Genomic DNA, 239,951 nt, shown 5'->3' on the forward strand with positions numbered 1-239,951 from the left:
ACTTCAAGAATAAAAGCATAGTAGTTTTCTATTTCTATTTCTAACTTCCGTACCTGGCCACGCCATTCTGGGGATCCCATCTGGGTCTCCCGAGGCTTGTAAATATCCACTGCAATATCGATTTTGATACTGAGCTTCCCACAGTCATTACAAACCTGCCTGCATATAAGCAGTGCACATACAAGGAGCTCATGATGTTTCATTACCTACTCCACAGATTTCACAGTGCTTATACCACTGATTAGAGGAGCCCTGGTAATCCTTAAACCCCATCAAGCTGTAAAATGAGATCAGAAGAGACATAGAACATATATTACTATATATGTTGTATATATGTGTATATATATATATATACATATATATACACATATATATACACATATATATATGTGTATATATATATATATATGTATATATATTATGCTATAACAGAGCACCCTTAAGCAATTCTGCATGGGTGGAATTAATATAGCAGTGCAAATTAGTATCTAAATAGGCTGGGATGAGGTTGGAGCAGACAAACCATGTTTGGAGCCCCAGGTCGGAGACTATGAGGTGAGAATCATAAAAGAGGGAACAGAGGCTCAACCAGAAGGTAATGAGTCTAAGAAGATTTGCAGACAGGATCTGGAGACTTCAGAACCTGTTTATAGAAAAGGGCATTAGGGCATGAGACCTTCCTCCAGTGCTTCTATTCTTTGATGTAATAAATACACACTCTGTTACACTGTTTGACAGAGAAGCCTGGGAAGACATTAAAAAAATTGAAGTAGCTTTAGAGATGGAGTGCCTTAAATAGTGATCCTCACCTCTCCTAGGCCCATTTAAGAGCTGACTGCCAGTGGGGAAGGATCTCTTCTGGAGATCAACTAATAAAATACACATTTTTTTTAATTTAATAGATTGCATCTTAGAAAATTCAGTGGAAGTGGAACAAGGATGATTACAAATCACTTCTCAATCTAGTTACTAAAACATGTCTAAGACAAAGCATTCACACTTTTTATTAACATTTATTCAGCACAGAATTCTCTGCATTCCTCCTATATACAGTCAGCTTGAGCTCTTATGTATATTATTTTACAAACCACTGCGATACTTAGGCTTAACATGGTGAGTTCTCTCCTTTCTGTAATACCAGTTATTGATGTTAGTGTCATGTGGGAGACTGCTTCCATGGTGACACCCTCTGCACTGTATGGTATCTGTATTTGATTTAATACATTTTTCATAGTGCATTTTTTTCTTTAGTTTTACAATGGATTTATCACAGCTCTGAATATTCCTGTGGCATGTGTATTCTCCCATTCTTATCACAAATGCTGGTTTTGTTACACATTTGCATGCCAATCAATTGACGATTCCATCAGTTGTTGATATGACTTTGCTGTATTATCAATTACAGATACAGAGTTATGTACTAGATCTTCTTATCCTTTACGTAAGTTGCAACTCATGCTGATCTGTTTAAAATACCTTCATAGTCACCATTGCTTGGTTCTACACATTATTTGCATTTGTACTACAGTTAAATGTAGCACTTCAAAAAGGGAAAGGAAGCTTGTGGGTTATAGAGTTTAGGATACGAAGGGGGGGACAAAAAATGAATGGAGCCCAGGGTACCATTTGCCTTCCAAGCCGCAATGGCACACTGCTGGCTCATGTTAAGCTTTTCATCATCTATCAAGACCCCCAGGTCCTTCTCTGCAGGGCTGCTCTCAAGTACCGCTCCTTTCAGTCTGTATAAATGCCTGGGATTCCTCCAGCCCAACTGCAAAACTCCGCACTTTGCTGTGTTGAACCTCATCAGGTTCACCCAGGCCCACCTTTCTAGCGTGTTGAGGAATGGCATCCCTTCCTTCCACTGTGTCAACCACACCACTCAGCTTGGTGTCATCAGCAGACTTGCTGAGGATGCACTCGATTCCATCATCAGTGTCACTGATGAAGATGTTAAAGAGCACCGGTCCCAAGACAGAGCCCTGGGGGATGCCGTTCATTACCAGCTTCCACCTGGACACAGAGCCATTGATGACCACCCTCTGTCTGTGGCCTTTCAACCATTTTCTTATCCATCGTGTGGTCCACCCATCAAATCCACATCCCACCAATTTGGAGATAAGGATGTGGCAGGGGACCACATCAAAGGCCTTGCTCAAGTCCCGGTAAATGGCCGGTCACCTTCCCCTTGTCCACCAATGCCGTACTTGCTCAGGTACTGTAATGCAAAGTCTTCTAGGGCCATGGAGAGCTGTCTTTGAGACTTTTAAGAAACATAAAGGTTTGGCAGGCTCAGTAGAATCTGTGGCATCTTCATTGTTATGTGCAACCTTAAATAATCACTGGGATGGGTCAGATAACCCACTAGATCCCAGACCCATGGACCCAGAGAAAGAACCCAATCCATCTCCTGCAGATGAAACAGCTGCTACTCTGAGTAGTCTTTCTTGTATTTCTGCAATCTCTGCTAGGATCCTTCCCCACCTGAGACACAGCAGAGGAGGTAGTGCAGCTATCTCCCAGGCTGTCTTAACGTGGTGCTTTTGTAAGCTACCCCTGTCTGGACTTCCCTACAAGGATTCTTGTTATTGCTATTGGTGGTAAGTGCCAGGGCACTTAGCGAACCCGGCAACAGTGTGAGGGTAGGGGGCAGCAGGGCAGGGCTGATCACTTGCACCCCTTTAGGACTTTCTTGTTGAGTTAGTGAGCCTGCTGGTTGCCATGGGTGCACCCCGGCAGAAGGCTTCAAACACAAAAACTGTGAGGAGCCATGCAGAGGTCCCGAGCACACGCAGCAGAAAGACAGTAGCCAAGAAGACGGTCCAGAGCCAGACTGAGGTCTGGTGCATGCATAGAGGGGAGAACAACGGTATGAAGTGTGTGGCGACTCAGACAGAGATAACATCACGAGATGCTAGTGTGCAGGTCATTGGCTGTGAGGAGTGCCACAGCCTGGCCTTTGCAATGCCACATGAAGGAGGCAGCACTTGTATAAGGTGTGAGCAATTGAATGACTTGCTCAGCCTTGTGATTAGCCTGAAGGAGGAAGTGGAGAGGCTGAGGACTATAAAAGAGTGTGAGAGGGAGATTGACTGGTGGTGTCAGTCCCTCTCAACCTCAGGTTCTCGGCACACAGACAAGGCTCCTCACGGAGCACGTCAGCCCCTGCCACCTTACAAACACCTGGTAAAGGGGAACCAGCCAGCTGACAGCGTTTCAGCGAGCCCCCTGTCCTCTCTTCCCCCTAACAGCAATTTGAGAAGGGAGGAGGAGTGGAAACGGGTACCTGCTCGGCGGAGGGGGCATCCCCCATCCCGACCATCCCCGGCTCCCCAGCTGCCTCTGTGTAACAGGTTTGAGGCCCTGGAAGTTGAGGGGGGGACGAGTGAGAGTGCGGAGACAGGTTCACCCGTGAGGTTGCCTCAGGCGAAGTGGTCGCCCCCAACCCTCAAGACTGCTTCTACCTGTAAGTACAGGAGGGTGATTGTCATAGGCGACTCCCTTCTGCAAGGAACAGAAGGCCCTATATGCCGGCCCGACCCTACCCGCAGAGAGGTGTGCTGCCTTCCTGGGGCACGGGTCAGGGACATTTCAAAGAAAATTCCTGGGTTGATTCGGCCTTCAGATTATTACCTGCTTTTAATAATTCAGGCTGGCGGTGAGGAAGTTGATAAGGAAAGCCTGAGGTCTATCAAGAAAGACTTCAGGGGAATGGGGCGAATACTTGAAGGTGCTGGGGTGCAGGTGGTCTTTTCTTCTATGCCCGTGGTGTCAGGGAAAGGTACAGGGAGGATCCAAAATACCCAACTCTTAAATAGATGGCTTAAGAGCTGGTGCAGACGCAAGAATTTCGGCTTTTTTGACCATGGGGCAATTTACACTGCACCTGGTATGATGGCTGCTGATGCATGCAACCTGTCCCTGAGGGGTAAGAGGATCTTAGCTGAAGAATTAGCGGGTCTCATTGACAGATCTTTAAACTAGGAATGAAGGGGGAAGGGGAGAAAATAAGGGCTACTGGGGTTGAACGGGTCATTCGAGGGCTTGTACCAAACTCCATGGGCAATGACGGCAGAGTGCATAGGGAAGGAGTAGGGCAGGAGGATGCTGGTGATGCTGCTGTTCTAGGGGATCCTAGATCCCTTATAAAGATGGCGAGACGGATAGCCCGGCTGAAGTGCCTTTATACCAATGCATGCAGCCTGAGTAACAAGCAGGAGGAACTGGAAACTGTGATGCACTTGGAAAGTTATGACCTTGTTGCTATCACAGAAACATGGTGGGATGACTCCCACAATTGGGATACTGCCATCGACGGCTATAGACTCTTTAGGAGAGATAGGCGAGGTAGGAGGGGTGGGGGAGTTGCTCTCTATGTCAGAGATTGGATAAACTGTGAGAAGCTCCCTACGAGAAACAGTCAGGAACAGGTTGAGAGCCTGTGGGTTAGGATTAGAGATGGGACAAATATAGGTCAGCTGGTGTTAGGGGTATACTACAGACCACCAGATCAAGGGGAGGCTGTTGACGAGGCTTTCTTGCTCCAAATGCGTGAGATGTCTGGCTCACGAGCTCTTGTCCTGGTGGGGGACTTCAACCATCCGGACATCTGCTGGGAAAACCACACGGCGAGCTGCAAGAGCTCCAGAAGGCTCTTGGAATCCATTGACGATAGCTTTCTGGTTCAGGTATTGGACAGACCGACCAGAGGTGAAGCGTTGCTGGACCTGCTGCTCACCAACGCTGAGGAGATCATCAAAGGCGTCAAGGTTGGAGGCTGCCTGGGCTCCAGCGACCACGCCCTGGTTGAGTTTGTGATCTCAAGAATGTGGGCCTGGCAAAGAGCAGGACCAGGACACTGAACTTCAGAAGAGCAGACTTCAAGCTACTCAATGGATTGCTGGCCAAGATCCCCTGGCGCGCTGCCCTCAAAGACAAGGATGTTGAGGAGAGCTGGCTGCTCTTCAAGGATGCCCTCCTGGAAGCACAAGAGGTCTCCATTCCTCTGAATAAGAAAGTAGGCAGGCGAGGTAGGAAACCGGCATGGCTCAGCAAGGACCTGCTGAGAGAACTGAGGGCGAAGAAAGGGGTGTACAAGCTCTGGAAACAAGGCTGTGTCACCTGGGAAGAGTACAGGAATGCCGTCCGGACTTGCAGACGTGGGATCAGGGAAGCCAAGGCGCAGGCAGAACTGAACTTGGCAAGGGACGTGAAAAACAATAAGAAAACCTTCTACAGGTACATTGGCCAGAAGAGACAGGCCAAAACAGGCATACCTACTTTGGTAAATTTAAAAGGAGAACTGGCTTCAACAGATGAAGAGAAAGCTGAAGTGCTGAATGAGTTCTTCACCTCGGTCTTCACTGGTGGCCAGGATTCTAGTCTTTTTCACGTCCCTGAGCCCTGCATCCCCAAACCTCTACGTGGGGACCAAGGAGGTAAATCCCTCCCCACTGTAAGGGCAGAGCAAGTCTGAGAGTGCCTCCTTAGACTGAATGAATACAAGTCTATGGGGCCGGATGGCGTGCATCCCAGGGTCTTGAAGGAGCTGGCTGAGGTGGTTGCCGAGCCGCTCTCCATCATATTTGAGAAGTCGTGGCTGTCAGGTGAGGTCCCGGATGACTGGAGGAAGGGTCACGTCACTCCCATATACAAGAAGGGGAGGAGGGAGGACCCGGGGAACTACAGGCCGGTGAGTCTCACCTCCGTGCCTGGGAAGATCATGGAACAGATCCTCCTGGACAACATGCTCGGTCACATAAAGAATGAGCATGTGATCCGAGACAGCCAGCACGGCTTCACCAAAGGAAGGTCATGCCTAACTAATCTTGTGGCCTTCTATGATGGAGTGACGGCATTGGTGGACGAAGGGAAGGCGACCGATGTCATTTACTGGGATCTGAGCAAGGCCTTTGACATGGTCCCCCACCAAATCCTCATCTCCAAATAGGAGGGAAGTGGATTTGATGGGTGGACGACCCGATGGATAAGCAATTGGTTGAAAGGCCGCAGACAGAGGGTGGTGGTCAATGGCTCTATGTCCAGGTGGAGGCCGGTAACAAGTGGTGTCCCCCAAGGGTCTGTCTTGGGACTGGTGCTCTTTAACATCTTTATTAATGACATCGATGAGGGAATTGAGTGCACCCTCGGCAAGTTTGCTGACAACACCAAGCTGAGTGGTGCGGTTGATACGGTGGAAGGAAGGGATGCCATTCAGAGGGACCTCGACAGGCTGGAAAGCTGGGCTCAGGTGAACCTGATGAGGTTCAACACGGTAAAGTGCAGGGTTTTGCATTTGGGCCGGAAGAACCCCAGGCACCCGTACAGGCTGGGAGGAGCGGTCCTTGAGAGCAGCTCGGCAGAGAAGGACCTGGGGGTCCTGATGGACGAGAGACTTAACATGAGCCAGCAGTGCGCTCTGGCAGCTCGAAAGGCAAATGGGATCCTGGGATCCATCAGGAGAGGGGTGGTCAGTAGGGACAGGGAGGTGATTGTCCCTCTCTACTCGGCTCTTGTGAGGCCCCACCTAGAGTACTGTGTCCAGGTGTGGAGCCCTCAGTACAAGAAAGACATAGAGATTTTGGAAAGGGTCCAGAGGAGGGCAACTAAGATGATCAGGGGGCTGGAGCACCTCCCCTATGAGGACAGGCTGAGGGAGTTGGGCTTGTTCAGCCTGGAGAAGAGAAGGCTGTGGGGTGACCTCATTGCAGCCTATCAATACCTGAAGGGAACCTACACCCAGGAGGGGAGTAAACTCTTCAAAAGGGCTGACAACAGCAGGACTAGGGGAAATGGATCCAAGTTGAAGGAGGGAAGATTTAGGTTGGATGTTAGGGGGAAGCTCTTTACAAGGAGAGTGGTTAGGCCCTGGAACGGGCTGCCCAGGGAGGTTGTGGATGCCCCGTCCTTGGACGTGTTCAAGGCCAGGTTGGATGGGGTCCTGGGCAACCTGATCTAAATGTGTATGTTTGGTGGCCCTGCCAGCCAGGGGGGTTGGAACTACATGATCCTTGAGGTCCCTTCCAACCCGGGTGATTCTGTGATTCTGTGATTTGAAAGACATGGTCTCAAAATATAATACACGAAGCAGGTCTGATACCTTATTTCATGTATGATGTCTTTTTTTTTCTTCCCTAAAGATAAATTCATCCTCTTTCTTCACTTCTCAGATATCACACAGAGACATTTTTAGCATCTATCACTATTAGTAAGCTATAAATGGGCAGATACGGGGAACAAAGTAGGTACCTCAGCAGGTAAGCATTTTTCCCCTACTCCTTGAAAAGTATGTTTGAAGGCAGAGACTTAATGGACTTAATGGTAAGTAAGCACACTTTCTTTTAGATGAAGATATCAATTAATCAGATAGAAATATGTTGTTGCTGTAGATTTAAAAAAAAAAAAAAAAAAAGTGATTCCTACAAATCCTAATGGTCTCAACAGAGCTATAGATCCTGCTAAGCTTTCTGCACGGGTATTTATTGGAGAAAAAAAAAAGAATGTGCAAACAGAAATGTTAAATGATCTATTGCTTACCTTAGATCTCAATGTCTTTTAAGAGCTATCAGTTCTACATGGAAAACATACTAGGCTTTTGCTGGTACGTAAGCAAGGACAGCATCCACACAGATAGTTGTCTCCTACTACACTCCAAAAAGTGTTCCACGATGATGAGCAAGTGCTTTTTGACAAAGCCTACTCCATGGGAAAGTGTCTCATCAGCATGACTGATAATCCATGTGTGTAACAGGATTGGGGTGCTATGGGAAACACAGTGGAAGAAAATCAAATCATCTGGATTGGAGGAATTAGTAGAGGGAGTCAGGATTATTTCAGATTTCTGTAATTCCTTTCACCTTATCACATGAACTATCATTTCTTGTCTGCTTTTTTTGACTCCTGGATATTACCTTGTGCTTCTTTGCTGATGGCTGCAAAAAAATGCGGATTTTTGGTGTTCTGTATCTTCACAAGAGAAATGACACTGGCTTTGAATTGTACTACTGAAGATATATTCCTAGAACAATGAGCATCACCATTTGCTCTATAGCCAGCTACAGCAATGAAAATACACTGACTAGCCATTTGCTATTGACTTTTTTTCCTTGGTGCAACACTTTACGTTAAATTCATAGGAAAATGTGTAGGCTGGAGGTGTTCTAGAATCACAGAATCGTAGGGGTTGTAAGGGAGCTCCAGAGATCGAGTCCAATCCCCCTGCCAAAGCAGGTTCCTTACACCAGGTCACACAGGTAGGTGTCCAGGCTCCACCAGTGCTCATGCTCTGGATAACAGCAGACCTATACATTTGCTTTCTGCTTCTTTTGTCTGAATTAAGTGGATTTTAAGATCACCTTTCTGTGTTAGTTACTCCCATCACTCTGAGCAGTTGGTGTAGTTGAAAAACTAGATTCTGCATTCCAGTGGACATAAAGAACTGAATTGCAAATATACGAGATATCTAAGGCCTCCATGAGAACTTCATTTGGATTCTGTGTAGAGTCATTTGAAGGACTATTGTCACAGAGTTATCCCTAGATACAAATGCATGATGGGGGGGGGGGGGGGGGGGGGCACCAACCCTGGGAAAAAGACAGAAAATAAATGATGAAATAAAGGAAGGGGTACTAGCGGTTTGCCACGCAACCCGGCTGGCTCTGGGCCACCTGCTATGGGAGAGGGGGAAGAGCAGAGAGCTAGCAGATAGTTTTAACCAAGTGAAAACACAATGGCAATGATCTGAGGAGGAATGGTAATTTACTGAATTTAACCAAATCAAATAAAACGAGAGACCCAAGTGCAAAGAGAGTACCCAAAGTGCAAGTCAAACCATGATAGTGCAAGGGAAGCACGTGCTTTTCTCTGTGGCGAGCTGAGATGGCTGAGCACGGGGACAGAAGAAGAGGCTGGAGTTCTCCCAAGCTTCACCTTACTTGCCCTTCACTCCAGGTCCTCTGGAGATGCTGCTCCTCCCCTCCCATCAGAATACTCAAAGAGCCCAAAAAAGGTACTAAACAGGACCAGAACATTAACTCTTTAACTCCCACTGGTCCACATGATGTTCTGATGTGGAAGACTGATGTAGAATACTGACAACAAAAAAATCACAAAACCACAACAACTATTAAACAAAAGGCCAAATAAATGTACAACTGAAAGACTAAATACATCTAGATCAAGATCTGAGACTTCTGAAAAGTTCAGTGAAAAATTTCATCCAGTAGAGAAAGAAAGAAAACACATCAAGGATTGACCAACAGAATAGTAAAATAAGTCATGGAACATGTGGTCAGAGTTGCCTCAAGCTATCTTTTGTAAAAGAAAAAAATTATTTTACTATCTGTCACGGGGTTATCTTTAGATCTATCTATGTCTGTGACAGAGAGACAGCAGGCCCACAGGGGCAGAGGGCTTAAGGGGGTTGGGAGTGAAGAGAACAAAGAGGAAAAACAGTAATATTAAATTAGAAGGAAAAAAAAAAAAAGACCTTACTTTACAGCTGAAGGTGTAACAGCTAGGGAACATGCATTGCTGAGACAAGCGGTAAAAGAGAGCAGTCCCGCGACTTGTGAGCAGCTTTTTCTTCCCATCTGAACAGAAGACATAAACAGAAAGACTTCTGGGATATGTAGCTCCTCTTCTGAGAACCAGGTACCCAGAAAATCGGCAGTCCATGGAACTGGAACATTACCTTTTTTACTCCCAGTGCTCTACATGATGTTAAGATGGTACAGCATGAGCACTAAGTCTGTTTACTTTGCCATGTGTATACCTCACTTCCCCCTTCAACAAGGGGGGAACATTTCTTCAGACTACATGTCTATAAGCAAACATAGAAAAAACCCTGATCTTATCATTTCCTTTAAATTAACCAGTGAAGACTGAAGAGTAGTAATGAAGAGAAGTATCTCACAGGGATAAAGTAACTCATAGGTCACCAGGTTATAGGAGGGTGATAGTCATAGGTGACTTCCTTCTGAAACGAACAGAGGGCTCAATATGTCAGCCTGACCCCACACAGAGGGAAGTGTGCTGTCTCGTTAGAGCATGGGTCAAGCTTCCTGGGCTTGTTCGCCCATCTGACTACTATCCCTTATTGGTAGTTCAGGTCAGCAGTGATGATGCTGCTGAGAGAAGCCTGAGGGCTATCAAAAATGACTTCAAGGGACTGGGGATCCACTCAGAGAGACATGGGGGGGGGGGGGGGGGGGAGTGTCTGGAAGAGCCCAGAGAGGGCTCCACCCCATTGGAATGAAAGTAATGTGTAAATTACTGAGAAAGAGGGAACAATTTCTGGTTGCATACATGAAGGATGGGAATTTGGGAAGTCTACCCTAGCACTTCCACTGGTTAAATTACAGCAAGGGGAGCAGGATAAAGAAGTTTATCTTTCGTGGATACGGGTGCCTCTTACTGCCCGTAGATGATTTTGTAACAACAGAAGAAGCTAATGCCCAATAAATAAATAAATAAATAAATAAATAAATAAATGTCTTACTTTTTGGGATTAATTGAAAATAGACTGAGAAAACAAGTAGGAATACATAAATTCTTGTACATGCCAGGTTACTCTTGCAAGAAATTAAATAAAACTGAAACTAAGGATCAAACAATATTAACTGATTGAGAATTGTAAATCAGTCTTTAACACAAACAGGGAAAAACAAGGTTATAGCCCCAGAAGTTTCAGAAATCTTGAATAAGATATGCTTAGGAGTGTGGGTATTAGGGATACCTAGCAGACCCAAAAATGCAGCCCTGAACAGAAGTTCAGTTAAAAGCAAGAATAAGCCCAGGCACGGTAAAGCAGTGCCCTTTGAGGATATGTGACTGTAGAAGGATAAAAGATAATTTTTGAAGTTTGGATTACTAACTGAATAGGAATGCAAACACAGTACTCCCTAAAGAATGTTGCTGAGCCTTTTCAGCATCACCAATCATTTGACTTGCCTGGGTGGCATTAGCTGAAGAGTCATGAGTAACAAAGCTTCTCTGTAATATATGACTAAAACATACAATAACAAAACATAACACAAGTGGGAATTCTGACCTTGCTTTTGCGAAACGAATGCATCAGTGTCTGATTCAAGGGAAGCGGTTGCAATTTTTCAGGAGTTATCCAGGTGTCTGTGATTCAACCTGTTCACAAATGAACCTACAGACAAAAAGGTAATGAGGCTAACTGAAGAGAATCCCAAAAAGAATTGTTAGTACCAATAAATGACAATAGATGGAAGCAGAGACCATGAAATACTCATCTTGCTGCTTCTAACAGCAGAAACGGCATTCCTTCAAACATTGTCTGATACTTTTACAGAACTACTTTAAGAGATGGTAGGCCTGTTGGATTCAGAATATGACTATAACCCCCAGAGCCTGGCCCTTTCTGTACTCCCATTGATATGGGCACTCTTCATGCATATTTATGATGAGCCAGAACTCACCTTCTCTTCTCACCTGCACTGCTGAGCTAATTGTAATCTTAATTGAGTGCTGATTTTGTGTTTTCTTATTTCAGGTCTGAAAAGAGAAGAAAAAGCTGTAATTGATTCTTCAGCCTGGAGAACAAGAGGAGGTTTCCTCTGAGGAGACCTTACAGCGACCTTCCAGTAATTGAAGCAACTAACAGATGCTGGTATTGTTTTGCTTGCTTTGCTACAGGAAAAAAACTGAGTTTACTAAATATGGCAGCTGAATGTGAGATAATAAATATAATACGATTGGAATTGAAGCTAATAGATCAAATAAAATGAGAGTTTCTGAAACCAAGCAACTTGCTCTAATTGTGTAGGCTGCCGCCTCCTCACACTGGACATATGCAGAAGGAAGGAACACACGGTTTACTGGCTCCACGAGCCCCAGCACAGGGGGACACAGTGGGGAGCAGGGGCAGCCTGGTGTTAAGTGTGAGAAGCAGAATCTCTTGGATCTTGGCACTACATGGCAAATAAATGACTCGCATCAAATTAGATTCCTGACAGATCTTTTCATTATGCAAGCTTTAATAGCAAATGGCACTGTTTCCTAAAAGAGTTTTATGGAAACATGATATTACGTTTACCTGGAAAAATGAAAAGAACAAACCAGAGTATTCATCCTTACACACAAAAAGCACCATCAATAAAGCAGCTATGCCTTTGTCTGAAACATTTCTGTGAGAGTGGGTAGTTAGTATTTCAAAACCTGCTCTGATCAGCCACTGGCAGCTTACAAGGCGCGTGCTCAGCTGCTTGGCATCCCTGACAGCGGTGCACAGGTGACCAACCAATAAACTCTATTATACTTCTAATAGAAAAGTGATTCCACTTATCTTTGCCTTCCTGGTAACACTGCTTCGTTTCAGTGCACTGAGTAGTATCTGTAAGGAGTGGGATCTGGAACGACATAATTTGCATCCCTACAAGTGCTGTGGATTACTTAGAATCTTAGACCAGTTTGCTTTCTTCAGGAAAAAAACAACTGGACATGGATAATCCCAGGCCCAGGATGGAGCTAGAGAATTATTTCTGTTACAAAATGTCCCCCCCCTACAAACTGTGTGCATATGAACAACTAAGCATTTTGATTTTTAATTTTATTCCTTTGTCTTTTTAAACAAATAATTCATATGTTTACTAATACCCTGTGTACCTCTGATGTCTATAAAGCCATTACTAATATTCATTAATTCTATCCCATTTATCTTCAAGCTTATATGGTAACATGCAACATGTGTTGATGTCCATGGAGCTGTAGCTACTCTGAGCACATTCACAGGCAACCCAGCACAGGGCATGTGCCTGAGACAGAACATGAAATCCAACAGGAGACAGCAAATTATGTTCTCAGTTCAGTCACTGGGTTGGATCTGACTGCTTCCCTCAGTCCTGCCCTCAGAAAAATTTAGGAATTCAATGAAATTTTGTCGTAGCCCACTGTGTCTTTGTGCAATGTATGGGAACTGCTGTGTCACGGCCTGAACCTCTGATTGATAACCTGAGGCGAGCAATGAGTCAGCCAGAGGAGCACAGGTGAAAGCAATTCAGCTGTGCTGCCTGGCTGCACCCCTCCTAGACCTATTTAAGAGCTGGCTGCCAGTGGGGAAGGAGCTCTTCTGGAGCCTCTCTACCTTTTCTCTTTCTCTCCTTGCACTTCACTGGGCGTAGATCTGTGGGTCTCTTTGTTTCCTTGTCACAGACACAAGGCCAAAGCAGGCGCTGTACCTTGCGCTGTATGTAATGCATGTCTCTGGGGCCAGGACCACGTCCATCGGTCCAGGAAACAGAGCTCCTCTCCTCACCAGTAATAGCAGCCAGAGGAATAACAGAATCACAGAATGGCCAGGGTTGGAAGGGACCTCAAGGATCGTGAATCTCCAAACCCCCTGCCACATGCAGGGCCACCAACCTCCACATTTAATACCAGACCAGGCTGCCCAGGGCCCCATCCAACCTGGCCTTGAACACATCCAGGTACGGGCATTCACAGCCTCTCTGGAAGAAAGTGGCTTATTATTCCACATTTATGCACACTTAGTAGATACGATGGAATACTTAATAAGTACCAAAATGGTAACTTTTGTATTATAGACTATTTTGTTTTGCCAAGGGGCCCTCAGCAAAAGAACAACTTAAGGGGCCTCTGACAGGAGGTCAAACTGTCCCTCTTTTGGATTAGGAGGAATGCAACTGATGCTCCCCTATGTTTTTCTTCCGATTTACCTCTATCCCAGGACAGCAGGGTATTCAGGAATAATGGCCTAGTGCAGAATGAGCAAATGTGAGAAGTTAATTAGCAATATGCGCTTAGCTAGCAACAGTTCATCTTTAGCCAGTATCTGTATGTTTAGTGGAATGTCGGGAAAATTGTGAGCCTGCAGTACTCAGCCAATGGGGAAGCAGGGTAGGGAGAGATAAGCACTGGCCGATAGGGAATCAAAGACCTGATGGCTGTTGTATACTGGAATGTCCCCTAACACCTTTCCCACAATGTAATGTGCCAGTTAGTGGTGGTTTTTAGAGGTAGTAGTTAAGATATGATCAGTAAGGAACTTCATTTTCAGTTGGCAGGGTTTTTAGGAGCTCCTACCTCCTTCGTTCACTTTACAACTGGTGTCTTTAAAGAACTGGAAACGGCACTTATGTACTATCCTGTTGCAGGGACTTCAGAAGCTTGCTTCCTGTGACAAACCTAACTGCAGCTTTTCCATATTTGATTATGCATTGGGCATCTTTGCCATGCCTTGTAGGGGTATGAAAGAACAACAAAGGAATTCCATGATCTGTTATGGGCTGTGGATATATCCAATTTTGCTTGCTAATTAAAAAAAAAAAAAAAAAAAGAGAACTTAAAAGAATAAAAAAATTCTATGCTTTGTGGAAAGCAGCATCTTCTCTTAAAATCTTATCTGTCTTAGGAAAAAACACCTTTGTTTCTCAGCTTTGTTGCTGTTTGGTTCTTGATCTGCTTTGTGGATTAACATTACAGTTTTCTAATGACAGCTCTCTCCCACCATCACTGCAGCGAACACCTCCTGTATGCAACACATGAATCTTCCTGCATTTCATTTCTGTTTTTGCAGATTTCCAGAAGAGTGCAATGGAAACAGCCACAGGTTTTGCAAGAATGACACTTATTCATTTCTTTGATCCATATCCCATTACTATTATTGTGTAAATAAATATGAAGCTTGAATTTTGACAAGTTTTGACATTGAATGATTCATCTTTGAAAAGAGGTTGTTCACAAATGCACCTACTGCCAAAAAGTAATGACAATAATAAAGCAATAATGACAATAATGATTGTGAAGCAAGGGATATTTTTCTCTGGTGAGACAGGTCTTATAAAAAGTCTAGTATAGAAACATAATCAAATATTTATTTTTGTTGAATGTCTAATTGTAACTCTATATATTCAAGGGAAAATTTGCATCTGAAGTATTCATACTGACATTAAATAAAAGCAAAACTACGCAAAAAAAAAAAAAAAGATATTTTTAAGTCTTGAAGCCTATTCTCAAATTTCTTTATCAGAAATGAAAGCAAGGGTGTGTATTTTTCACTGCTCACTGGACTCTGTTTAGCCAGCATATTAAAATACATGAATTTTGATTCATGTATCAAATACATGATTTTCCATAAGTTCAGCTTGCCATAATTTAAGTTTCATTACATTTTTTTTTTCATTTTGTTATGGTTTGAAACATGGCACAGATCAGGTGATTTTTGATCTTGAAGATGCATGTTCAACTCATTTACATGAGCTGCCAAATCCACCAAAAAGGCTAACTATATAAGCCATTTCTCATCTTCACCTTTAGGAGCAATTTTTCTTTTAATTCCATAAATGACTTGATTTCATTTCGCAAATCATAACATCTTCTTAGCATTTTATCCCAGCGTAGCCACCTTCCTTCAGAAAAGTAAATGATGTCCCCATAATCAGCATCCATACTTCTAATGAACTCCTGTTTCAGTTCCAATTGTATTGTATTATATTGTGTTATCTTGCATTCTGATATCATATTTAGTAAAATTAAGTTTCCCTCTTAGATCATTGCCATTGCTCTTTTTTTTGGGGGGGAGAGGCAGTGGGCCTGCAGGCGTGCTGCTCCCTATCATGGGCACAGAGTGATCAAGATAACTCTGTGACACTATCACATAACTGGCTTTTATAACAGAGTCTGTTTGAGTTTTAGCTTTTTAAAAAATATTTTGCTGAGGTGACAGATTTTTTTCAGTTCCGCTATTCTGTCTTTACAAAGCATTTCCTGATACACATCGAATTTGGCAGCACTTTTCTGCATATAATGTCTTTCAAATTACAATCTTTGAAAACTGTTTCCTTAAAAATAAGCATAGTATTATATTATCTGTCTTGACAAAAAGTACTCATCTTTCCTTTTTTCTTTCTTCATCCATGTTTGTTGCTTTTTTGGGGGGGGGGAGGTGGTGGGGGTAATTTTGTTTTCTTCTAATAGGCCATCAGGTAGGTTAAAAATTAGTATTGGCAATCACTGTTTTTCACTCTAGTTGGCACAAACACATGCCATATGTAATGCATGTGGGTTTCGATGCAATTGAGTGTGTGATGGACACAAGAGGAAGAGTCAGAACTGTACTGTGCCCTTGCCTTCCTTTGGTTTTGACCCAGACTGTCTGTCACAGATTGATGGTTAGATTGTTACCAAACAATGGGTGTACCTCTGGGTCCAGGCTGGACTATTTGGTGGGGAACTGTGCCACAATGTGTGTGGTTTGCAGACTGCAGATTGCCTGCTTTACAGGATATAGGTTGCTTTACAGAATCACAGAATCACAGAATGGCCAGGGTTGGAAGGGACCTCAAGGATCATGAATCTCCAACCCCCCTGCCACATGCAGGGCCACATACCTCCACATTCAATACTAGACCAGCCTGCTCAGGGCCCCCTCCAACCTGGTCTTGAACACCTCCAGGGATGGACGAGGCATCCACAACCTCACTGGGCAGCTGTTCCAGCACCTCACCACTCTCTCTGTAAAGAATTTCCCCCTGACATCCAACATAAATCTCCCCTCCCTCAACTTCAAACCATTTCCCTTTGTCCTGCAGTAATCAACCCTTTCAAAGAGTTGATTCCCCTCCTGCTTGTGCCCTTTAGGCACTGAAAGCTACAGTGAGGTCACCCCGCAGCCTTCTTTTCTCCAGGCTGAACAAGCCCAGCTCCCTCAGCCTGTCTTTGTAGCGGAGGTGCTCCAGTACCCTGATCATCTTTGTGGCTCTCCTCTGGACCCTTTCCAATGGCTCTCTGTCTTTCTTGTACTGGGGGCTCCACACCTGGACACAGTACTGCAGATGGGGCTTCGCAAGAGCACAGTAGAGGGGGACAATCACCTCCCTGTTCCTGCTGGCCACCTCTCTTCTGATGGAGCCCAGGATACTATTTGTTTTTCGAGCTGCAAGAGGACACTGCTGGCTTATTTTCAATTTTTCATCTATGAATACCTCAAGGTCCTTCTCTGCAGGGCTGCTCTCAAGGACTGCTCCTTCCAGTCTGTATGGATGCCTGGGATTCCTCCAGCCCAAGTGCCAAACCTTGAACAAAAATTGCTGTGTTGAACCTCATCGGGTTCACCCAGGCCCACCTTTCCAGCCTCTCGAGGTCCCTCTGAATGGCATCCCTTCCTTCCACTGTGTTAACCGCAACCATTCAGCTTGATGTCATCAGCAAACTTGCTGAGTGTGCACTCAATTCTGTCATTGCTGTCATTGATGAAGATGTTAAAGAGCACCGGTCCCAAGACAGAGCCCTGGGGGACGCCACTCATTACCAGCCTCCACCTGGACACAGAGCCATTGATGACCACCCTCTGTGGCCTTTTAACCAATTCCTTATCCATCCAGTGGTCCACCCATCAAATCCACATCCCTCCAATTTGGAGATAAGGATGTGGTGGGGGACCACGTCAGAGGGTCTTTGTCAAAGGGGACCATGTCAAAGGGTCCCTGCTTTAGTATCTGTGCATTCCATATTTTAGTGTAACATGAAAAATACTGGCAAATATTCAAATAACTTTGTCTGTAAATAGATAATTAGTTTTGGATTCACATCTCAGCATGCTGCAAAATATTAGATCCTTAGTTGTTAAGTTTCTTTTCAAGTATCTGCTTCAAAACTGAATGTAAAATATTTTGATTTCCAGTTCTTTAGTGTATGCTTATCCATGTAGACAGGTAAAATACTGTTATGTGACCACTAAACATAGCTAACTTATGCCTCTAAATGCTGTCCTCTAAGTTAAGTTAAATATTTTAAAACAGGATATATGTTGTAATGTTAGTAATATTCTTCCTAACTAGGCAATGTTGGGAAGATAAATCAGACTTCATATAGGATCATTGATGATGCTTGGTTAATGGAAACTGATTACTCCGTCCTCTCAATGGAGGCAGCTGAATGCTCATCATGATGAATGAGACATTGTGACATTCACTGAAAAAAAAAATCACAACTTTGCAATTTGTTTTTTTGTTGGATAGTCTGCAGAGTCAGGTTGGGTTTTCAGATTTTTCTGATATGTTATTTCTCCTTCAAAGGGTACACAATCATATCTATCTACATTACAACACTTTCGTTTTAAATAGTAGAGTTTCTTCTTACTTTTCCTACTGTGATAGAATAATTCAAGTATGAAGGAACCTTGAGACACCCCCAGTCTAACCTCATGCTCAAAGCTAGGTCAGTACTACATTCTGACGAGAATGCTCAGAGGTTTGTTCTGTTCAGACCTTAAAAACTCTAATGGTGGAGAATTTACAGTCTCTTTTCAGAATTTGTTCCAATGCAAAGGTAGGCAGTGAGAAGACATCATTATTGTGAGTGATGAGTTAGAAGTCTATTGATTGGAATTATTGTAATTAATTTCTGGAATCATCACTACCTCTAATTCATTTCTGCAATTGCAACTGATATTATACTATGTACTTAACAGGAAAAAAATGAGAATAGAAAAAAAAAGGACTTGCATTGCTGATCTTTACTCTGATAGCAAAATTAAGGAAAGAAAACTTGGTTACTAAGATGTACAGTTTGAGGTTAAGTTAGTTTTCAGAGATAGTAAACAGTTTTTCAGAGAATCAACAAAAAACTTATTCAGATTGCTGGAAAGGAAGCATAACCTTCTGACTGGATACTGGTTCTGTAAGGCATCTGCATACAGAATTATAAAGGCCTCTGCATGTATTGATGCATTTCAAGTACTGAATGACTGAATACTTTGATTTATAAACTGCAGAAACTGGTAGATGGAATGCTCTTGGTCTGCGGATTGAGAGCAAGAAATTTGTATTTCACTCCAAAGACTTAGCAGAAAGATTCAGTAACTGTAAAAGTTACAGTGCTATTTTGCGTTGCAGACTTTAAAATCAGTTGTTATCAGTTGTTATCAGTTTGTCACAATGTTATGAAGTCTGATGTTGGAGTTACAGCAAAAGCTTCTTCAATAGACAAACTTGCCTTATAAGTAGAAAGTTTCAACTATTATTCTTTTTGAGAAAATGTCACCAACAACTATATATTTTAGAAATAGGGACAGAAAAAAGTTATGCTTTTCATAATGAAGATTTACTCTGTGCAACTGAGGACTGTATGCTTTTGGCAAAATGGGGAAAAACAGTTTAGTATTGGAATAATAGTTAAAACTAACCAGGTTAGCAATTTATTTACATATGCTTCTGTTTGTGATTATATAGGGTGACAGTGCATCTGCTGATCTGTTGTTCCTAGGCTCAATTTGGTCTTAAATGACTTTTATTTCTGTTTTCCATTTATTGCCTATGTAGTGCATATTTATTCCCTTATGATCAGTTTTACACCTGAATTCAGTGAAATTTTGCAGTAAATACAGTGGGATCAGAAAAGGTAGCTGCAATTCATCTTAAAGTTTGATTGCCATTGTCCACAGCAAAGGCTTGTCCGTCTTGATGGTCACAATCCCAGAGTTGTCATAGGTATTGGAAGTACTGACAAGCATTCCAAACTTCAACGCCTGGTTAGCTACAAAAAGAAAGAAAGAGGCTTAATGGTATTGTTGAAACAAAAGCATTTATAAATAGGAATTTGCTAGTCCCACAAAGAAGTCACACATAAAAAAGCTGAGTAAATCTAATCTAGATTACAAAAAAAAAAAAAAAAAAAAAGCTGTAGTAAATACAAATTAGTTAGAAAAGTAAGAACTCCAAGACCTTCCTTTCTTTCAGTTTGTGAAACAAACCAAACGACAGATGCCAGGTGGTGATCAAGAAGTGTGCAAAGGTGGGCTATAATAAACTCATATACCATAATGCAGTCATGCAATGAACATTATACTGTCCACCAGTTGCTGTGAACTACACAGAGAGAGTTGATACATGCCTTAAAAATGAGGAGCAGTCAGAAAAAAAGGCAGGACATAGAATGTATTTGGTATGCCATGCTAAATCTGCAGTTGTCTCTGCTCATTCCTTCTCCCACAAATTCTGAGCTTGAAACACAGTGAAGAAATGGTTTTGTCTGCTAGCTATATATGGTTGGAAGGAGAGAGTATCCTGGTAGTTTGCAGCATAAATGCAATGCAGTACACTAAATTAAGAAGGAAAAAAACCCAAGTAGTACTATTCTCAATAAACATGCAACTAAAATAAACCTGCTATATCCTGTCAGGATGATTTTGGACACATGACAATGCCAAGACAGGGTCCTTGACAAATGGCAGGACAATGGAATTGTGGTGTTTGCCTCTTGAAGAGAGAATAGAGGCTGACAAGGCAGTACCTTGCTACAAGTTGCACAGGGGGTGAGGTTGCCAGGAAAGCCAGATTTTGCACCTCCAAGGTAAGCAGATAATTTAAGGAACCTGAAGTAACACATGGGGAGAGTTCCCTGTGTAAAAATACACCCCCAGACACTCCTGTACTAAATCCTGCCTGGAAACACCCACTCATCTTGATGTTTGGTTTCAAATATTTGTTGACAGACAATTACTTTTGGTTACTGTATATTTTGAACAGAGGGGAATCCTAAAACATTATGAGTCAACTTTTACCTTTTTTTTTGTATAAACCCACTCATTTTGTATCATTTATTGCTTCTTACTCAAGACTATAAATAATTCTTACCATTTTGGCTTTGTATCTTAAATAATGGCTTTGTAGAAAGCAAGAACTCAGAAAAACATGGCAGCTTAATGAAACCAAATTAAAGCAGTATTTCTTCATGCATAAAATGAAGTGAAAATCTTGTTTGCCTTTTTAAAAAGTTTTCTTGTCCACTAGGTGGAGATTTTTAGCTTTCTCTCAGATTCTTTTCTGCACATGGATCAGTTTGAAATGCTGAAGTAAAAAATGCAAAGACTATTGAAAAAGTAATTCGCATTGCTCAAATGAACAAATTCCAATTACTTAATTTCACAACCAGACAACTTTTCCACTAACACAATTAAAAATGCATGCTTTCTATGCAATACGTTTAAACCAGTAAAGAAGATAACAGGATGTACATACACACTGCTTCCAGGAAAACTTCTAACTTTGTCAGGCACTATAATGTGAAGTTCACAAGGTCAAAAAAGTGAAAAGTTCTACCAGTTCATACTTGATCCCTTCCTTTTCTTTTTTAATAGCTTTCAGTATGCTTTGTTAAGTTCTAGCAAGAGCCTTTGTCTTGGAGAAAGCCCACAATAACAAAGCTTTTTTCACTGATTTTATTTTTCTGAAATGTTTTCCAAAGAAAACAATGTTTTTGCTGTCTTGTAATTACTACTTATAGTTTTGACAGGTAACAGAACTGATGTTAAAAAAGGATTTCAGTTTGCAATTTTTATAAAATTTCAGTCTCGAAAAGACCTGGAATGTTTACAATTTTGTAGTGAAAGTAATTTTTCTTTGAGTTATTGAAAACTTTCTTTAAGATAGTGATTTTTCTTTTTTTTTTTCTTTTTCCTCATATGAGAATTCAAGGGCTGATTTAGATGAAAAGAGGTGATTCAGCAAAAAAATCCCCCCAGATCCCTGCAGCATAAGACCCTTTTTCACATAAAGTCTGGCTTAGTGCTTTGGTTCCAAAAGAACTGTGTTTACTGATAACAAACTGTGATAAAAATATTCTACCCAGCTCTTCCAGGATAGCTCTGCTATTTTGCATTGCGTTCCGTTCATAAAATCAGTGTATCTCAGTGGCAATGGGTCTAGGTGGTTGTGACTCAAGGGAGAGCAGTGGGTGTTACACAAGAACATAATCAAGTCATAGCTCTATGGTCACCTTATGAAGTGTTACTGGTCAGGAGTTTAGAAATAATAATAATAATAAAAATACACAAAAAAAAGTGCCATTAAGAAAAAACTGAAGCCTAAAATTACATTTATAAAATCCTTATCAAGATTATATCTCAAGACAGTTGCGAGGTTTATTTTTCCACTGGCAGTGCTAAAAATAAATGAGACCCAAGGTTGCCGCCAACTGATGTGCCCACTATTGCAGCGCACACTTTCAGCCTGTAAAATGAGCAAACAGACTCCAATTGCAGCTATATTTGGCCGCCTCATACCATCAGCTGCTGCAAAAACACTAACTCAGGTTACTCCTCAGTAACTGTGTTAGACTGCGTTAGTAGACCTGTAGTCATTCAAATGACTGCATTGTGTTATTTAAGGTACTTACAGCATAAGAGAACTTACATGAAGGCTGAATACATATCTTACAAGCTGCACTTCAGCAGAGCTTGAGTGAGGCATATGCAGAGAAGAAATTTCTTCATACACATCATATGTGGCAAAAGCAAACCATGTCATTATTTTGAAAGACTTAATTGAATGAGCAGGCCCTCTGGTTATTCCTACATCTGTAAGAGATCCATGGAGGACTTGGGGATACTGAGGGTCAACTAATGGTCATGTTGGAAAGAGTTCACAAGAGGCAAGTCCTTCCTTACCGAGGAGCAGATCTGGTGATGGCAGTGAATTTGTTGTGAGAAGGGCAGTACAGCCATACCTTTATCCAAAGACAGTGAGTCAAATGGAAGCTTCCTGGAAAACTCTGGCCATCAGTAACACAAGAGTCCCCACTCCATGGGATTTCAGCAACAGCTCACAGCCTTACTGACGTGACCACAAGTGCTTGACAGCAAAACACCCCAAGAATGCGCACATCATACAACAATACTGCCTTTTCTCAGACGCGTCTCATTTACTTCTTGAAATATGTAAAGTCACACCTTGCTGATTTCCATCACTCAAAATAGAAATAGATACACTCTTTGCATGGATGTTTGGAATATAAAAAAATTAAATATAATAAAGAAATATAATTAAATATTATCATTCTTATTACAAGCAATGTAATTCTTTCCCATAAGCAAATGTTGCAACAAAATGATAGGAAATTAAGACCCATGAACTAAAATACAAGTTAAATATTGAATTACCATTTGGTATCCCATTACAGTTTATCTGGAGAGGACTTCCCTAAAGGTCTGTGTTAGGAACAAAAATTTGCATTTAAATTGGAAGTATTAGTAATGCATGAGCTTTAAAAAAAAATAGTTGATAGCCTGATTTTCCTTTCATTTCTCCTCGTTTTACACCTGTCATTATTCCAACTTCACTGAAGTCAGTCTTGGTCTACATGAATGCATACAAAAGAAATATTGGGTCTTTGATCTCTGTGCAGTGGGAACTGCAAAATGGGAAGTTGCAAACAGCTGGAATGTACAATAAAACATGAGCTGTTTTCAGTAGTGATACTACACAGAAGTGCTTCAAAGGCTGTCCTTGGAAGGGACAGGACCACACAGAATTTGGTGTAAACAGGGACTGTATTTGGCAGTTTTTAAAAGTGCTGTAACTTCTGGTAGCTGTTCGTGCAGTACACAGCAGTATTTTTGTAACCTCACCAGATCCATATGAGAGAGCTCACAAAAGCAAGATGTGGCCCCATCTTGCCCAGGAACTCCTCACCATGCAGGCTCAGGGGAACTGGGTATCCAGTCCAGTGCTGGCGAACAGTGTCAGCTAGAGGCCCTCCAGCAGAGTGCCCAGCTGTACACTTGTGGGAGTGCAGGAGATGGCAGTGAAAGCACTTATTATCAAGCCTTAACTATGTCATTTAAAAAGAGAAAGCATGTTAAAACCAGGCCTGCTAGAGATGAGCATGGGGGAGTGGTAATGGGATTAGGGGTGAGACAAGGGGATCAGCTGAAGTGCACCTACACCAATGCATGCAGCATGGGCAACAAACAAGTAGAGTTGGAAGCCACTGTGTAGCAGGCAAACTATGATCTAGTTGCCACTGCAGAAACATGACTGGAGTGCTGCAATGGATGGCTACAAACTCTTCAGGAAGGATGGGCAAGGAAGGAGGGGTGGTGGCATGGCTCTCTATGTTAGAGAGTGCTTCGATGTAATCGAGCTCATAGATGGGGATGATAAGTTTGAATTCCTATGGGTAAAGATCAGGGGAAGGGCTGACAAAGCAGACATCTTGGTGGGTGTATGCTCCTCTTGGGTGACCACCAAACCAGGATGAAGAGACAGATGAGGAGTTCTATGAGCAGCTGGTGGAAGCTGCACAATCACCAGCCCTTGTCCTCATGGGGGACTTCAACTTCCCTGACATATGCTGGGAATATAACATAGTGCAGAAGAAGAAGTCTAGGAGGTTTCTGGAGTGTATGGAAGATAGCTTTCTGATGCAGCTGGTGAGAGAGTTTACGAGAGGAGCTGCCCCGCTTGACCTGCTGTTCACAAACAGAGAAGGTCTGGTCGGAGATGTGGTCGGGGGCAGTCGTGGACAGAGTGACCATGAAATGGTAGAGTTGTTGATTCTCAGTGGAGGCAGGAGGGGGAGCAGCAAAACTGCTACTTGGACTTCCAGAGGGTGGACTTTGAATTATTCAGGAGACTAGTAAAGGGAGTTCCCTGGGATTCAGTCTTAGAGAGTAAAGGGGTCCAAGATGGCTGGTTGCTCTTCAAGAAGGAAGTCTTAAAGGCACAGGAGCAGGCTCTCCCCAAGCTCCAAAATGAGTTGGCAGGGAAGAAGACTGGCATGGATGAATAAGGGAGCTATTCTCGACGCTCCGGGAGAAAAAGAGAATCCACCTCCTGCGGAAGAAGGGATGGGCAACTCAGAAAGAGTACAGAGAAGTTGTTAAGATGTGCAGAGAGAAAATCAGAAAAGCAAAAGCCCAGCTTGAACTCAACCAGGCCACTGGGGTAAAAAGGAACACGAAACTCTTTTACAAATACATCAACAGTAAGAGGAAGACCAAGGAGAACCTCCATTCTTTACTGGATGAGACTGGGAATGTGACCACTGAGGGTAAGGAAAAGGCAGAGGTTCTGAATGTCTTCTTTACGTCGGTCTTTAAAGGTCAGACAGTTCTCATGGTACTCCACTCTCTGACCTGGTAGTCTCTCCTGGGGAGCAGACTAAGCCCCCCATGATTCAAGAGGTCACAGTCAGAGACCTACTACTCTAGTTGGCCTGTCACAAGTCCATGGGGATGGACGAGATTCATCTGAGAGTGCTGAGGGAACTGGGTGAGGTGACAGCCAAGCCACTTTCTGTCATCTATCAGTGCTCCTTGTTCACTGGTGAGGTCCCTGAAGGCTTGGAGGCTTGCCAGTGTGACTCCCATCTACAAGAAGTGTCATAAGGAGGATATGGGGAACTACAGGCCTGTTAGCCTGACCTCGGTGCCAGGGAAGGTTATGGAGCTGATTGTCTTGAGGGAGATCAGATGGCATGTGCGGGACAACCAGGGGATCAGGCCTAGCAGTTTGGGTTCACAAGGGGCAGGTCCTGCTTGACCAACCTGATCTCCTTCTATGATCAGTGATCCACTGATGGATGAGGGAAAGGCTGTTGATGTGGTCTACCTAGACTTCAGCAAAGTCTTTGACACTGGTCTCCCACTGCATTCTCCTGCAGAAGCTGGCAGCCCAAGGCTTGGATGGGTGCATTTTTGGCTGGGTAAGGAACTGGCTGGAGGGTCAGGCCAAGAGTGGTGGTGAATGGAGCTAAATCCAGCTGGTGACTGGTCACGAGTGGTGTTCCCCAGGAATCGGTGCTGGGGCCTGTCCTCTTCAATATCTTTATTGATGACCTGAGTGAGGGCATCGAGTGCACCCTCAGTAAATTTGCAGATGACACCAAGTTGGCTGGAAGTGTGGATCTGCCTGGGGGTAGCGAGGTCATACAGAGGGATCTGGACAGGCTGGAGAGCTGGGTTGAAGCCCATGGGATGAGGTTCAACAAGACCAAATGCCGGGTCCTGCCCTTGGCCAGGCAACACTACAGGTTTGTGGCAGAGTGGATGGAAGAATGCATAGAGGAAATGGACCTGGGGGTGTTGGTTGATGCTCAGCTGAACATGAGCCAGCAGTATGCTCAGGTGGTAAAGAAGGCCAATGGCATCCTGGCTTGCATCAACAATAGTGTTGCCAGCAGGAACAGCGAAGTGATTCTACCTCTGTACTCAGCTCTGGTGAGGACACACCTTGAGTACTGTGTCCAGTTTTGGGCCCCTCACTGCAAGAAAGACATTGAAGCCCTGGAGCGAGTTAAAAGAAGGGCGACAAAGAAGTGAGGGGGCTGGAGCACAGGCCTGATGAGGAGCAGCTGAAGGAGCTGGGATTGTTCAGCCTGGAGAAGAGGAGTCTCAAGGGAGACCTTATTGCTCTCTTTAACTACCTGAAGGGAGATTGCAGTGAGCTGGGGGTCGTCCTCTCATGTAACTGGTGATAGAACTAGAGGGAATGGCTTCAAGCTGTGCCAGGAGAGATTTAGGCTGGATGTTAGGAAATACTACTTCTCTGAAAGAGTGGTCAGGCACTGGAACGCGCTGCCCAGGGAGGAAGTAGAGTCACTGACCCTGGAAGTGTTCAAGGAACATTTGGACATTGTGTTGAGGGATATGGTTTAGTGAGAACTATTGGTGATTGGTTGGACTGGATGATCCTGTGGGTCTTTTCCAACCCTGGTGTTTCTGTGATTCTGTGTGATTCTGTGATTCTGTTAACGGAATGGCATGTACTGCCCTGGATAAAAACCACTCATGTTGGGTGAGCCTTCAGAAATGCAAGTGGATGTTGGAAGTTTCCACATTTATTTCCAGCAATTTAGAATGAAGAGATGATAAAAATTAAGGTAAGAAATAGAGAGCTTCTATACCAGAGTCACTGCTACAACTGCTGCTTCCCCCAAAACAACAGTAATCATTATCTGCAGAAAGTCTCCATAGCCTATTATCAGTACTTTAGCACCACTAACAGGATGTGCTCCAGTGTTCATTCAAAAGCAGACTTCAAACACTTTACATAATTGAAGTGGCTCAGAATGTCTGACACTGAAACTGTAGGAATTATTTGCAGTAGCATCTTTCCAATCTTGACATGAAAAGCTGCACCGATCCTACACAAATAAAAGTGATTACTGTCATATGTTCAGCCTGGTTCAACCTTGTGTCTGTGACAAGGGAGCAAAAAAAAAAAAAAAAAAAAAGACCCACAGATCCATGCCCTGGGAAGTGCAGGGAGAGAAAGGGAAAAGGTAGAGAGGCGGGCCCATGAAAAGAGCAGCAACGAGCTACAGGAAAAAAACTGAGTTTACTAAATATGGCAGCTGAATGTGAGATAATAAATATAATACGATTGGAATTGAAGCTAATAGATCAAATAAAATGAGAGTTTCTGAAACCAAGCAACTTGCTCTAATTGTGTAGGCTGCCGCCTCCTCACACTGGACATATGCAGAAGGAAGGAACACACGGTTTACTGGCTCCACGAGCCCCAGCACAGGGGGACACAGTGGGGAGCAGGGGCAGCCTGGTGTTAAGTGTGAGAAGCAGAATCTCTTGGATCTTGGCACTACATGGCAAATAAATGACTCGCATCAAATTAGATTCCTGACAGATCTTTTCATTATGCAAGCTTTAATAGCAAATGGCACTGTTTCCTAAAAGAGTTTTATGGAAACATGATATTACGTTTACCTGGAAAAATGAAAAGAACAAACCAGAGTATTCATCCTTACACACAAAAAGCACCATCAATAAAGCAGCTATGCCTTTGTCTGAAACATTTCTGTGAGAGTGGGTAGTTAGTATTTCAAAACCTGCTCTGATCAGCCACTGGCAGCTTACAAGGCGCGTGCTCAGCTGCTTGGCATCCCTGACAGCGGTGCACAGGTGACCAACCAATAAACTCTATTATACTTCTAATAGAAAAGTGATTCCACTTATCTTTGCCTTCCTGGTAACACTGCTTCGTTTCAGTGCACTGAGTAGTATCTGTAAGGAGTGGGATCTGGAACGACATAATTTGCATCCCTACAAGTGCTGTGGATTACTTAGAATCTTAGACCAGTTTGCTTTCTTCAGGAAAAAAACAACTGGACATGGATAATCCCAGGCCCAGGATGGAGCTAGAGAATTATTTCTGTTACAAAATGTCCCCCCCCTACAAACTGTGTGCATATGAACAACTAAGCATTTTGATTTTTAATTTTATTCCTTTGTCTTTTTAAACAAATAATTCATATGTTTACTAATACCCTGTGTACCTCTGATGTCTATAAAGCCATTACTAATATTCATTAATTCTATCCCATTTATCTTCAAGCTTATATGGTAACATGCAACATGTGTTGATGTCCATGGAGCTGTAGCTACTCTGAGCACATTCACAGGCAACCCAGCACAGGGCATGTGCCTGAGACAGAACATGAAATCCAACAGGAGACAGCAAATTATGTTCTCAGTTCAGTCACTGGGTTGGATCTGACTGCTTCCCTCAGTCCTGCCCTCAGAAAAATTTAGGAATTCAATGAAATTTTGTCTTAGCCCACTGTGTCTTTGCAATCTTCTGTCTAAGCCACAGCATCAACTTTTCCTCCTCCCTCCCCCTCCTTTCCTACAAGAATGTAAGACACAACAAATGTCTTTTTAGCCAAAATTAACTGCTGCTTCTCCTTTACCCTGCACTGGAGCACTTGGCTCCAGGAAGGCTGCAGGAGGGGTGCACGAATCACGTCAGTTGTGCACGAGTCAGTTGTGTTTGCAAAAAGCTCATTTAAAATTCTTCTCTGTTTGCTTTTGCAGTCTGTTTTTGGATACAAGACTCAGGTTTGTGGTCGATACTACAACTGCAAACAGCTTCTATTGAGTGGTTTGTCCCCATAATTAAAAAAAGTGAGATGCATTATTGAAAACAAGTTTTAAGTCTCATTGACTGCCAAAGACTTCAATTGAGTGGAAAACTGACTGCTGAGGATCCTTGAGCTAGCTGTGCTCTCTGAAACAGTCTGATGAACTTCCAGTAATGATTTTCAATAAGAACAGTGCCCTCAGTCTTGCTCTGCTTCCTCCTCCTGACCTCTGCAAATCCTTTTTCTCCTCCCTCCCCACTTTTACCAACTGGCTAGCAGTTCATTCTTTATGTTCAGAAATGACACATGCACTTCCAAGCCCTGGGACTACTGAGGTTTCAGTGCTTTGCAGTGTTTTTTCCCCTGCTGTCTCTCCCTTAGGAATGCTGCCTTGGGGCTGGACAATGCTCTCTGCACTGTTAGCATGAGGCAAAGTCTTCTGTATGGATCATGCAGCCCTGTGTCAGGCATGGTTCAGAGCAGATGATATTAGATCTTGACTCTCAAAGACAGAGGCCAAGTGTATACTAAATTAATGCAGGGCACTGTGCAAAGCCATTGAAGGTTTAACAATGGTTTATTAAATGTGATTCAACTTTCAAGCACACTGATGCAGATGCTTTGCAACACTCTCACCATGGCGCTATGATGCAGTCAGTAGGCTCTCACATTTTACTGTATGGAGGGCATGACTCTGGCATTTAACTTAATGCACTGCAAGAAATGTGAAGGTAATTACAAATCCAGGAGTCACAAATAAAAAAAGGGGCTAAGCCAAGTGCATTATCATTCTCCTGCTTCTGCCAATAGCAAACAATTTCTAGCACTTGGGTCTGAAAGACCTTGAGAGCTGCAATTGCCAGGGAAGGGAATATACCCTCAGAAGACCTTCTTTACGCTACAGTGAGCATCTGTAAGATAAATCAGATTTGTAGTCCTGAACATTACTGTTCTCACTTGATAGTACTGTCATCATTGAACATTCGTCATTCCACACTAATTGTAGGTGTCTAAGGGGTAGACACCAACAGTAGTGTTGTTGTAGCAGAAGCATTTCTATCAATAGCTAAGACAATCATCCTAATGAATTTTATTTTGAATTCAGAATTATGCTTATTAAATATGATTGGATCTTAGCTGACATTGGCCATTTGACAAACCTTACAAGAAACGCATATTTTGCTAAAAGTCGCTTCAGAAACATTTCTGTGAGTTCTCAAAACAATGACAGCTCCTTTTTCTCTTAAGTTCACATCTTTCTTAAGAATATCAGAAGGATGAAAGAATAGCACTCTACGAAGTTTCTGGTTAACTCTTCCATCTACAGCATAGTAATATTGCTTTTCAGAGGTGCAGCTTATGCGCTTATGATGAAAGTAGAAATACCCAAGAATATACGGAAACATTTGAAGATCATCCTTGGGATATTCTAATCAAAATAGACGATTTTCATAATTATCTAAGTGCAGAAGTCTAAAAGCAACTCGATTTTACCTCTCGGAAGATGTGGAGATAGGCTCAGACTCCTCTTGGTACCACAATTTAAGGATTTTACCACTACATATCACTACAAAACTTCCAGTGACATCAGAACGCCCAGCATATCTCCAAGGAAACCTTCAAAAACCAAAGTTTGTCTCAGGCAACCTTTGGGCACATCAGGCTTGGTGATCACTGGAAGTGGTTTCGCTATTTTGTAACTAAAGGCATGTTCATCTACCAAAAGGCTCCGCTGCTATAGAAGAAGCAGCAAAAACAGCTCTTCTAGTAAGAAGCAGTCTTCTTCTAAGAATAATCAAAATTTCACATACAAGCCCACTGCAATGCAGACCTTATGAGACCAATGGCAACAATTTGCAGTGGTGCTCTACGTCAAGCAGGAAGAAAGACTAACAAGAGCTTGATTGGAGGGTAGGTTTGGAAAACACCAAGATTTCTAGGGGGAAATGGAGAATTTGTGCAAGCTCTGTATAGACACGACACAGAGAAGTTTTGCAGTGTAGAAGCCTGCATGTGGCAAGATGTGCTGTGTCACAAGCAAAAATGAGATCCTGATGATACAGATTTTGAAGTACAGGGCTCATCTACAGGCATGTAAGTAGAAAAGGGATCAATAAAGTGTCAAGCCTAAAAGCTGTGAACCAAAATGCAGTTATATGACTTCTAATACCATCACTGTGGCCAGGCTGATAAATCTCTGTTCATTGCTTTGAAAAGGTACCCATAAATAGTAGGTTCTAGGTCGAAGCACAGAACACTTGAGGAGGCAAAAAGCTCTTATGTAACCTTGATGTCAGTCAGACATAAAAGGGTGCCCTACAGAGGCCACATATGCACAGACATGCACGCCCTATACTGGAAGCACGATGAAGCCATACAAACAATGCTGTAGAACAGAAAAAGCCTCGCTCTTCAACAGCTGAGTGAACCTGTCATTTTGAGAGAGAGAAGGGACACTTCTAGAGACCTAATGATAAAAGAAAAATCCCTTGGAGATGCCTATCTTGCTACAACACTCTAAATTCACTGCATGCAGTTCGCTGACTAATCACAGGCAAACTGTTTAGAATTTTGTTCCCTCTCTCGAATCATCGACTTCAAAAGGCATGGGATGCTGAGCACTGTGCAGAGAAAGTTCCTGTAACTTGGAGAAGACAGACAGGGCAATGTCACTGATGTAGGCAATAAGCCACTTTCTTTCAGAGAGGCTGTGAATGCCCGTACCTGGATGTGTTCAAGGCCAGGTTGCATGGGGCCCTGTGCAGCCTGGTCTGGTATTAAATGTGGAGGTTGGTGGCCCTGCATGTGGCAGGGGGTTTGGAGATTCATGAACATTGAGGTCCCCTTCCAACCCTGGCCATTCTGTGATTCTGTGATTCCTCTGGCTGCTATTACTGGTGAGGAGAGGAGCTCTGTTTCCTGGACTGATGGACGTGGTCCTGGCCCCAGAGGCATGCATTATATACAGTGCAAGGTTAACACATGCATGAGATGGCAGCTGGAAGCAGTTCTGGGAACCTCATTATTGTCTAATTTGCTTGTTCCTGAGCTCCTCCAGCTTGCACGATCTGTAGAGCCTCTGGGAAGGCAGATTTAGAATTGCCTCACTTGATGGAAAAAGCTGTTCTCCTTGTTCTATGTGATGAAAAGCAGTGTGGCAGTGATTGACAGCTAGACAGGGGGAGAGTGAAGAAGAGAAATGAGTTAAGTCAGGGTATTGTGTGAAGGAGCAGAAGAGAGAAGAAACGATTCCTCATAACCACAGCATGTGTGCAGTGGAAGAGATAAGAGCTGGTTTTTTTTACAAAAATAATCCTTACAAAAATCAGTTGACACAAATTTATGATTATATAAATAGTACGCTGGCAATTCCTGGATGTTTTTCTTCAAAACCTAATCTTCCCCAAACAGAATACAGTAAGTTTAGGAGTCTGCCTTGATTCCATCAGCCCTTCCTGTATTAAAACAAAAGATAACATCCAGAGAAACCTCCTTCCACTAGAAATAGGAGGAACTCAAAAGTTTTGAGTCTCTTTTTCCTTCTGAAGGGAGTACATGCTCAACAGAGATGATCCACTTCAACCTGTCTTCTGCACACTGTTAGGTTCTGGACCACTAGCATGGAAAACTGAAGTCCTAGGGGGAAAACAAAACAAAAAAAACAAACAAAAAAATAAACCACAGCAGAAAGGGGAACGATACCATCTTGAAGACACTTGTAACAAAACTGGAGTTGTTAAAATACATCAAGGAAGGAAGAGTTTATTTCAGCAGACCACAGCTGGGTCCTACTGTTACTGTTGAGTAAAATGTCGGTTCTCAGGGCTTCAGTAGAAGTGCTGGAAACCGCTACTCACTGCTGCTATTTGGAAATAAATTTTTACAAGCATCTCATAAGAATGCGCCATGCTTGCATTCAGCCTAAAGGAACTACTCTAATCAGTAAACAGGTTATGTTGTTTTCCTTCTTTTGCCTGTAGGCATGACGCTCCGTATCACAAAGTCATGGAAGGCAAGGTTTGGAAATCAGATGCACAGCAGTTGTCTGTCTCTCAATACAAAAACCTTCTCTTCCAGAATAGGACCCAAATGCTGGACTTTTTGGGTTAAATTCTGATTTTACACAGATGTGAGTATCAGCATGGAATCATCATCAACTAAAACACAAAACTTCCCCAACAAATCCTTAATTGCTAATGGGAATTTCGGTAACTGCACTCTTGAAAATCCTGGCACTCCAAACTTTAAATTTTTATTCAAGGTTGTAATTAGGAGTGTACATTTGAATGATATTGAATGATACATTGAATATCATCCTCAGGGGCAGCTGTAGTTCTAAGACCCCCACACACTCATCTTTAGAGTATGTACGTACATAATTTGGACCCTATGTAGTCAGGCTAGTTAGCTGCCCCTTTCTGCAGGCTACAATCCAGAGAGATACTGAATACTGAGTTAACGCAGACATGTCACTGAAACCGTAAAAATCTCAGCACCCAACCTGTGTCGTACTGAGTCAAAGTCCAAAGTGTTCCTTCTGAAGTGTCTGACCACAAAGTGCAAAGGTAAAATGACAAAGAAATTTGTAAACTCTTATAACAATGTCTAGACTCACTGGTTCATTTAATGCTTGATTTGAAAGCAAAGAAAACAAGGCAAAACAAAGTCCAGCAAAGCCCTTCTACTTTTAAATTACTCTCTTTATATACTTAATATTTATATATATTTATTTACTAATGACAGTAAAACACATCACTAACAATATGGTATGAAAACTCCTCTGTTTTAACCCAGCAGCAGTTTTTCCTAGAACAATTATGCTAATTTGCCTTTTTTTGATTAAAGGAAGGCAATTTGCTTCGCTTAGATATGTCTTGTCTGCAGCAAACTGTCTGTACCTTTGGCATGCACACAGAACATCAAAACAAACAAAGAAAAGACTAAGAAAGATCTAGCATCCAAAAACTGCTCAATCTTGACACTGTGTAGTTCCTCAAACTTTAATTACATATTGGTTGTGGAAGAGAAAAAATGTATTTGGCACATTAAACCAAAATTGGGTTAATGTGACCCTAGTGACAAGCAGCCAACTTCAGGCACACAAGGAAGTCCAACACTACTTTTTAAGAAATGTTACATGCAGAAATTATCATTAAATGTACCCTCTTGCCCACCATGACACAAACCATAGTTGCATGTTCATAAATTCATCCTATGAAGTGATCTGGACATTCTGATACCTCCAATTTATCAACATAAATCACCAAACCTCACAGCAAACCTTCTGTCATAAGAAAACATTGTGGGCCCTACATTGTAGGGTGCCCAATAATCAACACAGTGGAAAAATATTTTCATACACATCACTGGAAACATCCACATGCTGCTCTACAAATCTTCACATTGGGGGGATTTTTCTCTTGAGATGTGGTAATAGATTACTTGGAGAGAAATGGAAGACCCAGGTAGAGGCTGCATAATACTAAGCAAACTTGCTTCCTTCCCTTTGGTTGCCTCCTAAAAGTGTATTTAATTGCCAAAACTGCTGTTAACTCTGTATTGCCAACACAGATGCAAAAGGCATGCGTGATACATTAGAACCACCAGCCTGCCTGTACATCTGCTTCATCCTACTCTGAGGGCCATGCGGGCATTGCTCTTTTTTATTTCCTGACCACAGCCCATTTCACTGGTTCCACTGCCATCACCTACCTTCTGGAAAGCATTTGGTATCCCCTTCTCAGCCACCACTTCCCTATTTTCTATGTCAGTCAAAATCTACTGACTTCTGTGTGGGCACAGGAGATGTTGGGCATGCTCACACCTTTTCTCTTCTTCCCCATGGAGATTCAGTCTCTATGTTACCATAACAAGATTTTCATCTTATTGCTTAGTCCCTTTGAATGTTGGCCGATGGGATATTCAATGTGAGCCAGCAGTGTGTGCTTGCAGCCCAGGAGGCCAACCATATCTTGGACTGCATCTATAGAAGTGTGACCAGCAGGCCAAAGGATGTGATTCTGCCCTTCTACTCTCCTCTTGTGAGACACTACCTGGAGTACTGTGTCCAGTTCTAGAGCCCCCAACACAAGAAGGATATGGAGTTGTTGGAGCAGGTCCAGAGGAGGGCCATGAAGTTAATCAGAGGGCTGGAGCACCTCCCCTATGAGGACAGGCTGAGAGAGTTGGGGTTCTTCAGCCTGGAGAACAAGAGGAGGTCTCCTCTGAGGAGACCTTACAGCGACCTTCCAGTAATTGAAGGGAGACTGGGAATGAACTTTTTATAAGGACATATAGCGACAGGACAAGGGAAAGTGGTTTTAAACTGAAAAACAGTAGATTTATACTAGATACTAGGAATAAATTCTTTACTGTGAGCGTGGTGAAGCATTTCAACAGGTTGCCCAGAGAGGTTGTGAATGCCCCCTCTTGGGAAGCATTCAAAGCCAGGCTGGATGGGACTTTAAGCAACCTTGTTTGGAGGGAGGTGTCCCTGCCTTTAGCAGAGGGGTTGAAACTAAATGATCTTAAGGGTCCCTTCAAACCCAAACCATTCAATGATTCTATGACTAAGCCTCAGCAAGTTCCCAGATTGTCAGTCCAACACTTTAATATACTTTTTGTTCAATATTTTTAAAGTTGCATAAGAAAAATAGAACTGTAAAGTCTCATTTACAGGGAGGAATGTGGCCTCCCTTTTCCCATACTTTTGACAGAAAAGTACAGCATACGGTATATAGTATTTATCCCCATGTGGGCTCTGAAATCTGTGACGCTTAGCAGAAAAGCAAATGCCCTCCACAATTCTCCACCCACAGAAAAGACATCAGGATTGGCACATTAAATCAGTAGAAATTTCCTTGATGCAAACAAACAAGGAGGAAGCAGTGTCCTTTTCTCATGAGTTGTATAGCCGCTTGCCTTTGGAGGACATTGGCCTACTTCTCTTTAAGCCATTAGTTACTCATTCTACAGCAGAGGAGAAGATGTGTTAAAACCAAAGAATATCTTGAGTTGGAGAAGACCTACAAAGATCAAGTTAAACTCTGGTTCCACACAGGGCGACCCCAAATTCAAACTCTGTGTCTGAAAGTTGTCCAAATGCTTCTGGAAATCTGACAGGCTTGGGGTCATGACCACAGGCTTGGGGAGACTATTCCAGTGCCCAATCACACTCTCAGTGAAGAATCTTTCCCTAATACCCAATCTTGCCCACCTTCGCAATGCAGCTACATGCCGTTCCTTCAGGTCCTGACACTGTCATCACAGAGAAGAGATCAGCACCTGCCCCTCTGCTTTCCTGGGCTGTGGCTGCTGTAATGCCTCCCTTCGTTCTCCTCTTCATTGGGCTGAACAAACCAAGGGATCTCATCTGCTCCTCATACGTCTTGCCCTACAGATACTTTCACCATTTTTGGATTCTGTCCAATAGCTTTTTGTCTTTCTTATATTGTGGCCCCCACAGTGCTTGAAGTGAGGCTGCACGAAGGCAGAGCAGAAGGGAACAATCCCTCACCAGGACAGCAGTGTTTGGAGAGAAGAAATGCACTTAATGCTTCACAGTGCCTTACTCAACTGAAATGCCTGCAGAAGCCATATCTACAGGCATAACTAAAATAGTCCCAAGTTGCTGCATCTCATGCCAGCATCCAAAGTGGCTCCTGGATGGTTCAGGAAGGACAAGGAAGGACAATTCAGCTTTGTATTTCCCCTCTGGTGTCATTACAGCTTCAGAGAACCACAGAATTCAGTTCCTGGAATGTATTTCTCTCTGTTCAGGCTAACGTCACACACTTCCTCTTGTAAAACATAGATGCAGTATGCACTGGCAGCTCTGAGGGTAAAAGGCTCTGTTAGGATTGCCACCACATCTTCCCATAGATATCAACCTTTTCTTCAAGCTCTTCTATAGTGCATAGTTCATCAGTGTAAATTTGTCAGGATGCATCTAACTTTTAAATGATAATAACTTCATATCTTAAAAGTTTTAGGTTCTTCATTATCAGTTAGGAAAATTTACAGCGAGACTGGCCACATTTTGAATTTCTGAGACAACATGGACTGAACTTGAGACAGAAAAAGGAAAAAAAAATAATTGAGAGGAGTATTACCAGGTAGTTCCATATATAGTGGAGTAATAGAACATAAGTCAATTCTAATACATTGTCTAGCTGTCTTGTTCAATCCCTCATTTATTTCAGTCTTGAATCTCTAAATATCATCTGTCCTATGGGAGAACTATTACAGGCACTCGTTTATAGTAATGACATCTGTTTCACAGAGCTATCAAGCCCGCAACAGCACCAGACACTTTCAGCTTTGGAACTGAAGCTTGTCCCATTGCACTTTATCACAGACCACGTGAGATTCTGTGTATCCATTCTTTTTGGGAGCATCTCTCCAGTAGCAGAGCAGGAGCTCACTCTGCTCTTCCTTGCAGCTTAGATGCTGGACACCTTATCTTGCAGAACCCTTCCTCCCACCTTTTCTGGGCTCATACCAGTCTCACAACATCATGAAGAGGAAAGAACACACTCTGCTTGTTGGAAGAAGCTGCATAAACGTGTGACAAAACTCCACATTGGGAGCATTCTGAAGAAAAAAAAAATAAAAAGACATTTAAAAAGAAAAGACACAGATAGGTTCGACCTTGATATTGGTTCTACCTGCTCCTATCAGAACAGTTCTGGGCATCGAGAAATGCTGCTGAATATCTGTACATGACGCTTTGAGCACCACTTCCAATTTTTTTTGCAGCAAATTGGTCAAAATTTTTCTTCCCAAGTCATTGTGAAGAGACAAAGCAAAATCAGCTGTGACACCAGTGACACAGGGGGAGGCAACATGATAGAACGAACTTCTCCATTAAAGCAAAGCAGCTGCTGCTTTGATAATATTCTAGTGTGCTGTGCTCTCACGGAGTTGCAAGGGAGCAATGGCTGAAGCCAGCTGCAACAAGAGAAGTCCATGTTACACTGACCTCAGAAGTCTAATACAAAATCTGCACTGCTACCCCCACAGAAGAGCAGTTAGTTCACACTATAACCCTAGGAACCATCTCCATAGACATACATATGGTAGACACAGTTTTGGGAGAGGTGCCCTGGGCTTAACACCAGTATGACAGAGAACAGAAGATGGCCTACCGTCAACCCCTCCTACATGAACAAAATACAAGCCATGCTTATGACCTGAGAGGGAATTGTTACTGAGCCTAGCCTATAGAGAAATCCCTGCACCACCCAGTTGGGTGTAGTAGCTCAAAGAAGCCACTGCAGCCTCTTGGAGCAGTTTTCTTGTAAACAGACAGTTGTAAGTATTAGAAGAAAAGTAACTAAATTCTATAACTTAAAAAAAGTTTGTGAACTGAATCTAAGTGGCAGTATTGCTATCAACCTGATATCTAATTTCGTTAGAGGTGATTTAGATATAATGCATTGTTTTAACAAAAATGATCTGCGGTCTGCAAGTGCCAGTATAATGTTTGTAAGTGGCAGTACGTTTCTGTATTTGCCAGTACAGGCAAAGTCTTGAATACGGGTGACCTCACTGTGCAGTGGTACAATCTGTGTGCAACCGCTTTCAAGACAAGTGACTCCAGTCAGTTTGCACAACAAAACAGTTCAAAAAGTAAGCCAAATGAAATTAAATCCACTTCTAATTGGTTATGCTTCCAGATAAGTGCTATTTATATATACTTGACAAGAGACATGGAACAAGTTCCAGGTAATCAAATCACTTTGCTGAAAGAAACACTGCCAAGCATGTATTAGTTCACTGTACGCTCATCACAGTTTAATATCCTGAAACTGTGATCCTAGATAGGCTCCCAGGGAAAGCTACAAGACAACTAATTGCAGTACTTCCTTCATGAATGTTCTTTCATGCTTTGGAATATTTTGAAAACTTCTTTTCACTTGAAAATGAAATAATAAACATTTTACAATTTCACTCTCTTTAGATACATGGACTGTTCAAAGTCAACCACTCCAGATCTTTCAGCAGAACTCCAGTTCTTAAACAGAATAACAACAGCCTTTCAGTTTTGTCCTTCTAGTGCCTTTTTTCAATTATATATCAAAATTTAACTACTTAAAGGCTTGCTGTTTCACTTCAAGAGTGGAAAAGGACAAAAGCATCGTTCCCTGGCCTTTCTTCCCAAGGAGCCAGAGAGATGAAATTTTAAAAAAGTCTTTTAACTTCTCTAAAGAACTGTTTCATAAAAAAGCAGATATACAAAGTAGAACGCACATCTACAAGGTTGTTCAGACTGAATGAGCAGTGACTGACTGCTTTTGTTCCCCCCTTTCTTGAAAAGCAGCGATAAATGCTATTTGTGGGCTGATGGAATTCTCCAGCCCCAGTAACACACTGAAGAGGACTGTGAGGCCTCCAGAGTTTATTAGGCATAGCTGTACAAATGCTCAGCTCAAAAAGAGGGTGGCTCAACACCACCCCCTCACTGTCATTCCTTCCCATTAGTTTATTTCCTCAGTAAGCTGGATGTGTTTTCTAGCAAGGGGGAAAGTGCCGGGTGACAGATCATCATGATACATTTCTGTATCTAATGATATACTGATGTGATTTTCACCATGATTTGCTAAAGGAAATTGAGTATTTTCATCTAATTCTGAAGAATGCAAAAAATGCAAGGAGGTAAGTGGGTTTTTTCAACCTGAATATTTAGCAGTGACCTCCTTGACAGCATGCTGCAATTATATTTCTGCTATCTCATTAATCTCCTAATTGTCCTCTTCAATAGCCACTACACTTACCGTAGCCATCCAGTTTGAAAAAAGATCACTCAGTGTCGACGCAGATTCCACTGTACCAATTTTTACCAGCAATAAATGTAATATCAAGGGAAAATAAACCAGAGATGCGAGCATCTCATACCAGTCACAAAATAAACATCTTTCTGTGTGTTCAGTGGTGAGTCAGTGGATCCTAGGCGGACGGAAACCATATTAGAAAAGATTTGTGATCTATGTTGGGTGAAAACTCGTCCCATCTTCATAACCCTACTCCTTCTCAAGTGACAAGGGAAATACAGCAGACTTATCAGTTCTTTGTCAGCTCCAGTGCACCCACTGAAGAGTCGTATTCACTAACAAAATAAAGTAATAGAAAGCAAAAGACCATCTTGAAAGATTTTCCAACACTCCACCACAAAGAGATGTTCACTGCTACAGCAACAGCAGCAGCAATACTTTTGAGCAGGGGCTTCTGGTGGCTGCTTTGCCTTGGTGATACCATAAGAGGAAAATAAGAATTTTACTTCTTTATTGGTGAGCAAGAGGGATGGGAATGTAACAAATGACCCTTGACATAAGGTACTTGATTAAGAATTGATTTTTTTAATGACAGATTCAATTTTGTTTTAAAAACCGAAACAAAACATTCGGCAATCAAAGAAAAGCTATGTAAATACTGGTTAATAAGCTTTAATATCATACCACAATACTTTTTCATGTTAGTTAATATAGTTAATAAGCTATTTGTGAATTTTGTTTATATACATACAATATATGGCTTTATTTCACAATAACAACAACAACAACAACAACAAGAAACACCAAAGCATTGCTAACAGCAACAATTAGTCACTTTAAACAGATGCTGACAGTGAACATGAGATTATTCGCCTCCTTTATACTCATCCATTAAGACATCATTTTAATCATTTGTTTAGAAGCCATTTTTTCTCCTGCTTACTTGATACTTAGGGATTTTGAATCAGATTCTGTGAATTCTTTTGCCTGTGAAATATCCTGAAGCTAATTCTGCACCATTTTTATCCCAGCAGCACTGAAAGGTTTCTGTCCAATGCACAGTTCAAGTTGCAGTGATGCTGAATTCACAAGGTGAGAAACAGGAGGAGTTTGCTTGATTTTGGTATTTAGCCTTTTGTTCACTCCTGACTGAACAGGCACTATGGATGAGAATTTTGACTGAGAAAGAGAAATTTCAGAACAAAAATCTACAGAGAGCTGCAATCTCCGGAAAGGTTACCAAGTATTTCTGAACTGCAAGATAGATTGCTGCTCACAGGGAGCAGTGTGATCCACTTTGCTGAAAGATGCAAAAAAAAAATCTTGCACCTTCTGCTTTTTGATGCCTTTCATCATTCTTTACATCAGAAAATGTCTTACTTTCAGCTGGGATATAACTGTTCTCTTCAGAGTTTCTGGTATGATGCCGTCCTTTTGATTCAAGAAGAAAAACGATGTTGATAACACAAGGATGTTTATAATTGCTGATAAGCAGTGTTATATAGAGCCAAGGCCATTCTCAGAGAAGGGCCCAAGGTGCTGGGAGGGAACAGAATTGGGAGAGCTGACTTAAACTGGCCAAAGCAATATTCCATAACATATGACATCATGCAGAAGGAGTTTTGAAGGGGACAGAAACTCGTCTAACTCTCTTCTGGTGCTTGGTAGGCTAGATGGGCATCAGTTTGGGGGATGTGGAGAGTATACTTCTAAGAGAGCTTGTGCATCACTTGTTACACATATTTGTATATATATATATAGTCATAACTATTATTCTTTTTCTTTTCTCGATCCTAATAGTGTTGTCTCAACACACAAGTCCTATTCCGGTGGCTTTTTTCTTTATTCTCTCCTCCATCCCATGGGGAAGAGAGGAAAGTGAGTGAACAACTGTTTGGTGATCAGCAATCTGCTGAGTTAAACCACAACACTAAAGCAAATACTTGATGCTGGCCTAACACTTGGTGAGACATTGCCCTGTTCAAAAATCAAAATAGAACAAACACAATTTTCCCCACAGTGAAATCAGGACACAAATTCCCAGCAGATGGTGTTTTCAGATATCAGGTTTCCTATTTATCCTGTCTTTTGGAAATCAATCTCATATAATGTTGTCAAAAATTTATGGGCTGGTTTGGCCTGGTTCCAGGACTAGCGGGATTTTGCGAATCCACATCTCTAGAAAAGGCGAACAGGGGACTCCAAAAATAATTAAAAACAGAGGCAATGATCTGAGAAGAAATAAACTAATTAAGTAAATATGGTATGAGAACACAAGATAACACACTATAATACAATATAATTAGAATCAAAGCTAATAAATCAAATACAATGAGAGTATCTGAAAGTTGAACGCCTTATGCTAGTGCTGAGGCGATGTGTGTGGTTGGGATGAACAGCAGGGAGGCTGAGGATCGAAAAGCGGAAGGTCTGATGACCTACCAAGGCCTTACATCTGTTCCCGCTGAGCAAAAATGGTAACAACACAGTGTACAGTCTTCTGGGGTATGTAGTTCTCTTCTGGGACAGGTACCTGCAACTGGAGCATTAACACTTTAACTCCCAGTGCACTACGTAATGTTATGATGCGGAATACCGATAACCAAAAATCATAAAATCATGACAAATGTGAATGTGGAGAGGTAGAAAAGAGAAGATAAAAATTTGCATAGTACCACTCTTCCAATTTACTTATCTTATGACTCCATAAGGCATCTCTCACGCTCAAGTAAGGAGCTTTTTACTAATAAAAACAAAAGTAAGACACAGTCCCTGCAAAGTAAAATCAGCAACAAATATAACCCTTTCACCCTACTAAATGCTAGAAAAATGCATGGAAAGAAGGTTTTCCCTCTTAAATTACTTAATGAAATATATTTATGTCAGCATAACACAAGGACTATGTTTCCAGTATAAAACGGGGGAAAAGCTCTTTAGGACTCAAGCTATATTTGAAAAGAAGCAACAAAAGAGATATTTATTGCAGAATAAAAGTTTTGTCACATTGAATCAAATAAAGATTATTTGGAGATGTCTATAAATAAAGGCGTTATACTGGGCTAGAGTTAATTCACCTGCTATTTCTGCTCTAAATCATACATCATTGATAGAGCAATTTATTTTCAGAGGTGGCCTGCATTGGCAATGACAGACTATTTACTTCTAGCCTTGAGGCTCATAGTTCAAATTCCTTTTATTGCCCTAAGAAAGGCTTGGAGATATTGGCCTCAGGTCTCCACCCCATGCCAACAAAGATGAATGTGTTTAAAAAAAACCTTTGAAACAGACTTTTACACTGCTTTAGGTTTTTCTTACGTGCATTACTTGCTATAACTCCATGAACAAGCACAATATAACACATTCAAGTCATGAAACTCCCTCCAGTATTCCCAAGAGTAAGTATTCAAAAATTTTTCTTTACAAATCTCATATGGATACACAGAGGAACATCATGCTACATTCCATTGCAGAGGAACTGAATTGCCTGACTGTGAGTCTCTAAATCATAGCTAAATTAGAAGGATAGCATGATTTAAAAGAAGTGGTGGAGGTACTTTTCGAAGAGGCATCTGGAGAACACCTCTAAGTAACTTCTGATTCACCACTCAAAATCTTCATGGAGACTGTATCATGAGCCTATGGAACAGAAGGTCCTGCAGCAATGATGCAGAAAAGTGAAGATTTCTGTAGTCTGCCTTGGAAACGAAGTAATTGTCTCCATATTCTCAAAGCAGTGAGTGCAGCAGGTCTTTTCAAAAACCCCAAAATCTGTATTCTCCAAAAGGAAAGGCCAGGAGAGAAAAGGTAGGCATTGATTTCTGTGTCACAGCTCACTTTTCTCAGGTTCAAGACAATTCAGTTTCCCACCTGAGCAAATTCAGCTTTGAATTCCTAGGGGAAGCAGACAACCAGGTAGCTTTTGGCAAGAAATGGCAGTGGATATCTGTTTTTGCTACTCCACATACATATGTTGCTGAGCATAGAAATCAAAAGACAACCAAAAACATAAGTTAAATTTGAATGAGACTGGTGGATCATGACTGCAACAACTTGCTCACCTGGGGCACATCTCCTGCATGAAGCTCAATCAAAGCAGCTTGGTACAAATGGTGTGATTTAATAGGGAATGACTCAAGCTGACTCAAGCTAACTCAAGCTGGTATGTGAACATTTTGTGTTGATCACAACCTGAAAAAGAATAGGAAATGCAAATTCAACTGTTCCAGATTTTGAGTAGTGGCTGACCCTGACATTTGATCTGAACTTCACAGACAGACATCTGTCTCTGTTCAGGTGTGTCTCCAAATCAAACTGTCCATTTCACCTGCTTGGCACAGCAGGTCTTTGCATTGTCTATCCCTTAATTCCTTCCAATAAAAACATTAGTCAGGTCAGCTCAGCCAACAATTGGGACTGAAAAAGCTAATCTTATCTAGAGCACATCAGGAAGCATAAAGGTATACTGCTCTGACTGCATCAGTACTGAGTCTGCTTGGGGAGGGTAAGGCAGTGAAGTACTTCTCCCATTGCTACATCAGAAGCACATAGAGGACACAGTCACAACAATCCCTTTTGATGAGGTAATCCCAAAATGACTCCTTCCCTGTTTACATTTAAACGTATGTCTCTGTAAAACAGATCAGGCTTAATCCCCATACAAGCATTCTGGTTAATATAAATGTTTAAAGCAAGTACATCATCTCTAGTGAAAACATTCTTTTTTTCAGCAGAGCACAGCTAAGCAAGAAGCTCCGATTCAGATCAGCTGGTTGCTCTGTATACTTACAATTGGTATTTGTTTTAACGGAGATAGGCCCTGAGTTACATATGTGAATTAATTAATTAATTCTAGTGCCTGTGGTACTAATTCAGCACATGATTTCAGGCAGTCAAGCTCAAAAGCCCTCTCTGACAAAACGAGTGTCATAGTTCCTACTATAAATTGACCTTGTAAAACTCTCTGAGTTCACATCAGACTATCCTAGCACCTCTTTTCTCTCTTCCTTCACCTGTAGTTTACTGACTAGGTCTTGGTGCTACAAGACAATCTGGTGAGGCTTGGCAGGTCATTAATTCTATCAGATGTAGACTGACCTGGGAGAGTTTTATAGCAGGAGTGTTATAATAACTGACAAGTTATTAACTGTTGGGTTAATAAGCTCCATTTTTAAACATCTCATTTTCTATGCAGAACTGAACAAAATCTTGAGGAGAGACATGAATTAAGTGAACAAAAATTGAACAGCTTTCTTTTTCTTTCCTGTAAGAGCTTACATTACAGGACTAGGAAAGTAATCCTGCTCCTGTACTTGGCACTGGTGAGGCCCCACTTTGCCTTCAGTTTTGGGCACCTCAGTACAGAAGGGACATTGAGCTGCTGCAGCAGGTCCAAAAAAGGGCTAGAGAAGGGCTTGGAGAATATGCCCTATGAGGAATGACTAAAGGAACTGGGGCTGTTTAGTCTGGGGAAAAGGAGGCTTATTGCTCTCTTCAAATATCTGAAAGGTGATTACAGCAAGAGCTGGATTGGACTTTTCTCACTGGTGACAGGACAAGGGGAAATGGCCTCAAGTTGTGCCAGGATAAGTTTAGGTTTGTAGTTCAAGAAAAACTTGTTTACAGAAAGGGTTCTTAAGCACTGGAATAGGCTCCCCAGGGAGGTGGCTGAGTCACCACCCTGAGCACATTTAAAAACTGTTTGGATGCGGTGCTCAGGGACATGATTTAGCAGTGGGTTGTTAGAGTTAGGGTACTATGGTTGGGTTGTGGTTGGACTTGATGATCTTTAAGGTCTTTTCCAACCTGAATAATTCTATGATTCTGCGTACGATATTTCAACAGTTATTACATTAAAATCTAAAATAACGTAAGCTGTATCTAGCATACTAAATTACTCTCTCTTCATGTAACTCAAGGATCCAAGAGAAGGAAAAAAAAAAAAAGTGACAGAACAAAATGGGCACTATGCCTTGGTTAAAAACTAAGTAACTTGCATTAAGAACCTAAAGCAATATTCATATGCTTTCTCCTCAGTAATCAACAGGTAATAACTATTTGTTGATCAGCTCTTCAGATCACAGTTAAGTTAGAGATGGGTTTAAAAATGTTTTCTTCCAAGAAAACAATTCAGCTGCTCCAGGAAAACAGGATTAATGTTTTCTTGTGATGTTTCCTGCACCAGCTGTATCTTTAACCATACCGAGTGCACTTCTGCTATAAAACTCTCCCAAGTCAGTCTACCTCAGAATTAATGACCTGCCAAACCTCACCAGCTTGCCTAGTGGTACAAAAATCATCCAAATAATAAATGCTTACTAATGCTGCTATTTCTCACTAGTCCTGCCTTGCAATAGCATGCAGCCATGAACAGATGTGGAGAGATTGTGAGAGGTAGATTGTGTTTTTGCAGTAGAAGGTTCCAGTATTTTCTGTATGTAGTATAGGCCTTTACTGAACTTATAACCCTCTTGTGAAATTGCTGTTTTTCTTTGTCACTGGGTTATCCCTAGATGTAAGTCCGTGACAGGGGCACAGGCCCCGAAAAGAAAAAAAAATAGGAGAGACAGAAGAGCAAAGAAAAAAAAAAAAAGGTAGGGGTACAAACAGTTTGCCATGCTATCTGGCCGGCAAGGCACAAGGAGAGGCATGCTCCAGGAGAGGGGGAAAGGCAGAGAGCTGGCAGATAGTTTTAACAAAGAGAAAACACAACGGCAACGATCTGAGGAGGAATGGTAATTTACTAAATTTAGCCAAATCAAACAAAATGAGAGAGACAAGAGTACCCAAAGTGCGAGCAAAGCACGTGCCCAGCTCTGCAGCAAACTGAGCCGGCTGAGCGGCGGCAGAGGGAGAAGCGTCCGGGCGTCAGGTCCAGAGCGCCATCTATCTTTCTCTGTCCGCCAGGTCCTCCGGGAATGCCGCCCAGAATACTCAAAATGCCCATAAAAGGCAGTACACGGAACCAGAATATTAACTCTTTAACTCCCACTGGTTCCCATGATGTTCTTATGTGGAATACTGACAACAAAAAATCACCAAACCGCAGAATTCTTCCACTAAGAAAGTTGCACTTCCACTAAGAAAGAGTAAAAATTTAAGATTTGGGGCGTTCTGACTGGGGTAGAATTGAGCCAGGCACAACATAAGGCAAATATGCAGGGTGGAGATAGAGCCCAGCACGGGGCAGAACAAACGTGCTCATTCTTGGAATTATTGCCCTCCTATCTCCATGGGAGAGTACAAAATATACCAAAGAAACAGGTTGGTAACAGACCTTATATGGAAATGTATCATAGCAACATCATTGGGCAGATTGTGAGCATGAGCCACTCAACCAATGAGCAAGCTCCAGGCGAGCTTTACTTGTGTCGAATTTATGGTACGTAACAGGATGAATTTCGCTGACTGGTGCACAACTTCTCCCTTGCCAATAAGGGGTGTGCGCCTGTTACTGCAATAACAAATAAACTTTGCTGCTATTACTAAGATCCTTGCCTAACCTGAAATTTTTGACTTTGAGTGTTTATCACAAGATGGATATGGATTTTCTTTCTCCTGCATACATGCATAGATGTGGAGAAAGCTGGAGAATAAGGTAATGAACCAGGATTAGGTGAGTGATGAACACACTCTTATAGAATCATAGAATCACCAAGGTTGGAAAAGACCTAAAAGATCATCCAGTCCAACCATTCACCTATTCCCAATAGCTCCCACTAAACCATGTCCCTCAACACAATATCCAGCCTTTCCTTGAACACCCCCAGGGTCGGTGGCTCCACCACCTCCCTGGGCAGTCCATTCCAGTGCCTGACCACCCTTTCTGAAAAGTAATACTTCCTAATGTCCAGCCTGAATCTCCCCTGCCGTAGCTTGAAGCCATTCCCTCTGGTCCTATCACTAATGACACGAGAGAAGAGGCCGACCCCCAGCTCACTACAACCTCCCTTCAGGAAGTTATAGAGAGCAATAAGGTCTCCCCTGAGCCTCCTCTTCTCCAGACTGAACATTCCCAGCTCCTTCAGCCTCTCCTCATATGGCCTGTGTTCCAGACCCCTCACCAGCTTTGTTGCCCTCCTTTGAACACGTTCCAGGGCCTCAATGTCTTTCTTGCAGTGAGGGGCCCAAAACTGGACACAGTACTCGAGGTGTGGCCTCACTAGTGCTGAATACAGGGGAACAATCAGGTGATTGCAACACTGTTTCTGATGCAAGCCAGGATGCCACTGGCCTTCTTGGCCACCTGGGCACACTGTCTTTGATAATTTTGCACTGAGGACATGACAGAATAATTGTATCTTTGCCTCAAGGATTTTGCCTCAAAAAAAGCACAGGAGCAATAACGGAGTACTTTTATCATTTGTACCCAGGAAGTGCAAGGACATCTTCCTCAGAATTCCACATACATTGTTTCAAAAGTTTCTCACTATGGCCTAATATGCAATGGAAATTTTCCAAATTGTGGAAAGAGAAGTGGATAAAAGATATTCAGAGATCTCAGTACTGAAGCTGATGGTGGAAAATGAAGAAAAGAAGTAGGTGGGCACTTGACCACCCTAAATATCACGGAGCATGCCCAAAGGGACATCAGCTTATATCTATGAGTTCTTGAAAAAGAATGAATATGTATAACAATATACTGCATATGCATGTCTTGACTGTTCAAACATGGAACCTGAACTCTGACAGGGTGTGCTTGCTGGTCAAATCACATGGTACATATAATGAGGAATACAGAAATGCCGCTTTCTAACAGCACACTGGAGCAGGGAGTTTTCTCCCTGGATTTCGGATGACACTATGAAAACACAAACAGTAGATGAGAAGTGTTGAGATATAAACCTGTACTTGTACATATGTGAATGATCCTAGAATATAACCACAAAAAACAGTTGCACAATCTCAAAGTAAACAAAAAGCAATTAAAAAAAAGAAAAGAAAAAAAAAAAGAAAAACATAAACAGTGACCTTCCTGTAGCTTTTAACTTCTTCCCCCAAGAGAAAAGACTTTGAATTTTGAATAGGCACCTGGAAAAGTTTCCTACTGATACAGAATGAAACAATTTATTCTCAAGATGTCAACTGAGCAATAAAGCATAACTAACCACAAAGTACTTGGCAACTTTTCTGCAATTTGCTGTATGCTACTTTAGACTTTTGTGTGTGTGTACAGATAAGCACATATATCATCTGACCTGTCATTAGCTTATCAAAAATTTGGAGTATAAGTTGTCCGTGATGATATAATATTTACATGCCAAGATTTGAAGAACAGCCCTTACATAGGCCTAGGATTTGACAGAGGCTATATCCCTTATTAGAGTGTAAGAGAACTGCATTCTTTCGTTCAAAGGTATGCAGAGGTATACACTAGGAAAGAAATAGGGAGGGTGTGAAGGAAACAACCTAACTTCTTTCTTGTAATGCATTCAGATGCCAAAAATATTGTTTTCCACTTTATATCAAGAAATATAACCAGAAGAGAAAGGGTGTCTATAGTGGAATTCCAAGGTCTCAGCCTGAACCAATGGGTGAGCTACATGAGTACATGAGTGCCTGGAGCCAGCAGGGGGTTTAGAGCCACCCCTTCTGTCTCCATGATACTTCCCATGCCATGTGAGTCTTCACAGGTCCCCCTCTCCCCTGGCCTTTCTCTGCTGCAGCCCCGATGGTTCGAACAAGGTAGGGTCACATTCCTCAGATCGTCCTTTTCTCCAAACTTACCTGGAGGGGTGAGTATCCTCTTGGATACCTTTTCCTATAGCACCTGTTTCTCAAAAAAAAAGGCTCTGTCATTGCCTTTGTTTGTTCTACAGTGCCAAAAATTTTCCTATGTACAGTGTACATGGGTCAGAATGGCTACTCTTGAGATACTGCAGTTTAAACACAGTCTTTAAAGAGCTACAACAGAAATGAGAAGGCATCCTACTGAAGACAACTGACTTATTTATGATTTATAACAGTTCAAAAGAAAGCAAAGCAAAATACAGTTACCTCTACAGACTGCAGCATAAATATACTTGTAAATGTTTGCTGCTGGGAAAGTTTATCTAACCTCCTCGTCTACATAAATATTTGCTTTGTAAATGATTTGTTTTGAAGTTACATTTCAGACTCAACAGGTTTATATCCACATACAAAGCATTAGCAGCTATTGGCACATCAGTCTCATTCTACACGCAGTGTTGATTCTTCAGCTAGCAAAGCTGCCTCCCCCTTTCCTCACAATTTCAGGTGTTGTGTCCATTTTACATGTCAGCACTCTCTGGCTGGTGTTTAACAATGGGCTATTACTATTACCGAAAAAAAAAAAAAAAATTCATTGAGGATTTGTTGATATTTTTAAAAAAAAATTTTTTTTTACTTGTACATTATTGGGCACTGGCATAGGCTGCCCAGAGAAGCTGTGGATAACCCATCCCTGCAGGTATACAACGTGAGATTGGATAGAACCCTGGGAAACGTGGTTTGGTGGGAGATGCTCCTACTCATGGCAGGAGTGATGAAACTGGATGGGCTTTAAGAACTCTTTCAATCCAAGCCATTCTACAGTTCTGTCCATTCCTAGTCTGCCCTGGTCAGAGAAATGAGAGAGAATACAAAGAACTGGTGAGAACAGGTAAATGAAGTGGCATTTGGCCATAACAAAAAACGATGTTAAGTAAAAATAGCAAAAAAAAAAAAACAAACAAAAAAAGCATTCAAATGCCAAAGTTTAATATTCTGCAGGTTAGATTCAATCAAAAGCAAAATGCTGTATTAGGGAAAAATCACCACGACAGCAGCAGTTTTAAAAAAACCAACAAAAGTGCTGTTTCAACCATTTTAGCAAAGACTTTGGGTGGATCAGCTTCATAGCATAAGTTCACACCAGGAGAGCCTTCACAGAATGATAAAACCATAGCAAAAATGCCATGAGGAAGGGAGGGCACAGATTCTGAGGTGCAGAAGCACTGACATTGTGTGGGAAGAGCCAGGAGGTGACAGCAGCTGAACCCCCCGCAGGTATTAAACCTGCCACTAGGGAGCGATTGGAACAGGACGTGGAGAGACAGAAGACAGTGGCACAGCAGCTTGAGTGGGCAGTTCACACAGAACAGGTGAGCAGAGAGTCCTCACAGAATCATAGGGGTTGGAAGGGAGCTCCAGAGATCATTGAGTCCAACCCCCCTGCCAAAGCAGGTTCCCTACACCAGGTCACACAAGTAGGTGTCCAGGTGGGTCTTGAATATCTCCAGAGAAGGAGACTCCACAACCCCCCTGTGCAGCCTGTTCCAGTGCTCCGTCACCTCACCTAAAGAAGTTCTTGTGCACATTTGTGCGGAACTTCCTCTGCTGCAGTTTCTGGCTGTTTCCCCTTGTCCTGTCTCCACACACTGCTCAAAACAGTCCAGCCTCGCCACTCTGCCCCCCATACCTTAGATATTTATAGACCTGGATCAGGTCCCCTCTCAGTCTTCTTTTCTCAAGGCTGAACAGACCCAGTTCACTCAGCCTTTCCTCATAGGAGAGATGCTCCAGGCCCCTCACCATCTTTGTGGTCCTCCGCTGGACTCTTTCCAAGAGATCCGTCTGTTTTGTACTGGGGAGCCCAGAACTGGACGCAGTACTCCAGATGAGGCCTTACCAGGGCAGAGCAGAAGGGGAAGATCACCTCCTTCGACCTGCTGGCCACATTCTTTATAAAGCACCCCAGGATGCCATTGGCCTTTTTGGCCATGAGGGCACACTGCTGTCTCATGGCCAATCTGTTGTCCACCAGGACACCCAGGTCCCTCTCCGCAGAGCTCCTCTCCAGCAGGTCATCCCCCAACCTGTACTGGTGCATGCAATTATTCCTCTCCAGATGCAAGACTCTACACTCGTTTTTGTTAAACTTCATCATGAGATGTTCACTAGATGATCATCACCCTCAGAGTACAGAGTTGTCACATTCTAAGTGCAGGATTACCACCCTCCAAGGTCAGAGAGTTAGTCCTGGTATCCACCCAAAGAAATGTCACAGTATCTGTCTCTGCCAGGAAGGGTACTGCAACTCTGACTGAATTAGGAGCCACCTATGTAGTTGTCCAGACCTCCAGCTGTCTACAGTGGTAGAGTGCATGAGCCTTTCACTAGCATGGCAGAACAGTAGACAAAATAGCTGTGTAAAATGTGAGGAGACAGACTATCTGCTTTGCCTTGTGGCTAGGCTACAGGATGAAATACATAGTTAAAAAGTATAATGGGAGACAAAAAGAAGGAGTAGGGAAACTATGCATGCACAAACAGGTTATTTCAAAGGAAAAAAAAAACCAAAACACTACAAGACCAAAGACAGCCTTTATCCCACCTGAGGAAAAAAAAATTGTCAGACTGGAGGCAAGAACACAAAGGAAAGGAGAGGATGGAAGCAAGTCTGTACTCAAAGATAAAAACGAAAATCCCTGCCTGCTCTACCAACCCCCAGGTGCCTCTCTACAACATATATGAGGCACTGGACGTGGAAGGCCCATCTGAGGGTGAGAATAGCTCAGACTAGACAAACCAAACAAGGAAAAGCCTTTCCCAAACATCAAGACCTTGTCATTGAAGAAACAGGTATTAGTCTGTTGAGTTACCTGTAGGGAGGAATTGCCTTCAACTGATGTGTTGAGCAGATCCTCAATCAGATCTCATGCAGAGCATCAGAGGAGAGCTATGGGGCCGGCTCCCTCCCTCAGGCTGGCTGAGGGCAGCTTGGGGCTGCAGGAACTGGTGGATGGTCTGATCACAGGGTTTTATATCTGCAGTTCTCATAAGCTTCTCTTCTCCCCTGCAGATGCACTGCAGCAACTCCAAGCCCTACAGTGGTGAGGGCATGCTTCAGTCATGCTTCTGCTAAATCTGATGAGAACTGAGGAATTCTGAACTCATTACATGTTTCTGTATTTGCTTAAAAAGAGCGACCAGAAACACTCTTCCCTGTAGATTCAGGGTCTTTACTCAAGATCATTATTATAAAGATTGTTTTCTTTTTTTTAAGGTGTGTACACATAACAAGAAAAAGGTGTCAGTTAAGAAGAAAAAAATGAGAAGTGCTAGTTTAACCTATGAAACAATAACCGTCAGTATAAGATAAACCAAATATTGGCAGTGTAACTAGGAGGAGGAAAAAAGAAAACTTTGAAAAATATCTGCATACCTCTGACTATCTTTCCCAGAACAGCACACTCAATGCAAATCAAAATATACTTGCCTTCTTCTAGACCAGTTTGATGCTTTTTGGCCCTGTTCCTACATTTGGAGAGTAAGGGTTCCAGTTAGCTAGAAATGTGGTCTAATTTCAGAAATGATTAATTCCTGTCTTTAAAACCCCTAATGACCCAGGTGTAATGCCATCCTTTCAGTGACTACTCCAAATCTCCATTCCTACAAGGACTATGGCTCTGTAGCTGTTGTTTTTTTTTTACTGCAAAACTTACAACCCCTCCCCCATTGGGGTTGAAATTAGATAATCATTACAGTCCTTTTCAACCCAGGCTGTTCTATGATTCTATGATTCTATGACATGCTGGCCTGAATCTTGTTATGTTCTGTGTGCCTGAGAAGTACTAGCTGAAGGAAAAAACAATATGCTGATGGGCTCATTTTCTGCAATGAGGAAATATAATCTACTACTACAATCTACTAAAACAGACACATTACTTTTAGCAGTCTTCCCAGTAGTTAATGAGCTACCCTGAATACTACTGTATTGCAAAGGCAGAGTTTATGTTGGTGCTGTCATAGAGATTGGCTGTATGGCCATTGAAGCACTTCTGATTTACTAATGATGATTCCAAGGAAAATTAAAACAGAAAGAGGTAAAGACCTTCAAGATTACCAAGTCCAGCCGTCAATCTGAACTGATCAGTCTCATCACTAAGCCACGACCCTCAGTGCCCACATCCACACATTCCTTAGACACCTCCAGGGAGGGGATTCTTCCACTGCCCTGGGCAACCCATCCCAATACTTGACTCCTTGAAGGAAATCTCACAATCAGTGCTGAACAAAATGCAATACCATCTCAGTTTGATGTACTCCAGAGTGAAATCATGCACTGCAGAAAGCAGCACTATCTAATTATTTTTCAGTTTAGCACTGATCAGTTTTTCTGAGTATTCCTTGCTGGCCACCAAGTTTGCATTTCATTCAAGTTGCAGAATAACAAGATGTATTTAGTAATTATCTAACTATAATAACCAACTGCTAAATCTTTCAAGAGCAGACAAAGTAATGAATATGTATGTATTCCAAAACTAAAATGTACAAAGCAATACAATTTTACTAATAATGAGCTTTGCTTTACTGCAAAATGTCATGCGATTGTATCAGGTGACCTGCATCAGTTAAACACTGAAGTGTTTGATTTACTGCTTTGGGCTGTTCATGAAACAAATTCTCTACAAAGAAAAATCTGCTCTGCTTTGCTTCTGAGACGCTGGAGCTCCCACATAGTTATCACTCTAATTGTCATCCCCAGCCAGATTAGCGGCAGTGAAGACTTTAGTGTCATCTCCAGACTATTGCAGAAGCTATATATTTGAATCAACCGCTGCTAGCTCTAGCAAAGCTTCATCTGACAAGGCAGAAGACCTAAAATATTAAGTACCGTAATTCAATAAATTTTGCTTTCAAAGAGAAAACACTACCCTTTCAAGCAGTAGGATGATTTTTATTCTGAAGAATTTCCTACTACTGCCATACATTAGCTGAACCATCGATTAGCATATGCAGGAGTTTTGGCACCATCTATTCCTATCAGATTTTCCATTTATAACATGGGAAGATCACATGATTCATTCTCAGCAGGGAGCACAGAATTGCCACTGCTTGCTTCAAGGGACCCGTCACTACTCTGCCTTTTGATCCAGGACACAAGACTGACAATCATTAATATCTCTAACTTTCAGCTCATGAGCTGTTTATCTTTCCATTGCTTATATCTACAGGAGAGGGAAACAGCAATTTTGTGTACTGGAGCATGGAGGCCAGGCAAGTCCATGTGTAGATGGCACAACACTTGCAGCACAAAATAAAGAATCAGAAGAACTACTTTTGTACTAGGGATCATACATCCTCAAGATCAGCCATTGCTGCATGGGTTATTTGGGACAATCTGGTATTTCCGTTCAGGGACTTAAGTTTTCTGCCAGAGGTAGAGAGTGGAAGCAAAAAAAAAGGTATGAAGCACTAAAACAAAATTTAACGTTACCCTCCTGAAGTTAGATGGTGCTGATTACTGACTAAAGAAGTACCTCTGACAAACCAATCCCCTTATCCCACATATATTCAAGTCCTGTCTACACTTACACTTGCAAATGTGTCTCCCATCCACATAATGAATTTCCATCATTTTTTTTTCTTTTCTCTTTTTCTTTTTTCTTTTTCTATTTTTTATCTGCACTGGTCCCATATGAAAGAAGAGGAAGGAGAGAGAGAGAGAGAAGAGAGATTCATGTCCATACTACTTATCTTCTGCACAGCAGAAATCTTCACAAAGCTATACAGTTGTAAGGGATGTTTAAAGGTCATCTAGTCCAACTCCCCTGCAATGAACAGGGGCATCCACAGCAAGATCAGATTGCCCAGGGCCTGATCCAGCCTCACCTTGAAAGTCTTCAAGGGTGGGGCATCCACCATGTCCCTGGGCAACCTGTTCCAGTGCCTCACCAACTTCACTGTAAACAACTTTTCCTTATATCTAATAAAAAACTACCCTCTTTAAGCTTGAAATCATTTCCTCTTGTTCTGTCACCACAGACCCTGCTAAAGAGTCTGTCCCTTCCTTCCTGGAGCTCCCCTTTAGATATTGAAAGGCTGCTATCAGGCCACCTTGGAGCCTTCTCTTCTTCAGGCTGAACACTCTTTCAGCTTGTCCTTGTAGGAGAGGTGTTCCATCCCTTGAATCATTTTTGTGGCCTTATTCTGGGTGTGTTTCAACAGGTCTGTGTCTCCTGTACCGAGGACTCCACATCTGGATGCAGTACTCCAGGTGAGGCCTCACCAGCACAGTGCAAGACCTTGCACGTGGATTTGTTGAACCTCATGAGGTTCACCTGGGCTGACTTATCAAGCCTATCTATGTCTCTCTGGATAGCATGCCATACCTCTGGTGTGCTGACCACAGTCCACAGAATGATATCCCAAGTTGAAAATTACAACATCACATGAAACCCCAAAGGCAGCATTTATTTCAGAATGTATTTATCCCATCAGTATTGGATTTTGTTACTCGAATGTACAGATTTTTTCACTCATCAGCTTTTTCCACTGGTATCACTCTGTACATAAATGTTATGTAGTAGCATAAAAGTCACAGATGTAGAATAGCTGCAGTAAGAATTCTCCAATGTTATGCTCCTGGCAGCTGCTAGCATAGTGTATCTGCAGCAAAACAAGGAGACGTTACAACCTTTAGAAAGCTTAGTAGTTTTACCTTCCAGGATGGTGACGCAACATGCCAAGCAGGTAACCATAGAACACCTAATCTGTACTTCAAGTCCTAAAACTGATTTTCCTAAAAACTGTAACTCTAAAAAAGTAACATGGGCTAGAGATAAGCTTTGTAACATGGGCTAGAGATAAGCTTTGTTTATGACTACATTCTGCTCTCAAGCATTCCCTCTGAGCCAGCTGAGGGAATGTTTGTTCTTCAGCAAAGTTACAAACGGGTTGAATTTGAAGAGAACTACTATTTCTTTAAGAGGGTTTGAGGAAAGTGGTCAATTTTTTGCTTGCCAGGTGAGTTGCCAAGAATCTACTTCTTGTCGGTAATCACAGCTTGACAAGAGTAATTAACAAAATGTCAATTTCCTAAGGCATAACAAATAGAACTTTCATGTACCTCTACTTCCACAGAGTAAAACTTAGGTTACCTTGTAGCTGCAAAACCTTCCACACAAAGTGAATTTAATCCTTAGGGGAAGTTGTTAAAAGTCCTGCACAAAGAAAGCATGTTTTCAAGCAAAGGAGCAGAAGTTCTCTGAAATCCTTTCAGTCAAAGCCCATTAAAATACTGAGGCAGACTCTTGACTGCCAACTGAGTTAGACAACTCTGCAAGCAATCCAAAGCTTTATTTTACAGCAGCCCTAGACTGCACTCGCAGAAAGAGGCTAGAGATGCTAAACAGAGATACGGCAGGCTAGATTGTTCCAAAAGAGAAACACCATACATATTGTCATGGTGTAGGCAGCCAACTGGGCCAAGGAATGCTTTCTGAGGAAGAGTGAATAGCTGTAGTTCTCTGCCCAAAAAAGAATGACTTAAACTGAAATGATGAATCCCTAATCTGGACAGAGGGAAAAAAAGTCTGGGAGAGGAGTCCAAAGTAGGAAAGAACCTGATATCTTGCTAGGACAAAGAGTCTTAGAATGATAGAATGGCTTAGGTTGCAGGGGACCTTAAAGATAATCTAGTTAGCTTTGAGAAGAGAAAGCTCCAGGGAGACCTCATTGCAGTTTTTTTATACAGTCTGATAGTGACAAGACAGGGGGGAGTGGCTTTAAATGAAAGGAGGAGAGATTTAGGTTAGTTGTTAGGAAGAAATGTTTTACTCAGAGGATGATGAGGCACTGGAACACGTTGCGCACAGAGGTGGTGAATGCCCAATCTGTGGAGGCATTGAAAGCCAGGTTGGATGGAATCCTGGTCAGCCCAATCTAGAGGTTGGCAACCCTGAGGGGTCAAAAGAGCAAAAAGCAGCCAATGCTGTCAGTCTAGAGGGACATGGAGATAGGAGTCCTAGACAATGGTCAATAATGAGAAATTATGAAAGGACTTAAAAGACAGACAATATAGTGCACTATTTTCCTCTCCCTTCCTCAAAAGGCAGCTAGCTCTACCTTAGAGGTACTTGAGATGCAGACTGTATTTCTCTGTTTACTGTATTGTACCTCAACAATTTTGTTGGATTTTTTTTTCCCGACTCCATTTATATTTCTGGTCCCTTCAGCATCCTGTGGCACTCAGTTCCAGAGTTGAGCCCTGTGCAACATGGAGCAGTCTGGTCAGGGACTGCATAGTGTGCTTGTTTGAGGGAGCAGTCTTCAACAAAACAGGCCATAGTTCTAAAAGTCATAGAATCATAGAATCACAAAGTTGGAAATGAACTATAAGACCATCTAGTCCAATCGTCTCCTCGTCACCACTGCCACCGCTAGCACTAAACCACGTCACGTAGCACGTTGTCCAGACACCTCTCGAACACTGCCAGGGACGGCGACTCCACCACCTCCCTGGGCAGCCATTGCAGTGCCTGACCAATCTCTGAAAGAAAAAGTTCTTCCTTATGTCTAATCTAAACCTCCTCTGATACAACTTGCGGCCATTACCCCGTGTCCTGCTCGTTGCTTGGGAGAAGAGGCCAAATCCCTCTTCACTACAACCTCCCTTCAGGAAGTTGCAGAGTGCAGTGAGGTCTCCCCTGAGTCTCCTTTTCTCCAAACTGAACAATGCCAGCTCCCTCATCTGCTCCTCATAAGACCTGTGCTCCAGACCCCTCACCAGTTTTGTTGCCCTTCTCTGCACACGCTCCAGGACCTCAACATCTTTCCTGCAGTGAGGAGCCTAAAACTGAACACAGTACTCAAGGTGCGGCCTCACCAGTGCTGAGTACAGGGGATGATCACCTCCCTGCTCCTGCTGGCCACACCATTTCTAATGCAGGCCAGGATGCCATTGGCCCTCTTGGCCACCTGGGCACACTGTCGGCTCATGTTCAGCCGAGCATCAACCAACAGCCCCAGGTCCTTCTCTTCTTCACACTCATCCAGCCACTCATCCCCAAGCCTGTAACGCTGCCTGGGGTTGTTGTGCCCAAAGTGCAGGACCCGACACTTGGCCTTGTTGAACCTCATCCCATTCACCTCAGCCCAGCGGTCCAACCTATCTAAATCCCTCTGAAGGGCCTCCCTACCCTCAGGCAGATCAACACCACCTCCCAGCTTGTTGTCATCTGCAAACTTACTGAGGGTGCACTCATCTAGGTCATCAATAAAGATATTAAACAAGATGGGCTGCAGTACTGACCCCTGGGGGACACCACTTGAAATGGGTCGCCAGCCGGACTTCTCTCCATTCACCACGACCCGCTGGGCACAGCCCTCAGCCAGTTCCTTACCCAAAGAAGGGTAGGCCTGACCAGGCCACGGGCAGCCAGTTTCCCCAGAGGAAGCCTGTGAGAGACCATGTCAAAGGCTCTGCTGAAGTCTAGGTAGACTGCATCAACAGCCCTTCCCTCATCTACCAGACTGGTCACCCAGTCATAGAAGGAGATGAGGTTGGTCAAACACGACCTGCCTTTCACAAACCCGTGCTGGCTGGGCCTGATCCCCTGGACATCGCACACATGCCGTGCAATCTCATCCAAGATGATTTACTCCATAACTTTCCCTGGTACCGAGGTCAGGCTAACAGGCCTATAGTTCCCTGGATCCTCCTTATGGCCCTTCTTGAAGATGGGAGTCACATCAACAAGCCTCCAATCCTCTGGAACCTCACCAGTTAACCAGGAGCGCTAATAGATGGCCAAGAGGGGCTAAGCAATCACCCCCGCCAGCTCCCTCAGCACCTGAGGGTGCAGCCCATCCGGTCCCATGGACTTGTGACAGTCCAGATGGAGGAGGAGCTCTCTGACTGTCTCCACCGGAATTGCTGGGGGCATATTCTGAGCAGCGTTCCAGACTTCCAGATCAGGGCATAAAAAGCCCAGAGGATAACTGGCCTGGCTATTAAAGGCAGATGTAAAGAAGTCATTGAGGACCTCAGCCTTCTCCTTGTCCTCAGTGACCACATTCCCTGCTGCATCAAGTATAAGATGAGAATTATCTTTGGTTCTTCTTTTGCTGTTGATATAGTTATAAAAGGATTTTTTATTGTCTTTTATTGCAGAGGCCAACCTGAGTTCAAGTTGGGCTTTTGCCTTCCTAACTAACTTCCTCCCTGCATACCTTAGCTACTTCTTTGTAATCTCCCCAAGTAGGTGAAAGGAAAGCAAAACCCCAGGTCCTAGGGCCTCTCTCAGGGAACCTGAACGGCTATCCAAGCCATTAGAAAACTGATGTCTTCGCCCCCCCCAAGTGAGCGGGGTGGGGGGCGGTGAAGGGTGGATGTATTAGAAAGCTCACAACAAAGGAGAAACACTTATTGCCTGGGCCAGCCTGTGTTTGGCTCAGCTAACCTGAGGCTGGTTTCCCTAACCTTAATGGGATACATTAACAAATATCCTTGGAAGGCCAAGGACACACCCAAAAAGGAATATAAAATTAACACTTGCTGGATTGTTCCCTCATTTGTTAACCATATTAACTAAGTCCCCCCAAAAAAGGGCAAGTCGGTGTCTTGTTTTATTTTTTCAGAATACTCCTATGGACCTTGACTGAACACAGAAAGGACTCTAATGTTTTGTAACAGAAATATTGAAAATTTGATCATGTTAGAATACTGAATATACCTCTTGATTACATTTTGTATTTTGGTTGCAAAAGTACTATGTTTTGTGTTGTTGTGGGTAGTAATGTTGTATCTCTGTTTGTTATATTTATTTGTTATTGGTTATTGCCAAATGTATGGTTGCCTCTTTTCACTTTCTACTTTTTATTCATTATGTAACATTCGTGTCACTACTCCCGAAGTATCACCGAGTGGTGTCCTGTGCGACCTACTGTAGGGAACCTGCTTTGGCAGGGGGGTTGGACTCGATGATCTCTGGAGGTCCCTTCCAACCCCTACAATTCTGTGATTCTGTGATTCTGTGTCTGTGGCAAATTGATATTGTGTGCTGTTGCAACTCTTATGTCTGCTAATTGTATGGTTCCGTGTTTTATAAAATGTATTGTATCCTCTATGTACTTTGTAACTTCCTCTGTGGATGGGGAAGTCAAGCAGATCAGGGCAACATTTGTAAGCAACCCCAATGAATCTCTTGTAATGACTGTATGAAACTTCTGATTCCCTACCCCCTGCTCCCCCCCCCCTTCTTTACCCCTATGCTTGCTATCTTTTTCTCTCACCAGCATGGATCATCTGTGTCCCATTTTAAAACAACCTTTGAGTCACGGGGTGGTGTAAGATATTACTCTGTAAGATATTATTCTGTCAACGTCTGTGTCTCAAAGTTTGCTGGGAACACCGATGGACTTGTTCAAGTCCAGACAAGTCCCGAGCAAGGACCGTGAAAACCTTTGTCTTAAGGAGACAGATGGACAAGTCCAGGCAAGCCCTAGGCAAAGGTTGTGAAATCCTTTGTCTGGGGGAACGCAGATGGACAAGGCCAGGGGCGACCAGAGCGACATGAACTGCAGCTAAATAGCTGTGAAGTGCTCCTTTGTGTGGACCTATCTCAGGATGATGGGCCATCTTAGAGGGTACTCAATGACTCTTGCTGGAGGCCCATCCTTGTCAGGTAGGCAGGAGAACAAGGAGGATAAAAGAGGAACTGAAAACCATGAGGATAGGTTTTTCTGACAACAGACTCCTCATGAAGAATGGTGGTTTTCTGACAACAGACTCCTCATGAAGAAGAACAGGTTTCTGATAATACAGATTCCTCATGAAGAATGGAGGTTTCTGACAACAGATTCCTCACAAAGAACAGGGTTTTCTGACAACAGACTCCTCAGGAAGAACAGGTTTTCTGACAACAGATTCCTCAAGAAGAACAGAGGTTTTCTGACAAGAGACTCCTCCTGAAGAAGGAGAGGGATTCCGGAAGATCGAGGTGACTCCTGCATGCTGTCAAACTCTCCTGAGCCTGCTGCCTGACCGCTGTTGCTGCTTCAAGAATTGGCTCCTCGACTTCCTTGTCTACCTGCCTGCTGCCCAAGGCTGGCCACGCTGCTGCTCCCCGTCTTCTGCTGCGTCTGCCCGGGATCTTCAAACACCGTGCAACGGGACCGCTGCTGGATCCTGCTGGTGACCATCCCCGCTTTATGTAACTCCTGCTTCTTTTCCACCTTTTCTATCGCCCTCCTTCCCTTCCCCGTCTCCCTGATTAGGTTTTAGTAATAAACTGGATGCAACAACATATGAACCGTTGTTTCTTAATCTCACACCGGGTATACAGATATTAAAGAACCTCATCTCCCTCCTCTAAATTGGAGTGAGACATGTCCCTGACCCAAACCCCAGGAAGGCAGCACACTTCCCGACGGTCTGGGTCAGGTCTGCATATGGGGCCTTCCATTTCTCTGAGAAGGGAGTCACCCACCACGACCACCCTTCTTTCTTTCCTGTCAGAGGCAGGCTCATGGTGTGGGGGTGACTGCCTCGCCCTAGGCAGATCCTCCATCACCTCTCCAGTCACCTCCCCTTCAACTTCCAGCATCTGGAACCTGTTACTTAGAGGGAGTTGTGGAAGCAGGATAGGCAGGCAGGGGTGTCTTTTGTGACACTGAGTCAGGACTCTTTTCCAACCTACCTCATCAGTGAGGTCTGTCTGACTGTGACAGGGTAGGGGGTCCACCACCTGTCTGGGCTTTTTTTCCTGGAGACCCTCCCTCTGTAAGCCAGTGAGTCACTCCACCAGTCGATCTCCTGCTCACACTCCCTGATGGTCCTAATTTTCTTGACCTCATCCTTGAGCTCCACCAGGCTGAGCAGCTCGTCCACCTGCTCATACCTCACACAGGTGAAGTCCCTGCCACTCTCCGTGGGCAGAAGTAGGCTCAGGCACTCCCTACAGCCAGAGGCCTGAACAGCAACATTTCTCAGTAAGCTTTCTGTCTGGGTTGCCAAGGTCTTCTTAGAATAAGCCCACTGTCTAGTGGAGACCATGTTTCAGCCTGTGGTCTCAGAGACTGCCAAGGAAAGCAAGGAGGGACCAGAGCTTACAATTCTCACCACTGGACCCACCTCCCACATGCACATATGTGCATCCTATGGGAAGCATGGGCTGTGCTTGCTCACTGAACCTCCCCTTTCTCAATGAACAGAAACAATGATTTCTCACCTGATGTGTCTCGTGTTGGGAAGCTCCCTCTCAGGAGCTATTTAAGGCTTATTATCAGGTGCGAAGGTGAGGGTGGGTGTTTAAACCGTGCAGATCCACTCCTGGTGACTCAGGAGCCCACCCACAAGCTGCCAGCTCCCAGAACAACCGCAGTGCTGATGCTAGCCTCAAAAAAGCCTTAAAAAAGCCTTAAAAAAGCCTTTAAAAAGCTTTAAAAAGAGCTTTTTGATTGGCCTTTTTTTACTCCAGATCCCTTGCCAGTACAGACTTATCTGCTCAAAAGCTAGTCTCCGCAGCAAAAAAGTCCCTCTAGCAATCCCTAGCAAAGTAAGTCATTGTCCTATAAATGAAGTTATCTTACAGGTTACCTGGCTATAAACACTGTGCTCTCACACTGATAACTAAAGGTTAAAGGACTGTGAAAGCAGAGAACATATACAATGCTTGAGTTTATTTTAAAAACAACCAACAAGTGACCAAATGTTCTGAGCAAAAGATTGGATCTTTATGTAATCTTACTAGATACACTTCGGAAATAGTTAACTATGTACAACTATACTAAGCACACACATACACACACACAAAAAACAATAAAAAGAAACAAATGCAAAAAACAAGCAAAAAATTCTTTTAACCTAATTTAGTACTGTAAAGATAAAAACAACCCAAATACCAGAATACTACGATTCCTACCCTTTCATTAGGTTTGCTTGTGGTCTCAGATAAGACAAATGCTCTGTGACTCAGTTTCCTCAATGAAAAAAATGGGAATGCAGCATTTTCTCACTACAAGTGTGTATTCCAGATTAGGCAGTGCACTTATTTTTCATAAAGTACCCATTTAAGCTCCTGATGGCAGGTGCTATACAAGCACAGTGAATGATTTCCTTATGTTTCTCCACTTCCCTCTGAGGGAGCAAACACCTTCCTGTTATGAGCAAATGCAGCCAGGAGCTATATACCTCAGTGACTGTGGCTGACTGATGTGGAATTGGTTATGCAAGTAGGCAGCAAGGAACACTAAACTGGTGTTACAAATAAACGAATAAACAAATCTTAGGCAAAATGTACAGGTGAAAACCTAGTACACAATAAAAACTGTATGGTCCTGAAATTGGTGTTCTGTTTCTAAAGATCCCAATTTCTTTTCCCAGTTTAATTTTCAAACAATTTCAGTACTAATGTATAACTGCGGAATGCACATGGAGAAAACACTGAACTGGTTATCTTCCCCAGATTTAGAAACCACTTGTTCTGAAGTTCTGTTTGGCAAAGCAAACTGTGGCACTCACAGACCAACTAAGCACTGGAACATAAAAAACATTTTCTCCAGTGCAGGAGAAGAATGCCCTTAGTTGAGCTGTTGGCATATCACCTCCTGTGGATCCCCTGTCAATCACACTAGTGTCTGCATTGCTGGTGCCAAGATAGCATCTCACTGGGGTACTCCACAAAGGTTAATGCAGACAGCAGACAGGCAGCACTTGGTGTGTAAGGAAACGGAGCAACCATTTCACTTGCATATGAAAGGTCAACAAAACAGAACATCATTTTCTTCTTTCACACAGGCCCAATGAAAGGCATATGGCAAAAAGCCATGAGTTCATTGTTAGCTCTACAATGTAATTGGAAAAGGAACAACTGGATTCTGGCACTGGCAGGTGAAGTGATGGAAAAGAAACAGAGCAGGGAGCAAGGTTGCTAGTGATCAGGGAGTTGTCTTTGGTAATATCCTACTCATTTTTTCCTCAGTGAATAGAACAGAACAATCTATGGAGAATGAGGAGTTACCCTGTAATTTAATTACCCAGGTTACTTTTTGCATTGTACACAATGTGCTGATATTAAGCTCAAGCTACTGCAATAAAAATCCCTTTAATTTAAGCTCACTACCAAATGCTGCCGCTGTGATTAATAGTTAGCAAATGGGAGGTGATAAATCAAATAGAATTACGGTGTTATTTAGATTTCACACACCTCTTATCCCACTCAGTTTTTCTAGCGAAATACTTGTTTGTCATCTTGTTCCCAACCACACAAATATACTCGCTCTGCCCTGAATGTTTCTTATAATGTGGCTCCATCACAGTTAGCCCAGTGACTGTCAAACACTGCACCATTAATGTCTCACAGACTTCGGTGATCTAGGGGCAGAAGCTGCACAGCTGACACTGAAAGTTGAGAAGAGGCAGGAACCACTGAAGGGTGATGTAAGGATGAAGAGAAACAATATGGATGGATGGTTCTTCCCCCAGAGCTGTCACCCAGCAGTACTCAGCCCCTTCATGTGCACTTTCCAGCCCTTGTCAATGTATGTGGGTTCCAGAATGCAGCCAGAAGAAGCTTGCTGACAGCCTGCTGATATACAGTAAAATCCACTGCTGTGACAGCTTTGTGCTTATTCCAGACCACAGTGTTGGGCCCTTCCTTGTTGAGGAAGTGGTATGCAATGGCAAACACATAAAGCCTTCATCAGTCACTGGTCAGTTACAATTACCAATTGCAACCATTTGTCTAATCACAGCCTGCAGTAACTGCTGTACTTAAACATCTCAAAACCACTTTAAAGATGGAAATGTTTAGGGTAACTACTACATAACTACCTTTACATTTTGTAGCACTGTACTAACTCATATTTCTGTCCCTTTTTAGGTTCAGTGTACATTAAATAATTACTTCCATACACCCCACTCATCTATGTGCTGATGGTGACAATGCAGTTGGGAAACAGCAGAGCAATCTCAGAAACCTTGCTTAATGTGCAGCCGTCTGGACACTCAGCCTCGTAGTTCATCTCTGTTGAGACTTTAAATACGTTGCACCTCATATCTGACTATAAAAGAAAAACAGAAACTCTCCTCTTCCTCCTCCTTCTCCTCCGCTTGCAAGATTATCTGCCATAAAATTATGCTGCATCTGTCCTGGACTCAGAATTTGTTCTGAGTTCCCACTTCCCTTTTTCAGCCCAAAGATGTCAAACACAGTATCCTGAGCTTAAAAGTCAGAGGACTTCCAATGTTCAGAAGCTAGACCAAAGAGGACAGAAAACAGTTTGACCTTCAGTACCTACTTAATTTGCTGAATTAATGGAAGTATGGATCCCTGAGGGTGGAAGGAGGCGTATTTGTGTGTTTCACTGTCATGATTTCATGGTTTTTCATCGGTATCCCACATCATAATATCATGAAGTGCATTAGAAGTTAGAGAGTTAATGCTGCAGTTCTGTGGACTGTTGATATATGCCATGAGTTCTGGCATATCTGAAGAATGAACTACAACTCCCAGAAGACTTTGTTTTTCTGTTTGTTTTCCATTTTGAGGGAAAGCTAAAATGGACTAGGAGTCACAAGATTTGCTCTTTTTTGCTTTCTGGCCACTTTGACTACAGAACTAGAGTGACCTGCAGAACCTCCTTCAGACTCACAGAGAGTCTGAATGAAGGTAGTTTATTAGTTTTTAAGGTGCCACATCAGTGCAGGGGGCTAGCACTGCCCCAGCTGCACAACCAGTGGCTCATAAGCAGACATATTTATACCACACAATAGGCACACTCATGATTCTGCAAAGTAAGAAATGCTAACTCACTCTAGACAGTGGGTTGTCCTATGCTAACTAATTCTGCGAATGTCTTCTTGCTTTTCACTCCTTCCTGGACCTTTGCAGTGTGTAGTTAGGCCCTTTTGAATATGGCTTCCTTTGTGGTGGTTGGTTTGGTTTCTTATCTGAAATCATTAGACTGGAATTCCAGGAATTTCCTACTTTGCAGTGTGCCATCATAAGCGAAAGCCCAGTCCCTTTTCTAGCAGGCTTCTCCCAGTTCCCACCTATTCCTAGTAAGCCACTCCTCAATCTCCGCCTCTGAAGTGAGTGCTCCTTTCCTCATCTATTTCTGTGAAATTCAAGTGGAAGTGCGGGGGGGTCCCCCTTGTACATGTACAACACCCCTGTACAAGGACCATCCTAGGGTCTCTGCCTCCAATCAGAGTAAGGGCTTTGGTTTCAGAAACTCTCACTTTCTTTTCTTTATTTATTAGCTTTAATTCAAATCCTATTGTATTATATTGCATTATCTCACATTCCACTACTATATTTAGTAAACTAAGCTTTCTTCCTTTGCTTGTTGCCACCATTTTCCTTCATCCAGGACCAGTTATCTACCTTTTCCCTTTTCCCCTCTGCTCTTCTCTCCCCAGGCCATGGATTAATGGGTCCATTTGACCCCTTGTCACACAAACCAGATCAAACTGTGACATTCATTTTTTCTTACAAAACATTAATATCCACTTTGCTGCACCAAAATGGGTGTTCATCTAAAGATCTAGGGGACAAAATCCAACTCTCTCCACAGTTCTAACACCAGTTATTTTCCTGTTGCAGTTAATCATCTTTTTTCCAGTAGCACAGGACTACAGGCAGGATGAGGAGCACTGTTTAGGCACAGAGTAACAGCTAGTCTCTATATCACTGATATGAGACAAACAGCAAGAGAAGAGGCACATCTGACTAGTAGGAGCTAACGATGTGTTCCATCCCTAGTTCCAGCCTGCTGTGCTGCCCACTCAGACAGCGAGTAGTCCTCTGAGCCATAGTAACTAGTAACAGTTTTGTTTTATTTTTAAAGGCTATCTTCATCATAAGTAACTGCTGAAGGGTTTCTTGTAAAGCGAATCACAGGATGTACACCACAAAACTGGCAGAGAAAGCCAGGGAGTGCTGGTGCAAAACTAAGACTGACGAGCACCATGGGAATTGTTACCCTGGCAAGTTGGAAAATGGCATAAAATGGAGAACAAATCACAATAGTTAGTAAAGTTCTTCTGAGGACAGACACTCAGCTGGGACACAAGTAATTCTGGTAGCAGTAAAAGGAATACAAGCCAATCTCAAGAGCCACTGACAGCTATGTTTTCCCAAGGAATGCAAAATGAATTGCCAGCAGGAACGCTCCCAAAATTCCAAGCAAGGCTTTAACACTTCGGTTCTGTTGTAGAACAATGCTAATGCTCAAGCAGGCATAAGTGTAACAAAAGACAGCCAGAAGAAGCACGTGGTACGGTGCTTACCTTCAGCCTGCCCTCCTAGTGCACAGTGCAGGCAAACAGCACAACCTCTACATGCACACACAGCACACACAGTTGTCTCTCAGAGCCCGCCAGTGTTGATTTACATTTGACAAAAATTCATTTGCAGGCTGCTGGAATGTTACAATGTAAACACACTAACACTTTGCAATTAACAAAAAACGAGTGATATTTAATTTTTCTACTACAAACAGCTAAGACTTGTGTTGATATTAATGTTTCACTCCAGACCTTGAATTGATGAAAATTTTCCTACTCTCCACCAAATTCCTTGCATTGGCCAGTCTGGACTGCATTTTAATCTGGATTGAAAATCTGTGCATAGCAGACAAAGCCAAAGAACAGTGGTAACTGTTAGCACAGGGAAAAAACAAACAAACAAACAAACAAAAACAACAACAACAAAAAAAAAAAACCAACAAACACCCAAATTCATATCCACTGAATTTGGATTGTGTGGCTGATTCACTCAGTTCTGGGTGTCTTGCTCTCATGCAACTCTGCAGACATCGTACCATATTCTAATGCTTTTAGAAATTCCATGGAAAACCTTATGACTGCTTAAAAGAGCCTGGTGTGTATCCAGAACCCTTTTCTTCCAGAACTGTCATATCAGTGATTTGTCGCAGGGTTCCGACAGTGATTTAGGCTGATTTGCTTAGCAATACAGACTAGAACATTAGTTTAAAACCAATGCATTGGTTTAGCAAAAGGAATCCATAAGTGATAGTTCTAAAACTTTCCATTTCAGCTTTAGTGGGTGAACAGTCTTGTTTTTCCTCAATGATTTTGCATTGGTGACATGATAGAATACTTTCTATCTTCTGCCTCAATGATTTTGCTTCATGAGAATTACTGGAGTCACAACAGAATACTTTTATCTTTTGCCTCAAAATGTGCAAGGACATTTTCGTCAGGTTCCACATACATTGTTTTTAAAAAGTGATTCACTATGGCCTAACAAGCAATGGAAATGTTCCAAACTGGGGAAAAGTGAATGATAGTAAGTCAAAGGCTTTAGTGATGAAGCTGATGGTGAAAAAAGGGGAAGAAGTAGGTGGGCACTCAACCACCCTGAATAACACTGAGCCTGCCAGAACGGACATTAATACACATCTATGAGACCTTGAAAAAGAGCGAATATGTATGCCAAAGAAATGCACATATACGTCTTAACTGTATAAATGTAGAACCAGAACTCTGTCAAGTTGCCTGCTGTGCATCATGAGGAATAAAGGAATGCTACTAACACCACACTGGATTTAGGGTTTTCTTCCTGGATTTCAGATGACAGTAGGAAACCACATCTCCTGAACTGCAGTAAAGAAGTCACATGCAAGAAATATTTGCAAGTCATTTGTTTTTTCATGTCTTCATATTCTGCCCAGACACTCAACAGCAAAATCAGGATGAATTTTGTAAATCACTGTAGTGATAAGTAGTACATAAAAATGTGCAGAGCTAGAGAAGGGAGTTTTGCAGTGTTAGATTCAAATGGGAACCAGCACCAATACCTAGACATGGATACTGGGATTTAAGTTTCTGGCACATTATTTTACGTACAGAAAAGCCATTTCAAGTATATATGAAGGTTATATCTCCTGCCACAGAGCTTGACTTTAGTATACATATGTACTTCTGCAAGTGTTTAGCTTTACACACTGGATAATCCCCTTGTATTTAACAAAATGAGCCACAAGTATGAAAATACCAGGGAGGCTCAATCATTGGATAAATTTGAGGCTTAAACTCTCCTAGTTCAGTGAAGTAAGAAACAGAGGCACTTCCAGATTACCATACATAGTTAGAGTCAGTTTGTAATTTTTCCATTAATTCCACAAGCTTGGTATCAAGCTCTAATGCTTTTATAAAATATTAATTCTTCAACGTACACTGGAGTACATTACGAAAAAGTGAGTTTGTGAGGGTTTTACAGTTATTTCAGACATTTGAAATACTTCTGTCTATCAGAGCTGTTCATAAGAGAAAGTTCACCTGATACTCATCTTGTTCATAGGCCTCTGCAATGGCTTAGGTTGGATGGGATCTTAAAGACCATCTCACCCCCTGATGTGGGCAGGGACACCCCCCACTAGAGTAGATTGGCCAGGGCCCCATCTAATCTGGCCTTGAAGAACTCCAGGGATGGGGCATCCACAGCTTCTCTGGGCAGCTTGCTTCAGTGCCTCATCATCCTATATGTAAAAAATTTCCTTCTAATATCCAAATTAAATCTCCCCTCTTTTAGTTTAAAACTGCTTCCTTTTGACTTGTTACTACATGTGGTGACAAAGAGACACCTGAAGTCCCCTTCAGGTACTGGAAGGCTGCAAAGAGGTCTTCCTGGAGACTTTTCCAGGATGAACAAGCCCAACTCCCTCAGCCTTTCTTTGTAGAAGAGGTGCTCCAGCCATTGGATCATCCCCATAGCCTCCTCCAGACCCATTCCACCAGCTCCAAGTTTATTTAATGCTGTGAACCTCACAGCAAAACATAGTACTCAAGGTGTTGAAGGCTAAAACATCTTAAACTGTATAATGAATGGGTTCCATGGCAGACACGCTTAACTAGCTTATTTGAGTTTTAGTGAACAGTGTTAAAAATTAAAGCTACTCTGTTTAATGCATTAAAAATAATTTAATATAAAGAAAATATGCTTTTTGGTGGGGGGGGAGGAGGGAAGGAAGGCAAGGGAAGGAAGGGGTTGGCTAAATTTACAGAAATGAAAACTAGGATTTGATATGTAAAACAAATGCAAAACTGACCACGCTTCAGCTTCAACTGACTAGACTCAACTATCCACAATAGCAAATTATTGTAAATATTATTAAATAATGTTAGGAAATATAAAACATATTAAAAACCAGAATGCTAAATTTCAAGTCACCATCACCCAATTTCAAAATACAGTAAGAAAATACCTTGAAGAATACTGAGTCATTCATGTCACAATTTTAAAGTCTACATTAAGTTCTTAGATTCTTAATCCAGATTCATCATATCAAAGCTTTCTATAATTGTGCTTTTTAAGCTATATCAGTGCTCTATAGAATGGAAAAACTTCTGACATCTCTATAATCGTTTCTCCTCTCTCTCTCTTTTTTTTTTCTTTTTTTAACAAGCAAAACAAACCATATGATTCTCTCCAACTCCTTTGCTTTAAATCAAGAAGCAAGAAGTACAATTGCTCAAGCAGCTGACTAGAAAATAGTCTTAAAAATGGCATAATTAAGTGGCATGGCAATCAGCAGTGATGCAGTGGTACTGCTGTTGTGTGTGTAAATTATAGAGCAATGCTTTGCGTTTGGGAAACCTAAATGTACAATTCTGAGGTTTCTTATTTGAAATTAGATAATAAATACTCTGTCTCACGCTTACCAGCAGAAGAATCTATTCATCACAGAATATATTTGTATAACACAGAAAGGAAAAAAATCCTAATTGGATCAGACTTTATGGAGAAGCTGTTAAGAAGGAATCTCCAACACTGAAACCTTAGAAAAGAGGAATTCTAATTAGGTTTTCAAGAATGGCTTAGGTATATGGATACTGCTACAGAAAAATCTATATGGACTATAGGATCTCTTGATTTCAATTCCATGCCCAATTACGTGGATTTACTATTTTTTTATGACATGCACCACCACCTACTTAAAATATATTAAAAATATTCAGACTTATTAAAAATGTTTCATTGGTTTTATCAGTATTTTATTAAATAGAGGAGAAAGCTTCAAAATGTAAAAATCACAGCAAGCACAACTACTGCATATAGATTAATACTTCTGCTGATCCATGGAGACATGCTACACGCATTCACCTGTTAGTATCCCATAGACACACTTGCACCTGGATATAATAGACAAAGAGGATGACTGAAGAAATGCCAAGGTTGTGAAGACATGGACCAGAGAGTTATGGGACGTTAGAATTTAAATTTCTCTGTGAAATTTTAATTCAGGTTCTTTAGCATTCACCCTTTAATTATATGATCAAATTAACCAAGCAGACCAGACTTCTTAAGCAAAAAGTATCTTCTGAACTGGCAGACTTTGGGCCCTGTCTATTTACAAGGCCTTATTTACTGTATGGATTTAAGCCGCAGAGAATGTGTGTACATTGCTTCCTCATGGGGCTCACTAAAACAGAACCCGTAATCCCACTGCATGTGCTCAGCTGCTCCAGAGCAATGGCACAATTGATCACAGTTGTCAACATCAATTGAGTCTTAGAGATAAAACCACAGGGTTCACTTCTGAGCATCCTTCTCTGCTCTGCTGGACCAGGGTAGAGCCCTCAGGAACCTAAGCAGACTGAGAAAAAAACACCTGAGGTGTATGTCCACAAACCACCTGTTGGGAGGCAAACTCCAAACAACTCTTGAATGGGAGGACCTGATATCACAAAGTAATAGGAAGCTTTCCTTCTTGTTTTTAAATCCAATGGCTAACGCCATCTCTTGCGACTGGATCAAAGCCTGCAGTAGATCCTGAGGACACTTGAGCTGAGCAGGCTACTGACAGTAGCTGTAGGTTGTTAGCCCCAAGTAGCAATAGGAAATGAGGGGCCACTAACAGCAGAGAAATAACATCACCAACAAAATTGAGGCATCAGTTCAGAGCTTCAAAAGGGAATATGCCATCCATCTATTTAATCACCTCTGGCTTTATTTTCTCAGTCTCTTTATTCTCCCCACTATTTGACCTTGTATTTCCTTTCTTCTCTCCAATACTCATCTTTGATCCCAAATGTGATCTCCTTGCATTCCATTTTTCCTTCTGTTTCACTTTCTCTTCCCCTTCCTGCTGTTCCCTGATTCCCCCACATGCATACTCTGCCCCAAAGAAGTCACAGTTACTTCTAAAGCAAGATATGCATTTATCTATTAGACATTTTTACTTTCCAACCCACCTGGAAAGAATAGATTTGCTTAGTGTTCTGTAATTGATATGTGCATTTAAGAGTAGTAGTTTCAGAACACAGTCATCACATTAGCTGTCACTTGTTGATTAACTACACATCAGGATGCCATAAATAACTTACAGCCAAAACATAACTTTTCGTAAGTATACAACAACAGTCAGTAATGACATCTACCAGAAACCCGTCCTCTCCAGAGCTTTATACAAGAGGAGGGAAAAATCCACTTCTTCCTCTTCTCCACTAATGCCCTGTCAATAACAGGGAGAGAAAAAGGGGTGCATGGGCCCTTCAGAAGCAACATAGAAAGCATTTAGAAAAGGAGCAGTGAATGAAGAATTGAGACATACCAGAGGGAATCACTGCTTGTGATTAAGGTATAAGAATAGACCAGTGCTGAAGATGTCCCTCACTGCAGTGTTTCTAGAAAGAAGAGATCAATCACATATTGGAGTATCTACTAAGATTCAAACAGAACAAAAAGAATGAAAAGGAGAGATTACTGCTGACACTTACAACCCCCTCAGAATCTAAACAGTGAGTTGTCTGAGCCCTTTTTTGTTTTTGGCTCAATGCTTGATTTCTGAGGCATTTCTTGCAATAAGACTCTGACTTGTCTAGGAGATGAGAGATGGGTGTTGCTGTGTGGCAAACAACATCACTTTGTGGACAATTTTACATTTGAAAGCATTTCTTTGGAGCTGTTTGCCTCTGGAAGAGAGTGCTCAGGAATGTTTACTGGCAGAAGATCTGGCCTGTGACCAAATAACTCCAGCTTGGTATGGGAGAATTGGAGAATGACATCATTGTGTCCTGTGAAAAACAGGATGCAGGTGGGCACCTCCCTGCTCCCTCTAATCTCCTGGCAAGGCCTGGAAAATGGGAACAAAGGAGTTTTTGCTGAGGTCCCAAAACCAGAAGCTGCCACTCCAAAGGAACTGACTCAACCACTCTGGACCTATAAATAAGTTGGTACTACCACTGGAAAGTCGTCATCGTCAACCAAACAGCAAACTCCCAACGACCCATCACTACTGCAGATCAACATCTGATCTATGAGCAGTGCTGAAATTGGTGGCAGAGACTCTCTCTTGCTTTCTCCAAAGACTACTTGCTTTTATTTCCTATATTTTCCACTGCCTGTCTTCCCTTCCCCATCTTCCTAAACTACTAGCATTTGTAATAAACTGGTCGGGCTAACATATGACCCGCTGTATCTTAATCTTGCTGTTGGGTATACATATATTAAAAGAACATTCTTTCCCTCCTATGAATTAGAGTGAGACGTGTTTGTTAACTGTGACATCACATACAATTTTTAAAGTTATTTTAAAACTTTAGGAGACTCCAGCCAGACATGACTGATTTCTCCTCATCCTGATTCTAGCTCTTTTGTGATCCTGTTGAGAACACTGGAAATTGGCAAAAAATAGCCACACACCTCAGAGAGCTACCTTTTGTTTGGAAATCTCCTAGCAGCGTGACATTCACATTGATTATGGATCTGGGCATTTAAATATGAAAACAATTAAAGCATATTTGCAAGGGATATGACAAATGAATATCTGCATTCTGGCTAGTGTTTCATTGACTTTCACTCAAATGCAAAACGATGTTTCAGCATTGCCTTTACAATTGTTCAAAAGATATGATTTTCCAATATCCACACGTTGACTGATGAGAATTCCTCTCGGACTAAACACCTTCAGTATGAATTCAAAGGTCTCTTTCTTGGACAAATTCTGCTTCGAAACCCACTGAGAAAATTTCAGAGCCAGCACTGAAATCCATAGACTTTATATTTACATCAGTCTAAATGGTAGCTCCCTGAAGACCTCTCTCTTCTCCAGAATGGTGCTTAGTGTTTACAACTCCTACCCTTCAGTAGCAGCAGGTTGTTTCTGATTTTCAAGTGATTTTAGAATTCTCACCAATCTTTTGCAATCAAAGAGTTGAGAATGATCTATATCAAAACTGGGCTTAAGCAAAATACCGATTTCTTAATATCTCCAGATCATATTTTCATTAACAGAAGGAACCGAAGTTATTATTGAGGGGATGTAAGGGAAAAAAAATAGTATTTTGCTCTGTTGATCATCTCTCAGCTCAGCTGTTACACTACTATTAATAAAGAAATCAGTTTGCATAGCTGGAACGTGTCATAGCAACACAGCTAAACAAGTGCCACCAGTTCACTTCAGGATGTTCTTACCTACCTGTAAGGAACCTACCCCTCTGGACCTACCTGACAGGAAAAATCTCAAACCCTCACCTCAAGCTCCTTCATGTAGTCTGGCTGAGTTTTCCAGCTGCTGTCCAGAAAATCATGCACCTCCAGCTTTAGGAGCCAAGCACCACTGAACTCCATGTTCATCTCTCCTTTAATGTACACAAAGTGGTATCATCACAGGCAGTGCTAAGTAGTGCCTATGCTGACTCACACTGATCCATTGGGAAGCCAGGCTGCCCCCTCCAGAACATCTGCTTTGCTGTAGAAGCATTTAAACGGGCTTCACCATGTAATAAATAATAAATGACCTGGGAGGCAGGCAGCCTACTGCAGGCAAACAGCTTGAAAAAGATCAAAAATGCCCAAAGCTCTGGGAGCAGTAGCAGCATTTCTGTCACTGGATTATCCAGGGTCCTAGCACTGCAGTGATTAGGGAAAAATGACTCACTGAAGCTCTGCAGATAGATCCCATCTAGTGACTTGCAGAATCAAACTCTATTACCATGAAGCTGTTATAAAGAAGGCATGCTTATTCAGTGCTGTGCATACATGCTGAGTGCGGGGGACGGGGAGGAGATAGCCTCTCCTAACCAGCACGTTGCAAGGTTCTGTATTTATAAAATGAATACACACATATTTGTAATATTTCTAAGAAAAGTAGTGGTTATTACAACTACTTCAAGAGATTCATGACAGTATTCCACGCCCTTTCTACACTCCAAACTCCACCCCTAACTATTGCTTCTATGCACATGCGGTGCCTGCTGGTGGTCGTCCTGGTGGTTGTGGGGATGAAGGCTATATGTCTTACTCACAATGTGCTTCTGACCCCAGTGTAGTTTGGAGAAGTATTCCAGATTCAATTATGGTTCAGTTACTAGGATGCGGCTCCTTGGACCAATCAGCAGGCTCCTTGGGTTACGGTTGAGGTACCCCACATCTTTCCCATTATTTCTGTTCAACTACTTTTACAATATAAAAAATTACCCCTTTATTCACTAGTAGACTGGGAAGTTTGGTACCAGTGAAGAATAAAAGAAGAGAGAGAGGAAGAGGAAAGCAGAGAGGAAGAGTGGGAAATTCAGCTGTGAAACTTTTTCACTCTGTCACCGAAAATGTACGTACTTCCACAAGTGTAGTAAAGTGTGCCATATAAACTGTTATCAAACAGGTTGGAGTGATTACAGAAATAGTTTCACTGGTACGTAGATACTTGTCCTCTGTCTTAATTTATGGCATTTTCCAGAATGCTCCCTTACTCTGGCTTTCCTTCTTTGTTTTTTTCTTTCCAAGGAGTTACTAACTTTTTTCATGTTCTCCTACCACACTGTGAATGGTTTAACGGGCTGGTTCAGCCCGGTTCCATGACTAGCAGGGCAGATGGATTTCGCAGATCCATTCCACCAGAAAAGGGAAGCTGGGAACTCCAGAATAATTAAAAACAGCAGAAACAATCTGAAGCTGAGACACTAAATATAGTATCGGAATGCATGATAACACACTATAATACAATATAATTGGATTTAAAGCTAATAAATCAAATACAATGAGAGAAAGATTGTCTGAAAGCCTTACAGTAAACGCTGAAGCGATGCGTGCAGTCGGGACAAGCAGCAGGGAGGAGAGGCTGATGAAGAAGGAAGGTCTGATGACCTACCGAGGCCTTGTAACTGTTCCCCCTGAGCTGAAATGTTAACAACACAGCAAACAGACTTCTGGGGTATGTAGCTCTTCTTCTCTTCTGGGACAGGTGCCCAGAACTGGAGCATTAACACCTTAACTCCCAGTGCACTACATGATATTATGATGTGGAATACTGATAACCAAAAATCATAAAGCCATGACACAGACAAAATCCCATGGCTTTTGTAATCTGTTAGTCCCATTTGCAACTCCCAACGTCAACAAAAACCCACTGAAGTGAAAAAAACAGCAAAGAATTTACTTTAACAATGTAAACAGTGTCAGAAAGATTTGGGATCTTGTTTTTCCACCTGTGAAGTCTGCAGTCAGCAGATGTACAGGCAGAGGAAGGTCTTGCTCCTGTTGCTATTGTTATTGCTTTTTGAAGCGAAAAGACAGTAGCAGTCTTGTGATGGCAATATTTTTACATCAATTTCACTTTCTGCCTAACAAAATCAATTTGCATGAAAATTATCTGGAAAGCACACACATACTGCATACAAACACACACATATATATACACATCTATATCTTTCCAGTATAGGTATGATGCACAGCATAACAAATGCCTTAGTCATGAAGCATAAATTATCAGGCAAAATCATATTCTGCAGTAATTTCCTAGAAAAGGAACCATTTCTTAGAAAAGTTTACCATTGCCCTCATATGTCTTCTGTGATGAATACTGCAGCTGATTTCTACCCTCATTCAAATTCTGTGAAAGCACCTCTGTGGACCTAATGACAAATGGTGGGTAATTCTGGCATGACTGGATTTTTCTTTATTTATTAGATATGGGAGCTTTCGTCAGCAAGCAGCCAGGTGAGTCAAATCAGACAAAGCATTATCTGATTCCTGTGCTGTAAGTCAGATTTTAATAGAGAAAAGATGTATGTCCTTATGGGAGTGGAAAGAATATGTTTATAATTTGTTCTGAAAATGTACTGCACAATAGCAAGTGTGGATAAAAAAAAACTTTCTCATCTCTATAAGATGAGAGCTAAAATAAATGAATGTTTTGCTTGTATTAACTAAGACAAACATGCAAAATGCATGCTGCATCCTCACAGACACACAAAAAAATACTTAATTCCACTGTATTAAAAGTACAATAAAGAAATCAAGTGCATTTGTTTCTCAGCTGACAGAACAAATAATTTTCATGTTTATCTAATGCAGCCAATGAGAGTTTTGGTATCCTACTTGCAACTTGCAATACAGCTTCTGTCTTAGGTATTTATCCTTGTCTTTCTCTATTCAGAGACTATGAAATCTCATGAATGCACCTGTAGTTTAGATATTGTTTGACTACACTACAGGATTTGCATATTTTAATCAGCACAGCAATCTAGATACACTCAGATCTGTGTTAAACATTAAAAAGCTTGATTGAAAGTCTGATTACCTTTGTTTTTATGTGATGATAATGTAGAGAAATAAATAATAGAATCATTAAGGCTGGGAAAAGCCAGTAAGATCATCTATTCCAACCATCACCTCATCAACACCATGACTACTGAAGCATGTCACTCAGTGCCACATCTACCCTTTTCCTGAAAACCTCCAGGGATGGTGGTGACTCAACCACCTCCCTTGACAGCCTGATCTAATAACTAATCACACTTTCAGAGAAGAAATTTTTCCTAATATGTAACCTGAACCACCCCTGGTGCAACTTGAAGCTATTACCTCTAGCTCTATTGCTAGTTACCTGGGAAAAGAGGCCAGCCCCAACCACACTAACAACCTCTTTTCAAGTAATTGTAGAGAGCAACAAAGTCTCTCCTGAGCTCTCTCTTCTCTGGACTTAACACCCCAGTTCTCTCAGCTGCTCCTCATAAGATCTGTGCTCCAGACTCTTCACCTGCTTCACTGCCCTTCTCTGGACACACTTCAGGGCCTCAGTGTCCTTCTCGCAGTGAGGGGCCCAAAACTGAACACAGTCCTTGACGCGAAGCCTCACCAGTGGCTAATACAGAGGTACAATCACCTCCCTAATCCTGCTGACTACACTGTATCTGATACAAGCCAGGATTCCATTGGTCTTTTTGGCCACCTGAGCACACTGCACGTTCAGCAAGCTGTCAACTAACAACCCCAGAACTTTTTCCTCTGTCCAGTTTGCCAGCCACTCTGTCCAAAGCCTCCAGTGATGCATGGAGTTATTTGACCAAAGTGCAGCACCCACCACTTGATCCTGTTAAAGCTCACAGAGTTGGCCTCAGCCCATCAATCCAGCCTATCCAGATCCTTCCCAAGGATCCTTCCAATCTGGCTACTCTCAAGGCAGATCAACACTTCTCTCGGCTTGGTGTTCTCTCCAGACTTACTGAGGGTTCGTTCAATCCCCTAATCAAGATCATCATTAAAGATATTTACCTTTCCCGATTCCTGAGGAACATCGCTAGCGACTGGTCACCGTCTGGATTTAACTCCATTCACCACCGCTCTCTGTCCCTGTCCATCCAGACAGTTGTTTACCAAGTGAAAAGTACACCTGTCCAAGCCATGGACTGCCATCTTCCACAGAGAATACTTTGGGACACAGTCAAAGGCTTTACTACAGTCTAGGTAGATTACATTCACAGCCTTCCTGCCATCCACAACACGTGTCACCTGGTAATAAAAAGGAGATCAGGTTGGTCAAGCAGGACCTGCCTTTCATGAACTCATGCTGGTGAGGCCTGATCCTCTGGTTGTTCTGTATATGTCACATGATCGTACTCAAGGCTATCTACTGCATAACCTTTCCCAGTACTGAGGTCAGGCTGACAGGCTTATAATTCCCCAGATCCTCCTTCCAACCCTTCTTGTAGATGAGCATCACATTAGCAAGTCACTAGTTATCTGGGACCTCCCTGGCTTGCCAAGACTGTTGATAAATTATGGAAAGTGGCTTAGCAATCACTTCCATCAATTCCCTCAGGACTCTCAAGTGGATCTCATCTGGCTCCATGGCCCCGTGAAAGTCCAAGTGGAACATCAGGTCGCTAAATGTTTCCTCTTGAATTGAGGGGGGGGGGGGGGGGGGGGGGGGGGTTATTCTGCTCCCTATTCCTGTCTGAATACGCTGAATACAGCTAGTCTGACTATTATGGAAGGCATTGAGAACCTCCGCCTTTTTTTCATTCTCACTGGTAATGTTCCTCACTGCATCCAATCAAGGATGGAGATTCTTCTTGGCCCTTCTCTTGCTGGTAGTAATATATTTTAAGAACATTTTTTTATTATCCTTAAAAAATGGTGACCAGATTAAGCTCTTCCTGGACTTCTGCCTTTCTCATTTTCCCTCTGCATACCCTAGTAACATCTCTGCACTCTTCCCAAGATGTCTGACCCTCCTTCCAAAGAAAGGAAACTCTCTCAGTTCCCTGTTCATCCTGGCTCGTCTTCTTTGCTGGCTTATCTTACGGAACAGGGGGATAGCCTGTTCCCACGCCTTTAAGATTTCCTTCTTGAGGAATGTCCAGGCTTTCTGGACCCCTCTGTACTTCAGGACTGACTCCCAAGGGTACCAGTACTAATGTAGTAAGGGTACTAAAGGTACCCTTGTACCAAGGGTACCAACGTACTAAACAACTTAAAGTCTGACCTCCATCCTAATTTCACCAAGAATGGAGAACTCAAACAATGTCCCACCATTCTTTCTGTTTGTCAGACATTAGGTACTTTCTCTTACCAGCTGTGTCACCAAGTTCCTGCTCTTGTGTCAAGGAACATCCTAGACTGTTTCCTCTCTGCTGTATTCTATTTCCAGTGAATGTCAAGTAAGTTGATGTCCCCCATGAGAATAAGGACCAGCAATTGTTTGAATTCTGCCAACTGCTTACAGAACACTTCATCTGTCTCTTCATACTGGTTGCGTGCCACATCTTCCCCTGATCCTTACCCATAATGACTCAGCATTATCATTCCCAGTTCTGAGCTTTAAGACATCCAGATGCTCCCTAATACAGAGAGCAAATTCACTGCTCCTCCTTCCCTGCCTATCCATTCTAAAGAGCTTATAGCTCTCCATTGCAACATCCCCAGTCATGAGAATGATCCCACCACGTTTCAGTGGAGGTGACTAAGTCATAGTTTTACAGTCTCACAAACTCTTCTAGCTTGTCTTGTTTGTTACCCATGCTGCGTGTGTTAGGGTAGACACACTTCAGCTGGGCTCACCCCTGGTCCTGGAACACTACCCCCAGTCTCAAGTTAGACTGGTTTTATCCCATACCCTTCAAATCGAGCTTAAAGCACTCTCCACGAGCCCTCGCAATTCCTGCGCTAGAATGGTTTTCTCACTTTAACACAGACAGACCCCATCAGTTGCCAGCAGGCCTGGTGCTGAATAAACTACCCCATTCTTCTTATGGCATGAGACTTTTACACTTGTGTTGATCAGGGGGGTTTCCTGTTCCTCTCGGTATCCTTCTCTATTTCCTAACGGACTGAGGAAAATAGCACCTGAGTTCCCACTCCATGAGCTAGCCGAGTCTCTCTCTACCCATCAGAAACAGGACTACCGAGACTCAAAGTGTAGCCTATAACACATCACTAAAGAAGACTGTAAAGCCTGAGGTTCCCTCTTGGAAATGGAGAGCAGCAAGTACTGGGAGATGGGATGATGGTGCCATGTTAACATGAAATAACAGGCACTTCAATACTTTGGTGTCTCCCAGAGAGAAAGACTGAATCGTGTAATAAAAATCTCAGTAAGTCCATACCTAGCTATGTCTCCTAACAACCTGAAGAAGTTTGTTACAGCATAATCATAAACAGATGAAGAAACCAATTTCTCAACCCCATCCTAGCTATGAGCTATTAATATAACTCCCACTGCGTTCTCCTCAAACTGGGACAGGCAGACTGGTAAACTGTTTCCTTTAAGAGGAACATGTGGAAAACTTTGTTTAAAAGTACAAAAATATTTTTGTTTTGTACAGGGTGACATTTAGTTTCAGCATTCACAAATCATAACAAAGCCATGCCATTGGTGACAGCAGACAAATCTTTAAAATTACTCTCTTTTTAATGAGCACCTTGTAAAACTGATGAAATCTATGACATTAAACTAGAAAGAATTCTGATTATAAATAATTTGCTCTCTAAACGAATCACTCAAAACCACAAAAAAGGACAGCAACCTCACAGAGCCCACCACATTTTGATCCATGTAGCAGCATTTTACAGAATGATGTAAGTTTCAAAGACTTTCCCCATTACTGTAAGGCTGTTCTGACCTTCAGATCACTCTGAAGGGCAGAATATCTGCTGAGAAATGGCTGGTCCCTCAGTATAACTTGCCACAACATTTACTACACAGCAGGAGTGAGCAGAGGAATATTCTGTAACTTACTTGTCAAATGCACATATCAGTACAAATGAAAATATTTCATTTTTTTAAATTTAAGAGACAGTCCCTTAAACATTCAGCTCTTACAACCCAGTTTAAGAGAATGAAATCATCACTAGTCAGACAGCTCTCCATCCTTTTATCTGACCAGTCTCTCATACCCTGAAATTCATGCCGTACTTATATCCCATTATTTCCTTTAGTGAATACAGCTGAATCACTCAGTGGAATCAGTGGGAGACTGGGCAGGAAAATGAAGATGATTTCAGTTTTTGTTTGGTTTTGGTCAAGAAATCTTTCTCTACAAATAGATGTCCCACTTCTCTTCCCATTTTAAAATCAGAAAAAGACAAAGATATAGTCATTCAGAGTTGACAAACAGACAATATATGTAAAGCAGTTCAGGGGAAGTGAGGTAGCTTTAATAATCTGTATCGCATTTTTGTGATACAACAGTTTGTCTGTTGTAACTTTATGACATGTAACTAGGACTTTAGGCACCCCCAGCATCTCCTCCACAGAGGGCAATGCATCAAGATGGCAATTTATCACAACTCCAAGAAAAGTTCAATTTAAAATATTACTCCCAATTTGAAAATGTGTCTCTGCCTGCAATATTTCAGTTTTAATTATTGTGATTTTTTTAAAACTTCATTCCCAGAAACAAGCAGGGGATCCAGCAGGGATGCAGGAATGGAGTGCCACACTCCAATGCCCACCGTAGGAAGCCCCTGGGTGGCAGTGAGGCTGACGTGGATGCTCAGCAATGACAGCTGCATGGAGATGTGTGGCCAGAAGGAAAAGGGTGGCCCCGACTTACCAAGGTTCCACCTGAGACCAGTCGTGGTAACATTGTCACAGGAGCTCCCAATTGGGATGAGGCCGCACCAGGAACCTTCCAGTCCTGTGTCCACCTGCAGCTTGTGTTTGCCCTGCAACACAGAAGAGTCTGAGATCGGCTGCAGAGTGAGGGGAGACATGGGCTGGGGTTGCAGAAATCTCATTTCCAATTTTCATTCTTTTTTTGTTCCCCTGATCTGAAGATTAACATTGGTCAGAGCATTGCTGAAATTCCTGCATTTTTTTGATAACATCTTCAAAATTCCACATACTTCCCCAAAAAAATACTTTTCAGGAAGGAATACTTGTAGAAACTAACCGAGGTGAAGGAGAAATTAAGGTAAATATTTACACGAATATTCTTATACTAAGTAATAACAGTAAAGTGAAATTAAAACACATTTTTTTATACATAAAAGGTAAATTCAGCTTGTAACCACTAAGTTTAAGGCACGTATGAGAAACAGCTATTAACAACAGTGGGTATGTGACCAAGCTTTCAAGCAGCACTCACAGATCCCAGATGAGCAGCTTTCCAGATAATAGCATATGAACAATCCCAATGAGGAGTGGATAGAGAAAATCTCTCACACAGCAAAAGGAAAACTTCAGAATTCTGGCTCAGTTTTAATTATAAGAAACTTACTTGTTTATTGCAATTTGTTTATTATAATTAGCTACAAGAATACCACAAATGAGAAAGTGACTTCTGAGGTGTTTGACAGATTTTCCTGTTAATACCAAATGCATTATGAAGAATCAAATTCAACATGTGTCATGTTCTCAGATAACAAATGAACCTCGGAAATGCTGCCCATTAGAGAGTATTGATTGCATGGCTTACACGTATTTGGTTGGCTCATGTACAGCTTCTCATCCACCAGGACCCCCAAGTCCTTCTCTGCAGCGCTGCTCTCAAGGAGGTCTTCCCCCAGTCTTTAAACTGGGATTGCCCCGACGTAAGTGCAGCACCCTGTTAGTGTTTAAAGTTTTTGTACCAGATCCATTAATTCAGCTGCCCCACACAAGCAAGCCATGGTATATATTGTTTCAGCAGAGGGTACACTTGCTGGTCTTCCCTGGAAAGTTTTAGTTTTTTGAGTCACTGTCGGTCACATTTTCTAGAGATTCCAGTTGTACCAGAGCCTCTAGTTGTGTCTTCTTTGTAGTTTTTCTTAGGGTTACACTAATAGTTTCCACTTTATCAGAAGAATTTTCTATTTTATTCTTATTTTTTGGTCCATTTATGTACCAAGGATCCCATTAATCTAGGTTATAATCTTTCAAGATTATGGATCTAAATTTCTCCATTGGTAGATTCCTACCTGTTTTTTGAGCTTATCACCCCACAAAACAAGGTAGGCTTGTGCTCAACTTGGGCAAATATCACCTCATTTTCCTCCCCTAACTTTTCTTCAGATTTGAAGGAATTCAACGGTACTAGCTGTGGCCGTGCCACAGTTGATGCATTAAGCTGCCGTTCCCTAGCAGTTGAAATATGATTTCTCAAATTTTCCAAGAAATTCAGCCATACAAGATGGCAACTTGGGAATGTCCCTGTAACTCCTAAATGGTTTCCATTTTTCTACTACCTCCACGGCAGAATGCTACAGAGATACTAGAAAGCCGGGTAACTCCTTTTCAAGAGAGATCTTCTGCATCCAAACCATTGTGGAATAGAATCATAGAATGCCTTGGGTTGGAAAGGACCTCAAGGATCATCAAGTTCCAATCCCCCTGCCACAGGCTGGGCCACCAACCTCCAGATTTGGTAGTAGACCAGGTAGCCAGGGCCCCATCCAGCCTCCAGGGACGGAGCATGCACAACCTCTCTGGGCAGCCTGTTCCAGCACCTGACCACGCTCTCTGTATAGAACTTCCCCCGACATCTAATCTAAACCTTCTCTCCTTGAGCTTAAAACCGTTCCCCTTGTCCTGTCACTGTCTACCCTTGTAACAAGTTGACTCCCCTCCTGTTTATAATCCCCGTTTAAATGCTGGAAGGCTGCAATGAAGTCTCCTCCCATCCTTCTCTTCCCTTGACTGAACAAGCCCAGCTGCCTCAGCCTGCCTTTGTGGATCTCCTCTGGACCCTCTCCAGCAGCTCCACATCTTTCCTGCATTGGAGGCCCCAAGCCTGGAGACAGATGGGGCGTCGCAAAGGCAAAGTAGAGAGGGACAATCACTTCCCTGTCCCTGCTGGCCACCCCTCTTCTGATGGAGCCCAGGAATAGTCTTTACAAATGCTATTTCTGTCTTTAAGATGCTTTCCTTGGTACCCTGCCAACTACACCAAATGTTCTGCTCAGAAAGAAGCTAAATTGTTTCTGACAGGTAAAACATTCACGGGTAGGCCAATAATCACATGCAGAAGGAAGAGTTTAACTCACTCCGCTGGTGAAGGGGCTTTCTAGCTCCTTCTCAAAAAGCATCCTAGGTCCAAGAGATATGTTCCCTTCAGTGACTAGCCTTCATATGAGCCCAGAATGTCTCCACCCTGGGTCTACTTCTTCTGGTCACATCCGTTCACCAGGTGCTCAGTCAGCAATTGAAGCTGTGACCTAACAGTTCTACAGTGATGATGGGAAGGCAGGTGGCAATACAGAGTAAATTATTGAGACAGAATATGAAGATTCTGTTTACACATGGAGCAGAATGTACTTTCAAATGTGGGGCTTTTTATCTTCACTAAAGACTGTGGTGAACTCCATCTTTGGCTGCTGTCCAGCGCCATCACCCAATATTATTTTATTCTTGAAAAGATATGTTCAGATTACGCTTCAGTGTGTAGTGAACCACTTGAAGATACAGCACAAATTTCCTTATAAAGCTTAGCAGCTTATCTTTAACTCAGGCCACGTTATAATTTATCTTTATGCCAGGTTCTTATCCTTTTTCATGGCAGAAGTCCAGAGTGATGACATCTATTGCCCTTTCACTGTCCACCAGTGCTGTCACTCGATTATAGAAGGCCTCCAGGTTGGTCAGGCAAGATCTGCCCTTGGTGAAGCCATGCTGGCTGTCCTGGATCACCTCTATCTCATATGTGCCTTAATAAGGCACCCAGAAGGTTCTGCTCCATGATCCATAATCTTCCCAGGTATAGTGATGAGGCTCACTGGCCTATAGTTCCCTGGATCATCCTTTTTCCCTTTCTTGAAAATATAAGTAATGTTTCCCTTTTTCCAGTCACTGGGGATTTCACCTGACAGCCATGATTTGTCAAATATGATGAAGAGCAGCTCGGCAGCCTTATCAGCCATCTCTTAAAACCCTAGGATGGATATCACATGGCCCATGGACTTATATACATTCAGTTTCATGAGGAAGTCTAAGATTTGTTCCACTGTTACTATGAGTCAGAATCCACTCCTCTCACCCTCACCTAGAGGTTCAGGGTCCTGGCAGACATGCAGAGGAGCCTGACCACCAGTGAAGACCGAGGCAAAGCTATTATTGAATACCTCAGCTTTTTCCATGTCTGAGTAAGCCAGTTCTCCATCCTCATTTATCAGAGGGGGAGCCTATGATCTTTGTCTGTCTCCTCCTGCCTACGTACCCCTAGAACCTCTTTTTATTTTTCTCATCCCTTGCCAAGTTCTCCTCCATCTTTGCCTTGGCTTTCCTGATGCTATCTCTGCACATGTATACAATGTCCCTATATTTTTCACAGGCTACACAACCCTGCTTCCACTTCCTGTACATTTCCCTCTTTCTGCTTTTCCCTAATAAAGTTTAAGCTGCAGGTCCTTGCTCAGCCATACCACTCGCCCTCCTCCTCTGCTCCGTTTCTTCTTCTGCTGGGGGATGGAGAGCTCCTGCAATCTCAGAAGGGTGTCCTTGAAGAGCTGCTAGCTCTGTTCTGTTCCTCAGCCCTCAAGGACACTTTCCCACAAGATCCACCCAGCAATTCCTTGATCAGCCGGAAGTTTGCTTTCCTGAAATTCAGGGTCCTGACTCTACTTTTTGCCAGGCATGCATTCCTCAAGATGACAAACTCTACCAGGGCATTATGACTGCAACTCAGGCTGCCTCCAATCTTAACCCTCTAATGTTCTCTGCATTGGTGAGCACCAGGTCCAGTAGAGCTTCTCCTCGGGGCAGTCCATCTAATACTTGAACTAGATAGTTATCCTGTATCATCTATCCTCTCATTACGCCCACCTTCATGTGGTGATGGGCCGTATATTCCTATAATGGTTGTGAACATCTGCCTGCTGAAGGCAGAGGTGTAATAATTTCAGGCTTGATATCCTTTTAGGTATGCAATGTGCCATGCCACTTCTTTCTTGTAGTACAGAGAGAGGAAGAAAAGGAATACAAGTACAGGGTCTCTCATGATGGAATCACAGACGTTTTTTGAAACTAGATGATCATTGTGGGCCTTTTCAACCCAGGCCGTTCTATGTTGCCTATAACAAAGATGATGATGAAGAAGAGGGTGAAGGAGTGGGATTGTCTGTTCTCAGTGAATGTCCATATTACCACTGCTCAAAGCTACTCCATGGGAAAACTTAGTACATTCATGTGTTAAACAGATAGGTAAAAGTACTTTATAGAGAATTTAATTGAGATCTGTATTACTCAAAATTGAACCTACCTGTTATTAACTTCACATTTTTCATTTTCTGACATTCTGGCCCAGCTTACTGAATTTAAGCCCTATCTATACAAAACTTATGCAGAAATCTGGCTTTCTGTTCGCATGAAGTAAATTCATAAAACAGAAGAGGCCATTATCAGAAGCTCACCAGTATCCAGGATTTTATCAAGAGTCTTCCAATATTGCATACTTCTCTAAAATGTCATTTCATACTTCCCAGCAAGTATGTAACAACTTTGACTTTCTTCTTCAAAAGGACAGTTTCCAGCTCTCAAATGTCACAAGCCCAAAGGGCTATCATACCAGGAGCCAAGAGCTAAACCAAAGGCAGTAGGTAAGCAGGAATTAAAATATTAAAATGCAAATTATTTTTTTAAAAAACCTCTTATCTGTTAAGCCAAACCCATGGCTTGCGTATTGGCTTACTGTTATTATACAGGCTAGATTGTAAGACTTTTCTTTAAAAAATCAGTAAGAGACCTTATTTTATTGAGAAAAGCACAGACAGAAAACAGAAATGATCACTGGGGAAAAAAACAGCCAAACAAAACAAATGATGTTCTCACTTTTTTTTTCCCCAAAGAAGATTAATAGCCAATGCAGGAAGTCTCTAAAGACTAAGTACTGCAAGTCTGTCACACAGGAAATTAGGCATCCAAGCTTATTGTCAAGTTTCAAGTGCACATCTTTCAACCACATAAGATGGAAATGCTATTTGGTGGGGGAAAGGAGGTTCACAGCTTGTAATTTGCAAATGCAAGTATTAATTTATTCTATTTAAATTACTGCAATTAATGGAACAATTATATTCTGGCATAAAAAATACAAAACTGTTCAGTTGGTGCAGAACTCAGTTTTCCAAAATTAAGAAAAAAGAAAAAGAAAACCCAAATCTGTCTACGTAAATCTGTCCTCCCCAAGAGTTTTTTTGTTTGGTTTTTTTTTTTGCCTCTGAAAAAGGTAACTGAAATATTTTCATATTGTAACACAAGGATCAAATATTACTATGTTTGAATGTTAGTGGTGATAAAATAATGGCAAATAATATAGCTGCATTGATTTTTATTCCATTAAATTAGTTTTTAAAATTGACCTATTGGCAGCATTATTTTCTTCATTTTTTGTCTGTCATGTTAGGAAATAAAATCAATTTCTAAGTTCAGCAGTAAAAAAAAAAATCAGAAGTTATTTTTGAGAATTCTTCATCCATGTAAGTTAAAATTTCCCTTTTCAGTTTCATGTCTTATAGTAAAGCGTTCAAATAGTAATGATTGAACACCCCTTTACTCCAGCACTTGGTGACAAAAGACCTAAAGCTACTGCTATAGCTCACAAATCAAATTAATAGAAGCGAAGAATTCAATAGAAGAACTGATTACCACAAACTCACGTATTTTATCATACACTAACAGAGGCAGTAAGACACTCAAATAATTGGTCAAAAATTTGTAAGCTCATGAACAAAATCCAGATAAAAGCTGTCAGATGGTGGCTATTCGTGCTCATGAAAGTCCAGAGAACTGACTTCTCCAAGTGCTTTCAAGATCAACTTGACTAAATGTATTACAGTGTATGTATATTCTAAAATAGAAACCACGCAACAAAACACAGTGAAGGAGAGAGAGAAAGGGAATTGACCTTCAGTAGTGCATTCTGAAAGGATCTGAAGGGGAAAAACCTGGGAGCTTGCAGGCTAGAAGTGGACAGAGAAGAACTCTCATGGCTTAAGAGGATGCTGGAGAGGAATAAGAAGTCAAACTGAAGCTTTAAAAAATACAAATGAAGATATCTATGAGCAATCTTGGAAATGATGAAGGACTAAGGGAGGTGAAGGGGATAATGGGGAAGGAAAAGAAACCAGTTACAAGATTAGAGGACAAAACAATCTTACTCTAATTTTCAGGCTGCCATGATAGTTTGTCCAGTAAGAATAAATTCAGTGAATAACTTAAATCAAATGTGAGTTACAAGTGGTATTCTTTCACCCATTCTTGTTGTAACATTTGGGACAATACAGAAATAGGATTTCTTAAGATCTACCCAACTGCTGCAAGACACCTCATTCACTATCTAGAAAGATCTAGATAGTTTTCCTTTATCTTTTGACAAAAAATTTGTTTCCATCATCTTTTTTTCAATACCACATAAGTGGCAGCATACACTTGAAAACAACAGCAGCAAAAAGAAAAATACAGATGTCATTGTGTTACCTATGGAAATGGCAAAAACTACAACTGTTGTGGTACATTATCAGCTGGGTGCAGAAAAAGGTAAAAAGGTATGGAGATAAAATAATCAAAGGGTGGAAATTAATACTGCCACAAACAGAGAGGAGGAGGAAAGGAACAAGGATGAAATCAAGCTGAGAACATTTATGTTCAAAATCAAATATAATGACTGGCAATAATGTAAAAACAAAGTTCTAGAAATATTTCCATTAATCATTAGTTGTGTGAGAGTTTGATTTAACAATAACAAAAGCTTTTAAGCTGAGATTATGAGCACGATAAATACAGCCAAGCTTCCCAAAGGGTTGTATTAAAAAAGTGCCAAGTTGCTATTATATGCATTCTATTCACAGCACATTATCTGAGACAATAAAACTTTTTGTTGCTTTTGAAAACAGAAATACGCTCAGTTCCACTGAAAACAGCATAGTCTAAACGCTGTTGCGTATCATAGCAATGACTGTAAAGGCACTTTGAAAACCTAGGAAATTTACTGTTATTTGAGAGAATACTTTAAAAGGTTGTGACGATCCTGTTGACCTTTACTGTCTAATGTGGGTAGTGCTCCAGTACCAAAATGGACGGACTTAAGTAAATCAGTTCTTTGCTGTGTAGAGAACCACTTATCCTATCCTTGAAGACCTGCACTTTGTAAAATGATACTACAGAGAATAAAATCCCAGGCAGCAAACAAATAATCATTAATAGAACCAATTAATGAACACATCTGCTTCCTATTTGTGACATGGGTATTAAAAGAAATCCCTGTATAAGTGCTGCTGAAATGAACAGATTTACTATATCCTAAGGTTATACATTTAAGAGTTTGTTACTGTATGCCTAATGTACAAACTATCCACAAAGATCTTATGATAAAAGAGATTTACACATTCATAGGCCTAGTAAGACCCTCCTGAGCAAACTTCACATGTAAGATCAATGTTGATTTGCATTAATTGAGCACATTAAATGCATCCCATTTGCCCAACACCTGTTTTATCATGAGTGAGACAACTACCTACGTCCAATCTTCTATCAGGCCCATATTACTGACAAGAAAAAAGCAATCAGAGGTGAAAAAATGCAGTATCCAGACCTCCAGTCAGGACACTGCAAGCAGGTAAGACTGTCAGCAGCATAGATACTGCTAACGGGCATGAAAAAGAAGGGATGAAAACATTTTATCAAGCAAATAAGATATCTGGAAAGACAGAAGCTACTTTAAAAGGGAATTTCGGAGGTTTATTTTCTTTTCAAAGACATATCTTGAAGACTGACAAATGCCTTAAATTTATTCTTGACCTACTCTGGGTCCAACCCTAAGGAGATGCTTATTCTACTGAAACCTGAGTAGTAACACAAGCAGAATTCCACAACATTTTTTTCAGCCCACTATAAACTAGTGAAAATTATAGAGTAAATGTAGAGGGAAATCCAATAACCAAGAATCAGAATAGTATAACAGAATCAATAACAGAATCACAGAATCATAGGGGTTGGAAGGGAGAGACCAATCTGGCAGGTGTCTATGACGGAGTGATGTCACTGGTGGAGAGAGCAAGGGCAACTGATGTCTGGACTAGAGCCAGCCTTTGACAGTGTTCTTCACCAGATCCTTATCTCTAAATTACAGGGATATGGATTTAAAGGGTAGACTATCAGGTAAAGAATATCAGATAAATAATTAGTTGAATGGTTGCAACCAGAGGGTCCATGCATCTATGTCCAGATGGGGGCTGGTAATGAGTAGTATCCCTAAGGGTCTATCCTGGAACTGGTGCAGTTCAATAACTTTATCAGTGACTTAGACAGTGTGATCAAGTGCACCCTCAGCAAGTTTGCGATGACACTAAGCTGAGTGGTGCAGTTGATACAGTATAAGGAAGGGATGCCATCCAGAGGGAACTTGAAAAGTGAGCCTACAGGAGTCTAATGAGATTCGACAAGGCCAAGTGCAAGGTGCTGCTTGCGTTGAGGCAATCCCAGACTGGGATAAGAACTCATTGCAAGAAGCCCTGCAGAGAAGGACTTGAGGCTACTGGCAGACAAAAAAGCTGGACTTGTGCCAACAGTGTGCACTTGCAGCCCAAAAGGCTAATGGAATCCTGAGCTGCATCAAAAGACGGGTGGCCTGTAAGGAAAAGCAGACGATTGTCTCCCACTACATCCCTTATTAGGCCCCATTTGGAATACTCCATCCAGGCCTGGGGTCCCCACACAAGAAAGAGAGCTGCTGGAGCAGATTCAGAGAGGGCTATGAGGATGATTAGAAGGCTCTCTTATAAAGAAAGGTTGAGGGAACTGGGATTGTTTAGCTCCAAGAAGAAAAACTTCTGAGGAGACCTCATTGTGACCTTCCAATATTTGAGGGAAGCTTGTAAGCAGGTGAGAGACTGACTTTTGACACAGTCTGACAGTGACAGGACAAGGGGGAATGGCTTTCAATTAAAAGAGGGAAAGTTTATGTTAGACATTAGGTAGAAATTCTTTACTCAGAGGGTGTTGAGAATTGGAATAGGTTGCTCAGAAAAGTTGTGGATGTCCCATTCCTGGAGCCATTCAAGGCTAGGCTGAATCTCTGGCACAGCCTGATTTAGTGTCTGGCAACCCTGCCCACAGCAGGGGAGCTGGAACTAAATGATATTCAAAGCCCCTTCTACCTAAGCCATCCTATGATTCTCTGATATAACCTCTGAATACCATCTATAGTAGGTTGTATAGGAAAACGTTCAGGTGAGTTTGGGATATCTCTGGAGAAGGAGACTCCACAGCCTCCCTGAGTGGCCTGTTCTGTGCTCTGACATGCCCAAAGTAAAGAATTTTTTTTTCTCATGTTCATATGAAACTTCATATGTTCCAGTTTGTGTCCATTGTCCCTTGTCCTGTTATTGGCAATGACCAAAATGCACCTGTTCCCATTGTCCTGACACGCACCCTTGAGATACTTGTAAGTAATGTTAAGATTCCCTCTCAGTCTTCTCTTCTTCAGGCTGAACAGTCCCTAGTCTTTCAATCTTCCTTCATGAAAGAGATGCTCCAGGCCCCTAATCAACTTGTAAAATCTCTTGAAGTTCCCTGTCTTTCTTGAACTGGGGGCCCAGAACTGTCCACAGTACTTCAGATGGGGACTCACCAGGGCAGAATAGGGGGAGGAGAATCTCCCTTGACAGGCTGCCCACTCTCTTTTTAGTGCACCACAGGATAACATTAGCCTTCTTGGCCACAAAGGCACACTGATAACTCATGTTCGACCTTTTGTCTACCAGGACACCTAGGTCTTTCTCTGTAGAGCTCCTCTCTAGCAGGTAAGCCCATAACTTGTATTGATGCATGTGGTTATTACTCTCCAGGTGGATATACTCTTGTTGGACCTCATAAGGTTGTTCCTCTGCACCCAGCTTTCCAGATTGTCCAGGTCTCATTGAATGGCAGCACAACCTTCTGGTGTATCAAGATACTCCCTCTCAGTGTTATATTATTATTAGCAGACTTGCTGAGGTGCATTCAATCCCTTCATCCAGTTCACTGATGAAGATGTTGAACAAGACTGGACCCAGTACCGATGCCAGGGGAACACCAAGAAAGCTCCACTTTCTTAGAGACAGCATCAAGAATATGCTGTTTCATCATCTTCCCAAGGATGGAGGGGAGGCTGACGGTCCTGTAGTTTCTGGGTTTCTTCTTCTCGTCCTCTTTTGAGTGACACTGGCTTTCCTCCTGACCTCAAAATGGTTCCTCAGAAGACAGAGGAATATTCACAAGCACACTGAAATCATTAAAAGCAGGAAGCCCAAGCGCTAAATCTTTGGCAGTGAAATCTTACCATATACAAATACAATCATCCTGGAATCTTTTGTCACAAGAATTCTGCAAGCGGAACATGTCTTTCATAGAATCATAGAATCATCAAGGTTGGAAAAGACCTAAAAGATCATCCAGTCCAACCGTTCACCTATTCCCAATAGCTCCCACTAAACCATGTCCCTCAACACAACATCCAGCCTTTCCTTGAACACCCCCAGGCTCAGTGACTCCACCACCTCCCTGGGCAGTCCATTCCAGTGCCTGACCACCCTTTCTGAAAAGTAATACTTCCTAATGTCCAGCCTGAATTTCCCCTGCCGTAGCTTGAAGCCATTCCCTCTGGTCCTATCACTAATGACACGAGAGAAGAGGCCGACCCCCAGCTCACTACAACCTCCCTTCAGGAAGTTATAGAGAGCAGTAAGGTCTCCCCTGAGCCTCCTCTTCTCCAGACTGAACATTCCCAGCTCCTTCAGCCTCTCCTCATATGGCCTGTGTTCCAGACCCCTCACCTGCTTTGTTGCCCTCCTTTGAACACGTTCCAGGGCCTCAATGTCTTTCTTGCAGTGAGGGGCCCAAAACTGGACACAGTACTCGAGGTGCGGCCTCACTAGTGCTGAATACAGAGGAACAATCACCTCTCTGCTCCCGTTTGCAACACTGTTTCTGATGCAAGCCAGGATGCCACTGGCCTTCTTGGCCACCTGGGCACACTGTCGGCTCATGTTCAGCCAAGCATCAATCAATACCCCCAGGTCCATTTCCTCTACGCAGTCCTCCAGCCACACCGCCCCAAGCCTGTAGCGTCGCCTGGGGTTGTTGTAGCAGAAGTGCAGGACCCGGCATTTGGCCTTGTTGAAACTCATCCATTTCCAGCACTCCATCTGTTACCAGAGTTGTAATTCTGAGAGAATATGCCCAAAGAGTACATGAAGCAGCATAACATAGCAATGTTTAAAATACTACCAAAAGGAGGAAGAAATTGTATTGGTTAGCAGATTAGAAAGGAGCAAAATATCCATGAGGCATTTACTTTTTGCCATCCTTGGATCTATGTGGATTCCCCATACAAATGCTTAAAATTAACAACATGCAGATAGCACACTCAGCCTTAGCATGACATTCCTTCTTATTCACTGTTTGGGAATAAAATAGAATTTACACATATGAAACAAGAGACCACTATAAAACATGTAAGATTATATTAATTACAAAGTAATATAATGCAGAGGAAGGAAAACACTGATACAACAAAATAACTGTCAAAAGAATGACACTTTGCTGTAAAACCAGTGACAAATATATAAACAAAAGAAACAAAAGAGAATGAGAGCTAGAACATCTGGACAAATCCTTGAGAAAAAAAAGAAGAAGAAAAAAAAAAAACTACTGGATTAATTTCTAGCTACTTAAAGTACTAATAAACTTCCGGAGAACTACAAATTGATGTCTCCAATTGCATAATACACAAGCAAAGAATTAGGTGCTTTACTCCTCAGTACAAATTTTCCCTTATTTAGAATCTTCTCTAGTTATGCTTTCCTCTTGAAATGTATTCACGTGATTTCCTTATTGTTTCCTTTCTACCAAGTGGAATGCCTTTGATACAGCACTACAAGAGAATTACATTCAGGTCATCTATGATTTCAGAAGGGAAACTCCCATTGCTTACCCAAAATTTGAGGAATTTGAGACCCTGGAGGTTAGTGAGAGGATCTGGGGAATGGAAGACCCCCCTTCTGTCAGGGAAGAGGTGGTCCGGGAGCGCCTAGGCAACACCAATGTTCAGAAATCCATGGGACCCGATGGGATTCATCCACGGGTGCTGAAGGAGCTGGCAGAGGTGATTGCTGAACCGCTTTCGGTCATCTTTGAGAAGTCTTGGAAGACGGGGAAGGTGCCTGAAGACTGGAAGATAGCCAACGTCACCCCAGTCTTCAAAAAAGGCAAGAAGGAAGACCCAGGCAATTATAGGCCAGTCAGCCTCACCTCTGTCCCTGGAAAGGTGATGGAACAGCTTGTACTGGATGTCATCTCCAGACAACTGGAAGAAGAGGAGGTTATCAGGAGTAGTCAGCACGGGTTCACCAGGGGGAGGTCGTGCTTGACCAACCTGGTAGCCTTCTATGATGTTGTCACTGGCTGGGTGGATAGGGGGAGAGCAGTGGATGTAGTCTACCTTGATTTCAGCAAGGCATTTGATACTGTTCCCCATGACGTCCTTATAACAAAGCTGAGGAAGTGTGGGATAGATGAGTGGACAGTGAGGTGGGTTGAGAACTGGCTGACTGGCAGAGCACAGAGGGTCGTTGTTGGTGGTGCAGAGTCCAGTTGGAGGCCTGTAAGCAGCGGTGTTCCTCAGGGGTCTGTGCTGGGTCCGGTCTTGTTCAACATCTTCATCAATGACCTTGATGAGGGGATAATGGCCACCCTCAGCAAGTTTGCCGATGATGTGAAGTTAGGAGGATTGGCTGACACGCCTGAAGGCTGTGTTGCCATTCAGCAAGACCTGGATAGGCTGGAGAGCTGGGCAGAAAAAAACCGGATGAGGTTTAACAAAAGCAAGTGTAGAGTCTTGCATCTGGGGAGGAATAATTCCATGCACCAGTACAGGTTGGGGGATGACCTGCTGGAGGGGAGCTCTGCGGAAAGGGACCTGGGTGTCCTGGTGGACGACAGGTTGGCCATGAGCCAGCAGTGTGCCCTTGTGGCCAAAAAGGCCAATGGCTTACTGGGGCGCATTAAAAAGAGCGTGGCCAGCAGGTCGAGGGAGGTGATCCTCCCCCTCTACTCTGCCCTGGTAAGACCTCATCTGGAGCACTGCGTCCAGTTCTGGGCTCCCCAGTACAAAGAAGACAAGGATCTCTTGGAAAGAGTCCAGCGGAGGGCCACGAAGATGGTGAAGGGCCTGGAGCATCTCTCCTATGAGGAAAGGCTGGGTGAACTGGGTCTGTTCGGCCTTGAGAAGAGGAGACTGAGAGAGGACCTGATCCAGGTCTATAAATATCTAAGGTGTGGGGGGCAGAATGGCGAGGCCAGACTGTTTTCAGTGGTGAGTGGAGACAGGACAAGGGGAAACGGCTGGAAACTGCAGCATAGGAAGTTCTGCACAAATGTGCACATGAACTTCTTTAGGTGAGGTGATGGAGCACTGGAACAGGCTGCCCAGGGAGGTGGTGGAGTCTCCTTCTCTGGAGATGTTCAAGACTTGCCTGGATGCCTACCTGTGCTACCTGGTGTAGGGAACCTGCTTTGGCAGGGGGGTTGGACTCAATGATCTCTGGAGGTCCCTTCCAACCCCTACAGTTCTGTGATTCTGTGATTCTGTGAAAATATTACCAGTAACAGTACAATGGAAACTTGCAAAAAGAAAAAGGCTTTTCTGCTAATAGAAAAAGGCATGGTCTTCCAAACAACCTCTGAGCATACTTGAGGTACAAAAAGGAATCTGAAGTTGTATTTTTGACTAGTTTCAAAAGAACTAGCTAGTGTCTGGAAACTTGGGGCTGGGAAGGAGCAATCAAATTTCCAGCAGCACATAGTATTCTCTGGAGGCTGGGTCACTGTACTACCATATGCTGATTTTGGATCCTCTAACACGATATATTCATCTCCTCAATTTAAATTATCAAATGTGTAAATGGATGAAACACAATACATCCATCTGTATACATTTTCTCAGCTTTGCTGAATGCTTATGAGCATTTTTGTAAAATTTCAAATGAGTATATATGGATTGAGAATTACTGTATTTAGCTGAATAAACAGTTGTCTTCATTATATAAAAAGAACAGTGTGTGGGGGTGTAAAAATGTATTCATCTGTTCATTTCTCCATGTCCCTGCCAACATCAGGAAAACAAAAGTCTGACTGAAGAGCATGACAGTAAGAATTTTTACTCTTTTTAAAATAAAAGCATGTACATCAACCCACACTTCTCTGAAAACAAGTCACAGAGTTCATTTCCTTTCATCACTTCTCAGCAAGCTGAGGCGATCCAACTTTCTAATACTACAGCCTTGTGTCTGTAGCTGCAGATTCAGCACTGAAAGAGGATACTAAATGTTATTAAAGGAAACTTTTGCCCCTATATGAAGCAGATATTCAAACATGCCTGCAGTGCTATTTAGCTCTAAGTGATCTGAAAGTGTTGATAAAAAAGCAAGTTTTGAATTACTTTTCTCCTTGAATATTGTATTTCAGTGTTTTTATTTTGTTTTAATGAATAGATACCTAAACCAGAATTAATCTTTGTGAGAACTGCACAAAATGACACAACTGAGAAAGAGCAGAAAAAGATTCATTTGTTTAAAGCTTCTTCTGGATAATAATTTCAGACAAGTACAAGATTAAAACTTGCCAGAACTTATTGCAATCTTAAACTGAGACACTAAGTTCCAACGTAGCAATTTCTGGGGAAAAAAAAAAATATATATATTTTATATATATACATATAATTTAAGTGAGTAACTTGAGACACTTAAATGTGCAACAATTAATAATTCTGTCTTAAACTAAGCAGCCAGTGTGCAGACACTCACACATGTACAAAGAATTTGCAGAGGAATCTTTCTGGAGTCAGAGCAAGCTGGCTGCTCATCTACAACACCTCTTGCAAAGGAAGAGATCAGGGTAGAATGCTCTTCAGAAAAGTTTATCTGATCTGGATCTCAGTTCCTTCCCTCACCTCCAACACCTGTGCTCTGCTCAACTTACAGAAGACTAAGGAATTTGCTTCTTGAGAAGCAGGACTTGAGACAAAATGCAGAGAAGAACTGACTGTGGTTCACCAGAAAGATCACTTCAACTTCTAAATAAAAAGCAACCATGGTTGTGTGGCAGCTGACAGTCACTATAGCAGTTTACAGCCTTTCAAAGGACAGCTCTCTTGCTAACACCAAACTCTCATTAATAGCCAACAATTCCCACATGACCTATTAGGAAGGCTGTACATATAATTAACCCCATTCATTCTGACTACAAAGCTGAACGGTAGAAGGATGAAATCCAACAAAAAGCTTTGTGTGTTAACAGCATCTCTGGAGCCAAACCATGTTTTGTAGAGTTGTATTGTTTGTTTTGTTTATGTTCGGTTTCAGACAGTAACTAAATGGAAGGTGAATGTGGATTATTCAAATACAGCCAAGAAATATTAAGCAAAAGAGTTTATAAAAAATTCCCTTGGTTTTGAAATGAGGTACATGGTATATTTTTGTTGACAGACTACAAAATAGGCATTCCAGATTTCTTCTGGAATGTAATGATACAAAATCTCTTCATAATTTTATACAACCCTAGCAAAACACAAATCCACAGTAAAATTAAGAAAAAAGCCCTGTCATTTGAAATATATTAAATAGTTTCAGAACTCTTCTTAGCTCCTTGAGAGGCATTTGTGCAGATAATCAGTGCACACTTGGAGTAGCTGAAAAGCACCATGTTTTACATGGTCACTTAGTGGAAGAATATTTAGATCATTAAGTTAATCTGGTTATGATATAGAATGTGTAGTGACAAATCAGTTGGCTACCATGTTCTTTCATTCAGGTAGTGCTGAAATGTTCTGTTTTACAGTCTGGTATTTCCCCACCAGGGAACTGCAGTACTGCACCTTTTGCTCACCACAAGTGAACTGATGAGTCACAGTGGGATTGGAGGCTGCCTGGGCTGCAGCAAACATGTTACAGTGCAGTTCACACTCTTGAGGAATACAGGACATACAAAGAATAAAATAAGGATGCTAAATTTTAGGAAATACTAGCTCTTCAGGGAGTTAATCAACAAATCCCCTGATAATCTGTCCTCAAGGAAAAGGGAGTAGAGCAGAGCTGGCAGACCATTAAGGAAGCTGTTCTCAGAGCACAAAAGCTTTCCATCCCTGGGTGAAGCAAGTCATGAAAAGAAGGTGGGAGGCTGGCATGGCTGAACAGGGACAGGCTGGTCAAACAGAAGAGCAAGAAGAAAATGCACACGCAAAGGAAGCAGGGACAGGTACCCAGGAAGAGTATAGGGATGCTGACAGACTGTATGGTTGCAAACAGGAAGGCCAAGGCTGGAACTGGGCTTGGACAGGGGCGCAAAGAACAAGAAAGACTTCTACAGGTATGTAAACCAGAAAAGGAAAACCCAAGAGGGCATACCCTCTTAGTAAGCAATAGAAGCAGGCTGGTAACAGTGAACAAGGAGAAGGCTGAGGTACTCAGCAACATTTTTTTACCTGTCTTCACTGGGGACTGCTATTCACACAGCCCTTGAGCAGACAGTAGGGAAGGTGGGAACTGGTGAAGCAATGTCCCTCCTACTGTAAGTAAAGATCAGGATTGCAACCACCTGAGGAACCTGAACATCCATAAATCTATGGGTCTCAATGAGATGCATCCAGGAGTCCTGAGAGAATTAGCTGATGTAGTCACCGAGCCACTTTCAACGACATCTGAAAAGTCATGGTAGTCAGGTGAAGTCCCTGGTGACTGGATAAAAGGCAATGTTGCACCCACTCTTAAGAAAGGGAAAAAGGATGACCCAGGGAACTACTCGCCTGTCAGTCTCATGTCTGTGCTGGGGAAGATCATGGAGCATTTCCTCTTGGATCATGGAAGTTTCCTCCTGGAAACTGTGCAGAGGTACATGGAAGAGAGAAGAAGATGATATGAAGACTACCTGCATGGCTTCACCAAGGTCAAGTCCTGCCTGACCAACCTAATGGCCTTTTGTGATGGGGTAACTGCCAATGGACAAGGGAAGAGCCACTGATGTCATCTATCTGGACCTCAGTAAGACTTTTGCCATAGTTCTCCATAACATCCTTCTCTCTAAATTAGAAAGAATATAGATTTGGTGGGTGGAGTGTTTGATGGATGAGAAACTGGTTGCGAGATCGTACCCAGTGAGTAGTGGTCAATGGCTCAATGTCTGGATAAAGATAGTGATGAGTGGTATCCCTCAGGGGTCAGCACTGGGATTGATGTTCTTTAAGACCCTCATCAATGACATCAACAGTGAGACTAAGTGCACCGTCAGCAAGTTTATAGGTGACATCAAGCTGTGTGGTATGGCTGACACAACTGAGGGACAGGATGCTATTCAGAGAAACGTAAACAGGCTCAAGCAGTGGGGCCAGGAGAACATCATGAAGTTCAACACATCCAAACTCAAGGTTTTGCCCCTGCGTCATGGCAACTCTCACTATCAACAAAAGCTGGGGGGATGAAAGGATTGAACACAGCCCTGCCAAAAGAGAATAGGGGGATACTGGTGGATGCAAGCTGGACATGACCAGCAATGCGCCCTCGCAGACCAAAAAGCCAACCACATCATGGGCTGCATCAGAAGAAACATGGCAAGGAAAGTCAAAGGAGGTGATCCTGTTCCTCTACTCTGTGTTGGTGAAACGTCACCTGGAGTACCAAATTCAGATATGGAGTCCTCAGTAAAGAGAGACATAGACCAGTTGAAACACATCCAGAGGAAGGCCATGAAGATGATCCATGGGATGGAACACCTCTTCCCCAAAGACCAGCTGAAAGAGCTGGGGCTGCTCAGCCTGAAGAAGAGAAAGATCCAGGAGAATTAATAGTGACCTTTCAATTATCTAAAGGGGGGCTATTAGAAAGAAGGGAACAGAATCTTCAGCAGGACAGTAGTGACAGGGCAAGGAGAAATGAGTTCAAACAAAAAGAGGGGAGATTTAGTCTGGATATGAGGGTATTGAAGCACTGGAACTGGAACTGGTTGCCCAGAAGTATGGCGGATACCCAAATCCTGGAGACATTTAGCATCAGGCTGGACAGGACTCTGAGCTACCTGATCTATCTGTAGATGTCCCTACTGAAATTGATGACCTTTAAAGTTCCCTTTCAACTGAAGTGATTCTATGCTTCTATGATTTTATGGTTAGTAATTCAAATTATGTCTGATATTTCAGTTTAATTTAGGAAAGCATATCTTGTTGACACTCCCCAAATTGTGTCATTTCAATGAGAGAGATTAATGTCTCAGTGTTTCTTTTCACATGAAGTTTGTCAGAAATTTCATCCTGTCATTTAAGATTTAACATTACTATTATTTTTGATTATTTTTGCTTATCTCTGTACAATCAAATAGTTTGAGTTGTTTTAGCTCATTCAGAATGAGGTTTGAAAAATAATTATTTGTAACTATATACAATTGAGAACAAGTTGTAAATAATGCAAGATTTTATGACTTGTCTTTTTGGGGTTCAAGGCAGAAAGAATCCAATTCTGACTTCTTTTTTTTTTTTTAATTAATCAGATCTCCCAATTGTCTCCACTTACTATGTTTTATGTTTATTCACAGGGAGCTGGAGCAACACCAAACAGGAAGATTGTTTTCAGAAGAGCACCTAACAACTCCAGACTCTAGTAGGCATGTGCAAAATCACAAAGCCAAACAAGGATAAGTCTGAAATAAAACAGCATTAAAGGTGTGCAGTGTGGACATCAGCCACCACGGAGTATTCCAGCCCTACGAATGAACCTCTTGTCAATGGCCTGCAATGTTTGTTAAAAGAGACGGGGATTCAGATTCTGGAGATGAAGGAGATCTGAAAGAGATGTGATTGTAGTTCAGGGGCAGTGTTACCTGCCTGCACATATAATGGCAAGCGGTTATATTCAGCAAGACTTAGGAATGCAAATTCTTAACATATTGAAATTGTTTATGTGATGTCCTTTGCAACAGTTTGTAAATATCATACATTCAGTATATGAATACTGAGATTTATCTTAAAACATTTAGAAAAACCAAATAGGCAACAATCACCACCTCCAGCTGAATTCATCTTGAAGAGATAGCTGGGGACTGTTACATCATGATGGCAAGACTAATAACAATTAAGATTTGAATTTTTAAAGCCAGAAAAAAAAAAGAAAAGAAAAGAAAAAAAAAAACTGGCTCAGTTTGGTTCTGGTCATACGGAAGGACAACGGACATCCTGACAAGGAGATGGGAACTTGGAGAAGCTATTTAATGAACATGTTGAGGATGTCTGAAAAGGCAATTCTGTCACCACACCCCCAGGGAAGACTAAAGCTGACTATCTTTAGTCTTTGTTTTGGGCTCAATGCTTGCTTTCTGAGGCATTTCTTGCAATAAGACTCTGACTTGTCTAGGAGATGAGAGATGGGTGTTGCTGTGTGGCAAACAACATCACTTTGTGGACAATTTTACATTTGAAAGCATTTCTTTGGAGCTGTTTGCCTCTGGAAGAGAGTGCTCAGGAATGTTTATTGGCAGAAGATCTGGCCTGTGACCAAATAACTCCAGCTTGGTATGGGAGAATTGGAGAATGACATCATTGTGTCCTGTGAAAAACAGGATGCAGGTGGGCACCTCCCTGCTCCCTCTAATCTCCTGGCAAGGCCCGGAAAATGGGAACAAAGGAGTTTTTGCTGAGGTCCCAAAGCCAGAAGCTGCCACTCCAAAGAGAAATGCCTCAATCACTTTGGATTTGAGCTGTCACTCCAAAGAGAGCTGACTCAAACACTTTGGACTTATAAATAAGTCTGTACTGTTGTCATATTTTGTCGTCACTGAAAAACAACCTGTCACTACTGAAGATCAATGTCTGAACTACAAGCAGTGCTGGAATTGGTGGTGGTGACTATTTGACTATTTCTCTCTTGCTTCCTACAGTGACTCTTTGCTTTTATTTCCTATCTTTCCTATTGCCCTATTGTCTTTCCTTTCCCATTTCCCTAAATGACTAGGAATTGTAATAAACAGGTCGGGCTAACATTTGACTCTGTGTGTCTTAATCTTGCTGTTGGGTAATACATATATTAAAAGAATCTTCTCTCCCTCCTATAAATTGGAGTGAGACACTACCTGACAAAATCAATAGCAACAAACAGTCTGCATGACAACTTCCTCACAAATCTTCAGTTTTCCTATTAAAATGCACAATAGGTTGATGTATGAAGTGTTCAAGGTCACTGACTCCTGAAAGGAGGAATCACAGGTTTACAGCAGCATGGGATTTGCAATGGATCTGCCAGTGCTGGAACTAGCCCAGCTGTTATTTGGTTTTGTTGGCCCATGAAGTAAGAAGCTTTCCTGGTGTCTGCTTGGGAAGCCCACAGCTGAGGACCAAATGAGCTGGCAAAAACAAAACATGGAAATAATAACAAAACAAACAAACAAACAAAAAAAAAACAGCCAACCAATCAAATAAACAAAAACGAACAACAACACATGCAAACACTGAAATTTAGGTTTCTTAATAGCAAGTTAATTAAAAAAAACAAATATTCTGGGGCCTGCTTACAAAAGAATTCAGAAAAATTCTGATATTTTCTCCTCATTTCTGTAAATTTTGTGCTTGCTATTAAAAATAAAAAGATACTGATTGGAAAAAAACAGCACTGGCATATGGTTAGATGCGCACGAGATGGTTCCTTTCAAAACTGGGATTAAACCTGGATGTGATTTAGGACATAGTGTAAAAACAACTACTATCTTCATACTTATAAGTGCATAGATGTATTTAAAGAATAAAATGATTACAAACTACAACTGTAACACAAAAATAATCAAAGAATAAATAAATAACTTTTTGCTTACTAAACCTTTTCCTCTTTTATTTTCTCCCTAATTATAATGGTATGACTCCTATTTTGACAGGGGAATGAGTGGTACTGATTTGCACTGCAGTATAAAAAAAAAATTATTTTTTCCTTTGAATAGTTTAAACTAATGTGCAAGGAATGACAAATTCAGATACAGAAAATTCAGTCCCTACCTTAACCCAAATTTTCCCTAAGCCTTCAGTGATAAGAGGTGAGGTTTTCGCATACTACCAGGTCTTCACACTACTGAAAAATGCACCTCATCACATAAACCTGCTTTTGGACCAGCATGGGAGAAATATCTATGAAAGATTTCTAAATGTGGTTTAGTTTTAGAGCGAATTAATGTAAACAGACATACATAAAGGGGCAAAACTTGATTGTTCCAGATTGCACACATAAACCAAAATCTGTATACATTTCTTTTATTTGCTTCTGTACAGAGTCTATGCCTGCCTGCTGTATGAATGAATATCCCTATCATTTTTTAAACACCTGCACTGAGACAAGATCTGTATTACAGACTGCTCTGCAATTTCCACAGATGCTGAATTGACTTCAGTATAGATGTCACTTGTAAGAAAAATCCTGTCTCTAAGGGCCCATCAGCATTTGTGAGTTTCAACTACAAACTTATTAACTGGAGTTCTGTTTTGGAAAGGTGTTAATCTTTTTTATGTCTTTTTTTTTTTTTTTAATGTCAAAATTGCTAGCTGCTTCACTGCTCATGTATTTTCTACTTATTGTCTTTGCAGTTATCAACCATGAAACCATCAGATATTTAGTGCAGAATGTATAATCAGCAGGCAGCTCCATCAAAACAGCCACTGATTTTGTCAAAGGATTATTAAACATCCAAAGATTTTTCACTCCTCTAACCAACCAATCAAACAAAAACAAAAAACCCTCAACACCCACAACAAAAAACAAAGAAAGGACAAGACCTCACAAAACTTAAATGTGATTTACTACCCCAAACCTAAAGTTACTACAGGTACGTTCCAGAATTAGTGTACTAGTACTAAAAGGTTCACACTCAAAATCAAAAGCATCTCGGATTAATAATGAATAAAGTGAAAAACTCTACTTTGTTTCCCAGCTTTCTGTGTTTAAGATTGCCTTAAGTTCACTCAAAGTTTAGAAATGTTGTTTTAAGCGCTAGGTACCACAGGTTCTGAAGTCTGCTCTTTTCCTGTTTATATTTACATGCGTGTATAAACACGGATACAATTCAATTGTATCAACTGTATTCAATTTTAGACTTCAGGAATCTTACTTGAAGGTTTGATAACATGATTATGTGGACAAAAATACATTTGTTTTTCAAATCTGAATAAGAGCGAGCTCTGCTTAAATATTTCTATGTTACACATTCCTATGAGCTGTTCCTACTATAACTGTAAGAAATGTAGGGCTAGACATCTGTTTATACATAAAACCTCCCGACAACTAGTAATGTGTTTCCTACTGGAAAGTTTGTGAATACATGCAATCACACACTACATTTTCTTCTTTTACTCTGCCCAAAAGGCAGAAAGACTTTGTAAATAATTACCCTCTTTCTCCATATTCCACAAGTAAAAAAGATCTAGAGAACTGAATTATCTGAGATTGTTTTGAGTTTTTGCTGAATCATGTCTGCAGAAGTGATGCAGACATGGCATACAGGTCTGTTATCACACCATCTTGATGAACCTAAGTCCGTATAATCCATTAAATCAAGGGAGGTTTGTTTAATTTATTTTTATTTTTAAATACGATTCTAAGATTTTGAAGATTCAACAGCACATGCTATAGATCGGATGTAATTAAACCTGGGAAGGATGATCTGTCTTAAACCAAAGGTGAACTGCTCTAGTACAACTTTCAGTTTGTCTCTTTTTTAAAATTGCAAATACTGTCAACCTTCAATTTTAACCATTTAGATACTTAGGGAACCTAAAGCCCATAAGACTCTCCATGACACAGATCTCTATAGAGCTATATATAATTCTATTCATACCAAGTGCATTTTTACATACTATTCCCATGATGAGAAGGATAAGAACCTGGCATAAAGATAAATTATAACGTGGCCTGAGTTAAAGATAAGCTGCTAAGCTTTATAAGGAAATTTGTGCTGTATCTTCAAGTGGTTCACTACACACTGAAGCGTAATCTGAACATATCTTTTCAAGAATAAAATAATATTGGGTGATGGCGCTGGACAGCAGCCAAAGATGGAGTTCACCACAGTCTTTAGTGAAGATAAAAAGCCCCACATTTGAAAGTACATTCTGCTCCATGTGTAAACAGAATCTTCATATTCTGTCTCAATAATTTACTCTGTATTGCCACCTGCCTTCCCATCATCACTGTAGAACTGTTAGGTCACAGCTTCAATTGCTGACTGAGCACCTGGTGAACGGATGTGACCAGAAGAAGTAGACCCAGGGTGGAGACATTCTGGGCTCATATGAAGGCTAGTCACTGAAGGGAACATATCTCTTGGACCTAGGATGCTTTTTGAGAAGGAGCTAGAAAGCCCCTTCACCAGCGGAGTGAGTTAAACTCTTCCTTCTGCATGTGATTACTGGCCTACCCGTGAATGTTTTACCTGTCAGAAACAATTTAGCTTCTTTCTGAGCAGAACATTTGGTGTAGTTGGCAGGGTACCAAGGAAAGCATCTTAAAGACAGAAATAGCATTTGTAAAGACTATTCCTGGGCTCCATCAGAAGAGGGGTGGCCAGCAGGGACAGGGAAGTGATTGTCCCTCTCTACTTTGCCTTTGCGACGCCCCATCTGTCTCCAGGCTTGGGGCCTCCAATCACAGAATCACAGAATCACAGAATTGTAGGGGTTGGAAGGGACCTCCAGAGATCATAGAGTCCAACCCCCCTGCCAAAGCAGGTTCCCTACACCAGGTAGCACAGGTACGCATCCAGGCAGGTCTTGAACATCTCCAGAGAAGGAGACTCCACCACCTCCCTGGACAGCCTGTTCCAGTGCTCCGTCACCCTCACTGTAAAGAAGTTCTTGCGCATGTTTGTGCGGAACTTCCTATGCTCCAGTTTCTGGCCATTTCCCCTTGTCCTGTCTCCACTCACCACTGAAAAGAGTCCAGCCTCGCCATTCTGCCCCCCACACCTTAGATATTTATAGACCTGGATCAGGTCCTCTCTCAGTCTCCTCTTCTCAAGGCTGAACAGACCCAGTTCACCCAGCCTTTCTTCATAGGAGAGATGCTCCAGGCCCTTCACCATCTTCGTGGCCCTCTGCTGGACTCTTTCCAAGAGATCCTTGTCTTCTTTGTACTGGGGAGCCCAGAACTGGACACAGTGCTCCAGATGAGGTCTTACCAGGGCAGAGTAGAGGGGGAGGATCACCTCCCTCGACCTGCTGGCCACGCTCTTTTTAATGCGCCCCAGTAAGCCATTGGCCTTTTTGGCCACAAGGGCACACTGCTGGCTCATGGCCAACCTGTCGTCCACCAGGACACCCAGGTCCCTTTCCGCAGAGCTCCCCTCCAGCAGGTCATCCCCCAACCTGTACTGGTGCATGGAATTATTCCTCCCCAGATGCAAGACTCTACACTTGCTTTTGTTAAACCTCATCCGGTTTTTTTCTGCCCAGCTCTCCAGCCTATCCAGGTCTTGCTGAATGGCAACACAGCCTTCAGGCGTGTCAGCCAATCCTCCCAACTTCACATCATCGGCAAACTTGCTGAGGGTGGCCATTATCCCCTCATCAAGGTCATTGATGAAGATGTTGAACAAGACCGGACCCAGCACAGACCCCTGAGGAACACCGCTGCTTACAGGCCTCCAACTGGACTCTGCACCACCAACAACGACCCTCTGTGCTCTGCCAGTCAGCCAGTTCTCAACCCACCTCACTGTCCACTCATCTATCCCACACTTCCTCAGCTTTGTTATAAGGACGTCATGGGGAACAGTATCAAATGCCTTGCTGAAATCAAGGTAGACTACATCCACTGCTCTCCCCCTATCCACCCAGCCAGTGACAACATCATAGAAGGCTACCAGGTTGGTCAAGCACGACCTCCCCCTGGTGAACCCGTGCTGACTACTCCTGATAACCTCCTCTTCTTCCAGTTGTCTGGAGATGACATCCAGTACAAGCTGTTCCATCACCTTTCCAGGGACAGAGGTGAGGCTGACTGGCCTATAATTGCCTGGGTCTTCCTTCTTGCCTTTTTTGAAGACCGGGGTGACGTTGGCTATCTTCCAGTCTTCAGGCACCTTCCCCGTCTTCCAAGACTTCTCAAAGATGACCGAAAGTGGTTCAGCAATCACCTCTGCCAGCTCCCTCAGCACCCGTGGATGAATCCCATCGGGTCCCATGGATTTCTGAACATTGATGTTGCCTAGGCGCTCCCGGACCACCTCTTCCCTGACAGAAGGGGGGTCTTCCATTCCCCAGATCCTCTCACTAATCTCCAGGGTCTCAGATTCCCGAGGGGGAGCTTTTTCACTGAAGACAGAAGCAAAGAAGGCATTCAGTATCTCCGCCTTCTCAGCATCCCCCATTACCAGAACACCCCCGTCACTTAGCAGGGGAGCCACATTCTCCCTAGTCTTCCTTTTACTGTTAATGTACTTGAAAAAACCTTTTTTATTATCCTTTATCACCTTTGCCAGATTCAATTCCAGGCGGGCTTTAGCCTTCCTTGTCGCATCCCTGCAGACCCTGACAACATTCCTGTATTCTTCCCAAGTAGTCAGACCCTTTTTCCACATTTCATGGGCCTTCTTCTTTCCTTTGAGTTTGTGCACGAGCTCCTTGCTCATCCACACAGGTCTCCTGCCACCCTTTCCCGATTTCTTCCTCACAGGGACGCACCGATCCTGAGCTTGGAAGAAGAGCTGCTTAAATGCCGACCAGCTCTCACAGGCCCCCTTGCCTTCCAACACCCTAGCCCATGAGACAGCTCCAAGTAGGCCCCGAAAGAGATCGAAGTTGGCTCTCCTAAAGTCCAGGATAGCAATCCTACTTTTTGCTTTACTTCTTCCACTCAGGATCTTGAACTGCACCATCTCGTGGTCACTACAACCCAAGCTGCCCCCGACCTTTACTTCCCTGACAAGCCCTTCTCTATTAGTGAGAATAAGGTCCAGCAGTACCCCTCTCCTCGTCGATTCCTCAACCACCTGCATCAGGAAGTTGTCTTCAACACATTGCAGGAACCGTCTGGACCGAGCATGCCTGGCCACATTGCTTTTCCAGCAAATATCTGGATGATTGAAGTCCCCCATAAGCACCAGCGCCTGGGATCGTGACGCTGCTTCCAACTGTTTGTGGAAGGCCTCATCAACCTCCTCCTCCTGATCAGGGGGCCTGTAGCACACACCCACAACGGTGTCAGCCATACCAGCCCGCCCCTTGATTCTTACCCACAAGCTCTCCACTGCTACACCACTCTCCCCCAGGTGGAGTTCAACACATTCAAGCTGCTCTCTTACATAAAGAGCAACTCCACCACCCCGCCTTGCCGGCCGATCTTTCCTAAAAAGCACATAGCCCTCCATGACAACATTCCAGTCATGCGAGCTGTCCCACCACGTCTCTGTGATCGCAATGAGATCATAGCCATGTGACCGCACGCAGATCTCTAACTCTTCCTGTTTATTTCCCATACTGCGCGCATTAGTGTATAGACACTTCAGGGAGGCAGCATTCCCCTGCCACACTCCATCCCTTCAAACTCCACCCTCGTCACCCATCAAATTCACTTTTGAGCCTTGAACTACCTGAACCTCAGCAGTACTCATTTTGTCCCCTTCCCCCTTCTTACCTAATTTAAAGATCTTTCAATGAGGCCTGCCAGCTCCTGGGCTAGGATCCTTTTACCCCTTGTAGACAGTTGAGCTCCATCTGCAGCCGTCATGCCAGGAGCTGAGTAAATTGCCCCATGATCAAAAAAACCAAAGTTCTTCTGCCTGCACCATCCTCTAAGCCATTTATTGATGAGGAGGGCCTTTTTCATCCTTTCAGAGTCCTTCCCCGCCACTGAAGGGATAGAAGAGAAGATCACTTGCATTCCCGCACCATCCAGTACCCTCCCCAGACCCTTGAAGTCATTTTTGATTGCCCTTAGGCTTCTCTTGGCAGTATCATCACTGCCAACCTGAACTACCAATAAGGGGTAGTAGTCAGACGGGCGAATAAGCCCAGGCAGCTTTCTAGAGATGTCCCTGACCCGTGCCCCAGGAAGGCAGCACACTTCCCTCCGGGTGGGGTCAGGACGACATATCGGGCCCTCAGTTCCTTTTAGAAGGGAGTCTCCTACAACTATCACCCTCCTTTCTTTACCAGAAGAGGCGGTCTTCAAGCGTGGAGCCGACCGCCTCTCCTTAGCAAAGCTCAGAGGCTGTTCCACCACCTTGTTCTCAGCCTCCTCACCCTCCAGTTCCAGGGTTTCAAACCTATTACTTAGGGGCACCTGAGGAACCGAGGTAGGTCGGGGAGGGCGCCGCCTGCGTCGCTGAGGTGGGACATGCTGCCATTCCTCTTCTCCTCCCAAGTCAGCTCTCTCGTTTTTACTACGGGAAGGCAGAGAGTCCACTACAGGCTGGGGGTTGCAATCTCTGCTTGTTTCTTGCAGAGAGTTACACCACCAGTCTATCTCCCTCTCGCAGTCCCTAATGGATCTTAACCGCTCCACCTCCTCCCTAAGCTCTACCACAAGGCTGAGCAGCTCATCCAACTGTTCGCACCTCACGCAGGTGGCATCCCTCCCATCGTCCCCCGGCAGCAGCAGACTCAGGCACTCCCTGCAGCCAGAGACTTGGACTGCTGCAGATCTGGGCAGTCCCTCTGTCTGGGTCGCCACAGACTTTTTGGAGCATGCCCGACGTCTGGTAGAGACCATGTTTGAACTTACAGTCACTGGGTCAGCGAGTGGGAGAGCGGTCACCTGTCTTGAAGCTGGTCTCCTTGCAGGGGAGTGCAGACAGGGGTACCTTACAAAAGCACCACGTTAAGACAGCCTGGGAGAGAGCTGTACTACCTCCTCCGCAGTGCCTCTCGAGGGCTTTTTGTAGCAGCAATCAAGGGCCGCTTCCGGTTTGCGCCTGTTTAAATCTCCCGCCGCAGCCTAGGCAACGCCCGCGCTGCGTCAGCTGCTCTCGCGAGACTAGCCCGACTGAGAGCGGTGTCCGCACGGTTGCCGCGGGAATCCTCGATGAGGAAAGCGATTAAATCCCCCCATACCTCGCTAAAAGTCGCGGCGGTTCTGCCAGAGACAGCTCCAAGCCGCGGACCTCGGCGATCCAATGCAGGAAAGATGTGGAGCTGCTGGAGAGGGTCCAGAGGAGATCCACAAAGGCAGGCTGAGGCAGCTGGGCTTGTTCAGTCAAGGGAAGAGAAGGATGGGAGGAGACTTCATTGCAGCCTTCCAGCATTTAAACGGGGATTATAAACAGGAGGGGAGTCAACTTGTTACAAGGGTAGACAGTGACAGGACAAGGGGAACGGTTTTAAGCTCAAGGAGAGAAGGTTTAGATTAGATGTCGGGGGAAGTTCTATACAGAGAGCGTGGTCAGGTGCTGGAACAGGCTGCCCAGAGAGGTTGTGCATGCTCCGTCCCTGGAGGCTGGATGGGGCCCTGGCTACCTGGTCTACTACCAAATCTGGAGGTTGGTGGCCCAGCCTGTGGCAGGGGGGTTGGAACTTGATGATCCTTGAGGTCCTTTCCAACCCAAGGCATTCTATGATTCTATTCCACAATGGTTTGGATGCAGAAGATCTCTCTTGAAAAGGAGTTACCCGGGTTTCTAGTATCTCTGTAGCATTCTGCCGTGGAGGTAGTAGAAAAATGGAAACCATTTAGGAGTTACAGGGACATTCCCAAGTTGCCATCTTGTATGGCTGAATTTCTTGGAAAATTTGAGAAATCATATTTCAACTGCTAGGGAACGGCAGCTTAATGCATCAACTGTGGCACGGCCACAGCTAGTACCGTTGAATTCCTTCAAATCTGAAGAAAAGTTAGGGGAGGAAAATGAGGTGATATTTGCCCAAGTTGAGCACAAGCCTACCTTGTTTTGTGGGGTGATAAGCTCAAAAAACAGGTAGGAATCTACCAATGGAGAAATTTAGATCCATAATCTTGAAAGATTATAACCTAGATTAATGGGATCCTTGGTACATAAATGGACCAAAAAATAAGAATAAAATAGAAAATTCTTCTGATAAAGTGGAAACTATTAGTGTAACCCTAAGAAAAACTACAAAGAAGACACAACTAGAGGCTCTGGTACAACTGGAATCTCTAGAAAATGTGACCGACAGTGACTCAAAAAACTAAAACTTTCCAGGGAAGACCAGCAAGTGTACCCTCTGCTGAAACAATACATACCATGGCTTGCTTGTGTGGGGCAGCTGAATTAATGGATCTGGTACAAAAACTTTAAACACTAACAGGGTGCTGCACTTACGTCGGGGCAATCCCAGTTTAAAGACTGGGGGAAGACCTCCTTGAGAGCAGCGCTGCAGAGAAGGACTTGGGGGTCCTGGTAGATGAGAAGCTGTACATGAGCCAGCAGTGTGTGCTTGCAGCCCGGAAGGCCAACTGTGTTCTGGGCTGCATTAAAAAAGGGGTGAGCAGCAGGGAGAGGAGGTGATCGCCTCCCTCTGCTCGGCTCTTGTGAGGCCCTATCTGCAGTACTGTGTCCAGGCCTGCGGCCCCCAGCACAAGAAAGATGCAGAGCTCTTGGAGGGGGTCCAGAGGAGAGCCGCAAAGGTGATCAGAGGGCTGGAGAACCTCTCCTATGGAGAAGGGTTGAGGGAACTGGGCTTTTTTTGCTTGGAGAAGAGAAGGCTCTGAGGAGACCTCATGATGGCCTTCCAGTACTTGAAGGGAATGTATAAACTGGAGGGGGAACGGCTGTTTGTGAGGGTGGATGGTGACAGGACAAGGGGAATGGTTTTAAAGTGAGACAGGGGAGGTTTAGGTTGGATATTAGGAGGAAGTTTTTCACCCTGAGGGTGGTGAGGCACTGGAACAGGTTGCCCAAGGAGACTGTGGATGCCCCATCCCTGCAGGTATTCAAGGCCAGGCTGGATGTGGCTCTGGGCAGCCTGGTCTGGTGGTTGGCAACCCTGCACAAAGCAGGGAGGCTGAAACTAGATGATCACTGCATTGGAAACAGTGATGCCAGCAGGAGCAGGGCAGTGACTGTACCTCTGTATTCAGCTCTGGTGAGGCCGCACCTCAAGTACTGTGTCCAGTTTTGGGTCCCTCACTGCAAGAAAGACATTGAGGCCCTGGAACGTGTTCAAAGGAGGGCAACAAAGCAGGTGAGGGGTCTGGAACACAGGCCATATGAGGAGAGGCTGAAGGAGCTGGGAATGTTCAGTCTGGAGAAGAGGAGGCTCAGGGGAGACCTCATTGCTCTCTATAGCTACCTGAAGGGAGGTTGTAGTGAGCTGGGGGTTGGTCTCTTCTCTCATGTAACTGGTGATAAAACCAGAGGGAATGGCTTCAAGCTGTGCAGGGGAGATTTAGGCTGGATGTTAGGAAATACTACTTCTCTGAAAGAGTGGTCAGGCACTGGAATGGGCTGCTCAGAAAAGTGGTGGAGTCACCAACCCTGGAGGCGTTCAAGGATTCTGGATTTTGTGTTGAGGGACATGGTTTAGTGGGTTTACTGTTTGTGACACGTGGATAGTTGGACTGGATGATCTTGTAGGTCTTTTCGAACCTTGGTGATTCTATGATTCTATGATCACTGTGGTCCTTTTCAACCCAGACCATTCTATGATTTTATAATTCTTTGAAAAATTAGGAGTCCCTGAATGGTTATTAAGACTATGGGACATGGGGTAGAAGGTATTAGTCAGTGGGTCTGAGATGTCAAAGTTAGCTTCCATCATGCCCCACCTCGCCAAGTGACAAAGATTACGTTCAGCTGTTAGACATGATGATGGGAATAATTTGCTATTGCAATGGCTAGTTGCCTTGTATAAGCATACATAGCCAAATGAAAGCCCATTCAGAATAGAATGTGGGATAATATGGAAAACCTACAAACATATATAAAGGAATTAGGAATGAAAGGGGTCATTTATGAGGAGGACTTCGAAAGTTCTGAACTAGTTAAATTCTCAGCTGGGCTAAGAGATCTAATCATGCAGCAAGACCCTTCTCTTCAGTATGGAACCCTAGTAGTTATTTTGAACCCTCTGGTAGCTAGAATTGCAACTGTCCAACAAGCAGAGCCAACAGTAGCTGACCTAGGAGAAACAGAACATCTAAGATCCAGGCAAAATCTGTGTCCTATAGAGACTTGACTATAGTCCTAGCAAGGTCCTTTACAAGGGACTAGAGTCCCTTGTAAATCAGCTTGAAGGGCTCCACCATCAGGACCGGTGAGAGTATCTTGCCAGCAAATGTAGAACGATTTAATAAAAGCAAGAATCAAACCCCAAAAGATAAACAACTGAATCATGTATTACTAAATTTATGGTGGTAACTGTAATCAATCAATTTTTTAAGCCTGTTCTGAAGGGAAAGCATAAGTAGAATAGAGAGAGTCCCCAACCAGCCATGGAATTTAGGAGATGTCTCTGAATCTGAAACAAGAAGGCAGCAGCCCCAGGAGGCCCAGTTGGCTACTGCTGGGGCTTCTCTGGAACAAGGTCTGTGTCTAGATATATTAATGGCATAAAATGAGGGCCAAGGTCCTCCTAGAGTTTGGGTCTCCTTGGGCCATATGTTGAACTGACAACATATTGGTTCTGAAAGAATATACATCAGATCATCACCCTAGTAGATACTAGAGCCAAAACAGCTACAATTTATGGCAATTCATCATGATTTCTGGGCACGTGTATTGTTATAGGAAGGTTTGGAGGGAAATGACTTCAGTAACCCAAACTTCGTTGAAATTAGATGTTGGGTGTCTATCCTCCCTGGGAGTAGAAAGTTCCTATAGCCCCTTCTCAGGAATGCATACTGGGTATAGGGACTGATTCTCCAAACTAATACTGGAGAGTTCAGGCTATGGATTAGAAGTATTGGTGTTTGGGTGGCGCAGTTGACTTTTGCAGGGTTATATAAAATCCAAATTAAAGGAAATGAAGTATGCTATTCCCAAACTGGGATGCTGAATAATCTCCTGCTCAAGCCAGGGACCTATAAGGTAAAGTGGCCTTAGGAGGTACAGGTAGGACTGAAGTGGTGCAGCCTACTTGCTCTTTGGAGAAGAAGTTACTAGAAGAGGGGGAGTTGATAACTCTGCAAGTAATTGGTATGTGGATCTCGGAAATTATAATACAGACCTGGTTGTACATTTGCTTTACTCCCTTGAGATCTGTGGCCCACAAGACCACCAGCAGGAGCAATATCACTGAACTCCGATTTGTTCCATTGTCACTAAAGACAATTCTGCTCTTCAACAGCACCCGGTGGTGGTCTTTCTTAAAGAAAAAAACTAGATATTCTGGAAGCATCTACCGAATACATCATGCAACATTTATGATCCTGCAATGACTACAAACCTTGCACATGATCTTGCAACAACTACAAAGCCTGTACACACAAGTGAATGGATTTATGGACTTCTGTGTACTCAGTATGGGAACTACTGATTGTATATTTTGTACTTGAAGTGTATGGGCTCATTTCCAAATATGCCCAATCACTGTTCATGCTGTGTTGGGGAGGAGTGTAGGGGAACTGCTAGGTCATGGCTTGAACTGGTGACTAAGCACCTGGTAAAGGGGGTATGGATGGCAAATTCTCCACACCTGTGCTCCCCAAGTGACCAGAAGGGGTGGACACAAGATGGAGCCACGCTGGCCTCATGTTAGGCTTGACCACTGAAAGGAGAGTATCTCTTGGATCTAGGCTGCTTCCTGAGGAGTGCATAGTCTCTGCGTAGTCAGAGATCCCCTTTACCAGCTGGGTGAGTACAGCTCTTCTTTATCTTTTTGTATAAGAGTATTGGCCCACTTTGCCTGATATCACCAAGAACCCATGAGAAGCAAATTTTCTTCTTTGTAAACAGAACAATCAAAAAACATTAAGACATTTAAAAATAATAATAATAACAACCACTTAACACTGCCATCTGCTGAGCCAGAACAAAAATAATTTGACTTTGTGATTGAAAGACTTGTTTCAGTGACTACTACTGTACACCGCAAATACACATTAACCAATCAGCTGACGAAGTCTCACCATCTCCCCAACAGTTTTGTTAATGACTTGTGAAAATTATTTCATACAGTCAGACTCAGTTCACACGAGCAGCACTGCAGTCAGTTATGGGGCACAAATAAAATGCAGCAGGCTCCAAGCCAAATCTTAGTTCCACTGCAAGGCAAGCTTATACCATAAACTGCAATGACTTGAAGATAGAATTTTTATTTTTTTTTACCTCCACATACTGATTAAGGTAGTATTTGAATCACTACCAAAATATGCTGCAGAGGTTTCAGCTAACTTAAGGAAGAATGAGGAAATCAGTGTATCCCACATCCTTGAAAGTCATTTACATTTCTACTTCTGGCAGCCCCTTATGAGAGTTGCTTACTATTTTTAATTTAAAAAACACAAATTTCCCCTTCCAGAAGTCCTCACAGGGATTCTTATATAAATAAGGAAGCCAGCTTGCTTTGTCATATACTGTTAAAATTGTAAACTAGTTGAGCATGAACAACAGAGAAGATGTGGGGTACCTGAACCGTAAGGACCATATTAACCCAAGGAGCCACATCCTAGAAACCATCATAGAAACTGAACTAGTTAAAGCTGGAATACCTATGGCCTTCGGCACGAAATGTGCAGAAGAAGTAAGGATGGAGGTTGGGGCATAGAATGGGCATGGAATATTGTAATGAGCTTCTAGAAGTAATTGCAACAACCACCCCTTGTCTATGAATATGTATGTATTTTTTTTGTAAATGAAGGCTTTTCCCACCAAAGAATTCATTTGTCAGTGACTAACAGATAATTAAAGAGCATTTTGTTATTTTATGGAAACAGGACATCTGTTGAACCATTTTTTATTCATTCCTTTGCAGAAGTTGTTCCATTTTGTTTGGTTTTGCAATGTTGAAATGAAGCCCAAAATAGATGGTGTCTTGTCAGTTACAAAGTCATTCAATCGAGTCCACTGTATAAATTATGGATTCTATACTGCCATGTAAATTACGGTTAAAATTCAAATGAATGAGAACAGCCAAATTAGTGCTTGAAATACGAATCTGAAAATAAGATTTCAACATGCTTTTGTAAGACAATCAATCCCCAAAATCCAGCTGTTTTTTCTTGTAGTGACAAGTAACTAGTAGGCAGTACACTGGTGTTTAATTGATGGATATAGTAAAACAACATATAAAAATATTTTCTGTAGAGTCATTTACAGATTTTTCTCTGCATTTCTTTGGGTTCCTCAGTTAATGCCTCTTCCTTGAACTTTCAGAAACTAGCCTTGGTCTTCAAAGATCTGTTTTGATTAAGACATCCTTTACTCTGCAGAAGTTAGGAAATGAATTCACCATGCCAAAAAAAAAAAATGTTGATCCCTAACACTAGAACCAATCAACTTAAAAAGACAAGCCTCCCCCAAGCTCACGCCCTTGGGGGTACATTTGTAGGTACCCCAGCTTTACTAACCATTGCAGATTCACTGAAATGTAAAGATTACCTTTCTATCCAATATGCATGTACCTCTCCCTCATGCCCCATGCATTTCAAACATCTGACAACTGTTTTATTTCAGGACAGTTAATCAACCATGAGTATTTACTTATAGAAAACTATCTTCAAGAGAAGGTAACTAGACCAGAAAAATTTGCTTTAGGCAGAGACAATCACGAAGCAAAAATTAATGCTTTTGGTTTCTTTCCAGAATAATAAAAACGTAAGCCATTTGAGTACTCCAGAGTCACTGACACCAGTGGGTCCAATAAAAACAGCTTTTTATTTTTGAATGAAGTTTTACTCTACAGACTGTAAAGACACCCAACTGGTTGCATATTTATTTTAGGTCTAAGGTGCTTCAGAGAACAGGCTTATTCTGAGGAGGAAGGATTCTTATTGCAAAAAGCTTAAATTTCTGCAGCTTCCAGACCAAAGTTGCTGCTGGAAAGAAAGCCTGTGGTAGGCTATGCTCCTGTAGCATTTCTGCTGCATATTAGAGAAATTTTGGAGGAGTGTTTTCAAGGGCATTGTACTCATCTGCCTCTCTTTTCACTAACATGCACATCAAATGTTAGTTTGTTTTGTAGAAATAGGTACTTACTTCCAAAGAAACATATGTATAAAACAGTAAATGATCTCTAACCACTGCTGTCAAATCCTACCAAGCACATAATCTCTACATATGTACACAGAATACAGCTTTCAAACTCCACTATTTTCTTTTCTGCCTTCTTTACTTTTTTAATGCTGTTTACTCTCCATTCTCTTTTTACTTTATTTATCCTTTGAATATTTTTTTATTTGTTCTCTACCTTAATTAGAACTTCCTGAGATCTAAACAATATTCAGATTTAGTTATTCATACTGCAGTAATTGTATGAATTTAAAACTACACAAAGTGCTCTTATTCATAAATAACAGTAAGAATGGCCCTAGACTAAACTTTCAGTTTGACCTCCCCTAACATGGAGAAAGTTCCGATGTAGGTTTATAGGTGACCTTCCATACACATACAAGGAAAATCCATCACATTTTGAGACGAAGGAGACATGGGAAAGATATAAAGTCCCAAGAATGAAGAAAAACAAGAAAATGCAGACTGCTGACAAGCAGACAAGCAACTTGACAAATGCAGTGTTTTTTCTTGACTACTCACTCAGTGCTAGCAACGTCAGTAAGACTTGCTCAGGTATGACACATCAAGGCAGAAGGGGAAGATGATCTTCACACTCCATATGGTTTAATTTACCTGCATATGCAAATACATACATATTTCCTGACCATCACACACAACAATTGAGAAAGAAATAACAAGTCAAACTTGGCCTTCATTTGTTCTCAAAAAATTGTACTAATCTCATTTTAATCCTTGTGTAATCAATGAATATTAAGATGTTATAATTACAAAATAAACAAGAGAGTTTGGCAAAGCAGATAATGATAACAAAAAGAGAATAGACAGAAAGCTTACCCCTATCCTGAGCTCACTTACAAATCTTCAGCAGAGAAGATCTCCAGAAAAGATCCTTCCCTACTGGTACCCAACTCTTAAATAGGTCTTCTGGCAGCACGGCTGAATTGCCTTCACTTGTGCTCCTCTGGCTGACTCATCGCTTGCCTCAGGTGATCAATCAGAGGTTCAGGCCATGACTCAGCAGTTCCCGTACAATCCTTCAATATTCTCACATACAGAAATGAAGGGTCTTATTTTTAGCATTTCTGATACAGAAAGTTAAACCAAGGAGGGCTTAGGAGCCATGTTTGATAGCAGGGCATAGGTAGCTTTTTTAAAGTCAACTTCTGACAATGAGTTCTTGTTCCTACAAAGAACCGCATTCTTCTGAGCATCACAATTATACAAGTTTTTTAGGAAAGTATAAAACATGGGCACAACATTTTATGGTGTCAAAAATTCTCTTTCCTCTTTCCAATAAGTTTTTTTCTTAAACACATTCACTTTCTGCCTGCCTGTTAAACCAAGAACTGTCTTAGATCCAAAAAGTGTTAAACACTGCACAAATATAACTTTCAAATTTATGCTGAGGTCAGTGGCAGCACACACTATAGTTGAGCTGTGCATGAATGTTAGGACAGGTATCACTGGGATACTCCTCCCATAAAGGAGATGTTATATTAATTTTCTCTTTTAAAAATACATGCAGTGATATGTCAATTTTTGGAGAAAACTGGGAATTCTCTTCATTTGTTCAACAGTTTACAGAAACATACATATCCTTGCACTTCTGTCCTGATGAAAGCTATATTTTAAAACACTTATTCAGGTTCTAATTTGTCTTAATACCATAACATGGATTAAAAAAAAAAATAGCCAACATCAATCAGTTCAAACGGAGAAGCCTTCAAGAAATTCTATTATGTATCATCATACTGCTTTCCCCTGCCCTATAATAACAAGTGGCACAAAATGCTCTCCCCAAATTAGCATATTCATCCATCCACTTTAATCCCGAGAGCACAACAGTTATAACACTGTAGTTACTAACTTCCTCTTCAAAAGTTATGTTTCATTTCTGAGAACACATTATGGATCTATAATGAACCTCAGTAAAATGTTCTTTATTGGATAACATTCAATTTTTAGAACTAAATAATTTCCTGCAGGTATGTAAGAAGAGACGTTTTGGAGACAAACTACCTTCATTATGTGGTAGATCACTCTTAAGTGATTCTTATTCACAGAAACTTCCTCAGCTATTCACAGATTATATTACTTCTCTGTAATGTAAGAAATGGTATCTTTTACTGTGGCACTGCTTGGCCTTTACATATTTTGTTCAGTCGTTCAATTCTAATGAGCAAATTGGGAGCAATGCTACTCATTTCCTTTGAAAATTTCTTAGAATCAAGACAAGAATTCAGACTTTTAGAGTGCCATTCAGATTCAAGATTTTCTTTTGCTCATTTAACTGTGACAGACTGTCACAGTTATAGTCATTTTATCTTACACATTTCTAATCTACATATTTCTAACAAATTAAAAAAGTCAGGAGGAACAAGCAACTGTCCTCCAATGTCTCCTGTGAACTGTTTTTTGTTACAATAAGCGAAACAGAACTTGTAATATGCCGTGTAGACAAAATATTTTATTGGATAGCAGATAAGCACTGCTTATGCATGTCCCAAAAATTAAATGATGTAGATTTCTAGTAGTTGTCTGCACACGATTCTGACTAGCTTGTCTTTTCTTTTTCTCCATGGATTTTATTTTTTTTAATTGGCATGTATTTATTTGGCCATTCTCAGATTCAGCGGAGAGTTTTTTTTCATGCTTTTTAAGACCTGGTATCAATTAATTTATCCATGCTCAGCTTCTCTACAGTATCTTCTAAGTAATTTATGATGAACTTTTGAGTAGTGTAGAAAAGTGAGGTTTTCTGAGAATAAACACTTCCAGTGAAAACCTGTATCATCTCGAAAGGTCACTCGTAATCAAGTCAAAGCACCAAGAAGTGGGACAAAAGGTACAAGCTGACCTATCAACAAAGATAGAAATGTAAAACACTGAATTAAATTCTCAAGATACAATTAGGAGATCAATGCAGCACATTTGGATTGTATTACTGATGTCAATCAGCTCACCATAGTGCTCACAATTATTTCAGACCATTTAATGCCTTTTAGCAGATTATGCTAAACAGATAAAACTAAATCACCTTCCAAGATGACTTAAAATAAAAAATTGAATGTTTTAGTACTTTATCTCCTTACAGTTTTTAGGGATATGTTAGACAGCTCAGTACTTCCATGCTTGAAGTGCTTTAAAGATTCCTATCAGCTGAGACGGAGTTGAATTTCTTCACGTTATCTGGTATAATGCTTTCTTTTGGCTTTAGGAAGACAACAATGTTGGTATCAGACTAAGGTTTTAGTAGTTGCTGAGTAGTGCTGTACAGAACAAAGGTTGTTCCAGTTTTTCAGCTTCTCATACTGTTCTGCCAGGGAGGGGGGGTCTGGGTAGAGGGAACAACGAGGTAGGAGGGAACAGAACCAGGACACCTGACCTAGACTAGCAAAAGATATATTTCATACTATATGGCATCATGCTGAACTATAAAAACAGGGAGTTGGCTGGAGATGCAGTTGCTACTTCAGCATTTGTTGACGGGTGGTGAGCAATTGTGCTGTGCATCACCTGTTTTTCAAGTATGTATTATATACATATATTATCATAATTGCTATTATTTCTTTCTTTCTTTTCTGTCTTAGTAAACAGTTTCACATCTGAGTCTGTGCTTCAGATGCTGCAAATGGCACCCACTGCATGGAGTAAATCAAACTGAACCTGAGCGAGCCCGGTCTGGCAGCACCACCTGACTGAACTACAGAGAGATTGATTGGCACCCGCAGCGTTTTGCAGGACAGAAGGTGAGCAGCCAGGAACTATGGGGAGCAACAAGTAAATCTTGAAATATTACAGAGAAAGTTTCTGAATCAACCTGTATTTACCTCAGCATTAGCTATTTTTCTTAAATGGATAAGCCGGAATGCACTGCGTTTCTGATAACTGGCTTTTATTTTGATGGGGAGCTTTGAGTCAGAATTGGCATAAAACTTTGGGATGTTGCAACTACTGCATATAAAACAGCTGCCAAACTTCTATCTGTTTGGCTCAGGCAAATTAGCCAAGGAAGAAGGGCAAACTCTTCTGACTGTTACCCATTGCCCTTCTCTCCTCCCTCACCACTGCCCCTTGGCGCAGGAAGCAGCTCCTGCCCGGACCCGATCCGCGACTCCAACCCCATCCCTGGCCAGAGAGAGGAAAATCGCAGTCCCCGGACAGGGCCGCCGTGGCTGCGAGGCACCTGCAGCCCTGCGGCTGCAATCCACTTCCTTCCTATGGCTGCCGCTGTCTGCTCCCCAGGGTTGCCCTGCTTCTGCCACCCACGTGTAGTTTGGTTAAAGACGGACCAGAACCTATCCATTAGCCTTTTTTTAACTTGCAGAGAGAAATCCTGGAAAGGAAACCTAGGCAAATGGATGATGCTGTACTATAGAACGATTAACTCTCTTTCATGCCACTGATCAGGATTTTAAAAATATGACCATGCATCACTCAAGACAAAGGTGCATGCTATCTTACTTTGAGTCAACATATGATTCTAGTATAGAATTCTGGAATACCGCCCAACGGATTTTTTAGTTCACTAATCCCTTCTATTGGCACCTGTATCAGAAACTTAAAGGTCACAGAATCACAGAATCATAGGGGTTGGAAGGGAGCTCCAGAGATCATTGAGTCCAACCCCCCTGCCAAAGCAGGTTCCCTACACCAGGTCACACAAGTAGGCGTCCAGGCAGGTCTTGAACATCTCCAGAGAAGGAGACTCCACCACCTCCCTGGGCAGCCTGTTCCAGTGCTCCATCACCTCACCTAAAGAAGTTCTTGTGCACATTTGTGCAGAACTTCCTCTGCTGCAGTTTCTGGCTGTTTCCCCTTGTCCTGTCTCCACACACTGCTCAAAACAGTCCGGCCTCGCCATTCTGCCCCCCACACCTTAGATATTTATAGACCTGGATCAGGTCCCCTCTCAGTCTTCTTTTCTCAAGGCTGAACAGACCCAGTTCACCCAGCCTTTCCTCATAGGAGAGATGCTCCAGGCCCTTCACCATCTTCGTGGCCCTCTGCTGGACTCTTTCCAAGAGATCCTTGTCTTCTTTGTACTGGGGAGCCCAGAACTGGACGCAGTGCTCCAGATGAGGTCTTACCAGGGCAGAGTAGAGTGGGAGGATCACCTCCCTCCACCAAGTCCTTGATGGAAGAATGATCTTGGGATGAAACAAAGTATTCTGATACTTTTAAGGGAACTGATATTCATGTCTATAGCTGACAACATTCTGTTTCATAGAAAGAGCAAACTTTGGTAAGAGCAAAGAGCAAAAGTTTGTTTTGCAAACGGGTACACAGGTACACAATACACTTGGGCTGTGTATCATGCACTAGCCATGTGGATGTGGTGTACAAATGCAAAAACCTTGCAGACCCTGAGAAAAATAAAAGCAGGAGAGTCTGTGATGGGTGAGAGAATGTTTTTCCCGATAGGCTTCAAAATCTTGCACTGTCTATCCATTTCCCAAGAGATGGTTCAGCACATAAAAAGCCATCTACCCTTACATTCAGTATTTAGGTAATTTTATTGGCTAATGAAATAAGACTTTGTTGATCTGGTCCACCTCAGTTGGTAGTATGTATATTCCTAGTCAGTAATTGTCCTTGCTGTATTTCTCTATTACTCTTAATGCTTCTGGTTTCCTACAACTTTGCACTTTTACAGGTGTGTTCAATATTGATATATTTCTTTTGCTACGCCTCTCTTTATCAGCTGTCCAAAAATCTGAAATTATTAGCAATTATTTAATATTTTTTTTGGTGTACTGAAATACACATTTACTGAATCTTTCCCTTAGTCTCTGTATGAGCAGCTAGAAATTCCGGAGCCTGACTTGCTATTTCCCTTTGTCTCCTTTCTAGAGCTGCTATGGGATTACCATTTTCATGGATATATCCAAGAATTTTAGCTTCTGTCCAGGTACACATGATATAGAACTAATAATCTCCTACCACAATTAGCAGAGGGCTAACATTATTTTCAAGAAAAAATACAGTTAATTTTTGCTCATATGTTTTATCCAAAGAATCCAATAAAGATCAGATACTTTTTCCCCAAGAGAAAAGGGTTTCAGACCTGCTTTTTATAACAAAGGCAAGATGCCCTTAACTTTATCATTTGCTTTTGGATCTCAAAACCTTGACTTGTTTGTTATTTTTCTTTTAAGTTTCCAGACTTGCATTTCAAAAAGCTAGCTTATCTCCCACTGTGTTCATTTCCCTCCTAGCTTAATTTCAAATTACAAAGGAGAGAGGGGGAAGGCAGAGAATGCCAGGATTATAGTTGTTTACAAGAGAAAAATATGATGCTGAATTCCTGGGGAAGAAAGTATTTCCAAGCTAAGGAATCTTAGGATTCTTGTTTGTCCCTGTGTATAAACTACTAATGTGATTTTTGTCTAAACAATACAGGATTAATGTCATTATCAGTTATTACCATGACAGTTGACAGAAGATGCTGACAGCAACAAGTTTAAACCAACAGTGAAAACCATCCCTTAGTTAAAGTCTGCATTAAGTTGTCTAAAAGGCCTGCATTCTGTATTTACCCTTTATTTTTGAATTCTCAAATCAGCCTCAAGTTATCAGTGGCAATGCAGACTGACAGTCAGGAATCATAAAACCAGAATGTAAAAAGTTTCCAGCAAACCCAAACAGCTGGCAATCTCTGATTTCTATTTAAACATGCAGGCTGTTAATTTTTTCAAGCTGCAAAAAATACTCATGCTCATTGAGGACACTTCTGAAAGCAAGCATAATGCACAACATTTCAAAGCCACTTAAGGAAAAGATTAATTAAAAGAATTAAAAGTCTTTCCAGTCCAAATAAGTATTCTGTAAGCTAAATTTGGTATTCTCCAAAACTCTGCTGAAAATAATTTACTGGGGCCAGCAAAGTGCTGCACCCACAGGCCCACCACAAGTGAGTTGCTCCTCACAACCAGATTTTAACCAGCTGCACTTTAGCTCCACTGCCCCCTCATTCTGCTGCCTCATCTATCCATTTAGTCATGCAATTAAGGATCACAGTCACAAATTAACTCCTGTGCCTACAGTCATTCCTGCAGATACAGTGCTTAGAAGTTATTAGTACAATGTCTGTCCCATGGATTTAAATCTATAAGCCCAGATCATATTAATATTTTGCAATAAGCATGTACGGTGCAGGGCACTGTCACATTTATTTGTGAATGTTATTTATTGCAATGAAAAAAGCTTTCTGTGATAAAAATGAGAAGTTAGTTAAGCTTATAGAAACGCTGATATCAGGAAAAGCTTTTTTCAAGCAAATGAATCACTGTTAAAGAAGGCTCTTTGGTGCTTAGATTTGCCATTAATTTAAATCTTAGAAGCAGAAGCTCCTGCAAGATTTTTCATATGCATTGTTTTATGACTCAATAAACGGAGTAAGACCTGAAAAATCTGAAAAAATAATACATCTTAAATAAATTATCTTGATGATCCTATCTGGATCCCCATCGAAATGATCTATGCCACTCAGACCACCACAGAACTCCATCAGACACTTCTGTCAGAAACTGCTTCATACCACCTCTATGTTTTGGGTTTTTTTCTCCTCATAGTGCAGGCATCCTTCTACTCAACATGCAAAGGACTGTGTGTTAAATGCTTACATTACTGGAATCTAATTAAATTTGAGGATTTTTTTTTCATTTATAATCAAATTTCCAGAAGTACTGAAATTTTGCTTTCATACCTCTTTGATTTCTGAATTCCTCCCCTCTTAAAAAACACAAACCAATTTTTTTCAAGGCAGGAATGCAGAATATGTTATCTTCTGTCCACTTCCCTGCAATGTATTTTCAATTTAGGTTCTGTTCCTACAAATTACAACTAAAATGAGCTCCTAATGTTGGCAGACCTACAGGGTGAGGATGGATGAAAGGTCAGGTATTCACAGCACTTACTGGTTGAAGCAAATAAATCAGCGAGCTCTCCTGGATAACTATCACTGGAAAAGGGGTGATATTTGTTGCATGAAAAAGTGTTTCCACTGATGCCATTGTTTGGTCAAAGCGTCCTCCAAGTCCACCCAAAGTCACAATCAAATCAATCTAAAAGACAAAACAAAAGTCACCAAGAGAACTATCATCAAGATACCTCCACAGATGATCTTTAGATCCTGAAAATCAAAAACTGAATCACTTTGATAAGAAAAAAAGTAACAAAAAAAAATATATTGACTATACAAAAGCAGATCTCAAATACAGCCATTTTCTTTCATTATTAATGAATACCATTACGCAATTCTTGATGTTGAGTATTTAAGCTCAGTAAATTCACAGTCAACATGTGGTACTTTAATGAAAGACCTAATTGCTTTGCCTAACACAGAGACCAGTCCTAGGAGACACCTATCTGTTTAGCTCAACTGCATAGATAAGAGATATCCCTTCACACCTTAGGATCTTATATCTGCAGATCTTAAAAATTGCTTCAGATCATTCTCATAATCTACAGAGAAGATAAATCATTGGTACGCTGTATGCCATTCTTGCTCCCTCTGCAGAACATTTTAGCATACAAACTCACACACAGGCTGGCTCTCCTCAAGACTAATTGCACTACTGCTCTGAAGAGATTGCATGCACCCTGCAACTGCTGTATCTCCCAGGTGTTGCTGCTAGGGATAGAAGCAATCCTTGATTGAGCCCCAGGCCATGGAGTCAGCCAGCAATTTTGAGTCCCAAACACCTCATAAAGCCTCTGTACACTCTTTACTTCTTACAAGCAGAGAGCTTATTTAAGAGCTTTTAGTTCCTCAGATAGAAAGTCACTGAGTGCAAAATATTTTTATTACTTCCACCATGCAGGTCAAGTACGTTCAGTAACTGTAATTTCAAAAGCTACCATTTAGTAAGTAGCATGCAGAGCCCAAACACATTGCAGCTCTAAAGCTTTTAGAAGCTCCAATGACAATAGCCATCTGGTGAAGTTTTCTGCTTTACAAGGCCTAAGCCTATGGCCACTCTGAGGGGCAGGGAATGATGCATATGTATACTTCCACATTTTGAAGTGTAATATAAGTTGCAGTGGGATTGCCAGGTCACAGCCTGAACCAACGACTAAGCACCAGATGAGAAGATGTGGCTAACCTAGTGAGCTCAGGTGCAAGCAAGGCACCTGACTGACAGGAAGGGATGGAGCCTGGATCCATCCCTTCACCCCTCATTTAAGGGCTAGCAGCGTTTCTCTGAATAGAGATTGTACTCAAGAGCTGTTATTGGTTGTTGGATGGGATGAACAATTTTTTTTTTCTTCTTTATTACTTTATTAAATGCTACTGCTCCATAGCATTTGTATCCTTGGAAAGCACTCTCATCACCTCCTTTTGCATAAGTGATACAGAAATCCTACTCCTTATTCAGTAGCAATTGCACAGTGATCTTGGGAGCTGGTAATAAATGTAAGAAAATAAAACCAATGTATCATGGAATAGATCTGTTGAAAATAATGGCTTGAGAGGGATGGGACCTTAAAGATCATCTAGTTCCAACCTCTCTGCCATGGGCAGAGTTGCTAACAGCTAGATCAGGCTGCCCAGTGCCCTATGCATCCTGGTCTTGAACACCACCATGGAGGGGTATACACAACTTCTCTGTTCAATCTGTTCCATTGCCTCACCACCTCCTAAGTAGAAGAAGGGGTAAATGAAATCTCTTATCCTGCTTGCCACCCCTCTTTTGATGCAGCCCAAGATGCAGTTGGCCCTCTGGACTGCAATCACATGCTGCTGGCTCACGTTCAGCTTTCCATCTGCCAGGACCTCCAAGTCCTTCTCAAGTCCAGGTAGATGACATCAGTTCCTCTTCCTTTGTCTACTGATGCCATCATTTCATCATATAACGACACCAGATTAGTCAGACACAATTTGCCCTTGGTAAAGCAATGATGGCTGTCACAGATCACCTTCTTATCTTGCACGTGCCTTACCATAGCTTCCAGGAGAATCTGTTCCATGATTTTCCCAGGAACAGATGTGAGGATCCCCAGCCTCTAGTTCCCTTTCTCCCTTTCTTAAAAACAGGAGTGATGGAGGAAAGGAGGACCTTTTCTGGTCACAAGGGACTTCACATGAAGGCCATGATTTTTCAAATATGATGCAGAGTGGCTTGCCAAGTACATCAACTAATTCCTTCAGGACCCTGGGATGCATATCATAAGGCCCCATAGACTTGTACAAACACAATGGTAAAAACTGAGGTTTGTGGTTGTGGTATGTTTGGAGAAGACTAAAAAAGATACTGTAAAAGGAAATGTAGCTATTATTCTGGTTTCTTTGTTCCTGTAAAGTAGAAAAATATGTCTGTGACAGGTATGGAAACAAAACCAGCTAGAGTACCCCAGGAATGGGCAGAGAGAAAAGCTGAATTCTACGCTTGGGTGACAGCAGACAGTTTGCGTTTCACTGCAGAGTCCTGGAGGCAGTGATGGACATCCAGATATTTTGGGACATAAAATCTCTGCTGGAAGGTTTAGGATACACAATTTGTTTATTTATTTAACAAACAGACAAAGAGGCTTACTCCAGCAAAACCTCAACAGATTTTTCATCTTAAAGCTATCACCTCCATTCAAAAAAAGCAAATCTGCAAGCTAACAAAACAATCTGCTTCTTCCCTGCAATCTCTGATTCTCATTCCACCAAGCACTAAGGAAACTGGACAGAATGTGAATGCACATGCATGAATCTTTGTAATCCCACAGAATAAGAAAAAGTGAAAACCCAAGCACAGAGCATTTATAGATTTGCCCACTACTGAGGAAAGGCCATTCATTTTTCCCGTATGAGGCTAGAGAATTATACCCAGCTCCTGCCCAGCAGGTAGCACTTGACTAACACACTGCACTTCAATTGAAATATCCATAATTCACTTAAATGTCCTGTCAAAAGTCCTTTTATCCCTTTTTGTTTTCACACAGTGCTATTCATTTCCAGAGAAAAGGTGATAATAACTGCTAAGAATATCAAGATCCTAGCAAGAACAAGTGTAAAGTGGGCTGCATTCTATTAGACTTTATAAAGCCTGACTTAAATTCCTTCTACAGCATTTTTAGTGCAATCAAGCTTCATTTCATAAAGAGTTGAAGTTCTAATCATGGGATTTGTCATCTTTAAATTAAATTTATACATCAGCATCTTTTGAAATGGCTTTAGGCGTTGCAGTGGGGCTGTTCAAGGAAAAGAGAAGCACAAAGAAACACTCTGCACCTGGCACTTTGGATTCTTCTTCCTTCCTTTCTTTCTTCTGCCTTAGGGTACAATTTAGAGCAGGCTGTAACCTTGAGGTTACTGAGGGTGCCATCACATCAGTGTGAGGCTGCTCAGCTCCCTGCTTCCATTTCCACAGAGACTACAAAAATACACAATTTGCTATAAATTGTCTGCTGGCTTGCTAAACACTCTTTTTCCATGGAAAACGGGCTCAGCAAACATCTCTCTTTCTGGTATGGGTGGATTAAATGAGAAGACTTTACTTAGAAAAGTGATGGACAAGTTATTTAAGGAGAAGGGTGAAAGGACAGAAGAAGCTGGGAACTGCCTCAGGTAGGTGAAAAGAACTTCATATCCTGCTTTGTAACACAAGCATCACCACGCCATCCAAGAGCAAAGCCTCAAAGCTCAAACTGACAGCAGAGGATGCCCACTCTTTTTAAAACTGTGCTCCTTATATCAGATAAGAAACTTATATCAGATAAGAAATCGGTAGCACTGGAACAAATTACAAGAAAGACCATCCTAAAGGAAAGAGGGAAGGCAAGAACAACATGTCATGAAAGCTCTGGAGCCATAAACCTTCCTCCCTGTGAGACCAAGAAGACCATCCACTGCTATTATCCCATATATTTCTATGCCAATTACAGATCAGATACTGCATTTGAACACCACTTCTTATCACCTCCACACTTCATTGGTATCTTGTCACCTTCATTACTTCATTTCCTAACATTCAAAAGTCTACTGCTTTAATACAAAATACTGGAGGGAGATGAAAGAGAACAAATTTATTGTAGCAGCATGCATATATTGAAGCATATTTTATGCTGAAAAGTAAACACTTAAATAGTGGTGTGAATGTTGTATTTACTATTCAGTTTGACACTATAAAGGATGCACATACCAACATGAGCTATCACCTTGGAACCCAAGCCTGACAGGACAGTATTAAATGACTGTTTGAATGATTAAAAGAGAGAAAAAGGAAGCAAGAAAGAGAGCCTTCCTCATCAACCTACAGATATCCTTGGATCAATAGAATGCTGCTGGAATCTATGGTGGTGATTACTTCCTGCTTTTTATAAAGAACTCTCATTTTTACTTCCTGTCTTTTTGCTATCACTCACCTTCCCTTTCCTATCTCCCTAACTATGAATTTGTAGTAAACTGGGAGAACATTTGCCATCTTTTTGTATCTCCATCTCACTCCAGGTATACAATACAAATCACCTTTACTCCAGTAATTGGAGCGAGGCAATTGGCTTTCTAGTGTCTTACACGAAAGGCATGGCAATTATTTCCTACAGGGATGATATACACAGTTACATAGCAGTGTCCGCACTTTGCTTAGATGGGATCCTCTTCTCTAGCAGCAATTTGCTTGTTGCTTTGGTCATCTGACTCCTCAGGAAATAAGAGCCTGTCAGCTAGAGGCTGTCATCCTGTCTGTGGGCCTGAGATGGTATCCTACCATCTACTACTTCTGTCACAGCGGGAGCACTGTGTGGACTTCCAAGGATTGCCAGGCTGCCTCAAACTATTTGTAAAGAGATAAACTGCTGTATGACCCATCTCCTTCCTTTTGGCCAAGACTCAGAACTTATGGCTGAGGTTCGGGATAAGCTGAAGGCTACCAGAGGCCTTGGGGCTGCAGAGTAGATGAGGGCTTGGGCTGCAGGCTCAATCACTTCTGTTGAGCACCATCCACTTCTCATAACATTCTACTTTGCAACAACGTCACTACTTGCCTACTTCCACCCCTACATTCCCATTCTAGACAAGAAAAAAATGAAAAAGAAAAACCCACAATGGCTTCAAAAGATTTAACTAATATTACAATTTCACTGTTTCTTTTGATTATTCAAATGCCCAAAGGTACAAAAATTGGAAAAATATAATGGGAGAAAAAAAAAAAGAGTGCTCTATGCAGTGCTTAGGTTAAATAAGTTTCCTTGAACAGGAAATTCCCACAAATCCATCATTTATTCTTGACAAGATTCTCAGACAAATAGTAAGATATCATACTGAGTTGAAAAAATTGCACTGCCTATTGCAATCTTCAAACCTTTTTTTTAATACGCTTAATTATAAAAATAAACCTACATCCCATTATCTAAACGTAATTTCCTAAAAACACTCATGTTACAAAGAAGACATTTCCTAACATTACAGTGCTTATGTATTAAACAAAACAAGAACCAAAAAAATGTTATTTATGAACATCTCCAGCAACAAAATGGGCTCTTGGTCCTCAAGCTGCAGACAAATTCTCTGTGTCAAAACCCATGGCTCCTCAAAATTTCCTTCTAGAGCTTCATTAGCAAGGCTTGGTCAGCACAAGTGCAGCAGACTTTGAGAATACCAGTGTACTAATGCAGCCCAGCCACCTTCCCAGCATGGAGATCTTTCCATCAGGAGCAGCTGCTATCAGAAAAGCAGAACAAGCTGTGCTGTTGAAGGCAGAGGAGCTGGACTGATTTAAAATTTGGTAGCAAAAAAGAAAAATCACAATTCCTGTTATAATTGGAGATTACAAGAGGAACAGTAAACCACTCCTAGTAAACTCATGTTTTATGTTTCAAACCTATTTATTCTTTCACTAAACTGAGATACTGGCGAATTGTCAAAAGCCTTGGATAATGAGTGTATCTCTGACCTCTCTATCCCCTAAATTGCCCTAATAAACTGTAGTTTTCTCTTTTGCTCTTTCTGTCACCAAAATTTGACATGGGGTTTAGCTTTGTTTCAACAAGCAGAAACCAATGTATTCTATATATATATATATCACTACGCTCATGCCTTTTTCTGTTAACTCATCTTCACAGATCAAATACAAGCCCGGAAGAGAATGCAAAAGTAGTGTAAAAAAGGTTCACAGTACATATGATGTCATGTGCTCCTGCTGACATCCATTTCACATAAAATTCTTTAACACAAATTCAGTGTGTCTTGATGTCCACAGCTACAGTTGAACATGAAAAAAGCCTGGTCTACCTGTTCCCTAGAATTAGGGCGTTTCTGATATCCTTAATTGCAGGATATGTACCTTGCTACCTTCGCACTATGGAGCCTTAAAATATTTCAGCAGTAGGTAGGAAGGGTTAGATGCTGCCATTCTAGAAAGTGGATCTGGTCCTTAGAGTTGAAATGGTCAGTGTTCAAGGATATGTCTTTCTATCCTCCAGACAGATTTACCCCTGTTGAAAGTTATTATAAAATTCTACATCTTGGAAGTATGAATTAGTAGTATCTTCAAACTTGGTTGTTTCTGCCAAAGAGGTTAATGAAGAGAATTTTACTATTAATAACTATTAATAATTTAATAGTATTAAAATATTTTGATACAGTACTTGACAACATGTAAACCTTATATAAATGTTTTTAACTTCCCTTAAAATATGTATCATTTGCATTTTCTGTCCTCGTGGGAGGTGAGGCATTAAGAAGAAAAACCTGACAGTGCCACCAGACATGAACAGGTTTACTCTTAGCCCTGCACTGTAATTGCATTTGAAGATAGATTTTTTTCATTTTTCATATTGACACTGATGCTTTTATCAATTGAAATATAGTCACATTAAACCACTAAAATGCAATTAGTTTTCAATAAAATCAACTTTTTATATCTTCAGCTCAAACAAGCAAATGAGTTGCTTTAACTTTCAAGCAGAAAAGATAATAGAAGTTAAACATGAAGTAGTCCTGGAGCTTAGCTTTAAGACTGAATGGTAGTTTAGATGAAACAGAATGCAGAGTTTGTAACTCTGAGATGAAGATAATGGCTTAAACCTACCATTACGTTATGCAGATTCTCCTGGGGATTGCATAATTGATAAACAAATTCCCACTTCTTAATGAAGAATGCTGCTGCAACTGCCTGCGAGTGAGACTGGGGAGTGTTAGGGCAAGATCACCATATGAAGATTGGGAACTGGAAGATTATCCCCGACTGTGCTGCTGGCACACTGGGAGACTGCAGAAGTTGTTTCTACACCTCTGCTTCCCGATCCACAGAACAGGTTTCACTTTTTAACTCACTTTCAATGTAAGATCTGTTCATCATTCAACAAGGCCAAATGCCGGGTCCTGCACTTCGGCCACAACAACCCCAGGCGACGCTACAGGCTTGGGGCGGTGTGGCTGGAGGACTGCGTAGAGGAAATGGACCTGGGGGTATTGATTGATGCTCGGCTGAACATGAGCCGACAGTGTGCCCAGGTGGCCAAGAAGGCCAGTGGCATCCTGGCTTGCATCAGAAACAGTGTTGCAAGCAGGAGCAGAGAGGTGATTGTTCCTCTGTATTCAGCACTAGTGAGGCCGCACCTCGAGTACTGTGTCCAGTTTTGGGCCCCTCACTGCAAGAAAGATATTGAGGCCCTGGAACGTGTTCAAAGAAGGGCAACGAAGCTGGTGAGGGGTCTGGAACACAGGCCATATGAGGAGAGGCTGAAGGAGCTGGGAATGTTCAGCCTGGAGAAGAGGAGGCTCAGGGGAGACCTTATTGCTCTCTATAACTTCCTGAAGGGAGGTTGTAGTGAGCTGGGGGTTGGCCTCTTCTCTCGTGTCATTAGTGATAGGACCAGGGGGAATGGTTTCAAGCTACGGCAGGGGAAATTCAGGCTGGACATGAGGAAGTATTACTTTTCAGAAAGGGTGGTCAGGCACTGGAATGGACTGCCCAGGGAGGTGGTGGAGTCACCGACCCTGGGGGTGTTCAAGGAAAGGCTGGATGTTGTGTTGAGGGACATGGTTTAGTAGGAGCTATTGGGAATAGGTGAACGGTTGGACTGGATGATCTTTTAGGTCTTTTCCAACCTTAGTGATTCTATGATTCTATGATTCTATGATCTCTAAAAAGAATACTGTAAGCAAATCTATCTTTTTTGCCAGTTCAGATAGTGTTTTGTAATAGTTTGTGTTACATAAGAGAAAGCTAAGAACATAACACAGTTACTGAAATTACTGAAAATAAGTTTATTTGAAGGTCTTGTAACAAAGAAACAAAAACTATGTCACATAAACATAGAATGAATTGGATACTGATTAAAGCAATAAAACAAAATATGCATACGTAAGATTGAATAGACAATTAACGGTAGAAGAAACAAATGTCAGAAAACAGAGCTACTGAGGCATTAAAAACAAAACAAAACACACACACAAAAAAAAACAGAACACAGAAGGAAGGTATGCTGTCAGAAAAATTGTGGGTACATATACAGCCTACATGCATGCATGTGTTCACCCGTACTCACAGTCATACAGAAAGCAATACATGTAGGTTGTTCCGTAAGTAATGCCTCCCATTTATTTCCATGCAAACTACAACAGATGCAAAGAGCACACAAGAATAAAATTTGATAGAACAAATTCTCAGCTACAAAACACTATTTTTCAACATAGTCATCGCCATAAGTTATGCATTTTTTGCTAGCAATGAACAGGCATTGCATGCCTGCTGCACTAATAAAAATGTTCACTGGCCATCTGGAATGAGAAGTGTAATTCACACTGCTGTTGCCATTGCTGAAATGCACCTCCCACCATCTCACTATGCAAACATCCTCTGTTTGGTCTCCACAAATGTTCAGCAAATGTCAGTGCATGTAAATGGGCACAATTTTTTCTGCATGGAGGAATCCAGTTCCACACCTTTGCTTCATACACACTTCCATGTCAGACACCATTTTGTCAGACTGCCCCCCTGCTGCCATCTGTTGCACAGCAACGAAATGGAGTATTGGCTCAACACCTACTGCCACACCACAAACATCCACCTTTGACATCATAAACCAACATAATAAAGTGAGAGGCAGTATTTTCAGAACAGCCCTTGTATAACAGCCTTTATGTTAGTTCATGGTACTTCACTGCCTCACCACCCATCCAGCACAATTCATATCACGAATGAATTAGCACTGTGAAAGGGAAAACTAGGACTGATTCTAACTTTCATAAATGCAGGGTACTGCTTGTTCAAACATTCATTGCAGTGAGTATAAATGTACACAGGTGACTCAGGTATTGTAAAGTGATCCTAAAACTGCTTCCTTGCACATCTTGGCTAACCAAGCAAAATATGATACTGCATTTCGTAATGGAAATCAGAAATGAATGACTTTCAGGACTCAGACACTTTCTAAGAGTTTTCCTTTAAGAAAGGGAAGAAGTAATGATGAACTTGGCAAATTAGAACTTCGCTGTCTTTTAGAAGACAGCATTACCACTGTTCATTATCAATCAAGCAGTTCAAGAACTAACAAGGTGTTTTTTCCTACCAGATCTGAGTAAACTGTCAACTCCAGTTGTACTCTTCCTTGTGGTAAAAGCATTTTTAAGGCTTCTTCCCAAACTGAATTCTCCAGTAACTAGTGAAATCTGAACTCACTTTGCAGCCTTCTCTTAGGGGGTACAGAGCATCTCTCTCACCTCATCTCCCTCTCAAGTGACCACATGCAAGAATGCTGTACAATGTAATTACCTTTCAACATGCTGTTCCTCTGTTCACATTTGTTCGCAAGTGATCTGGGTGAGTGGGAATGAAGAGGAAAAGGAGAACAGATGTGCAGAAATGGAAAACAAACCATCAGAACTTAATTTGTTTGGAACAAAACATTCCCCCATAAACTCCCAAACACTCAAAAACCTCCTCAACAGAGGTGACTAATAGACCAGAGCAAAAATTCTATCTATCCAGTGTAGCAAATAAATGATACCTTACTTTCTAACGAACTGAAGAACATCAGTTTCAAATATTTCAGCGTCTTGCAATGGAATTTCATCCAGAGAAACTATGTCACTGAATATAGGTCCACAGTATGTGCTGATTTAACTTAATTTCCTAGCTTAACATATTGCTACCCAGAAAGAGCAGCAAACACAGCACAACTAAAATCTTTTTCTTTCCTTTTTTTTTTTTTATTTTAAAATACATTTATTTGTTTAATTTTAATACTGAAGAGATAGTTTTCTTGTCTAGTAATTTCAAGTATAAATTATTGGGAAACAGGCTTGTAGTGTAGTGTATCTGAATAAGACAATAGGTAAAAATCAGAGCTGCAGAAATACAATTTCATTCACCTGGAACTAGAAAAACATATTCCACCTAGGTAATATTCTAAGCTAAAAGCTTTTATGATATTTTTTCCCAAAGGAGAAAAAAATCCACATTCTAACATGCAAGTTTGTATCTCAAGCCGTAAATGCAGATGCAGGTGAATAACTTTTCTCTACTTCTAGACCCTGAACCAACTATGGTTGATACAACACTTGCAGCAGACTTTGTGGATGTTCTAACCCCTGTTACAGACCCAGTGCCTGCTCCAGGCCCTGAAATGGATCCTGTGGTTGCACCAATTCTTGTGAATGGGCCTTGCGGTTGCCTAATCCTTCTGACAGGCCCTGCGGTTGCCCCAACCCTTGTGACCCACTCTGTGGTCACTTCAATCCCTGTGACAAGACCCACAGTTCAACCAGAGAACAAGCCAGTGCCAGTATCATTTGCCCTTATAAGCAAAAGGAAGTGATGTCTAGAAAAGTCAGATAATTTAATAAGGAGAGAAATTCCTACAAAGACAGAAGAAGATGAAGATGAAAAAGGGGCATCACAAGAATGGGAGAAGGAAGGAGACGCAGAACTCATAAAAGAGACAGAAACCATCTGTCCCTAAAACTGAGTGAGATATGAAATATGTGAAAAGATTACAGTATTGTCCAGATGAACATGTTGTCACCTGGCTGCTCCAGTGCTAGGATAATGGGACTAACGACCTGGATTTAATTGGCAGTGAAGCCAAGCAGCTAGGCTATCTTTCTAGGGAAGGTGGCACTGACAAAGTGACTGGAAAAGGGATACAATCCTTCACTCTATGGTGGTGGCCTTGTAAGCTGTGAAGAAAAGATAGCCCTTCAAAGAAAATCTGGAATGTTACCCAGGCAAATGGACCACCATGGAGAAAGGTATCCAGTATTTGCGGGAATTACCTGTGATAGAGATGTGTATGATACTAACCTGGATGATAATATGCCATCTCAATATACAGATAAAGTCAAATGCACGCAATTTATGTGGCAGAGAGTTTTATGGAGTGCATCCATCATTGCATGCCAGCATCTTGGCATGAGTGATCTGGAAAGATAACAAACAACCAACGGTAGATGGTTGTAGACGGCTAGTCTACTTTGACAATATGAGGAAAATCTCTCTTCTTCCTACAGGTCTGTGTCTCAGCTGAGGAGAAACTGGTTCAATGACTTCAGAGAGGTGCCTGAGAAACTCTCCTATCTTCGTCTATACTAATGGCAGAAAAAATAACTAATGATTAACAGTGTGTACTGGACACTGTGCAACAGCACTCTGAATCATAGAATCATAGAATCATAGAATCACAAGGTTGGAAATGACCTATAAGATCATCCAGTCCAACCATCTCCTCATCACCATTGCCACCACAAGCACTAAACCATGTCACGCAGCACGTCATCCAGTTGCCTCTTGAACACTCCAGGGACGGCAACTCCACCACCTCCCTGGGCAGCCATTCCAGTGCCTGACCAATCTCTGAGAGAAGAAGTTCTTCCTTATGTCCAACCTAAACCTCCTCTGATACAACTTGCGGCCATTACCCCATGTCCTGCTTGTTGCCTGGGAGAAGAGGCCAAATCCCTCTTCACCACAACCTCCCTTCAGGAGGTTGTAGAGTGCAAAGGGTTCCATGGATACATCTCATTCACAAGATTCAGACATTTCAAAACAACTTCAGCAAAACATGGGTAATTATGCATCAGCTTGGAGTGAGGAGGAAAAAAAAGAGTGAGAGATACTGACATTTCTATTTCTTGCTGCCTTGATGGAGAAGAGATGTCAAACTGCCGGTGAACTTTCCTGTCTTGCTACAATGAAAATGGGAAAGGATGACATATACATGCCCTTCCATCTTGTGCTCTTGCATTCATTTTCTTATAAGCCTCTTGTCCTCAATGTTGGTAAGAGCATGTAACAGTTGCTTCCTCTCAACTCTTCATCCAGTGGTAGAGAGAGGAGGAGAGAGCTCAGCCCTTACGAAGGAATGCTCATGGGCAGCAATTCCAAGAGCATTCCTGTCATCAGATCATCCTGTTGGAAATTCTTGAAAAACTGTAACTTTGCATCTCAGAGAAACAGGAGGGCTTCTGAAACCAAGCTACGGAAGGGGAGAGGAAATGGTGCCTTATATGCTTTTCAAATGAAAGGAGCAGCTCACAACTCCAAACAGATCTTTTTAGGCTTAGCGCACTGCTTTTTCTATAAAGGTTCTCTTGAATTTCAGGGGAACCTTTTGCAGAAGGAGATATTACTCACCATATGTAATGCTGACACAATAAAGTTCTCCTTCCCATCTCATCTTTGGGAGGAAATCAAGGAGATATGAACATTAAGGCTCAGCATGCCAAGACTTGAGAACATATTTCTAAGGTAGGGCTCTTACTTTGAACATCAGAGAGTCACAACTCTCTTCTGCATTTTGACTTGTTTGTTAACAAAAACCAATAGAAGCAGCCTTTTAGGAAAACCAACAGTCGTGCATTGACACACTCCGTAATTCTATTCAGCAGAATCATCAATGTTTACAATGTGTGCAGAGAATATGGCAAAACCTCAGAATGGCTATTGAAAATATTGCTTCCTTTCAGTGCAAACATAAAAAATAATTCTAAGTATGTTGAGATGAACAGTAGATACAAATAAGAAGGGACAAAGTTGTGTCTTTACCTGGAGGCCCTTCTCTTCTATCTTTTTCTGGAGTATCTGAAGGCACTTGGTGAAGTCTGTTAAATCTTGATCCATGGTCTCAATTAACTCACATCCCTAGTGAGTAAACAGCAAAACAGAGAGAGAAAAATAAATTAAACTTACCACATTTTTCAGTTTTGAGAACTAATGCTATCTCTGCTGAAGTTAACTGCAGTTAGCAGCTCTTCAAGTCTCTGCGTGGAGATGGAGAATTAAGTAAGAGACTGCTACCCTTATAAAGACCGAAGACCCTAGATCCCAGCTGACCAAATTATGATGATCTAGATTTTTTACAGGCATAGGAACAGATATTCCAAACCCATAGAGAACATTCCTAGATGTGGATAAACATGTTCTACATTATGGGTGTCCAACATCTTGACTTGCCTGGGCCACACTGAATGAAAAGGAATTGTCTTGGGCTGCATACAAAATACATACTATACATACCATAGTTCATGTATAAAAGTAACAAAACTTTGTGGTTTTTTTAAAGCATTTTCTCTTGAAACATATAAAAAAGAGGGCATCAAAAACAAAAATTAGTAGAATATCTGACCCTGTTTTCGTGAAACTAATGCATCAGAGTCTTATTTGATGGAAGTGGTCACAATTCTTAACAAATTATCAAGATGCTCATCAGAGATTTTTGAACTAATTTTACTCTTCCTGTGCTTCATTCTTGAAAACAGTTGTTCACAAACATACATCCTGATAAAAAGTGTTGACATAGCATGATTTTGAAATGAGGGATATCTTTCTCCAGCAAGACAGGCTTTATAGAAGTCTAGCGAAGAGACATGACCAAATTTTTCTCTGAGCTGAATGTTTAATTGCAACTCTATACATTCCACTTGAAAATTCACAGGTAATGTATTTATGTCAACAAAAAATGGAGTCATGAATTTTCCAAAAAAAAACGATGATTTTTTCAGAAACCTTGAAATGAATTTTCAAATTCCTTTATTAAAATGGAAAGCAAGGCTGCATATTTTTCACAGTTACAGGAGTGTGTTCAGCCAATGTATCAAAATGAATAAAATTATTTTCTGTAACTTGAGCTTGCCATCATTTAAGATTAATTTTGAATGCTATAATGGCCTGATATATAGCTCAGATAAGTTGATTTTCTCCTTGAAGTTCGATGTCTAACTCGTTTAAATAGAGTGATCAAATCCACCAAAAATGCTAATGAATGTGAGCTATTTTTCATCCTCAAGTTCTGGCACAGATTTTCCTTTTGATTCCACAATTACCTTAATTTCAGTTTGCAAATCATAAATTTCTTTTAACGTTTTACCCACAGTTAGCAACCTTACTTTGGAAAAGTAAATAATGTCCCCATAAACAGCATCTCTACTTTTAAGGAACTCCTGGAACTGGTGATGATTCAATCACTTGGACTTTATGAAACTCACAGCTTTGACAATCATTTGCATGATATTATTCATTTTTAAAGCTCTCGAACGTAAATTTTCTTGATGTAAGATGCAGAGATATTTCATCAAATGCTGGTGGCAACTACCTCATTTTCTGTTAGTTATTTAAGTTCCTCTTTTTTTACCAACCATTGCCAGGGCACCACAGGCACGCACACATGTAGGTAGGCCGAAATGTTATCATCAGCAATCAGTGTTTTTTACTCAGCAAGTGGCACAAGTGTACGTAACAGGCAAGACACATAGGTTTTAATTCAACAGAGTGTGTATGGCAGGCACGAAAGGTGGAGTTAGCACTGCACTAATGCACTTTCTGTTGTCACCTATGCAGTCTGTACTCAAGCTACATGAAACTGATTCATGAAAAACATAAAAAAAAATCACATATCAAGGTTAAAAATTTCCAATCTTGTGGGATTGCATTATTAGTTGTCCAGACACAAATGCAGTTTGTGGGATGTGGGTTGGACAAGACTGTTCTGCAGTGTTCTGTTGGACAGACAAAATCAGATATGGAAAGCTCAGGGTTATACAGTACTTCCAGGATCAAGTTCCAGAAAAAAAAATCCTCACTCTGGTCCTACAGTTACTATGCGTCTGGTACTTATATTGATTTGTGCATAAATGTATGTATAAAAAAGTGCTCAAGTTTCCCAGAATCAGCGAAGTTGTGAATTTACAGTGATTATAAAACAGTCACCTTGCAGTGGGTCATAAAATTGTGGAATCATGGAATGACCTGCATTGAAAAGGACTTCAAAGGACATCTAGTTTCAACCCCCTGCCACGGACAGAGTTGCCAACCAGCAGACCAGGCTGCCCAGAGCCACATCCAGCCTGGCCTTGAATGCCTGCAGGGATGGGGCATCCACAGCCTCCTTGAGCAACCTGTTCCACTGCATCACCACCCTCGGGGTGAAAAACTTCCTCCTAATATCCAACCTAAACCTCCCCTGTCTCACTTTAAAACCATTCCCCTTGTCCTGTCACCATCCACCCTCACAAACAGCCGTTCCCCCTCCAGTTTATATGCTCCCTTCAAGTACTGGAAGGCCACAATGAAGTCTCCCCCGAGCCTTCCCTTTTCCAAGCTTAACAAACCCAGTTCCATCAACCCTTCTCCATAGGAGAGGTGCTCCAGCCCTCCACCTAGCCCATGGAGCTATATACATTCAGTTTCATGAGGAGGTCTCAGATTTGTTCCACTATTACTTTGAGTCAGAATCCACTCCTCTCACCCTCACCTAGAGGTTCAGGGCAGACATGCAGAGGAGCCTGACCACCAGTGAAGACCAAGGCAAAGCTATTATTGAATACCTCAGCTTTTTCCATGTCTGAGGAAGCCAGTTTTCCATCCTCATTTATCAGAGGGGGAATCTATGATCTTTGTCTGTCTCCTCCTGCCTACGTACCCCTAGAACCCCTTCTTATTTTTCTCATCTCTTGCCAAGTTCAGCTCCATCTTTGCCTTGGCTTTCCTGATGCTATTTCTACACATGTTCAATGTCCCTATATTTTTCACAGGCTATACAACCCTGCTTCCACTTCCTGTACATTTCCCTCTTTTCTCTCAGTTGCAAGTCCTTGCTCAGCCATGCTGATCACCTGCCTCCTCTGCTCGATTTCTTCTGCTGGATGATGGAGAGCTCTTGTGCTCACAAAAGGGTGTTCTTAAAGAGCTGCCAGCTCTGTTCTGTTCCTATGCCCTTAAGGACAGTTTCCCAGGAAATCCCATCCAGCAGTTCCTTGAGCCAATGGAATTTTGCTCTCCTGAAGCACAGCGCCCTGACTGCTTTTTGCCAGGCCTGCATTCCTTGAGATCACAAAATGCACCAGGGCATGGTCACTACAGCCCAGGCTGCCCACAGTCTTAACATCTCTAATGCTCTCCTCTGTACTGGTGAGCACTAGGTCTTGTAAGGCTTAACCTTAGGTGAGTCCATCTAATACCTAGACCAGGAAGTTATACTCAACAGGCTCCAGAAATACAGATGAGAACATGTAATAGTAGAAAAGAGTGGGAGGTCAAAGTTCTTAATTGAGTGTTAAAGCAATTCCTAAGCCTCTGATAAAGATCCGAGTAAGAAAAAGTGAAACTTATCTACTGCATAAAGTCACTATTCAAAGAGATTTCAAATACTCAAAATACGCCTATACCGTTGTAAATTAAAACAAGAACAATATTTAGAGGTTTCCTCTGCTACCACTTCTTGGTCCCTTTAAAAGCCTCCTAGTTTTTCTCTTCACCTGACAGATTTTATGCTTCTGCTGTATACCATAACAACTGACAAGAAATAAACATTCAGAATACAGAATCTTTGTATGTGTGCTTCTGTATATAAAATACATTGTTTTGTTACACCAGAATAAAAATAGAACTTTCAGGTTGCCTTTGCCTCAGTGGTGAAAATAAAGGTGTAGAAGATAAAATTTCCTAGATCGGTGCATGGACAGAGTTTAGAGGTTTGCATGCAACAAAATAATGAGTCTCCAGTAGAAAGACATAATGCTATTTCTGAAATGCTTCCCCACCCTATCAGGATGCATATAAAAATAAGCAAAGCTGCCGTGCAGTAGGGGATCTGGATGAAGAGAAAAGAACAAAGAGCAGATAATGACATGCTTTTTATTACACCCCTTCCTCTTGCTGCCTCCTCAAAACACTCCAAAAGGAAAAATTGTCAATGGTGAAGCTGTAACTTTTCTGGTACATGTTATTGCTCCAAATGCCTTTTCAAGCAGTAGTAACAGACCTGATGAGTGGTAGCATGCCACAGATGTACATGTAATCAGAGGCTTCCCTTGCAAAGGCAGTACTGCTACAGCCATGGAGAGACTAAGAATGAAGCTGCAACCTGTATTCCGCACAAGTGTCAAAAAAGGTGAAGAGCTGCTGTGTCTTCACTCCTCACCAGGAATAGCCAAAATGTAACACTGATGCGGGGTCTGCAATAAACACTACTGTGCCCTCAAGTGCATTTATTATTTATTGGCACCAACAAGGGCAAAAAGTAACAAGACGTGAGAAACTGTAACAGACAGAGCCTCCCCAGTCTTGCAGAACAAGCCTTTTGGTTAGATGAAGAAAAAATCAGTGGCAGGGACAGCTACTGCTGGGCATGGGCAAAGAGGTGGAACGTGAGTTAACAGCTCTTAAATGAGCAGAAGAGAAGAAAACCATTTATATTTTTCCAGGACCACTCCTTGCTGGCAGAAGTGGTTCACAGGTGTTGGTTTATAAATAACTGAATAACCCCCTCCCTCCACCAGCACTTCTGAAATACTCTTTCCTGTAAGTGCTAATGAGCCCAATATTCTGCTTGGGCAGTCAGGTTTTGGCAGCTGCAGGCAGAATACAATTGTACTTTCCAGCCAGGAAAGACCAAACTTACTTAACTGTCCACATGTTTCAGAAGTGATGATTTACAACTTAAATTATTATTTATTATTTTTTGCCTTTACTATTAAGTACATTTCACTTGAAATTGGCTCTGGCCTGGCTTCTCAGGATTCTTTTCAACAGGTATTTGGAGGACCTCAGAGGCCAGGTAATTTCTGTGCAGTAGCTGAGAGGCACGTCAGGCTACTGACTGCAGCTCCAGTAGAAAGCTGAGATGCAGATGTCCTCTGCTCAGCTCTGCCACTGCCCTCTTTGCACATTCACAGTGGAAGGTCTCCAATACAAATGACAGAAATGTGGCCTTCTAAATCTGTAAATGGGATATCAAACACATACTTTGTTATGAAGGAGGGCTCCTGGACCCATGACATTGGTACCAAGATGTTGCTGTGACAGCAATTGCTAAAAACAAAACCTAACTTAACAGCGGTATCCTAAAACAGTTCACTCGGCCGTTTGCACCTTTGACACATTATACAACTATTGCTGTAGAGCTGAACAAAAGTTGGCAGAGTGCCATCAGTAAAGCCACCATTCTGTCAGATCAAACTGCGACTCTTCATTCTCTTTTCACATCAAACGGAGAGCCAGCTTTGGAAAAGACAGGGGGTTTAGATCCACTCCTTTTGCCACAATGGTGAAGAGGCACACATGGTCAGAACTAAAACGGAAGAGGAGAGCAGCAGCACTTAGATCCTCCAGTGTCCTATCCCTGACCTTGCTGGAGTGGATGTCTGTGCAGCTCATGCTCACAAGATGGTAAAAGTTTTAGATAAATCTGTTGCTACAGACTATCAAATCTAGTGATTCTCAACATAGAACCGGATGACAGTTCAGGTGCAGTTCTTGGCAACCTTCACCATATTCCTCACAAATGACAAAAATCTTCACAGCAATACTCTCTGCTGTAGCCAGGATTTAATGAAAGGACATCACAGTAACTGCAAGACAGGCAATAATGCTTGTAGTTCTATAGATATCTACTCAACTTAATACCATTAACCTTTGGTAAGAAAGTTAAAAAGCCAAGCACAAATAACATTAAGAAAGGTTAGAAAAATCAATACCACACAGCAGGAAAGAAAACAATAGACTACATCTGATGACAGTATAGCTGCTGAGTGTGGATGTGGCACCCATTATTAAACTTTGGCTGTTCTGCCGCATTGTAGCAGTTACAGGCGGCCCACTGCTAAAGGAGGTGGAGAATGCCAGGTGCACCTAATTGGATTATTGCACCCCCTATTTCAGACAGATGCTGAAACCAGACAGCCTGTGAAATGTGAGTCTGAATATCTCAGTCCTTCTCCCACATGTTGCATCACAGCATGTTATGCATTTGAAGACAGCAGTGTGTAGATGTCCATTTCCACACACCCTTATTAATCTTTTGATCAGCTTAGTTATATAAGCTGTCTTTTAATTTGCTTAGTAAAGAATATAACAAATAAATGTAATTGGTGAACATGATTTCAGATATTTAAATAGACAAAACTACATAATTAACTGAAATTCATTTTCTTTCAGTTCTTGGACTCAAATTTGGCTGAATGCTTGGCATCAGTGCAAAGCTAATACAGTACAGTTGTATTGGCCCTCAGTTCTGAGGTGGCTGATGACTTAACTCACTCAGCTGCACATTAAGTACTGCTGCCATTCTGATTAACTCGGGAATTTGTTAATTATGATGAAGTGTATGCACTGGAAGCCAAATAATGGAGATCTGCACTCAAGTGAAAAATCTCATTATTGAAAAACAAATCTCCAGTTTTGACCATTGCTAATTTCTAACTCTACACAACACTACTTGTTTTATTCAGCAACTATTGCCCAGTGAAACAAAACCAGTAAACATATGTAAACATCTGCACACCCTCTGCAAATCAGAAGCTGCAAGAACTTGTCAAATTTGACAAGGGTTAAAAATAGAGCTTTGTAATTGGAAGTTAGACTATAGCAGCTGCAGCCTTTTCTCCCTTGTGCTTTATCTATTTTGATATGGCCCTTTTCGAAGTAAATAAAATGTTTCCTGTTTTAGTTTTTAATGAGCAGCATGTGGCTTCTGGTGGAGGGCAGCTTTTTCATAGCATATATTTGTTGTAGAGATAGCAGAAAGTGTTCTTCTGTATTAATTAGCTTGCCTCCTTTCAAAGGAAAACAGATTACAAAATCATGGCAGTTGACTGACATTAACAAAATTTGAATAAATTTATCTGGTATTTTAATAATACTGAGGAAAGACAACATCCCTTCTTTGCAACCTCTAACAAAATGAAGTGCAAGAAAACTGAGGATGATAATGACAGAAATGAAACCCCTCAAAAAACCCTTCTTAAAGGAGAAAAAACAAACAAAAAGAAGATCAAAGAGCACAGCTTATGTTCCAAATGATTACCTGTACTGCAGCAAATTCAGATTTATTAAGCTTAATGAATAAAAGCAAACATCTTAAGAATTTACCCAAAGACCAAGAATTGCAATAAAATGTTTACAACCACAATGCCTTTATCAGAAGACCAACAACACCTTTTAACACTTTTGAATAATCAAGCAAAAGCTAAGGGTGTTATGTAAAAAACTGAAGCAGAAGGGCCTATCAGAAGATGCAGACTCACACATACAGCCCTGGCCCCTTTCCATATCCATTTCTGACATATAAACAGTAAACCTCCTTTTGTACATCTCTGTGCAACCCAGACGTGATTTCTCCAATCTGATGATTAAACCTGAGCACAGCACAGCAGTGACAGCCATCTGCTATCTTTGGATCATCTTCAAAGTTTCCCTTATGTGCTCTTCCTTGTCCGAAAAAGAAAGATTCAGAGGGAGAAGTTTTAATTGATGGTCAATCTGACTCTATGATCAGCGCTGTGAAAATCTTCCTTCAACTGCACTGATTACACCCTTAGGACCCTAACCTATTCGTAGGATTGGTTTCATTCCTTCAAAAGTTAAGTGTAAACAGAAACTCTAAACAGAAGCTCTAACTGCATGCATTTATGTATGAAGACAGGAGGCAGCTCATGTAAGAGGAATCAGAGAGTTGGAACAGCACTAGTCTCAGACAGAATGGAAGAACACGCCATCAAATGCAGACAGCATAAACTACATCCAGTTCTATCAATGAGAATCTTTTTGCTGATTTGAATGCACTTTGAACCAAAACTTAGAACTCAATTTCTAAAGTGCTGTAGCTATGCCTAAGCACACACAAAAACTAACATTATCTTTGGTACTCTACGCAAATAGCAATGCAATTAAATGAAGCATATGCATGCAATAAAGCAGAAAAGCTGCCTCAACCACAAAGCTGAAGAGTATGGGATGCAGCATTCCTTGAAATTCAACTATTTGAGCTATCTTTATGAGACAGGATGGAGAAAGAGAGGCTGCCTGAATTCTAAATGCCGCAACACCAGATGCACAGTAAGTTTTTGTTTTATTCAATTAAAATTGCTCCAGGTTAATCCCTTGTGGGCTGACAGATATTCTAAAGAACTTGTGTTAATAAGTAAGCATTATGTTTCAATTGACATCGGATTCTGATTTCCAATCCTCACTATTCACCTCAAGGTAAGACAGAGACAACAGTAAGGCTTCTTGCTGAGGTGTGTCCAAGGATTTGGGCTGCCAAATTTTAGCCATACGTAACACAGTCTAGATATGATCCTTTGTCAGACAAGGGACCTGCCACCCTATATAAAGCCAGAGAGGCTCATCTCTATCTTGTGCACTCAGACAGATTTTATGTACAAATTTTGCTCCTTAGCTACTATCTGTCAGTATTTCCCTAGTTTTCAGAGGTATATAGTTGATTTGAAAAGAATTCGGACTGAGAAGCGAGCTGTATCTCAAGTATCAATTACTGCATGGAACGGATCAAGATCAGGCTCCAAATGTGCATAAAGCTCACAAAAATGATGCTTACTTACACAGCTCTGCCCACATGTACAAAAAGAATACAAAGGGATTCAAAGATTTTAAATCCCTAGAGACAGCAAGATAAAAAGATAAATTTTGTCCTACATGCGTACAGAGCTCCAAAATTTGTGCAATCAGTACAACTCATCAGCACATTCTTCCTTTAGTATTGGTGTGTTAATGAAAACAGCAAGATTAGTCCTAAGACTGAAACCTTTGAGAAAGTCCCTGATTACTTCAATTGCTTGTTAGTTTTCCTTTATGAACAACAGCCTTTATCTGTGTAACTTCTAGTTGAGCTGTGTATATGGTTAGATAGCACCAATTTTTAAAATTTTTTTATTGTTTTGTCTTACAGTTTCTAAAAACTCTCTCAGCCTCAATGTAAAAGCCATGTGTTACAAGCAGCAGAAAATATATTTGCCTGTGCAAGATTATTCCTTGTTTAGAGTTTGTCACTGTTTCCGGATCATTACATACAGTTCAGAAGGAGAATGCTAGCTGCTATATATCCTTAGCTCAATTTTGCAGATCAACTTCTGTACTCAGCATTTCAAATGACATGCACAGTCCCTCCTTCTCTTCCTTCAGTTTTGCAAACTTCTTTCCTGCTATATTTCTCCTTCTCTATGAATGGCAAATTCCTACTTATTTAGCTACAACACTGAACTGATCATTGATGAGTCCAAGAATTATAAAGATGGAATAGATTATGCGAATGCCTAGTCTTCACATGGATGGGTAAAAACACATTTCCCTAAATAAAAAAAAAAATAATAATTGAAGTCATCATATATTTCAACAAGGTATACTGCAATGCAGAGAATGACAATTACAATAATAAGCAACTAAAAATCAAACATAGCTTTACAACTTTTTTCCAAAGACCACCAAAGCATCTGGGAAGAATGAGCTCAAGGAAATGACATGCTGACATTCTGATAGACAGAAGGACAAACTCAGAAGAAGAAAACCACTGCCCACTACAGCAGCCAGCAACTTCATTGCCAGCAACTGATGAGTACAAACACGTACAGCTCTACAGAAGTGCCACTAAGATCAGCTAAGATCAGCATCTCTGAAGAATTTATGGTATTTCTGGAACATTATGATATTACTTTGGTTTGACATGAATAAAAAAACATATAACCCAAATCACCCACACAACTTATTTGGAAATGCAATCTTAACAAGACCTCTGAAATACTATTTGAGAATAGAAACAATTTATGACAACTTTGTTTAATGATTTCATTACAAAGGCATATAGGAAGTTCCAAATCCTGAACTGCATACACAGTTTGAACTATTAACCTATAAAAATTTTTAACTTGATGAACCTATATCTACATCAAGACACTGAGGGTCTTTCAATGAGCAAGCAAGGGGTGTTTGGCTGTCAATTGTATTTGGCACTGATGAGCTGACAGACAGGCAGCTAATTCCTTCTGAAGGCTCAGAAGTTATACCTTGCACGTACATAGCTGACAAGCCTGTGCTTATGGTAAGAGCTATCATGCAGGTGACAGCCAGTCACAGAACTGTGATGGAAAAGACCTAGATATTAGTCGTGCACCGAGAATTTTCTGCTGTCTTTCCCTGCCATATGATAACACAGAACAGGTTTTGAGGGAAACTGCATACAATGGAAACTCTCTGAATGCTGGTTTCTCTTTGAACGCTGCAGATAAGTAGCGGGATGTGATATGAGGTTCCTTAGCAAGTGAGAGGACAGCACAATGAAGAATAACTGCTGTTATGAGAGCTGCAGCCCATGCACAGCTCAACTGGAGATATAGGGTGCAGCAGGAACATTTCCCCACTGCAGGCCTCAGTACACTTAGAGGTGGAAAATCATTCAAAAGATGGTGCGTGCATCCAGGTCCTACCACACCAGATCAGCCTGCTAGTCTTACTCACTAGAGCGAAGTTAAGGGGACCAGGATATCTGGATGGTGTGCTAGGCGATACGGTTTAGTAGCTCAGTGGTAGTAATGGTGATAGCAGGACAGTTGGACTAGATGATCTTGTGGGTCCTTTCCAACCTTGTGTTTCAATGATTCTATGAAAGGAAATTTTCAGCATCTCAGAACAAAGGTGAACAACTGGAGATGTGGTCCAAATGGCAATGATCACTCTCATCGTGTCAGAAGCTCAACAGAGGTAGGCACAGCACTTCTTACGTTGATGTCAGACATGTCTTCAGCAGAACATGTAACACCAAAATCACTTAAAAACTTAACTGCTGCTCTACAGCAAGACAGGACTGCTTTATATCCACCTGCACAATTTTACAGCTCCTCCCAAAGCCTTGAAACCTCTCACAAAAGAGTCAAGTTCTAAAATGAAACATGCTTTCTTACAAGCCCGTTCAGTGTAAGAAAAACGCTAGGAGTGAAACTTCTTAATAGTCTAATTCCCATCTTATATATAAAATTCAGTTTTAGAAAAAATACTAAAGTTTAGAGATAAAGGATAAATTAAAGTAGTCAAAGAAAAACAATACTTTTATGTGTTTAAGTGATATAACTGAGGGAAATCAACTTTGAAAATTATTACAAGTTTTGGCCTCAGAAAGTCACAGAGAATGACATCATAACATGCATTTAAACAAGGCAGCATATTAGCTAGAGATGTATCAGCACTGCCATACAAATACAATTCATAAATCTAATTATAAGTTGATAATTATAGAACAGAAAGAGTGTGTTCATACCATGTCTATTAAGCATTTTCATAACCATTGAACCTCGAAATGTAATAGAAAAAATAAAGAGAAAATGCTACAGCTACAGAACTGCCTGTAAATATCAGTGGTTCTGTGGGATTTAAAGAAGAAAGACAAAAGGAAAGAGTGCTGTTGTAAATATATCCACAGCTTTTAATTACAGATATGAAGTAGAGCCTACTAAATCTATAGAAGCCTTCTAAAGCACATGCAGTTTGCTCAGTAGAATAGCTGAACTGGATTCTCACTAAAATGCCCAATCTGGATTTTAGAAGGCAATGCATTCAACCTTCTGTTTCCAGTCATCAGGACAGATTAACCACAATTTTAGTTAATGTCTTTGACCTAAAAACCTTTCAAAACTGAGTCTTCTTTGAGACATAACAATACAAATGGATGCTTGATCACTAAGTGATGCTTTAAAAGGTTTCAATAATAGAAACATCCAGCTAAAGCAAGAAGCAACAGAGTGTGTAGCAACAGAACCATCACCACAAGTTCTCTATAGTGCAGTGTCATTTCCATCTCTTCACTTACTATGGCATGCCATGCCTAACAGAGATGAAAAAATGAATCCATTCTATAGACTTTATTTAGATAAAGTTCCCTGACACAATGGTGATAATCCTTCTTAAAGGAAAATGGAAACACTTGTCATCTAATCCTTGATGAGCCAAGCACATCAGAGGAATTGGCTTAAAGATTTCCCTTCCTTTGTCTCTGGGAATATGTAAGCCATGTTTTTTGTGATGGCATAGATCTGCTATCACTTTCATCACTTAAATGAGGCAGAATACTTTCTGAGTCTTTAGCAATATCTTGGTATGAAGCTGGTGTGAAGGGGGAGTCAGAACTGTGATTATTTCACAATGATGATACGACTGCTTAAAGGACCTACATCTGCTTTACAGAATCCTAGTTAGTTTCATGCACATAGAGTTTAACATTCCCCCTTCTCACTCAGCACTACACAAGTCTATTTGACACAATTGCTCATAAGTGAATATAACTTAATAAACAACATCCACAAACCTTACTACAAAAAAGTAACATCTCTTAACCATTGGTTTGCTGCCCTCAGATAGATAAAATAAGTTATGATGCTTTAATTTCTGTCAATAAGTCACTGGCACTCCATCACATGTATAAAACCTAACAGAACAATACAGCACATTTATTAAAAATACAAAAGGAAATATACCTTCAGCTTCACAAACACAAAGAAAAAAATTTACCTTATCTCCTCATTAAACCACTGCAACTGAAATACCAAATGAATTCTCTTCAGCACCACTTGCCCTTTACCTGGCAGCTGGACAAATCAGCAAGCAAGTCAGAAAGACTAGACAGAACAGCGGGCACAATTTTTTACTGAGTATCACACTGAAAGGCACAGGGGATTGCAAAGGATCTTGGCAATTTCTGCTTCCTTTACTTTCACTCCATTCACACTCTACTCAAACTGCTATGTGTTAGAGCTTCCCTCTCTCTATAGGCTCATTTTTGCTGACCATCGTGAATTAGCTATACACATGGAAAGGAGCATTCCACCCTTCACCGGGCACCCCATTCCCTTTTATTTTGTGTAACAGTTAGGTTACATTAGTATATATGGAAAATCTATGCAACAGCACAAAACATTCTGCGTATGAATTCATTCAGTATGAATGCTGATGAAGCTCAAGTTGTAGTGACAGTGCACATCACTGATAACCATGGCCTGGCAGCAGCTCAAGACAGTTGCATGTGACAGGAAGCTCAGGAGCAGGCAGGTCAGCCTTCTGCCTGCTGGAACAGGAGAGGTAGCTCAGCAGTGAGTGGGAGCAGGAGCACTAGCAAATGCCAACAGAATATTCATATTATTTCAGGAAAACCTAACTACCTGAAGACATTTATCTAGGTGCACACTTCAAGGGAAAAATAAATCTGTTGTGTGAAAGTAATATTCTATCTTTATTGCTCTGTATCTCCACATGGCAAAGGAATTAACATATTTTTCAAGAACTTTTACCATTGTTTCTTGTTGCTATAATCTGCAGTAATACACCCTCTACTTCTCGAGCTGGTGCTATGAAACTACACCTAACACAGGAGTCAGGCAGTAATGCAGCTCCTGTTTTCACTTTAAGCACCACCACAGTGAGAGGCAGAGCCCATCTAAGTCTGTAAGTTACTTCACATCCAAAGACCCAAAGACACCAAAGGGAGCTAAAAACACCTAATAACCAATGGGAGCATTACGGAGTTGGATCCTACAACACTCTAACACACACAAACACATCCAAGGGATAGTGCTTTACCTTAACCTTGTAGTAAGCCTTGACTTCAGGCAGGATGGAGTCGAAGTCACCACTGATGTAATCAGGCAAGAAGCTGAAAGAAAAGAAATGAGCAATGAAATGAAAAACTTAATTTTATTTTTTCAAGAGTTTCAAGGAGTAGAAGCATTAATCTCTCAAGGGCATAGGAGACAGTTACAAGAAAGTTAAAAGAGCAGCTGACACAAAATAATGTCACAGACAAACAAACTGTGTCCCTTTTCTGCTAAAGGAGCTGCACACTGGCAAGGTGTTTACACATCTCCAGAAGTCTGTAAGGCAATACTTGTACCTGCAAGTTCTCTCAAATATCTTTGTAGTGTATCATACCAGAAAACTACCTGAACAATCACAGAATTGTAGAATCATTACAGCTGAAAAAGACTTCTAAGATAATCATGTTCAACTGTACACCTATCAGTAATATTGCCCACTAAATCATAGTAATAACATTGCCCATTAAATCCCTAAGTGCCACATAAAATCATGATGGTGACTCTACCACTTTCCTGGGCAGCCTGTTCCAGCACCTGAAACAAGTTTATCTTTGTGCTGCACATCAAGTCTTTGCAGATAAAACATGTCAGGAGATGGTGATGATAGATCTTGAACAGCTGATATCTCACAAATGAGGTACTTTTTCCCTTTTCCCTCTCCTTCCTCCTATTTACATATTTATTACAAATCCTTGAGCAAGGTAAATTCAGTGCAGCATCTTGGAATTTGGACAGCAATTACAGATACTGGAGTCTGAAGTCAGGGGCAAAGAATAATAATGGTTCAAATGAGACTAAGGAGCCATGACAGAAGTCATCTGAGACAGGAGTTTTCTGTAACAAAATAAAGGTCTTCAGCAAAGGTCCCAAATTGGTTTCTTTCACTTTCAAAACACAGAATCATACAATCATAGAAACATGAAGGTTTGAAAAGATCACTAAGATCAACCCACCACTACTATGCTCACTAAACCATGCCTTTCAATGCAAACATCTACCTTTTTCTTGAAAACCTCCAGCGGTGGTGATACTATCCACCTCCCTGGGAATCCTGTTCCAATACTCCACCACTTTTCTGGAGAATAAATTTTTCCTAAAGTCCAACCTGAACATCCCTTCACACCATTAAGCCATTACCTCTTGTCCTATCACTAGCTACCTGTAAGAAGAGGCTGACCTCCAGCTCACTACAACCTCTTTCCAGGTAGTTGCAGAGAGGGACATGAGCTCTCTCCCGATTCTTCTCCAGACCAAACAATCCCAATTTCCTCAGCCACTTCTCATAAGACATGCTCCACACCCTTCACCAGCTTTGTTGCTCTTCTTTGGACACAGTTCATGGCCTCATGGACTTTCTTGTAGTGAGCAGACCAAAACTGAACACAGTTTTCAAGGTGCAGCCTCCACAGTTCTGAGTGCAGAGGGACAATCACCTTCCTAATCCTGCTGACTACACTATTTCTGACAAAGGCCAGGACTCTCTCTCCAAGAGCTTGTGTTCATGGTTTTTAAGCATATCACTCTGTGATAAAAGTCCCTTGGCATGAACCTCCAGATCTGCTCAAGGCTTATGCTGAAACGGCGGTTTTGCTGGCTTCTAAACCTGCTGCTGATCCCATGATAGTTTTTATTGACATGATAAGGTTTAAGAGCTTTTGTGGACTGTCAAAGTACTGTAAATAATCTTCTCAGTTTAGCATGCAAGGATCATAGAATCATAGAAGCATACAATTGCAAGGCCTCAAAGGACCTCAAAGGACCTCAGAAAAAAGGACCTCAAAGATCATCCAGTTTCAATCCCTCTGCTGTGTGCAGGTCACCAACCAGCAGACCAGGCTGCCCAGAGCCACATCCAGCCTGGCCTTGAATGCCTGCAGGGATGGGGCATCCACAGCCTCCTTGGGCAACCTGTTCCACTGCATCACCACCCTCGGGGTGAAAAACTTCCTCCTAATATCCAACCTAAACCTCCCCTGTCTCACTTTAAAACCATTCCCCTTGTCCTGTCACCATCCACCCTCACAAACAGCCGTTCCCCCTCCAGTTTATACGCTCCCTTCAAGTACTGGAAGGCCACAATGAGGTCTCCCCCAAGCCTTCTCTTCTCCAAACTAAACAAGCCCAGTTCCCTCAATCTTTGTTCATAGGAGAGGTGCTCCAGTCTCTAATCATCAAATGATGTGCAACCTTCTTCTAGCTAAACCGAGTTTTTGAAGTTTGCTAATCTTGTGTCATGTAGAAATGTATTCAATACAGTTCTTATTCTCCTAGTGATTTGCTTCACAAAAAATCTGATGAATAGTAGGATCAGTCTGTTTTGCCACTGTGATATGCTCCAATTCACTAACCATGATGCCCATTTTCTCTCATTCTCCTGTGCTGAAGAGAATACAGGATTGCTAACACTTTTTCTCTGAGAAAAAGTTCTTCCTTATGTCCAACCTAACCTTCTCTGGTACAACTTGTATCCATTTCTTCAGGTCCTGCTCGTTGCCTGGGAGAAGAGGCCAAACCCCTCCTCATCACAGCCTCCCTTCAGGAGGTTGCAGAGTGCAGTGAGGTCTCCCCTGAGCCTCCTCTTCTCCACACTGAACAATCCCAGCTCCCTCAGTCGCTCCTCATAAGATTTGTGCTCCAGACCCCTCACCAGTTTCATTGTTTTTCTCTGGACGTGTTCCAGGGCCTCAAAGTCTTTCTTGTAGTGAGGGGCAAACATCAGCACCCCCAGATAACAAATAAAGAGGGGAAATACCTCAGGTACATATTGAAAAAGAAAGCAACAGCAAATCATACTAAAGTATCTTTGAGGATACTTCGCAATAAATAGTTTTCACTTCTTTGCTTTTGGCAGAGTTTTGTATTTACTCCAGAATACAGAATAGTCCAGGAGAACAGGCCCTGGAGAATCACACTGTCAAACTTGCTACAGGTGAGTGGAAGAAATGACATCAGAGAAAAGAAATCAGAAGGGCCTCTCCATAAAGTCTGTAACATCACCCCTCATTGAAAGTATGAATTAAAAGCAGGTATTTTATTAGTCTTTTCCTCTGAACTCTCTTTCATAAAGAACTCTGCATCATAACTGTATATGAGATGATCACTTCTGTCAGTGACGTATATAGCACACATCCTTTAGTAGAGGAAGTTATCTTTTTGCCCAAGATGGAAAAAGATATCTATAATTCCTTTCCAAAATTCCTCTTAAATTTTCATATCTGAATAGTCTAGTTGATGCATTCTAAGGCATTTTAGAACCATGTGTTAACAGTCTCATTTACCTACTAAGTAGCACTCTGCATATTAGGCTATGATCAGCTTACCTGGCTTGATTCTCTACTGCTTTATGCTGACATTTATCAGGAACAAGCCAACTCCATAATCCTGCTGGGGCTGAACATTCACTCTAGATCAGCACAATCTAGGCCCTTCCTAAAGCTGTTAAGAAGCAGAACACCAGGTACTAAGAACAGAAAAACTTCAGAGGTTTGATTCCCTTTGCTTATTGGTTTTTTCCTTTTATTTTTAATTATTGTTATTTTTTTGCTGTTGTTCCAGGTCATTACAGACATACATCAGCCATCTGATAAGTCTGGAGTTTTGAGTGCCAGAATTGCTGAAGGCACTTCTATAGCAGATTTATAAGAAAAGCGAAGAAAAATAAGTAAGCAAATTTCCTATATCAATCTTTCAAAGGTTCAACTAGGTTACCAAAAACCCTAGCACTATCTATTTCTCATAAGTCTTGAGACCAACCCAAATGGGGCATTTATGCAAACTATATAACAGCTCAGTGTTGACTGAACAGAACACGTTGGTGTACTGATGGACAGTCAGCTGGATATGAGCCGGCAGTGTGCCCAGGTGGCCAAGAAGTCTGATGGCATCCTGGCTTGGATCAGAAACTGTGAGATGAGCAGGACTAGGGAAGTAATCCCGCCTCTGTACTCAGCACTCGTGAGGCCTCATCTCGAATACTGTGTTCAGTTTTGGGCACCTCTGTACAGAAAGGACATGGAGGTGCTGGAGCAGGTCCAGAGAAGAGCAACAAGGTTTGTGAAGGGCTTGGGGAACAAGTCCTATGAGGAGAGACTGAAGGAACTGGGGCTGTCTAGTCTGGGGAAAAGGAGGCTGAAGGGAGACCGTACTGCTCTCTTTCAATACAGTTAGAGCGGGGTTGGACTCTTCTCACTGCTGACAGGTGAAAGGACGAAGGGAAATGGCCTTAAGTTGCGCCAGGGTAAGTTCAGGATGGATATTAGGAAACACTTCTTTACTTTAACAACCCAAGAAAGGGCTGTTAAGCACTGGAATAGACTCCCCAGGGAGTGGTTGAGTCAGTATCCCTGGAAAAAAAAAAAAAAAAGATGAAAATATCAGTAGAGTCTGTGCACCCAGTTCTGTAGTACTGGACAGGGAATTTAAAGGAAAATACTTCAGAGAAGTAAATGAATATTCTTTCCAGCAGAATGATTTCTTTGAGGACGGAAATTAAAATTATGCAAGTCTTTATTTTTCTCCTCTATTTCATAGCAGGTTTTTTATTTCATAGGAGGTACTATATGTATGCAGTATCTATGCAGTATATATATGCACTATCCCAGGCAATTAACATGAAAAGAAAAAAGACTGATAAAAAGAATAGTCCAAGGGCCAAGTATGTAAGACTGAAAGAACTATTCAACCAAGGTATAACAATCAAGTTTTCCCTGAATTATATGCAATAAGAATATAAAGGTTTGCAGAAGAGATGAATGGGTTACAAGAGAAGTTAAAGTTCTAACATTGCCTCATCACTCCCTTTGTGTCTCTTCAAAAAGAATCACCAGTATCAGAGAACTACTTGCTGCAAGTCAGATTTCTGTCTGTACTCTAGATTTAAGGTGTGCATACATGGCTCTGCAAGCAATCAGTAGAAGAGACATAGGCAATACACACAACAGTTAGTAATGCTTGACAGACTTCAGTCCGAGTATCAGCAATCCGCACATCAAACTTTTCACAGAAGACAAAGGAAGAAATTCTAAGTTAATTCCCGCTTCAATGCTACTTCTTTCCTTCTAACTCAACTTTGCTGTGAAGGGCAAGAAGAAATCAAGCTTCTCCTGTCCTCCCCCGTACATTTGGTTGTTCATCTGCTGGCAAATATGTGCCAGGTTCTGCTGTACGAATAAAAAGGTTCATAAATTTATAAGTTTTGTCTCACTTGTTTACTCTGAGAGTCAACCTTACTGTATTTATTAAACTTCTTATCCATGAATCCTTGGTCACAACAACTGAAAATCCTAAGTACAAGTAACAATGGGTGTTTAGCAACCTGGAATTACACTGTGTTTGATGGTCCCACTAGAAAATGATAAACCATTGGAATGCATTTATTTTGCACCATAAAACCAGCTGCATAAACACTTCTGGGGCAGAAACCCAGGATTTTATGGACTTAAATGCCATTAGAGGAAACAAGCACTATTCCTCCTTCAGACCTATTTCCTCACCTAACATGTACAATTCTTTACAACTTCCGTACTTGCCTTTGGTCGTGTATGATGTCCTACCATTAATACAGAAATAATTTAAAAGAAAAAGTAGACAGCCTATTTTATTCCTCATTCCACTTCACGAATGCAAGCAGATTTTCTGTAAGAAATAAAGAGGACAGTTTGTTTCAGCCCTTGGTGAGAAGCATCAGATGGTCCCTGTCAACCTCTCTCAGGAGCACAGTAAGTTTTTCAAGAGGTTGCTGCAAAGCCTTAGCTCTGATGGAGACCTAAATGAGACAGATTGAAAGCTGAGCTATGAATCAGAGGAATAAAGACCAGTGGGCTTAAGAAAATAGGGTGTTTTAGGCTGCTTGTGTATTTTTAAAACTTGTGACTGGGAAAAGCAATTAGACACACAAAGCAGAAAAAGCATTCAACTGCCTGCCACTACGTGACTCTCAGAGCTGCTTTCTCACTAGCTGTCATCCAAGATGAAATGACAGTTATGGTTGAGAGTGCACCATTGTTTTCTGCCCTTACACACAACAGGGGTTTTCAAGGAAGAAGCAATAGTTTGAGTTCAGCTTTAGCTGATCGTTTTGTTCCCACCAGTTCAACCCTTTACACCAAATAACCTTCATCTTCAGAGGACCTGAGCAAAAGTTAAAAGTTACTAACGGAAATATCAGCCATCTTTTGGATATGAAAAAACATTCATAACTGAAAACTAGTAAAATACACTAATTTGGCCTTTTATCAGTAGTTGAGCATATACATACCTCTACAGGGAGTTCAGGTTATGTTCACTGCTACCACATGGCCAGTACCATGTACAAAGCAGACAGCTTTTCACTGACTGAATAGATCCCATCCCCAACATCTTACTTTTATTTAGAAAATATGACTTTCATAAGTTCATGTTTATTATTAACATACCTGTCCTGATTTCCTTCTGTGACGTGGTATAGACGATTAGCACCTCCATCAGCACAAGCTCTCAGTGCAGCTGCAAGTGAAGAAAGAGAGCATCAATATATGTTTATTTTAAATTAAAAATCTTAACCACTTCTGTGGTTTGACTTTACACTTCTTTCTCTAAGAAAAAAAACATTTTAATGGCTTTTATCAGCCAAATGCCTATCTTCACCCAACTATGTCACTGCACTTTCCAAATAGCTGCCTTCTGTCTAACCTAGTGCCCATACACCTTTAACTGAATAGGAGAGCAAGTATTCAAAATCTGAACAGGGAGCATCCGCCACATACGGGCATATACTTGTCTAAAGAAACTGAAACTTGCATCTTTTATCTAACAGTCCTCCTTCAGCCGAAAAGTTACTAAAGACTTGCATAAAAACTAGCAAAAAAGAGGTAAGGCATTATAAATGCTATTTATTATCACCCGAATGGCATCAAAAGTGATACTTTCACTACAGTTCCCAGACTGCTCTACAGACTGTTTGAATTATTTGAAATAAAGTCAGGGGCTAACACTGAACACTAAATCTTGAATGATCCTGGTACAAAAGGAATAAAACCACAATCATTTTCACTGCTTATACAACTTGTGTCTGCAAAGAGCACGCACCACTAATTCCAGCTGATTTAAACAAACACAGATGTGCCTTTGTATTTTGGTTCCTTTATTTAGATTTTAGAAAAAAGATTTTAGAAAAAAAGTATTCTAATGCTATCACTATATAATCAGATATAAATTAGTGTACTTTATTCATGAGCATGTCCATTAAGGATAATTCAGCTAACCTGCAGTTCTTAGGCAAGAACTTTTATATATGATAAGGTAATTAAGACTGAAAATGACCATGAAAATAATAGTCTTTATCAGCTCTGTTCAGAGATGCACAGGTCAGATAACTGTAGTGCTCACTAGTTTAGAGCGTCCCTTACAGTCCTGAGAGCAGGGAGATGGGCTGGTAGATCAGAGAGGGCTGAAAGATGGAGTATTTGGGGGCTGGTAGTGAAAAGGTGAGGAGAAAATAAAGGAGAGACAAAGAAAAGGAACAGCCTGCCAAAGTTTGGGGAAAAAAAGACATAAATAATCAAATCAGATACTTTCTGCCACTGAGAATTCATATTTCAGCTAAAGCTACTTTCCTTTGATGTCAGTTTCTCAATTGGAATGGCCTCTCAACAGTGACACAGACCTAGCTTTTTCCTCTTGGTACTCGTGGCTTCAAGCTATGGCAGGGGAGATTCAGGCTGGACATTAGGAAGTATTAGTTTTCAGAAAGGGTGGTCAGGCACTGGAATGGACTGCCCAGGGAGGTGGTGGTGTCACCAAGCCTGGGGGTGTTTAAGGAAAGGTTGGATGTTGTGTTGAGGGACATGGTTTAGTGGGAGCTACTGGGAATAGGTGAACGGTTGGACTGGATGATCTTGAAGGTCTTTTCCAACCTTGGTGATTCTATGATTCTATGATTCAGTAGGAAATCTGGCCTACCTCTCTAGCTTAGTAATCATCTTTGCCAGGCTATACAAATTGGGACAACAGAGTTCATCGGACTGCACTTCTGTATCTAATATCTTCTTTAAGCCACTCCTTTTTATTTGGCTGCTGAATTCCCAGCACAGGGAATGTTCCTTGTGTTAAACCCACTACCCAGTACAATGCAACCTTGGCTCAGGCTTCTTGGAAAAAAAAGAAACAAAGGCAGAGTGGCACAAAAGCTGCTAGCCATCACATGGGTAGGTTGGGGTACAGCAGCTTCTTTCCTGCAGACAACAAAACACTACATGGCTGGAGAACTAGCATGAAACTTCTCAGCATCTTTTCTATCAATGCCCCTGCTCCAACAAGACCTATTCTCTCTTATCCACTTCTGTACTCACATCCACATAATTACAGTGCTCACTACTGTAAGCACTAATGTTTTCAGTTTCTTTGTACAGATTATGCTCTTTTTTTGCTTCCTCATTCTACTTTTCTCATTCCTTCCAGCCACCAAGCACAACCATATCAACAATCCAAAGTCAAGCAGATTTGATCCTGACATATCAGAATGTCAACGGTTTATGGGCTGGTTCAGCCTGGTTCTGTGACTAGTGGGGTGAGGGGATTTCGCAAAATCCATGTCTCCAGAAAAGGGAAACAGGGGACCCCAAAATAATTAAAAACAGCAGCAACAATCTGAGGAGAAACAAACTGGCTTCCTAAATATAGTATCGGAATGCAAGATAACACACTATAATACAATATAATTAGAATTGAAGCTAAAAAATCAAATATAACGAGAGAGAGTGTCCGAAAGGTGGATAGGCCTCACCACAACGCTGAGGTGAGATGCGCATTCTGGTTGAGCAGCAGGGAGGAGAGCCTGATTAAGAAAGAGAGCATCAGATGACCTTGCCAGGGGTTGTATCTCCTCTCCGACTGCAGAGCCCCCTGGGGTGTGTAATTCTTCTCTTCTGGACACATGCCTGGAACTGGAGCATTAACACCTTAACTCCCAGTGCACTACGTGATGTTATGATGTGGAATATGATAACCAAAAATCATAAAGCCATGACACAGATGAAATAATTTCTAAATTATAGTTGCTGTCCAGCTGCTTACAATGGTTCTTGATGATGAATATTAACATCATCAGACAAGAAGAACATAATTTTCCTCTCCTGTGTTTGACTGGAGCCTTTAAAATTCTCTCTAATCTTGAGCTTATAGTGGAAACAGCAGGTATGATGCATCTAAACAAGGCTTAGGACCTAACCATTACGAAGTTTCTTCTCTCTCCTCAAGCTACAAAAGCAAGATATTCATTGTAATCAAAACCATAAGAAGTCTGAAGGAAAATTATTTTCTAACTCCAGGAACTAAATCACACTTCATTAGCCACACAGAGACACTCCTTCTAAGGACAGTGATTTTTTAAGTATTCGCTCATATTTAAAACAAATGAGTTGCTTACGACTTGCAGAAAGATGCAGACAGCGAGAGAAAAAATGTCTCAGTTACTGAAAGATAGCCAGAACTACCTTTATCCGAATGGACTCACCAGAAGGTATGCCTGACCTAATACTGCATCCAAGCTTACGAGCTTAACAGCATATGATCAAAACCCAAACCAAACTGGGTATTATGAAAAAAGAAAAAAAAAAATCAGCATTCATTCAGACTGGTACATGTAAAATACCAGACTCTTTCTATGACCTAAAGGTGCCTGACAACAGGTCTATGATAGATGTACATTGTTCACATGGAGATAAGACTACTATTGATTTCTCAAAACAGTTGCCATACATAGTGCTGTGGTTTGGTGATTTTTTGTTGTCAGTATTCCGCATCAGAACATCATGTGAACCAGTGGGAGTTAAAGAGTTCATGTTCCGGTTCCATTTACTGCCCCTTCTGGGCATTTTGAGTATTCTGATGAGAGGGGAGGGTGGCATTCCAGGAGGACCTGGCAGACAGAGGAAGATAGATGGACTCTGGACCCAGCAGCTCTCCCAAAGAGATTCCCCCTCAGTTCGCTGCAAAGAAGGGCACGTGCCTCCCTTGCACTAACATGGGGGCTCACACTTTGGGCACTCTGATCTCTCTCTCATTTTGTTTGATTTTGCTGGATTTAGTAAATCACCATTCCTCCTCAGATAGTTGCCGCTGTGTTTCTTGACTGACTGCTGAACTCCAAGAGGGAAGAATAACTTACGTGGTCAGCCAAAACAAAGAGCGTCCTGCCCACACCGTCTCTTTTGGATCCAGAGGGTATTACATCATTACTGGAGAACCCTCAGATCTGCCAGGTACCTTCCGTGCCATCTAGCTTATTCCAGTCAGAAAGCACGGAGTTGGTAAAAATGTTATTTAAATGTTATTGTTATTTAACATATTAAACTGAACACCATCCAGTTAAGTTCATGTTAAGGAGGAATCATGTCAAGTATGTACCGGGAGCTCGCTGTACCTCTGAAAGAGTTTCAGACAGGCAGAGTGAAGGAAGGACCAAGGTCCTTCTGAGTAAAGTTGGTCATTTTAAATGGTGTCTCTTCTGATGGGAATCTATGAACTATTTTCCTTCAACAACAGAGACAAATATTAGGCCTGCTAGTGAATACAAAACTATTCTAACATAACAAAAATACTGAAAGCAAAAAGAACCTCTTTTAGTAAATACAAAAAACTTCCTGTAACTGTGAGACAGGCTATGAACAGCATAGCAAACACAGAAAGAGAAGTCCCAGCTCTGAGTTTTCACAGAAGAAAGGCAAGTATCACAAACTGAATAGTCCTGAAGATCCAGGACGGGAATAGTCCGTACAGAACAGGTACAACTCTTGCATGTTGAGTAAGACCAGGGTACAAAAAGGGTACAATAAAAGACATTTATACAAAACACCAACACCAGAAGAAAAAAAAGAAAAAGAAGAAAAAAAAAGCATAAAATATGTTACATTCCCCAATTAGTTACTGCAAGGGAAATAAAGCAATTTTTCATTTCTTTAAATTTTTTTAATTAACCCAAGCTTTTGCCCCAGTTCAAATTTATAAAACTGCTCTAAGTATATCCCCATGTTTCTTTACTAATCTTACTTAACTCCTCTAGCTATGCAATGTTTCCCTTACTGATTCAGTAATCTGGTTACCATAATTAACCTGCCAGCATGATCACCACATAAAACAATGCTGCATAATTAATGACTAGGAATCTTATGTATAAAAAACAATGCATTTGGCTTGCTTGACACATTTGGCTACTACTTTTTTTTGTCACAATATTAATAAAAACATCAATTACCAATAGCAAAATGCATAATCCGTATTTATGTGTTTTCTCTTTTTCTCATTCATCTTGAAGAAACCGTGATAATATATTTCACAAATCCACAGATTTGTACAGTTGCAGAACGCTAGCCAGAAGATACATTTGCTCAAACTACTGCCTCCCACCCGTGTATTTCTACCTGTTATCAGGATTGTATGCAATAGCTGTTAGATAGTAAATACTATTCAGTGCAGACATTCTTATTTTGGTATCTCCGCAGCTCTTTTAGCCAATCATCTCTCTGTTAGTCCATACACGTTTTCTACTTTGCAGCTGGACACTGCTCTTGCTAAGAAGCTGTTTAAATATTTTAATTAGGTCTATGGTTAAGTTCACTTGAACTGAAAAGGCTTGGCTTCTGTCACTGCTATTTTAAATGTGCAAGAGCCCATGGGGCTCTGAATGAAGGCAGCAAAAAGTCACCTGCTGCCAATATATTATATGGTTCCAAATTAAATAAATATACAGATGCTTGTCAAGATGCTATTACAGGTGAACTTTCATGCTGCTGCAAGATAGTAGTAATGGAGTCAACCTTCTGCAGGTGTACAAAGCGCTTTGTAGGAGTAGGAATATCACCAAATAGGAATTCCAATAGGAATTTCACCAAAAATTCCATCTTCTGCCAATGGTGCTGTATGGTTTTACATACACATTTCCAGCACAGGAACGAATTTCAGTTTTCACAAATGCTGTGCAAAGCAATGGCTGTTACCCTTGAACTGACTGCAAACACTAGAAAGGTCCATCCACTGCTGATGTTTTGTAACTGACCTCCCTGCAGTCTGTATCAGTTGGGACATGAAGGCCCAGCATGCGTAGCCAATGCCAGAGCAGACAGACTGCTTCTTCTGTACAGAACAGATTCTGAAAGATCTGCTGCACACCTAGGAATGTACCTCTAGGTTTCCTACAAAACTGGTGCACATCTTTAATCGCTCACTTGGAGCTGTAAGCATCACATAAATATCAGGTAAGCAGAGGCAGGATTCATTAAGCAATTAAATACAGGAACACAAAGAAGGAAACAATGCCCTGATGAATTTGAAAACAGTATTCTCAGCCCATTTGTTCAATCCTATGATAACACAAACATAGAAATGAAACAAAGGGAAAATTCATCAGTTTTAACCACAGACAATAGCCTCCTCTGCATTTTAGCAAAAAACTAAGCTACACAGTCCTCAAATCAAAACCTTGCTTGAATAACAACAACAACAAAAATTGTAAAAAATAAAATAAAATAAAAATTGAAATCTCAATGTTCACTATAGAAAAAAAGAATAGAAGATTAGGTCAATACTTTTTCCAAACAAAACAGTACCAAAAGCAGTACCCCTCAGCTGCAAGCAAAAAGAAACCCAAATATCAGTAAGCATATCAGGAGTAATGTGCTGACAAAGAGAGACAAGAAAGCAACTTTGTTTTCACAAGATTGAGTTTCTGGACTGTCTTCAGGTACAGTTCCGCACAGAGTTCATTACAATTACTCATATTCAAGTTTGAAGTAATCTCTTTTCAGTGTTAGATTTAATATTCCATAACTCTCATGGAGTGCATGACATCCCCTTTTTCTCCCCGCCGTCCTTCTCGGAGTCTGTCAGATGAGGAGCTCTGGTGTCCACCCAGCTGCTGTGGATCCCTGGCTGAAACATGCTCTGCAGGCCCAGCCCTGGGAGTGCCCCTGTGCTGTGCTGTGCTAAACCAAGGGGACGGAGCTCAGGCATAAAGCAAAGTACATGTTACCGTCATTTACACTAACAGCTATGTGACCTCATGATGAGGCTGTGTGTTCATGCCTCCACAGGCACAAATCAGGAGGAAGTTTATTCTTTTCATTTTTCCCTTTTTATACTCCCTGCTTGAAAAATGTCAGTAAACCAATAATTTAATCAGCTTCTTGCTTTACCCTGCTGAAATGTAAGGAAATGTCACAGTCTTTTTCAGACTGGAATTAAAGGTCTCCACTGTCCCAGTTCTGCATCCTGTTGCTAGCAGGCTCCTGATGCCAGGAACTGCCTGGAGAGCCACAAAGCTTCCCTCTTAGCCACACATGGGAGCTGGGCTGGGTCCCAGTTCCCCCACTGACTGGGAAGTGTCCCTGCAGAGCAGGGCTGGGCCTGGACTACGTGGTTCTGCTCTGGGACACGAATAGCAAAGACCTGACGCCCTCAGCCAGCAGCCCAGCAGGGTGTTGGGCCACAGCCCCAGCCTCCAGCTACTCTACATGCATTTATTCTCACACTCTGTAAGAGAAAGATCTGCTACAAACTTTAAAAATATTGTTTGGAACATCAGCCATTTTGCTCTTGCTGAAACTCATTTTTGATAAATGTAGTAGTAACATCTCAGGAATTACATTAAGTTTCTATTTAATACTAAAGTAGAATTGTGTTAGCATGCTAGACTATGCATATCCCTGCTGATACTGCCTTCGTGATGGAAAAAAAACTGTTATTTTTCTATTACTGAAATAAATTATTTATTTTGACAGGACAAAATATATTTCAGTGAACCACAAACTGAAAAAAACTGTCATCTAAGAGAATAGCAGTAAAGTCTCTCCTGTTGTGCACTTCCAATTCTTAGCCAGCTCCCGTTTTGTTCATTTTTTTTGCATAAAGTCATTTGATTTGTGGCATACATATATACCATATATTAAAGTTAGCATCTTTCCTTGGTCCTTGACCAAACTATTGAGAAATCTGACAGAAAAAAAGAAGATTGAAATTGACAGATCTAAGTCTTACTGAGAAAAACTCAAGTGTCCCCACTTCAGGATCTCTTCCAATCCCTTTTCTGACCCTGCCTACCCTTACCCTAAGAATAAGAAAGGCCTGGGGAGAGAGAGAAATGGGGAATCAGTTAGCTTACATCCAAACACATTTGTACCTTACTGGCATCATTTTCCAATGTGCTCAGCATCATGCCATTCTCCAGAGCTGCAGGATTACTGGTTTCCATTCATCTTTCATAATGCGGAGTAAGACTGAACCTTCTCCAGCTGGCCCTAATTCGGCTATTTATTCATAGAATCATAGAATCACTGAAGTTGAATAAGACCTCCAAGATCATCCTGTCAAAATGTTCACTTACCACCAATATTTCCCAAATAAACTATGTCCCTTAGTACAACATCTGAACGTTTCTTGAACACCTCCAGGGTTAGTGATTTCACCACGTCCCTGGACAAGACATTTCAGTTCCTGACCACTTTTTTGGAGAAGAAATTTTTCCTGACATCCAAGCTGAATCTCCCTTGGCACAACTTGAGGCTGTTCCCTCTAGTCCTATCATTAGTTACATGGGCGCTCACTACAACCTCCTTTCAGGTAGTTGTAGAGATCAGTAAGATTTATTCTGAGCCTTCTCTTCTCCAGACTAATGTTCCCTCAGCCTCTCCTCATAAGATCTGTGTTCCAGACTCTTTACAAGCTTCACTGCCCTTCTCCGAACATGCTCCAGGACTTTGATGTCCTTCTTGCAGTGAGGGACCCAAAACCAAACACAGTACTCAAGGCGTGGTCTTACCAGTGCTGAGTACAGAGGGACGATCGCTTCCCTGCTCCTGCTGGCAGCACTGTTTCTGATGCAAGCCAGGATGCTGTTGGCTCTCTTGGCCACCTGCACACAATGCTGGCTCATGTTCAGCTGAGCATCAACCAGCATCCCCAGGTCTGTTTCCTCTACACAGGCTTCCAGCCTCTCTGCCCCAAGTCTGTAGTGTTTCATGGGGTTGTAGTGGCCAAAATGCAGGACCCGGCACTTGGCCTTATTGAACCTCATCCCACTGGCTTCAGCCCAATGATCCAGCCAGTCCAGATCCCTCTGTAGGGCCTTGCTACCCCCCGACACATTGACATTTCCAGCCAACTTGGTGTCATCTGCAAACTTACTGAGGGTGCACTCAATCCCCTTATCTAAGTAATCAATAAAGATACAGAACAGGACAGGCCCCAGCACCGACCCCTGGGGAACACCATTTGTGACGAGTCACCAGCTGGATTTAACACCATTCATTACCACTTTCTGGGTCTAGCTATGCATCTAGTTCTCTACCCAGCAAAGAGTGGCTGTCCAAGCCACAGGATGCCAGCTGCCCTATGAGAATACTGTGGAGGACAGGCTTCGCTAAAATCTAGGTAGACTCTGTCAACATTCTTTCCCTCATCCACCAGCTGGGTCACTCAATCATAGAAGGAGATCAGGTTGGCCAAAGAGGACCTTCTTTTCATGAACCATGCTGTCTGGGCCTGATCCCCTGGTTGTACTGCCTGCACTGTGTGATCTCACTCAAGATGTTTTGCTCCATAACCTTCCCTGGCACTGTTTTCAGAAACAGGTCTGTCATTAAGCCCCACTAGCCACTGAATGGAGCTCCCAAATAATGAATCAAAAGCATAATTAGTAATGCTGGTACAGTCATGTTCACACATAATTACTTCATATCAACATGTGCATTTCCAAAGGTGTACCCTAATTTGCTATCATTGATAAGCAGTATGCAGTGCATTTCATGTCATTTTCAGAGCCTTATCAATACGCTTGCTTATGTTGAAGCTGTACATCAAACTACACTTGAAGAGGAAAGGAGCTTTGATGAAAAGAGATTAAACTGTCATATACACTGTGTAAAAAGCAGTGTGGGGATGAGATTTGGGACTAGCTCATTTATTTCACGTGGGTTCCAGCTGCTGGTCTGAAGGTCTGTGTTTTGCTTTAGTGAGAAAACTATGCTCAAGAAGAAGGAAGGGTATATTTTAGAAAAGCAATCAGCAGTCAGTCTGAAGGCAGAATATTTCCCTTTTCAGGTAAGAACTAGCTTTATGACCCATCTGCCCATGGCAGCAGGTGTCACTGTAAGGCAGAGGTATCACAATTAGTAATTTACTGAGGCACAGACAGGACAATAGTAGACAAAGATGCTGTGGTACATAGTAAAAACGTGGAGAAGCTTGACAGCTGGTAGTTATGTACATTTTTTGTGCTAAGTAATTTGGCTGCAAACATGATCAAGCAGCAGAATGGTAGTATACACCTGCTTTAAAAAATAAATAAATAAATAAATAAAAACCCCAACCACGGAAACACTTACTTCTGTGTTAACAGTTTGCATAATGGCATTACGTGTGGTTTTCCATTCACTTCAATTTACTTACAGAGTCCTTTCCACACACTTCACTGCTATTCAGTGCAATCAGAACCCCATGCTTTTTTTCCTTGTAGTTAATTTTTATTTATTTTATTTAATATGAACGGGACTTAGCTTACAAGGTTTTCTGCTTACAACTGACATACTACAGGCCTTCTCTGGGTACTACCTTAAAAAAAGTCAGATGAAGCACAGAGTAAATGGATAACATATCTACAAAACAGACAATAGCCACAGGAAGCAACCTATAAGTTGCTATTTCAAGTGCAGCACCTCTCTCTAACTTGTGTCTGTAGAATATTTGCAGATAAAATAAATCTGAGAAACAATCTCATCATCTCCTTCCATTCCTCTATTTGTGCAAGACCTCTTCTTGTTTCCCAGCTTTACAAAGATCCCAAGCGACGTACCAGATCTCTGCACAATTCCAGGCCAAAATCCCAAATGCAGAATTCAGACACAGATCTTGAACTGGGCTCAGTTTTTAAAACAGATTACTATTTAACAACAAACAAAGCTAAGGAACTCCAATGAGACATATAACCATGGACCTGTCAGGAGCTGAAATTGAGGACTTTTGTTTGGAGAACTGAGTTGTCAAAGGCCGGGAAAAAAAAGAAGTGCCAAGATGATGTATTTCGCTGCAGAGCATGGCCAGCCAACTGCAACTGAGAGCTATGGAGGTGGCAGGCCAGGCAGCCCATGGCCAAGAGAGAGGCCTGAGGCCAAGTCAGATGGTCTGTGGCCAGGATAGAGACACAGGGCCAGGCTGTGTGTGTTTTGGCTGGGTGTGAGTCCTGGGATCAGGACAGGTGTGCTGTGGCCAACAGCAAAGCCTGGGGTCAGACCAGCAGACTCTGCATAGGTTTCGTCAAGGCAGACATCACCCAAGCCTTGCAAGCACTTTTCACTGCTATCTCTGTCTTAAAAGGCAAAAGTGAGACCCAAGCTGAAAGCATGGCCTGAATCAGGAAGGTGCATAGGCAGCTGATTTACCTGTAATGTGAAGCAGCTTTACAAGAGGAAAGAAAATTCTACAGAAAATCCTACAAAGAGAAAGTCTGTAAAAGCTTTCACTTCTCATAAAGCGTAACTTCAAGTTGGTGACTACAGTTCAAGCAGGCACCAATTTTATTTGAACACTGAATTTTGACTGTGTCTTTTTTCGAAAAAAACAGTATTTTATGGCCTGTTGAAATTTGACCTTCCTTAGATTTAAGTAACGAGCTTTCATATTCATAACAGGAATACCCTGTTTGCAATGTCCCTTTGATGAACAAGTTTCAGCAAAATCTGTTTTGAAAACACGTTTAATAGTTAAATCAGAAACCACTTTCAAATCAAACATTTCCGTTTTAAAAGGTGTAATTTTTTAGTTACTTCTTAATGTTTGTGATAATATAGGGAAATGCAACCACAGTGTAGGAAAAAAGAAAAATGTAGCATGTGCAAGGAAAAAGCGTCATTGCTCAAGATGTTCAATATATTCAGTATATTGGGTAGATTTGAAAAAATTCTGTCATTTAGAATATTAAAACATGAGAAATTTCCTTTTTTTTTTTTCTTCTTTATTTACTGTTGTGTGGCAACAGCAAATTTCAAAATAATTTTTATTCCCCTCTTTTGACTATCATCATAGACTATTTTAAGGATTGTTAACATTTTAAACTATCAAACAGCAAAGCAGCCTTAAAAGCAAAATCAGATTTGGTTACCATCACATGTGGTTATCACCAAATTTTGTTAAGTCTCAGAACAGCAGAAAGAGCACAAGACAGAGAGGCTTGTGCTTTTGTAGCCAGACCACATCCCGACCTGACAGGATATCTATAATGAAACATACAGGTTTGTGTTCAATGTCGTTTATTTTCCCATGACTAAGTGACTGCTTAAGAGCTTGTTACACAGAATCTCAAAGATTCACGTATGGGTTAGAAGGGATCTCTGGAGATCATCTACTCCTCACCTCTCTGGAGAAGCAGGTTCCCTAGATTAGGCTTCACAGGAAAGCATCCAGGCAGAAGTTGTCTTTCATGCTAAGCATCTCAAGCTCTGGAAGGAGGTAGCATGACTAAGAATTTGGTTCCCTAGGGAAATTAAGTATGTGCTAAAGCGCTAATGAAATCTGAATTGGTCTCAGTGTACATGCATATAAGGATTACAGAGTAGGAGAGATCTACACAAATGCCTGAATTTAAGCATAAATTCCAGTGATCTACTGACTTCTGTTAGCTGTGTAGAAGAAGAAAGCATGAACTACTTCCTGTACGACAGCAGCATCTGGTGGGTCGCAGAGCTTCCTACCATATATTCTGCACAGCTGTGTCTATTAATAAAATATTGCTTAGCAAGATCTCAGGTTTTTAAAGAGATAACGCTAGTCTGAGAGACATGTCCCCATGCTACACTTTTTTACTGGATCAAATCACTCTAAAACAGTCCACTTTACTAATGATTCGGGTATGTCACACTGTATTCCCCTATTCCCTTCAGAACAGCTTCAGAAACAATTAGTATTATTTTAATACCACTTACTAGGCCAGCCTCTTTTCAGTCTGTAGGGAAATGGCCAGAAACTGGAGCAGAAGAAGTTCTGCACCAACTTGGAAAATAATTTCAAGGTAAGGGTGACGGAGCACTGGAACAGGCTGCCCAAGGAGGCTGTGGAGTCTTCTTCTTTGGAAATATTCAAGACCCATCTGGACACCTACCTGTGCGACCTGCTGCAGGGAGCCTGCTTTGGCAGCAGGGTTGGACTTGATGATCTCTGGAGGTCCGTTCCAACCCCTATGATTCTATGATTCTGTGATTGTTATTGCTGATAAGATAAACAAACTTCTAAAAGAGGAATAAACAGTTGTTTATCACATGGTGGGACTACCTACTTAATGTATTTTCACTACAAAACTGAATAGCAATATCTGGAAAACGAACAGAATCTAGATTCAACCACAAATTTCTACTTTCTCTGGTAATCTAAGCTATGTAGTTTCTTTTTTGGACAGAGTTGCAGAATGTGACTGGATAAAATACAAGTCAAACTCATACATTCCCACCTCTTTCCCGTTCAAACACAAACATATTTCAAGCCTCAAAATATCAAAGAATAAACCATAAGACACTCCTGGTTTGCACAAGGTTGTCTCCACATCTCTCTCACTCCTTTGAAATATTCAGCTTGCCTTGAATCATTCTTGGCAAACTACTCTTAATGCAGAAGGAAAATAAATATTTCAATCTCTCCCCAATGATCAAACCCAAATAAATAAAAAGGCACCATTTAATCATTATGCTGAACAAAGAATGACAGAAGTCTAAGTAAGCTATTTTACTTTGTGCATTTCTCCCCCCCCCCCCCCACCGTAACATAATGATGACCATTAAACTCCACTTTCTTCTGTCATTAGAGAGTTATGTGGTAATCCCAAACACATGAAAATAAATTGTTTACTCTAACTCCTCCTCCATGCTCTCCATATTTATGGTGGTTGTTACTTTGGTATTCATAAACAGCAACAGAGAATGCTGTGCAAATGCAGCCAAGTCAGCATTAACTAATAAAAGGAAATCTCATGACAGAAGGAAAAAGTTACCAGCAAACATAAAACCCATCTGAAATTCACACACAAATCCACCCAAGGATAGCACTGCAGAATATTCAGAGTAAATTCCCTCAGGGAGTGCTGAATTTAGAGAATAAAATGAAAGAAGAAATGAGGAGTAAGCTGGGAGAAGCTCTATGTGCACATTTATATACATATGTTATTCTTATTAGCATAGCTAGGGGACAAGCTTATTTCCTACAGATTTAAATATACAGCTTTAACATGTTAGTTCTTGTTGCTGTCATGTGTACGATTTCCACTGCAGCTTCTAAGACGTTAAACTTAAGACAAGCATTTGAAGAATAAAATATACATGCTCATCTTTAACAAAATTAAATCAAGCAGAATTTCAGTTAAGTCCCCTTTCAAAACAAACAGGATAATCAAAACAATTTAGTCTCTCACAAATTACTTTCAAAGTGAAAAAAAAATAAAACGATCCTTTTAGCTCATGTAGACCTAACAGCATACTGCATTTCATTGCTGTCTCTACTGGGATTCTCTACCTTCATTCCAAAATCCTCTTCTTTGGCTTGATAAGCATTTTCAATCTACTAAAATCTATAGGGACTATCTTAAAAACATAAAAAAAAATCCAACCAAACAAAGATTGACTCTATTTATATATGCACATAAAAATTGACTGTATGCATATTAAAACCATATACACATGAGAAACTAAAGCAAAAGATTTCTACTTGTGTTTTTAAAGAGAAAAAAAGACCGTTTTTGTAATTTATGTAAACTTCCTTTAGAAGCAGAAAAACAGAATCTACAGTCAACACAGCATCTTCTGAATATCAGGTGCACTTCAAAAAGTATTTTAACTAATACTTGAAGTATATAGAACTTGCTATCAACTGTGCATATGTTCAAGGTAACAAAGTAATATTTGTAGAATATTAATTGAGCAGTATTTATTTTCAAAGCAACGAAACAAGAAAAGATTTCAAATGAGAGCTCTGTTCTTTCAACAATGTTTCAGACAAATGCTTTTTGAAGTAAAGTCAATGGGCTTCTTTCAATGATCATAAAAACTACTTTAATATGTCAGTCTGAACAGTTCTCCACACAGAGCAAACAAAACCAGGGCTCTGTGGCTTTACCTAAACATAAATTAAAAAAGTACCATCTTGCATAAAGCCATTTTCATGCCATGCCATTTTCAGACAGAAAACACACAATCCTAGAATCACAGACTGATGCCATTCCCTCAGCTCCTATTGAAACAGTCCATCCATTTTCAGAACATCCCTGTTGCCATGAGAATTTGAAATGTCATTTGTGTAAGTCAGATACTTCAATCATTATGTTCTCACTATTTCTTTCTGTGTGGCTCTCATCCCACATGGCAATGCCTTTCCTACACTGCAGAGACCAGCAGAGAAAACAGGAATCCTCACATACACTCTGTAGTTCCAGAAAAAGAGAGGAACTCATTGGTGCCATATTCAACTTGTCACCAACCAGAAATGCCAGCTCCCTTTCAGTAAGGCTGCTCTCCAGAATCTCATTCCCAAGTCTGTATGTATAGTCAGGGCTACACTGTCCCAGGTGCAGATTCTAGCACTTGCACTTCTTCAAATCCAATTTGTCAAGATCTCTCTGGAAGACTTTTCCACCCTCAAAGGAGTCAGCAGAGCCTCCTACTTCAGCACTGTCCACAAACTTAATTAGTGTGTAAAGTGTGATTGTTTATTAAAAAAGGCCATCATCAGTAAAACCCCTGAAAAAACCCTAGAAAGATGAAACCTATGTTACTCAACAGGTTATTCTTACTGAGTACCAGTGATAAGGCACGCACAAGTCGAATCCCAAGATCGCTCCATCCCTGGTTCTACTCTTGTAATCTGCAGTTAATACTTCGTTGCTGGGATTCTGTGATGGAGATGTTATTTTCACCCTTCTTTTTCATTCTTTTCTTTGATTTCCCTCTTTCCCCCTCCCCCTCATTCAATTTTTTGTCATGTTCATTTCGGTTGTTTAGACAAGCGCTGAGCAAGTGAATTAAACCTACTTCCTCGATTAAGCCGAAGTCAATTTGGGGAGAAGGTTAATTAGCTGTATTTGTTTAGGTTAGTCCTGAACTTTAATTTATTGATGTGACAGTATATCAATGTGCCATGATTTATAAAAGACACTTCAAAAGTGAAAAGGCTGGTCACGGAACATACAAAGCTACATATTAAAAATATGTACAGAGGTAATAAAAACTATTTTTAATGGACACTCTGATCATAAACATTTTACATCTAAAAGAATGCATCAGGGGATAGTTGCACGAGAAGCAACCAAGCCCCACAGTATAGTTTCTGCCTTTATCAAATTGTTAGTCCTTAAGTACATGCAAATGAGTTTAGAAACTTAGCATCAGGCTTCTTTTTATAAAACTCCTGTAAGTCCATTTCATGGCACACTCTGATGCATTTTTTTTTAATAGCAGTGTGTAACACTGAAAATCAGAGACATGCAATATCAAACTAGATTTGAATGATAACTGCTCTTACAACATGTACAACATAAAGTATACTTCAGCAAGTTTTCTTCTAGTTAACTTTTATGTGAATTTTCAGCCAACTATGAAAACTGCATGAGAGAAAAACATATGATTCTCAATCTCTTTAAGTCATGGGTCAATCTGTCAGCATGAAGCATCATGCAGCAGAAAGATCGGGCACCTTGGAACACCTGACATGATCCTGACAGGATCAGTGTTCCTGGTTATCTGGAAAGGTCCCAGAGGATTAGAGGTTTGACAGTGTGACTCCCATCTACAAAAAGAGCTGTAAGGAGGCCTATCCATGGAGTTACAGGCCTGTCAGCCTGACCTCGATACCAGGGAAGGTTATGGAGCAAAACATCCTGGGTGAGATCACACAGTACATGCATGGCATCCAGGGGATGAGGCCCTGCCAGCACAGCTTCATAAAAGGCAGGTCGTGTTTGTTCATCCTAATCTTCTATGACTGTGTGACCAGACTGGTAGATGAGGGAAAGGATGCTGATGTAGTCTACCTAGAGTTCAGAAAAACCTTTGACACACTGGTGGGATTTTCAGGGCAGATAAGTATTCATCTGCTAGTGCTCAAGCCTGTACAATCTCTTCATTCTCTCTATTTGTTGCCAGTTTCTAAATTATCATTAGCCCCTCTTGTAGGTGCTCTTACTGGCCGTGCAGTCACGTACGATGAGGCATTGCCAGGACCAGAAACAGTGACATCCATGTCACCACTGGCTCTCCACAAATTGTGGAACTTACAGCACTGGTCCATGTGTTTGAGCAATGGTCTGAACCATTATACAGTAGCGGAGATAGAACCACAATAGTAGCAGATTCTGCTTATGTTGCAGGCATCGTGATGTGGCTGAAGCATTCTTATCCAAAGGAAACAACTAATGTGCAGCTGTTCGCACTTCTTTTGCTCTTAAAATGGTTTCTAGATCATCGCTCGGAATCTTTCTTCATTCAGCTTGTCCGTTCTCACTCCTCTCTGTCAGGCCCCATTTCCGAGGGTAATGCGCAGGTGGACAAACTGGCAGGAGCAGTTATTATCCCCGATCAGTTTGCCCAAACACAGTTATCTCATAATTTTTACTATCAAAATGCAAAGGCATGACAGTGTGCCTTCCAACTGACCACCGATCAGTCAAAACAGACCCTACAGTCCTGTCCAGACTGTCAAACTGTTGCACCAACACCTTCTATTGGAGTTAATCCTCGAGGATTGAGCTCCTTCGAAATTTGGCAAACAGACGTTACACACAAACCAGAATTTGGGAAGTTCCGTTATGTTCATGTTTCTATTGATACATTCTCCACCTGTGTTCTTGCATCTGGGCATACAGAAGAAAAGGCAAAAGATGTCTGGAAACACTTCCTACTGGCATTTGCAGTTCTTGGGGTCCCAAAAACAGAACAGACAATGGGACAGGATATGTAGCCCATGCTACCTACTTCTTCTTTCAGAAGTGGAGTATTCAACACCAGACAGGCATACCCCACTCTCTCATAGGTCAAGTTATCATAGAATGAGCCCATGGCCCTTAAAGACCATGCTTCAGAAACAAAAAATGGGGAGCACGGGTATACGACCCCTCAGGAAAGAGTAGCTAAAGTGTACTATGTTCTCAATTTTCTAAATCGCTGGACAACAGAAGGGCCTCCAATTTACAGGCATTTTGTCTGTAATACCTTAACTCCTGTCAAAGTAAAAGGACAGATTGTGGTAAAACATCTGAGCTCTAACAAGAACCCTATTCAGTGATAACTTGTGATGGAGGTTATGCTTGTGTTTCATGCTTCATGCTGTTCCTTCGGGTTTCATCACTCATCATCACTTTGCTACACCAGTGCAGTGAAGAGCAGGACAGCCAGTGCCCTCAACCAGCTAGCAATGCACCTCTTAATGCACTGTAGGATACAGCTGGCTTTCCTGAACACTCACATTCAACCTGCTGTCAACTAAGATCCCCAAAACTGTTTCAGTGGGGCTGCTCTCCAGCATCTCACCTCCGAGTCTGTAAGTATAGCCAGGGTTGCTTCTTCCCAGGTTCAGAATCCAGCACTTGCTCTTCTTAAATTTCATGCAGTTCTTGACTGCCCAGCTCTTTCATTTGTCTATGTCTCTCTGTCAATTTGTCTATTGTCTCTCTGAAAGACTCCTTTGACGGAGTCAGCAGCTCCTCTCAATTTAGTATCATCAGCAAACTTGTTCAAAACAATTCCTAGTCCTACATCCAAGTAATTTTTGAACTGGCCCTAAAATGGAATTCTGAGGAATTCCATCGTCTCTGTCTGTAAGTCACATCTAATCCCAACTACTGTAACTCCTTGAGCACGGCCCATAAGCCAAGTGTTCACCCTGTGTCAGGTTTTTATCTGTATGTATTCTGGACAATTTTTCCTGAAGATTACTGATGAAACACCAAAAGATTACCTCCACTGGCTTCCCTTGGTCAAGCAGATGGGTGACCTTGTCATAAAAGGAAATCAAAATTGTTAAACAAGACTTTACACTTCTGAACCTGTGCTTGCTGTGACCAATGAGACTAATTTTCCTTCAGGTGTTTCTCAATAACTCACAGCATAATTTTCTTCATAATTTTGCCAGGCACTGAAGAGAAAATGACAGGTCTGTATTTACCAGGGATCTTCTTTCTTGCCCATCTTGAAAACTGGGACAATGTTTGCCAGCTGTCCAAGTAATTACAAACATTAAAAAATAATTGAGAGAATTGAGAGAGGTCTCCCAATGACATCGACCAGCTCAGTACCTTGGGATGAATCCCATCAGGCTCCACGGACTTACACGCATCCAGATGGAGCACAAGTCTGGAGCTGGTTGGGAATCAGGTTGCACTAAGGGTGATTCAGGTTGGATGTTAGAAAAAATTTCTTCTTCAAAGGAGTGGTTAAGTGCTGGAATCAGCTGCCCAAGGAGGTGCTTGAGTCCACCTCCTGGACTCAATACGTGGAGGTGCTCAAGAAAAGTTTAGATGATGTACTAAGGGACATGGCTTAGTTGGGAAATATTGCTGATAGGTGGATGGTTGGACTGAATGATCTTGGAGGCCTTTTCCAACCTTGATGCTGCTATGGTTCCATGAATTGATTGTTACTGCAGCCACAGACCTACAGTTCAGGGTACCTGGGGTTCCAGAACCCAGTCACAGAAGGCATCAAACTTCCCTGCCTTGTCTATGGCCCACATGTGTAAGATGACCATTCTCATTAAATAATGAACTAGTGTACTCTCTAGTCCTCCTTTTGTTGTTAACATACTTCAAAACAAACAAAAAAAAACCCACAACATTTTTTATTGTTCCCTACAGTATTAGTAAGCATCAACTCTAACCAACCTCTGTCCACACTAATTTTCTCCCTACAAACACCATCCCTGTAGTTTTTTCATTTTGCGTATCTTTGCTTCCAGTAGCCATACACTTTCTTCTTCTACTTAAGCTCTAGAAGATCCATGTTGTGCTAAGATGGCTTTCTACCCCCCATCTGCTTGATTTCCAGCATATTGGTTTTACCTGTTCCTGTGCTTTCAGGATGTGGTACTTAAAAAGTAACCAGCACTGATGGATTCCAATGACTTCAAATCAGCTCCCCAAGGAATCTTACTACTACCCTGAGCAGCCTAAGCTCTGTCCCCTAACCATCCAGGGCTGAGGTTTTGGTGGCAGTTTTCCTCCTGTCACCAAATACTTTAAGTTTGAGCATTTCACTGTCACTATGGCCAAGACGGCTAATAAGTGACACTTCACCCAGGACTCTTTCTCTACTCACAAGCAACAGATCTAGGAGGGCATCGTTCCTCATCAGCCTCTATGAGCACACCCATACACTGACAGGAAGAGTGTGAGAGAGACAGAGCAAGATCTCATGACTTCCTCCCACGGCTTATCTTCCTCTCTGAACATGAAGTCCCCTGGGATGTGTCCTTCTTCTTCTCTTCTGAGAACCAGGTATCTGGAAAGTTGTCAGTCCATAGAACTGGAGTATTAACTCTTTAATTACCCGTGCTTTACATGATGTTATGATGTGGAATACCAATAACAAAATTATAAAATCATGACAGTCAAGGAAAGTTCAAAATTAGATTGCAGCTTTGCATTCTCAAGATTTAACTTCACTGTCCTTCCTCTGATGCTAAGCAGAAAAGAAAGACTTGGGATAATCAGTTGAGAAAGAGTGGAGGTACAGGACAGATAACAAATTAAACTATGGACACCAGCTACCACAAAATTTGCAGTAAACTGGCCAAGGAAACGAACTCTGAAGAGAAAATAACCTCACACCTGAGGTGCTTGCCCTCAAGCTTAGGGATCTGATACATAAATCTAACCTCTCTGAGGAAAACAATGAGACAACTCAGATTTTAAGGTTTTTAAATTACATTTTTGAGATATTCCTTCTCTCTCTATGCTGACTGAAGAAGAAAACACTGGAACTGCCCTCAGAAACTCCAGCAAAGTTCTAACTGTTTTGTTTGTTCTTTTTGTTTTCCAAGTTCTAGACAAGTTCTAACTGGGGTCCCCTACAGTGATTGTCTTCTTCAAGAGAATGAAAAATGCAACTTTAAACCTTGTCAGTAAGACTTTCAGTGGACATTTACTGCACCTCATCCATTCTCTTATGCTTTCTCTTTTCTTTCAGGAAGCTCAGTGAAAGAGAGATTCTCTCTCACACAAAAACACACACACACGAAAGAGGAAAGCATATGGATTTTGCCAAACAGTGGTAAATACAGTTATTTATACTGCAGCAACAAACACCAAGACAACAAATAGACAAAATGGATGAGCCAGTCTACTTCCACAATATCTCCAGAAATCCAAAGTGGCTGGAACCCATATTTGCCAGACTAATCTGGTCAAACACAAGTATGGGATCTACAGCATTGCTGAGAGTACATCAGAGCGTTTCTCTTTCTTTCTCTCTCTCTCTACCCAGATATTGACTCACTGTTTTTTTCCCACTTTTGAAATACTTATCCAAACAAACCAAGGAACAGAAACTGCAAGAAAAAAATCTTCCTTTCAGTACGAGAATCAGGCAGATAGGTAGAGTGAACCAAAAACAACAGTTCTGGAAGACATTTACAAGTTTCAGTGGGCTCAGTTCTTATTGAGACTCCCATCAGAAGAGGCAGAAATTCCTGCCGACATTCTAAAGCCTTTCTTGTAATGTAGATTCCTTCTGATGGTAGATAACAGCCTTGCATGCATTTGTCAAAAGGGTTACAGCTAAAGAGAGTTGATGAGCTAAGTCACTGTCAGGTCCACACACTTGGTAATGACTAAATGTTGAGACTTCCTGAGGACTATTTGCTGATACAAATCACTTTCACCAGAAATCTCAAAGAAAAGATAAATAAATAACATTCCAGATCTGTAACTACTTCAGCCTCTTTGCAATGAAAAGGTCCACATCTAAATAGCCAGAGATGCTTCTTATCTATCACTCCTAATTTCCACACCTTAAGGAACAAAGAACAATTTTATCTTTCAGACCCTGGGCTCCAAACACAAGCACTAAGGGACTGAAACTCACGAGGGCTGGAATTTTTAAAAAGAAATTCCAAAAGGATACTGCTCATACTCTTCAGGACCAAATTACTTCAGTGTTAATTCAGCTTCCATTGAACCAATGTTCACACTTGTGCTAATAACGTCTTATCTAGGACACCTGAATTAATGTTAAAATTGATTCCAGTAAAAGTAGGATCAGCACATCTCTGAAGCTCAGAAGCAAATTAATTCCAAGTAACTAAAGAAGCACCAACATCAGGAGCTTTTATATCAGCCATAGAACTTCCAACAGTGTAAAACACTTCTAGAAAAGATAAGTTGTGTCTGTTACTTGAACGAAATTTTCCAGAATAAGAAGCCTATAATAAATTTTTCTTTCTATTTCAATGTGATTCACTGTCAATGAAAAATCAAGCTACTCTGTTACCATCTGTCATCAGCGTACTACATAAAGAATTGTGAATTTTTAAGAGAAAAGCTGTTAATATGAGGTCCACGGTCATGTATTATGTTTCTGCCTGCTCTAAATACATGAAATTAAATTAAAATGAGTCAAAAAGAGCTTCATTCATTTACTTAAGCAAGTCTCTGCTGTAATCAGAAAGAGCCTAGACTAAAAAAAGACAACCACAGCCCCAGTGCCCTAATAATGAAAAGGTGAAAAACTGAACATCTATGCTCTATGTGTTACAAAAAGTAACACATGACAGAGGAAGAAAAATTAGGGTGCCATGAACTCAAAAGATTCTTAAATAATTCTTACATTTTGCATAATTAATACTGTGCATAGCTTTTGTGGCTCATCTCATCAAGAAGCAGATCACACTAAATCCAGCCAAGTATCTGGTTGCATAAATTTGCTATGACAAAGACAAGAACAGTCATCATGTTTAGCTGTTAATTTGAAATCAGTAAGAACAATATTTGCTTACTCAAAACTCTTAGCATCTCCAACTAGACATGTAAGTTGAGGAATCTGGCTCTCTGTTAACTTTTTGAAAAGTCTGGTCTTTGCCGAAGAAGACACAGAACTGAGAAATTTTTCATGATCCCAAACTCAAACAAAACACATTTGTGAATGTGTTATAATAATGTAACAAAATAAGTGCTTAGTAGCAATGACAATATACAAGGTAAGTAACAAAAAGCAGAAAGTTAAACAAGAAAGCTGCCTTTGATGTAAGCCCAACAATTACCTTAGAGTTTGTCACATGGAAAGTTGTGCAGCAATTTAAACAGTTATGCATTACCAAAAAAATAAAACAACAACAACAAAAAAACCACCACAACAAAACAAAAAACTTAGCTGTTTTCAGTATATAGAATCACTTACTACTTTCAGTATCACATTTAGTATATTTATGTGCTGCTATAATATAACAAAGCAGCCCACCTGAGCAAAGGAGCAGAGGCAATGAGTAAAGCAGAAAAGTTAAGTATTTTCTGACTTCCATGATTTTGAAGTTCAGTTTTATTACTTGATAGCGTGTGTGAGCGCAAGACAAATAGGAAACCAGCAGCACAACACCCATCTTCTCCAACTACTTGATGTTCCTTCTGGCATTTAAAACAGTGAACAATGTACATTTCATCAGCACAGTGCCCCATAAATTATATCAGAGTCTCAATTTAGTACTGAAGAGCTAAGCCGTTCACTGGCTTTGTTGCTCACTCTTATTATCGTGGTAACTAAGTAATCAAAACTCTTGAAATTCAAAGGTTGCAAACACAACTACATTCAGGCAGAATAAAATGAGGATACCTGCTTATAAAAAGAAATCATCATTCTTTTATTATTTGTTTTTGTTTAAATGCTTGTCTGCCCTCAGGCAACCCTGGAGTAAGAGAAAAAAAAATCTATAAAACAACAGTTTGATAAAAGACCATAGCAAACAGTAAGAAGGCTCTGAAATCAGCAACCCTAGAGAACTTCAAACTTCTACAAGATCTTCATCCTAGTAGTGAAATCTTTCTAAACTCTAGCTATGAAAATAATACTTCTGCCCTGCAGTGATTCCCAGTGACACATGTCCTTAAACACTTTTCATAGATAGCTTAAGGCAACAGAAAACCAAGTGTTTATTCTACAGAGTGAAGAACCTTCTTTTTTCTCTCATGGGTCTTACTGGGACTGACTTCATGCATGCACCCCTAGTCCCTCAGTTCATTCCCAGGATCGTTTTTCTTGCTGAGTCTCTAACAAAGATGACCTTTTTTTTTTCCTGTATCGCCTTATATCTTGCTTGTTGCATGGAACTGCACTATAGCATCCTCCTGACATCATTTTCCAAAGATGCTATCAAAGGCTTTTACATAGCAAAACTTTTGACAGTGTAAGTCCCTAATGGTATTTGCCTCCCAACTCAATAATAAATAACAAGACACTTCATAACTAGAATAATAAACCACTGTAATAACCCACCATTTTTTTCTTCTGCTGTAATCATCTGGTATGTTTTTATGCTCTAGTACTTCAAAGAAATTCCCTATTGTTCTGTTAGTGAGAACTGCAGCAGGGTTTTGCATTCCAAAGCATCACAGAAGGGAATCTTAATTACTCATTCTTTTCACTTTTCTAAAAGCATCTCAAATCCATTAAACAAAGAGATCTCAGAATTTTCTGTTGCTGGACTTACAGAGAACTAAAATCAGCAAAAAAATGCAGCCTAGTAAGTCTCAAATTTTACTTAAAATTTTTACCTTCTATCACATATACTACTATGGCGAGGGAACCTAGTTGAGCAAAAGGCCAGGAAGATCCTCCTCTATTTTTGGGGATGCCAAGACATATCTAAAGGTCTGCAAAAATCATTGACGGCTGCTTTTCAAAACACCCACCCGCTGGCTCTCTCTGGACAGACTCTGAACTAGAAAGGCTCTTACAATATACATGTCACAAATGGCAAAGTTTACCATATCTCTGGGATTTTAAGCTTAATATTTTGAAGCAAAGTGTACACCAGTAATTCACTACAGAAAACTGGTAGAGGTCAAGGTTCTACAATAAATCATGGGCAAAGCTCAGCCTAGTAAAAGTCCTTTGCCCAATATTTCAGGTAGTGCAAAACTACTGCAGGTACTAAGATCAATACATCATGCAGTTCCTGAGCTGAAAGTGTGGTGCTTGCCAACTCTGTTCAGTGCCAGAGTTGTTCCAGAGCGTAGCCTAGATCTCCTACCTCAATAACTGCCCTCAGACTGCCGTAGTGGAAGGACATGAACTCAGTGCATGCAGTCCAGAATCAGTTACACTACTGTAAGAAAACATTTAAATCTACATTAAGTGGCACTGAACAGCAAATATAAATTACTAGATACAAACTAGAAATTAGATTGTTGTTGCAATTCATATTAGGAAAAATGAACTTCAGTGCTGACATATCAAGAAGCTGATATTGCTCTGGGGAGAACAGACTAGTTTTGCTGAGGCTAATGGTAAGAGTTACTGCTACTCTGGAATGCCTGCTGGATGTGGCAGTAAAGCATCAAGTCTATGTGATTTCCCAATCACCATTTTTATGAACGTTTTCCTATTTAAAAATAGTAGCTGCTGTAAATTCAGTGAAGCTTTATGCCGGCTGCCAATTCTGGATCTAGTATGAATTTGAAATATATTACAATTCATCAAGAAATGAATTAAAAGTACAAAAAAGGGCAGCATATGCAAACAAGAAAAGTTCACTGCTAACAGGTAACACAGTGTTAACCGTTTATGGGCTGATTTGGCCCAGTTCTGTTTCTTACTGTTGTCATTTGCTTGAGCAGGATGATGTCTTCTTTTAATCAACACTGGATGATGCAGCTTGGGAGGAAAACAATTTGATCAGTCCCTCCAGTAGGCTGTTTTGGGAATCCTGATGCCCAGCAGATGTATCTGATACCACTATGGATTCATCGGTTCCATCAGCATTTAGCATAGTTGGCAGTTCATCTATCATATCTTCTTGATTATTCTCCATTCTGTTCAGTTTTTCAGCTACCTTTGAAACAGCTGAACGCAAGCTTGTAGAGGGGTTAAGTGTAACTCAAAGTCCTGAAATTTATTAATCGGTTCATTTAAAAGGGATCTTCTTTTCCTTCTGCCATACATTGCTGCTAATGTACCAGTGTACCTTTCTGATGCAGTTCTTGTCAATTTACATCACATATCTGGTGTTCACCTCACTCTCTCAGGATCATGGTCTTGGTTTGGATCATCAGGAATGAATGCACGGTCATGTAACAAATCCACCACGGCGCATTCTCTCAAATAACGGATGCCTTTTTCCACGTCAGCCCATTTCTTTTCTCAGGCATCAGATTGTCTCTGAAGGGGTACCTTTCTTTTATGGCTAATAGCATCCACTTCCAGAGAGTGAAGGCCTCATCTTGCCATATATTAATACCTCTGTCAATGGCTGAGTCTCTAGCAGTGCTGCCCAGTTGACAAGCTTCTCTGCTATCTAGCAACACACTGTTGGCCCATTGTCCCAACACTGAAGTAACCAGGTGACAATAGGTGCATTTGGTTGGCATGAAAAGTCTTTTCTCAAACCTCAAATTTAAGTCATTGAATGCATATAAGTCCATGGGGCCGGATGATATCCATCCTAGGGTTCTGAGAGAGATGGCTGATGTGGTTGCCAAGCTGCTCTCCATCATATTTGAAAAATGATGGCTGTCGGGTGAAATCCCCAGTGACTGGAAAAAGGGAAACGTTACTCCCATTTTTAAGAGGTAAAAAGGAAGACCCGGGGAACCACAGGCTGGTGAGCCTCACCTCTGTGCCTAGGAAGATCATGGAGCAGATGCGCCTGGAAGCTATGTTAAGGTACATACAAGACAAAGAGGTGATTTGAGACAGGTGTTTCTGTACTTCCAGCAAACATGCTGCAGCTGCAGCACTGCAGACAAATAGTCAACTCTGATTCTGTGTAAGTACTAAGTCTGAAATTCACTGAAAAGGTTTATTAAAATTGCTGGTGCAGTTGCACATGTTTTTGTATTTCCAGCAAACATGCTGCAGCATGCAACCCTGCACATAGCATTGTGGTCCCTATGAACCCAGGCCATCCTATGATTCTATGATTTTCACAAAACAGTAGGCTGACCTTGACAGGAAAGATGCCTCATTGTCAAGATAGTATTTAAAATCCAATAGTAACTTCGTTGTAAAAAGGTACTGATAGAGACAGTAATTTGAAAAAAAATCAATTTATGGATAAGCACTCACAACAGATGTAGTGTCAGAAAATATTACCTGAAGAGGTCCTAAAGCAAGTTTAAATTTGGGTATATTTCACTGCTGCTGTAGAAGTCTGCTCTCTGCTATTTAAAAATACAGACCTCCAAAAATAAAGAGCTGAAATTTCTAGTGAGCAAAATATTTTTCTTCTCCTCTATTTCTTCAATATCCACAATCTACAAAGTGTCGTAAAATCTCTATGTATAAAAGAAGCGGCTGGGAGAGCAGCATAGAGACATAACTAGACCCCAAATTCCTTGACTGAAAGCAATGGTGCATGGAAGAGACTACTTAGGGGAATACTCAAAAAACAACAGACATTACAGTCGTACAGATTCTGAAAGGACTGATACAATCTTATCTCCTTCCCGTCTGCTCATCCAACATTAAATAAGCATTCTGCAAGTCAGTATTCAGTCAGCCTATTTCAGAAGGATTTTGGTACTCTATCCCACTAAGCAGTCAGGAACATTTTGTAATATTAATGGCTGTAAGAGATTATTCTTTTGCACCACTGTCTCCAAAGCTTGCTTAGGACACAGATGAACAAGTCCAAGCAAGTCCTAGTCAAGGGCTGAGAAATCCTTTGTCTGGAGAACACTGATGGACAAGCTCTGGGCAACCGTTGAGAAATCGTTTGTCTGAGGGACACAGATGGACAAGGCCAGGGGCAATGAGAGAGCGATAAGCCAGAGATTAACAGCCAGGAAGCAGCCTTTTCTGTGGGCTTATCTCGAGGAAGATGGCCATCTCAGGGGGTACGGCACATGACTTACCCAAGCACCCAGGAATGCCATGCTGCCAGAAGAAGGATAAAAAAGGAACTTACAGCCGTGAGATTAGGTTTCTGACAACAGATTCCTCACGAAGAAGAAGAGGTTTCCTGACAACAAATTCCTCATGACCTGAGACCTGCATGCTTAAGAACAAGAAGGTGTCTGCCATCAAAAGCCTCACAAGCCTGCATGCTGACGGACTCTCCTGGGCCTGCCACCCGAGTCCTGCTGCTTCCTCCTGGACTTACCTGCCACTTCTTCCTGCTGCCTGCTTGCTGCCCAAGGCCGCCACACTGCTGCTGCTCTCCTGCTGCTGCTTTTGCCTCAGACCTTCGAAACGTCATGCAATGGGACACTGCTGGATCCTGGTGGTGACTATCCCTGCTTCATGCAATTCTTGCTTCTTTCCTATCTTTTCTATCACCCACCTGCCCTTCCTCATCATCCTAATTCGTAATAGTCGTCGTCCTGCCCTTCTCCATATCCCTGATTAAGATCTGTAATAAACATTTGAACCGTTGCTTCTTAATGTCATGCCAGGTATACACATATCAAAGAACCTCCTCTCCTCCTATAAATTGGAGCAAGACAATGGCTAACATTCTGTTTGATTTAAAACTTTCTTAGACAACATTTATGAGCAGAAAAAGATTGTTCTTTTGAGGAAGGCACAGTGGCTAATGTGTCACAGCTGTTGATTGAAAAATACCCATGGACAAGTTTTCTTATCACAATGCACAAGTCTAATAGCCTTGTTCTTCAGTTAGGCAGCATGAGACTAACCAATATTTTAATTCTGTAGCTGGATTTAGCAGTAAACCCATGGACAAAAGAACATTCAGCCAGAGGTTAAATGAAACCTAAGGAAAAAAACTACTGTAATATATCTTTCCCCACTAGGAAATTGAAGATGCTATTTAACAGCACTCTACTATTTCTGGAAATACAGCATGGATGGGCGCTTCATCAGATTGCTGTAGAACATTGTCATATTACTACAATTCTTGAAATAATTTCATTTTTCAAAATATAACTTTTTGTGTTTACAGTTACCTCTGTCAGCATTTCAAAAATGGAAAGTACACCACGGCACAAAGCCAACTAGTATTCTGCCATCAAGCGAGCACATGCAGCCATCTCTGGACCATCTGAGTACCACAGCTTTTAAGGGCAGTGCTTTCAGAAAGAAGATGCAGATTCAGGTCCTGAACTTGAGAAAAATCTTACACAGAAGAGGTCTTAGCATTGTAGTAATACTGCCCCTTACTTTACTAGGGAGACATAAAAAAAAAAAAAACAAAAAAAAAAAAAACACATAGATAAACTTGCCATTAATAGACAATGATGAAATTCCTGGCATAAGTAATTGTTTGTTTTTAATTAAAAAAATTTAAAGAGCAGATTCAAAATCTTGGGAACTTTCATTTACTCTCCATAAAACTTACCTTTTTTCAGCTACTAAAACATGGGCTTCAGTATTTTCCAACTTAACACAGAAACAATGTCAGAAATACAACAAAGCAATTTCAGTTAAAGATGTATTTACATTTAGAACCACTTACAAAGTAGCACTACAAACAAATGTAAGCAAGATACTTTTCCCTTACAATTTTTTGGGTAATAAGGAAATAAATCAGAATCTACAAAGGCTACTGAAATAGAATCACAGAATGCCTTGGGTTGGAAGGGACATCAAAGATGATACAGTCCTAACCCCTCTGAAGTAGGCAGGGCTGCCAACCACTAGTCTTAAGTTGCCCTGGGTCCAATCCACCATGACCTCGAACACTGCCAGGGACGGGGCATCCACAACCTCTCCAGGCAGCCTGTTACAGCACCTCAACATCCTCTCTGCGGAAGAACTTCCCCCTAATATCTAATCTAAACTCTCGCCTCCTTCAATTTAAAACCATTACCCCTTGTCCTGTCACTATCTACCCATGTAAGAAGTTGATTTCCCTCCTGATCACGATCTTTCAAATTTTGGAAGGCTGCAATGAGGTCTCCCTGGAGCCTTCTCTTCTCCAGACTGAACAAGCCAAGGTTCCCCAGCGAATTTTCATAAGAGAGGTGCTCCAGCCACCCTCTGATCACCCTTGTGGTCCTCCTCTGGACCCTCTCCAAAACCTCCACATCTTTCCAAAGTTCAGGTCCCTAGAACTGGACACAGTATTCCACATGGGACCTCATGAGGGCCAAGTAGAGGGACAATCACCTCCTTCACTCTACTGGACACAAGCAGTGATGATCAGGATAGGATGAAGGTAAGGCCTCACTGAATCATGTCTTCCTTATAGGCTCCTCCTAGATACAAAAATGCACACCTCCATGGGACAAATTATTAAGAGCCCAGTCTCTTCCACATATTTTCCACGGTGAGGATAAGGACTGTGAGAAAAGTCATACAATTTCCATCACTAAGAATGGCTACACTAATAGATACAATCAGAGAACTTCTGAAGGACTTGACTGATGCTCCCAAGACTTGTTTATTCGCAGTCTACTCTCAATCCTCTTTATCTGACTCATCTTCCTGCATTCAGTTTCTTCATATCACCTTCACTTATCATGAGACTATTTTCCTTCACCTGTTCCCCCTTAGTGACATGCTGTCTTCAATTTCTCTACTACACCTGACAGAATAAATCCTTCAGTAAAACCACAGGGGTTTTCTACCACTTTACTCTGCTCTCCGCTTTTGCATAATATCCTTCTCCAACATTTAATCCATCCTGCCTTTAGGACAGTGCTATCTAATATTAGGAGTTAATGACTGTACCTGACACAAAAGTAAGAGGATGTAGCCTGTCAACTGGACACTCTCTTCCTCATATTTTGTTTGATTTGTTGGCCTCAACTCCAATTGCACTGTGCTGTATTGTATTATCTTGCATTCTGAGATCACATTTAGTACATTAATGTTTCTCCTCAGATTGTTGCCACTGCTCTGCTTTTGGACCCATCTTCTATCTCCCTTCCTTTCCCCTTCTCCCCTCTCCCAGGGTGCAGTCTCATTAGTCACAAGGCTGGCCCAGCTTGGCCTATAAACCGTAAATGTTTTTTTCTCTCTTTCCTTCTTTTCCAGGCCTGTGGGCCGCTGTCCTCTGTCACAGCCGCAGATAGAGATAACTCTGGGACAGGAAGCTCATGCACATTTGCACAGATTGAAATACTGCTTTTCAAAGTATGTCAGTATGTCAGGAGGCACAAGATTGCTGACACCTCCAGTAATCGGCTAGTCAGATATGAACAGAATTTTGTCGTGGATTCAAAGCTGAGACTTAGTTACTAAAGCTAAGATGTCTTTAAAAAAAAAAAAAACATTTTAGGTTCACTATGTTACTACCTTCCTTTTTCATTTTTCCTTTGACAGAAAATGTCCACCTCTCTCTTGAGGCAACCTACCAGCAAAAGTTCTACCAGCTTAAATAGGACTTCTGCTCCTAACTTTTCCAGACACTTTGAAAAAACTATACGCATGACCAGTAGACTTCCAATGCAGATATGCTCAGAGGACAGGAACGCATGGCAGTAAAGTCAAGCAAGACATTCTGTAGTCTGCCCAATTTTATTCAGCTTCTCATGCCAATCCCTCACTGAACTACTATGGTTTAGTATCCATTAGTGTTACACTAAGAAGCACTCCACACTGCGCAAGTTTGATGGCAAGAGGACTCCAAAGGACAGACAAAAAAACGTCTGGTTTAACAAAACAGAGCACAGAAATACTACCATTCTATGACTAGTATGGTTTGCTGTCTGTTTTCCAACCTCAGCCCTCAAAACAGGAAGGGAGGGAAGCTGGAACAAATTAATGAGGTCAAAAAATTCTTTCTTCTTTCAGCATTTAATACAGAATATGTAATTTCAGTGCATCTTCTCAAGTAAAAAAATACCTAAAATCACACCTTGAACATTCCTCAAATACGTGTGACTGTCCTTTCACTGAGTGGAGGACAGTGCAGGTCAAGACCAGCCTGTCTGGGGTACAGCACTCATTCAGAAGCTTTGAATCATCCTGTGCAATTCTCCTTTCTTTTCTCCCTTCTGTGTCTAGACAGGCACCTACTTGGGCTTTGCTGGAATTAGATGGCATGAATACATCTTCCTAACTTCATATCTTACTCCAATTCCTTCCTGCCTACAGTGAAATCAAACAGCTCTAACTGCCCTAGTTAGTTAGAAGGAATCCCTCTGCAAGGTCTCCAGACTGGTAACAAGTTAGAGAAGTTTCCTGTCGTTTGACACAAAGTCGTGAAGGACTGCATTTTTGCACTGGAGAAATTAATAGCTCCAGTTTTTTTAAAATTTATTTCTTCCCACACAATGTCAGTAAATCTGCAGCTATCATGCCAGAGACGATGACTAGCACTGCACATTAAGCAAAAGGGTAGTGACATTTGATTTGCATTATTTCTGGCACGCACGCAAATCCTCACATTTTACAACATAATATCAATATACTTCATTTTATTTTGATTAAGAGTTACATCTTTCACTGATGACCTTTAAAGAATGCTTTCTTCCAGACACTTAAATGCACCACTGATATACTATACTTAGTCATCAAAACAACGATCATTCCTCAGATGCCTCTGAAAAGCTACAGAACCTTTCACAGAGCAGCTCATAAACTTCCCACTGATGTAAGCAATACAGAGAAGATGCAAATACAGAATTTGCATCAGCTCACTCACTGCATTCAGCAACGAGGGACACATTCTGCCAATCCACACCCTTACTGGAAGGTTGCCCTTAGAGGATATCACCACAATGCAATTCAACAGACATTAAGTTTATTAGCTGGGTAGCAAACAAGTAAATTAGCAAATTATATATATGTATATGTATACGTAAGTTATTCTTACCTTTGCTCCACAGGCAATGAAAACGACTTCTGTCGAAAGGCTGGTTCAGAATCAGAAGGCAAAACTTCAACTTTCCTGTAAGATAAATGTTGAGTCCAATTAGTAAGAATACTGATTTTTCCCCTCCTCTTCTTTTTGCTGCATTTTAGTCACAGAGAAACTCATTTTCTTGCTTCTTAAGTTTCATCTTTTTCAAGATAAAGAAGCTTCCAGAATGTCATTAGATACCCTTTACTTTGCAAGTTTTTACTGACAAACTTTTCATTTACAAGAGACTGTCATACACTGAAGGCTACACTTAACAGGACTGCCCATCAGTACAGCTCCACCATTTAATCTCCTGCTTGTTGGTGTCACCTGGATACAACATTAGCTGATACTAGTTTTGCCATGTCCTCCGCTAACAGGGGAGGATTTGGCTAGCTCTGAAGTTGTTTCTAATTTAGGTTCAATAATCCATTCCCCAGCGGAATGCAGAACTCTTAGGGATATCAGTGGCTTTTGTATGTACATTTTCCTATCATCTAGAAGCTCTAATCATCATGGTACATCCACTGTGGCAGATGCTTGACAAATGCAGAACAAAAGGTCAAGACCAAGAAGCTTAAAATCAAGGTTAGCAAAAGCAAAAGCAAACTTTAGCCCATGTTATCTAAGTGACATCACAGAGAAAAGTCTCACTGGTTTTCCTGGTGACCTGAACTCCATTAGTCTGAACCAGATCCAAAAGCATCCTGCCCTAGCAGTATATCCACTGCGAAGAACCAAAATAAATCTACAAATAGAAAGTTAAAATACTGCACAATTTGGCTTTGAAGAGTAAATACACACCCTTATTACAGTTCCTTCTGCTGGGATTGTGTTATGTAACTTCCTAATTATCACATAGGGGCACCAGTTTCTTCTGGAGCTTCATATCCTTAAACAATCAGATTAATGAAGTAATATTTGGTCATGTGAAGCTACGGCAACTGAAAAAAGAAAACCCTCATCACTATAAAGTCTTGCAGGCTTTTGAGCAGGAGGCAGAAAGGATAAAGGTATGGCAAGGGCTGGTAAAGGTAAGGTAAAGCTTAAGCCAGAACTTAGGGCAAATAAAGGTGCTGAAATTCTTGAATGTAAAGGAACACCTTTGGATGAGGGTGGGGAAGAGACAATACTTAAAGTCATAAATAGCAGCAAGAAGTGAGGACCAGGACACTGGAGTGTTACTATTTTGTATATCGCTTTTAGGGTTCCCCCAGTGATGTCTTCTATTCCCCAGTTCCCTTACCTGCAAAACAGAAGTAACAGTACTGTTCTCCAGTAGAGATGCAGTACTGAAGACTCAGATGCCTGGGCTACATCAGGCCCAGCACTGCTAGCCAGGTGAGAGCAGGTACTGTCCCTCTTTGTTCAGTGCAGGTGCAGCCACACCTCGAACACTGTGTGCAGTTTTAGGTGCCAAAATATAAGGACATAAAACTATTACAGCATTCAAAGGAGGACTACAAAGATAGGGAATGGTCTAGAGGGCAACACGCATGAGGAGCGGCTGAGGTCACTCAGTTTGTTCAGCTCAAAGATGAGGAGAGTGAGGGGAGGCGTGATGGCAGCCTACAGCTTCCTCACGAGGTGAGCAGAGGGGCAGGCACTGAACTTTCTGGTGACAACAGGATCTGAGAGAAGAGCATGGAACTGCACCAGAGGAAGGTTGGGATGTCAGGCATTCTCTGGCTCGCAGCCCCAAGCTGTCAGAGTTCAAGATGCATTTGGACAATGCTCTTAAATACAGGGTTTGAATTCTGGGCAGTTTTCTGTGTAGAGCCAGGAGTTGGACTCCATGGACCTCATTGGTCCTTTCCAGCTCAGTATGTGCTATGATAATTTTTACTTCCACACAAAAAATCTACATGTTTACCACACAAAACTTCTGTGTGTTCCTTTCAAATACCTTCTCCAAGTCCTACACTTGCCTCTCTGCCAACATGGTTCATCTTATATTTAATTAGGGGAATAAATTTATTTTGAAAAGGGTGAATGGGTCAAATGTCAATATTTTAATGGTGCTCAGTGAGCTAATGCAAAGCTGCAAAAAGGACACAGCCCTCGGTAGATACAAAACAGTAATAAAATTGGACTGCAGTAATTTACAACCACTACCATAAAAGCTATTAAGAAGCTGGAACTGCTGATGTCAAATATCATGTCAATGGATGGAATACGCAGCATACATCTGAGAAAACCTGACAAGAGCTCACTTTGCCAGTGCTCCGAGCACTCTACTGCCTATTCCTCTGAAAGCAAATTTACTTTAAGATCACTTATCTTTAAAGCCCTTAACAAATTAAGAAGCACCTATCTCCAGAACTATCTACCTTTCTCAACAAACATAATTATCAGTCTGACCCAACCACTGACAAAACCGTGCACAGTTCAGACTAATGGGAAAGAGAATTCTGCAAGCAAGAATTCAGCAGTAAAATGTAACTTGCCCCCAAACCTGGCTATCTACACTGAAGAAGTTTTTGTTGGCTTTTTCTTAGAGGTAGAACAAGTTGGTCCTTTGCACAGCTTCATCAATTTTTAACGTAAATTTCTCTTTCATTATGTAATTCTCTTCAACTTTTGCAGATTGAGCAAATTCACTCACCTACATCACAAGGAGAAAAGAGTAAATTCCTCCATACAGTGACTCCAGATTATTCTTGATATTTACATCAATGTGGAATTTCCAGTCTCATCCACCTCTTGTCCTAGCTGCTGCATTTATATCTTACAGTCTTGCATGCATAACAGACATAACAGGTGCACAGCTACATCAACAGCCAGTTATACGCAAAAAAATATGGTTAAGAAAAACTGTTCACCTCAGCCATAGTCTTTAAGCAGTCTTGGAAAACTCCCAATCTTTGGGTAAAGCTGGATCATTTTAATCCTGCTGCAACACAGAGAGCTGCTTCCTTACTTTTCAAGGTTGCAAATCAACCAATAATTCCTTTGTGTTTCTCTGCAACAGTCAGTGATCAAACTCATTTCTTCTGGAAACTGTTAGTTCCCTTCTTTTTTACTTCTATTCAGCTGCACTCTTTGACAAAGCTTTTCTCATTGTTGCTTAGAAAGGATTTTACTCAAAGGTGGTGTGAACCTCCCTGATAGCCTACTAGTGTCTTTAATTCAGTCACAAGAATTCTAGTAGGTTTTAGAGCACTCATTTACTCTTCTAAAAGCCTTGGTGGCTTCTTTCTGTCATACTATACTCATCTAGCTATGCAATACATATATATAAAATATCATTATGCATTTTTATTGGCATCCCCTTGTCACATGCCAGTCTTCAAGCCATTTGTCTGCCACAATAATATTCAAAAGGTGTATATATTCTAAAATGCAATGTTTTGTCTGGTAGCCAGTAAAGCAATACATGTCTCTTCTTTGCTTCCCTTCAATTTTAGAGTAATATCTCTAGAAGCCACTCTGCACACTCAGAGCCTTCTGGCTACTGAATTTTCAGGAGAAAAAAAAAGCTTTAATTACTTCAAATGAAGAAGCCTTTAGGAAAAAACTCCGCTAGACACTTTATTCGTGAAATGATGTGAGCAGCCCAGGGAACTTGTGCTAAGATACTGTCCTGCCTCAAGGTGCTAACAAAATATGACTTCCACACCCAGACTTCAGAAAGGACCTTCTGCTAAGCGATATTTTTTGTGTTTTACTGTTTGCCTGCAGGAGAGCCATTCCTCACACTTTCAATGATCAGCCAAGAATCTTCTACGAAGAGAGGCAGATTTAGCAAAGAGGGAAGAAAACGAATTTTGCCACTAGAAAAGTATTTCATGAATTTAACATAGGTAAAAAGCTGAAAGACAGCATTTTCAGAAAATTCCTGCATTCGTTGAAATACAGCTAGATATTTATCAAGATCCTTGCAAAAGATGCTGCAGAGACTTGTGAATTTCTGATCACGTACATGAGAGACCAGATATAGAACAAACTTCTGAGTGAAACGCTCAAAATGACCCCTCAGAAAACTCCTTCCCTTATGGACAGCACAGAGACACTCTTATTGATGCTCTCACATTGGTCTACTTTCCATGATTTTTTAAAAAGAGTGATTTGTTTTCAAGTATCACCAATCAGGAAATTTCTACCCCACAAGTTCATTTTTTTCTAAATAAACTTTCACTCCTATTCAAATGTCAAAGCATATGGGACAGAACATGGAGTTTTTTCACAGTTCCAAAATACTGACACTGACAAAAGACAGCTAAGCAAGAGTCTGAGACTGTTCTCCATATAGCAGTTGAAGTTTCTTATACTGTGAAAGAATTAACACTGAAATGGGGATTCTAAGGATGCCACAGAAGTTATAATTAGTGAGAAACTCTCATAATGAAATTTAAAAAAAAACGTGGTTCATGAAAACAGGATAACAAAGTAACATTCACGCACTGCAGTGAAAAATGATGAGGGCGCTGCTACAGATAAGCAAAGCAAAGCTACTGAATCGATTTATGGTGTTATTTCTCTTTCATTAAACTTTCTAATTTAAATGCAGTTTGCCAACAATCAGAAATTATCAGTGTGGACTGAAAAACTTGGTTGTAAAGGTTACTGTAGAGGAACTGTTAAGTCATGGTTTGAACTGATGATAGAGCACCTGGTGCTCTATCTAGGTAGGAATCTAGCTATTGATAGGAGTCTACCAGTGAAGAAAATATGACCCACAGTCTTAAAAGATGATTCGAGTCTGGAGCAATGGGATCCTTGTAATATAACTAGATGAAAAGGTAAGAAAAATTGAAAATGCTCCTGGTGAATTGGAATCTATTAATGTAATCTCAAGGAAAATGACAAAGGTGACAAAACTTGAGGCTCTAGTACAACTGGAACCTTTAGAAATGTGACATATACTGAAACTAAAACTAAAACTTTCCAGGGAAGACCAGCAGGTACGAGGGACGTACTGAGGGACGGCCACCTGCTGAAATAGCAATACATAGTACGGCTCACCCATGTATAGCAGCTGAATTAATGGATCTAGTACAAAGATTTAAACAAAACTGAGAGAAAGCGTCCCTCTGCAGTTATTAAGACTATGGGACATGGGGACAGAAGGTGTTATGGTTAACGGCACTGAGATGTCAAAGCCAGCTTCCATCACACCCCACCCAGCCATGCAGCAAGGATTACATCGCCATTAGAGATGGCAATGAGAACCAGATGCTATCACAATGGCAAGTTGCTGTGTGTAAGCTTACATGGCAAATGAAAGAGGTGTGCTTGTTCAGAATGGAGTAATAAGGAATAACAATGTGGGATAATATGGAAGGTCGACAAACATATACAAGCGAACTAAGGATGAAAGAGGTCATTTACAGGAAGGACTCTGAAAGTCCTGAACTAGTTAAGTGGCCTTGGAAGGTGTACACAGGACCAAAGTGGTGTGGCCTACTAGCACCATGGAGGAAGTTTCTTGAATAGTGGGGGCATAATCAGTAACTCTGCAAGTAATCGGTATGTGGATTGCAGAAATTACAATACAAACCCTCATTTTCATTGTGAAGGGAACACTGATTGCGCTGCTTTGGCGAGTCAGAACCCTGCTCCCCTTCTGGTGCCTTACATTATCCATCAGTATCAGGCCAAAGTATTTAGTACAAACAACCTGAGCATGCCCATGATCTGGCAGGAATAATGCAGGACCGTTAATAGCATGTGTATTTTGCCTTGGAGGGCAGACTTCCCTGTTCTAGTACTGGTTAAACATTTGTTTTACTCTCCCTGAACAAGACTGAACTCTGATACGCTTCAGTCATTCAAGAGTCATCATAACATTCTGCTCTTCAGTGGCACTTGGTGGTGGACTTTCTTGAATCCCAAGATTTCAAATTTTAGATAGGCATTAAGAGAGTGACTTGGACACTAACAAGGCTCAAGGTATTCTGGGCTACATTGGGCAAAGCATCACCGGCACTTCAATAGAGGTGATCCTTTCCACCTTCAGCATTGGTGAGGCTGCACCTGGAGTGCTATGTCCATTTCTGGGTTCCCTATACAAGAGAGACATGGACATACTGCAGACATTCCAATGAAGGGCTACCAACATCACGAACGGGAGCACCTCTCATGTGAGGAGAGGCTAAGAGAGCTGGGACTGTTCAACTGGACACAATGCCTATAAACCCCTGAAGAAAGGGCGCAATCAGGACATAGTCAGGGTCTTTCCAGTGGAGCCACTTGCCAGGACAATAGGTGATTGGCATAGGCTGAAATAAAGGTGGTTACCTCTGACTTATCAGGAAACATTTCTGTGCTTTGTGGGCGTGGAGCCCCAGTGTGTGCTGCCCAGAAAGGCTGTGGGGTCTCCTTCTGGGAGATCTTAAAAGCCGCCTGCACATGAGCCTGGGACCATACTTGAGCAGGGGTTGGAGCAGATGGACCCAGAGGTCTCTTCCAGTCAAATCTGCTCTGTAAAGAGCATAGGTATTTTGCTGCAATTGTCTCATTCTAAGTATACACGCTAAATATTAAGCTTTGTGTTTTGCAGACACTTTCTGAGATAATAAATGATCTAAGTTTGATACCAATCACAAAATCACAGAACTGTAGAGATTTCCAGTGGTCTCATCCAAACATCTAGTCCATCCCTTCTTCTAAAACAGATTCTCTAGAATATGTCTCTTGGAAGAGCAAACTTTAAGCTGTTTAATGGATTACTGGCCAAAATCCCCTGGGATGCTGTCCTTAAAGAAGATGTTGAGGAGAGCTGGCTACTCTTCAAGGATGCCCTTCTGAGAACACAAGAGCTCTTCACCCCTCTGAATAAGAACACAGGCAGAGGAGGTAGGAAACCAGCATAGTTCGGCAAGGATCTGCTGGGCACACTGAGGGCAAAGAAAAGTGTGTACAAGCTCTGGAAACAAGAGCCTGTCACCTGGGAAGAATACAGGGATGCCGTCCGGACTTGCAGATGTGGGATCAGGAAAGCCAAGGCACAGGCAGAACTGAACTTAGCGAGGGATGTGAAAAACAGTATGAAGACTTTCTACAGGTACATTGACCAGAAGAGACAGGCCAAAGCGAGTGTGCCTCCTCTAGTAAATGTAAAAGGAGAACTGAATTCAACAGATGAAGAAAAGGTTGAGTGGAAAGCAAGTGGAATACATTGCTTAGGAAGATGATGTATCTCTTGTATTTGGGAACCTTGCCTTTAAGTGTAGACTAAGGTAACTTAATCTAGAGAGGTGATTCCAAGCCACTTATCAGCCCCCCCACCCCCACTATAAGAGCAGAGCAAGTCCGAGACTGCCTGATGAGATTGAATGCATACAAGTCTATGGGGCCGGATGGCTGCATCCCAGAGTTCTGAAGGAGCTGGCTGAGGTGGTTACCAAGCCACTGTCCTTCATATTTGAGAAGTTGTGGCTGCCAGGTGAGGTCCTGGATGACTGGAGGAAGGGTCAGGCCACTGCCATTGACAAGAAAGGGAGCAAGGAGGACCCAGGGAACTACAGGCCGGTGAGTCTCACCTCTGTGCCTGGGAAGATCATGCAGCAGATCCTCCTGGATGACATGCTTGATCACATGAGGAATGAGCGTGTGATCCGAGACAGCCAGCCCGGCTTCACCAAGGGAAGGTCATGCTTGACCAATCTGGTGGCCTTCTGTGATGGAGTGACAGCATCGGTGGACAAAGGAAAGGAGACTGATGTCATTTAGCTGGACTTGAGCAAGGCCTTTGATGTGATCCCCCACCACATCCTTATCTCCAAATTGGAGGGATGTGGATTTGATGGGTGGACCACTGGATGGATAAGGAATTGGTTAAAAGGCCGCAGACAGAGGGTGGTCAGCAATGGCTCTGTGTCCAGGTGGAGGCTGGTAATGAGTGGCGTCCCCCAGGGCTCTGTCTTGGGACCGGTGCTCCGTAATGTCTTTATCAGTGACAGCGATGACAAAATCGAGTGCATCCACAGCAATTTGCTGATGACACCAAGCTGAGTGGTGCAGTTAACATGGTGGAAGGAAGGGATGCCATTTAGAGGGACCTCGAGAGGCTGGAAAGGTGGGCCTGGGTGAACCTGATGAGGTTGAGCACAGCAAAGTGCAAGGTTTGGCACTTGGCTGGAGGAATCCAAGCAGTCTTTGAGAGCAGCCCTGCAGAGAAGGACCTTGGGGTCCTGATGGATGAGAAACTGAACATGAGCCAGCAGTGTGCTCTTGCAGCTCAGAAGGCAAATGGTATCCTGGGCTCCATCAGAAGAGAGGTGGCCAGCAGGGACAGGGAGGTGATTGTCCCCTTCTACACAGCTCTTGTGCGGCCCCATCTGCAGTACTGTGTCCAGGTCTGGAGCCCCCAGTACAAGAAAGACAGAGAGCTGTTGGAGAGGGTCCAGAGGAGCCACAAAGATGATCAGGGTACTGGAGCACCTCCCCCTACAAGACAGGCTGAGGAGGAGAACATCCCCAGTCTGCTGGCCATGCTCATTCTAATGCATTCCAGGATAACATTAGACTTCTTGGCCACAAGGGCACACTAATGGTTCATAGTCAACCTATGACTATGGACCCATAGTCCACCATAGGACATCTAGGTTCTTCTCCATAGAGTTCCTTTCCAGCAGGTCAGCCCCTAACATGTACTTATGTGTGTGGTAATTCTTCCCCCGGTGCAGGACTCTACACTTATCCTGTTCAAACCTCATAAGTTTCCTCCCTGCTCAACTCTTCAGCCTGTCTTCAGCCTTCTGGTGCATCAGCCACTTCTCCCAGCTTTGTATTATCAGCAAACTTGCTAAAAGTGGAAACTTTAAAAAGCCAAGAATTGGACACACAGACTTGCCATAAAAATATTGACACTGTTACAGTAAATTTGTTTAACTTATCTACACAGTGATCATTTTGATGGGAGTCTAAGTCTGCACCAAAGTGAAAATGCAAACAGATCAAGAGAAAATCAATGAAATTTCCATTCTATCTTCAAGCTGAAAAATCAGCACGAATTATTATAAATCAGTTTTAACACTTTCCCTTTACAAGATAATAAAATCTCTTCACTTTAGAGAAACTTCGGGAATCAGTGACCCTCAGTGCCCCCAGAATTATTACTACTATTCAAGTAAGTTCCAAAACTTGAAAAAAAACGAGAAAGTTTGCTTCCATTCCAGCTAATCAATAGTCATGTCAAATACAGCATCTCCTTGCATTTTCAAAATGCATTCTCACATTGTCTGCATGCACTATACTTACAGCACTTGCTATCTGGGACGTCTCTATTTCTAGGAATAAAAGTCAGCATACAAACTCCCTGGATGATTTGAGAACTTCAGTTACTGCGACAGCTCAATGTGCACACTGTAGGAGTAAGGCGACATCAAGGAATAAGAAGGCACAGAACGAAGATGAAGGTATTCAGCAGTCTTTTTTGCAAGCTGGTGCAGAACACAAAACCCTAAGCAAACACTCAGAAGCATAGCTTTGTGAATAGCATATCAACACTTTATCTTACTTATCTAAAGTATATTCTTTGTGCCTTCTAAAAGGAATAACAAGATTCCATAGAAAACTAATGATTTACATATCGGAGTGCTGAATAAAGTGTAAGATTCACGTGAAAACTAAGTTCTTGACTTCTTAGCATTTTGTTGCTCTGCTGCAACAAAGCACTCCACTGACATTTCTGGCATTAACATTTCATTTCCTTGGCACATGAAGGTTTGGTTTCTAGCTGCAACAAGATGCACCTGGCATTTACGAGGCTGACACAGGCTGATACTTTCTTTAATCTTAGAACCATTCCTATCCCCCAACTAGATGTTTCTCTGCAGATCTGATTTCAAGGGCACATTTGAAGTGCTTGTTCTCAGAGCAAATCTCAGAGATTTGGTTTCACAGCATCAACTACTTTCTAAAAACTGGGAATAAACTATACATTTTACCAGCACAGATTAATTATTGGAGCAGTCCCTCAGGAAGCTGATGACCCACGCTCAGGTTCCTCCTCTACCAGAGGGAACTCACATCCAAATCCCTCTTCAGTCAAACAGCTTGTCTCCCCACAACACATGACATTATTCTCAAGGAAGCAGACATTCCCTCTCTGCTTCAAAAGTTCAATAAATTACTTGAATAATTTTCATAGAAGAGCTCAAAAGAAAAGAGATAAAAAGAAAACAGCGTGTGGAAGTTTGACTCTGCAGTCCACTGGCTTGGATACAGTCTATTCCACAGTCTACTTATCCAAACTTCCCTTTCACACCTTGAATAAATACTCATCATGGTATTACATAATAAATAACCGATTGAGTACTTCACAATTGCATTACATAGTAAATACTTGAATAAAAACTTCCTCATTGCTTTTACAAGAACATTATATCCACTGTTGTTTCCTTTGCGATGCTCTTTCAGACAAAAACATAACCTCTGGTTTGGTGAGGTATCTTTCAGGCGAGCAGAGTGGTTCTGTTTGTTCTCAGAAGATTTGGCACATGGAATTCCAAAAGGAGAAAATCACTTCCTGCAACACAGCAAAAGATGACTAAGTTCATCAGAACAATATTTTAGATGCCTCTTCTTTCCCTTTCCTCACAGTATTCCCACTGACTACAGCCAGATTCCTGGTCAGCACCTTTTTTTCTGAAGTAATGTGCTCTCTCTAAACACCAAGTTCTCCCACTGCCCTGTCTACACAGTCTAACTATCACACCCAAGCCTAGGCCCTGTGGCTAAAAGTTCTGTGTGAATTCAATCAATATTCCTGGGGTTAAACTCCAGAACAAAGTTGTGAGTTCAGAGAGTAACATCTCATGTTCAGAAACGGAGAAAAAAGGAATTATGTAGCTGCAGGAAGATGACATTTCTACTCATCAACTGAGCAAATATTTAAAAATAAAAGTTCCCTTATACTACTCAAAATGATTTTATATTTAAAAATAAAAATAAAAATCACAAATCAAACACAGATTCCAGCCTAACTGCTTTCGTAAGTTTGTGAAGCTGTGTTTTCCTATTTCCCCCCAGCCATTCCAAGGAAATATGGTATCCCTCATTGTCTTGAACTCTTGCTTGGTAATCAAGGACGCGTCCACATGCACAGAGCAAGCATTCAACCAGAGTGGACTCCAGAGTCAGTTGTTTTTCATATTCAGAAGGCTCACTGAGTTTACAAGTTACGTAAATTATTTAAGTGACCTCTGCAACCACCAATTATTTACTCCTCTGGAATTATTGGTGAGATCAATAAGAAAACTCCTACTGATTTAACTTGTATGCTTCAATGTAATTCCATGATGATACAATGGTTCTGCAATACCTGCAGCCTGTTCTGGCTGTATGCCAGCCAGATGTCAGAGCTCATACCTCCTTCTCAGTCTTCAAGCTTTACCAAAGTGGATTTTTCTAAACTTTGGAGGGAGAATCTGATGCAGAATCCAGAGTGCCACCTGAAACACTCAGGAAGCATATGAGGCTTTTGCAAAGGTCAGGACAACAGTCTGCCTCAGCAGTGGTGGTGGTGGTGGTAGGAGCAAGGTTCTGGTAAGGAGCAATGAACGCGATAAAGTCCTCTGTGATTGTCCCGAGAATCCTTCTAACAGATGCAGGGAGTAAAGGCAATGACCACAAATTCACAACATTCACTAACTCTTAACTTTCCTTTTCTCTGACATGCAGATCATATATGGTTAAAGACAACTGTTTATTTCTTCCTCTCTTCCACATAAAGCCTGTAAGCAAAGATGAGCTCTGGGATCATTAAGAGAGGTCCCTGTTAGCAAAGTCTCTTCTCAACCAGCTCCTTCAATTTCAATACTAAAACTGCCAAGCTTCATTAAGAGTTACGGGGAATAACCATTTCACAACTACAAATCCATACAGCAGAAAAGCATTGTGACTGCCTTAGTGAACATCTCATTTTTAAATAAATAATATCTCTCTCTGAGACCTAATTTAGGTTCCCTATATTCAACTTTATATTGTAAATATATTTATTGCTTTTCCTGCAGTTAATATAAAAGACCATCGCAAAATAATTTCACCCTGATTTCTTCTGGTTTCTTTCACTATTTCAAGTGGCCTTCAACGCTTATCCTGCTGTTTAGACTTCTATCCTGTCCAAATTCACAATAGCTTTTGTGATCATTCAAAACCTCCACAGAACTGCATTTGTATCCAGCTGCTTTTTCTATTTGCTTCCTCAAGTTTCTTAAACAACGTGCAATGCTCCACACTGTCTCAGAATGGTGTTCAGAAAGGAGGTATGAAGAGCTCAGCAATTAATCGCTGCCCTTTAAAACCAGCTCAAACATTCAACACTGCCACCCAGTCTGAAAGGCCAGTGACCACAACCCACTCCTAAAAAGCCCACCAAATTGGCACTGTTGCACAGGCTTTGATTTAAACCCTAAGGCAGTCATCCACTTCAGGGGAGCTTTGCACTTGCTTCCATTTAAAATGTGTTTTGGTCCTCCACTGGAACCTCCGCCAAATCAGCATTGTTGTGAGCACAAGAACACAGCAGAAAACCGACACAGTCTGAATCGTATTTTCAGGAAGAAACAAAAGTAACAGACAGCAGCGTTTGATGAATATAAAGATCAATGGGATTTTGACATTTTCTGTGTTGAAAATGTTCCACTTACAGTCTCACCATCAACTTCCATTTATTTAAAGAAAATTTCTGGCTTTTACAGCTAAGAAGTTACACCTAAAAATGCAAATCCTAAAGGCTTAAAAACGAAAGGATGATTAAAATCAATATCACATTACCTCTCACTCTAATCATTTTTCTAATATGACTGCCTGAAGAAACTACTGGCTTTCTTCACCTGCTCCATGGACCAAAACAGTACTGCTAATACAAGGGCGGCTCCAAAAGTAATGCCTCCTATTTTGTTATTTTCATCCACGACACAAGAAGTGGATGTTGATGGTATAGAAGTAGAGGTTGAGCCTTCCTGCCAAAATTCCATGACATTCTGTTCCTTGAGTCGGACGGCAGCAAAAGGGCTGTATGACAAAATGGCATCTGATGTGGAAGTACAGATGAAGCAAAGGGGTAGAACTGAATGACGAAAAAATTACACTGACATTCATTACGGCATCCTGAACTTTTATGGAAACCAAACAGTGGATGTGAGCACAGTGAGGTGGTGGTTGTGGCATTTCAGCAGTGGCTAAAGTGACAGCGGGTCATCTCTGCTGGTGCAAATTTTAACGAGCGTGGCACGTAGGCTCTTGTTCAACGCAGACGAAAACGCATAGCTAATGGTGAGGACTGTGCTGAAAAATACTGCTTACTCCATCAGTGTTATTGTGCTCCTTGTAGCATGGTATGGTAGTTTTCATGGAATTAAATATAAGGCGTTACAACTGCCAGTTGGCTAATGGCCATACCACAGCTATCCCCCCATAGAACAGAAGTTACTAAAAAGGAAACGGGTTCTACAGGCCCCTTCACAAATGATGGTTTATGCATTAAGCAACATTTGGGTCAGCTCAGAGAGGAAATGCTTAACTTACGTAAACTGAACTACAGGACTGCAAACTGTAAAAGATTTACATCAGCTGTTTATCAGATCCAGAGAGGTACAGAAAATACACCCTCACCAGTGAGTTAATACATTCTGAGCAGGGATGTTGAGGAAAAACAAAAAAACAAAAGACAATTCTCTCTCTTCTTCCTTATCCTATCTGAAAACTGTGTTTAATAATAGTGCTTCAAACTTCTTTTGCCATTTCTGGGTTTGAAATCGCTTTAGAAAGGTGTGTAAGCATTATTCTCATCTCAGAGTTGGCCTCACTAAGTAAAGGGATTTGCAGCAATTTACATGAGAAGCAGTGCTCTCAGTGAATAAGAGGCTGAAATTATCTTCCCAGGTAAGCCATAAACTTCAGACTATGATGAAAACCATGGAACAAAAATGTACAAAGTCCATTTGAAACTGGTGGGTCTCTGTGTGGGAATGCATATCAGAAACCCATTACACAAATCTGAAGAATTAGAGAATTAAGCCAAAAACTTGTTTGCTTGCCGCCTTCTTAACTGAAATTTATAGAGACCTTAAGTATTTGCAAAATTGGTTTCTAAACAAACAAACAAACAAAAACAAACAATATTTGGCACTGAAATCAATCTGCTTACTCATAATATTTTCCTCATCTCTTATTACCAGTGCATGAGAAAACAGTAAGGACCAACAATTTTGTGGGTAAAGGATTAAAGAGTAATCAAAGGTGAACTATCAAAATACAACAAACAAATCTTAAATGTTTTTAACTCCATAAGAGCTCAGTCAATTTTATGGAGAAAATATGTATTTCATACACATAGTGCCTTTTCCAATCCCAAATAGTCAAAGAACAGAAGATGCTAAACTGGAGTTCTAGTAATCAAGATTTTCAACAGTTTTAAACCCCTACAAATTTTTGGAATTTGTAGTTAACAAACAAAAGGTTTAAAGGCTATCAAATAATCTAACTTGCTTACCAGAACAATTTCTTTAATTTGCTTGCACTTCTCCTAAGCACAGTGAGACTTCTTCAAGGCAGTCAGAAACAGCAGTTGAAACACTCACCATGGATTTGTAGCTTATTTCAGAACTGCATCACCTCTCTCTCTGCGTCACAGTTTTATCGAGATGCAAATCCACGGCCTAATTTGCATCCACTCTTATATCACATCTTCAGAGATTACAGCTGTGCTTTTTCTACACACTTGTATATTCATATGAATGTTAATTCACTGATTACAGCCACAGTTACTAAAAATCTAATGCGAACGCATGCTAATGATGGCGACAGACAAAAATGAAAACACGGGGTTGTATCTGTAAGGCATATATGTTTGGTTTGCTAATATGCTAGTTTGCTAATTACGATATATGGTTTAGTAGCTTGTGGTACTGGGAATGGGAGGGTGGTTGGACTAGATGATCTTGCAGGTCGTTTCCAACCTTGCGATTCTATGATTCTATGATTCTAATCAGCCCCAAATCTCTTGATCAGTCCTGCAGCATGCTATGCGAGTAAATGAGCTACAAAAGGCAGTCCCTGGTCCAGCACTACTCCAGAGGTGCAGCCCCTTCCCGCACCTAAGGCATTTACCCACCCTCATGCTGGGAAACGTCTCCTGCACATGGGACTCACAGGTTGGGCTGCTGGATGGGAGCCTTGCATTTGTGTAAAATTTCACCAGAAAGGAGAAGTCACAGAACTTGCCATTTGTAGATCGTGGTTAAGAACTTCTGCTTCTACTCCACTATATCTGCACTACAAATAAATAAAATTGCTCACGTGTACAGAAAAACAGTGAAGATGCTTCATTGCTTTTTACCACATTAGTCTAGAACTATAGCTGTGGGTCCCCATGCAAGAACTCGTGTTTGAAAGGAAATGGAGAGGGAGCTTTGGCACGGAAGGAAATTCCAGCATGAAAGATTATCGGCCATATGCAAAAATGCTCAGTGCCAGAGGTGAGTCAGTAGGAAAGCAATGTTGCATGAGTTCAGACAGAAACAATCACAGAGGTGTAGACATGAAACTCAAGCCATGTAGGTGTGAAGGCACCTAAAGTTTCAAGCTATGAGGTGAGGAATCTTTTCTACACCAACACAAAATCCTTAATATCCTTTACACCATTGTTGTTCCATTTCTTGGCTTTCTAGGTTGCACTGAGAGAACAGGAACTGCCATGGGCCGCACATAAAACTTATAATAAACTTTACCTACCTAAGCTTATTTTTTAATGAATATTTATTAAAACACGAACAAGAGAAAGCAACAAAAACAAAACTAGTGGGATTTTTGACCTTGCTTTTACAAAACATAAGGCTAGTTCGATGGCACTGGTTGATGTAAGTTCTAAAGGTGTTTGTCAGAGTTTTTTGATGAAATATTACTCTTCCTGTGCTTCATCCTTGACAGTAATCTGATAGACATGACCAAATTTTTGAGTTGAATATCCTACTGCAACTCTGTATGTTTGCAATATATTTATGCCAACTGAAAACAGAGTTGCAAACATGCAAAAAAAATTTTTTTTTGAAATCTTGAAACCTATTCTCAAATTTATCAAAATGTTTCCATGCAGCAGAGCTGCATACATTTCACATTTTAGCCAACGTATCAAAATGCATGAATTTGTTTGCCATCATTTGCCATTTCAAACGCTGTTTTTGCCTGAAACATAGCACAGATGAGGTTATTTTCACCTTGAAGGCACACGCTTAATTCATTTAAATGCATAGTCAAATCCATCAAAAATGCTAAATCTGTGAGCCACATTTAATACTCAGGTTCTGGAACAAATTCTCTTTTTGATTCCATAAAATATTTGATTTTACTTTGCAAAGTCCTTTTAGCATTTACACCAGCTTAGTCACCTACCTTCAGAAAAGTAAACGGGCCCCACAGTCAGCATCCATACTTCTAAGGAACTTCTAGAATTTTAAAGTTTTTGCACATTAATTTTCTTGATGTCTGATGCAGACGTCTCATCAAAAGTGAGTTCCTGGAGGTAACTGCATTACCAAATGTGACCAAAGTCACTCTTTTTTGCCAATCATCACTGGGCACCATCAGTAGTTACACCAGATATGTTGAAAAAAGTTAAAGAAAATAGCTTTATAGTATTCTTTTTACTGCTTCATACAAACGGAGAGATTTAATTGCGTTTTTCAGCGGCACCAAATAAATCATTTCTTCAACAATATTATATTCATTATCAATAACTCTAATGGAAATGACAAACTGTGCTGTATAGCAGACTTTTCTCATTTCTATTTTGTCTTTACCAACCATTCTTTGGCACGCACTGAATTTGGGAGCATACTTCTTCATATAACGTCTTCTCAAATTGTAATCTTTGAGAACTGGGCACAGTTTCCTCACAAGTTGAGCGTAGCGCCATATACTATCTGTCAGCATCTTCCTGAGCCCTCGTAGTGCCCTGGGGCTGGGCCACCGTGCTCAGCATGGCAGCAGGGCTGCAGCAGGAGCTGAGCTGGGCCTCACACAGCCCACAGGATTGCCATGTCTGTTTGATAGATGCTGCATCTCGCCATGCCAATCACATTGAAGCACGCTCTCAAACTTCTCTTACAGAAATGAATGCAGCTCTTTATCTCTCTTTGATCTATGCTTCTTACTGTGATACTTCTCCTCGCATCCCTTCTCAGTGCTCTTCTCTTGTGTTTAATAACACAAGAATGCGCAGTTTTTAGAACAAGTTGAACAAGACAAAAGCAGAGGAAGCAGATTGCTTCTTCAATGACATGCCCTTTCTCAACAATTACAGCCCCTGCCACAGCACTTACTGTGAACACATATTCATCTACACCACTTCCAGAACTTCTTACTTGAACAGCTTCCTTTTGAAAAACAAGAGTTCAGACTTACACAGTGGATTGTATTTAATTTAGCCATCTGCCTATGAGCAATTTACCCAGAAATCCAGGTACAGTTTCATCTGCTACTCATCTTTTCCACTACACATGTCCTGTTCCATCAATCCTCATGTGCATAATCGCCCCCCCAATAATGATTTCATAATTTCTCCCTTTGCAGACAAAATATGAACAAGTACAAAACCCTGAAAAACTTCTTGAAAAGCATGTGTATACTACTGTTTTTTGAGATCTGTCACACAGTTCTTCTTTTATCTGTACAGCTGTACCATGCTGATTTTGTGCCACTCCAGCTTTTAAAATGAAAAGTACCTTTGTACATCTCATGGAACCCTGGGAATACTGCACCACTCTTACAAACTCTAGTTCACCTGACAATACCTTTTACTATTACCTGTATATTCTCAGTGGCATTTGGTTTAATTGTAGATTCAAGGTTTAGCTAGTAACAAGGTGTTTTCACTGAAAAAACAAAATGAAACATCAGACTATGTTTCTACCTGTCTTACAGGAAAACCTCTTTGTTTATCAGTATACATACACACACACAAATATGTAACTATGTGTTCTTAGTTCTAAAGTTCTACTAAGACCCTAAAATTGTTCTAGAAAGTACCCCAAATGTCCACGCCACATGATTAATATAGACAAAAGTGTCTGAAACAATTTTTTTTCCAACAAAATTGTCACCTTCTTTCTCAACTGCAAAAATAATCTTTAAATTACAGAGGAAAAACTCAAAAGCACTATATTTACAAAGACCGTAGGACGCTTTTTACATTTCCCTTGCAAAAATGACATTATTTGCAAGGCTTTTTTTGGTCAAACACCAAAAGACTCCGGCGCAATTAGCATTAACAAAGATACACAAGTTTTTCACAGAAAATATCAGAAGAATAATAAGCAGGCTATGCTAATTCATCCGAACAGCACAAGGCCTTGAAAAAACATTTATCTGTCTGCAGAGAAATCACAACCATATAAAGAATTTACTTTACAAAAAAATAAAGAGACAAGAATGTGAATAATCTGAAGCAGTGAATAACACGCACAAGATCATGCTGGGAGTGAAATGACTGGAAAGCATCCTTGCAGAAAAAGACTGAGAGGTACTGGGGGAGACCAAGGTGAACATGTGCCAGCGATATGCCCTTAACGCAAAGAAGGCTAGTGGTGTTATTGTCTAAATTAGGCGAAGTATCACCAGAAGGTCAGGAAAGGTGATTCTTCCCCTCTGTTCAGCACTGGTGAGGTTGCACCTGGTTTACTGGGTCCAGTTCTAAATTCCCAAGAAGAGAGACATGGGCATAATGCAGACAATCAAGTGAGGGGCTACCAAGATCATGAAGGAACTGGAGCATCTCCGTTATGATGAGAGCTGGGACTGTTCGGCTGGAAAAGAGGAGGCTCTGCATGATCTCATCAATGGCTATAAATCCCTTATGGGAGAGTACAACGAGAACACAACCAGGCTCTTTCCAGTGGTGCCCAGTGCTAAGATAAGATGCAATAGCCACAAAGGGGAACTCAGGAGGCTCCCCTGAACACCAGGAAGCACTTCTGTGCTGTGCAGAGGATGGAGTCCTGGCACAGGCTGTCCAGAGAAGCTCCAGAGTCTCCTTGGAGATCTTCAAAAGCATGCACCTGGGTGTCCTGCTTGAGTAGACGGAACCAGAGGTCCCTTCCAGCCACAGCCATTCTGTGGTTCTGTGAAATTTCATGTTTTATTCCGGCTGAACAGTTCCACTGTTATTTTATACATTCTGATCAAATCCCAACGCAAACGTAGATGGAAGAGTGGTAAAAAGTTTGTTCTGAAAAAACACACAACCAGAGCCCCAGTCAGTGCAGGAGGAGCTGTTACAATCAGGGAACAGAGCGGCATTCCCAACAGACTCCTGGTACATTATAGTTTTCATCATAAGGTTTTGTAGTAATTTCTGATAGCAAAGGATCTGTTCGCTTGATGTTACATCCTATCACTTTAGCAATATCTTTAAATCAGTCACAAGAACACGTGCTTTTTGCTCTGAGCTGTTAGGTCATAACTGTTTCAGAGAAACTGAATTTAGAGCTATACACATTCAAAAATTAATAAAAGTACTGCAAAGAAAACTCACGGGATTCTTTCAGTTTACTTTAAAAGGTTGGCAAACTTCCCTTAGTTTTTAGAGTAAGCACACACTAGCAGGCTGAACAGATCAAAGAAGTCTGGATAGAGTAATTGAGTACAGTTTAAGAACATGAGCAGTTTGTTCTTGCTGATAAATTAGACAGCTGCTCAGAATTACATTTCATGCTGTTTTCACAGAACAACTTATTTCCTCCTGCTAGTTCTAAATCTACTTGGAACTGTATGCAATTAACTCTACCACCTTTCCTTTATCCTTCAAAAAAATCCATTTTCTTTACTTACACTAGGTCTCTACATGTTTTCCTTTCTCCTACAATTTTATAAAAAGTAATAGACAGTGGTAATAGAGAGGATTCATTGCAGCACTATGCAGGTTATAAGATAAATTATATGATATCTCTAAGGAGAAAAACAATGCACATTCTTGCACTGCAGAATACACCATTGCAAGCTCAAACTAACTGATGAACTATAGATTCTCTCCTCTGTTTTTAACATATTTTACACCTTCTAATTTTTGTTCCCTTTATTTTTGGAAAAAAAAAACCACCAATATTAAATGTCTGCTTTTTGTTTTCTGAATACACTTAACACCATCTTCAACCAACTTATAATTAACATCATGCAATCTGTATTATAACTGTATGCAACATCAAGCTAGACTTTTTTAACTGAAAAAAATACGGAATAAAACAGGAAAACCATTGAGATACAGAACTTTTATCAAGAATACAGTTGTACAATTGCTATCTAACACAAAGACACTCACAAAACAAGCATTTAGAAAGATATCTCTTTAAATAGTACTGTTAATGCACACCACAGTACATCAGTAGCAAAGGAGTAAAATACTACTTCAAAGAAAGATAACATCTATAACATCCTTGAGAAAAGCAAACAAGTTCTTGAGGTGAACACATACTTAAAATCATGTTTAATGCAATGCATGCATTTCAATTCTCACTCCTTGCCAAAGTTTGAGTGCAACAAATGCATGTACTGTACTGAAAGCTGAATGGAATGGGGCATGTGGCTTCTCTTTATTGAAAGAGACCACTAAAAACTTTATCCCTAACTCACAGAAATCGGCTGTAGTAACTCTGTTGACTACAGTTGGCTATGTTTTGTTAATAGGCATTGGAAAAAAATGCTTAAATCACCTAAATGAATTATAAATGCATTCATCTAATACAAAGCCTCACAGAACTTCTCACTTACAGCAGTTGAAGCCAGCATCAACAGCAAGCTTATTTACCATGTTACCATGATTTATTGTCATTAATTAAGAAAAAAAAAAAAATTAAAAAAAAAAAATCACATGGCCTCAAGATGCACCAGGGAGATTCAGCTTGGACATTGGGCAAAATTTCCTCTCCGAAGAGCGGTTAGGCACTGGAATGGGCTGCCCAGGGAGGTAGTGAAGTCACCGTCACTGGAGATATTCAAGAAACATCCAGATGTTGTACTAAGAGATATGGTTTACTGGGGAAATACTGGTGGTAGGTGGACAGTTGGACTTGATGATCTTGCAGGTCTTTTCCACCTTGGTGATTCTATGATAATATTTAATTTGGGTTAAGTACAAATCTTTCACGGCAGCAAAATTCCACCAGAAAATAAAAAACAGAATTTTTGTTAGAGTTATGATGAAACTGAACTAACATTATTTTGCAATTCATATTTCATTTTGACGCTCCCCTGGCTAAGTGTATAAGCAAATGTTAGATCAGTTTCAAACACACTACATTCTCAAAGTTCAAAATACACATTCCTATTACAGCTGTAACTTACTTGCAACTTGTCTACTCTGCACTCCACTATTTAAGACATTTTCTTTTCAATTTGCTTCAATTCTTTTATTTTTAGTGTAAAAAAAAAAATCAAAAAGGAGGAAGAACAAAAAGTATGCCATTTCATTTTCTGTTAAGTCGTTAAAAACGTGAGTTGAAAACACTTGCAATGATTTATGAACCATATCCTTACTTTTCAAAACACCTTTTCCAGAAGCAAGCATAACTTGAATGTCATTGCAAAGCAGTTCCCATCCATAGTGTTATAAGGACTTATTCTTTGGAATTCCTCAAAATGTCAAGTGAATTTTTAAGTTGCTTATTCATTTGAGTAACAGATTTCGGCTTTGCTAAGGTAACGATGTGGATACTGTTGACTCACCTTAAGCATTTTATCTGACTGACTTTATTTCATCTGACTTTCAGCTATGATTTCTATCTGCCATACATACGTTTTTCTACAGACATCACAAGCTAGTCGTATAAACCTTTAACCTTGATCACTGCAGAAATGTTTTGAAGAATCAGAAGGCTTTCATAAATAATTCACGTATGATTACTCACATATTTTTCCATGCATGTTAGCATTGAAACTATCTGCAATGGCAGCACACGTGAATCATCAATCCCTAGGTCACCATTCTATTGTCATCTCACATGTTTTTCATACCCTTTCTTATTTTGTCTCTGTTAGTTGTGCTGGTGGCACCCACTGATCACACAGCAGCAATACTCAATTCACATCAGGAAAGCAGAGTTAATTCACTTGTTTGTTGTTGTTGCTGTTGCTTTTTTTAAAGCAAACTCTGAACTCTGAACTGTCAACTACTCTCCTCTACATGATGAGAATGTACCTGACCAGCAGGTCTGCATGTGAGGACAAGGGTCCTACAGGCCATGATACAGCACTTGATTTTAAAAGTTGAAGGTGGAGAAAGAAAAAACGGGAAAAAAAATAAAAAGTTTCTGAAACAAGAGATGCAGTTGTTTACTGAGTTTCAGTATCTGCTTGGAAGACTACTTATAGCTGTCTCACAAGAGCAGAATTTCTTTAAAACTATTTTTAAAAATAGCTCTAAAAGATAATGCAGACAGAACATGGCCATTTGTTATTTGAGAAAGTTTACAGCAACAAAAGAATAAAATGGTACAGATGAGCAACACACTTTAAGAAAAATTCAAACAATCAACCAATCAAACAAAGAGCAAGCAATTTCAGGGGCTTTAATTCAAAACACTGGATAATATTTTCAATGAAGTCACCACCAGATTCTATAGAACAAGCACAGCAAAAAAAAAAAAAAAAAAAAAAAAAACCCTTTTTTAATATCAAAAATCCATGATTTATTAGTCCCTCACAAAATCTTATGCAGGAGAAGATTTAAATTAATATAAGTGATTAAATGCAAATCCTTCCCAAGGTTTTTGTGGCAATCTTGCTTCAGAGTTATTTGAAGAGTCATAGCAAGGTTGAGTCTGTACGCTCATAACCTAATTAACTGCACTGCATTAAGACTCTCCTGAAGATCAAAGCAATTCCTAATTCTCAGCAGGAAATAACTAATAACTACCCCCTGAAGAACATACATTTTTTTTCTTTTGGAAAATTAACAAAGCTGCTAGCATTGTTTCAAAGAATTTTAGTGGATTCAAGTTTGTTTGAGCACTTTCCATTGTTTTAGCCATTCTAATGACGAAGAACTGAACTATGTTCCCCCAGTTCTAGCAAGGGAAAGTATGACACAAATTGAGTATTTCATCTTACTGAAAGATAACATTTTCTGTTTAACTTGCACTACAAAGAAGAGGCCTGGGAGGTTCAGCCTAGGAAGTTAAACAGATCACTGCTGTAACAACCTTAATTTCAGGGAATGAGCTGGAAACATCATATTGGTCAGTGGACTATTTTCTCATAAATAGACCAACATGTAAATAATCTAACTTTGCAGTTTCTCATTCCTTTCACAACCACCTTAACACAAACAGACCTACATTTTATTTTAATGAACTTTTCCTAATCGTCCTTTTTTTTCCAGTAGGTTTTCCTTGAAATTTCACTTGAAACACGTGTATTTGTTTACACCTACACAAACATTTTCTATTACATTTTTTATTAACATTTATTTAGGAATTAGCATAAAACATTCATTAAATGTAAGGATAATAAGGATATAATTCCAAACATCTTTCTTAATATAAAGCTCAAGCTTGAAGAAACATACACAAACACACAGAATCAAGCCAGGAAGGATCTTAAGAAACCAAAAGTTTCAAAATCAGAAACAAATCTAACATGGAAAGACAGAAGATAGTTGAAAGCAAAGAAGGGATCAAATACTGTGATCTAATCTATCATCAAATAGATGTCCCAGTCAACCTTCTTCCTTCATGTAACTTTCACAATGATCTGACAACTAAGGGAGTTGCACTCACTACATATTCAGTAAGATTCATTGGGCGGTATGATCTTTTGTTGCCAGACTGCAGAATTTCATTTGAAAAGCAAAAAGCCGTGCTATCCCTATCGAGTTATAAGATCACACAATCTAATACTTGAATGCATAAAGCAGTTTATCAACTTATTGTTCCTTTTCCATTTTGGAATATATTCACCACACTATTCAACTATCAGGAGGGACTAAGAACCTGAACAGCCAAGCTCAACAGCAATTCTGTGTTGCGGCCCTGAAGACTGAGTTCTGAGAGGTAACAGATATCAGTAACTTCCCTGCTTCTCAACATAGTCACAGCATTTTAGAATTGAGAGTAAAACAACTATTTACTGGCTGCAAAGTAGCAGGCTCTCCCAAGCATTAGTGCTACAGGACCACAAAACAAAGGTTCTTCCACTCTTCCACCACTGCGTTCCAAAGTTCAAGTGGACTGTTGACTAGCTGTCATTTCACAAGGTTTGAAGAAGAATTAAACTAAAGAAAACGTGTTGATCAGTAATCAATTCTCTTTAGGTCTATACTCAACAGGGTTTTTCCTGTAGCTGGCCCACAGTGTTGACAGATAGTTGCGTAGTATCTCTGCTTTAAGTGGAAGATCAGTTAGCAAACAAGCTTTTTATCACCCTGTTCTGATGGGAAATATGCATTGTAAGCCATAATTCTTTATGGTCAAAAATAATCTTTTTATTTTCAAACATGCCTGTAACTAATTACAACTTCTTTCCCATCCCTAAGTAAGGCTAGAATACACTGCATGCTGCAGGACATTTTTTGATGTATTTTTCCTGAGCTCAGGTAATAAAGTAGGAATTCTACCAGCAGACTAAATTTCTGCAAATTGAACAGCCACACTAAAACTAGATTTTCTTTGTTTTAACACAGCTTTCAAGTAACGAAGTATTCAGGCTTTTTTTTTTTCCTCAAGAGACTTAATCACTTTCTTGCATTATTTTCCTCAGTGCTTTGTCATTATCATAAATATATTATGATATCATAAATATATATATTATAATCATAATATATATTATAATATATATGTATATGTTTAAATGAAAATACATAAAAGACATCTACCTATCCCATTGTTCTGATTTTTGCAATTACTAACATCACAGCATACAAGCTTTGGGAAGAGAAAAAGAAACCAAACTCGCATAAAGCAGAGCTTCTCTTATTGTATTATCTAGCCACTTGTGACCAGGGATCTCCCTGAACCAGAGGCTGCAGGAAGGCCTTTAAGAACCATTGCAATTTACTCCTTCACAAACATTTCTAATCCTACTGAAACTCTTAATACTTACAATTTACCCCATATCTGTGGCTGTAAGTTTATAATTTAACTGTACTACACAAAAATTACTTTACTTGCTTCAATTCTGTTTGTCTTTTTTTTTTTTCCTGCCTGGTAATAGTTACAATCTTATAGGCTTGTAGTGCATTTCCTCTCAGCCTTCTCTTTTCCAGGCTGCAGTTCTAACCTGCTTACTTTCCTTGTATGAAAACAGTCCACACCAACAGACAGTATTTCACACATACATCCAGTTTGGTTCATCCAGCATCAAAGAAAGATTTGCTTCCAAGAGTCACGAATGACCTGGTAGTGTACTGGTAGAACAAACAACAGGACTCTGAAACACACGATTACTGTGTCACATTCTAAGACACTTTTTCTGGCTCAGGTGCATGCAAATCCACAAGAAAGCACTATTACCATTAAAGGTGTAAAGGCTGAAGAAGATGTGCTGTCTACCACAATTACCCCATTCCATTTGTTCTACATACTTTTGGGGAAAGGAAGGGAATACTGGAAAGTATTCCAGGAGCCTCAGCATGTCTGCTTGTGGCATCTGTTTTGTGTCTGTGAAGAACTCAATCCTTCTGTTGACTTTAACCACACAGAAAACGACAATAAAATACATACTGGAGGAAACAATAACTGCACACACCTCTTTTCTTGTAAAACCATCATCCACATTGGTTGTCAACAGCAAAAAAAATACTGATGATTTCAAGAAAATAGTACTCCATTATTACACATAATATTTAAGATCTTATCATCTCCAAACTTACAACCATCTTCAGTATGGATGTATAGACTTCTAGTGACGACTGGAAGTACCACCTATTGACAACACTGATTTTTATCGATTTTATTTATGCTTAATTTCTGCATTAAAAAATAAAATCCAATACAACAATAAAAATGCTAATTCAGAAAGTTTTGCAAAGATGGTGCAGACAACACAACAAAATGCACAGGAAATTCTGTAGATTATGTGGAAAAATGGTTTATAAAGTTAACAAGATGGTACTAAAGGCATGAAAACAATTAGTCTATCAACAGTAAAGATACAAGAAACATTTTGCCATCAAATATTAAATATTAAAAGTGCTTTTTCTAAGAATAAGGAGAGATTTCATGAGCACCAGAAACAAAACTAAAGGCAAGGGTTTGTTAGTAGTGAATGCTGAAAAAGCAGTAAGCTTTCTATTTCATTTAGCTAATCATTCTTAAAAATCTATGATGCTTAAGCGGGTAGATGCTTACCTAAAACACAACTGACACATGCAACATTAAAGCTTATATCATTTTACAAAATATTTTTTCTGACTATACAGAATCAGGGCAGACGACATCTCATTTTTCTTACATCACTACTCTATATCCACCTAACTTGAAGAAAAATCTGGGCATTTATACTTATCAAAGCAATTTACATTATGCGAGTCTCCTACTCAATACTATCAGGAGCTAGTATGCACACAAGCACTTAATGCCCCTGGTTCAGAAAGGTCCGTATAAGAGACTGAGAGCGCTGACCCATGCCAGGACTCAGTCAGTGCTGCCAATGAGTTCGTTCTGACATTCCTTAAAAACCGAACACACTATGCTAGCAAGAAAAAAAATGAAAGATACCTTGTCATGTTATTCAGAAGCTTTCTTTGCTCATCAAACCTTTGAACAACTTGGAGCACTGTCTGTTTAACAGCAAGCACACCTATAACATCATATAGAGATGCTTAATAATGAAGCATGGAATGGTGTGCTCTCAAGAGAAGAGGAATAAGCATCTTCTCAGTAATTAGTTTTCAGCCCTCTCAGTTAGCCAGCCTATAAACATATTTTGCACATTATAAAGACCAAAATAGCCCACACTTATCCTGTACATTAGAAAGATCAGGTCTGGATAGGATGAAGTCTTGCTATTTACAAGTATAAAAATTATCCTGCATATCTCAATCACATGTAAATTGCAGTGCTTAGCTAACATTTACAGAACACTAACCTGTACACTCAGAATTCTGAGTAAGACGGTAATTGTCGAGCCAGTATGGGGTAAGTATGTCAAAGTAAGTATCCAAAGACACAGGTCCTGTGAGGAGCACTACCCTACCAGCATGGTTATAGTATAATAGCCTCAGAGCAACCAGGAGGAGGGGTATTTCCAGCACCATGCTGTGTATAGGCAGCATTTCCACTGACAGAACATTTATAGGGACTTGAATGCTACAATTATTATAGTTATTCAGTTGTTAAAGATGGCAATATTAACAACGTGCAACTTTTTATACACAGGTCCCATCACATGTAATGAGACTCGTACATTTAAGTTCCACCAAAGCTCCTGAAGAAACATTTGCTAAGAAACCTTAAAGATGTTGCCTTAAAGGGCCACATCTGTTTTACTAAAAAAGTAGGTGATTCTGTTCTGTCTTGTTCCCTTAAAAAGTAATTTTAATATTAAAGAAGTTATTAGATTTATGGTAATGAAAATAACTATTCCAAATTCTAAAAGGACAACGAAAAACAACATGACTGAAATTGAACCAACATTATGATAAACTCCATGAGCAGAAGCATACTCTACAGGGACACCTTCAGGGGCACGTGGTGCTACACGCACTAACCGCCTCTCTGTAGAATCACATGCACTTTTCTGAGCACTGCAAGGCGTGAAGGATGTTCCAAAGCATCTCCACAGGAAGCAAGAAACAGAAAGGAGGAAGTCAACTCCTCAAATCATAAGCTGCCATGAAGTTCCCAAAATTCTGCTCCACTGTTCAAACCAGGGTTAATGAAATCTTAAATGATTTTGCAACCGATTTCCACATCGTTAATCTTCACACTGTAAGCCTAGATCCCTGTCTCTCAGCTCTCCACTCCCAAGAAAGGACCATGTCCAAGAAAAGGCAAATTGGTATCCGGATACTTAACTATATTACTACAGAAAGTTTCATAGACTCTCTTGTTGCAGCTGCCACTAGGCTTACTTGGGTTTTACTAAGCATTTTTTCTTAAGAACACATTGAAGTCAGATTGAGTAAGCTGCTTTCATATCACTAAACAGAGTCCATAAAGGGATTTACAAAAGTTTACTTACATAGCATAGCTCGTATCTCTAAATAAACTTCCTCATGTCAACAGTATCAAACTGTTACTAACTCTAAATACCCCAAACATATTTAAAAGCAAGGCAGATCTTTCCCCTCCAGCACAAGAATTCTCTTGATTTGAAGATCCAACTCTCAGGCAACGGTGTCTTTATTCCTTGTACGATCTCAAACATCACCAGGGAATTTTAACAGTTCTTATCAAACACACATACGGAATTTTAGAAGTTTATTAAAGAAGCCACGCAGACAGAAAAGATTTGAGAGATTTCATTATAGCCCTAAACCAGCAGAATATTATCCACCAAGAAAGACTGGGGCATGCACAACAGGTGCAAATCAGCATCAAATCAGCATTGAAAACAGTTGTGTATTTCACACTTCCAATAGGATTTTTCATTTTAAAATAGGTTAAGCAAGGCTCTGAAGAGGTCAACAAGTTTCTAACAAATGAAGGAGCTATCAAGTCTAACATGAAACTCTATAAACCACTGGAAGATGAAATAACCACCCTTTTAACTAAAAGTTCTGAATTAGTTTGGTTACATCAGCTTTTCTGGACACATTAACTAAGCAAGGACTGCAGCTGCAATGCATACTTTCCAGTGCCAACTTCAAGAAAAGTCAAATGCCATACATCACAGAAACGAAAGATGTAAGACAGTAAGATGATGTTAAGCAGCCTGTATGCTCACTGGACCTCACTCACAATTTGAAACGTAGATGGGTGCGTTTGGTAGAACGCAATTGACATTTACATTTTCCTCAGCAAAATTAATTAGGTTCTGATGCACATCCATTCACTCTCAAATACGCACAAAAACCTTCAAGGTTATTTTCAAATTATTTCCACATAGGTTGCCTCACTTAGTAAGGACTGGGAATTGAAACCTTCAGAAGACACTACAGGTTCTGATGATGCATCCTCTCACAGCACCTGAACTCTTACTATTTAAAACTCATGTCTTCCAATACAGCAATTCTGACCTCAGCTCTTCAATACCATCTTTTTATTTGTGATTGACAGAACTTTTGAGGCAGTGTTTGTACTATTTTTTGAGCAAAATTGTAACATTATTTTAAATTCCAAAAAAGCAGTCATGACCATAACTGCATCAGGAATTTAATAACATTAGCATCCATCTGAAAGTGTAGAAAGTTCTAAGGATGGTAACACAACTTCCTGAAAGAGGTTAAGAATGACTGATACCAATATAAAGGTCACTTGAAAAGACATGTATCGTTTAGCACAATATCGTTCTCAAATGAAAAGACTCCTCCAGTATATAGAAAATATTATAGAAGACTGGGACAATAAAAGTTAGATCTCAAGAACAGAAGTGAAGTCTTTCCCAAACAGTATGTTTTTATCTACCTCTGAAATCTCATCTACATGTAAAGATCTACACATATAACAACCAGCAAAATATCTCTGCCAAACACTGGGGCTTCTTTAGCCTCTATTTCTCTGGCTGTCAATGCTGTCAGACAGACACACCTCTGCACAGACTCTGAACACTTCTGTGCTGAGCAGAACTGCAAGGAAACACCAGATCCAGACAGGGACTTCTCTGTGCAGGATGATACTGAGGAGTATGCAAGGCAGGAGCATTTTGTCATCTCCATCCTCTGGCACAAATAGCCTGTGAAGACTTGAGGATGCTAAAATAACACAGCAATAATTCCACTCAAAGTTCAGCCTCCAACTTGAAAATTAAGCTTCAGAATTACAAAGTTCCATATAAATCCATTTCACATTCACAATTCTATCTTATTATGTCTGCCCATCTAACTTGTTATCTTGCACTGCTTCCCCATCATCTTCCCACTGACTAGAAAAGGGGAAAGAAGGAAAAGAAAAAAAAAAGAAGATTCAGGAAACTACGGACCAGTCAGTCTCACCACTGTGCCTGGCAAGATTATGGAGCAGATCCTCCTGAAAGCCCTAGTGAGGCACATGGAAAATAAAGATGAGATGGTGGTGGTGGTAACAAACATGGTTTCAGCAAGGGCAAATTGTGCTTGACTAACTTAGTGGCCTTTTATGATGGAGTTACAGCATCAGCAGAGAGAGGAAGAATAATTGAAATGACCTACCTGGATTTATGCAAAGCATCTGACATTTGTGTACATTTGTGTACACAAATACATCTGACATTTGTGTACAACATCCTATCACCAATTTGGAGAAAAATTGATTTAATGGACAGACCACTCAGAGGATAAGGTATTAACTGGATGGTTGCACTCAGAGTTGCTGTCAATGGATCAACATCCAAATGGAGACCAGTGATGAGTGACATTTCTCAGGGATCAGTGCTGGGACCAGTGCTATTTAACATCATTGGAGGCGACATGGACAGTGAGATTGAGTGTACCTTCATCAAAATGACACCAAGCTGAGTGGTGCAGCTGACACGCTAGAGGGTAGGGATGCTATCCAGAGAGACCTGGACAGGCTTGAGAAGTGGGCCAATGCCAATCTCAGGAAGTTTAGCAAGACTAAGTACACTGTCTTGCACCTGAGTCAGGGCTATACCAAGCACAGACACAGGCTGGGTAGAGAATGGCTTGAGAGCAGCCCTCATGAGAAGGATTTGGGGGTGCTAGTTTAAGACTCAAAATGAGTCAGCAACATGTGCTTGCAGCCCAAAAGGCCAACCATACCCTGGGTTGCATCAAGAGAAGCATGGCCAGCGGGTTGAGGGAGGTGATTCTGTCCCTCAGCTATGTTCTTGCGAGACCTCACCCTATGTACTGCTCCACTTCAGGGGTCCCAGCAAAAGGACAGAGCTGTTAAAGCAGGTTGAGAGGAGGGCCATAAAGATAATCAGAAAACTTGAACACCACCCCTACAAGGCTGAGAGAGACGGGGCTTTTCAGCCTTGAGAATAGAAAGCTCCGGGAGGACCTTTGACGGGAAGGTCCCCATCAAGAAAGATGGGGAGGGACTTCATGAAAAGTCATACAGCAACAGGAAATGGCTTTAAACTGGAAGAGGCTAGATTCAGACTAGGTATTAGGAAGAAATTGTTACTCTGAGGGTGGTGAGACACTGGAACAGGTTCCCAGAGATGTTCATAGAATCATAGAACGGTCTGGCTTGAAAAGGACCTCAAAGGACATCTAGTTTCAACCCCCTGCTATGTGCAGGGTCGCCAACCAGCAGACCAGGCTGCCCAGAGCCACATCCACCCTGGCCTTGAATGCCTCCAGGGATGGGGCATCCACAGCCTCCTTGAGCAACCTGTTCCAGTGCCTCACCACCCTCGGGGTAAAAAACTTCCTCCTAATATCCAACCTAAACCTCCCCCGTCTCAGTTTAAAACCATTCCCCTTGTTCTATCACCATCCACCCTCACAAACAGCCGTTCCCCCTCCAGTTTGTATGCTCCCTTCAAGTACTGGAAGGCCATCATGAGGTCTCCTCAGAGCCTTCTCTTCTCCAAGCAAAAAAAGCCCCAGGGGGGCCCCAGGCCTGGACGAAGCGCAGCAGATGTGGCCTCACAAGAGCCAAGTAGAGGGGGACGATCACCTCCTCTCCCTGCTGCTCACCCCTTTTTTAATGCAGCCCAGAACACAGCTGGCCTTCCGGGCTGCAAGCACACACTGCTGGCTCATGTACAGCTTCTCATCCACCAGGACCCCCAAGTCCTTCTCTGCAGCACTGCTCTCAAGGAGATCTTCCTCCAGTCTGTATAAATACCTGGGATTGCCTGAGCCCAAGTGCCACAACCTTGGAGGTTGTAGATGCCCTTCCTTGGAGACATTCAAGGCCAGGCTGGATGTGGCTTTGAGCAACCTGGTCTACTGGGAGGTATCCCTCCCTACAGAAGGGGCGTTGGAACTAGATGAAGGTCCTTTCCAACCCAAACCTATTATTTTATGATCTTATTCTGTCACTCTGATATAATTTTAAGATTTGGTGCTTATACTAACAAATTTCAAACCTTCAACTCATTCATTTCATGTTTCAATCTCACAGGAGTCTGGCTATTAACTTCTGTCATGTAAGGGAGTCCATAGGATGAGTGACAAAATGTCACAAACAATTAGGAAAACAAATTTTAAGCCTCTGAAGAATTAAATATCTCCTTTTCTTCTCAGGCACAGCATTGTCTTTCCTAAAAATAAATGATTTGCAACATCTGTCAAATAAATTCAAATCAATGTATCACTTAGTAGCTAACTGTACTTATTTCTGCATCTTGCTCTGTTTCTTTCCTGTTTGCATTTTTTGCTGTTATTACCTAAAATGACATCTGTATTAACAGCCTACTTTAGAGTGACAGCAGAAAAAGCCCCATTCCCTTCCCTAGGGAAACAAAAAATATCCAAGAACACATAGCTTTTGCTACTCCAGACTTCAGTAACTTGTGACAGAGCAGCTTAGGAAGTATTCCTCCTGGCCCCCTCCTCCCTTACCATCTCAGCGTACTTTATTTCTATGAAACAGTTCCGAACCACCAAGCAGTAGGACCATAACAATAGACCAGATTTCCAGACAGATTCATAGGTAAAGTATAACTCACAGTCTAAGCCTAGCTGCTTCTCATTGTGAGATATGAAGGAGTACATAGATTAGTAGCTCAAACTAAATACATAGCAACTGGAAAAGGAAGAAAAATAGTTGCATAATAAAAGTATCAGTAGTTTCAAAGTCACACCTTGTGCACCAAGCCACCATGGAGCCAGTGGTTTGCTGCACACTGTCCAAGCGCTGACATGTTTTGACTGTGCTGCCATCGATGCTGAATTTTCAAGCTGAAAAGAAACTCAGCCATCTCTCAATGCAGCACATGAATACTTTTCAGTTTATGTAACTGCTGTAGCACAAATCATCAGGAATGCTGTAGATGGAGGCATGCATTCTCACTGGAGATAACCGTATAACTGCACGAACAACAGAGTTATTCTCTAAGGTGAAACATATGAAACTGAATAACTAATTCCATATTATAAAGCAGATAAGTTAACTTAAATTCCTTGTAAATGCATTCAGTTGCCGATTTTTACATTCAGAAAACAGGAGACTCCTTCTGAAGGAAAGTTGCTTTTTTAATGCAATCAAAAGTTTCCTAGAAATCTTCTGTCTCTATCTGTATGGGTACACATCTGCTTCTCATTAATAATCTGTAAAAACTATCAAAGAAAGAGAACCTGAAAAATTATGGATTTGTTTCCAAGGTAATCTCTCTGACATCTGTAACAATTTAAATCCCAATTAGCAATAGTACAGAAACTGATAAAGTGCATTCTCAGAGACGTGTTTCACTGCCGGGTCAATTCTTCATAACTGTACATAGTTCTCCTATTTCAGAGTTATGGAGCTCCACTCCTCCTACCATATTTCACACATCTGTGTGCTTTCAGTGTCATATAATTTTGCTAAAGATCACCTTTGGACAAACACCAAGTCTACTAATGCAGACTGCAGAAGAAAGCATTAGCAATTTAAAAACTGAAAACTTTTAAACGCAAGGCAGCTGCTGCTTGTTTGAGCACACCAGTTCTAACTATAACAAACGGAGTAAAAAGGTCTGCTGAAACAGCAGGTCCTTCCCTTTCCTTCTTAATACCCATACAAAAAGCTCTCTCTGACCCAACATACGTGACTAGATGATCTTATAGGTCGTTTCCAACCCTGTGATTCTCTGACTCTTAAACACATAACTCAATCTCCTCCACTTTTGTACAGGAAGGTCTTCAGAAGGTCATCCAGCCCATTCCTCAGACTAAATGCAGAAGCACAGAATGGACCAGGTTAGAAGGGACCTCAAGGATCACGAATCTCCAGCCCCCTGCCAATTACAGGGCTACCAACCTCCCCATTTAGTACTAGACCAGCCTGCCCAGGGCCCCATCCAACCTAGCCTTGAATACCTCCAGGGATGGATGGGGCATCCACAGCCTCTCTGGGCAGCTGTTCCAGCACTTTACCACTCTCTCTGTGAAGAACTTCCCCCTGACATCCAACCTAAATCTTCCCTCTCTCAATTTAAAACCATTTCCCCTTGTCCTGCAGTTATCAACCCTTTGCAAGAGTTGATTCCCCTCATGTTTGTAGGCTCCCTTTAGGTACTGAAAGGCTGCAGTGAGGTCACCCTACAGCCTTCTTTTCTCCAGGCTGAACAAGCCCCACTCCCTCAGCTTGTCTTCAGATGGGAAGTGCTCCAGCACCTTGATCATCTTTGTGGCTCTCATCCGGACCCTCTCCAACAGCTCTCTGTCCTTCTTGTACTGGGGACTCCAGACCTGGATGCAGTACTGCAGATGGGCCCTCACAAAAGCAGAGCAGAGGGGGACAATCACCCCCCTGTCCCTGCTGGCCACCTCTCTTCTGATGGAGCCCAGGATTCCATTTGCTTTCCGAGCTGCAGAAGCACACTGCTGGCTCATGTTCAGTTTCTCATCCATCAGGACCCCAAGGTCCTTCTCTGCAGGGCTGCTCCCAAGGACTGCTCCTTCCAGTCTATATGGATGCCTGGGATTCCTCCAGCCCAAGTGCCAAACCTTGCACTCCGCAGTGCTCAACCTCATCAGGTTCACCCAGGCCCACCTTTCCAGCCTCTCGAGGTCCCTCTAAATGGCATCCCTTCCTTCCACCATGTTAACTGCACCACTCAGCTTGGTGTCATCAGCAAATTGCTGTGGATGCACTCGATTTTGTCATCGCTGTCATTGATAAAGACATTACGGAGCACCGGTCCCAAGACAGAGCCCTGGGGGACGCCACTCATTACCAGCCTCCACCTGGACACAGAGCCATTGCTGACCACCCTCTGTCTGCGGCCTTTTAACCAATTCCTTATCCATCCAGTGGTCCACCCATCAAATCCACATCCCTCCAATTTGGAGATAAGGATGTGGTGGGGGATCACATCAAAAGCCTTGCTCAAGTCCAGCTAAATGACATCAGTCTCCTTTCCTTTGTCCACCGATGCCGTCACTCCATCACAGAAGGCCACCAGATTGGTCAAGCATGACCTTCCCTTGGTGAAGCCGGGCTGGCTGTCTCGGATCACACGCTCATTCCTCATGTGATCAAGCATGTCATCCAGGAGGATCTGCTGCATGATCTTCCCAGGCACAGAGATGAGACTCACAGGCCTGTAGTTCCCTGGGTCCTCCTTGCTCCCTTTCTTGTCAATGGCAGTGGCCTGACCCTTCCTCCAGTCATCCAGGACCTCACCTGGCAGCCACTTCTCAAATATGAAGGACAGTGGCTTGGTAACCACCTCAGCCAGCTCCTTCAGAACTCTGGGATGCAGCCATCCGGCCCCATAGACTTGTACGCATTCAGTCTCATCAGGCAGTCTCGGACTTGCTCTGCTCTTATAGTGGGGGTGGGGGGGGCTGATAAGTGGCTTGGAATCACCTCTCTAGATTAAGTTACCTTAGTCTACACTTAAAGGCAAGGTTCCCAAATACAAGAGATACATCATCTTCCTAAGCAATGTATTCCACTTGTTTACTCCTGCTACTTATACTTTTTCTTTGCTATCTGAGTTGACTCAAATCATTGCTACAGTTGCATGCCTCTCCCACAGTAGGATTTCCTTGCCAAATTCTCCACTTTTGACAGGTTCTTCCACTTTAGAAAAGTAACAAAACACAGAACTTATTTCAGTTACTGTTATAGTAAAACATATGTTCTCCATATTCATTTATCAGTGGGAGGAAAAAAAAAACGAGAGCGTGGAATGAAAGTGCATCACAGAATTAGACTACAAAATTATATTTCTAATTTCAAACAAGACATCACCAGCTCTTCTATTGGATTTCTGAATTTCTAATTCCTCTTCTCAGTCCTAATTTACATTATTTGGGCTGTATAACTGCGTTATTTCAGAGTAGAGTCCTTTTATTAGTATTTCAGAATCCTGTATTTATTCAGTTCCAGCTTTGTTCTCACAGGAAAATGACAATTTATTTCAGAAAATGTGTGTGTGTGTGTATATATATATATGTGTGTGTGTGTGTGTGCATATTTGTGTGTATATATATATATACACACACACACATATACACACACACACACAAGAAATAGAATAGTTGGGTATAATGTTGCATAAGTTCAGCATAACTACTCCCTCTGCTGTTTAAGCCTTCTGTTCTCCCTTGTGGAATTCACAATTATATTTATCGATAAATAGGATCAATGGAAATATTTTTAAAGCTTCTGGTGCCCCAGTAAGCAACCTATCCAATAACTAGCCCACAAAATAACTGCTGATCCAGCAGAGCAGAGTAGTAAGCAGCAGGGCTTGAGACCAGGTGCTGAACTACTCCAAAAACAAACTGGGGCAGCCCAGGTAACTCTACCAAATGGAGCTACTTCTTGCAGCAGTAGGTAACATTCATGTAGGGGAAAAAAAAAAAAAAAAAACATCTCAACCGAAAAAAGAACTATGTAATAGCCACATGGAAGCACCTGCTAACTTCACTGAGGAATTCCTGAAATAAATTAAAAGGACTAAAATCCCCGATAGCGTTTTCCAGCTTTTGTGAACTCAGACAAGGCTTCTGAATGATCTCATTCAACTAAAAACCTTCGCTAGTCTAACCCAACACAAAACCTGTACAATTATGAAGCTAATCAATAACCTGGGGCTCCATCACCTTCTGTACATAAGCATTTAACATTCAACAGCCAACAAGCAGGTTGATTTCTTAACCTGCCTTGTGCAGGTTAATATGTGCCTTGATTTCCTGCCACTGAATTTTGTATTTTAATCTGCAGGACAGTGCAATATAGAGACCAGACAAACCTCCCATTGAAGGAACACTCAGATGGTTACTGAAACTTGTCTGGAGGTCATTTAGTGAACAGCAAACACATCTTTTTCACCATCTCTGTTTCAACTTCCAGCCTTCAATGTAAGAAAAACAAGATTCAAAAGAAAGTGTAAACCTTTAAAAAGCAGCACAGTGGTACAACTGTATTAGAGGTAGCTTGTTTACAGTCAGTAACACTTCCACAAGAAGACATTCAGTAAAAAAAAAAAGGGCTTATAGAACAAGGAAAGAGCATTCAGTGTATCGTTACTTCCTCTCATTCTCTTCTCACTAAATTCAATGCAAAATATTACAGTGTCTCTACACAATGGGACAACTATACATTTCCACCTAATTCTGAAAGTCTTTATCCTATTGGCTGTGACTCTCTCTCTCATGACATGAAGATGACCTTGTTTCAGTGAGATGAAGCTACAGTTTGAGAACTCTGGAAGAGGAAAGAGGAAGACTTAATTACAAAATAAAACTGAATTTGCAGGCAGGCAGATCACTCAGTGATACTCTCAGAAAATCAGAAGCAGGCCTAGGTCCGCGTAACTGGATTTGATTCCAGATGGCAGTGCCACACTGAAGAACAGTTCTGTTTCATGAAACAGCTAACCAGGATTTGAAGAATATTCTATTTAGGGGAAGAAACCTACACCACACTGATACATTCCTGTACTTTGAATAAGGATGTACAAAACCATATTTCTGTTTTAACTGTTGACTACCAGATGGCATTTATAGCTGACAACTGACCTCAAATCTAATCTCAGGACCTGAGTGCTAGAAGGTACCCTCCTGATTCCTCTTTAGCAGGTGCACTGTTACCACAACATGGAGAAGAGCATGTACTTTTGCACCCCACACAAAAATTGTAGCAGCATACACATACACTTTGCATTCCCATCACTTCATCATGCTTTTGCTCCTACTGTTTCTCCCTCCGTCTCCCTCCATTGATGCACACATTCTGGTATTCAGCCATACTTTCTAACCACTTAATATTCCTGAGTAATCCCAAAAACTGTATTCCATGCAGTTACCTACGCATCTTGCTGGTGGTCCTAGAAGCTAAGACCAGCAGCTCTCACCAAAGCATAGTTTGTGATTGTCCTCAGTTGCAAGACTTGGTGCAGTGTAGACAAGGAGAGGGGAACCACTCATCAATCTGTCAGGCACAAGAGGCTCAGTCTGGTGAGCCTTCTGCAAGGACCAGAACAAATCAAGAGGCTACAGCTGGGAGCTGCCTGACTGCCAACAGAACAGGATGCCCTTCTGCTCCATTCCACTTGAAATAACCAATGATGAGCAGCATTTCAAGGACTGTGCAAGGTAAGAAACCACCAATTGCATTGGCAGATGAGTGGAAAATCTGGATCACGGTATGCAAAGTAAAATGTTCCCTGTGAAAACATACAGCCGGCAATCTTCATTATTGAAAAATTTCAAGTGGCATTCAGGGGCAATCTTAAGAGTATGCTATGATACTATGACACTGTCAAGCAGTCACAAGAATAGTAGACTTGGCTTCTAAAGTTCATGCTATGAAACAAAACAAATTAGAAACACTTATCTCTCTGCAGAAATGCCTGAAGCACAGTCTGGGATAAGCAACAGGAGGCAACAGTGCAAGACAAGGATAGAAACAGCAGGAGGGAAACAGCTAGTTACTCAAAGGAGGCCACAGAAGAAGCTACACTACTCCTGAGATGATATATAGGCTGTAGAACATAACCCACCATGAGCCTCCTACAGACAGACATGTGGCTGAGTCACAGTTTCACTTTCTGTGGTTTCCACCTGATTCTTTCAGAGCAGCACACAGAACACCAGGCTGGATTTCTCTCAGCCTCTTCACAATTTCACGAAGAAAGTAAAACAGATTTGTTTCAGTATGTAATGCTCAAATTTAGAGCTCAATCCCACTCTGAAATTTCACCTCGTTATTCATTCTAAATTATGTTAAGCAAATCAACACAGCTTTGAAGTGCAAAACACAACTCTCTGGCTGTAGCACAGTGATTTTCAGCTGTGCTCCAGCTGTTAGACCAAATATGTTCTAAGTCTCTGAGGCTCTCAGAACTTCAGTTTAGCATAGCAGCTTCAAATTTCTACTCCTTTGACCTAACACAGGTGTCACCACAGGGTGACATACACAAGAAAATTACCAAAGAGCACGTGGCTCTGAAATTTAAATTCAGGTACATAATACTAGATTCCTCTAAGTGCTTCATTCTAGTTCAAGTATCAGCACTGTACTTGTGAACAGTCTCAAAAACAGAATTCAAGTAACAGCCTCCAAACACTGCAGGCAAATCTTTCATACTGTCCTCATGATAACATGCTGCTGTATTTGCACAGGTCTTTAGAAAGTGATCAGAAACCCTCTATATATTGCTGTATGCTATATACATTATTAAAGACAAGGTCAACAGTACTTGGAAGACCCACCAGTACTTTCCCAAGGATTCAGGAGCCCCATTTCAGCTACGTGATGTGGAAAACTTTATTTCTGAGATCCCGAAGTGGGATGTCAATATATTAAAACTGTTGAATTGAAAAATTATTCTGATCAGCCTTGCATGCTTTATACATGATAACCAATCCAAGATGCTGAGAATCATAGAGCAGTTTGGGTTGGAAAAGTCCATAAAGATTCTACAGTGCCAACCCTGCTGCCATGGGTAAGGAAGGCTCCAGATACAGCATCACTGTATTTTGCAGGCACACAGCCCTGCATAACCACATTGGTTCATACACTTGAAGCAGCCATTTCTCAAGAAGAAGCACACTTCTTGCAGCCCAGCTGAAGGCTCTGCTCTGACTGGGCTGTGGGGTATCTGCAAACTGAACAGCCTAAATCTTCAACATCACCCAGGCATAAAAAAGAGGAAAAATAAAATAAAGACAAAAAAACATTTCCAGGAAACATACACTAGGCCTAGCGTCACAGAAATGCAAGAGCAAATATTTTAGAACATAGGTAGAAACACCAGTCCTTCCCCAGGGATAAACTCTTAAGGTACCTTCATTTCAATATTACCACGTTTTCAGTAAGTAGCTATTCCTCATTTCAGACAAGAAGATGTCACATCACAATGAATCAAAGGTAACTCACTGAAATCTCCTTCCCACGCAAATTCTCCTTCTCTTTATAGAGAAACAGAACACTCGATAACAGCTTAGGACAACAATAAATAAATATAGGTAAGTGAATATGAAAAAAACCAACCCACAAAGCCCTGCCTGGCAGCACTGCGCAGGCAGCTGGATGCACGTGATGGTTTCACAGAACAGCGAAGGTTCAACTCGGCGCCTGAACTCAGAACTCTAAAGCCAAAGGCACACCGAGAAGGCAGGCCCACACATCCCCTGCAGGCCACAAGCCCCACGGGAGGCCCGAGACCTGCCAATACCACACGGCTCCGGCAAATTAAGCGAAGGCAGCAATTAAATCCGAAGGAGTTTAAACGGCAGTGAATTCCCACACAAGGAAATTTACTTTAAGCCCGGGTAGCACGCTCCGTTGGGCCCATCGGACCGGCCGTGCCGTTTCACTGGCAGAAGCAGCCTCTCGTTGAGAAGAACCCGGTCGGACACGTGCCATGCCCGCGCTGCACCGTTCCGCAGCTCCCACGCGGCGCCTGGCGGACCCGGCACCACGCCGAGGCCGTCGTCCGCCCGCGAAGCGAATGCGAGGCAAGTCACCCCAGGACCGCCCCGGCTCTGAATACAAGCCACGGCTGCGGGAGATACCGTACCGGCGGGCAGGAGACAGTCCAGCGGCGTAAAGACGCGCTCCATAGCCTCTCGCTGCTCACGGTGCGATACGAGTACGGAACGCCGGGCGCCCGACCAGCCGCCTCCGCCGGAAGAGCCGGGCGACAGAGAGACCTGGGACGCCCCACCTCTCCCGCCGGGGTGCGGGCAGTCGGGTTCAACTCCGATGGGAGGAGTGGGAGGCGGTAACGGTAACGCCGAGAGGATCGGTCCCCACCGCGATCCGCCGCTCGGCGCTTGATTGAGGAAGCGGGAAGGCGGGGCGGCAGGCGGAGGCGGTGGCGCGGGGCCCAGCGGAAGGCGGCTGCGTGTGGGTTTGTTGTGCTTTGCGGAGCTGCAGTGAACAGTTCTGTCAAAAGAGAGATCTGGTCGCTCGAGCTGCGGCTGCATCCTGCAGCGAGGCCTCAGCACCTGCGTGCAGCCCCCGTGCTGTTGTCACGCAGCTTCGCTGCTTCGGAGCCCCAGAACTTCGGCTTGGGGAGTTTACAGGCTGGCTTTTTTCTTGTTTCGGAGCTCCCAAGAGCCTGAACAGGGGAAACAGCCGACACGTGGCGTGGTTGTTTTCCGTAGTTAATTGTCCCTCCCCGTTCCCAGCCCCTAAGCGGAACTGTGACATTTACGCTCAGCTTAATGCTCGATGAAAAGTAATTTATAGTAATATCACAAAATTTGTTACATAGGTAGGTTTTAGTTGCTTGTAGACTCTTAACTAGAAATTAAAGAATCCTGAGGCATGGAATACTTTTTTTTTTTCTTTTTTTTTTTTCTTTTTTTTCTTTTTTTTTGTGCAAGGAGCAGGAAGGTCAGACCTCGAAGCCCCCGGGATGTGACTGCCGTCTGGAGCAGCGCTTGGCATTGCTTTGCCTCCTGTTGCCATCTCCACAGATCTCAGTCACCAACTCCACTCCCCATGCAGCTGTGCCCTAAGCTGTCTCCCACTTCCCCTCGCTGTCTCTGCGCCCTGCCTGCGTTCCTTGGTCTCAACTCCAGCTTTGTCTGAAGCTTCAGTTGATTCCTCTGGCTCAGAGAAGCTATGCTGCAGTAGAGGGCAGCAAAGGAGTACAGCCCGTGGCTCCTGCCTTCTGGACTTCACCAATTTGTCGCTGCTATCCCAGGAAGTAATCTTCGAGCAAGAAGGAGCTCTGATGCAGTCCTTCTCAACAGCCACCACACACTTTCTTAGCGAGCTCTTGACAGAGGCACTTTGGGGTGGGACAACGTGGAGACACATACACTGGATTTAGAGATACTTGGGAAGAGAGAGAACAGCAGCCAGATAAGGTTTCCAGTCAAATCAGAGGCAAGTGGGACCCACAGATCAGCCCTTTGTGCAGTCCACACTGTTAGGCTGAGGTTTGCAGCCAGATGGACAGATTTAATTTTCTTTGGTGCTTGGGTGAGGCTGGGCCATGTTTTTCCTTCATGATGATGTGAGTCTGCAATGACTAACAATGCCTCTTGGGTCTGAACAATGTAAGTACTAATCCTTCATATTGCCTCTTTCAGATAAGTTGTCCTGCCCCTGTGAGAGATTGTGGTCTACAAGTAATTCTAGGCCACAAAGATTATAAGAAGTTCTGAAGTTTAAAGTATGCATGTCTTGACAATGAGAGAAGTGAAAAGTTCCTGGGAAAATCAAGAAAAATATGGATGTCAAAATTGTCACTGCTTACACTATAAAAATTAAAAATGTTTCACTTTTGAATCACAAGTTTTCTTTCCTCTCCACTGATAACTTGAATTTCAAAGAGTATCAGACAGAACTTTGACAGCACTCAGCATCTTTCTTTAACCAGGGTAAGAGAAACCAACATAAGGATGCTAACTGTGGAAGAACCACCGTGAAGATGGCACTTTGCTGTCTTCCCTTCTGCCCTTTCCCCCCCCCTCCTTTCAATTCTGCTAAGTGTTTTCCCACACTAGATAAAATTATTAAATCTTCTCCAATATAGCTTATTTTTCTAAAGTATCTGCCAGTCTTTCTGTAATTTTTATTTATTCTGACTTGTTATTTTTTTCTGATAAAAGTACTGATAAACAGCAGTGGCTTCTTGAGAGCTGGCATGCTTTCTCAGAATGAAGTCTGTCCTAGTAAGGACTCCATTCTATTTTTCTCCTTTGAACTCTTTCAACTTTTTCTTTTTTTTTTTTTAATACAACTATTTTCCATTTCTCTGCTCTCTTCATCTGTCTTCATACCTAATGAGGCTTTTTCTGCTCTATCAGACTTCTGCTCTATCAGGAGTTCCAGGCAGTTCTCTGCCCACCACTGCAAAAAAATCAATCTCTTTGCTGATCATACAAATGCACAATAGCATTACAAAGAGAAATCAGTCTTGAGAGAGCAGGCTGGCACTAGGATCCTTAAAATCCTTTTGAGATGTTCAGAGGTCTGTAAGGTAAGGCAAAGTGCTGTTTAAGTACTGAGGGGCAAGCATGTGAGGTGCTCTTTGCTCTTTCTGATAACTCTTTCTTCCAGTGCCCTTTTTTTAAGGTTTTGAATCATCCACAGTGTAAAGCTCTTTCTAAAGTGTCAGCCGCATAGGAATAGCTTCAGTCAGTACTGAAATGCACAGATCTCTAGAACAGTACCTAACACAAGTTAACGCACTTAAGCACCTAGCAATGGTGTATATAGTGTAGGAAGTCTCAAATAGGCAAATAAATAGCTCCACCCAGCCTGGCATTTCTTCTACAGATAGTCCCCTAAGGACTATCTATATTTAGGACTATCTACTATTAAACTGGTAGGAGTCTATTTTGTATTATTGAAGAATAAACACTTTAATCTGCCTTTTGCACTCTTAACTTGGTGCTGGGGTATCAGTGTAATTTTCCTGAGAAGGGTTACCACTTAAGGAAATTGCATCATTTTTCCAGTCATGCCTAGGAAATACCCCAGTAAATATTACACATGCTTTTCCAGGTAGCAGGGAAGATCCAGCATTATTTCTTTTTTCTAGTTGGATCTCAAAGCACGTAGAAACAAAAAAGCCATCCAAACAAAAAATCCCTCTCCTCTGTTCTTTTCCTCTGTTTGTATATGCCTAATTTACTTTGCAGTGTTTTGCAGAAGAATGTACAGAGAGGCTATGCAAGAAAGGCATCTCAGAAGTGGTGTTGTGCTGTGATTACTGCCATCTCCTCTGGTTAGTTAAAGGAAGCAAGTAATCTCAGTCCTAAATGCACAAGTAAACAGACCAGCAGACGAAGTACCTGTATGACAGATGAAGCTGTTTGACAGAGGAATCTTCTAAGAGATGGGCAGAAAAGGTTGAGGAGCTGTTCAGACCTTATAAACTTCCTGTGCTTTCTAGCCAGCAGGTCAGGGCTATCATCTCACGTGTTTTCTCATTTTTGAACAGACTAAATGGCTGGTGTCTATATGGAGAAATTCAGTTTATGTGTATATATACATAAGTATATGATATAAATATATATAATATATATAAATGCATATAGTATAAAGCATAATGCATACTAAGCTATGTATGTATATGTTATTCTTATCAGACTCTAGATAGACTAATCTTCTTTCTGAAAATTATTCAGGTAAGCATTTGGTTGGCCAGCTTCTATAAAGGCCGGCTAGTCCTACATTTCAGCATAACTAAAGCTGCTCAGATGGGTAGAGTTGAAGGGTGCTGAGGAGGGTAGTACCTTTTTTTTTTTTTTTAGTGGGATGTAAGCAACAGGGCTAAGGCCTACAAGGTTTGCTGTGCTTCTTTAAGATGATCAGTCCCTGCATATCCCAGTTTTGATAGGTGGCCCAGGCTAACTTGCAGTAGCATCAATCATTTTCAGAATTTTCTGTCCTTCTTTCAAGTAACCCAGTCTAGCTGAGACTGAAAGCTTGTCCAATAAACCAAAAGAACCTGTCTGCAGCATTAATGACATATAGCTCCTCTGAAGAATGAAGTCAATTTTGTTTGATTATGTCAGGCTTCACAATTTAAGATTGGTTGCAAAGTACTTTGGGTACTGTTCAGAAATTATGGCAAATCTCAGTAACTGGCAACATGTATCACAACCTTTTTATTTGGTATATGGAACCAAATTTACCTGTGTATCTTCAAATATTTCTCTTGATGATGTATGATATAAGCTGCCTGTAAGGAGACACTTCTATTGGTCTGTTGGTTTCTGCTGCTCCAATTTTATTGGTAATCAAGAACAGTTTGTGTAAAGCTGGCAATCAGGATTTAAGCAAGAATATTTTGTCCTTCAGAAATTTGTTTTGTATTAATATAGAGTTAAAACTAGCAGGCTGAGAGAGCTTATCCTTGTGTCTATTCCAGTGTTTATGATGAATGATAAGGTTGGGAATGTTTAAATAGTGCCAGTATCTGATTGTCTGCACAACCCCAAGTACTTTATAATGCAAAAAAATGCAACCATCAGTAGAGAATGTGGTGCTTAACTATAGACACTATGTCCTTACAATCCTCCTGTGCAACACTTCAAATCTACAACCTGCTTAAAACTCAAACATGAACTTGAAAGGTAAGTTGCTGAGGGGGAAAAAAAGAGCTGCAAGTATACACAGCCAGGCAGAATCTCTCACATACAGTCTTCAAGTCCAGCTCCTGGAATAATTATTAGGGCCATCAACACTTTTTTTTTTTTTTTTTTTTTTACTAGTCCTTAAGAGATTAGAATACAGTAATATATATATAAGTAAAGTGCAGGTTTTTTGTGTGTGTGATGCAGGGCAGGCTGAAGATAAACCTTATGGATTATTGTAAGTCATACAGTAAAGCAGAAGAAAATCATGCTGTAAAAATTCTGTGGCTCACCAGGCAGAACACTGAGACTGGAAGTCCTGATTTTTAACTCATGCTCTGCTATGGATACATGTAAACAGAATCAGACCACATGGATCCATATCCTGAAATGTGTATGCTAAGTTTTGTAACATTCTTTGTCTTTGTTTTCTCCTCTGTATAATGGCATCAGTGAAGTATACCCATAGTTTGGAATCAATCTGAGATCAACAGCCAAAACCAAATTAATCTGTGTTAGTAATGAACAGGCAGAATGGTATTTTACTGTTTAGTTCTATTATAATAAAAAAAAGAGGAGAAAATTTATTAGGATCATGAACAATGTTCCATCATAAACATAGATGAAAGGTAAACTTTAAAGAGATTGTAAACCTTTAAACTTTAAAGAGGATTGTATATTGAAATGGTAACTTATAAAAGAAGAATTTTCATCATATTGTGCAATCTAATAAATATGACTATGTCCTTGACTTCTTGGAGTCAGGAGACTGCACAGTTTGCTAAGCCATTAGGAAAGTTACTCGATTAGCCTGGGCTGCAGCTTCTCAGAAGCCTTTGCTATTGTGTCCTGTGGTGTCTTCTCGCTGATGGGCAGTTGAACTGCACAGCTCTTCTTTTATACTCCTGGAAGGAAGTAGGGGAGAAAATGTGATGGAAAAGAAGGCACACTGGTTGAGATTAGGATAGTTTAATTAAAGGAAAAACAAACAAGCAGAAGCTATGTGGAAACAAAGGGAGAAAACAATTTTGTTCTACTTCCCATCAGCAAAGAGTGTTTGCCACATCTTAGGCAGAAGACATCACTACGCATTTACTCAGGAGGAGAAAAGAACAGACGTTTTTGTAAGGAGAGCTTCCTCTTTTCTTCCCCTTCCCCAGCTTGTATTGCTGAGTGTGATGCCATTACATATGAAACACCCCCTGATTTAGGCCAACTGCTCTGACTGTGTCACCCCCACACCTCTTGCACACTCCCAACCTTCTGGCCTTAGGGAGGTTGGAGGCCTGACTGCTGTGTCAGCACTACACAGCAATAACTAAACATTGATGTGATGCCAGTGTTGTTGTGGCTACAGAGCACAGCACTGCATGGACTGCTGTGGGGAGATTGAACAGCAAGACCCAGTACATGTTACACTGACAGCAGAATAAGAATTAATAAAAATAAGAAAAAATCAGAGAAATGCTGCACTATATTCTGCTAGGAGGAAATCTGTTGTTTTTTTTCTGGGATGTACAGAAACTCTTGTTCTAAAGTAATTGTCTTCTCAAGGTAAGAGTCATAGAATCACTGAATTATTAGGATTGGAAAAGAATACTAACATCAGCTAGCCTAACCATCAACTCATCAGCACTATGCCCACTAAACCACGTCCCTCAGTGCCACATCTACCATTTTCTTGAACACCTCTGGAGACAGTGACTCCACCACCTCCCTGGACAGCCTGTTCCAATATCTCACCACCTTCCGAGAAAGTTCTTTTCCTAATATCCTACTAGAACTTCCCCTGGCACAGCTTAAGGCCATTGCCTCTCATCCTATCTCTAGATACCAGGGAAAAGAGGCCAACCCCTGCCTCAGTACAATCTCCTTTCAGATAGTTTCAGCGATAAGGTTTTCCCTGAGTTTCCTCTTCTTCAGACTAAACAATCCCAATTCCCTCAGCCACTCCTCGTAAGACTTGTGCTTCAGACCCTTCACCAGCTTCATTGCCATTCCTTGGATATACTTCAGGCCCTTTCTTATAGAGTGGGGCCTGAAACTGAATACAGTACTCAAGATGCAATCTCACCAATGCCAAGTATACAGGAATGATCACCTCCCTAATCTTGCTGACTGCACTATTTCTAATGAAAGCCAAGAAGGATGCCATAGGCCTTTTTAGCCACCTATGCATACTGCTGGCTTGCGTTCAGCCAGCTTTCAACTATCAACCCTTTCTCTTCACACAGCTTGCCAGCCACTCAGCCCCAAGCCTGTAGCAATGCATGGGGTTGTTGTGACCAAAGAGCAGACCTGGCTCTTGATCTTGTTGAAGCTCATTCTGTTTGCCTTTGCCCATCAATCCAGCCTATTCAGATCCTTCCAAAGAGCCTTCCTACTCTCAGGCAGATTAATGCTTCCTCCCACCATGGTGTCATCTGCAACCTTAGTGAGGGTGCCTCACTTAATTGCCTCATCCAGATCATCAGTTTAGATATTTAACAGAGCCAGCCCCAGTACTGACTGCTGAGGAATATTGCTAGTGACTGATCACCAGCTGGATTTAACTCCATTCACCACCCCTCTTTGGGCCTGGCCGCTCAGCCAGTTCTTTATACAATGAAGAATACACCTATCCAAGCCATGGGATGCCAGCTTCTCTGGAAAAATATGGTGGGAGAGAGTAAAATGCTTTACTAAACTCCATGTAGACTACATCCAAAGCCTTCCCATCATCCACTAGGCTGCCTGGTCATAGTAGATCAGGTTGGTCAAGCAGGACCTGCCTTTCATGAACTCATGGCTGCTAGGCCTGATCCCTTGGTTGTCCTGCATATGCTACATGATTGTACTCAACATGATCTGCTTCATCACCTTCCTCAATGCCAAGGTTAGGCTGACAGGCTTGCAGTTCTCTTGATACTCCTTCTGACACTTCTTAAAGATGGGTGTCACATTAGCAAGTCTCCAGTTGCCTGGGACTTCCCTGGTTGGCCAGGATAAGGCTGATAAATAATGGAAAGTGGCTTAGCAATCACGCCCGCCAGTT

The 239,951-nt window shown here is 41.4% G+C and overlaps 1 protein-coding gene across 14 annotated transcripts; it reads right to left on the reverse strand.

Annotated features, from left to right (window-relative positions):
* Positions 1–18,484: 18,484 nt before the first annotated feature.
* TPK1 (thiamin pyrophosphokinase 1) lies at positions 18,485–232,922 on the reverse strand. Of its 14 annotated transcripts, none has more exons than XM_048939497.1 (9): positions 232,396–232,922; positions 191,695–191,769; positions 159,189–159,258; positions 152,762–152,834; positions 138,953–139,048; positions 125,891–126,037; positions 82,441–82,552; positions 49,137–49,179; positions 41,838–43,304 (listed from the first exon to the last, which is right to left on the reverse strand). In XM_048939497.1, exons 1-9 carry the CDS (start codon positions 232,802–232,804, stop codon positions 43,259–43,261), a joined length of 1,071 nt encoding a protein of 356 aa, XP_048795454.1. In that variant the 5' UTR covers positions 232,805–232,922; the 3' UTR covers positions 41,838–43,258. The 14 variants fall into 14 exon arrangements, 12 of the variants coding, with proteins under 12 accessions (XP_048795451.1, XP_048795462.1, XP_048795463.1 ...); XR_007375793.1 differs by lacking the exon at positions 49,137–49,179 and adding an exon at positions 43,472–43,601 and having other exon boundaries at positions 41,852–41,952; XM_048939501.1 differs by lacking the exon at positions 41,838–43,304 and adding an exon at positions 43,580–43,601.
* Between the last annotated feature and the right edge of the window lie 7,029 nt (positions 232,923–239,951).

Source organism: Lagopus muta, chromosome 3 (assembly GCF_023343835.1).
Source record: "Lagopus muta isolate bLagMut1 chromosome 3, bLagMut1 primary, whole genome shotgun sequence".
Classification (NCBI taxonomy): domain Eukaryota; kingdom Metazoa; phylum Chordata; class Aves; order Galliformes; family Phasianidae; genus Lagopus; species Lagopus muta.

Excerpts from the sequence above, each read along its gene's own strand:
- TPK1 (XM_048939494.1), bottom strand. The coding sequence starts at position 232,804 with ATGCAGCCGCAGCTCGAGCGACCAGATCTCTCTTTTGACAGAACTGTT. Across the intron at positions 159,259-191,694 it reads TCATTGCCTGTGGAGCAAAG|CTGCACTGAGAGCTTGTGCT; the intron begins GTAAGAATAACT and ends CTTCACTTGCAG. Across the intron at positions 126,038-138,952 it reads TAGAAGAGAAGGGCCTCCAG|ATTGATTTGATTGTGACTTT; the intron begins GTAAAGACACAA and ends TTTGTCTTTTAG.